General features: G+C 44.5%; 1 protein-coding gene across 1 annotated transcript; it reads right to left on the bottom strand.

The window, feature by feature from the left end:
• Positions 1-1,545: 1,545 nt before the first annotated feature.
• Positions 1,546-185,300, bottom strand: mcama (melanoma cell adhesion molecule a). Its single transcript, XM_034178051.1, has 21 exons — positions 185,216-185,300; positions 183,674-183,807; positions 167,601-167,829; positions 166,625-166,695; positions 164,241-164,328; positions 128,868-129,047; positions 122,379-122,506; positions 97,212-97,356; positions 86,345-86,460; positions 79,690-79,831; positions 74,969-75,099; positions 74,638-74,779; positions 58,935-58,970; positions 56,728-56,747; positions 56,502-56,643; positions 51,780-51,910; positions 51,454-51,595; positions 35,792-35,827; positions 17,076-17,205; positions 3,346-3,453; positions 1,546-1,984 (listed from the first exon to the last, which is right to left on the bottom strand). The coding sequence occupies exons 1-20, from the start codon at positions 185,298-185,300 to the stop codon at positions 3,354-3,356; spliced, it is 2,328 nt and encodes a 775-aa protein (XP_034033942.1). The 3' UTR covers positions 1,546-1,984; positions 3,346-3,353.
• Between the last annotated feature and the right edge of the window lie 103,058 nt (positions 185,301-288,358).

The following is a 288,358-nucleotide window of genomic DNA, read 5'->3' on the forward strand; positions in this document are numbered from 1 at the left end:
CGTGCCTGGCTGGCTTTTGTGTGTCTTTTGTTTCTGTCTTTTGGTTTTCCTCCCAGGTGGTGCACATTTGGGACTGAGTGGCTGTGTAGCTGAGTTTATCAGGACCTCACCCTGATCACCTGAGGCTGATCACCTGCGGCTCGTCAGGACTCACAGCTGTGGTGCATCTACATGGATTGGAACATGGTGGCATTTAAGTCTGGAGTACACAGTGTGTATTTGCCAGAGACTCGACCTTGTGACCAGACGGGTGAGATCGTCGTCTCGAGAGCCATCTCATCATCAGTGGATGCAGAGAACGTCCAGGGTTTGATGCACGGTCTGTGAAAGAGGAGGGGGTGAGGTCTCACGCTCGTCAGCACACTTCCTGAGGTACGTTAGATTTTGTGACTAACATTTATACAGTCAGTAAATGTGGTGTCCCTCACACCTTATTATATTGAGCTGTATGTAGTCGTTTAATCAGCTTCCACTGCAGTGGAGTTTTGTGAACTGGATGTTCCATGCCTGCAGGGTGGGAAGCTGATTAGTAATTAAGCCAGGAAGTGTTTGCTGTTTGTACACCTTTGAGCGGTCTCTCTGTGTGTGGAGTGTGGACTCACATGATGATTTCTTCTTTCACAGACTCGGTTTGTCGCGGCCACCTGGGGGCTGTCGGCGGGGTCCTTGGGTCCGAACTGGTACTGGCTCCGGACCGTTTTGTGCTGCTAGGAGCGCACCGCAAATCCGCCACGCCAGACCGCGCACTTATTTGTTTGTATTTTTTCACATCACTGTTATGTTTATTAAACTCAGTTATCCTTTGTACCGTGCTCTGCTTATTTTATACTGGGTCCTTCAAACGCTGGTCGGTTCTCCGGGCTGCGTCCGACACATAACACCGTCCTGATGAAAGACTGAAAGTCATGACTTGTTTAATAATGACGGGTAGATTAAAAACTTTACTGTTCAATGATTTGTTTTTGGTCTCATTTCAGGAGAAAGACTTGTCCATCAAGTGTTTGTTCTTTAAGGCTTCTGTCATGGATCATGAGCTTCCAAACACAAAGGAAGTGCCATAAAGAAAAGCACAGTCAGAATTTAGGTGACAAGCAACCAGAGCTGAGTCTAAAAAATTGTCTGAAGTGACGACTGATCCTGAACACGTCAAATCAGTTTGGCATTTTCTCAGATTTGCGTCAAAAATAGAGGAAATATGGCACCGTGTTCAAAAACCATTTGAAGCCTAAAATGTATATGATGGACTAAGTTTGTCCGTAGCTGAAATTTTGGGGAACCAGAATGTTCAGAGTGGTTCATGTCAAGACCAAAAACTAAAAGTGGTCATGTGGACATGGGACGTCTACGTGTCACACGTATGCTCAGTAAACGTGTGGTGAACACTGGGACGGTCCAGCAGCCTTCAGGTTCAGTGTTTGGCAGCCAGACAACCTTTGAGCTCTACAGTTTAACTAGCAGTGAAAGGCTGCCCCCTGCTGGTCTGTTTACTACATCTATTTACAACAGCAGTTTTCACAGTTGCAGTGTCTTTTCTGGATGATGATGTTCTGAAGCCTTCGAGCTTCCTGATGCTTCAGATGTTCTGCATCCAAACAACACGTCTCCTTTTATTTGTTGTACGTGTTTTTTCTTTGTTTGTTTGTTTTGGCTCAAAAACTGCAGCATGAGTGCTGTGAATTATTTTGGCAAATATTGGCACCACGTATGAAAATGTGCTGGTGACACCTGCAATATGTTGGAGACTAAACAAGTTTAAAGAAAAATCAGCAAATAAGCAAACAGCCTGAACACTTTAAATAACAAATCGAGCAAATATACACACTTAAAAAAAAAATCAGCATCGTACACACAGCAAACAACCGAAACAAGATCTACGAGTGTGTCAGCGTAGGAGTACCGCTGAGCAGAGAGCATGATGGGAATGTGCGGACAGTGAGTTGGTCTCTGGTCTCCGTCTCCACGTTCCGCCTCCGGCTGCATGTCACTGAGGAGGACGAGAGAGAAATGATGATGTCACTGCAAGAACAATAACAGCCGTGATGTCATAGAGAACAGCTTTTTTTTGTAGGTGTGGCCAAATTAACAGTTTGTTCTACTGATATATTTCATTTTAAATAAGAGCACACAAACACCAAAGAGAGTCCACCAGGGGGCTCCACACTTCCTGCAGCTCACTGCTGTCATCAAAATGACTAAAAATAAAATATGAAAAATCCTTCAGGAGCTAAAATGTAAATGTTGTTTTTGCTGCCTCCTGTGCCAGAGTGAAAGAGACGAACACTCAGATTTGATTGATCTGATCTGATCACACTTCCTTTAGCTTGGCTGTGAAATTAGAATGCTTGTGCAGCTTTAGGTTCAGATTTCACTAAGTTTTATTACGTCTTACACTGAATGCCTTCTTTGGTTTCTAAGCACAGGAGCTCAGACGTTTCCGCTTTCTTGTCAAACATACAATCAATGTTTTTTCACCTGCTAGCGTTCTTCTAGCGTTGTTCTGGGTGGAAAGTTTTTGGCATGAGAAAGTTTGTTAACTCCGCTCTGTTATTGTAAACAGACACACGTGGACTGTGCTTACCAAGGATGGAATATTTTGTGCATTTGATGTGTTCAGATGAAATTAACACGTGTCTGCAAGCTGCAGTGCACACATGACCAGCAGGGGCAGTATCAAGACGATCAGCAGTGCTGCTGCCGTTGCACAGCGACACAAATATGTTTGTCAGGAGTATGGGCAGCGCTGTCTCGTTTGAAGCCCTGCCTAATGTCGCGGGATCTGACCACAGCCTGCACACACACAGAGCATCAGTTCACACAGAAACATGGTGTACTGTTTTGTTTACAGCTGCAATCACTGAAGCCGTTGCAAGAAAGACAAGGCAAATAATGTGAATGAGTCGGAGGTGGACGGAGTAGCTGTGTTCTCTCGCCTGCACAACCACCTCGACAGGCTTGAGCAGCCGTGGGTCAGAAACAAACCACAACACATGTCCACGTTCCACCGCATCATCACTTTTTCTTTGCATTTTCACTTTGTTTGCATGTAATTTCCCCAAAAACTCAGAGAAAGTGCCGTGTTTCTGCTGGGGACACACAAGCTGCCGTTAATAAGAACGTTTTTAACTGTGTTCTCAGTTTGACGCATCTTTTCAGACATTTCTGTTCTTTTTTATCAGAAGTGCAAAAATGAAGAGAATATAAGCGGTTTTGCTAGAGCTGTGCTCGTGGACGCAGCACAGTAAACCGCACGTACTTCAGTCTCATATCATGTACTGTCTGTGTGACCGGGAATGTTACTGGGACTGGAGGAAAGTGGCCCTACAGGGCGGGTTGTGGGTCAGATACCTGCTGCCTCAGGCCTTTCTCATCTCCTTCAGCAGCACCGCTCCCTCGTTCTTCACACTTGTCTTCATCTCTGCAACGATGTCGTCTTTGCTGGACTTTTCATTGGTGCTGGTGAAAAAACAAAAGGAGCACTTCCTGTTTTTAGGAACTTGATGTTAAGTTGGTGTTCAAACTATTCACCTCATTCAGGAAGTCAGGGTGGGCGGCTCCATTTTGTCAAACAACTTCCAGTTTGCCACTGCGTCAATGATTAGCTACGTGGGAACACAGTATGCTAGAAGTGTCCAAACATGAACAACATTAATGGTTCAGTTCGTGGGTGCCACAACAACTGGAGGAAGAGGAAACTGTCGCTTTCAGAATGATGATTTAAACATGGAAAGGAGAGATCTGAGTGCTGTGGACCAGCATTTAACTTGCTCCCTCCTCCATTGAAAGATGAGGATTTCCAGTGCTGGCTAAAGGCGCTGAATTTGAAAAATCCACCCAAACCTCCCTGTGTCTGTTCTTTTCATTTTATGGATCATTTTATTCATGGCGGATGCTTATGAGGTAAGCTGTGTTTGTAGCGTTAGTTGTTATCTAATTTACCGTATTTTCCGGACTATAAGTCGCACCAGCCACTTTATCCATTATAAAGAAAAATAAACCATAAATAAGTCGCACTGGACTATAAGTCGTGTGGACATACAGGTATGTTAACATGAAAAGTTCAGATGATAATATTGTGACGGCTACCGTTTTCGGATGCATATTTCACCAGTCGCAACTTGTAATCTGCAGAGTATGATTTTCTTTTGGGTGGCATTTTTTCGGGCCTTCTCCATTGTCTTGTTAAGTTATCAGTAATGTTGAAATTTTTTTTTTTCTATGGTAGTCAGAAGTCGCAGGAACAGTCACACAAGCCTTGAGCTCATTTTCTGGCGTTTTATTACAACCAAGCGCTGCATGAAAAACCAACATTAAGTAATCTTGGCATTATAGTGGTACTACTTGTTGGGTATTATTTTAACTTCAAGGATTCAGGAGATTCTTTTCTTCGGTGCTTTTATAGTTCCTCGTAGCCAAACCGTCCACACCAAGTGACAACACAAAGTAGTTAAAAATATCGGTATACATAATTTTTTTCATGTCATCTGCCCACTCTGTTATGAGCCGTGGGTGAGCCAGTCGTTCCCTTTGAGCTTTTCAAAAAGGTTTTTGTTTCCACCCATGGAATGACTTCCATTTTTCTATACTGAAAACACCACTGAGCGGAAGTCCTAAGACAAAATGGAAAGGTCTCTGTTGTAAAAGTAGGGCTGAATAAGGTGACTAGGTTTTAAAAATACTAACACCCCCACCCCCCCACATCACACACACACACTCACACACACACACAGTAGAGTAGAAAGGAAGCAACGAAGCAACCCTTAGTGGCAGCTTGGTTGCAGCTTAATTCTGAGGTTTAACAAAAGCGGAGGTGAGGGTTGTTCCCAGTGTGTAGTTGGCGCCTTGCATCCTGACATCGGTGTGTAAGTGTGACTGTGTGAATGGGTGAATGTGAGGCATCACTGTAAAGTGCTTTGAGCATCTGATGTAGATGGAAAAGTGGTATACAAATGCAGTCCATTTACCACATAAACCATTTAGGAATTACAACCACACAGTCCCTCCACTGGCAGAGCTCAAAAATAACTGGACAAACTAAAGGTTTAGGGTGTTCATGTCTTGTAAAACAACATGACATGCATCTATCTGGATATTATGGAATTATGGAATGACTGCCCCCTCTGCTCACCAGTGGGGGCAGCATTTCGCACAGTTCAGCATAGAAAAGCCCACAAGAAGCAGTCAACTGTTGTTACCATAGCAGAAATGTTTCATTCTGAACCAGCAAACTAATGGTGACTCCCACAGTCTGGGAGAAATGCAGTTGTGCGTACACAACTGAGGCTGTTAAAAATGGTCTCGTGCTTCACTACAGACAAGTGACTCAATACATGTCTGGAGCCAAAAACCAACAGAATTTCTGAAAGGTTAAAGGAGTTGGGGATGAAGTGTCCATCTTCTCTTCCCTCTACAGTCTTGAGCCTACTGAATGTTGTGCTGGAAGCATGCATGCAGCCGAGGTGGCTGCAAGTCCACAGCACTGGATAATAAGTATTCACAACTTTTCCTTAGTACCTGAATTCAGATCAATAATGTAGTAACTTGTGTAAAATTCTGCCCAATCATGTTTTTTGCTGTTATCACCTCCCCAATAAAACATGTCCTCCCTTTTTGTTCTGTTTTGTTTGTTAAAAATTTACATTTGCTTGCCTCTACTGGTGGTTGGCTCTCACTGCGGTATTGTATCACTTCCTGTTCCGGAGCACAGCGGTGTTTTTCTGTATCTGTTAGCTGTTTAATCTGCGCAGTTAGATTGATCTAGTTATCTAGATTACGATTTGTTTCCCAGTGTAATCTTTACGTGCCTTAACTAAAGCACTCCTTCTGCTGAATCACCTCTAAATTATTTACACATTATTCACTTTGTGTGTTTTTAGGAATCCGCTAGCTTAGCACAGCTACTAGCTCTTAGCCGGTTTAGCATGGCGGCTTCTCCTGTCTCTCCTGCACTTTTCTGCTCTGGGTGTGAAATGTTTAGTTATTCCTCGGCCTCCTTTAGCAGTAATGTTACTTGTAATAAGTGTAGCTTATTCGTAGCTTTGGAGGCCAGGCTGGGCGAATTGGAGACTCGGCTCCGCACCGTGGAAAATTCTACAGCTAGCCAGGCCCCTGTAGTCAGTGCGGACCAAGGTAGCTTAGCCGCCGTTAGTTTCCCTCTGGCAGATCCCGAGCAGCCGGGAAAGCAGGCCAACTGGGTGACTGTGAGGAAGAAGCGTAGTTCTAAACAGAAGCCCCGTGTACACCGCCAACCCGTTCACATTTCTAACCGTTTTTCCCCACTCGACGACACACCCACCGAGGATCAAACTCTGGTTATTGGCGACTCTGTTTTGAGAAATGTGAAGTTAGCGACACCAGCAACCATAGTCAATTGTCTTCCGGGGGCCAGAGCAGGCGACATTGAAGGAAATTTGAAACTGCTGGCTAAGGCTAAGCGTAAATTTGGTAAGATTGTAATTCACGTCGGCAGTAATGACACCCGGTTACGCCAATCGGAGGTCACTAAAATTAACATTGAAACAGTGTGTAACTTTGCAAAAACAATGTCTGACTCTGTAGTTTTCTCTGGGCCCCTCCCCAATCGGACCGGGAGTGACATGTTTAGCCGCATGTTCTCCTTGAATTGCTGGCTGTCTGAGTGGTGTCCAAAAAATGAGGTGGGCTTCATAGATAATTGGCAAAGCTTCTGGGGAAAACCTGGTCTTGTTAGGAGAGACGGCATCCATCCCACTTTGGATGGAGCAGCTCTCATTTCTAGAAATCTGGCCAATTTTCTTAAATCCTCCAAACCGTGACTATCCAGGGTTGGGACCAGGAAGCAGAGTTGTAGTCTTACACACCTCTCTGCAGCTTCTCTCCCCCTGCCATCCCCTCATTACCCCATCCCCATAGAGACGGTGTCTGCTCCCAGACCACCAATAACCAGCAAAAATCTATTTAAGCATAAAAATTCAAAAAGAAAAAATAATATAGCACCTTCAACTGCACCACAGACTAAAACAGTTAAATGTGGTCTATTAAACATTAGGTCTCTCTCTTCTAAGTCCCTGTTAGTAAATGATATAATAATTGATCAACATATTGATTTATTCTGCCTTACAGAAACCTGGTTACAGCAGGATGAATATGTTAGTTTAAATGAGTCAACACACCCGAGTCACACTAACTGTCAGAATGCTCGTAGCACGGGCAGGGGCGGAGGATTAGCAGCAATCTTCCATTCCAGCTTATTAATTAATCCAAAACACAGACAGAGCTTTAATTCATTTGAAAGCTTGACTCTTAGTCTTGTCTATCCAAATTGGAAGTCCCAAAAACCAGTTTTATTTGTTGTTATCTATCGTCCACCTGGTCATTACTGTGAGTTTCTCTGTGAATTTTCAGACCTTTTGTCTGACTTAGTGCTTAGCTCAGATAAGATAATTATAGTGGGCGATTTTAACATCCACACAGATGCTGAGAATGACAGCCTCAACACTGCATTTAATCTATTATTAGACTCTATTGGCTTTGCTCAAAATGTAAATGAGTCCACCCACCACTTTAATCATATCTTAGATCTTGTTCTGACTTATGGTATGGAAATAGAAGACTTAACAGTATTCCCTGAAAACTCCCTTCTGTCTGATCATTTCTTAATAACATTTACATTTACTCTGATGGACTACCCAGCAGTGGGGAATAAGTTTCATTACACTAGAGGTCTTTCAGAAAGCACTGTAACTAGGTTTAAGGATATGATTCCTTCTTTATCTTCTCTAATGCCATATACCAACACAGTGCAGAGTAGTTACCTAAACTCTGTAAGTGAGATAGAGTATCTCGTCAATAGTTTTACATCCTCATTGTAGACAACTTTGGATGCTGTAGCTCCTCTGAAAATGAGAGCTTTAAATCAGAAGTGCCTGACTCCGTGGTATAACTCACAAACTCGCAGTTTAAAGCAGATAACCCATAAGTTGGAGAGGAAATGGCGTCTCACTAATTTAGAAGATCTTCACTTAGCCTGGAAAAAGAGTCTGTTGCTCTATAAAAAAAGCCCTCCATAAAGCTAGGACATCTTACTACTCATCACTAATTGAAGAAAATAAGAACAACCCCAGGTTTCTTTTCAGCACTGTAGCCAGGCTGACAAAGAGTCAGAGCTCTATTGAGCCGAGTATTACTTTAACTTTAACTAGTAATGACTTCATGACTTTCTTTGCTAATAAAATTTTAACTATTAGAGAAAAAATTACTCATAACCATCCCAAAGATGTATCGTTATCTTTGGCTGCTTTCAGTGATGCCGGTATTTGGTTAGACTCTTTCTCTCCGATTGTTCTGTCTGAGTTATTTTCATTAGTTACTTCATCCAAACCATCAACATGTCTATTAGACCCCATTCCTACCAGGCTGCTCAAGGAAGCCCTACCATTAATTAATGCTTCAATCTTAAATATGATCAATCTATCTTTATTAGTTGGCTTTTAAGGTGGCAGTAATTAAACCATTACTTAAAAAGCCATCACTTGACCCAGCTATCTTAGCTAATTATAGGCCAATCTCCAACCTTCCTTTTCTCTCAAAAATTCTTTAAAGGGTAGTTGTAAAACAGCTAACTGATCATCTGCAGAGGAATGGTCTATTTGAAGAGTTTCAGTCAGGTTTTAGAATTCATCATAGCACAGAAACAGCATTAGTGAAGGTTACAAATGATCTTCTTATGGCCTCGGACAGTGGACTCATCTCTGTGCTTGTTATGTTAGACCTCAGTGCTGCTTTTGATACTGTTGACCATAAAATTTTATTACAGAGATTAGAGCATGCCATAGGTATTAAAGGCACTGCGCTGCGGTGGTTTGAATCATATTTATCTAATAGATTACAATTTGTTCATGTAAATGGGGAATCTTCTTCACAGACTAAGGTTAATTATGGAGTTCCACAAGGTTCTATGCTAGGACCAATTTTATTCACTTTATACATGCTTCCCTTAGGCAGTATTATTAGACGGCATTGCTTAAATTTTCATTGTTACGCAGATGATACCCAGCTTTATCTATCCATGAAGCCAGAGGACACACACCAATTAGCTAAACTGCAGGATTGTCTTACAGACATAAAGACATGGATGACCTCTAGGTTTCTTCCTGTTAAAAGGGAGTTTTTCCTTCCCACTGTCGCCAAGTGCTTGCTCACAGGGGGTCGTGTTGTTTTTACGTAATTATTGTATGGCCTTGCCTTACAATATAAAGTGCCTTGGGGCAACTTTTTGTTGTGATTTGGCGCTATATAAATAAAATTGATTGATTGATTTGCAGAGCAGGTAGCTGAGTGGCGAGGAGCTGGCCTCCCAATCTGCTGATCTGGGTTCATGCAACCTGCCTGCATCCTTAGACAAGACAATGAGTGCCTGATTTAATAAGACCCCATTTAGTAGGCTCCTTCTGTCTCGTGAGATGATGGTGTGTGCCTAGGTGATGGGAGTTTCCTTTCGCCTCTTCTGTCTCTCCTCATTGCTAGCTCTCCTTTGTTGCTCTGCCCTTGATGCCGTCATTGACAGTTTGCCTCCAGATGGTGCAGTTGGGGGCAAGCTTTTCCCAGTTTTCAGAATCGATGCTGGTGGACTTCATGTCTCTTTTGCAGACATCCTTGAACCTAAGATAAGGTCGCCCAAGCTTTCTCTTACCTCGGGCTAGCTCCCCATAGAGAAGGTCCTTTGGAATGCGGCCATCTTGCATCCTGTTCACATGCCCAAGCCATCGTAGTCTGCGCTTGGTGAGCAGTGTCTGGATGCTGTTCAGCTTGGTCCGTCTCAGCACTTCATTGTTGATGATCTTGTCCTGCCATGTGATGCCAAGAATGCGTCTAAGACAGCGGAGATGGAAGTTGTTCAAGCGTTGTCCCTGACTGGCATAGACTGTCTAGGACTCACTCCCAAATAGGAGTGTGCTCACCACGCATGATTCATAGATGCGAACGTTTGTGTTGGTGGTCAGTTTTTTTGTTTGTCCACACAAAAAAGTAGCTTTTGCAATGTAAGTATTTAGTTCAGCATCAGGGAAGTTGGTGGCTGTGCCAGTTGAGCCAAGGTAGGTGAAGCTGTCAACAACCTCTAGGGATGATCCATCGATGAGGATAGACGGCTCACAATATGCTAAACTGTTATGAAAGTGTAACACAAAGGCCAATTTTTCAAGTTACATGTTTTTATTGCAAACTAGTTTGAAATTGTAGTACACATATATTTCTTTCATAAACCACAAAGCTCAAGATAACTCATTAACTATTAACTTTAAAAATTTCACTTTTCCATTAAGGAAAAGTGAAATTAATAAGAGTATGGACCCTTGCGGATGTTATTTTTGACGGACAATTCTCAGGTTGTTTTCAACTTGTTATAATTTCTTAATATGCGTATCTTTTATACAAATTGATGATGTATATCGGAGAATACGTACATATTTCAAAGTAGAATGCCCATCTAAGTGTAAATGTTAGCTATAGTTTATGTGACTTTTAACCATCTATATCTCCCACTTGGTTTTGACAGACGGCATAACATCCGCAAGGGTCATTTTTAATTTAATTTTTTTGTACTTAAAATTGACTCAAGGGCCTTTTATTTACTTTTAATTTTTCATTTCATGGGTTTTCTATTGACTAAAGCACAATGCAATTGCCTTGAGGTTGGTTTGAAAAAAATATGACCTGGTTGAAAAAGTGAGGTCCAATCGTGTTATAATATGTGATGAAAAAAAGTGGATTTTCCAAACTTCTTTTCAATTTTTCTTTATTTTATGAGCAACGAAATACACTCAAATTATACATACTATATATACATTAGTTACATTAGTGTTAATAATAACAAACATTTCTATTCAACAATCCATATTTAATAAACACATTCATGAAGTACCGCAGTTGTAATACAACCCCTGGCAAAAATTATGGAATCACTGGCCTCAGAGGATGTTCATTCAGTTGTTTAATTTTGTAGAAAAAAAGCAGATCACAGACATGACACAAAACTAAAGTCATTTCAAATGGCAACTTTCTGGCTTTAAGAAACACTATAAGAAATCAAAAAAAAAAAAAGATTGTGGCAGTCAGTAACGGTTACTTTTTTAGACCAAGCAGAGGGAAAAAATATGGAATCACTCAATTCTGAGGAATAAATTATGGAATCACCCTGTAAATTTTCATCCCCAAAACTAACACCTGCATCAAATCAGATCTGCTCGTTAGTCTGCATCTAAAAAGGAGTGATCACACCTTGGAGAGCTGTTGCACCAAGTGGACTGACATGAATCATGGCTCCAACACGAGAGATGTCAATTGAAACAAAGGAGAGGATTATCAAACTCTTAAAAGAGAGTAAATCATCACGCAATGTTGCAAAAGATGTTGGTTGTTCAGTCAGCTGTGTCTAAACTCTGGACCAAATACAAACAACATGGGAAGGTTGTTAAAGGCAAACATACTGGTAGACCAAGGAAGACATCAAAGCGTCAAGACAGAAAACTTAAAGCAATATGTCTCAAAAATCAATCAAATCAAACAAAACAAATGAGGAACGAATGGGAGGAAACTGGAGTCAACGTCTGTGACCGAACTGTAAGAAACCGCCTAAAGGAAATGGGATTTACATACAGAAAAGCTAAACGAAAGCCATCATTAACACCTAAACAGAAAAAACAAGGTTACAATGGGCTAAGGAAAAGCAATCGTGGACTGTGGATGACTGGATGACAGTCATATTCAGTGATGAATCTCGAATCTGCATTGGGCAAGGTGATGATGCTGGAACTTTTGTTTGGTGCCTTTCCAATGGGATTTATAAAGATGACTGCCTGAAGAGAACATGTAAATTTTCACAGTCATTGATGATATGGGGCTGCATGTCAGGTAAAGGCACTGGGGAGATGGCTGTCGTTACATCATCAATAAATGCACAAGTTTACGTTGATATTTTGGACAATTGAAAGGATGTTTGGGGATGATGAAATCATTTTCAAGATGATAATGCATCTTGCCATAGAGCAAAAACTGTGAAAACATTCCTTGCAAAAAGACACATAGGGTCAATGTCATGGCATAGGGTCAATATCAACGAGCAGATGTGATTTGATGCAGGTGTTAGTTTTGGGGATGAAAATTTACAGGGTGATTCCATAATTTTTGCCAGGGGTTGTATAACGGTTTAGCATATTGTGAGCCAAACGGTGGTGTCTCTACTCCTTGGCAGAGAACTTTGGTCTTTTTGACGCTGATGATCAGCCCAAACTCTTTGCAGGCTTTCGAGAACTGATCCATAAGAATCTGAAGATCCTGTTCTTTGTGGGTCACTAGTGCTGCATCATCAGCAAACAGTTTTAAATCAAATCAATTTTATTTATATAGCGCCAAATCACAACAAACAGTTGCCCCAAGGCACTTTATATTGTAAGGCAAGGCCATACAATAATTATGTAAAAACCCCAACAGTCAAAACGACCCCCTGTGAGCAAGCATTTGGTGACAGTGGGAAGGAAAAACTCCCTTTTAACAGGAAGAAACCTCCAGCAGAACCAGGCTCAGGGAGGGGCAGTCTTCTGCTGGGACTGGTTGGGGCTGAAGGAGAGAACCAGGAAAAAGACATGCTATGGAAGAGAGCAGAGATCAGTTTTAGAGAGAAAATCATGTCCACTGTTGAGCGACCTGCCCTGAAACCACACTGTGATTCTGGGTAGATCCCTGAAGCTAGTTTCTGGAGGTGAGATAGCGCCACACGGGCAAATGCTTTGCCGACTGTGACTAGAAGTGATATTCCGCGATAGTGGTCACAGCAGCCATGGTCGCCCTTGTTCTTATACAGGTTTATGCAGTTGGAGTCACGCATTTCCTGTGGTACTGAGCATTCTATTAAGCAGGTTTTTTTAGGAGATCTGTCAGAGGTCCTAAGAGGGCTGAAGATCCGTACTTGATGATCTCAGGTGGTATACAGTTGCTGCCTGCTGCTTTGCCACTAGATAGTTGCCTGATTGCTTTCTGAAGTTCCCCCTCACTTGGTTCGCTGTCAAGGTTCTCCATTGTTGGCAGTTGTGGAATTGAGTTCAGGGCTCTCTCAGTGACTAGGTTTGTCCTACCATACACTTCAATGTAGTGTTCTACCCAGTGTTCCATTTTCTTCTTTAATGATCTCCCCAGACTTGGATTTCAGCTGCGCTGTTCTTGATGCCTTCAAACATTCTTCTGATGTAGCCTGTGTCTGATGTGTTCTGGATGTCTTCCCAGACTTGAAGCCAGTGCATGAAATTTCAGTAAGGTATATCTTATATATTATATTCCAATTCTAAGGTGGAACTATGCCAGTATACAAAGGTATATCTAAAAAGGAAGAGTAAAATAGGAGAATAGAAAAGAGTAGAGTAGAGCCACTTAGGTGCCTGGTCTTGAGAACCAGGCATGTTCACATACTGCCTGGCTTTGCGTTGTGTGGCCCTTTATTCCTCTCTCAGCCTCTCTAGGTTCTTGGCTGTTGGAGAGTTTTTGTAGACTGCAAGTGCTCTTCTCTTGGATATCACTGATGGTTCCATTTCCTTCCAGTGGTTGTCAAACCAGTGTGTGTTGGACCTTTCTCTCTTCCCAAACACTGTCAGTGCAGTTTGGTATATGGTGGTCTTGATATGGTGCCATAGGTCCTCTGAGGTGGTGCTGGTGGTTGTTGCTGGATGCAGCTGAGCTCCATTTGGAACTCTTCAACTTTCTCTGGGTCTTTGGTCTTAAAGGTGTTCAGCTTGGGTACTGGCTTGGGTCTCGATCTGTGGGGCTTCTTGGGGTGGATTCTGACTCTGGCACAGATGAGGGAGTGGGAGTGGTTGGTGTTAACACTGTGAAAAGGTTCTGGTGAGCTTTACGTAGTTCAGATCTTTCCTGCGAGTCAAGATAAGGTGCCAATGGCCAGATCGTGGATGTCAACAGAACACTTTGTGGTGTGGTTTCTGTTGAAAGAAGGTGTTGGTGACACACGGATCGTGGTAGCAGTATAACTGTAGGAAGCGTTGACCATTTTCATTCATCTTGCCAGTTCCATGGTGCCCAATACAGGTTGGCCAAGAATTGTGGTTGCTCCCCACTCTTGCATTGAAGTACCCCAGTACAAACAGTGACTCACTCTGTGGAACACTTTGTATGGCAGTTACGAAGGAATCATAAAATTTTGTCTTTATCATCTGATGTAGATGTGAGTGTAGGTGCATATATGCAGAGGAAGTTTGCAAGGCTCTTGGAAGTGTTTATACGTAGTAGAAGTAATCTCTCTGTTCCTTGAGATGGGGTCTTAACTAATTGGGCATGAGGGAGTTTTTGATAGCGAATCCCACCCCAGGCTCAAGAACATCTTCCTCAGGTTTACCTTGCCAGAAGAACGTGTAGTTTTCTTCTTTCAGGGATCCACTGTCTGCAATTCGCATTTTCTGAAGTGCAGCTATATCGATGGAATTGGTTCAGCTCTCTGTCAATAATGGCAGTTTTCCTGACATCAGAGATATTGGTGATGTCCTGTGTAAGGCCGGGTTGCAATTCTCCTTACATTCCAGCTGGCAAAATGGAGCAGTGAGCTCTTTGAATTGTGTTTTCTGGTGATGTGTTTAACGACTGGCTTGTTGGAATGTACATTCCTAAGCTTCACTCACCCCATGAAGCAGGCACGTCGTAGCGGGACAGCACCTTATTGGCCGAGGGCTGCTCAGCTTGAGGCAGGCAGTAGCTATCCAGTGGGCTCCTAAGATCCCTCCTACCATCAGAAGCAGCCCCTCATGCTCATCTGCCTCCCATTCTACTCTGAGTAGAATGGGAGGCAGAGCCTTCAGCTTTCAGGCTCCTCTCCTGTGGAACCAGCTCCCAATTCAGATCAGGGAGACAGACACCCTCTCTACTTTTAAGATTAGGCTTAAAACAAACTCCTTTTTGCTAAAGCTTATAGTTAGGGCTGGATCAGGTGACCCTGAACCATCCCTTAGTTATGCTGCTATAGACTTAGACTGCTGGGGGGTTCCCATGATGCACTGAGTGTTTCTTTCTCTTTTTGCTCTGTATGCACCACTCTGCATTTAATCATTAGTGATTGATCTCTGCTCTCTTCCACAGCATGTCTTTTTCCTGGTTCTCTCCCTCAGCCCCAACCAGTCCCACCAGAACACTGCCCCTCCCTGAGCCTGGTTCTGCTGGAGGTTTCTTCCTGTTAAAAGGGAGTTTTTCCTTCCCACTGTCGCCAAATGCTTGCTCACAGGGGGTCGTTTTGACCGTTGGGGTTTTTCCGTAATTATTGTATGGCCTTGCCTTACAATATAAAGCGCCTTGGGGCAACTGTTTGTTGTGATTTGGCGCTATATAAATAAAATTGATTTGATTTGATCTTTACGCCAATCAAGTTTGAGCTTATAACTGGTGACTGCTGCTTGCTGGGTTGTGTCTTCATCTTATGACGGACAAAGCTGGAATGTCCTCTCCATGGCACAAGCCTGGTCATGGATTGGAAGTCCTGTGTTGCCCAGTCAGCAGGTCTTCCTTCTCAGCTTTGCTGATGTGATCCAAGTGGAAAGGAAAGGTCCGATACTCCTGGCACCAGGTCAGCTGTAGGAGCTGCCACAATGATGCATGATGGCACCAGGCTGCCTGATGGAGTTCCGCTCCAGATTTTCTCTTGGGTTTGACTCCCTTAGCCTTCACCTAGAAGGCCATGAGCTGGATTTGATTTTTGAGTTGCATTCTCCTAGCCTTTGCCTAAAGAGGCCCAACCTACAAGGCAGCAAGTGGTTGGAATGATAAGTGCCAGGGCGTGTCCACATGCCAGTGGAACTGCACACTGTACCTTTGGGGCTCCAACCTGCTCCGAGATCCCTCACAGTTCAGCCTGGGGCCGCAAGGTACCCAGTTGCCCGTGGTGCACCAACGTGGAGGGACTGTGAGAGTCTTGGTGCACAGATCCATAAAACCACCAGGGAGGTCTTACGCACTCAGCCTCCTTTTCACTCCAAGGAGCTAGATGGTGGCTGCAGCTGGAAGCGAGAAGCAAGCAACTAACTACACTATGCTACAGCACTGCAGACTATACAGAGCTCACCGCACCAAATAAGACCCCATATAGGAAGTGCAAAATTTGTCACTTGTCCAAATTTATGTGTGAATAACACTCACAACTTGCCCTGCCTCTCCACCCTGCTGTCCATGTGGAACAGACAGCAACAATCAGTGATTTTAGAACCTCAGACCTCAACAATTTTTAGAAGAGGAACTTGGACCTTTTATTTCCTGTTGATGTAATTTTATGTTAATTTACTGTCTTAATGTATTTATAAATTGTTTAGGGTCTAGTTATCATATACACACACAATCATTTTTATTTTTACTTCTATTTTGTCACTTGATTTTTAAACACACCACAATGGAAATAAGTGTTTTCACTTTCTTGTGTCATCCATGTATTTTGAACGTATTTACAAACTTAAACTGAACTTAAATCACTCACATCTAAAGATGACTTACTGCCCCCTGCTGAAATGGCAGGAGTTCAGGAAGTAGTTTGCAGCACACACAGCTGCTGTAAGTATGTGCTTTTAATTTGACAAACAGACATATTTGTAAGATAAGAAATGATGGAGCGAAAACATCACGGTTTCCTGTTTCACATGAAAAATGAAAATAGGGGAAAAACCCTCTGACTGGATCTCCTGTAAGATGCACGGTTCCTCCTGATTGTGTGTAACGTTTGCTGTCTCCACATTAGATTAAGAAATAACTGCTGTTTGTTCAGTTTGAAGGATTCTGCCTTTGATCTGGAACACGTTTGTGTGCACAAACCCTGAATTAACATAAGAAAAAGAAGTTCCTCTTTTGGTCACATTAGTAAAGAGCAGTTTTAAATATGGTGACTGTGAATCCTGCAGCTCTGAACAGCAAACATACAACCTTCCTGTCGTCACTTAACATCCGTGAAGCAGTTCTGACATAATCCTGCTAACCGACAGACAAATAAATAAATGTATTGCGTAATGATGTGAAGTGTTGCGGTGACGCAGGCGCAGAGAGCGGCTGCAGCTCGTCTTGTTACTCACACGCTGTGCTTCCCCGAGCGTCCACACGGGACCTTCCCCTTCTTATGGAGGAAGTAGAGGACGCTGCCCAGGATGGCCAGCAGCAGCAGACTCAGGATGATGGCCACAATGATCACACCGCTGCCCTCAGCTACAAACACACACACAATGAACATTCAGCAGCAGTGACCTTTGACTTCTGTGGGTTAACGGCTCGTGTTAAATTAAACAGGCACCACATCCGGTCTTGAATAGTGACACTGAAACATCAGCTGTGCACGACTTGCTGACATGAGGTGACAGTAGGTTTTTGCTCCAGTGTCTTCAGGCAAGCAGAGGTGGATCCTCTGTTATCAACATTTAGCGCCTTGGGGCAACCGTTTGTTGTGATTTGGCGCTATATAAAAAATTGATTGATTGATTGATTGATTGAACATCAGAGGCACACAGGAGGCCACTGCACGTTACGCATGAAAAGGGAGCTGAGATTCACACTCCAGCGGTGCTCAAGTGTGTAATGATGAAGGCAGGTGGCGCTCTCACACTGACTGTTCCAAGAGAGATGCAGCCGGCTGATGACCCAAACAAGCTATGTGCTCAAAAATACCAGCATAGACGACCAACAGAGGTTTTCCTTAACTGCGGTTGTGTGTATGTGTGTGTGCCTGTGTGTCAGTGTGATTGTGGGGGGGTGGTTACCTGACCTCAATGACCCAATTAAACTTTTGATTAAAATGGATGCAGCAGAAACAAACAGTTGAAACCATTTTTGTGAAGTCTGATGAATGTTTGGGGTAAAAGTTCACACAGGTGACAAAGTGAACTATATGCTCAAATTTCCTTTTTTTTTCCTGCTACATGGCTGAAGTATTTGTTATTAGTGTTCCAGTCCAGCTGTACACTTGTGGTACATGTGTAAAAAAAACACGCTGCAATAATACTCAATAAAACAAAAAGCACATCAGTGCTTCACATCAATCAGGGACAGAAATCATTGCAATATTTTGTTTTTGTGAAAAGTCATTTCTTTGATGTTCCTGTGGGAAAAAAAACATGGTAATTATACAAGATCACTGAAATTTCTAGTCTGGTTTTAAATCACAAAATTATTCAATGAATGTTATTTGCTGGTTGTTGGAGCATCAAGATGCTGCCTCTGTGAGCATGTCGTGTTTCTTTAAGGCCTATTTTGATTTTTTTGCAAAAGTGTAGCTGGAGATGGATGACGCCCTCCTGCACGCCCTCCAGGACATCCCTGGGTGAAGAGGTTTGGTGATGCTAACAGGGCACCACAGACTTATTTGAACCCTGCATGATATTGCGGGATTTGACCACTTATGGGGACCTCTGCTCTGGTGTGAAGGTCCAAGTCTTTAGGTTCGTTATTAATCCTTTCTTGCTGTGTGGTTGTGAGACCTGAACCCGAACCAGTGACCTAAGGGGAGGACAGGAAGTTGTTGGTACTCTGTCTCTTTGGAGGATCCATGGGTACTGCTGGTGCCTAACAAAGAGTTCCTTTGAGAGACCCACAGGTATCACTTACACTGGCAGAACAACAGTCATGACATTTTGACGATGCGAGGCGTTCTGTGCAGCGGCTGCAGAGGTCCAGGGGACATTCACGTTTCACCTGACTTCAGCAGGTCAATGGGTCCTTGTGAGAGTTAGGGACAGTTGGGGACTGTCTGTCAGGGTATTTGCCATCCAGGACCCACAGAGGTTCCATAGTATGGTGGGTGTGGCAACGTGCGCTATCAGAACTGACCTGCTTCGATCCTGTGTTTTAGGGTTCATAATATCCAACCAGAGACAGAACACATGAAAATTCACAGCTGGATGTGGGGACAAACATAGTTCAGCTTGTCTGTGCAGCACCGTCTCCGATGACCATATAATGTAAAACATAACATTTGGAATGATTGATTGGTTTTTAATTCAACATAAATCCGTAAATACTGAAACACGTGTCACACTGGGTGATGGACTGATGACATTTTTTCTCCTCCTTCTTACTCCTGGGACAGATTCTCTGAGTGTTTCACATGAGGTGTGACTGCTTCATACTGCACCTGAGCATGTCCCCCCCCACCCACCCATGTCCAGATTTCACATTGTAATGTGGTTCACTTGCATCATCACACCTCATCATGATATAAACCTGTGAGCATGTAAATACGCTTGAATTATTTCAAAAGTGTCAGAAGAGAGCAGTAACCATTGGCTTTCATCAGCCCAAATTTCCAGCAAGTATGTTAACTACTCATCCACGTCCCAGTTTTGCTATAGTCTGGTTTCACATCATGTGCAAACCGTACATGAGTGCACATGAAACGGCCCTCGGACAGCATTTTCAAAGGGACCCAATGACGCACTTCAGTGACCACATTTACAAGAAAACTAATAATCAGATACAGTACCCGGTTTACATGATTTCAGTTCATTACTTGTATTTCTTTTGAAGTGGAGAAAGAAGAAAGATGGCAGTCTCTCTCTCTCTCTCTCTCTCAGAAGAGGTGCATGGAGTTGATGTCTTCACTCATGAACAATGAGGAAATGACATCATGCTTTCAGCAAACTCCCTCCACTTTAATGTTGTCTATAAACCGCATAGATCACCAAGAAATTTGCTCCTCAGAATGCCGAAACAACACAAACGCTGAAGCACGCTTGTGCATACTAGCAATTTTTATTTATTTATTTTTTTGGACACCACAGTCTCTGACCTTTGTGATATAATGAAGGATGTTACGAGGCCCCATGAGACAACCATGTATCCTGCTGTACATCTGGAAATGTGAGAGGAACTAAGACGTATTAAATGAGGCTGGAAGAAAAAAGCTTCAGGAAACACAGGAAAATTAATCCTGGGTGGGAACTCAGGATTAATTTTTAGTCACAACAAAACACAAAGTGTCTTTGCTTTTTACAGTTTTGGCTTCTCTGTCTGTCTGCAGTACTCCTTGTGGACTCGTGAAGACTTTAATGGTCTGGACCGACGGCTCCGATTGCACATCACATTTAATTAACAGCTATTTTACAGCTACATAAACATACTGTCTGGAAAAGTAAATAAAATTAAGAAAACATTTGTGTTTGCTTGAGAAATAAACAATGTTTTTATAACTGGAAACACTTGCTGGGAAGGCGAGCATGTCGGCTCACTCTGAATCTGTGCACAAGGAGTTTGAACTCAGAATCTAACAGAATATCTAATCAAAGACCAACTCAAAGCATCACCAAAAAAAAAAAAATCTGAGTGTGAAAAATATAAATATTTGAAAAGCTTCTGCAGTCTCACAACGAGAAACTGAAAAGTTTAAAACAAAGAGACGGCGTGTTAGAGAAAAACAAAGAGACGGCGTGTTAGAGAAAAACAAAGAGACGGCGTGTTAGAGAAAAACAAAGAGACGGCGTGTTAGAGAAAAACAAAGAGACGGCGTGTTAGAGAAAAACAAAGAGACGGCGTGTTAGAGAAAAACAAAGAGACGGCGTGTTAGAGAAAAACAAAGAGACGGCGTGTTAGAGAAAAACAAAGAGACGGCGTGTTAGAGAAAAACAAAGAGACGGCGTGTTAGAGAAAAACAAAGAGACGGCGTGTTAGAGAAAAACAAAGAGACGGCGTGTTAGAGAAAAACAAAGAGACGGCGTGTTAGAGAAAAACAAAGAGACGGCGTGTTAGAGAAAAACAAAGAGACGGCGTGTTAGAGAAAAACAAAGAGACGGCGTGTTAGAGAAAAACAAAGAGACGGCGTGTTAGAGAAAAACAAAGAGACGGCGTGTTAGAGAAAAACAAAGAGACGGCGTGTTAGAGAAAAACAAAGAGACGGCGTGTTAGAGAAAAACAAAGAGACGGCGTGTTAGAGAAAAACAAAGAGACGGCGTGTTAGAGAAAAACAAAGAGACGGCGTGTTAGAGAAAAACAAAGAGACGGCGTGTTAGAGAAAAACAAAGAGACGGCGTGTTAGAGAAAAACAAAGAGACGGCGTGTTAGAGAAAAACAAAGAGACGGCGTGTTAGAGAAAAACAAAGAGACGGCGTGTTAGAGAAAAACAAAGAGACGGCGTGTTAGAGAAAAACAAAGAGACGGCGTGTTAGAGAAAAACAAAGAGACGGCGTGTTAGAGAAAAACAAAGAGACGGCGTGTTAGAGAAAAACAAAGAGACGGCGTGTTAGAGAAAAACAAAGAGACGGCGTGTTAGAGAAAAACAAAGAGACGGCGTGTTAGAGAAAAACAAAGAGACGGCGTGTTAGAGAAAAACAAAGAGACGGCGTGTTAGAGAAAAACAAAGAGACGGCGTGTTAGAGAAAAACAAAGAGACGGCGTGTTAGAGAAAAACAAAGAGACGGCGTGTTAGAGAAAAACAAAGAGACGGCGTGTTAGAGAAAAACAAAGAGACGGCGTGTTAGAGAAAAACAAAGAGACGGCGTGTTAGAGAAAACAAAGAGACGGCGTGTTAGAGAAAAACAAAGAGACGGCGTGTTAGAGAAAAACAAAGAGACGGCGTGTTAGAGAAAAACAAAGAGACGGCGTGTTAGAGAAAAACAAAGAGACGGCGTGTTAGAGAAAAACAAAGAGACGGCGTGTTAGAGAAAAACAAAGAGACGGCGTGTTAGAGAAAAACAAAGAGACGGCGTGTTAGAGAAAAACAAAGAGACGGCGTGTTAGAGAAAAACAAAGAGACGGCGTGTTAGAGAAAAACAAAGAGACGGCGTGTAAGAGAAAAACAAAGACGGCGTGTTAGAGAAAAACAAAGAGACGGCGTGTAAGAGAAACAAAACAGAGACGGCGTGTTAGAGAAAAACAAAGAGACGGCGTGTAAGAGAAAAACACAACAAAGAGACGGCGTGTTAGAGAAAAACACAACAAAGAGACGGCGTGTAAGAGAAAAACAAAGAGACGGCGTGTAAGAGAAAAACAAAGAGACAGCGTGTAAGAGAAAAACAAAGAGACGGCGTGTAAGAGAAAAACAAAGACGGTGTGTAAGAGAAAAACACAACAAAGAGACAGCGTGTAAGAGAAAAACAAAGAGACGGCGTGTAAGAGAAAAACAAAGAGACGGCGTGTAAGAGAAAACAAAGAGACGGCGTGTAAGAGAAAAACAAAGAGACGGCGTGTAAGAGAAAAACAAAGAGACGGCGTGTAAGAGAAAAACAAAGAGACGGCGTGTAAGAGAAAAACAAAGAGACGGCGTGTAAGAGAAAAACAAAGAGACGGCGTGTAGGAGAGAAACAAAGAGACGGCGTGTAGGAGAGAAACAAAGAGACGGCGTGTAGGAGAGAAACAAAGAGACGGCGTGTAGGAGAGAAACAAAGAGACGGCGTGTAGGAGAGAAACAAAGAGACCGGCGTGTAGGAGAGAAACAAAGAGACGGCGTGTAGGAGAGAAACAAAGAGACGGCGTGTAGGAGAGAAACAAAGAGACGGCGTGTAGGAGAGAAACAAAGAGACGGCGTGTAGGAGAGAAACAAAGAGACGGCGTGTAGGAGAGAAACAAAGAGACGGCGTGTAGGACAGAAACAAAGAGACGGCGTGTAGGACAGAAACAAAGAGACGGCGTGTAGGAGAAAAACAAAGAGACGGCGTGTAGGAGAGGACAAAGAGACGGCGTGTAGGAGAGAAACAAAGAGACGGCGTGTAGGAGAGAAACAAAGAGACGGCGTGTAGGAGAGAAACAAAGAGACGGCGTGTAGGAGAGAAACAAAGAGACGGCGTGTAGGAGAGAAACAAAGAGACGGCGTGTAGGAGAGAAACAAAGAGACGGCGTGTAGGAGAGAAACAAAGAGACGGCGTGTAGGACAAAAACTAAGAGACGGCGTGTAGGACAAAAACTAAGAGACGGCGTGTAGGACAAAAACTAAGAGACGGCGTGTAGGACAAAAACTAAGAGACGGCGTGTAGGACAAAAACTAAGAGACGGCGTGTAGGACAAAAACTAAGAGACGGTGTGTAGAACAAAAACAAAAATATTCACTTGTCTTCTCCTCTAGGAGTCCTTGAGCGAACCAAAAGGGGTTCTTGAAGAGGTTTGTCCATTCCTGTTCCTTCCTTTTTTGTTAGCTTCCTTTTCTGCTTCCTTTGTTTTCCTCCTTTGCCTGAGGAGCTGTTGTCTCCTTGCTACCAGGTCATCAAGCCCCCTTTATCTTCATCCCTTTTGTTCTGACTGCGACTTTCCTGCCTGTCACCTCGCCAATCCTGCTGCTTCACTCCTTCTACGACATTTGTCCAGTTTCAGCTTGGCTTCTCCTGTGCCATGCAGTGATTTGGACAACAGCTTACTAAAGGACTCGTTCAGCTTCTTCCATACTCCCACTTCGCTGGTCTTTGTCCAATTGATTTTACTGTTTCATCCAGACTCCTTCAGACTTTGGGCTTCTAAGCTGGGCTTGGACCTTGGGTCACCTGAGGATGCTTCAGGGTTCACCTCCCGGGGGGTCCATAAGATTGTGTTTCAGAACTCTTGTGGCTCGTCTCTGTACTTCTTTGCAAATTCTAATCTGGCCTTCCGATTTGTTCTGCTGATGAGTGGTTTGCATCTTATGGTATGGCCTCTATGTTTCTACTCTGAGTCTTCTTCCAACAGTGGACTGTGATACCTTCACCCCTGCACTGTGGACGTTGGAGGTGATGTCACTTACTGATGTTTTTGGGGTTTTCTTCACAGCACTCACAATATTTCTGTCATCAACTGCTGTTTTCCTTGGCTGCCCTGTTTGTCTGTTGCTCAGTACACCAGTCGTTTTTCTTTTTCAGGACATTCCAAAATGTCCTGGCTATGCCCAATGGCTCGGATGGATTTTCCTGCTTTTCTCCTATAGACCACTCTCTGGTCTTCATGCTGGTTTTTAACAAGAAATGCCGTGTTTACAGGTTATACCTGAGGCTAAAACCTACACTAGTCATGCAGAGTTATTTAATGTTTGAACAATCAACCTAAAAGGCAACACCTGGGCAACAAGAAACACCTGTCACATGTTCCAATAGTTTTGCTCACTTGAGAAATGGGTGGGTTCAAACAAATCAAATCAATTTTTTTATATAGCGCCAAATCACAACAAACAGTTGCCCCAAGGCGCTTTATATTGTAAGGCAAGGCCATACAATAATTACAGAAAAACCCCAACGGTCAAAACGACCCCCTGTGAGCAAGCACTTGGCGACAGTGGGAAGGAAAAACTTCCTAAACCTCCAGCAGAACCAGGCTCAGGGAGGGGCAGTCTTCTGCTGGGACTGGTTGGGGCTGAGGGAGAGAACCAGGAAAAAGACATGCTGTGGAGGGGAGCAGAGATCAATCACTAATGATTAAATGCAGAGTGGTGCATACAGAGCAAAAAGAGAAAAACAGTGCATCATGGGAACCCCCCAGCAATCTACGTCTATAGCAGCATAACTAAGGGATGGTTCAGGGTCACCTGATCCAGCCCTAACTATAAGCTTTAGCAAAAAGGAAAGTTTTAAGCCTAATCTTAAAAGTAGAGAGGGTGTCTGTCTCCCTGATCTGAATTGGGAGCTGGTTCCACAGGAGAGGAGCCTGAAAGCTGAAGGCTCTGCCTCCCATTCTACTCTTACAAACCCTAGGAACTACAAGTAAGCCTGCAGTCTGAGAGCGAAGCGCTCTATTGGGGTGATATGGTACTATGAGGTCCCTAAGATAAGATGGAACTGATTATTCAAAACCTTATAAGTAAGAAGAAGAATTTTAAATTCTATTCTAGAATTAACAGGAAGCCAATGAAGAGAGGCCAATATGGGTGAGATATGCTCTCTCCTTCTAGTCCCCGTCAGTACTCTAGCTGCAGCATTTTGAATTAACTGAAGGCTTTTCAGGGAACTTTTAGGACAACCTGATAATAATGAATTACAATAGTCCAGCCTAGAGGAAATAAATGCATGAATTTCCGCAAATGGTGGTACGTCCTGAACTATTTAATACATGTAAATGTAAATACCAGGAAATAAAAGCTGAAATTCTGAACTCTTCTCTCATATTCACCTTTTGATCTTAAACTTCTTAAACTGTCTTCAGTGAACAACAAAACAAAGGAATTGGCCCTGCTGCTGCAATACTAATTTTGGGGAATATGCATGTTCCTCATCAATCACATCCACAGGGAGCTGCAAAGATGCATGATGTGGATGGCTACATCAGTGTCTTTCCAGCAGTGTTAGATGTGTTCTTTCCCCAACACCGTCCAAATTATGCCAGATGGGGGACACTCTTCATTTAAAGATTGCTGACTGTGGACCCAGCCTTGTAAGACGTTCATCAAAAAGGAGCTTTTTCTGTCTGGAGAACCTCAAAGAATTACAGCAGATCTGCAGTTGATCTCTCTCTCGAGCAATCCATCAATAGGGGTTCCGCATCAAGTATGAGGGGCATTGTTTTTTGCATTTTGCATTTATGCAATATCTCTAAAATTAGAAAGGTCTTGTCTCAGAGTGATGCTGAAAAACTAATTCATGCATTTATTTCCTCTAGGCTGGACTATTGTAATTCATTATTATCAGGTTGTCCTAAAAGTTCCCTGAAAAGCCTTCAGGTCCCATCTTATCTTAGGGACCTCGTAGTACCATATCACCCCAATAGAGCGCTTCGCTCTCAGACTGCAGGCTTACTTGTAGTTCCTAGGGTTTGTAAGAGTAGAATGGGAGGCAGAGCCTTCAGCTTTCAGGCTCCTCTCCTGTGGAACCAGCTCCCAATTCAGATCAGGTAGACAGACACCCTCTCTACTTTTAAGATTAGGCTTAAAACTTTCCTTTTTGCTAAAGCTTATAGTTAGGGCTGGATCAGGTGACCCTGAACCAGTTATGCTGCTATAGACTTAGACTGCTGGGGGGTTCCCATGATGCACTGAGTGTTTCTTTCTCTTTTTGCTCTGTATGCACCACTCTGCATTTAATCATTAGTGATTGATCTGTGCTCCCCTCCACAGCATGTCTTTTTCCTGGTTCTCTCCCTCAGCCCCAACCAGTCCCAGTGGAAGACTGCCCCTCCCTGAGCCTGGTTCTGCTGGAGGTTTCTTCCTGTTACAAGGGAGTTTTTCCTTCCCACTGTCGCCAAGTGCTTGCTCACAGGGGGTCGTTTTGACCGTTGGGGTTTTTACGTAATTATTGTATGGCCTTGCCTTACAATATAAAGCGCCTTGGGGCAACTGTTTGTTGTGATTTTGCGCTATATAAATAAAATTGACTGATTGATTGATTGTTTCTATCCAGAACTCTGAAACTGCACTGCGATGTTGGTCAATCACAATGACACAAAGAGCTTTGGCTGTGACTGAACTTCAAGCACTCACCTGACATGAAATTAGTGAAGAGGCAACTGTGCAATACCTGCCTTCACGCATTACAAAGGACAACGACCAAATGAAATCCCTCAGTGAGAAGATTGATGAGTCTTGCAGTCCTTTTATGGTGGATGCTCTGACAAGATTAGACAATGTTGCAACCGGGTATGCAGCATCCAAGACCGCTGAGGACTGCTGACAACTCTCCAATGGGGAACGGATGACAGGGAAAAATTCAAAGAAGAGTGGAAAAGTACCAGTGGACGTTTTCTCCAGCCAGTCAAAAGGACCAAGGTACAGAACTTCCCTGCTGAAAATGTCAAGAGGAAGGTCAAAGTACCAGCTCTGCAGAAAGACATTACCAATGCTGAGAGCCTGTGAGATGCTTTTATCTGTCTGACAGTGGCAGTCGCAGAGGAAACAGCCTTCGACCTTTGCAATGTCCTTTCCTTCCCGATCATCTCGTATCCCCTGTCAATTGCACACTGTGATGGGTCGCGTGTGAAGACGGACAAGGCAGCGCTGCTCAACAAGCTGGAGTCCATGCAGATGGTTCTGTTTACAGAAAAAGACCTTTCACAGGAGTATGCACAGATCTTTGATGGTGGACTGCTGCAATATGTTGCAATTATATGGACCAAGGCTTAGTAAAGGATTACTACAAACCATGTTTTCTCATGGAAACTGATGGAACCATGGAAATCCATGGTAATTGCTAACCATGATTTTTCAAGGTAGCCCTTGAAGATGCCTACTGCCATTGCCAAGTTGCTGTTAGTATCCTGATTTTAAAAGTTATCTTGAGCCATCAATGTATGAACCAAATGCAAGAGAAAGGAGAGTGCATGGCCTTTCAAGGAGATGAAAATAGTCTAGAAACCAAGAAGTTTTGCTGTAGTAAATCCCAAGTGGGCCTGACTGATAAATCTGAAGTTGATTTCAGATTCAGAAAACTTTATTGATCCCAGAGGGCAATTCGTTTACAGCATTCCAGAACAGTTCTCACATACGCACAACATACAAGGTCTATTAGAAAAGAAACCGACCTTATTATTTTTTCAAAAACCATATGGATTTGAATCACGTGTGATTGTGTCAGCCAAGCTTGAACCTTCATGCGCATGCGTGAGTTTTTTCACGCCTGTCGGTTGCGTCATTCGCCTATGAGCAGGCTTTGAGTGAGGAGTGGTCCACCCCTCTCGTCGTTTTTTTTTCATTGTTTAGGAATGGCTCAGAGACTGCCGCTTTGCTTGATCAAAATGTTTTCAGAAACTGTGAGGGACATCAAAGTGGACACCATTCGAGAGCAGCGCACCATCAGTCGCTCTGGGCCGTCCTTAAAGCGACAGTAACACTCCATAATCTCTTTGAATCCCATAAAAGACCCTTATAAGCTCAGCTTATAAGGGTGTGGTACTTTTGGGTAGAGTGCCTTGATTAGAGAGAGTGGTGTCAACTCCATTTTGAGTTCAACTGCGCTGAACTACTGAATGGACCTTTAATGTTTTCAACATTTTTTAAAATCACTTAACCACACATACAGCAACACATGTACTGTCAAAATAAATATAAAAAAAATAGTTAAGCTATCATATTTACAATTTATGATTATTTATGTAATGAATTTAAAGCCTGATTTATGCAGCTTCTGCTCTGTAACTCTGACTACGTTTACATGCCATTAATATTCGGGTTAAGGTCAATATTCCGGTTTCTGAATCATTAGGAATAACCCGTTTACATGCTTAAGCAGACAGAGTTACTCCTGTATACATGGTCACTGGTATCATTTGGAATATCCCCATCTAAACAGCGACGCACATCTTCCACCGTTGCTTGATTTGGTCTGGCGTTCGTGCAAATCCTGCTTTGTGTAATCCTGTTCATGCAAAACCCCTCACTACACACTTTTCTCAAACATGCATTAACATTTTTCTCACTTTTCTCTCCTGCGGGCTGCCTCTGCACCAAAACAGCGAGGTAGTCTCTGGACCTGTTGCCAGATTTGGCACAGTTCCACACAGCAGAGGGAGGGGGGGGGGGGGCGGTGTGAGTGGCCCGCTGCTGTGTTTACCAAGCCTGCAAACTCAGTAAGCGCATCGGAGGCAGAGCAATCGCGGTGATGCGCCGCAACCAGCCCGCCTGATAAGGAAGCAGAACACAATGCGCTGTTCATCTCTGCTTCTGTGGTGTCCGGTGGGTTGCGCGCGCCGCATACAAGTAGTTGCCGCACTCAAAAGACCAAGATTCCTTGCCGATAGGACATGCGCAGAACACAAAATAATGTTCCTTTCTATGGGGATATCCCGATGCGCGTTTATATGACCCGATATTCGGGTTAGAAAAGGAGTAACCCAGGGCTCTTATTCGGGTTTTTAAAAACCGGAAATGAGCATATTCGGGTTTTTGCGGGTGTTTACATGGCCGTGTGCAACCGGGTTATTGCTAATATTCCGGTTATGAAAGGGTTATTGGCTGCATGTAAACGTAGTCTGTGCCATGCAATGATGTGTGTGACAGTTTAAAGTCCCCCGTCTCTGGATTATGCTTTATTCTGGACTAATCTGACCATCAACAAGCTTTTCCTTCTACCATCATCACATCCAATTCAAAGGTAAGCTGTACAACTTTTACCGACTTTGTGCTGTAAATGTGATGCAGACTTTTCTGATTCATTTATCAGCGTGCACACTAGAAAAACTGCTGATGATGGGAGATGAAGGATTAAAAGCAGAAAAGTATCGAATCACAGCCTTTTGTGTTTGATTTAACAAGTGCACATCAGGCTTCAGGTTCCAGTCTGAACACAGTGTGAAAAAACTAAACGGTCGGACTTTTACTCATAGAAATGACTCCAATCCCACTTTCCTTAAATGGGCAAGTGTCAGAGCTGAACTTTAATTTGTACCTCTGCACGTCCAGACTGCTTGGAGTTTTTAATGGAAATACATTGCGATCGAACGGGATATTTATCAAAATATCAATAAAACAATATAAAAACATTTTTGTCCGGTGACTGCGAATATCTTTATACGATGACGGTTTAGTTTATATGATGACGGTTTTCCTGTACATCAATCAATCAATCAATTTTTTTATATAGCGCCAAATCACAACAAACAGTTGCCCCAAGGCGCTTTATATTGTAAGGCAAGGCCATACAATAATTATATAAAACCCCAACGGTCAAAACGACCCCCTGTGAGCAAGCACTTGGCTACAGTGGGAAGGAAAAACTCCCTTTTAACAGGAAGAAACCTCCAGCAGAACCAGGCTCAGGGAGGGGCAGTCTTCTGCTGGGACTGGTTGGGGCTGAGGGAGAGAACCAGGAAAAAGACATGCTGTGGAGGGGAGCAGAGATCAATCACTAATGATTAAATGCAGAGTGGTGCATACAGAGCAAAAAGAGAAAGAAACAGTGCATCATGGGAACCCCCCAGCAGTCTAAGTCTATAGCAGCATAACTAAGGGATGGTTCAGGGTCACCTGATCCAGCCCTAACTATAAGCTTTAGCAAAAAGGAAAGTTTTAAGCCTAATCTTAAAAGTAGAGAGGGTGTCTGTCTACCTGATCTGAATTGGGAGCTGGTTCCACAGGAGAGGAGCCTGAAAGCTGAAGGCTCTGCCTCCCATTCTACTCTTACAAACCCTAGGAACTACAAGTAAGCCTGCAGTCTGAGAGCGAAGCGCTCTATTGGGGTGATATGGTACTACGAGGTCCCTAAGATAAGATGGGACCTGATTATTCAAAACCTTATAAGTAAGAAGAAGAATTTTAAATTCTATTCTAGAATTAACAGGAAGCCAATGAAGAGAGGCCATATGGGTGAGATATGCTCTCTCCTTCTAGTCCCCGTCAGTACTCTAGCTGCAGCATTTTGAATTAACTGAAGGCTTTTAGGGAACTTTTAGGACAACCTGATAATAATGAATTACAATAGTCCAGCCTAGAGGAAATAAATGCATGAATTAGTTTTTCAGCATCACCCTGAGACAAGACCTTTCTGATTTTAGAGATATTGCGTAAATGCAAAAAAGCAGTCCTACATATTTGTTTAATATGCGCTTTGAATGACATATCCTGATCAAAAATGACTCCAAGATTTCTCACAGTATTACTAGAGGTCAAGGTAATGCCATCCAGAGTAAGGATCTAGTTAGACACCATGTTTCTAAGATTTGTGGGGCCAAGTACAATAACTTCAGTTTTATCTGAGTTTAAAAGCAGGAAATTAGAGGTCATCCATGTCTTTATGTCTGTAAGACAATCCTGCAGTTTAGCTAATTGGTGTGTGTCCTCTGGCTTCATGGATAGATAAAGCTGGGTATCATCTGCGTAACAATGAAACTTTAAGCAATACCGTCTAATAATACTGCCTAAGGGAAGCATGTATAAAGTGAATAAAATTGGTCCTAGCACAGAACCTTGTGGAACTCCATAATTAACTTTAGTCTGTGAAGAAGATTCCCCATTTACATGAACAAATTGTAATCTATTAGACAAATATGATTCAAACCACCGCAGTGCAGTGCCTTTAATACCTATGGCATGCTCTAATCTCTCTAATAAAATTTTATGGTCAACAGTATCAAAAGCAGCACTGAGGTCTAACAGAACAAGCAGAGATGAGTCCACTGTCTGAGGCCATAAGAAGATCATTTGTAACCTTCACTAATGCTGTTTCTGTACTATGATGAATTCTAAAACCTGACTGAAACTCTTCAAATAGACCATTCCTCTGCAGATGATCAGTTAGCTGTTTTACAACTACCCTTTCAAGAATTTTTGAGAGAAAAGGAGGTTGGAGATTGGCCTATAATTAGCTAAGATAGCTGGGTCAAGTGATGGCTTTTTAAGTAATGGTTTAATTACTGCCACCTTAAAAGCCTGTGGTACATAGCCAACTAACAAAGATAGATTGATCATATTTAAGATCGAAGCATTAAATAATGGTAGGGCTTCCTTGAGCAGCCTGGTAGGAATGGGGTCTAATAAACATGTTGATGGTTTGGATGAAGTAACTAATGAAAATAACTCAGACAGAACAATCGGAGAGAAAGAGTCTAACCAATACCGGCATCACTGAAAGCAGCCAAAGATAACGATATGTCTTTGGGATGGTTATGAGTAATTTTTTCTCTAATAGTTAAAATTTTGTTAGCAAAGAAAGTCATGAAGTCATTACTAGTTAAAGTTAATGGAATACTCAGCTCAATAGAGCTCTGACTCTTTGTCAGCCTGGCTACAGTGCTGAAAAGAAACCTGGGGTTGTTCTTATTTTCTTCAATTAGTGATGAGTAGAAAGATGTCCTAGCTTTACGGAGGGCTTTTTTAGAGAGCAACAGACTCTTTTTCCAGGCTAAGTGAAGATCTTCTAAATTAGTGAGACGCCATTTCCTCTCCAACTTACGGGTTATCTGCTTTAAGCTACGAGTTTGTGAGTTATACCACGGAGTCAGGCACTTCTGATTTAAAGCTCTCTTTTTTAGAGGAGCTACAGCATCCAAAGTTGTCTTCAATGCGGATGTAAAATGTATTGACGAGATACTCTATCTCACTTACAGAGTTTAGGTAGCTACTCTGCACTGTGTTGGTATATGGCATTAGAGAACATAAAGAAGGAATCATATCCTTAAACCTAGTTACAGCGCTTTCTGAAAGACTTCTAGTGTAATGAAACTTATTCCCCACTGCTGGGTAGTCCATCAGAGTAAATGTAAATGTTATTAAGAAATGATCAGACAGAAGGGAGTTTTCAGGGAATACTGTTAAGTCTTCTATTTCCATACCATAAGTCAGAACAAGATCTAAGATATGATTAAAGTGGTGGGTGGACTCATTTACTTTTTGAGCAAAGCCGATAGAGTCTAATAATAGATTAAATACAGTGTTGAGGCTGTCATTCTCAGCATCTGTGTGGATGGTAAAATCGCCCACTATAATTATCTTATCTGAGCTAAGCACTAAGTCAGACAAAAGGTCTGAAAATTCACAGAGAAACTCACAGTAACGACCAGGTGGACGATAGATAATAAATAAAACTGGTTTTTGGGACTTCCAATTTGGATGGACAAGACTAAGAGTCAAGCTTTCAAATGAATTAAAGCTCTGTCTGGGTTTTTGATTAATTAATAAGCTGGAATGGAAGATTGCTGCTAATCCTCCGCCCCGGCCCGTGCTACGAGCATTCTGACAGTTAGTGTGACTCGGGGGTGTTGACTCATTTAAACTAACATATTCATCCTGCTGTATCCAGGTTTCTGTAAGGCAGAATAAATCAATATGTTGATCAATTATTATATCATTTACCAACAGGGACTTAGAAGAGAGAGACCTAATGTTTAATAGACCACATTTAACGGTTTTAGTCTGTGGTGCAGTTGAAGGTGCTATATTATTTTTTCTTTTTGAATTTTTATGCTTAAATAGATTTTTGCTGGTTATTGGTAGTCTGGGAGCAGGCACCGTCTTTACGGGGATGGGGTAATGAGGGGATGGCAGGGGAGAGAGAAGCTGCAGAGAGGTGTGTAAGACTACAACTCTGCTTCCTGGGTCCCAACCCTGGATAGTCACGGTTTGGAGGATTTAAGAAAATTGGCCAGATTTCTAGAAATGAAAGCTGCTCCATCCAAAAGTGGGGATGGATGCGTCTCTCCTAACAAGACCAGGTTTTCCCCAGAAGCTGTTGCCAATTATCTATGAAGCCCACCTCATTTTTTGGACACCACTCAGACAGCCAGCAATTCAAGGAGAACATGGCGGCTAAACATGTCACTCCCGGTCTGATTGGGGAGGGGCCCAGAGAAAACTACAGAGTCCGACATTGTTTTTGCAAAGTTACACACCGATTTAATGTTAATTTTAGTGACCCTCCGATTGGCGTAACCGGGTGTGCCATTACTTGCCGACGTGAATTACAATCTTACCAAATTTACGCTTAGCCTTAGCCAGCAGTTTCAAATTTCCTTCAATGTCGCCTGCTCTGGCCCCCGGAAGACAATTGACTATGGTTGCTGGTGTCGCTAACTTCACATTTCTCAAAACAGAGTCGCCAATAACCAGAGTTTGATCCTCGGCGGGTGTGTCGTCGAGTGGGGAAAAAACGGTTAGAGATGTGAACGGGTTGGCGGTGTACACGGGGCTTCTGTTTAGGACTACGCTTCCTCCTCCAGTCACCCATTCAGCCTGCTTTCCCGGCTGCTCGGGATCTGCCAGGGGGTACTAACGGCGGCTAAGCTACCTTGGTCCGCACAGACTACAGGGGCCTGGCTAGCTGTAGAATTTTCCACGTTGCAGAGCCGGTTCTCCAATTCGCCCAGCCTGGCCTCCAAAGCTACGAATAAGCTACACTATTACAAGTACCGTTACTGCTAAAGGAGGCCGAGGAATAACTAAACATTCCACACCCAGAGCAGAAAGTGCGGAGGAGAAAGGAGAAGCCGCCATGCTAAATACGGCTAAGAGCGAGTAGCTGCGCTAGAGCTAGCGGATTCCTAAAAACACGCAAAGTGAATAATGTGTAAAGTATTTAGAGGTGATTCAGCAGAAGGAGTGCTTTAGTTAAGGCACGTGAAGATTACACTGGGAAACAAATCGTAATCTAGATAACTAGATCAATCTAACTGCGCAGATTAAACAGCTAACAGATACAGAAAAACACCGCTGTGCTCCGGAACAGGAAGTGATACAATACCGCAGTGAGAGCCAACCACTGTACATGGGACTGAACAATAAATTCACCTCTCAAAGCTTTGATGATGATGTTGGCTTCCATTCCAGCTGACTTTATTTTCCCAAATTTTTCTTCTGTTCATAGCTTTAAGGGAATCTGTACATCTTGAAGCCCTTGTTGTGTCTATTTGTGCCTCCAAATGCACAACAACCCGGCATTTTCAGTGAATAAATAAATAAAATAGCTGGATTTACATGCAGACACATTAACAGTGAACGCTATTTTGAACTAAAGATGGCACCATGAGTCATGTGACCAATCTTTTTTTGACTCCTCATGTCGCCACTCTCTCTATCAAGGCACTCTACTTTTGGGTGTCTGGCTCGGACCCCCCACCACTGAAAATGTCTGTCACTGCTCATTTCTGATAAAGTGGTCCCTACTGGTAAATTTGAAGCTGGTTTGAAGTTCGACAATGGAACCCACCACCTCCACCTCCAATGTCGATGTGGCTGCTCATAGCTGTGGTCGCAAGGTCTCTGGTGCCTGTCGCGGCGGCAATCCCCGAACCCGGTGGTGGACACCGGAAGTAAGGGATGCCGTCAAGCTGAAGAAGGAGTCCTACTTATCTTTGTTGGTAGGTGGGACCCCAGTGGCAGCTGACAGGTACCGGCAGGCCAAGCGTGCCGCAGCCCGTGTGGTCGCAGAGGCAAAAACCCGGGTCTGGGAGGAGTTCGATCGGTCGGCCTCGAAGAGATTCTGGAAAACCGTCCGACGCCTCAGGAGGCGGAAGCAGCTCTCCACCAGCACTGTTTACAGTGTGGGTGGGGAGCTGTTGACCCTGACTGGGGATGTTGTCGGGTGGTGGAAGGAGTACTTCGAGGATTTCCTCAATCCCATCGTCACGTCTTCCGAAGAGGAAACAGAGACTGGGGACTCGGAGGTGGACTCATCCATTACCCAGGCCGAAGTCACCGAGGTGGTTAGAAAGCTCCTCGGTGGCAAGGCTCCTGGGGTGGATGAAATCCGTCCTGAGTACCTTAAGTCTCTGGATGTTGTTGGGCTGTCTTGGCTGACACGCCTCTGCAACATCGTGTGGGTTAGGGTTAGGGTTTCAAGTTGTTACCCCCAATGAGCTGATCTAGCATGATTTTTGGTGCCCTTTTTAGGTCTGGCAGGTGTACCCTACCACCAAAAACATCTGTCATTGGTCATTTCTAATACACTTTATTATGCTTATTACATTTTGACTTGCTTTTCTTTGTTACTTACAAAAGCTAAGCTAGCTCAAATTTTCCATGTACTATCCTGCCCCTGAGGACCACACCCACCAGCAGGGGACTGGCAGATTTCCGTTTCCTTGTTTGTCCAAGTACATAGACTAAGATGGTGTGGAAGGAAAAAACGAAGAGACGATGTGAAGGACCCAAATAAAATGAAGAAAAGAAAGAACTGTTGAATTTCTCACCATTTGAGTTCAAAGATTTTAATTTACTAACCTCAGTGTAACACAGAAATGGAGTACCGTATTTTCCAGCGTGTAAGTTGCATTTTTTTTTTACTTTGGGAGGTTCAGCGACTTATCCTCAAATGTGACCTATTTCAAAAAATCCCATGTTTGTTACTAATAGTTATTATTATAATAACTACTTATGTTGGACTTTCCCAATAATCAAAGCACTGAACAAAATGATAAATGAGAGAGAGAGAGAGAGAGAGAGAGAGAGAGACAGAGAGTGCAAAAGCATTAGAGTTGTAGAAAAACAAAACAACAGTCTTACCAGGAGAGAAGGGAGCCGTCGAAGTGGCCGTGGGAACTGTGGACAAATAAAACCACACGTGAGTATCTGAACACAGACACATGTTTACAGTTTATTGACGATGGACATGTCTTTTACATGACTGCTTCTGCACACCGTCTTTCCAAGCTAGACAGTGTTGTACCATGGGACACTGGGAAGTATTACCAACTGTAGCTCCCTGACTCACCACTGTGTACTTTATTCTACCGTTAAGCGGACGTCTTTAGATGCCCGACGCCTCAGCCGTTGGTATTTATTTATTTACTAAATCATTCTGGTAGGACTCTTTTGTATTTGTCTTCTCTTTTCATAAGGACACATGGACATCTTGATCTCTGGTCTATAGATGCTTTGCACTTTGTTATGCCCAAAGCAAGAACTGCACTGACCTCAGGAGGCCCTGCCCTTAAATTAAAGACAGAGATATGTATGTGGGACACAAATAGACTGTATTTAAGACAGAAAGATAAAAACAAAGACATGCATGTAGGACAGTGTGGGCCCATACCCGGCCGTCACTGGTGACAGGGGCTGCGAGGGCTATGCCACGAGTAGGAGGTCGCCGCGGTGAACACGGAAGCCCAAGGCGCGGGCCCGGGTGGAGCGGGTGCAGATCATGGTGGTAGTAGCAAATATTCAAAAGAGAACTCTGAAGGCCGAAGTGGAGAAGGGTTCCATGTGAACAGCAATGTTAACTGATTCCATCTGCTCAAAGTGATATTAATCAGTGAAATCACCTGCTGGAGTCAGTGGCTGCAAAGAAAACCTGCAGCCTCTTGGCCCTTTCTGGAACAAGTTGCCCACCCCTGCTATAGATCATACCTTGCTACTGGACAAATTACAGACGTATGGTATCAGGGGATTGGCACATGATTGGATAGCGAGCTACTTACACAACAGGTATCTGTGTGTCCACATTGGTGGAAGATTACTTGTGGGGTGTCCCAGGATTCAGTCTATGGGACATTGTTGTTTTGTTTGTATATTAATGATATATGTTTGGTTTCCAAGTATGTAAGTTGTATTTTATTTGTGAATAATACGACTGTGTTTTGTAGTGGGGATCATTTGGGACAGCTCCTGGACAAGATGGAGAACAATTACATAAATTTATACAATGGTTCGATTTAAATAAATTATCACTCAATTCTGCTGAAACTAAGTGTATCATATTTGGAAATAAGTGCAGGAATGTAAGCAAAAATCTATAATTACATGATATTGAAATTGTAACAGATACAAAATTTCTTGGTGTTTATATTGACAATAGATTAAGCTGGAAAACACATATGAACTATGTTAAAGCTAAAATTTCCAAAACCATTGCAATTCAGCATACAGCACAAGACTTCCTCTCCCATCATGCATTGACCATTTATACCATGCATTACTTGTTCCATATGACATACTGTGTCGAGGTTTGAGGGAATACATATAGAACTAATACAAGACAGCTATAAGAATTATCAGTAATAAACCATATCATGAGCCAACAGATCCGTTATTTGCTTGTCTACAAATTTTAAAATTCTGGTACTTGGTTGAGTATATTACAATACAGATTATGTCCATGATCTGTTTAAAATGAGGGATTCCAGTAACAGTTTGAGAGGAACATTATTATTTGAGAAATTGGAGAGCCGAACTGATGTTAAAATTCATGTTTCCGTCGGGGGTGTGTGTTATGACCGGCTCAAAGCCATAACAAAAATGGAGACCATGCCGGAGTAACGTGCACAAAATAAGAATTTAACAAAAACAAAGATGAGGTGTGAATGTCAGCATCAGTGGTGAAGGCAGGTGTTTGGATGTATTGTATGTGTGCGAAGATGTGTGATATGTGAAATTAAAAAGCAAAGTCAAAGGTGCATGTCGAAGGACACGGAGCCCAGCAGCCGCACGTCAGGACCCGAAGCAGCAGAGAGGGAGAACTAAGCTTTATAGTGCGTCCTCCGGAAATGAGCACCCTGCAGACAAAGAAGAGGGCAAAACAAACAACCAAATGCCCAGCCCACAAGGCCCAGGGCTGTAACACCCCCCCTCACAAAAAGGGGACCCATCAGGGACCTTTACAAACCCCATACAAAAAAAATTTAACTCATGAAAGGAATCTAATGTACCTCTAGAAGGTGGACAATGTGTGAACCAGGTCACAACATTGTCGTAGACGTTTGGACCACAGAGGTATCCAGGCACCTAAAACACTAGAAGTTTAGACAAAGATCTCGTGGCAAACAGGCACAACAGAGCAGAACACCTGGTCACCAGTCTTCACAGGTGTCTGCCAGGCAAAGTTGTTCAATGCGCCCGAGACAACGCATCCGCCACCACATTATCACAGTCTTTAATATGTTGTATTTCAAGGCAATAAGATTGAAGCAATAGGGCCCAACGCATTAAACCTTGGTTGGGAGACTACAGACTGCTGAGGAAGGTCAGCGGATTATGATCGGGAAAAACAGTTAACGGACCACATCCGACATAAACACTAAAATGCTGTAAAGACCAAATCAAAGCAAGTGTTTCTTTTTCAATAACGGAATAGTTCCTCTGATGACGACTGAATTTTCTTGAAAAGAAACAAACTGGTCTATTCACCCATCATCTGCCTGCAACAACACAGCGCCTGCACCAACTGAACTTGCATCGACCTCCAACTGAAATGCCCTGTCCCACCTAGGAGCAGCCAAAACAGGGGCATTTGAAAGTAATGCCTTGACATGCTCAAATGCTTTCTGGCATAGATTGGTCCACACAAATTTTACCTTTCCTTTTAAAAGATCGGTCAGGGGCACTACCACAGTAGAAAAATGTTTACAGAAACACCTGTAATAGCCCACCATCCCCAAAAACTGCATCAGCTCCTTTTTTGTAGTGGGTAAAGGAAATTGATCAATGGTCTGGACTTTATCCCGCACAGGCCTCACAGTGCCCTGGCCAACCACACGACCCAGGTATACCACTGTGCCTTTAGCAAACTCACATTTAGCCAGGTTCACAGTTAGATTGGCCTGAGCCAAGCGGTCAAACACAGCTCCAAGCCGCTCCAAATGCTCCTGCCAGCTATTTGTGAAAACAACCAGGTCGTCTAGGTACACAGCACAGCCTTCCAAGTCCCGCATAACTAAATTCATAAGGCGCTGAAATAACGCTAGTGCATTTCTCAAACCAAACAGCATGACGTTGTACGAGTATAGGCCACTAGGGGTTATAAAAGAAGAAATCTGCTTTGCCCTGTCAGGGGGACCTGCCAATACCCCTTTAACAAGTCCAGCTTGGTCACAAAGCTCGCCCCACCCACTTGGTCCACACAGTCTTCCATTCGTGGCAAAGGAAAGGAGTCAGGTTTTGTGACTGCATTTACTTGACGAAAGTCAGTGCAGAAACGTGGACTCCCATCAGACTTAGGGACCAGAAGGCAAGGAGAAGCCCAGCTAGAATCAGAAGGCACCGCAATATCATTCTCAATCATATACCCCACTTCTGCCTCGAGATGAATGCTTTTTTCAGGATGTACTCTGTAAAATCTTTGCCTTATAGGCTTAGCATCTCCAACATCAATGTCGTGCTTTAACCAAGTGGTGCGTGATGGAGTATCACCAAAAATACAAGGAAAGCTGTGAATTAACTGGACCAACTGATCTCTTTGCCATGGCGCCAAGTGGCCCAAAAACTTTACAACCTTTCCAAAGACTCTGTATTTTTCAACCGACCAGTTACAATAGCATCATCCGGACTAGGAAGATCGTCAACATCCAGCTCTGCCACAACTGGAGATCCTGATGGAACAGACATACAAACAGTCAGGCTCATGAGCAACATAAGGTCTCAACAGATTAACATGAAACTGTTTCATGCGTGACCTATGGTCAGGTGTAGAAATTAAATAGTTCAAATCTGACAGCTTCTTTAGCACAGAATAAGGACCACAATACTTGGCCTGAAAAGGAGATGTAACCAACGGCATCGAGGCCAGCACTTGATCACCAGGAAAAAACTCTCTATGCTCCATCTTAGAGTCATAGCGCTTTTTCATTTTAACTGCACTCCCGCAAGCTTTTCTTAGCAGTTTCCTGAGCAAAATATAGTCTATATCGGAAGCCATTCACAAAATCCAATAAATTACTGGGAGGGTCAGAATCTCTCCAACCATCCTGTACCAACGCCAGGGGACCACAGACCTTATGGCCAAATACCAGGTCATTAGGGCTAAACCCTGTGCTTTCCTGGACCACCTCTCGAGCAGCCAGCAACATCCACGGTAAGGCCTCTTCCCATCACCCTGCATTTGGACACAAAAGGAACGCAACATGGCCTTTAAAGTCTGGTGAAATCGTTCAAGCGCGCCCTGACTCTGCGCATGACAAGCAGAAGAAAGATTGTGTGTCACATTTAGTTGTTTAAGGACCTGTGCAAACAATTTCGAACAAAAGTTCGATCCCCTGTCAGATTGTAGCACACGTGGGACACCCAAAACAGAAAAAAACTGAGACAATGCACGGACTACAGATTTTGCAGTAATGGTACAAAGAGGATATGCAGCTGGATACCGAGTGCACAGACACATCACAGTCAACAAGTAACAGGCCCCGACTTAGACAGTGGCAGTGGGCCTACACAATCTATTAACAAATGTTCAAATGGTTGTCCTATAGCTGGAATTGGACACAGTGGAGCTGGTTTCAAAGACTGATTGGGCTTACAAGTCAACTGACACGTGTGACATGATTTTATGTACGTGAACACATCTCTTTTTAAACAAGGCCAAAAGAAATACCTCAATACACGGTCATAAGTTTTCCTACACCCAATGTCCAGACTGATCATGAGAGATCTGTAAAACCACAGGCCGAAATTTAAGAGGAACAACCACTTGATACACAGGATCACCAATAAACTCATCTAACTGAGGTGTCCATTTTCTCATCAACACATCATTGTGCACAGAGTAGCCATGACACTTGTTCCTAACCTCCACTGCAGAACAAACCTCCTCCCACAAAGCCGCCAAAGTGTTGTCTTGCTTTTGCTCCTTCACCAAATCACTGCAAGAAATAGACCAGGGAGCCACAGGCACAGTCAAATCATTTTTAGAGTCATCATCAGAACACTTATCTCTCTGCGTCCTTGAACGGGTCACCACACAGGCACCGAACACGTCTGGAAACTGCACTTCATTCTCATCAGGCTTATTACGCAGCACAGGAACATCAGTCACCATCACAGGTGGAGGGACATCCGCCCACACCCGGCTACCTGCAATGTCATTGCCTAAGATCATGTCCACCCCATCCACAGGTAAGGCTGGAAGTACCCCAACAGCCACCTCACCCTGGAAAAGATCACACTGAGCATCATGTTGTGCTGTGGCACACTCAAAACATTCATGCTCATCCCCATAACAGGAATGTCTGAGCCAACAGAATTTTTATTTGAGAATGGCAAAGCAGAAGCCACAATAAGAGTCAAAAGCACCAGTGTCACGTAAAATTCTTACACGCACCTGCTCTTCACTGTCCACCAGGGACACAAAACCATCAGTAATAAATGGCAAATATGACTCCAACTCAGGCTTAACAGTAACCTTTGTCACTTCCTGCCCCTTCACAACAGATGCAGTGCACATGGCAGGCTTAGCACCACCAGTACCCTGTTTAAGACGAGACTTCAGTGCATAACAGTCACTTTTCCAGTGTCCGCGCTTGTGACAATAATTACAAACTTGTTCAGACTCCCGTGAAAACCTTCCATTTCTAGACTCGAAATCAGGCCTTTCTGAAAAACCTCCACGTGACCAGAGCAGCCCAAACTACTCCCAGATGAATGGGTCAGATAATAATCATCAGCAAGCGCCGCAGCCTCCACCACAGACTTAACTCCACGCTCAACAGTGTAAGTTGCAATATGCTCAGAAACATAATTTTTAAACTGTTCCAGCAAAATTAAATCACAGAGACTTTCAAAAGTGGTGACATTAGGTGAGGAGCACCAACTGTCAAAATGAGTAAACAGATCCCGCATACACTCCAAATGAGACTTTTCACCACGTTTCCACCCCCCGAAAACACTGTCTATACACCTCAGGCACTAACTCATAGGCTTTAAGTACAGCAGATTTACAGTACTATCCTCCACACAATCAGCAATATTCAAAGCAGAAAAAAGCCTGTTGAGCTTTACCAGTGAGAACACACTGTAACAACAACATGCATGTAGAATCTGACCAACCACGAGTCTCAGCTAAACGCTCAAAGAAAAAAATGTTTCTGGGTCTTTTTCATTAAATTTTGGAACCAATCTCAAATCACCCAAATCATCCGACGTAACTCCCGCATGCACACCCAGAGGGCGCTCCACACCATCCAGCTTACCTTCAACAATACGCTGAAGTTTCCGCCTCGCCACCTCAATTTTAGTCATTCCAACTCCTGATGCTGTCTTTCAGATTCCTGCTCAGCTTCCAATTTCAACAAAAGCAATTCCTTCTGCTGTTCAAAAGATAAACCAGAGGCACTCATCCCAACAGACGAGAGACAAGTCCCCAAACGCACCAGGCCCAACAGTACCAGGCTTTAAACACCAGTCTCAAACAACTTGGACTTCAAATTACCTTTAATATATTCTTTAGTTATCTGAATTGTACCAACTTCAACCTTATAATGTGCTGCCAACATCAAAGTTGCTTTTTTGTACAAAACATCCAAGCCATTTCACATGGCGACTCAATAAAATCTTCAACAACTTCATCCATGGCGAAACTTCACAAGAGACCAAACAGAAGGTTAAGTGAGAACCCGTCTAATGTACACCACCGGCTTTAACGACAGCCAACCAAAGACGAGGACGCCCTCGCTAAACTACCTACGCACCAACTTACAAACTCAAACCCTAGTCTTCGTGAGGCGTAGCGGTGGGTTTTTAAGCACTTATAACCCAGTGGCACGCTACAGGCGACCAGCACGCTGGCAACCACACGAACCACGGAAATGCACCCGAGCCGAAGTAGGGAAAGGGAAAAAGTGGAAGCTCCACCCGCCGTACCTCTGCACTAAAAAACCCCGCGGTGAACTCCTGTTGGTAAATGCCGCTACAACCTACCAGGGGACACCCGTCTAAACGTAACACCAGTGCACATCAGAGGATTCACACTTACCTTCCACAAAATAACACACTGCGTCCCAAAACCATGGAAAAATGCTCCCTCAAGCTGCACAAACAACGCAACCGAACTTGACTTCTGGCACGTCTCCAAAAAGTGCAAACTAACAAATAAGAAAATGACGTCATGGGCTTCCCCCAACACACGCCAATCAGAATGCACAGATAACTCAGACAAGGCCAAAAGCCGACAAAATACAAGCGCTATCCAATACGCCCAAGCACCCAGTCCAACACTGTAATCCACAACAGAAACACGGTTAGACAAAATGACTTAAACTACAACATGTTACTAAACCTAAAAACGGACGAGCCCCCAATTTGTTATGACCGGCTCAAAGCCATAACAAAAATGGAGACCATGCCGGAGTAACGTGCATAAAATAAGAATTTATTAACAAAAAAAAGATAAGGTGTGAACGTCAGCGTCAGTGGTGAAGGCAGGTGTTTGGATGTATGTATGTGTGCGAAGATGTGTGACATGTGAAATTAAAAAGCAAAGTCAAAGGTGCATGTCGAAGGACCCGGAGCCCAGCAACCGCACGTCAGGGACCCGAAGCAGCAGAGAGGGAGAACTAAGCTTTATAGTGCGTCCTCCGGAAATGAGCACCCTGCAGACAAAGAAGAGGGCAAAACAAACAACCAAATACCCAGCCCACAAGGCCAGGGCCGTAACAGTGAATATTTGGAATAATCGTCCTGATAATATTACAATACTTGGTACATTGGTTGGTTTTAAAAGGCTTACAAAAAGAATATATTCACACCCGTTTAGTTTGAAAGATTAGTTTACCATTTTTGTCATTGTTCACTATTACTTGTTTGGTTGTGTTTTGAAATTCTTGAAAGGGTAGTTGTAAAACAGCTAACTGATCACCTGCAGAGGAATGGTCTATTTGAAGAGTTTCAGTCAGGTTTTAGAATTCATCATAGTACAGAAACAGCATTAGTGAAGGTTACAAATGATCTTCTTATGGCCTCAGACAGTGGACTCATCTCTGTGCTTGTTCTGTTAGACCTCAGTGCTGCTTTTGATACTGTTGACCATAAAATTTATTACAGAGATTAGAGCATGCCATAGGTATTAAAGGCACTGCGCTGCGGTGGTTTGAAATCATATTTATCTAATAGATTACAATTTGTTCATGTAAATGGGGAATCTTCTTCACAGACTAAAGTTAATTATGGAGTTCCACAAGGTTCTGTGCTAGGACCGATTTTATTCACTTTATACATGCTTCCCTTAGGCAGTATTATTAGAAAGCATTGCTTAAATTTTCATTGTTACGCAGATGATACCCAGCTTTATCTATCCATGAAGCCAGAGGAGACACACAATTAGGCTAAACTGCCAGGATTGTCTTACAGACATAAAGACATGGATGACGTCTAATTTCCTGCTTTTAAATTCAGATAAAACTGAAGTTATTGTACTTGGCCCCACAAATCTTAGAAACATGGTGTCTAACCAGATCCTTACTCTGGATGGCATTACCCTGACCAATGTTGATCCAGGATATGTCCTTCAATGCGCATATTAGCAAATATGTAGGACTGCTTTTTTGCATTTGCGCATATCTCTAAAATTAGGAAGGTCTTGTTTCAGAGTGATGCTGAAAAAACTAATTCATGCATTTATTTCCTCTAGGCTGGACTATTGTAATTCATTATTATCAGGTTGTCCTAAAAGTTCCCTAAAAAGCCTTCAGTTAATTCAAAATGCTGCAGCTAGAGTAGTAACGGGACTAGAAGGAGAGAGCATATCTCACCCATATTGGCCTCTCTTCATTGGCTTCCTGTTAATTCTAGAATAGAATTTAAAATTCTTTCTTACTTATAAGGTTTTGAATAATCAGGTCCCATCTTATCTTAGGGACCTCATAGTACCATATCACCCCAATAGAGCGCTTCGCTCTCAGACTGCAGGCTTACTTGTAGTTCCTAGGGTTTGTAAGAGTAGAATGGGAGGCAGAGCCTTCAGCTTTCAGGCTCCTCTCCTCTGGAACCAGCTCCCAATTCAGATCAGGTAGACAGACACCCTCTTACTTTTAAGATTAGGCTTAAAACTTTCCTTTTTGCTAAAGCTTATAGTTAGGGCTGGATCAGGTGACCCTGAACATCCCTTAGTTATGCTGCTATAGACGTAGACTGCTGGGGGGTTCCCATGATGCACTGTTTCTTTCTCTTTTGCTCTGTATGCACCACTCTGCATTTAATCATTAGTGATTGATCTCTGCTCCCCTCCACAGCATGTCTTTTTCCTGGTTCTCTCCTCAGCCCCAACCAGTCCCAGCAGAAGACTACCCCTCCTGAGCCTGGTTCTGCTGGAGGTTTCTTCCTGTTAAAAGGGAGTTTTTCCTTCCCACTGTAGCCAAGTGCTTGCTCACAGGGGGTCATTTTGACCGTTGGGGTTTTACATAATTATTGTATGGCCTTGCCTTACAATATAAAGCGCCTTGGGGCAACTGTTTGTTGTGATTTGGCACTATAAAAAATTGATTGATTGATTGAATACCAGTTACATCTGGTGGACCTTGCCTCCACGCACAGCCTCAATAGGGGTTGGACCTTATTCTTCTCTGGAGTTGCCCAGGGTGTGAGGTGCCGGGTGGGTGTGGGGATATTCACAAGTCCCTGGGTGACCACTACATTGGAGTTTACCCCAGTAGATGAGAGGGTTGCCTCCTTGCGCCTTTGGTGTCCGGGAGGGAAACTCAGACTGTTGTTTGTGCAAAAGCACCGAACAGCAGTTTGGAGTATTTGGCCTTCTTGGAGTCCCTGAATGGAGTCCTGTATGGGGCTCCCTTGGGGGACTTCAACGCACACGTGGGCATGACAGAGACACCTCGAGAAGCATGATTGGGAAGATCAGGCTCTCCGGTCGAAACCGGAGCGGTCGTTTGTTATTGAACTTCTGTGCTTGTCACAGACTGTCTATTATGAACACCATGTTCGAACATAAGGATCCTCATAAGCATGGTGGGCACAGCTAACCAAAAAGATAGCTTCGATAAACATTAATCAGATAACTGAAAAGTTATCTTTTATGACGATAAAACCGATAAACTGTTAAAAAATGTATCTTTATTACAGATAACCGATAACCGACAACTTTAAGTATTGATTTGGATGCGGGGCAGGCACATCAGATTACACTGTCGGCTTCTGATGAACCAGTTTCACTTTAAGCGCCGCAGGGGCTGCTGGTAAATTCAAGGATCACAAACACACAAGAACGCATGAAAAATGAATGAATAAAAAAATAAAACCCCAAACACTATCATCTTTCAAAAGCAGTAAAACACAGTATTAGAAGTCACAGTTTATTTCGGTATTAGATACGTCATTTACAAGCTAAAAGCTGCTGTTTTTTTCACACACTCTCAACCCTGCAGCTTAAATAACCGAAATACGTCCATGCATTTTTAATGCATTGATAGGCAGAGTAAAATACACGTAGTAAATATAAATTCTTACCTGCTAGTTTCAGTGGGATTCATCTGAAAAATAATCATCCTGAGATTATCCAAAACGGTCTTAATGCTGAAGAAACATCCCTCTGTACACAGCTGCGCTGTGAGAGCTCCTCTCTCCCACTGAGTCTTGGTGATACCATCAGCCACAAAGAAATCAAATAAAATAATGTTAAAATTAGTCCATTTTGTGTTTGTGTTGAGTGGACTTCTTCCTTCTTTCGGATGGTGGACGGCACCAGCTTAAGGTGCATTTACCACCTGTGAGTGATCGCTGAGATTTTACAAAACCTTAACTCCTGGCAGCCAAAGTCATTTGTTTAGAGGCGATTAAGTAATCCAGCGTCCTTTAGATATTTAAATAATTCTTTTTACATGAGTGTGATGGGTTTTGCAACAGATTTCCAAGGGACAAGAGATGGAAACACTATAACATCCGAAGTGGTGACGCAATGCTCCCTGCGTCGACCGACCAGTCACGTTTTGAGTTTAATGATGACGTCATCAGCAAGCGACAGCCAGTCTGCCATAAATAAACACACAACAGATGGACTAAAATGTTTGATTTTAGGGTTTCCAAACATTTATGACCGTTACACTTTTCTCACTTTACCAGCAAAAAAAAAAAGTTATCAGACTGAATGTTATCAGAAATACATTTATCAGAAGATAATTGATCCAATGATGTTTTAAAAACGTATCTGAAAAGCTAATCTGCTAGCAAAAACATTATCTTTGATAATTATCTGCTATCGGATTAGCTGAACTGTGCCCACCACTGCTCATAAATGTAAATGGTACCAGAGCACCCTAGGCCGAAGATCGATGTTAGATTTTGTGATCGTACCATCTGAAAGAGGCCGCATGTTCTGGACACTCAGGTGAAGATAGGGGAAAAGCTGTCAACTGATCATCTGGTGGGAGTTTGATCAGAGGATGGGGGAGGACTTTGGACAGACCTGGTGAGCCCAAACGGATAGTATGGATGAACTGGAACATCTGGAGGAGCCCACTGTCTGACAGATCTTCAACTCACACCTCCGGCGGAGCTTTTCTAGCATCCCTGTGGAGGTTGGGGGCATTGAACAAGAATGGGCAATGCTCAAAGCTTCCTACAGTGGGGAGCTGTGGTGCCTCAAGGGCGGCAACCGTCGAACACTGTGGTGGACACCAGTGGTCAGGAAAGCCGTCTAACTGAAGAAGGAGTCCTTCCGAGATATGTTATCTCGGAGGACTCCGGAGGAAGTTGCAAGGTACCAGCAGGCCTGAAGGACGGTAGCCTCTACTGTGGGGGAGGCAAAGCAGACTTTCAGTTGGCACCAAGGTGCTTCTGGTGGACCGTGAAGCACCTCAGGTGAGGAAAACAAGGAACCATCCACACTGTTTACAGGAAAGATGGAACTTTAGTAACCACAACTGAGGATGTAATCCGAAACTGGAAGGAACACTCTGAGGAACTCCTGCATCAGACCAGAATGACCTCTATGGTAGGGGCAGAGCTGGAAGGTGATGGAGGATTATTATCAATTTCCATGGTGGAAGTCACTGAGGTAGTCAAACAAGGCCCTGGGGGTTGATGAAATCTGTCCAGAAATGCTGAAAGCTCTGGGTGTGGAGGGACTGTCTTGGATGAGTCGTCTCTTCAACACTGCGTTGAGGTCCGGGACAGTGCCCAAGGAGTGGCAAACTGGGGTGGTGGTCCCCGTATTTAAAAAAGGGGACCAATTGTGTGTGTCAAAAGTGTGTGCCAATTACAGGGGCATCACACTACTCTCCCTGTATCAAGTCTACACCAACATTTCTGGAGCCTACAAAGCTGCACCATCTCCACACCTGGGTCTCTCTGACCACCTTCCTCTGACCCTGACCCCATCCTAAAGTCTCTGATCTGCAGAAGCAGACCAGTCACAAGAACTGTCCAAGGTTGGGGGGAGGAAGCCACTTATCTTCTGCAGGACTGTTCTGAGAACACAGACTGGGAGGGGGCAGATCTGGAGGAATCCCCTCAGCTGTCCTGGCCTACATACACTTCTGCACTGAGGCAGTGTTGACCGTCACTGGGGTGTGGTTCGGGAACACATCAAGGTGTTCCCAAATCACAAACCGTGGATGGACAGTCATGTTCGGTCGCTCCTCAAGGTTCGCGATGTTGCCTTCAGGTCAGGTGACATGCAGGCCTACAGCCACGTCCGGAGGGATCTGAAAAGGGGATCAGAGAGGCCAAACAGAGGTACAAGCAGTGCCTCAAATGACACGCTGCCCACAATAACCCCCACAGCATGTGGACTGCCATCAAAGACATTACAGACTTTAAGGGCAGCAGCTCACAGATCAGCCCTGACAGCACACTGGCTGACACCCTGAACCATTTCTCTGCACGCTTTAACATGCAGAATATCAGAGCAGATCCTCAAACCACCTCATCAAGTGAAGAACAGGCACTTGTGCTGCAGCAACACCAGGTGAGATCTGCTCTGAGGTGCATCAAGACCTCTAAAGCGGCAGGACCTGACGGGCTGTCAGGCACAGGGCTATGTGCTCAGCCCAGCCCTGTTCACCCTCTTTACTCAGGATTGCACCACCATCCACTGTTCTAAGACATTTGAAGTTTGTTGACAATGAGGAAGCTCTCTACTGGGAGGAGGTACAACATCTGACCCAGTGGTGTTCAGAGAATAACCTGCTTCTGAACACCACCAAAACTAAGGAGGTCATTGTGGATTTCAGGAGGACCAGAAAGACCAACCCCCGACCACTTTAGACGGTGGAGGTCGTCAAACACATCCGGGACACCATCTGCTTGCCCTGCTCCCATCAGTGAAGCGATTCTGCAACATAAAAACCTACTAGACTAGCAGATTGAGGAACAACTTTTTCCCCAGAGCTGCAGTCACCATCACTCCCCCCATACTCACCAGCTTCAGCTACAGACTGAGTCACAGACTATTGCTCCTCCTACTGGATTTTAAACAGCCATGGGCAGTGCAATTCTTACATCTTAGTTTACACTGTAAATAACATGTCTATTGTTGTCTCTTGCACCTTATTGTGCTTACATTTTATTTATTCTATTTTTTATATTTGATCATTGCTGCTACTGACTGGTTGTCACCAACAAAGTTTTGTTGTTTGTTACAATGACAATAAAGTCTCTTATCTCTTAAAGTCTTCCAGGGTGCTAGAAAGGAGGGTTCGACCGATAGTCAAACCTCTGATTGAAGAGGAACAACCACGATCCTGGTCGTGGCACAACCGACCAGCTCTTCACTCTCTCAAGGATCCTGGAGGGGGCCTGTGAGTATGCCCATCCAGTCTACATGTATTTTGAGGACTTGGAGAAGGCGTATTATTGGGTACCCCAGAGATACTGTGGGGGCGCTGCAGGAATATGGAGTCAGGCAGTCCCTTCTCAGGGCCATCCAATCTCTGTACTCACAAAGCAAGAGCTGTGTTCAAGTTCTCTGAAGTAAGTCGGACTCGTTTCCGGTGGGGTTGGCCTCCACCAGGGCTGCGCCTTGTCACCAATCCTGTTTGTGATATTCATGGACAGGATATCGAGGCATAGTCTGGGGGAGGAGGGTTTCCAGTTTGGTGGGCTCAGGCTCTAAAAGCAGTGGCTTTTTGCAGATGATGTGGTCCTGTTGGCTTCATCGTGACCTCCAACACTGACTGGATTGGTTCACAGCAGAGTGTGAAGGTGCTGGAATGAGGATCAGCACTGCTAAATCTGAGGCCATGGTTCTCAGCAGGAAACTGATGGATTGTCTACTCCAAGTAGGGAATGCGGTCTTGCCCCAAGTGACGGAGTGCAAGTACCTTGGGGTCTTGTTAACGAGTGAAGGGACAATGGAGCGTGAGATTGGCCGGAGAATCGGTGCAGCAGGGGCGGTATTGCATTCACTCTACCGTACTGTTGTGACAAAAAGGGAGCTGAGTCAAAATCATGGGTACAAGTGGCTTAAATGGACTTCCTTAGGAGGGTGGCTGGTGTCTCCCTCAGAGATAGGGTGAGAAGCTCAGTCATCCGTGGCGAGCTCAGAGGAGAGACACTACTCCTTTACATTGAAAGGAGCCAGCTGAGGTGGTTCAGGCATCTGGTAAGGATGCCTCCTTGTCGCCAACCTAGGGAGGTGTTCCAGGAACGTCCATCTGAGAGGAGACCCTGGGGAACACCCAGGACTAGGTGGAGAGATTATATCTCCACACTGGCCTGGGAACGTCTTGAGATCACCCAGTCAGAGGTGGTCAATGAGGCTCAGGAAAGGGAAGTCTGGAGTCCCCTGTTGGAGCTGTTGCCCCGCGACCTGATCCCGGATAAGTGTTCAAAGATGAGAGAGTGAGGGTGATGTGCAGAGCTGCAGTAACTACAGAGACCCAAAGTTGATCAGCCACACCATGAAGTTATGGGAAAGAGTTAGAAAGGAGGTGAAGCTCTGTGAGCAGCAATATGGTACTATGTTCAGAAAGAGCACTACAGATGCAATGCTTGCTCTGAGTACTGATGGAGAAGTATAGATAGGGTGCCAAGAGAAGTTGTATGAGGAAGCCAGGAGTGGCAGAGAAGTATGTTGGGGTAGTACAGGACATGTACAAGGATAGTGTGACAGTGGTGAGATGCGCAGTAGGAATGACAGACTCATTCATGGTGGAGGCGGGATTACACCAAGGACCAGCTCTCTTTTCTTGTTCACAACGGTGACTGACAGGTTGATGGATGAGATCAGGACCTTTTTCCACAGCAGGGGGTGAAAATCAACTTTCAGTGAAGACAAGCTGGCTTAAAAAAACAGTTCAACCATTATTTCCAGATATTTTTGTCACTTTTATCGTTGTTTTTCCAGCAGAGCCTGTGGGAACTCACTGCCTACAAACAGAACCTGAAATAAACAGTAATTATTATCATTGTAACAATCACATCAAAGAATGCACTGGAGCATAATCAGCAGTAATGTCCTGGTACTAGTGGTTCTGCCCCATGACTGGGCTTCCTTTGGAAGAAAAACCTCTTACTGGCTTTGATGGTGAAAGCTTTGACTTCACTGCCCATGTCATTGGAGGCGTTACACAGAGCGCTGATGTCCGACGTTACTTTGACTGACACCACACTGTGAGTCATGTGATCATTTGCCCTTTTCACCACCTCATACCAGTTCTGTGGACACATGCACGCACACGCACCACACACACACCACACACACACACACACACACACACACACACACACACACACACACACACACACACACACAGAGTCACTCTGATAGCATCATCGTGAAACATTGGTACAATCACAGAGCTGAAAATGTCTTTTTGACTGCCTTTTTGACTTTTGCTACCTGGCTGCCGGTGATGCTCCAGTCGATGCTGGGGAGTGGATGACCCTGTGCCTCACAGCTCAGGTTTACCATCTGACCCGTTTCCTCCTCCTGCTGTACCTCTCTGTCCACACCCACCAGATGGGGACCACCTACACCAAACACACAGTCAACAACTCATTCACCTGCACTACAAACACCACACAGCATTGTGTGTCCATGTCAAAGCTCTTTACTTTAGGGGTCAAGGTCTAAGACACATGGGCGGCACCAAGGGGATGCTAGAGTGCCCCCTGGATTTGTCATAGCACCCCAAAGAAAATAATTCCTCATTTATTATTTTAGTTTAATTTCATCCCATGTTTTGAAGGCCTTGTCTACACTGAAATTGAACTTCTGCTATACACCTTTTTCTTTATCATTTTCAAAAAGTGTTCCATTCAAGAAATATCTCCGTCCTCACAGATCCACTGAAACCGCATGAAAATGCTGTAGTACATATGCCAGGCCTGTATGCAGCGCTGTAACACCAAGACATGGGACTAATGTAGCAACAAAAGCTGAAACTTCAGAAGCCGGCTCACGGATTAAATAAAGTCTTTTAATCTGATCTGTTGCCAGAATTCAAGATCACAGATAAAAACTGTTCTACACATGACACCCTTGTTTTGGAAGATGACGTCGATAATTCATTATGACGGAGGTTACTTTGTTGAGGGTTTTTTTTTAAAGAGTTTTTAAAGAAGCCCCCCAGCTTCTGTCTGCTCAGTGAGTTTCTCAGACTGAGCTGGAGGACACCGGCATTCTTCCACAACCAGGAAGAAAATAACAATATATGCTAAATAAAATATGCTAAATTAGACTGTTAAATGACACTGTTAACAACATGTTACAGAGGCAGGGCGATGACATCATCCTTTGAGTTTTCCACAATAAGACACTTATGGTGTTTTCAGATTTATGTGATTAGACAAATATTCCACTCATAAAAGAAAAGAACATTCAAGAGAACTGATTGTTTTACGCAAAATGAGTGTAACATGACGTTCAATGACATCACGTTCAACAATGTCACAATAATAATAAATTTTATTTAGAATGCACCTTTCATTAATAAAAATCTCAAAGTGCAACAGGAAAAAAATAAAACCAAGGATAAATAAGAGAATAACAACATAAAATCTTAAGATACAACCCCAATTCCAATGAAATTGGGACGTTGTGTAAAATGTAAATAAAAACAGAATACAATGATTTGCAAATCATCTTCAACCTATATTCAATTGAATACACCACAAAGACAAGATATTTAATGCTGAAACTGATAAACTTTATCGTTTTTGTGCAAATATTTGCTCATTTTGAAATGGATGCCTGCAACAGGTTTCTAAAAAGCTGGGACGGTGGTATGTTTACCACTGTGTTACATCACCTTTCCTTCTAACAACACTCAATAAGCATTTAGGAATGTAAATGTTTATTACATGGAAAACAATACAAAAACTTTGGGACTTTTTTTTGTCTGTTGACTGCGAATATCTGGTTTATACGATGATGGTTTAGGTGAGTTTTTCTGTACATGGGACTGAACAATAAATTTACCTCTCAAAAGCTTTGATGATGAAGTCACTTCCATCCCACACAGCTGACTTTATTTTCCCAAATTTTTCTTCTGTTCGGATCTGAAGGGGATCTGTACTTCTTGAAGCCCTTGATGTTGTTATGTGTCGGACGCAGCTCGGAGAACCGACCAGCGTTTGAAGGACCCAGTATGAAATAAGCAGAGCACGGTACAAAGGCTAACTGAATTTAATACATAACAGTGATGTGATACAAAACAACAAAAGAATGTGCGGTCTGGCGTGGTGGTGATACGGTGCGCTCCCAGCAGCGCTAACGGTCCGGAGCCAGAAGCCGTTCGGACCCAAGGACCCCGCCGACACCCCCCAGGTGGCCGCAACAAACCGAGTCTGTGAAAGAAGGAACCATTATGTGAGTCCACACTCTACACACAGAGAGACCACTCAAAGGTGTACATAAACAGCAAACACTTCCTGGCTTAATTACTAATCAGCTTCTCAACCTGCAGGCATGGAACATCCAGTTCACAAAACTCCACTGCAGTGGAAGCCGATACATGACTAACGTACAGCTCAATATAATAAGGTGTGAGGGACACCACATTTACTGACTGTATAAACGTTAGTCACAAAATCTAACGTACCTCAGGAAGTGTGCTGACGAGCGTGAGACCTTACCCCCTCCTCTTTCACAGACCGTGCATCAAACCCTGGACGTTCTCTGCATCCACTGATGATGAGATGGCTCCCGAGACGACGATCTCACCCGTCTGGTCACAAGGTCGAGTCTCTGGCAAATACACACTGTATACTCCAGTCTTAAATGCCACCATGTTCCAATCCATATAGATGCACCACAGCTGTGAGTCCTGACGAGCCGCAGGTGATCAGGGTGAGGTCCTGATAACCTCAGCAACACAGCCACTCAGTCCCAAATGCAAGCCACCTGGAAGGAAAAACAAAAGACAGAAACAAAAAGGCAGCCAGGCCCCCCCAGCCATACAACAGATGTGTCTATTTGTGGCTCCAAATGCACAGCAACCCGTCATTTACAGCGAATAAATAAATAAAATGGCCTCCCACATCCAGAAACATGCAGGTTGGGTGAATTGGTGACTTTAAGTTGCCTGTCAACAGGTGACCCTGCGATGCACCGGCATCCTGTCCAAGGTCTACCCCCCACTCACCACAGAGACAGCTGGGACAGGCTCCAGCTCTCCCATGATTTTTCATCAGGTGTAGAAGCACTGGCGGTACAGTGACACCAACACACCATCAGGAGTACCTGGGATTCAGAACACCACTTTTCAGTCCAAAGGCAAGTGCTGAAACTTATCTTGATATTGGATCTTGATATCACAGATCCAATGTGAATGTAGCCAAGAAGCTTTGCTAAATCAAGGAAAAAGAACGATGGCATCACTGCACTGAAATGAATCACAGACCTTTTGGGTTGGACGGGCAAAACCCAGAACTTCAAAGTGGGAAAAACCAGCAATGTGCTTTCTACAAAATCCAGTCTCCTCCAACTTTTTTTAACACTTTGTTTATTTTTTTTCATAATAACAGAAGCAAGTTCCACAGCCAATTGAACTGTGAGTTAAGTTTCATGTTGGTACCATAAGTGAAATATTTAGTGGGTTTAGTGGGTCTTCAGCCACTGTCTTTGTTTGCCAAATTAAAAGTACCTGCTCACAGCAGCTGTGCATGCATGCGTGTGTGCGTGCACACACGCATGCATGTATTTATGTATGTCTATATGTATGTATGTGTGTGCATGTGTACAGTACACGATAACAAACTGCTACAAGCATGAAGTACGGCGAAAAACATCACAGATTTACTGACTACAGTCAGAGACAAACCATGTCTTCCACTCAGTCTAAGTTCAAAACATCACAGCACAAGAACTGTATCCTTTAAAGTCACAAGAATTATCTCAAATCAAAACAAGATCAGTCCTCAAAACAGTTAAGCACATAAAATCTTTAACTTGCCTGGTAACATCTGATACCTTGGAAACATCATCCATGGCCATCAGGACATGACGCATGAGTTTCTTCTTCCTGTAGTGCATCTTCAGTGTTTGTGTTAATGTTATTCTTAAGGGAATAACTCTGTTGTGTCTGATGATTTGTGGACGTTAATGCTGGATTTTATGGTCGCAAGTTGAGTTTTACCAGCGATGCGTTAGCGGAGCCGCTAAAAGTCAACGATCCAATTCCATTGTTTGCATGGTTTATTTTTCTGTAAGTAATTCGATTGGTGAATCACTGTGAAAGGGTGAGGTCGGCTCATCAAAGCTTACCATCGCAACAGCGTCTTCATGCCAAGCTGGAAATTCTGTGAGCAGACCCACAGATTTCTACATCTCATCAGCTGCATTGAGTTAAATCCACGGTAAATCCATCAATCAGTCCCGTTAAATCCATTATTTCAGCATCGTCCTCACTGCACTAGTTTCTGTCACTCTCAGGTGACAGCGCAATTATTTACATCTACATAGCAGCACGCGCAGTCTGTGTTTTCCCAACACTGAAATCAACAGCTAAGCTTGGGGAACCTTCTCCTATCTCATTCAAACAAATGACTTTCACCTTTTCTTCTAACGTTAAAACTTTTCTTTTCCCAGATGTGGAGCCATTTTTCTTTGTTCTTTTGTTTACTGAAGCAAGGTCACGTTCACGGGAGAGTTTTGATGCAACCTCTGTGGCCAAACTTGGCTGGTAAATTACACAATTGTAAATAAAAAAAAAAAAAAAAAAAAAAAATATATATATTATAATATATATATATAATTTTTACTTGTTTCTCATATAATCTTAAAGCATCTCTTATAGCAAGAGGATTGTTGGAACGTTTCTTTGACTGCTTGCATCCCGGACAGGAGGACCACATCCTGATTTATTGGTAAAAGGCAAGCGTTTTACTACAAGGACACAAAAACTAGACAATAAAAGTAGACTGGGGAAGATGGGGCAGGACAGCCCCATGAGGACATCCAAAAAAGAAGATCATTACAATGACATTAAAAGCTACAGTTTTTTTTGGGGGGGGGGGGGGGGGCTTTATCATTTCTGTGAATTTTCCTGAATCATTTCAGCTGACTGAATAAAACTGTCTTATACTGTAGTTAAGTACTTGTAACATTACAATGACTGACCTTGAACGATGATGTGTACAGAAGCCACGGTGTGCAGGGTTGGAAGCGAGGAAACGGTCACCTCACACACATACTCTCCTGTCGTTTCATAGCTGGCATCCTGGATGAGCAACATGTTCCCCTGTCCCATCTGCTTCCCATCCTACAAAAAAATAAATCCGCACAAAGACAGAAGAATAGGTCACGTTCGTGCTGATTTCCTCTGCCATGTCACTTGTAACATTACAGTCAATGCGCCATTACTTCCTGTGTATAATCACATGAGCAAATATTACCATGTTAGTGCTAAATGTTTTGGGAAACCAATGCTGGCATTTCCAAAGTAACAAGAGACGTTAAAAAGGGGATCAAATCAATCAATTTGGCATCCAGAAAGTCCGTTTTATATGACTTTATTTCTTCTTTGTTGTTTGCAGCATTTGCCCCTAGACAATGTAAAAACTAGGGTTTTTCTTTTAAATGAAAACATTTTAAAATAACAAGGTGGGTGGCACAGTGGATTAGCGGTTAGCACTGTTGCGTCACAGCAAAAAGGTCATGGGATTGCTTCCCGCCTGGTCCTTTCTCAATGGAGGCTCCATGTTCTCCCTTGTTTGTGTGGCTTCACTCTGGCTGCTCCGCCTCCTCCCACATCCAGAGACATGCAGGTTGGGTGAACTGGTGACTTTAAATTGACTGCAGGTGAGAGTATGAATGTTTGCCTGTCAACAGGTGACCCTGCGATGCACCGGCATCCTGTCCTGATGATGATTTGGCTTTCCTTCCAGCTGACTTTATTTTCCCAATTTTTCTTCTGTTTCGCTTTAAGGGAATCTGTACTCTTGAAGCCCTTGTTGTGTCTATTTGTGCCTCCAAATGCACAACAACCCGGCATTTTCAGTGAATAAATAAATAAAATAGCTGGATTTACATGCAGACACATTAACAGTGAACGCTATTTTGAACTAAAGATGGCACCATGAGTCATGTGACCATATTTTTTTGACTCCTCATGTCGCCACTCTCTCTATCAAGGCACTCTACTTTTGGGTGTCTGGCTCGGACCCCCACCACTGAAAATGTCTGTCATGCTCATTTCTGATAAAGTGGTCCCTACTGGTAAATTTGAAGCTGGTTTGAAGTTCGACAATGGAACCCACCACCTCCACCTCCAATGTCGATGTGGCTGCTCATAGCTGTGGTCGCAAGGTCTCTGGTGCCTGTCGCGGCGGCAATCCCCGAACCCGGTGGTGGACACCGGAAGTAAGGGATGCCGTCAAGCTGAAGAAGGAGTCCTACTTATCTGTTGGTAGGTGGGACCCCAGTGGCAGCTGACAGGTACCGGCAGGCCAAGCGTGCCGCAGCCCGTGTGGTCGCAGAGGCAAAAACCCGGGTCTGGGAGGAGTTCGATCGGTCGGCCTCGAAGAGATTCTGGAAAACCGTCCGACGCCTCAGGAGGCGGAAGCAGCTCTCCACCAGCACTGTTTACAGTGTGGGTGGGAGCTGTTGACCCTGACTGGGGATGTTGTCGGGTGGTGGAAGGAGTACTTCGAGGATTTCCTCAATCCCATCGTCACGTCTTCCGAAGAGGAAACAGAGACTGGGGACTCGGAGGTGGACTCATCCATTACCCAGGCCGAAGTCACCGAGGTGGTTAGAAAGCTCCTCGGTGGCAAGGCTCCTGGGGTGGATGAAATCCGTCCTGAGTACCTTAAGTCTCTGGATGTTGTTGGGCTGTCTTGGCTGACACGCCTCTGCAACATCGTGTGGGTTAGGGTTAGGGTTTCAAGTTGTTACCCCAATGAGCTGATCTAGCATGATTTTTGGTGCCCTTTTTTAGGTCTGGCAGGTGTACCCTACCACCAAAAACATCTGTCATTGGTCATTTCTAATACACTTTATTATGCTTATTACATTTTGACTTGCTTTTCTTTGTTACTTACAAAAGCTAAGCTAGCTCAAATTTTCCATGTACTATCCTGCCCCTGAGGACCACACCCACCAGCAGGGGACTGGCAGATTTCCGTTTCCTTGTTTGTCCAAGTACATAGACTAAGATGGTGTGGAAGGAAAAAACGAAGAGACGATGTGAAGGACCCAATAAAAATGAAGAAAAGAAAGAACTGTTGAATTTCTCACCATTTGAGTTCAAAGATTTTAATTTACTAACCTCAGTGTAACACAGAAATGGAGTACCGTATTTTCCAGCGTGTAAGTTGCATTTTTTTTTAACTTTGGGAGGTTCAGCGACTTATCCTCAAATGTGACCTATTTCAAAAAATCCCATGTTTGTTACTAATAGTTATTATTATAATAACTACTTATGTTGGACTTTCCCAATAATCAAAGCACTGAACAAAATGATAAATGAGAGAGAGAGAGAGAGAGAGAGAGAGAGAGAGACAGAGAGTGCAAAAGCATTAGAGTTGTAGAAAAACAAAACAACAGTCTTACCAGGAGAGAAGGGAGCCGTCGAAGTGGCCGTGGGAACTGTGGACAAATAAAACCACACGTGAGTATCTGAACACAGACACATGTTTACAGTTTATTGACGATGGACATGTCTTTTACATGACTGCTTCTGCACACCGTCTTTCCAAGCTAGACAGTGTTGTACCATGGGACACTGGGAAGTATTACCAACTGTAGCTCCCTGACTCACCACTGTGTACTTTATTCTACCGTTAAGCGGACGTCTTTAGACGCCCGACGCCTCAGCCGTTGGTATTTATTTATTTACTAAATCATTCTGGGTAGGACTCTTTTGTATTTGTCTTCTCTTTTCATAAGGACACATGGACATCTTGATCTCTGGTCTATAGATGCTTTGCACTTTGTTATGCCCAAAGCAAGAACTGCACTGACCTCAGGAGGCCCTGCACTTAAATTTAAAGACAGAGATATGTATGTGGGACACAAATAGACTGTATTTAAGACAGAAAGATAAAAACAAAGACATGCATGTAGGACAGTGTGGGCCCATACCCGGCCGTCACTGGTGACAGGGGCTGCGAGGGCTATGCCACGAGTAGGAGGGTCGCCGCGGTGAACACGGAAGCCCAAGGCGCGGGCCCGGGTGGAGCGGGTGCAGATCATGGTGGTAGTAGCAAATATTCAAAAGAGAACTCTGAAGGCCGAAGTGGAGAAGGGTTCCATGTGAACAGCAATGTTAACTGATTCCATCTGCTCAAAGTGATATTAATCAGTGAAATCACCTGCTGGAGTCAGTGGCTGCAAAGAAAACCTGCAGCCTCTTGGCCCTTTCTGGAACAAGTTGCCCACCCCTGCTATAGATCATACCTTGCTACTGGACAAATTACAGACGTATGGTATCAGGGGATTGGCACATGATTGGATAGCGAGCTACTTACACAACAGGTATCTGTGTGTCCACATTGGTGGAAGATTACTTGTGGGGTGTCCCAGGATTCAGTCTATGGGACATTGTTGTTTTGTTTGTATATTAATGATATGTTTGGTTTCCAAGTATGTAAGTTGTATTTTATTTGTGAATAATACGACTGTGTTTTGTAGTGGGGATCATTTGGGACAGCTCCTGGACAAGATGGAGAACAATTACAATTTATACAATGGTTCGATTTAAATAAATTATCACTCAATTCTGCTGAAACTAAGTGTATCATATTTGGAAATAAGTGCAGGAATGTAAGCAAAAATCTATAATTACATGATATTGAAATTGTAACAGATACAAAATTTCTTGGTGTTTATATTGACAATAGATTAAGCTGGAAAACACATATGAACTATGTTAAAGCTAAAATTTCCAAAACCATTGCAATTCAGCATACAGCACAAGACTTCCTCTCCCATCATGCATTGACCATTTTATACCATGCATTACTTGTTCCATATATGACATACTGTGTCGAGGTTTGAGGGAATACATATAGAACTAATACAAGACAGCTATAAGAATTATCAGTAATAAACCATATCATGAGCCAACAGATCCGTTATTTGCTTGTCTACAAATTTTAAAATTCTGGTACTTGGTTGAGTATTACAATACAGATTATGTCCATGATCTGTTTAAAATGAGGGATTCCAGTAACAGTTTGAGAGGAACATTATTATTTGAGAAATTGGAGAGCCGAACTGATGTTAAAATTCATGTTTCCGTCGGGGGTGTGTGTTATGACCGGCTCAAAGCCATAACAAAAATGGAGACCATGCCGGAGTAACGTGCACAAAATAAGAATTTAACAAAAACAAAGATGAGGTGTGAATGTCAGCATCAGTGGTGAAGGCAGGTGTTTGGATGTATTGTATGTGTGCGAAGATGTGTGATATGTGAAATTAAAAAGCAAAGTCAAAGGTGCATGTCGAAGGACACGGAGCCCAGCAGCCGCACGTCAGGCCCCGAAGCAGCAGAGAGGGAGAACTAAGCTTTATAGTGCGTCCTCCGGAAATGAGCACCCTGCAGACAAAGAAGAGGGCAAAACAAACAACCAAATGCCCAGCCCACAAGGCCCAGGGCTGTAACACCCCCCTCACAAAAAGGGGACCCATCAGGGACCTTTACAAACCCATACAAAAAAATTTAACTCATGAAAGGAATCTAATGTACCTCTAGAAGGTGGACAATGTGTGAACCAGGTCACAACATTGTCGTAGACGTTTGGACCACAGAGGTATCCAGGCACCTAAAACACTAGAAGTTTAGACAAAGATCTCGTGGCAAACAGGCACAACAGAGCAGAACACCTGGTCACCAGTCTTCACAGGTGTCTGCCAGGCAAAGTTGTTCAATGCGCCCGAGACAACGCATCCGCCACCACATTATCACAGTCTTTAATATGTTGTATTTCAAGGCAATAAGATTGAAGCAATAGGGCCCAACGCATTAAACCTTGGTTGGGAGACTACAGACTGCTGAGGAAGGTCAGCGGATTATGATCGGAAAAACAGTTACGGACCACATCCGACATAAACACTAAAATGCTGTAAAGACCAAATCAAAGCAAGTGTTTCTTTTTCAATAACGGAATAGTTCCTCTGATGACGATTGAATTTTCTTGAAAAGAAACAAACTGGTCTATTCACCCATCATCTGCCTGCAACAACACAGCGCCTGCACCAACGAACTTGCATCGACCTCCAACTGAAATGCCCTGTCCCACCTAGGAGCAGCCAAAACAGGGCATTTGAAAGTAATGCCTTGACATGCTCAAATGCTTTCTGGCATAGATTGGTCCACACAAATTTTACCTTTCCTTTTAAAAGATCGGTCAGGGGCGCTACCACAGTAGAAAAATTTTACAGAAACACCTGTAATAGCCCACCATCCCCAAAAACTGCATCAGCTCCTTTTTTGTAGTGGGTAAAGGAAATTGATCAATGGCCTGGACTTTAGCCCGCACAGGCCTCACAGTGCCCTGGCCAACCACACGACCCAGGTATACCGTGCCTTTAGCAAACTCACATTTAGCCAGGTTCACAGTTAGATTGGCCTGAGCCAAGCGGTCAAACACAGCTCCAAGCCGCTCCAAATGCTCCTGCCAGCTATTTGTGAAAACAACCAGGTCGTCTAGGTACACAGCACAGCCTTCCAAGTCCCGCACAACTAAATTCATAAGGCGCTGAAATAACGCTGGTGCATTTCTCAAACCAAACAGCATGACGTTGTACGAGTATAGGCCACTAGGGGTTATAAAAGAAGAATCTGCTTTGCCCTGTCAGGGGGACCTGCCAATACCCCTTTAACAAGTCCAGCTTGGTCACAAAGCTCGCCCCACCACTTGGTCCACACAGTCTTCCATTCGTGGCAAAGGAAAGGAGTCAGGTTTGTGACTGCATTTACTTGACGAAAGTCAGTGCAGAAACGTGGACTCCCATCAGACTTAGGGACCAGAAGGCAAGGAGAAGCCCAGCTAGAATCAGAAGCACCGCAATATCATTCTCAATCATATACCCCACTTCTGCCTCGAGATGAATGCTTTTTTCAGGATGTACTCTGTAAATCTTTGCCTTATAGGCTTAGCATCTCCAACATCAATTGTCGTGCTTTAACCAGGGTTGCGTGATGGAGTATCACCAAAAATACAAGGAAAGCTGTGAATTAACTGGACCAACTGATCTCTTTGCCATGGCGCCAAGTGGCCCAAAAACTTTACAACCTTTCCAAAGACTCTGTATTTTTCAACCGACCAGTTACAATAGCATCATCCGGACTAGGAAGATCGTCAACATCCAGCTCTGCCACAACTGGAGATCCTGATGGAACAGACATACAAACAGGATGAGCTACAGAATTCAAAACTGAGTCAGGCTCATGAGCAACATAAGGTCTCAACAGATTAACATGAAACAGTTTCATGCGTGACCTATGGTCAGGTGTAGAAATTAAATAGTTCAAATCTGACAGCTTCTTTAGCACAGAATAAGGACCACAATACTTGGTCTGAAAAGGAGATGTAACCAACGGCATCGAGGCCAGCACTTGATCACCAGGAAAAAACTCTCTATGCTCCATCTTAGAGTCATAGCGCTTTTTCATTTTAAACTGCACTCCCGCAAGCTTTTTCTTAGCAGTTTCCTGAGCAAAATATAGTCTATATCGGAAGCCATTCACAAAATCCAATAAATTACTGGGAGGGTCAGAATCTCTCCAACCATCCTGTACCAACGCCAGGGGACCACAGACCTTATGGCCAAATACCAGGTCATTAGGGCTAAACCCTGTGCTTTCCTGGACCACCTCTCGAGCAGCCAGCAACATCCACGGTAAGGCCTCTTCCCAATCACCCTGCATTTGGACACAAAAGGAACGCAACATGGCCTTTAAAGTCTGGTGAAATCGTTCAAGCGCGCCCTGACTCTGCGCATGACAAGCAGAAGAAAGATTGTGTGTCACATTTAGTTGTTTAAGGACCTGTGCAAACAATTTCGAACAAAAGTTCGATCCCCTGTCAGATTGTAGCACACGTGGGACACCCAAAACAGAAAAAAACTGAGACAATGCACGGACTACAGATTTTGCAGTAATGGTACAAAGAGGATATGCAGCTGGATACCGAGTGCACAGACACATCACAGTCAACAAGTAACAGGCCCCGGACTTAGACAGTGGCAGTGGGCCTACACAATCTATTAACAAATGTTCAAATGGTTGTCCTATAGCTGGAATTGGACACAGTGGAGCTGGTTTCAAAGACTGATTGGGCTTACAAGTCAACTGACACGTGTGACATGATTTATGTACGGAACACATCTCTTTTTAAACAGGGCCAAAAGAAAATACCTCAATACACGGTCTAAGTTTTCCTAACACCCAAATGTCCAGACTGATCATGAGAGATCTGTAAAACCACAGGCCGAAATTTAAGAGGAACAACCACTTGATACACAGGATCACCAATAAACTCATCTAACTGAGGTGTCCATTTTCTCATCAACACATCATTGTGCACAGAGTAGCCATGACACTTGTTCCTAACCTCCACTGCAGAACAACCTCCTCCCACAAAGCCGCCAAAGTGTTGTCTGCTTTTGCTCCTTCACCAAATCACTGCAAGAAATAGACCAGGGAGCCACAGGCACAGTCAAATCATTTTAGAGTCATCATCAGAACACTTATCTCTCTGCGTCCTTGAACGGGTCACCACACAGGCACCGAACACGTCTGGAAACTGCACTTCATTCTCATCAGGCTTATTACGCAGCACAGGAACATCAGTCACCATCACAGGTGGAGGGACATCCGCCCACACCCGGCTACCTGCAATGTCATTGCCTAAGATCATGTCCACCCCATCCACAGGTAAGGCTGGAAGTACCCCAACAGCCACCTCACCCTGGAAAAGATCACACTGAAGCATCATGTTGTGCTGTGGCACACTCAAAACATTCATGCTCATCCCCATAACAGGAATGTCTGAGCCAACAGAATTTTTATTTGAGAATGGCAAAGCAGAAGCCACAATAAGAGTCAAAAGCACCAGTGTCACGTAAAATTCTTACACGCACCTGCTCTTCACTGTCCACCAGGGACACAAAACCATCAGTAATAAATGGCAAATATGACTCCAACTCAGGCTTAACAGTAACCTTGTCACTTCCTGCCCCTTCACAACAGATGCAGTGCACATGGCAGGCTTAGCACCACCAGTACCACTGTTTAAGACGAGACTTCAGTGCATAACAGTCACTTTTCCAGTGTCCGCGCTTGTGACAATAATTACAAACTTGTTCAGACTCCCGTGAAAACCTTCCATTTCTAGACTCGAAATCAGGCCTTTCTGAAAAACCTCCACGTGGACCAGAGCAGCCCAAACTACTCCCAGATGAATGGGTCAGATAATAATCATCAGCAAGCGCCGCAGCCTCCACCACAGACTTAACTCCACGCTCAACAGTGTAAGTTGCAATATGCTCAGAAACATAATTTTTAAACTGTTCCAGCAAATTAAATCACAGAGACTTTCAAAAGTGGTGACATTAGGTGAGGAGCACCAACTGTCAAAATGAGTAAACAGATCCCGCATACACTCCAAATGAGACTTTTCACCACGTTTCCACCCCCCGAAAACACTGTCTATACACCTCAGGCACTAACTCATAGGCTTTAAGTACAGCAGATTTAACAGTACTATCCTCCACACAATCAGCAATATTCAAAGCAGAAAAAAGCCTGTTGAGCTTTACCAGTGAGAACACACTGTAACAACAACATGCATGTAGAATCTGACCAACCACGAGTCTCAGCTAAACGCTCAAAGAAAAAAATGTTTCTGGGTCTTTTTCATTAAATTTTGGAACCAATCTCAAATCACCCAAATCATCCGACGTAACTCCCGCATGCACACCCAGAGGGCGCTCCACACCATCCAGCTTACCTTCAACAATAAGCTGAAGTTTCCGCCTCGCCACCTCAATTTTAGTCATTTCCAACTCCTGATGCTGTCTTTCAGATTCCTGCTCAGCTTCCAATTTCAACAAAAGCAATTCCTTCTGCTGTTCAAAAGATAAACCAGAGGCACTCATCCCAACAGACGAGAGACAAGTCCCCAAACGCACCAGGCCCAACAGTACCAGGCTTTAAAACACCAGTCTCAAACAACTTGGACTTCAAATTACCTTTAATATATTCTTTAGTTATCTGAATTGTACCAACTTCAACCTTATAATGTGCTGCCAACATCAAAAGTTGCTTTTTTGTACAAACATCCAAGCCATTTCACATGGCGACTCAATAAAATCTTCAACAACTTCATCCATGGCGAAACTTCACAAGAGACCAAACAGAAGGTTAAGTGAGAATCCGTCTAATGTACACCACCGGCTTTAACGACAGCCAACCAAAGACGAGGACGCCCTCGCTAAACTACCTACGCACCAACTTACAAACTCAACCCTAGTCTTCGTGAGGCGTAGCGGTGGGTTTTTAAGCACTTATAACCCAGTGGCACGCTACAGGCGACCAGCACGCTGGCAACCACACGAAACCACGGAAATGCACCCGAGCCGAAGTAGGGAAAGGGAAAAAGTGGAAGCTCCACCCGCCGTACCTCTGCACTAAAAAAACCCCGCGGTGAAACTCCTGTTGGTAAATGCCGCTACAACCTACAAGGGGACACCCGTCTAAACGTAACACCAGTGCACATCAGAGGATTCACACTTACCTTCCACAAAATAACACACTGCGTCCCAAAACCATGGAAAAATGCTCCCTCAAGCTGCACAAACAACGCAACCGAACTTGACTTCTGGCACGTCTCCAAAAAGTGCAAACTAACCAAATAAGGAAAATGACGTCATGGGCTTCCCCCAACACACGCCAATCAGAATGCACAGATAACTCAGACAAGGCCAAAAGCCGACAAAATACAAGCGCTATCCAATACGCCCAAGCACCCAGTCCAACACTGTAATCCACAACAGAAACACGGTTTAGACAAAATGACTTAAACTACAACATGTTACTAAACCTAAAAACGGACGAGCCCCCAATTTGTTATGACCGGCTCAAAGCCATAACAAAAATGGAGACCATGCCGGAGTAACGTGCATAAAATAAGAATTTATTTAACAAAAAAAAGATAAGGTGTGAACGTCAGCGTCAGTGGTGAAGGCAGGTGTTTGGATGTATTGTATGTGTGCGAAGATGTGTGACATGTGAAATTAAAAAGCAAAGTCAAAGGTGCATGTCGAAGGACCCGGAGCCCAGCAACCGCACGTCAGGACCCGAAGCAGCAGAGAGGGAGAACTAAGCTTTATAGTGCGTCCTCCGGAAATGAGCACCCTGCAGACAAAGAAGAGGGCAAAACAAACAACCAAATACCCAGCCCACAAGGCCCAGGGCCGTAACAGTGAATATTTGGAATAATCGTCCTGATAATATTACAATACTTGGTACATTGGTTGGTTTTAAAAGGCTTTACAAAAAGAATATATTCACCCGTTATAGTTTGAAAGATTAGGTTTACCATTTTTGTCATTGTTCACTATTACTTGTTTGGTTGTGTTTTGAAATTCTTGAAAGGGTAGTTGTAAAACAGCTAACTGATCACCTGCAGAGGAATGGTCTATTTGAAGAGTTTCAGTCAGGTTTTAGAATTCATCATAGTACAGAAACAGCATTAGTGAAGGTTACAAATGATCTTCTTATGGCCTCAGACAGTGGACTCATCTCTGTGCTTGTTCTGTTAGACCTCAGTGCTGCTTTTGATACTGTTGACCATAAAATTTTATTACAGAGATTAGAGCATGCCATAGGTATTAAAGGCACTGCGCTGCGGTGGTTTGAATCATATTTATCTAATAGATTACAATTTGTTCATGTAAATGGGGAATCTTCTTCACAGACTAAAGTTAATTATGGAGTTCCACAAGGTTCTGTGCTAGGACCGATTTTATTCACTTTATACATGCTTCCCTTAGGCAGTATTATTAGACGGCATTGCTTAAATTTTCATTGTTACGCAGATGATACCCAGCTTTATCTATCCATGAAGCCAGAGGAGACACACCAATTAGCTAAACTGCAGGATTGTCTTACAGACATAAAGACATGGATGACGTCTAATTTCCTGCTTTTAAATTCAGATAAAACTGAAGTTATTGTACTTGGCCCCACAAATCTTAGAAACATGGTGTCTAACCAGATCCTTACTCTGGATGGCATTACCCTGACCAATGTTGATCAGGATATGTCCTTCAATGCGCATATTAAGCAAATATGTAGGACTGCTTTTTTGCATTTGCGCAATATCTCTAAAATTAGGAAGGTCTTGTTTCAGAGTGATGCTGAAAAACTAATTCATGCATTTATTTCCTCTAGGCTGGACTATTGTAATTCATTATTATCAGGTTGTCCTAAAAGTTCCCTAAAAAGCCTTCAGTTAATTCAAAATGCTGCAGCTAGAGTAGTGACAGGGACTAGAAGGAGAGAGCATATCTCACCCATATTGGCCTCTCTTCATTGGCTTCCTGTTAATTCTAGAATAGAATTTAAAATTCTTCTTCTTACTTATAAGGTTTTGAATAATCAGGTCCCATCTTATCTTAGGGACCTCATAGTACCATATCACCCCAATAGAGCGCTTCGCTCTCAGACTGCAGGCTTACTTGTAGTTCCTAGGGTTTGTAAGAGTAGAATGGGAGGCAGAGCCTTCAGCTTTCAGGCTCCTCTCCTCTGGAACCAGCTCCCAATTCAGATCAGGTAGACAGACACCCTCTCTACTTTTAAGATTAGGCTTAAAACTTTCCTTTTTGCTAAAGCTTATAGTTAGGGCTGGATCAGGTGACCCTGAACCATCCCTTAGTTATGCTGCTATAGACGTAGACTGCTGGGGGGTTCCCATGATGCACTGTTTCTTTCTCTTTTTGCTCTGTATGCACCACTCTGCATTTAATCATTAGTGATTGATCTCTGCTCCCCTCCACAGCATGTCTTTTTCCTGGTTCTCTCCCTCAGCCCCAACCAGTCCCAGCAGAAGACTACCCCTCCCTGAGCCTGGTTCTGCTGGAGGTTTCTTCCTGTTAAAAGGGAGTTTTTCCTTCCCACTGTAGCCAAGTGCTTGCTCACAGGGGGTCATTTTGACCGTTGGGGTTTTACATAATTATTGTATGGCCTTGCCTTACAATATAAAGCGCCTTGGGGCAACTGTTTGTTGTGATTTGGCACTATATAAAAAATTGATTGATTGATTGAATACCAGTTACATCTGGTGGACCTTGCCTCCACGCACAGCCTCAATAGGGGTTGGACCTTATTCTTCTCTGGAGTTGCCCAGGGTGTGAGGTGCCGGGTGGGTGTGGGGATATTCACAAGTCCCTGGGTGACCACTACATTGGAGTTTACCCCAGTAGATGAGAGGGTTGCCTCCTTGCGCCTTTGGTGTCCGGGAGGGAAACTCAGACTGTTGTTTGTGCAAAAGCACCGAACAGCAGTTTGGAGTATTTGGCCTTCTTGGAGTCCCTGAATGGAGTCCTGTATGGGGCTCCCTTGGGGGACTTCAACGCACACGTGGGCATGACAGAGACACCTCGAGAAGCATGATTGGGAAGATCAGGCTCTCCGGTCGAAACCGGAGCGGTCGTTTGTTATTGAACTTCTGTGCTTGTCACAGACTGTCTATTATGAACACCATGTTCGAACATAAGGATCCTCATAAGCAGTGGTGGGCACAGCTAACCAAAAAGATAGCTTCGATAAACATTAATCAGATAACTGAAAAGTTATCTTTTATGACGATAAACCGATAAACTGTTAAAAAATGTATCTTTATTACAGATAACCGATAACCGACAACTTTAAGTATTGATTTGGATGCGGGGCAGGCACATCAGATTACACTGTCGGCTTCTGATGAACCAGTTTCACTTTAAGCGCCGCAGGGGCTGCTGGGTAAATTCAAGGATCACAAACACACAAGAACGCATGAAAAATGAATGAATAAAAAAATAAAACCCCAAACACTATCATCTTTCAAAAGCAGTAAAACACAGTATTAGAAGTCACAGTTTATTTCGGTATTAGATACGTCATTTACAAGCTAAAAGCTGCTGTTTTTTCACACACTCTCAACCCTGCAGCTTAAATAACCGAAATACGTCCATGCATTTTTAATGCATTGATAGGCAGAGTAAAATACACGTAGTAAATATAAATTCTTACCTGCTAGTTTCAGTGGGATTCATCTGAAAAATAATCATCCTGAGATTATCCAAAACGGTCTTAATGCTGAAGAAACATCCCTCTGTACACAGCTGCGCTGTGAGAGCTCCTCTCTCCCACTGAGTCTTGGTGATACCATCAGCCACAAAGAAATCAAATAAAAATAATGTTAAAATTAGTCCATTTTGTGTTTGTGTTGAGTGGACTTCTTCTTCTTCTTTCGGATGGTGGACGGCACCAGCTTAAGGTGCATTTACCACCTGTGAGTGATCGCTGAGATTTTACAAAACCTTAACTCCTGGCAGCCAAAGTCATTTGTTTAGAGGCGATTAAGTAATCCAGCGTCCTTTAGATATTTAAATAATTCTTTTTACATGATGTGTGATGGGTTTTGCAACAGATTTCCAAGGGACAAGAGATGGAAACACTATAACATCCGAAGTGGTGACGCAATGCTCCCTGCGTCGACCGACCAGTCACGTTTTGAGTTTAATGATGACGTCATCAGCAAGCGACAGCCAGTCTGCCATAAATAAACACACAACAGATGGACTAAAATGTTTGATTTTAGGGTTTCCAAACATTTATGACCGTTACACTTTTCTCACTTTACCAGCAAAAAAAAAAGTTATCAGACTGAATGTTATCAGAAATACATTTATCAGAAGATAATTGATCCAATGATGTTTTAAAAACGTATCTGAAAAGCTAATCTGCTAGCAAAAACATTATCTTTGATAATTATCTGCTATCGGATTAGCTGAACTGTGCCCACCACTGCTCATAAATGTAAATGGTACCAGAGCACCCTAGGCCGAAGATCGATGTTAGATTTTGTGATCGTACCATCTGAAAGAGGCCGCATGTTCTGGACACTCAGGTGAAGATAGGGGAAAAGCTGTCAACTGATCATCATCTGGTGGGAGTTTGATCAGAGGATGGGGGAGGACTTTGGACAGACCTGGTGAGCCCAAACGGATAGTATGGATGAACTGGGAACATCTGGAGGAGCCCACTGTCTGACAGATCTTCAACTCACACCTCCGGCGGAGCTTTTCTAGCATCCCTGTGGAGGTTGGGGGCATTGAACAAGAATGGGCAATGCTCAAAGCTTCCTACAGTGGGGAGCTGTGGTGCCTCAAGGGGCGGCAACCGTCGAACACTGTGGTGGACACCAGTGGTCAGGAAAGCCGTCTAACTGAAGAAGGAGTCCTTCCGAGATATGTTATCTCGGAGGACTCCGGAGGAAGTTGCAAGGTACCAGCAGGCCTGAAGGACGGTAGCCTCTACTGTGGGGGAGGCAAAGCAGACTTTCAGTTGGCACCAAGGTGCTTCTGGTGGACCGTGAAGCACCTCAGGTGAGGAAAACAAGGAACCATCCACACTGTTTACAGGAAAGATGGAACTTTAGTAACCACAACTGAGGATGTAATCCGAAACTGGAAGGAACACTCTGAGGAACTCCTGCATCAGACCAGAATGACCTCTATGGTAGGGGCAGAGCTGGAAGGTGATGGAGGATTATTATCAATTTCCATGGTGGAAGTCACTGAGGTAGTCAAACAAGGCCCTGGGGGTTGATGAAATCTGTCCAGAAATGCTGAAAGCTCTGGGTGTGGAGGGACTGTCTTGGATGAGTCGTCTCTTCAACACTGCGTTGAGGTCCGGGACAGTGCCCAAGGAGTGGCAAACTGGGGTGGTGGTCCCCGTATTTAAAAAAGGGGACCAATTGTGTGTGTCAAAAGTGTGTGCCAATTACAGGGGCATCACACTACTCAGCCTCCCTGTATCAAGTCTACACCAACATTTCTGGAGCCTACAAAGCTGCACCATCTCCACACCTGGGTCTCTCTGACCACCTTCCTCTGACCCTGACCCCATCCTAAAAGTCTCTGATCTGCAGAAGCAGACCAGTCACAAGAACTGTCCAAGGTTGGGGGGAGGAAGCCACTTATCTTCTGCAGGACTGTTCTGAGAACACAGACTGGGAGGGGGCAGATCTGGAGGAATCCCCTCAGCTGTCCTGGCCTACATACACTTCTGCACTGAGGCAGTGTTGACCGTCACTGGGGTGTGGTTCGGGAACACATCAAGGTGTTCCCAAATCACAAACCGTGGATGGACAGTCATGTTCGGTCGCTCCTCAAGGTTCGCGATGTTGCCTTCAGGTCAGGTGACATGCAGGCCTACAGCCACGTCCGGAGGGATCTGAAAAGGGGATCAGAGAGGCCAAACAGAGGTACAAGCAGTGCCTCAAATGACACGCTGCCCACAATAACCCCCACAGCATGTGGACTGCCATCAAAGACATACAGACTTTAAGGGCAGCAGCTCACAGATCAGCCCTGACAGCACACTGGCTGACACCCTGAACCATTTCTCTGCACGCTTTAACATGCAGAATATCAGAGCAGATCCTCAAACCACCTCATCAAGTGAAGAACAGGCACTTGTGCTGCAGCAACACCAGGTGAGATCTGCTCTGAGGTGCATCAAGACCTCTAAAGCGGCAGGACCTGACGGGCTGTCAGGCACAGGGCTATGTGCTCAGCCCAGCCCTGTTCACCCTCTTTACTCAGGATTGCACCACCATCCACTGTTCTAAGACATTTGAAGTTTGTTGACAATGAGGAAGCTCTCTACTGGAGGAGGTACAACATCTGACCCAGTGGTGTTCAGAGAATAACCTGCTTCTGAACACCACCAAAACTAAGGAGGTCATTGTGGATTTCAGGAGGACCAGAAAGACCAACCCCCGACCACTTTAGACGGTGGAGGTCGTCAAACACATCCGGGACACCATCTGCTTGCCCTGCTCCCATCAGTGAAGCGATTCTGCAACATAAAAACCTACTAGACTAGCAGATTGAGGAACAACTTTTTCCCCAGAGCTGCAGTCACCATCACTCCCCCCCATACTCACCAGCTTCAGCTACAGACTGAGTCACAGACTATTGCTCCTCCTACTGGATTTTAAACAGCCATGGGCAGTGCAATTCTTACATCTTAGTTTACACTGTAAATAACATGTCTATTGTTGTCTCTTGCACCTTATTGTGCTTACATTTTATTTATTCTATTTTTATATTTGATCATTGCTGCTACTGACTGGTTGTCACCAACAAAGTTTTGTTGTTTGTTACAATGACAATAAAGTCTCTTATCTCTTAAAGTCTTCCAGGGTGCTAGAAAGGAGGGTTCGACCGATAGTCAAACCTCTGATTGAAGAGGAACAACCACGATCCTGGTCGTGGCACAACCGACCAGCTCTTCACTCTCTCAAGGATCCTGGAGGGGCCTGTGAGTATGCCCATCCAGTCTACATGTATTTGAGGACTTGGAGAAGGCGTATTATTGGGTACCCCAGAGATACTGTGGGGGCGCTGCAGGAATATGGAGTCAGGCAGTCCCTTCTCAGGGCCATCCAATCTCTGTACTCACAAAGCAAGAGCTGTGTTCAAGTTCTCTGAAGTAAGTCGGACTCGTTTCCGGTGGGGTTGGCCTCCACCAGGGCTGCGCCTTGTCACCAATCCTGTTTGTGATATTCATGGACAGGATATCGAGGCATAGTCTGGGGGAGGAGGTTTCCAGTTTGGTGGGCTCAGGCTCTAAAAGCAGTGGCTTTTTGCAGATGATGGGTCCTGTTGGCTTCATCGTGACCTCCAACACTGACTGGATTGGTTCACAGCAGAGTGTGAAGGTGCTGGAATGAGGATCAGCACTGCTAAATCTGAGGCCATGGTTCTCAGCAGGAAACTGATGGATTGTCTACTCCAAGTAGGGAATGCGGTCTTGCCCCAAGTGACGGAGTGCAAGTACCTTGGGGTCTTGTTAACGAGTGAAGGGACAATGGAGCGTGAGATTGGCCGGGAATCGGTGCAGCAGGGGCGGTATTGCATTCACTCTACCGTACTGTTGTGACAAAAGGGAGCTGAGTCAAAATCATGGGTACAAGTGGCTTAAATGGACTTCCTTAGGAGGGTGGCTGGTGTCTCCCTCAGAGATAGGGTGAGAAGCTCAGTCATCCGTGGCGAGCTCAGAGGAGAGACACTACTCCTTTACATTGAAAGGAGCCAGCTGAGGTGGTTCAGGCATCTGGTAAGGATGCCTCCTTGTCGCCAACCTAGGGAGGTGTTCCAGGAACGTCCATCTGAGAGGAGACCCTGGGGAACACCCAGGACTAGGTGGAGAGATTATATCTCCACCACTGGCCTGGGAACGTCTTGAGATCACCCAGTCAGAGGTGGTCAATGAGGCTCAGGAAAGGGAAGTCTGGAGTCCCCTGTTGGAGCTGTTGCCCCGCGACCTGATCCCGGATAAGTGTTCAAAGATGAGAGAGTGAGGGTGATGTGCAGAGCTGCAGTAACTACAGAGACCCAAAGTTGATCAGCCACACCATGAAGTTATGGGAAAGAGTTAGAAAGGAGGTGAAGCTCTGTGAGCAGCAATATGGTACTATGTTCAGAAAGAGCACTACAGATGCAATGCTTGCTCTGAGTACTGATGGAGAAGTATAGATAGGGTGCCAAGAGAAGAGTTGTATGAGGAAGCCAGGAGTGGCAGAGAAGTATGTTGGGGTAGTACAGGACATGTACAAGGATAGTGTGACAGTGGTGAGATGCGCAGTAGGAATGACAGACTCATTCATGGTGGAGGCGGGATTACACCAAGGACCAGCTCTCTTTTCTTGTTCACAACGGTGACTGACAGGTTGATGGATGAGATCAGGACCTTTTTCCACAGCAGGGGGTGAAAATCAACTTTCAGTGAAGACAAGCTGGCTTAAAAAAACAGTTCAACCATTATTTCCAGATATTTTTGTCACTTTTATCGTTGTTTTTCCAGAGCAGAGCCTGTGGGAACTCACTGCCTACAAACAGAACCTGAAATAAACAGTAATTATTATCATTGTAACAATCACATCAAAGAATGCACTGGAGCATAATCAGCAGTAATGTCCTGGTACTAGTGGTTCTGCCCCATGACTGGGCTTCCTTTGGAAGAAAAACCTCTTACTGGCTTTGATGGTGAAAGCTTTGACTTCACTGCCCATGTCATTGGAGGCGTTACACAGAGCGCTGATGTCCGACGTTACTTTGACTGACACCACACTGTGAGTCATGTGATCATTTGCCCTTTTCACCACCTCATACCAGTTCTGTGGACACATGCACGCACACGCACACACACACACACACACACACACACACACACACACACACACACACACAACACACACACACACACACACACACACACACAGAGTCACTCTGATAGCATCATCGTGAACATTGGTACAATCACAGAGCTGAAAATGTCTTTTTGACTGCCTTTTGACTTTTGCTACCTGGCTGCCGGTGATGCTCCAGTCGATGCTGGGGAGTGGATGACCCTGTGCCTCACAGCTCAGGTTTACCATCTGACCCGTTTCCTCCTCCTGCTGTACCTCTCTGTCCACACCCACCAGATGGGGACCACCTACACCAAACACACAGTCAACAACTCATTCACCTGCACTACAAACACCACACAGCATTGTGTGTCCATGTCAAAGCTCTTTACTTTAGGGGTCAAGGTCTAAGACACATGGGCGGCACCAAGGGGATGCTAGAGTGCCCCCTGGATTTGTCATAGCACCCCAAAGAAAATAATTCCTCATTTATTATTTTAGTTTAATTTCATCCCATGTTTTGAAGGCCTTGTCTACACTGAAATTGAACTTCTGCTATACACCTTTTTCTTTATCATTTCAAAAAGTGTTCCATTCAGAAATATCTCCGTCCTCACAGATCCACTGAAAACCGCATGAAAATGCTGTAGTACATATGCCAGGCCTGTATGCAGCGCTGTAACACCAAGACATGGGACTAATGTAGCAACAAAAGCTGAAACTTCAGAAGCCGGCTCACGGATTAAATAAAGTCTTTTAATCTGATCTGTTGCCAGAATTCAAGATCACAGATAAAAACTGTTCTACACATGACACCCTTGTTTTGGAAGATGACGTCGATAATTCATTATGACGGAGGTTACTTTGTTGAGGGTTTTTTTTTAAAGAGTTTTTAAAGAAGCCCCCCAGCTTCTGTCTGCTCAGTGAGTTTCTCAGACTGAGCTGGAGGACACCGGCATTCTTCCACAACCAGGAAGAAAATAACAATATATGCTAAATAAAATATGCTAAATTAGACTGTTAAATGACACTGTTAACAACATGTTACAGAGGCAGGGCGATGACATCATCCTTTGAGTTTTCCACAATAAGACACTTATGGTGTTTTCAGATTTATGTGATTAGACAAATATTCCACTCATAAAAGAAAAGAAACATTCAAGAGAACTGATTGTTTTACGCAAAATGAGTGTAACATGACGTTCAATGACATCACGTTCAACAATGTCACAATAATAATAAATTTTATTTAGAATGCACCTTTCATTAATAAAAATCTCAAAGTGCAACAGGAAAAAAATAAAACCAAGGATAAATAAGAGAATAACAACATAAAATCTTAAGATACAACCCCAATTCCAATGAAATTGGGACGTTGTGTAAAATGTAAATAAAAACAGAATACAATGATTTGCAAATCATCTTCAACCTATATCAATTGAATACACCACAAAGACAAGATATTTAATGCTGAAACTGATAAACTTTATCGTTTTGTGCAAATATTTGCTCATTTTGAAATGGATGCCTGCAACAGGTTTCTAAAAGCTGGGACGGTGGTATGTTTACCACCGTGTTACATCACCTTTCCTTCTAACAACACTCAATAAGCATTTAGGAATGTAAATGTTTATTACATGGAAAACAATACAAAAACTTTGGACTTTTTTTTGTCTGTTGACTGCGAATATCTGGTTTATACGATGATGGTTTAGGTGAGTTTTTCTGTACATGGACTGAACAATAAATTTACCTCTCAAAGCTTTGATGATGAAGTCACTTCCATCCCACACAGCTGACTTTATTTTCCCAAATTTTTCTTCTGTTCGGATCTGAAGGGGATCTGTACTTCTTGAAGCCCTTGATGTTGTTATGTGTCGGACGCAGCTCGGAGAACCGACCAGCGTTTGAAGGACCCAGTATGAAATAAGCAGAGCACGGGACAAAGGCTAACTGAATTTAATACATAACCGTGATGTGATACAAAACAACAAAAGAATGTGCGGTCTGGCGTGGTGGTGATACGGTGCGCTCCCAGCAGCGCTAACGGTCCGGAGCCAGAAGCCGTTCGGACCCAAGGACCCCGCCGACACCCCCCAGGTTGCCGCAACAAACCGAGTCTGTGAAAGAAGGAACCATTATGTGAGTCCACACTCTACACACAGAGAGACCACTCAAAGGTGTACACAAACAGCAAACACTTCCTGGCTTAATTACTAATCAGCTTCTCAACCTGCAGGCATGGAACATCCAGTTCACAAAACTCCACTGCAGTGGAAGCCGATACATGACTAACGTACAGCTCAATATAATAAGGTGTGAGGGACACCACATTTACTGACTGTATAAACGTTAGTCACAAAATCTAACGTACCTCAGGAAGTGTGCTGACGAGCGTGAGACCTTACCCCCTCCTCTTTCACAGACCGTGCATCAAACCCTGGACGTTCTCTGCATCCACTGATGATGAGATGGCTCCCGAGACGACGATCTCACCCGTCTGGTCACAAGGTCGAGTCTCTGGCAAATAACACACTGTATACTCCAGTCTTAAATGCCACCATGTTCCAATCCATATAGATGCACCACAGCTGTGAGTCCTGACGAGCCGCAGGTGATCAGGTGAGGTCCTGATAACCTCAGCAACACAGCCACTCAGTCCCAAATGCAAGCCACCTGGAAGGAAAAACAAAAGGACAGAAACAAAAAGGCAGCCAGGCCCCCCCAGCCATACAACAGATGTGTCTATTTGTGGCTCCAAATGCACAGCAACCCGTCATTTACAGCGAATAAATAAATAAAATGGCCTCCCACATCCAGAAACATGCAGGTTGGGTGAATTGGTGACTTTAAGTTGCCTGTCAACAGGTGACCCTGCGATGCACCGGCATCCTGTCCAAGGTCTACCCCCCTCACTCACTCACAGAGACAGCTGGGACAGGCTCCAGCTCTCCCATGATTTTTCATCAGGTGTAGAAGCACTGGCGGGTACAGTGACACCAACCACACCATCAGGAGTACCTGGGATTCAGAACACCACTTTCAGTCCAAAGGCAAGTGCTGAAACTTATCTTGATATTGGATCTTGATATCACAGATCCAATGTGAATGTAGCCAAGAAGCTTGCTAAATCAAGGAAAAAGAACGATGGCATCACTGCACTGAAATGAATCACAGACCTTTTGGTTGGACGGGCAAAACCCAGAACTTCAAAGTGGGAAAAACCAGCAATGTGCTTTCTACAAAATCCAGTCTCCTCCAACTTTTTTTAACACTTTGTTTATTTTTTTTCATAATAACAGAAGCAAGTTCCACAGCCAATTGAACTGTGAGTTAAGTTTCATGTTGGTACCATAAGTGAAATATTTAGTGGGTTTAGTGGGTCTTCAGCCACTGTCTTTGTTTGCCAAATTAAAAGTACCTGCTCACAGCAGCTGTGCATGCATGCGTGTGTGCGTGCACACACGCATGCATGTATTTATGTATGTCTATATGTATGTATGTGTGTGCATGTGTACAGTACACGATAACAAACTGCTACAAGCATGAAGTACGGCGAAAAACATCACAGATTTACTGACTACAGTCAGAGACAAACCATGTCTTCCACTCAGTCTAAGTTCAAAACATCACAGCACAAGAACTGTATCCTTTAAGTCACAAGAATTATCTCAAATCAAACAAGATCAGTCCTCAAAACAGTTAAGCACATAAAATCTTTAACTTGCCTGGTAACATCTGATACCTTGGAAACATCATCCATGGCCATCAGGACATGACGCATGAGTTTTCTTCTTCCTGTAGTGCATCTTCAGTGTTTGTGTTAATGTTATTCTTAAGGGAAATAACTCTGTTGTGTCTGATGATTTGTGGACGTTAATGCTGGATTTTATGGTCGCAAGTGAGTTTTACCAGCGATGCGTTAGCGGAGCCGCTAAAAGTCAACGATCCATTCCATTGTTTGCATGGTTTATTTTTCTGTAAGTAATTCGATTGGTGAATCACTGTGAAAGGGTGAGGTCGGCTCATCAAAGCTTACCATCGCAACAGCGTCTTCATGCCAAGCTGGAAATTCTGTGAGCAGACCCACAGATTTCTACATCTCATCAGCTGCATTGAGTTAAATCCACGGTAAATCCATCAATCAGTCCCGTTAAATCCATTATTTCAGCATCGTCCTCACTGCACTAGTTTCTGTCACTCTCAGGTGACAGCGCAATTATTTACATCTACATAGCAGCACGCGCAGTCTGTGTTTTCCCAACACTGAAATCAACAGCTAAGCTTGGGGAACCTTCTCCTATCTCATTCAAACAAATGACTTTCACCTTTTCTTCTAACGTTAAACTTTTCTTTTCCCAGATGTGGAGCCATTTTTCTTTGTTCTTTTGTTTACTGAAGCAAGGTCACGTTCACGGGAGAGTTTTGATGCAACCTCTGTGGCCAAACTTGGCTGGTAAATTACACAATTGTAAATAAAAAAAAAAAAAAAAAAAAAAAAAATATATATATATATATATATATATATAATTTTTTACTTGTTTCTCATATAATCTTAAAGCATCTCTTATAGCAAGAGGATTGTTGGGAACGTTTCTTTGACTGCTTGCATCCCGGACAGGAGGACCACATCCTGATTTATTGGTAAAAGGCAAGCGTTTTACTACAAGGACACAAAAACTAGACAATAAAAGTAGACTGGGGAAGAATGGGGCAGGACAGCCCCATGAGGACATCCAAAAAAGAAGATCATTACAATGACATTAAAAGCTACAGTTTTTTTTGGGGGGGGGGGGGGGGGCTTTATCATTTCTGTGAATTTTCCTGAATCATTTCAGCTGACTGAATAAAACTGTCTTATACTGTAGTTAAGTACTTGTAACATTACAATGACTGACCTTGAACGATGATGTGTACAGAAGCCACGGTGTGCAGGGTTGGAAGCGAGGAAACGGTCACCTCACACACATACTCTCCTGTCGTTTCATAGCTGGCATCCTGGATGAGCAACATGTTCCCCTGTCCCATCTGCTTCCCATCCTACAAAAAAATAAATCCGCACAAAGACAGAAGAATAGGTCACGTTCGTGCTGATTTCCTCTGCCATGTCACTTGTAACATTACAGTCAATGCGCCATTACTTCCTGTGTATAATCACATGAGCAAATATTACCATGTTAGTGCTAAATGTTTTGGGAAACCAATGCTGGCATTTCCAAAGTAACAAGAGACGTTAAAAAGGGGATCAAATCAATCAATTTGGCATCCAGAAAGTCCGTTTTATATGACTTTATTTCTTCTTTGTTGTTTGCAGCATTTGCCCCTAGACAATGTAAAAACTAGGGTTTTTCTTTTAAATGAAAACATTTTAAAATAACAAGGTGGGTGGCACAGTGGATTAGCGGTTAGCACTGTTGCGTCACAGCAAAAAGGTCATGGGATTGCTTCCCGCCTGGTCCTTTCTCAATGGAGGCTCCATGTTCTCCCTTGTTTGTGTGGCTTCACTCTGGCTGCTCCGCCTCCTCCCACATCCAGAGACATGCAGGTTGGGTGAACTGGTGACTTTAAATTGACTGCAGGTGAGAGTATGAATGTTTGCCTGTCAACAGGTGACCCTGCGATGCACCGGCATCCTGTCCAAGCTCTACCCCCCCACACACTCACAGGGACAGCTGGGACAGGCTCCAGCTCTCCCGCAATCTTTTCATCAGGCATGGAAGCAGTGGCGGTACAGAGACACCAACACACCATCAGGAGTACCTGGGATTCAGAACATGACTGCTGAAACTTATCTTGATATTGGATCTTGATATCACAGATCCAAAGTGAATGTAGCCAAGACATTTTGCTAAATCAAGGAAAAAGAACAATGGCATCACTGCACTGAAATTAATCACAGACCTTTTGGGTTGGACGGGCAAAACCCAGAACTTCAAAGTGGGAAAAACCAGCAATGTGCTTTCTACAAATTCCAATCTCCTCCAACTTTTTTTTAACACTTTGTTTATTAATTTTTTTTTCATAATAATAGAAGCAAGTTCCACAGCCAATTGAACTGTGAGTTAAGTTTCATGTTGGTACATAAGTGAAATATTTAGTGGGTTCAGTGGGTCTTCAGCCACTGTCTTTGTTTGCCAAATTAAAAGTACCTGCTCACAGCAGCTGTGCGTGCATGCGTGTAATTTATGTATGTCTATATGTATGTATGTGTGTTGCTAACTACTTTCTGGACTCACACCATTCCAGCAGGGGGTAGTAAGTCATCTTTATATTAAAAGCATGAGTGTGGTGATGTCGTTTTAAGTTCAATGTAAGTACATAATATAATTGTACAATTGTTATATATGCATGGATGACACAAAGTGAAAACACTTATTTCCATTGTGGTCTGTTTAAAAATCAAATTACAAAATAGAAGTAAAAATAAAATAATTATAGTGTGTATATGATAACAAGACCCTAAACAATTTAGACATACATTAAGACAGTAAATTAACATTCAAAAATGACATGACATGAAGCAACTCGAAGCAGGCCCAGTGTGAAAGGGGCTACACATCGTGTTGGGGATTAGATCGCACCACGTACCATGACATTTATGCATGAAAGATTTTTTGAACATTTCAGCACATCAAGTGGAATAGAGCGAGAAGTGAACAGAGCGAGTGGTGACGTCAGCGGATCGCATCAGAGCACAGCTTGTCTGAACATTATAACAAGAAGTTAAATCTGTTGTAAACATACTTTAACAGCTGCAGTCCTGTGTGATTCAGGAAGTGATTACAGCCATTTTCAACAGCCAGTTTGCAGAGAAAATGATTAATCCGACATGTCACAATCCGGTGGAAGAGCTAGTTTCGGCTGTATTCCCTCTGCTATTGTACCAAACGTCTGTGGTGAAACGAGATGAGTGTGCATGCGTGGAGGAGGGAGGGACAGAGGGGGGTGTTGAGCCTGGTGACACAAGCAGGAAGAACTAGACATAAAGGCATCTGATTGGTTTTTTTGAGAGCGGACCGCGGGGTTTATATTGGTCGGAGTTTTATTGATCCTGCAGCTGCTACAGACGTCTGATTTTTTTGTTCCTTTTTCTGAATACATAACGTATTGATGACTGTTAGGATAGATGGACCATTTCACCCAACATAACAAAATGTGTTTCTGAACAGTTACCTACCCTAGCTTTCACTTTTTCATAATAATGGAAGCAATTTCCACAGCCAGTTGCAACTGCCACCCCATACGCAATCACCCCCAACAACCCAATGAAAGTTAAACAAGTGACAAAATGAACTCAGGGGTTGGTGACCCCTGAGATACAGATTTGAACAAAAGCTCTTAATGGTCTGTATTTGTGATTGACTGATGATTAAGTCACAAATCAAGGGTCACCAACCCTGTTCCCGAAGAACCCCTGCCCTGCAAGTTTTCCATGTCAACCTACTCAAGTCACACCTGTTTTGTTTTTTTTTTAAAGTGGTGTCTTCCAGCTGTTGATTGGCTGAGCACACCTGATAGAGTTAATTGTGTGGGAGTGGAACAGGGAGCGTTAGAAAACATGCAGGGCAGGTGCCCTCCAGGAACAAGGTTGGTGACCCCTGCTGTAGGGGTTGGTAAGGTTATACCTTACTTGTGTGAAGCACCTTGAGGCAGCTTTGTTGTGATTTAGCAGTGTATAAATGAAATAAATCAATCAATTTCAATCAATTTTTTTATATAGCGCCAAATCACAACAAACAGTTGCCCCAAGGCGCTTTATATTGTAAGGCAAGGCCATACAATAATTATGTAAAACCCCAACGGTCAAAACGACCCCCTGTGAGCAAGCACTTGGCTACAGTGGGAAGGAAAAACTCCCTTTTAACAGGAAGAAACCTCCAGCAGAACCAGGCTCAGGGAGGGGCAGTCTTCTGCTGGGACTGGTTGGGGCTGAGGGAGAGAACCAGGAAAAAGACATGCTGTGGAGGGGAGCAGAGATCGATCACTAATGATTAAATGCAGAGTGGTGCATACAGAGCAAAAAGAGAAAGAAACAGTGCATCATGGGAACCCCCCAGCAGTCTAAGTCTATAGCAGCATAACTAAGGGATGGTTCAGGGTCACCTGATCCAGCCCTAACTATAAGCTTTAGCAAAAAGGAAAGTTTTAAGCCTAATCTTAAAAGTAGAGAGGGTGTCTGTCTCCCTGATCTGAATTGGGAGCTGGTTCCACAGGAGAGGAGCCTGAAAGCTGAAGGCTCTGCCTCCCATTCTACTCTTACAAACCCTAGGAACTACAAGTAAGCCTGCAGTCTGAGAGCGAAGCGCTCTATTGGGGTGATATGGTACTACGAGGTCCCTAAGATAAGATGGGACCTGATTATTCAAAACCTTATAAGTAAGAAGAAGAATTTTAAATTCTATTCTAGAATTAACAGGAAGCCAATGAAGAGAGGCCAATATGGGTGAGATATGCTCTCTCCTTCTAGTCCCCGTCAGTACTCTAGCAGTAGCATTTTGAATTAACTGAAGGCTTTTTAGGGAACTTTTAGGACAACCTGATAATAATGAATTACAATAGTCCAGCCTAGAGGAAATAAATGCATGAATTAGTTTTTCAGCATCACTCTGAGACAAGACCTTTCTGATTTTAGAGATATTGCGTAAATGCAAAAAAGCAGTCCTACATATTTGTTTAATATGCGCTTTGAATGACATATCCTGATCAAAAATGACTCCAAGATTTCTCACAGTATTACTAGAGGTCAGGGTAATGCCATCCAGAGTAAGGATCTGGTTAAGATTTGTGGGGCCAAGTACAATAACTTCAGTTTTATCTGAGTTTAAAAGCAGGAAATTAGAGGTCATCCATGTCTTTATGTCTGTAAGACAATCCTGCAGTTTAGCTAATTGGTGTGTGTCCTCTCGCTTCATGGATAGATAAAGCTGGGTATCATCTGCGTAACAATGAAAATTTAAGCAATACCGTCTAATAATACTGCCTAAGGGAAGCATGTATAAAGTGAATAAAATTGGTCCTAGCACAGAACCTTGTGGAACTCCATAATTAACTTTAGTCTGTGAAGAAGATTCCCCATTTACATGAACAAATTGTAATCTATTAGACAAATATGATTCAAACCACTGCAGCGCAGTGCCTTTAATACCTATGGCATGCTCTAATCTCTGTAATAAAATTTTATGGTCAACAGTATCAAAAGCAGCACTGAGGTCTAACAGAACAAGCACAGAGATGAGTCCACTGTCCAAGGCCATAAGAAGATCATTTGTAACCTTCACTAATGCTGTTTCTGTACTATGATGAATTCTAAAACCTGACTGAAACTCTTCAAATAGACCATTCCTCTGCAGATGATCAGTTAGCTGTTTTACAACTACCCTTTCAAGAATTTTTGAGAGAAAAGGAAGGTTGGAGATTGGCCTATAATTAACTAAGATAGCTGGGTCAAGTGATGGCTTTTTAAGTAATGGTTTAATTACTGCCACCTTAAAAGCCTGTGGTACATAGCCAACTAACAAAGATAGATTGATCATATTTAAGATCGAAGCATTAAATAATGGTAGGGCTTCCTTGAGCAGCCTGGTAGGAATGGGGTCTAATAAACATGTTGATGGTTTGGATGAAGTAACTAATGAAAATAACTCAGACAGAACAATCGGAGAGAAAGAGTCTAACCAAATACCGGCATCACTGAAAGCAGCCAAAGATAACGATACGTCTTTGGGATGGTTATGAGTAATTTTTTCTCTAATAGTTAAAATTTTGTTAGCAAAGAAAGTCATGAAGTCATTACTAGTTAAAGTTAATGGAATACTCAGCTCAATAGAGCTCTGACTCTTTGTCAGCCTGGCTACAGTGCTGAAAAGAAACCTGGGGTTGTTCTTATTTTCTTCAATTAGTGATGAGTAGAAAGATGTCCTAGCTTTACGGAGGGCTTTTTTATAGAGCAACAGACTCTTTTTCCAGGCTAAGTCAAGATCTTCTAAATTAGTGAGACGCCATTTCCTCTCCAACTTACGGGTTATCTGCTTTAAGCTACGAGTTTGTGAGTTATACCACGGAGTCAGGCACTTCTGATTTAAAGCTCTCTTTTTTAGAGGAGCTACAGCATCCAAAGTTGTCTTCAATGAGGATGTAAAACTATTGACGAGATACTCTATCTCACTTACAGAGTTTAGGTAGCTACTCTGCACTGTGTTGGTATATGGCATTGGAGAACATAAAGAAGGAATCATATCCTTAAACCTAGTTACAGTGCTTTCTGAAAGACTTCTAGTGTAATGAAACTTATTCCCCACTGCTGGGTAGTCCATCAGAGTAAATGTAAATGTTATTAAAAAATGATCAGACAGAAGGGAGTTTTCAGGGAATACTGTTAAGTCTTCTATTTCCATACCATAAGTCAGAACAAGATCTAAGATATGATTAAAGTGGTGGGTGGACTCATTTACTTTTTGAGCAAAGCCAATAGAGTCTAATAATAGATTAAATGCAGTGTTGAGGCTGTCATTCTCAGCATCTGTGTGGATGTTAAAATCGCCCACTATAATTATCTTATCTGAGCTAAGCACTAAGTCAGACAAAAGGTCTGAAAATTCACAGAGAAACTCACAGTAACGACCAGGTGGACGATAGATAATAACAAATAAAACTGGTTTTTGGGACTTCCAATTTGGATGGACAAGACTAAGAGACAAGCTTTCAAATGAATTAAAGCTCTGTCTGGGTTTTTGATTAATTAATAAGCTGGAATGGAAGATTGCTGCTAATCCTCCGCCCCGGCCCGTGCTACGAGCATTCTGACAGTTAGTGTGACTCGGGGGTGTTGACTCATTTAAACTAACATATTCATCCTGCTGTAACCAGGTTTCTGTAAGGCAGAATAAATCAATATGTTGATCAATTATTATATCATTTACCAACAGGGACTTAGAAGAGAGAGACCTAATGTTTAATAGACCACATTTAACTGTTTTAGTCTGTGGTGCAGTTGAAGGTGCTATATTATTTTTTCTTTTTGAATTTTTATGCTTAAATAGATTTTTGCTGGTTATTGGTGGTCTGGGAGCAGGCACCGTCTCTACAGAATTTTCATCTTGCTTCTTCATCTCCTTCTGCAGCCAAAGACCAGCAGCAGCCAAACTGTGGATGATGTTTTGCAAGGTGGTCTTGGCCTGATCTGACAACATCTTAAATGGATGCTGTTGATTTATGACCCCCCACTATATAGGGGGGGAGGAGTGGGAGGTTGGGCCAAACCCATGCCTAAACGTGGCCATACGTGTCCCACTGTGGCACTACGTGGCGTTACATGATGCAATATGGCGCTACGGGGCTCATATGTGGCTGTATGAGTCATTCGAGGCTCAAATGACAGGTCAGTCGTGGCTCATTAGAGGCTCATACCGAGCACATGTGAGGTACATAGAGGCACATGCATGACAGTTTCATATGCAACTCAAATAATCACTGAAATTTCTGACAAACCCATGTGTGGCTCATTATTCAGGGCTTTATTATTTGGTCTGACCGGGGCTTTTTAACAGTACCTACCTTGTACCAGACAGTGGAGGTTTTCAGTGAGGACGGAGCATTGCAGGTGGCAGTCAGACTCTCCCCTTTGAACATGAGCTCTGATTCTTTTGGGACAACTACAGCAGGGTCCAGGTCTGAATGCAAAATATCAAAAGGACACAGAAAGCACAGTGTGACTGAGCAGAACCTACTGGGTGTGAGGTTTCCAGCTAGCTCCTGGATCCTCTGCTACTCATAGAGTCTGTGCAGTTTTGTCATTGGGATTCTCTTTCAGTGAGTGGCAAAGAAGCAGTTAATTGAATATTTTGACTGATTCTGGAGTCATCCCATGATGCTCTATGAGAAATCAAAAGTATTTGAGAAATTTCACAGGTCACCCTCTCAGCTGTACTTCTGCAAATAAATCATTAGATATTTGATTATTATGAGACAACTGTCTCTGATCATATCTGGAGTACAGTACATCATCAAGGGATGAAAGCAATATATATATATACGAGGTCTGTCAATAAAGTAACGGTCCTTTTTATTTTTCTCAAAAACTATATGGATTTCATTCATATGTTTTCACGTCAAACATGCTTGAACCCTCGTGCGCATGCGTGAGTTTTTCCACGCCTGTCGGTGACGTCATTCGCCTGTGAGCACGCCTTGGGAAGGAGTGGTCCCGCCCCCTCGTCGGATTTTCATTGTCTGGAAATGGCGGAATGAAAAGGACTTTTTTTTTACATCAGAATTTTTTCAGAAGCTGTTAGAGACTGGCACCTGGAAACCATTCGAAAAATTTATCTGGCTTTCGGTGAAAATTTTACGGGCTTCACAAAGAATAAGGACTGTTATTATAGCTTTAAGGACGGCTTTAAGGATGCTCGGTGCGCTGCGCTCCGAGCTGCGAGGACGTGGCACAAGCCACCGGACCATTTCTAAACGGATGCTCTGTGGATACGAGACCGTCGTGTGCTCTTTCTCTGGTTATCACAAGAGCTGGACATCAGCCATTTTCCAGCAGATTTCACTTTTAACAAGAGATTTTGTCATGGAAAGCCGCGCGGAGGCGTCGCGCGTAAAGACCGATTCGCTTTGGAAGCGAGACAAAGGAACACCTCCGTTTCGGCGTGTCAGAGGAAAAAATTCTGATGATTATTTATTAGAAAGTGGAAGAAACACAAGATGACTGTCAGTCTCCCTCGGTCTGGGATTCCATGCAAGATCTCACTTTGTGGGGTAAGGATAATTCTGAGAAAGCTCAGAACTACACAGGAGGACCTGGTCAATGACCTGAAGAAGCTGGGCCCACAGTCACAAAGATTACATTAGTAACACATGATGCTGTCATGGTTTAAAATCCTGCAGGGCAGCAAGGTCCCCCTGCTCAAGCCAGCACATGTCCAAGCCCATTTGAAGTTCACCAGTGACCATCTGGATGATCCAGAGGAGGCATGGGAGAAGGTCATGTGGTCAGATGAGACCAGAATAGAGCTATTTGGAGTCAACTCCACTTACCATGTTTAGAGGATGAGAACAACCCCAAGAAAACCATCCCAACCGTGAAGCATTGGGGTGGAAACATCATACTCTGGGGGTGCTCTTCTGCAAAGGGGACAGGACGACTGCACCGTATTGAAGGGAGGATGGATGGGGTCATGTATTGCGAGATGTTGGCAAACAACCTCCTTCCCTCAGTAAGAGCATTGAAGATGGGTCATGGCTGGGTCTTCCAGCATGACAATGACCCCAAACACACAGCCAGGGCAACTAAGGAGGGGGTCCGTAAGAAGCATTTCAAGGTCCTGGAGTGGCCTGGCCCGTCTCCAGACCTGAACTCAATAGAAAATCTTTGGAGGGAACTGAAACTCCAAACCTGAAAGATCTAGAGAAGATCTGTATGGAGGAGTGGACCAAAATCCCTGCTGCAGTGTGTGAAAACCTGGTGAAAAACTACATGAAACGTCTGACCTCTGTAATTGCAAACAAAGGCTACTGTACCAAATATTAACATTGATTTTCACAGGTGTTCAAATACTTATTTGCAGCAGTAACATACAAATAAATTATTAAAAAAATCATACATTGTGATTTCTGGATTTTTTTTTTTAGATTATGTCTCTCACAGTGGACATGCACCTAAGATGAAAATTTCAGACCCCTCCATGATTTCTAAGTGGGAGAACTTGCAAAATCGCAGGGTGTTCAAATACTTATTTTCCTCACTGTATATATACGAGGTCTGTTAGAAAAGTATCCGACCTTTTTATTTTTTCAAAAACCTGATGGATTTGAATCACGTGTGCTTGCATGAGCCAACCTTGAACCTTCATGCGCATGCGTGATTTTTTTCACGCCTGTCGGTTGCGTCATTTGCTTGTAAGCAGTCTTTGTGTGAGGATGGGTGGAGTCTCTCGTCGTTTTTTCTTTGCAAGGAAATGGCGGAACGACTGGAGCAGCGCAACTGCATCAAATTTTGCCACAAACTGGGCAATAGCCAGGGGGAAACCATTTCGGTGACGATCCTCTGGGCATCACACAGATGAAGGAGCGGTACAACCAGTTTAAAGACATCCGCACAACGGTGGAGGGTGCGCAGTGCTCCGATCGGCATCCGCACGCTGAAACGACCGGATCATTTCCAAAGTGAACACTGTGGTGATGTGGGACCATCGTGTGATTATCCGAGAAATTGTGGAAGAGGTATATATATATATATATATATATATATATATATATATATATATATATATATATATATATAATCTGACTGAATTTTTTTTACAGCCAAATCACAAGCTGTTCACCATCTACCTTTTGATAGAAACCCTTTTGTGATGGTGTCCTCTGATTTAAGGAAAAAAAAATAATAAAAAGGGGTTGGAGACAGCAAAGAAAACAACAGTTTTGTACATTTTGTTTATTTAATAATAATAATAATAATAATAATGACATGGATTTCTATAGCACCTTTCATGACACCCAAAGTCGCTTCACAAGAGTGGGAGGAGGTCGGTGATGTACTTGGGTGCCAGTGAGTGGAGTGATTTGTAGGTGTGGAGGAGGATTTTATAGCAGATGCGTTCTTTGACTGGGAGCCAGTGGAGTTTCTTGAGGATGGGAGTGATGTGCTGCGAGGGATTGGTGTGAGTTAGCACCCTGGCTGTTATGTGGGCCGCTGAAGAGGAGGTACTGCTGGCCCACCACCACCAGAGGGCGCCCTGCTTGGAGTGCGGGCTCCAAGCACGAGAGGGTGCCAGACCCAGAAGAAGTGACAGCTGTCACTCATCGCACCAGCTGTCACTCATCATCATCACCATAAAGGCCGGACTGCAACTCCACCTCCTTGCCGAGAAATCGACTACCATTGGAAAGGTAATTTCTCTGCTGACAGACACTTTGTGTGTATAACCTGAACTTCTGTTGCAGCCGTTTTCCTGGAGTGTTTCCTTGTCTGAGGGATTGGCGTTTGGTGTGACAGCGACGGCTTCGCCTCACATCCCAACCCAGATAAGTGGTTAAACCAGGAGCTGCACGAGTGTGTGTGATTGGAGGTGGAGGTGCTCCCTCCTAACTGTGTTTGGACTGTGGATTACTGAGTGTGCGGACTCACACTCATACATCTTATCTCTGCTTTCTGCCAGCAGTACCAGGGTCGACAGCTGAAGACAGAGGCCACCTGGGGACTCGGGACTTGGCGGCTCTGGTGTTCTTCAGACCGTTGGTGGTGGAAGCCGTGTGGGACGCGGCTTCTCTCTCGTCGGGGGTCTTCTATCTTCGAGCCTGCCCACACGTCACCTGGTGTTAATTGACTGTGCAAATTCTGTGAATTTAGTTGTGTATTATCGCAACATTAAATTGTTACTTTTTGGCTTACTCATTGTCCGTTAATTTGCGCCCCCTGTTGTGGGTCCGTGCTACGACACCTTCACAACAGGATTTCTCGGCCAATCGTCATGGACTCCGAGGGGCGTCAACCCGAGTTTGAACGGCCAATGGAAGAGCCAGGAGCGCAGGCGTCAGCGGGAGGCGTGTTGAGTGAGCTGCAGCAAATCTTAACCGCCTTCACGGCTCGGCTGGATTTAGTGGCCGAGCAGAATGTTCTCCTTAACCGGAGGGTGGAGGCTCTCACCGCCAGGGTGGAAACGCGCGATTAGGGCGCTGCTGCAGCCACTCCTCTGGCTGGTCCTGGGCCTGTAACAGACGTTCCACTGGTCATTCAACGACCCCCCCCCATCGTCCCCTGAAGCATACATAAGCCCTCCGGAACCGTATGGAGGCTGTGTTGAGACGTGCGCAGATTTCCTCATGCAGTGTTCGCTCGTCTTTTCACAGCGTCCTGTCATGTACAAGTCAGACGCCAGCCGGGTGGCTTATGTTATTAGTCTGCTTCGAGGAGAGGCACGCGCCTGGGCTACGGCGCTTTGGGAGCAGAATTCACGGCTCCTAACGTCTTATGCTGAGTTTATACGGGAGTTCAAACAAGTTTTTGACCATCCCAACAGAGGCGAGACCGCTTCAAGTGTGCTGCTGTCAATGATACAGGGGCGCCGCAGCGCAGCCGAGTATGCAGTCGACTTCCGCATCGCGGCAGCGAGGTCCGGCTGGAATAACGTTGCGCTCCGCGCCGCCTTCGTAAATGGACTGTCTCTGGTCCTAAAGGAGCACCTGCTGGCTAAGGAGGAACCGCGGGATTTTGACGGGCTTGTCGATTTGGTTATACGCTTAGACAACCGTTTGAATGAGCATCGTCGGGAGCAGGCCGGGGGGCGTGACCCGGCACGAGCCGTCCCTCCCCCTTCCGGTTCCGAAAGGGTGACGTCGTCCCCACGCTTCACTGCCAGATCTCCGTGTGGCTACAGCTCCCCCTGCTGAGGAGGCTATGGACACGAGCAGGGCCAAAATAAAAACAAACGTCAGACAAAGGAGGCTGGCCCGCGGGGAATGTTTTGTCTGCGGCTCTTGTGAGCATATGCAGAAGGACTGCCCCAAAACGGTCAAACTACAACGCCCGTCCTTACAAACTGGGCTAAGGGTGGTTCATAACATGCACGCGGGGAAACCCCGCAAATCTGCACGAATCCCAGTAACGATCCTTTGTGGGGATTTAACCCTTCACGCCCCAGCACTGGTAGACATGGGGTCGGAAGGGAATCTGCTGGATAGCAGATGGGCAAAGGAAGTAGGGATCCCCCTGGTGGCTCTGCCGGCACCATTGCAGGTGCGAGCACTAGATGGCACCCTGCTTCCATTAATCACACATCAGACACAGCCAGTGACTTTGGTTGTGTCTGGAAATCACAGGGAGGAGATAGTGTTCCATGTAACACCTTCTACCTCCCGAGTGATTTTGGGATTTCCATGGATGGTGAAGCACAATCCCCGGATAGATTGGCCGTCCGGGGTTGTGACGCAGTGGAGCGAAACCTGCCACCGGGAGTGTTTAGGATCCTCGGTTCCTCCCGGCACAACGGCTAATGAGGAGGTTAAAGTCCCCCCCAATCTATCGGCGGTGCCAAAGGAGTACCATGATCTGGCTGACGTTTTCAGCAAAGATCTGGCGCTCACTCTTCCCCCGCACCGACCGTACGATTGTGCCATCGATTTGGTCCCGGGCGCTGAGTACCCGTCCAGTAGGTTGTACAACCTCTCACGTCCGGAACGCGAATCAATGGAGAAATACATCCGGGACTCTTTAGCTGCCGGGCTGATCCGGAACTCCACCTCCCCGATGGGTGCTGGTTTCTTTTTTGTGGGTAAAAAGGATGGCGGACTCCGTCCATGCATTGATTACAGAGGGCTGAACGAAATCACGGTTCGCAACCGATACCCGTTACCTCTGTTGGATTCAGTGTTCACGCCCCTGCATGGAGCCCAAATTTTCACGAAATTGGATCTTAGAAACGCGTACCACCTGGTTCGGATCCGGAAGGGAGACGAATGGAAGACGGCATTCAACACCCCGTTAGGTCACTTTGAGTACCTGGTCATGCCGTTCGGCCTCACTAACGCCCCCGCGACGTTCCAAGCTTTGGTAAATGACGTCTTGCGGGACTTCCTGCATCGGTTCGTCTTCGTATATCTGGACGATATACTCATCTTTTCCCTGGACCCTGAGACCCATGTCCAGCATGTACGTCAGGTCCTACAGCGGTTGTTGGAGAACCGGCTGTTTGTGAAGGGCGAGAAGTGCGAGTTCCACTGCACTTCTTTGTCCTTCCTGGGGTTCATCATCTCCTCCAACTCCGTCGCCCCTGATCCGGCCAAGGTTGCGGCGGTGAGAGATTGGCCCCAACCAACAAGCCGCAGGAAACTACACCAGTTCCTCGGCTTTGCAAATTTCTACAGGAGGTTCATTAAAGGTTACAGTCAGGTAGTTAGCCCCCTGACTGCCCTGACCTCCACCAAGGTCCCCTTCGCCTAGTCGGATCGGTGCGAAGCCGCGTTCCAGGAGTTGAAACGTCGGTTCTCGACTGCACCAGTTCTGGTGCAGCCTGATCCTGATCGCCAGTACATAGTGGAAGTGGACGCCTCTGACTCAGGGATAGGAGCCGTGCTGTCCCAGAGCGTGGAGGCTGATAAGGTTCTCCATCCTTGTGCCTATTTTTCCCGCAGGTTGACCCCCGCTGAACGGAACTATGACGTCGGCAATCGGGGCCTCCTCGCGGTGAAGGAGGCTCTTGAAGAGTGGAGACACCTGCTGGAGGGGGCATCGTTGCCCTTCACGGTTTTCACGGACCATCGGAACCTGGAGTACATCCGGACCGCCAAGCGGCTGAACCCCAGGCAAGCCCGCTGGTCTCTGTTCTTCGGGTGCTTTGACTTCCGGATCACATACCGCCCCGGGACGAAGAACCAAAAATCAGATGCATTGTCCCGGGTGCACGAAGAAGAAGCCAAAGCGGGGCTGTCGAACCCCACCGAGACCATCATCCCCGAGTCCACTGTCGTGGCCACCCTCACCTGGGACATGGAGAAGACCGTCCGGGAGGCCCTGGCAAGGAGCGCGGACCCGGGGACCGGCCCCAAGAACAGATTGTACGTCCCACCAGAGGCAAGAGCTGCCGTATTGGACTTCTGTCACGGGTCCAAGCTGTCCTGTCATCCCGGAGTGCGTAGGACCGTGGCAGTAGTCCAGCAGCGTTTCTGGTGGGCGTCCCTGGAAACCGACGTCCGGGACTACGTCCAGGCCTGTACCATCTGCGCCAGGGGCAAGGCAGACCATCGGAGGACTTCGGGACTCCTCCAACCCCTGCCGGTGCCTCATCGCCCCGGTCTCACATCGGCCTGGACTTCATCCCGCCGTCCCAGGGCAACACCGTAATTCTCACGATAGTGGACCGGTTCTCCAAGGCGGCCCACTTCGTGGCCCTCCCGAAGCTCCCGACGGCCCAGGAGACGGCAGACCTCCTGGTCCACCACGTCATGCGGCTGCATGGGATACCATCGGACATCGTTTCAGATCATGGTCCCCAGTTCTCTTCGCAGGTGTGGAAGAGTTTCTGTAAGGAGCTGGGGGCCACCGTGAGTCTCTCGTCCGGGTACCACCCCCAGACAAACAGCCAGGCAGAGCGGGCCAACCAGGAGCTGGAGCAGGCCCTTCGATGCGTCACCTCCGCGCACCCGGCGGCCTGGAGTCACCATCTGGCCTGGATCGAGTATGCCCATAACAGCCAAGTTTCGTCTGCTACCGGCCTCTCCCCTTTTGAGGCATGTTTGGGGTACCAGCCCCCATTGTTCCCGCTGGTGGAGGGAGAGGTCGTGTGCCCTCAGTCCAGGCCCACCTCAGGAGGTGCCGCCGGGTGTGGCGGACCGCCCGCTCTGCCCTGTTGAAGGCCCGGGCGAGGGCCAAGACCCATGCGGACCGCCGGCGTTCCCCGGCCCCCACATACCACCCCGGGCAGGAGGTGTGGCTTTCAACAAAGGACATCCCTCTTTGTGTGGACTCCCCTAAATTGAAGGACAGACACATTGGACCATTTACAATCCTAAAAATCATCAACCCGGCTGAAGCTGGGTTGTTGGAGCTTCACTGCGGATCCACCCTGTATTCCACGTGTCCCGTATCAAGCCACACCACACCTCGCCCCTCTGTGCACCTGGACCTATGCCGCCTCCTGCCCGGCTCATCGACGGGGAGCCTGCTTGGACAATCCGCAGGCTCCTGGACGTCCGTCGTAAGGGCCGGGGGTTCCAATATCTGGTGGACTGGGAGGGGTATGGACCTGAAGAACGCTCCTGGGTGAAGAGGAGCTTCATCCTGGACCCGGCCCTCCTGGCCGATTTCTACAAACGACACCCGGACAAGCCAGGTCGGGCGCCAGGAGGCGCCCGTTGAGGGGGGGGGTCCTGTTATGTGGGCCGTTGAAGAGGAGGTACTGCTGGCCCACCACCACCAGAGGGCGCCCTGCTTGGAGTGCGGGCTCCAAGCACGAGAGGGCGCCAGACCCAGAAGAAGTGACAGCTGTCACTCATCGCACCAGCTGTCACTCATCATCATCACCATAAAGGCCAGACTGCAACTCCACCTCCTCGCTGAGAAATCGACTACCATTGGAAAGGTAATTTCTCTGCTGACAGACACTTTGTGTGTATAACCTGAACTTCTGTTGCAGCCGTTTTCCTGGAGTGTTTCCTTGTCTGAGGGATTGGCGTTTGGTGTGACAGCGACGGCTTCGCCTCACATCCCAACCCAGATAAGTGGTTAAACCAGGAGCTGCACGAGTGTGTGTGATTGGAGGTGGAGGTGCTCCCTCCTAACTGTGTTTGGACTGTGGATTACTGAGTGTGCGGACTCACACTCATACATCTTATCTCTGCTTTCTGCCAGCAGTACCAGGGTCGACAGCCGAAGACAGAGGCCACCTGGGGACTTGGGACTTGGCGGCTCCGGTGTTCTTCAGACCGTTGGTGGTGGAAGCCGTGTGGGACGCGGCTTCTCTCTCGTCGGGGGTCTTCTATCTTCGAGCCTGCCCACACCTCACCTGGTGTTAACTGACTGTGCAAATTCTGTGAATTTAGTTGTGTATTATCACAACATTAAATTGTTACTTTTTGGCTTACTCATTGTCCGTTAATTTGCGCTCCCTGTTGTGGGTCCGTGCTACGACACCTTCACAACACTGGCAGCTGAGTTCTGGACATACTGCAATCTGTCTAGGCCCTTGTTGGGCAGCCCAGACAGGACACCATTGCAGTAGTCCAGGCGGGAGGTGATGAAGATGTGGATAAATGTTTCGGTGAGTGACAGCTGGAGTCTTGAAACGTTACGCAGGTGGAAGAAGGCAGATTTGGTGATGCTCTTGATATGGGAGGAAAAAAGAGAGAAAAAAATCCAGAAAAGAAATCCAATGATGGGAAAACTTATAGTTTTGTAGTTTCTGAACACCTGCAGGTCATTTGGATGACAAACCAGAAGGGAAACAAATTTTAAGTACATAAAATATTTATATAAACTACTGGAAAATATGTTGGGCTTGCGAAATTTGTGCTAAATATAGTAATCGGGGCAAGCTAAGACTTAAGATAGCATGATTTCTAAAACCTTCCATACCTTTGAACCAATACATATGGATTTTATTGTAGGGGGAATTAAATATACGAGTGGAGCACCGCGCAGCAGCGCGAGGCTCACTCTGTGGTAGACGAAGGCACAAACCGGAAATGGAACAAAAAATCTCTGCAATGGGGAAAAAGACACAAACTGTTGTTGTAAAAAGCCGTAAAAAAAGCCACAAACCGATGGTGGACAAACACAGACATTATAAAGAGGGTGGTGGTTGCTGAAGCACAAGAAATGCAGCCACCCTCTTGGAGCGGTCATCCTCGTGATTCTATCACAAGGCACAGTGAAGGTTTGATTATACAATCCTATTTTCTTTTTTAATCTTTCTTAAATAATATGTGTGAAATACCAAGTGTTCCAATACTTTTGGAGGGCACTGTATCCTAAGCTTATGATGAGTGTAAAATGAGTGTGGTATTATTACTATTTTGTTTAAGAATGTTTAATTTTCACTGTTGCTGCACTTTCAAGTCAAGTTGTCTTTATTAGCCCCTCAGGGGGTAATAAAGACGATGCTCGCATCTCGCATGTCCTGGGGAATGTGTCCCTGTTCCCAACAGAGGCAGAAAAGATTGTGCAGGTGTAGATGCAGGTTAGGTGTACTGGAAACTTTATAACTGTTCATTGCCAAAGAGGTCACGATCTCAAAGGGACTAATATGGTTTATATATATATATACACACACACTGAGGGTATTTTAGCATTGCGTCATATTTTTAATTTTAGACAAACATCAAAGTTTTTTTTCTAATCTTAAGCTTAAAAAATCTATTTGTAAGGACTTCTCTGTGTAAACTAGCTGGAGCTCTCTGATGCTCCTCTGACACATATTTTGTTGAATCCGTCTTTTGGGCTGAATGCTTTGTTTCTATTGGCCATGCAAAGATATGTCATAGTGCGCCTCTGTGAAAGTTGGACTGGGTTGATCTTTGACTGCGGTGAGCTTAACATGAAGCGGTGTCATACGCTCAGCTGGGCAGTGATGGTTTTTGTGGCTTTCCTCTGCAATGTGCCATTTGTCCTGCAGTTTGTGAAAATAATGTGTTTTAGAGCACCCATTAGTGGCAGCGAGCCTTCTGTGCAAAAGCACTATACGTCATTATCGGGGTGGGGTGGTGGGGTCATGAAAGTCATTGCATACCTGAAATGTCAACTTATTGTCTTACTGGCACATTTTCTGGGGTTGTGGTTTGAGGAAAATAGGGTACTGACAGGTTCAGGTTCGGGTGCAAGGTTGGAGAATCAGTGTTGGTCAGCACAAAATCCACTGAACTGAATGACTGCATTCTGTGTGTGTGTGTATGTGGGACAGGTGTACGACTTGTTATTCCTCACAGTGCACAGTCAGCTGCATTTGTCCTTTGACCTCGTTGGTGCCATCTGTGTCCACAGGGTGACACTGGTAAACGCCGCTGTCTTGTCGTGTGACTGCTGTCAGGATCAGCAGGTCATCTCTGCTGTCCAAGTCCACATCTGGCTCCTAAAGACAAAGAAATCATCAACTAATGCAAACGTATCGATGGATTGATGGCTAGGGATACTGGGAAATTAACTTTTCACTTGTTCTGCCTCATATAAACAACTGTGCTGAAGTTTGGGGAAACATACAGAATAATCTACAACAAATACATACACTGCAAAAAAGAGCCAAGAGGATTGCATATAATGCTGAACACCAGGAACAACCAACCAGAGATGTTCACAAGTCATTATTTGCAAGTCTAAGTCTCAAGTCTTTCAAGTGTAAAATCCTCATCACACATAGCAGGAATGTGCAGGAATCAGGCAGAATCAGCCAAAATGGAGAAAAACAAACAAACCTGGAGGCACCAGACAGTCGGACAGCCGTGTAGGACTGCAGGACCACCACGTGGAAATGTAGGCAGATCCAGTCCAGACTGAGTCATGCAGACCTGCACAACTGCAGCCCAGACTTTGTCAGACAAAAAGTATGGGGACACAGACTGCTGTCAAACTGCACCAGAAACATAAATAAAGCTCCCAGACTGGTGGACAGATGCCCCAAGTGCTGTCACTCACTCACTCACCCACTCATACACTGATTTGCTCATCCACTCTCACCCATGCATACACTGACCTCTGAGCAGGACAGTGGCAGCAGGATGGACATGCATCTTCCACACATGACGCACTGTCAGCACCGTGCTCACGGACACAGCACGGCACGGCGATGTGTTGAGCACACGGAGTGCACAGGACAGCTGTGCTCTGCGCTGAGCGGTTGGATCACCAGTGCACCGACCTGCAGGACAGCACCTGACAGGGGATATTTTTATGTTGTGATGGGCAGGGAATTTTTGAGCTTGTGTCGTCAGCAAATGGAGTGCACATGACAGCTGTGCTCCATGCTGACTGGTTGGACCACCAGCGCACGGCATGCTGCGGGATAGCACCTGACATAGGATATTTTTATCATGATGAATGGAGCATTTTTGAGTCTGTGTCATCAGTGCACATGACAGCTGTGCTCCATGCTGGCTGGCTGGCTCGTCAGCGCACTATGCACTGCAGGACGGCACCTGACATGGGATATTTTTATGCTGTGATGGACGGATAATTTTTGAGCCAGTGTCGTCAGCACACAGCGCAGCTGGGAAGAGTGGGGCTTCCCTGGCCATTGTCCACTTTGTGCTGTGAAATGCATCTGAGGCTGTACCAGAGGTGAGTTCACATGTATATTTATGGTGTCATGGGCTGGTGAAACAGTTCCACCATCATTCCTCCCACAGAGTTAGATGGTAAATATGTCATAATCTGGGTATTGCGGGGGAGATATCCTGTTCAGCTATGTAGCAGGCACTGTGCCAAGCTGCTCACATGCACAATGACGCATGGACTCGCAGTGATAGATAGTGCTTTTGGTTTGATTGCGCAATGTCACTCGCCAGTAAGATGGCAGGCTGCACTCGCCTAAAACACCTAGGTGCCTAAAATACCTAGGCGGACTCAAAAAAACAGTTTTTGAGTCCACCTGCTGTAGGGAGGTCCGTAATGTGCAGTGCGCTGCACATGATGGATGCGCACAACATACATGTTGCATATCAACATGGGTGTCCCACCTGGACTTCTCCAGGAGTGTTTTGCACATGTGCAAAACATTCAAAGCATCCACACAAATGGGCCCACTAATGTAGACTGCTCTGAGACTGCTATCCAACATTTTCAGACTGCACCTTGGACATGGGCCAATCTGTCATTCTGGCACCATTCGCCTCATTCGTGCTATGCGTGATGGAGGTCTAAGTTTGAAGTCTTTCAGTTTGAGTCCAAGTCAAGTCTCATGTCTCTGACCACCTGGGTCCGGTTTCATAACGCAGTCTAATCTTATTCAGTCAACTAAACTCACTTAGTCAATTAACTTTTGACGTTAGTCGTTGCACAAAGCTCTTAGTCGGCTAAAGTTTCGCGTTAGCCAAGTTTTTAGCCTGGTACAGAGGAGGCTAATCTTATTTTAGTCAACAAGTTAGTTTTGTTGACTAAGTGGTCTGTAAGGTAAAGGTGAAATGATGTCAACGTCCATTGGATTCTATGACATGTGACATATGTGTTGTGTGGGCCGCTGAAGAGGAGGTACTGCTGGCCCACCACCACCAGATGGCGCCCTGCTTGGAGTGCGGGCTCCAAGCACGAGAGGGCGTCGGAGCCGCTGGAGGTGACAGCTGTCATCTATCAACACCAGCTGTCACCCATCACCACCACTACAAAGACCGGACTGCAAATCCACCTCTTCGCCGAGAAATCAGCTACCATTCAGGTAATTTCTCTGCTGACTCAAAACATTGAGTATTATCTGAACTTCTTTGCAGCCGTTTTCCTGGTGTGTCCTTATCTGTGGATTGGCGTTTGGTGTGATCAGCGACAGGCTTCGCCTCACACCCCAAACCAGATAAGTGGTGAAACAGGAGCTGCACAAGTGAGTGATTGGAGGTGGAGGTGCTCCCTCCTAACTAACACTGACTGTGGGATTACTGAGTGTGCGAACTCACACTCATCAGGACTGTCTCTGTTTTCTGCCAGCAGTACCGGGTCTGACTGCTGAAGACAGCAGCCACCTGGGGCGCGGGGCTTGGCGGCTCCGGTGTTCTTCAGCTCCGTTGGTGGTGAAGGCTGTGTGGGGATCCGGCTCTTCTCTCGCCAGGCGTCTTCTATCGTCGAGCCTGCCCACACGTCACCTGGTGTATGATTGACAGTCCACCATATTGTTATTGTCTGTACGTCGTTGTGCGATTCACAACATTAAATTGTTACTTTTGGCTTATCCATTGTCCGTTCATTAACGCCCCCTGTTGTGGGTCCGTGTCACAACACTTTCACAGGATTTCTCGGCCAGCGTCATGGATCCCGAGGGGCGTCAACCATCGCTTGAACAGCCAATGGAAGAGCGAGGTGCACAGGTGCCAGCAGGAGGCGTGTTGGGTGAGCTGCAGCACATCTTAACCGCCTTTACCGTTCGGTTGGACTTAGTTACCGAGCAGAGCAGTGTTCTCAATCGTAGGATGGAGGCTCTCACCGCCCAGGTGGAAGCGCGTGCTCAGGGCGCTGCTGCAGCACCTCCTCCTGCTGACCGTGTGCCAGAAACAGACATTCCGCTGGTCATTCAATGAACTCCCCCACCTTCCCCTGAAGCATACATAAGCCCTCCGGAGCCGTACGGAGGCTGTGTGGAGACGTGCGCGGACTTCTTGATGCAGTGCTCACTTGTCTCTTCACAGCGTCCCGTCATGTATGCAGCAGACGCCAGCCGGGTGGTTTATGTGATCAATTTGCTTCGAGGAGAGGCACACGCCTGGGCTACGGCGCTTTGGGAGCAGAATTCACGGCTCCTAACGGTTTATACTGAGTTTGTGAGGGAGTTCCGACAGGTGTTCGACCACCCTCATAGAGGCGAGACCGCTTCAAGTGTGCTGCTGTCGATACGGCAGGGGCGTCGGAGCGCAGCGAAGTATGCTGTCGACTTCCGCATTGCGGCAGCGCGAGCCGGCTGGAATGCTGTTGCGCTCCGCGCCGCCTTTGTAAACGGACTGTCTCTGGTCCTTAAGGAGCACCTGGTGGCGAAGGACAAGCCGCGGGATTTAGACGGGCTTATCGACCTGGTTATACGGTTAGACAACCGATTAACGGAACACCAACGGGAGCGAGACGAGGGGCGTGGCCAGGCACAAGCCGTCCCTCTTCCTCCCGGGTCCGAAAGGAAGCCGACTTCCCCACGCTCCACTGCCAGGGCTCTCCACGTGACAACAGCTCCCCCTGCTGACGTTGCTATGGAAACGAGCAGGGCCAAAAAACGATCAGATCAGAGACAAAGGAGGCTGATCCGTGGAGAGTGTTTTCTCTGCAGCTCTACCGAGCACAAACAGAGAGAATGCCCCAAACGGTCAAAACAGCAGCACTCGTCCTTAGAGACTGGGCTAAGGGTGGGTCACAACACCCACGTGGGGAAACCCCGATGATCTGCACGAATCCCAGTCATGATCCTGAGTGGGGATCTAACCCTTCATGCCCCAGCACTGGTGGACACGGGGTCGGAGGGGAATCTGCTGGATAGCAGATGGGCAAAGGAGGTTGGGCTCCCTCTAGTGGCCTTACCGTCACCATTGTCGGTGTGGGCGCTAGATGGCACCCTTCTTCCACTGATCACACACCAGACACAGCCAGTGACATTGGTGGTGTCTGGGAATCACAGGGAGGAGATTGTGTTTTATGTAACACCTTCTACCTCCCGAGTAATTTTGGGTTTTCCATGGGTACTAAAACACAATCCCCGGATTGATTGGCCGTCTGGGGCTGTGGTTCAGTGGAGCGAAATCTGCCACCGGGAGTGTTTAGGATCCTCGGTTCCACCCGGTGTGACAGCTAAGGAGGAGGTTTTAGTCCCCCCCAATCTGGCGGCGGTGCCAGCCGAGTACCATGACCTTGCTAACGTCTTCAGCAAGGATCTGGCACTCACGCTGACCCCGCACCGTCCGTACGATTGTGCCATTGATTTGATACCGGGCGCTGAGTACCCGTCCAGCAGGCTGTACAACCTCTCACGTCCGGAACGCGAATCAATGGAGACCTACATCCGGGACTCGTTAGCTGCCGGGTTGATCCAGAACTCCACCTCCCCGATGGGTGCTGGTTTCTTTTTTGTGGGCAAGAAGGACGGCGGACTCCGTCCATGCATTGATTACAGAGGGCTGAATGAGATCACGGTTCGCAACCGATACCCGTTACCTCTGTTGGATTCAGTGTTCACGCCCCTGCATGTAGCCCCAATTTTCACGAAATTGGATATTAGGAATGCTTATCACCTGGTTCGGATCCGGGAGGGAGACGAGTGGAAAGACGGCATTTAACACCCCGTTAGGTCACTTTGAGTACCTGGTCCTGCCGTTCGGCCTCACCAATGCGCCCGCGAGGTTCCAAGCGTTGGTTAATGACGTCTTGCGGGACTTCCTGCAATCGGTTTGTCTTCGTATATCTAGACGATATACTCATCTTTTCTCCGGATCCTGAGACGCATGTCAAGCATGTACGTCAGGTCCTACAGCGGTTGTTGGAGAACCGGCTGTTTGTGAAGGGCGAGAAGTGTGAGTTCCACCGCACTTCTTTGTCTTTCCTGGGGTTCATAATCTCCTCCAACTCCGTTGCCCCTGATCCGGCCAATGTTGCGGCGGTGACAGATTGGCCCCAACCAATGAACCGTAGGAAACTACAACAGTTCCTCGGTTTTGCAAATTTCTACCGGAGGTTCATCAAGGACTACAGTCAGGTAGTTAGCCCCCTGACAGCCCTGACCTCCACAAAAGTCCCCTTCACCTGGTCGGATCGGTGCAAAGCCGCATTTAGGGAGTTGAAACACCGGTTCTCGACTGCACCAGTTCTGGTGCAGCCCGATCCCAAGCGCCAGTTCGTAGTTGAAGTGGACGCCTCTGACTCAGGGATAGGAGCCGTGCTATCCCAGAGCGGGGAGTCCGACAAGGTTCTCCTTCCATGTGCCTACTTTTCCCGCAGGTTGACCCCAGCTGAACGGAACTATGACGTCGGCAATCGGGAACTTCTTGCGGTGAAGGAGGCTCTTGAGGAGTGGAGACACCTGTTGGAGGGAGCATCGGTACCATTTACGGTTTTCACGGACCATCGGAACCTGGAGTACATCCGGACCGCGAAGCGTCTGAACCCCAGGCAAGCCCGCTGGTCACTGTTCTTCAGGCGCTTTGACTTCCAGATTACGTACCGCCCCGGGGCCAAGAACCAACGGTCGGATGCACTGTCCCGAGTGCATGAAGAGGAAGCCAAGGCCGAGCTGTCAGACCCCCCAGAGACCATCATCCCCGAGTCCACTGACACGGAACCCGGACCCGGGGACCGGCCCGAAGAACAAGATGTACATCTGGCCTGGATCGAGTACGCCCACAACAGCCAAGTGTCGTCTGCCACTGGCCTCTCCCCGTTCGAGGCGTGTTTGGGGTACCAGCCCCCATTGTTCCCGCTTGTGGAGGGTGAGGTCGGTGTGCCCTCGGTCCAGGCCCACCTCAGGAGGTGCCGCCGGGTGTGGCGGACCGCCGTTTTGCCCTGTTTGAAGGCCCGGACGAGGGCCAAGGCCCATGCAGACCGCCGGCGTTCCCCGGCCCCCGCATACCAGCCCGGGCAGGAGGTATGGTTGTCGACGAAGGACATCCCACTTCAAGTAGAATCACAGAAACTGAAAGACAGATATATCGGACCCTTTCCCATCACCAAAGTCCTCAGCCCGGCCGCAGTGAAGCTATGGCTGCCAGCTTCACTGCGGATCCATCCTGTTTTTCACGTTTCTCATATCAAACCATACCACACCTCACCGCTCTGCACCCCTGGACCTGCACCACCTCCTGCCCGGATCATCGACGGGGAGCCGGCGTGGACCGTGCGTCGGCTTCTGGACGTCCGTCGCAAGGGTCGGGGCTTCCAGTATCTGGTGGACTGGGAGGGGTATGGTCCAGAGGAACGCTCCTGGGTGAAAAGGAGCTTCATCCTGGACCCGGCCCTCCTGGCCGACTTCTACGCCCGGCACCCGGATAAAGGGGGGGGGTCCTGTTGTGTGGGCCGCTGAAGAGGAAGTACTGCTGGCCCACCACCACCAGATGGCGCCCTGCTTGGAGTGCGGGCTCCAAGCACGAGAGGGCGTCGGAGCCGCTGGAGGTGAAAGCTGTCATCTATCAACACCAGCTGTCACCCATCACCACCACTACAAAGACCGGACTGCAACTCCACCTCCTCGCCGAGAAATCAGCTACCATTCAGGTAATTTTCTCTGCTGACTCAAAACATTGAGTATTAATCTGAACTTCTTTGCAGCCGTTTTCCTGGTGTGTCCTTATATGTGGGATTGGCGTTTGGTGTGATCAGCGACGGCTTCACCTCACACCCCAAACCAGATAAGTGGTGAAACAGGAGCTGCACGAGTGTGTGATTGGAGGTGGAGGTGCTCCCTCCTAACTAAACACTGACTGTGGGATTACTGAGTGTGCGAACTCACACTCATCAGGACTGTCTCTGTTTTCTGCCAGCAGTACCGGGTCTGACTGCTGAAGACAGCAGCCACCTGGGGCGCGGGGCTTGGCGGCTCCGGTGTTCTTCAGCTCCGTTGGTGGTGAAGGCTGTGTGGGGATCCGGCTCTTCTCCGCCCGGCGGTCTTCTATCGTCAAGCCTGCCCACACGTCACCTGGTGTATGATTGACAGTCCACCATATTGTTATTGTCTGTACGTCGTTGTGCGATTCACAACATTAAATTGTTACTTTTGGCTTATCCATTGTCCGTTCATTAACGCCCCCTGTTGTGGGTCCGTGTCACGACACTTTCACAACAATATGTTAATATTGTATAACATGACAACTAAGCATGACACATGGTGCAAACTATTCCTTTTTAAAACCCTATTAACTCAACCAATAATTTGCATCATGTTTTACAATAATTGGAGCAACTTTAACTTGACTCGTGTACAAACTGAATCTGACCTTTGTCACCATTCTTGTTGTTTTTACCCATAACTCTATAACATTCAGTCATAGATAGTCCAAACTATACCTTTTTGGAATACCGTATTTTCCGGACTATAAGTCGCACCAGCCACTATATCCATTATAAAGAAAAATAAACCATAAATAAGTCGCACTGGACTGAGTCACATGGACATACAGGTATGTTAACATGAAAAGTTCAGATGATAATATTGTGACGGCTACCGTTTTCGGATGCATATTTCACCAGTCGCAACTTGTAATCTGCAGAGTATGATTTTCTTTTGGGTGGCATTTTTTCGGGCCTTCTCCGTTGTCTTGTTAAGTTATCAGTAATGTTGAAATTTTTATTTTTCTATGGTAGTCAGAAGTCGCAGGAACAGTCACACAAGCCTTGAGCGCCCTCTCGTGAGCTGCATTTTACCTGTGGATATGTTTGTATTTTGTGGACCACACTGCGAGCTGAACCATAACCCGCACCATCGCTGAACGGTTCTTTTCTGACACATTACCCGCTGTGGACCATAGTACACACCAGGTGTCAGCTGCCGATGTTCGTGCTGCACCTACCTGCGCAGCTCATGACCTCCCCGTGGTGTCGACGCCAGCTCCTTCCAAGTGCAGACGCTAATCCTCCGCCGTCGCTCACCCAGTTCTCCCATGCAGCTCTCAGTGTCAACTTAAACACTCTGCTCACACTGATATTGAAGAGTTGAAGCTGTTTTGTTAGTCCTCCCGGAATAACAGCAAGCACCGTGTTCGTCTGCTTCACACGCTGTTTCACAATCATTGTCTGGGTGAGGTGAGGAATATGCATCCAATGTTCTGTTCTCTGACTGGTTATCGTGACCAGCGTGACCTATAGGGCGGCCACCATACTACAGTGCCCATGATGCATTGCATTTCCGTTTCTGGTGGCCATATTAAAATGTAGAGCGACTCTCACGTAAAATTGTTTTATTACGGTAAATTAATTGAGAATCTACCGGTATATTTTTCATTTATAAGTCGCTTGTTGGGAAAGTGTAGTGACACGGACCCACAACAGGGGGCGTATATGAACGGACAATGGATAAGCCAAAATATATCAATTTAATGTTGCGAAATGTGCACAACGGAATACAGACAAATGCAGTTTGAGAATGATAGTCAATTACACGAAAAGTGACGTGTGGGCAGGCTCGAGGATAGAAGACGTCCGTCCAGAGAAGAGCTGGGTCCCACACGGCTTCCACCGCCAACGGATCTGAAGAACACCGGAGCCGCCAAGTCCTGAGTCTCCAGGTGGACACCGTCTCCAGCTGTCAGACCTGGTACTGCTGGCAGGAAGCAGAGACAGTTAATGGTGTGTGTGTGAATATACCCCCAGTAAATCCTCACACACAGATACAGTTCCTCCGGGAGGAAGCACCTCCACCTCCGAAGTAGGAAACACAATAGCAGCTCCTGTTAAACCACTTATCTGGTTGGAGTGAGAGGCGAGGACGTCGGTTCTCTCACTTGACCGCCAACCCAGCTGAAAGTGCACCACAGGACAATGGCTGCAAACAGATCAGACGTAAGTCACAGTTCAAGTACTGCAGAGAATATTACCTAAGCGGCAGATGATATCTCGGCAGTGAGGTGGAGTTGCTGCCCGGCTTTTATGGTGATGTGGTGATGATGAGTGACAGCTGGTGCTGTTAATGAGTGACAGCTGTCACTCCCGGTTGCTCCGGCGCCCTCTCGTGCCTGAAGCCCGCACTTCAGGCAGGGCGCCCTCTGGTGGTGGGCCAGCAGTACCTCCTCTTCAGCGGCCCACACAACAGGACCCCCCATCAACGGGCGCCTCCTGGTGCCCGACCAGGCTTGTTGGGGTGTCGCGTATAGAAGTCGGCCAGGAGGGCCGGGTCCAGGATGAAGCTCCCCTTCACCCAGGAGCGTTCCTCAGGGCCATACCCCTCCCAGTCCACCAAGTATTGGAACCCCCTGATGGTTTCTGTGGGATCTGACAGCTCGGTTTTGACTTCCTCTTCATGAACCCAGGACAAGGCGTCAGATCTTTGGTTCTTGGTCCCGGGGCGGTAGGTGATTTGGAAGTCAAAACGCCCGAAGAACAATGACCAGCGGGCTTCCCTGGGGTTCAGACGCTTGGCGGTCCGGATGTACTCCAGGTTCCGATGGTCCGTGAAAACCGTGAATGGAACCGCAGCTCCCTCCAACAGGTGTCTGCACTCCTCAAGAGCCTCTTTCACCGCAAGGAGTTCTCGATTGCCCACGTCATAGTTTCGCTCAGACGGGGTCAACCTGCGGGAAAAATAGGCACAGGGGTGGAGGACCTTATCGGACTCCCTGCTCTGGGACAGCACGGCTCCTATCCCTGAGTCAGAGGCATCCACTTCAACTATAAACTGGCGGATAGGATCGGGCTGCACCAGGACTGGCGCAGTCGAGAACCAGCGTTTCAACTCCTAAACGCGGCTTCGCACCGATCCGACCAGGTGAAGGGGACTTTGGAAGAGGTCAGGGCTGTCAAGGGACTAACCACCTGACTGTAATCCTTAATGAACCTCCTGTAGAAGTTTGCAAAACCGAGGAACTGTTGCAGCTTCCTACGGCTTGTTGGTTGGGGCCAGTCTCTCACCGCCACAACCTTGGCCGGATCAGGGGCGACGGAGCTGGAGGAGATTATGAACCCCAGGAAGGACAAAGAAGTGCGGTGGAACTCGCACTTCTCGCCCTTTACAAACAGCCGGTTCTCCAACAACCGCTGCAGGACCTGACGTACATGTTGGACATGGGTCTCAGGATCCGGGGAAAAGATGAGTATATCGTCCAGATATACGAAGACGAACCGATGCAGGAAGTCCCGCAAGACGTCATTAACCAAGGCTTGGAACGTCGCGGGCGCAATGGTGAGGCCGAACGGCATGACCAGGTACTCAAAGTGACCTAAGGGGGTGTTAAAAGCCGTCTTCCACTCGTCTCCCTTCCGGATCCGAACCAGGTGGTACGCATTCCTAAGATCCAATTTAGTGAATATTTGGGCTCCATGCAGGGGCGTGAACACTGAATCCAACAGAGGTAACGGGTATCGGTTGCGAACCGTAATTTCGTTCAGCCCTTTGTAATCGATGCATGGACAGAGTCCGCCATCTTTCTTGCCCACAAAAAAGAAACCTGCACCCATCGGGGAGGTGGAGTTCTGGATCAACCCGGCAGCTAAAGAGTCCCGGATGTAGGTCTCCATTGATTCGCGCTCTGGACGTGAGAGGTTATACAGCCTGCTGGACGGGTACTCAATGCCCGGGATCAAATCAATGGCGCAATCGTGTGGCTGGTGCGGGGGGAGAGTGAGTGCCAGATCTTTGCTGAAGACGTCAGCAAGATCGTGGTACTCCTCATGCACCGCCGTCAGATTGGGGGGAACTTTGACCTCCTCATTAGCTGTCACACCGGGTGGAACCAAGGATCCTAAACATTCCCGGTGGCAGGTTTTGCTCCACTGCATCACACCCCAAAAAATCATTCGGGAGGTAGAAGGTGTTACATAAAACACAATCTCCTCCCTGTGATTCCCAGACACAACCAATGTTACAGGCTGTGTCTGGTGTGTGATTAATGCGAGAAAGGTGCCATCTAGTCCCCGTACCTTCAATGGTGAAGGTAGGGCCACTAGAGGGACCCCAACTTCCTTTGCCCATCTGCTGTCCAGCAGATTCCCTTTCGACCCTGTGTCCATCAGTGCTGGGGCGTGAAGGGTTAGATCCCCACTCAGGATCGTGACTGGGATGCGTGCGGATTTATGGGGTTTCCCCACGTGAGTGTTATGGGTCACCCTCAGCCCAGTCTCTAAGGGCAGGCGTTGTAGTTTAACCGCTTGGGGCAATTCTTCTGTATGTGCTCACTCGAGCCACAGAAAAAACACTCCCCGCGGGCCAGCCTCCGTTGTCTGTTATCTGATTTGACTTTGGCCCTGCTCGTGTCCATAGCTTCGTCAGCAGGGGGAGCTGTTGCCACACGGAGCTCTCTGGCTGTGGAGCGTGGGGACGGCGGCACCCTTTCGGACCCGGAAGGAAGAGGGACGGTTCGTGCCCAGCCACGCCCTTCGCCCCGCTCCCGACGATGTTCTTCTAGTTGGTTGTCTAACCGTATAACCAGGTCGATAAGCCCGTCAAAATCCCGCGGTTCGTCCTTAGCCAGTTGATGCTCCTTCAGGACCGAAGACAGTCCGTTTACGAAGGCGGCGCGGAGTGCAACACTATTCCAGCCAGACCTCGCTGCTGCGATGCGGAAGTCGACTGCATACTCGGCTGCACTCCAATGCCCCTGTCTCATTGACAGCAGCACGTTCGAAGCAGTCTCGCCTCTATTGGGGTGATTAAACACTTGCTTGAACTCCCGCACAAACCCAGCATATGTTGTTAGGAGCCGTGAATTCTGCTCCCAGAGCGCCGTAGCCCAGGCGTGTGCCTCTCCTCGAAGCAGATTTATAACATAAGCCACCCGGCTAGCATCTGACGCGTACATGACGGGACGCTGTGAAAAGACAAGCGAACACTGCATTAAGAAGTCTGCGCACGTCTCGACACAACCTCCGTACAGCTCCGGAGGGCTTATGTATGCTTCAGGGGACGGGGGGGGGGGTTCGTTGAACGACCACTGGAATGTCTGTATTTGGCACTCGGTCAGCAGGAGGAGGTGCTGCAGCAGCGCCCTGTGCGTGCGCTTCCACCCGAGCGGTGAGAGCCTCCATCCTCCAATTGAGTATAACGTTCTGCTCGGTTACCAAGTCCAACCGAGCAGTGAAGGCGGTTAAGATTTGCTGCAGCTCACCTAACACGCCTCCTGCTGGCGCCTGTGCACCTAGCGTTTCCATTGGTGGTTCATCCGATGGTTGACGCCCCTCGGGATCCATGATGTTGGTCGAGATATCCTGTTGGGAAAGTGTAGTGACACAGACCCACAACAGGGGGCGTAAATGAACGGACAATGGATAAGCCAAAATATAACAATTTAATGTTGCGAAATGTGCACAACGGAATACAGACAAATGCAGTTTGAGAATGATAGTCAATTATACGAAAAGTGACGTGTGGGCAGGCTCGAGGATAGAAGACGTCCGTCCAGAGAAGAGCCGGGTCCCACACGGGTTCCACCGCCAACGGATCTGAAGAACACCGGAGCCGCCAAGTCCTGAGTCTCCAGGTGGACACCGTCTCCAGCTGTCAGACCTGGTACTGCTGGCAGGAAGCAGAGACAGTTAATGGTGGGTGTGTGAATACACCCCCAGTAAATCCTCACACACAGATACAGTTCCTCCGGGTGGGAGCACCTCCACCTCCGAAGTAGGAAACACAATAGCAGCTCCTGTTAAACCACTTATCTGGTTGGAGTGAGAGGCGAGGACGTCGGTTCTCTCACTGACCGCCAACCCAGCTGAAAGTGCACCACAGGACAACGGCTGCAAACAGATCAGACGTAAGTCACAGTTCAAGTACTGCAGAGAATATTACCTAAGAGGCAGATGATATCTCGGCAGCGAGGTGGAGTTGTTGCCAAGGCTTTTATGGTGATGTGGTGATGATGAGTGACAGCTGGTGCTGTTGATGAGTGACAGCTGTCACTCCCAGTTGCTCCGGCGCCCTCTCGTGCCTGAAGCCCGCACTTCAGGCAGGGCGCCCTCTGGTGGTGGGCCAGCAGTACCTCCTCTTCAGCGGCCCACACAACATCGCTCTGGAGTATAGGTCGCACCCCCGGCCAAAACATGTAAAAAAGTGCAACTTATAGTCCGAAAAATACGGTAGTTATGATCAGACACATAATGTGGTATAGCTTTCAATATGATTGGAACATTTTTTTAATTTTGACCCCTATGCAATTCTTCATTGACCCCTAGTTGGCCTCCGATTGAAAATTCAAATGTCTAACGTTATTTGTCTAAAATACATACCAAAAGGTATACACAGTCAAATTTTGGTGCTTGTAACCAGATTTGAACAATTCCTCTGCAAATATTCTGTTATCTGCTGCACTAAAAGGGAATAATGTGATTATTAAACATCAGATGACAAAGTAAAACCTCTTAAATCATGCTAAAGTCAGTTTTAAGCAGAAATGAGGCGATAATTGGTGAGTTCCTACTGATGCACTGAAATGACATCGGTGCAGCAGCACATCTTGCTGCTGTGGTGCTCTGATCGCTTGCCCCATCTTTTATTATAAAATAATGCTGAATTTATGTGGAAATGATTGTTGAGAAAAGCTTCAGATATCCGTCACTGAGACTGATGATGACTGGAGTGCAGTTTTAAACAGAAACAAGGTGATAATCGGTGCACCGCTATTGACACTGAGAAATGATGCTGCTGTGGTTCCAAATATTGATGCGCAGTGAAGGAGTCTTGAAGGGGATGATTTTTAGGGGGACCTTTCTGTCGGCGACACTGGGACCAGAAAAATCCTTTTTTTGTTTTTTTTTTTCGTAATTGTTTCTTTTATTATTGTTAGTACCAATCTAATACTTGTGTTAGTTTTTCAGTGTGATTGCAGTGTAATTGTAGCTCATTATTTTACTCCTGTGTGAATCTTAGAAATGGCTAGTATTTTCATTAGCGGTTAGCTCGTGCTAGGTTGGCTACACTCTTGGATTTTCTGGTGCACAAAGTACACTACTTTACACTTTACATAAATCCTGTGCGATGCTGTCAACAGGGTGGCTCTTTTAGAGAACCGTGCCCGTAAACTAGAACAGCTTCTTAGTTCAGTGGAGTTACAGTACATGTTATGGGCAATCCAGACAAGGTTAGTATTGGGCCGGCTAGCGTGCCCATTAGCATTAGCCTAAAAACGCCGGCTGTAGATAATGGCTTTTGGACCGTGGTTAGGTGGAGAAAGTTAGGCGCTTGGTGCCCAGATGCGGTACCCCGATCACACTCGCCACTGCAAACTGTGAACTGGTTTTCTCCCTTAGATATACCTGTTGTTAGTCCTTTGAGCTCACAGGTGATTTCCACTCCAATCTCCGGGCCGAAATGCCGGGCTTTAGTGATAGGGGATTCTATCACTTGCAAAGTCAGGTTACAGACGCCAGTTGACGTTAAATAGATTCCTGGGGTCAAAACTCCCAACACTGCCTTTCATCTTAGGGTGATGACACTGCAGAAGGGCGGACAGACAAAGGAACATGCCCTAGAGAGGACTTGTGACCTTGCCAGAAAGATGTGTCAGCATCAATTAATAGTCTCTGGTCCCCTAATGATGAGGCATTTAGCAGGCTGGCATCGTTAAATAGGTGGCTGGCGCAATTTTGTAGACAGCAAGGCTTTAGTTTTATTGATAACTGGCCTTCGTTTTGGCACTGCCGTGGCTTGCTGATGCCGGACAGCCTTCACCCTACTGGGGAAAGCGCCACCATCTTGTCTGTGAACATAGATTGAGCTCGACAGGGAGGGTAACATTAGGACTTTATAGCAGACCATGGAGCAGGTGATTAGAGATCCTGCAAGGCTTATGACGAATGTGGATGTGGAATCCATTAGCTTAGCGGGCAAATTAGTGCAGAAAATCCATTATGGTGATATTTTAGGTGGCAAGGAGGGAAATTCATCAAGTTGAGATTGTGGCCTGTTTCCGCAGACGTGTCCATAAAAATCATAGAGGGATATGCTTTTGCAAACTTAATACTCATTACTACATTGGATGACGTTGAAATTGAGGATGGCCCGACCACCTGGAAACAAACATTTGCGAACATCAATTGAACATTCATAGAAAGTTCATTTACTGTTCAGCAAGTTTGCGAACGTTCATGTAATGTTTGTGATGTTTGCACGGAAGCGAACATTAGACAAACATATAAGCGAACATTTCAATCAAATGTTCATAGAATGTATGCATATATATATATATATATATATATATATATATATATATATATATATATATATATATATATATACCGTATTTTCCGGACTATAAGTCGCACTGTTTTACATGTTTTGGCCGGGGGTGCAACCTATACTCCGGTGCGACTTATAAATGAAAAATATACCGGTAGGATCTCAATTAATTTACTGTAACAAAACAATTTTACGTGACAGAGTCGATCTATGTTTTAAAATGGCCACCGGAAAAGGAAATGCAATGCATTATGGGCACTGTAGTATGACGGCCATCCTATAGTTCACGCTGGTCGCGATAACCAATCAGAGAACAGAACTTTGGATGCGTATTCCTCACCTCACCCACAGCGTGTGAAGCTGACGAACTCGGTGCTTGCTGTTATTCCGGCTTGGCGAACAGAACAGCTTCAACCCTTGGATATCAATGTGAGCAGAGTGTTTAAGTTGACGCTGAGAGCTGCGTGGGAGCATTGGGTGAGCGACGGCGGAGGATTAGCGTGTGCACTTGGAAGGAGCTGGCGTCGATGATTGTGAAAAGCGTTTGAAGCAGACGAACATGGTGTTTATTCCGGGACGGCTAACAAGACAGCTTCAACCCTTGGATATCAGTGTGAGCAGAGTTGACGCTGAGAGCTGCATGGGAGCACTGAGCGACGGCGGAGGATTAGCGTCTCCACTTGGAAGGAGCTGGATCGACACCGCTGGGTGGTCATGAGCTGCGCAGGTAGGCGCTGCATGGTTCGGCTCGCAATGTGGTCCGCAAAATACAAACATATCTGTAGGTAAAATGCAGCTCACGAGAGGGCACTCGAGGCTTGTGTGACTGTTCCTGCGACTTCTGACTACCATAGAAAAATAAAAATTTTAACGTTACTGATAACATAACAAGACAACGGAGAAGGCCCGAAAAAATGCCACCAAAAAGAAAATCATACTCTGCAGATTACAAGTTGCGACTGGTGAAATATGCATCTGAAAACAGTAGCCGTCACAATATTATCATCTGAACTTTTCATGTTAACATACCTGTATGTCCATGGGACTTATAGTCCAGTGGACCTTATTTATGGTTTATTTTTCTTTATAATGGATAAAGTGGCTGGTGCGACTTATACTCTGGTGCGACTTATTTATGGTTTGTTTTTCTTTATAATGGATAAAGTGGCTGGTGCGACGTATACTCCGGTGCGACTTATAGTCCGGAAAATACGGTATATATTTAAAAATTTTGTAAAATTTCATATCACTATTACAGGAAAACAATAAATATCATTTACTGCCTACAGAAAGTTAATGTTGGATTCCATTTAAATTATATATTCAAGCATAGGTAGAATGAACAATAGGAAATAATTTAATCACTCTTGTTACCATGGTAACCAAGAATTTGTCAATTTATGATTTATTCAGTCCGACTGAATATATACTTTCAAGATTACTTGTCAGGTTTCAGCCCGCATCCAGGGTTTTGATCCCATTTTTGCCTCCTTTCTTTTTCTCATTGTCTGCTCCAGCATTGATTTATTTGTTGTTTTTGGTCACTTGTTTATTTTCTGTGCTGTTTTGCTTTGTCACTTTATTTGTTACTTTTAATACTCTTGCCATAGTTTCGTTCCATTCTAGTTTGTTCTGCCAGGTTGTGTTTTCATTGTTTATCATCAGTTGATCACTGGTTTATTTTGTTCATCTCATTTCTGATTTTATCAGTTATGCTGTAGTATCGGGTTTTGTTTTCTGTTCACGATTTTGTCTTTATTTTGGTTGTTTTGCCATCTGGTTATCTATACTTCAGTCATGAGCCAGTTCCAGTCTAGTTTGTCTTAGTATTTATTTTCTTGTTATTCTCTGATCAGTTCCCATGTAGCTTTTCTTCTTTACTTATTATCTGATGGTTCTTCTTTTAGTTCTCATGTTCATGCTCTGATCTGGTTCTGTTCATAGTCCTCGGTTTCTGTTTGACCTTTGTTCTCTGTTTTCCCTCACTTCCATTTGTTTGTGTTCTCACTCCACATCACTAGACCTGTCTCATGTCTTTGTCTCTCACTCTCATTCTGTCTTTAGTGTATTCATCCACTCATGCTCTTTACTCTGACTCACGTGTCTTTGCATCTTACATCACTCCACTTTGTGTTGTGTTCACTGCACTATCTTGCGCCTGCTTTCCTCATCTTTGTTTCATCCAGCCACACCTCCTCCAGAATTTTCCCTACACCTGTGTCTAGTTCCTCTAATTACCTCCACCCTTATTTAAGCAGCTTCAGTTCACCACTTCCCTGCCAGTTTGTTGCACTTTTTGTTGTCATTCCAGCCCTTATCACAGCCTTGTTTTGACCAGGTTTGATTGCCTGCCTGTATTTTGACTTTGCTCATTTTTTACCTTGCCTCTGTCTTGTCTTTGAACTCCTCCATGCTGTGTACCTGAAACCTGCTTGTTTTGTTGGACACCTTAGCACTACGTCTGTCTGTACCTCTGCCTCGCTGACTGATACTGACCATTACTTAAAAAGCCATCACTTGACCCAGCTATCTTAGCTAATTATAGGCCAATCTCCAACCTTCCTTTTCTCTCAAAAATTCTTGAAAAGGTAGTTGTAAAACAGCTAACTGATCTGCAGAGGAATGGTCTATTTGAAGAGTTTCAGTCAGGTTTTAGAATTCATCATAGTACAGAAACAGCATTAGTGAAGGTTACAAATGATCTTCTTATGGCCTCGGACAGTGGACTCTTCTCTGTGCTTGTTCTGTTAGATCTCAGTGCTGCTTTTGATACTGTTGACCATAAAATTTTATTAGAGATTAGAGCATGGACATAGGTATTAAAGGCACGGCGCTGCGGTGTTTGAATCATATTTGTCTAATAGATTACAATTTGTTCATGTAAATGGGGAATCTTCTTCACAGACTAAGGTTAATTAGTGGAGTTCCACAAGGTTCTGTGCTAGGACCAATTTTATTCACTTTAGACAGCTTCTATTAGACGGTATGCTTAAATTTTCATTGTACGCAGATGATACCCAGCTTTATCTATCCATGAAGCCAAAGGACACACACCAATTAGCTAAACTGCAGGATTGTCTTACAGACATACAAGACATGGATGACCTCTAATTTCCTGCTTTTTAAACTCAGATAAACACTGAAGTTATTGTACTTGGCCCCACAAATCTTTAGAAACATGGTGTCTAACCGAGTCCTTACTCTGGATGGCATTACCCTGACCTCTAGTAATACTGTGAGAAATCTTGGAGTCATTTTTGATCAGGATATGTCATTCAAAGCGCATATAAACAAATATGTAGGACTGCTTTTTTGCATTTACGCAATATCTCTAAAATCAGAAGGTCTTGTCTCAGAGTGATGCTGAAAAACTAATTCATGCATTTATTCCTCTAGGCTGGACTATTGTAATTCATTATCAGGTTGTCCTAAAGTTCCCTAAAAGCCTTCAGTTAATTCAAAATGCTGCAGCTAGAGTACTGACGGGGACTAGGAGAGAGCATATCTCACCCATATTGGCCTTTCTTCATTGGCTTCCTGTTAATTCTAGAATAGAATTTAAAATTCTTCTTCTTACTTATAGGTTTTGAATAATCAGGTCCCATCTTATCTTAGGGACCTCGTAGTACCATATCACCCCAATAGAGCGCTTCGCTCTCAGACTGCAGGCTTACTTGTAGTTCCTAGGGTTGTAAGAGTAGAATGGGAGGCAGAGCCTTCAGCTTTCAGGCTCCTCTCCTGTGGAACCAGCTCCCAATTCAGATCAGGGAGACAGACACCCTCTCTACTTTTAAGATTAGGCTTAAAAACTTTCCTTTTTGCTAAAGCTTATAGTTAGGGCTGGATCAGGTGACCCTGAACCATCCCTTAGTTATGCTGCTATAGACGTAGACTGCTGGGGGGTTCCCATGATGCACTGTTTCTTTCTCTTTTTGCTCTGTATGCACCACTCTGCATTTAATCATTAGTGATCGATCTCTGCTCCCCTCCACAGCATGTCTTTTTCCTGGTTCTCTCCCTCAGCCCCCAACCAGTCCCAGCAGAAGACTGCCCCTCCCTGAGCCTGGTTCTGCTGGAGGTTTCTTCCTGTTAAAAGGGAGTTTTTTCCTTCCCACTGTAGCCAAGTGCTTGCTCACAGGGGGTCGTTTTGACCGTTGGGGTTTTACATAATTATTGTATGGCCTTGCCTTACAATATAAAGCGCCTTGGGGCAACTGTTTGTTGTGATTTGGCGCTATATAAAAAAATTGATTGATACACTGTGTACCGAATCCTTGCTAGTATTTTTGATAAAGCCTTTTCTACTACCCCTACGTTCTGTCTGAGTCAGCATTTGTGTCCAACCACCTTCTGTGCCATGCCGCCTTGCATCATGACATTACTGTGATTAACTGACAGAGCTAACTCCGAAACATCTTGGGGTAACTTGCATAAACATGCACTCTGTTAATTGGAATATTAATTTTTGCTAAATAATTTAAGTCAGCTACCAAAAACTGTTTTTTATGGAAACAAATTGCAATGGCAGCTTATTACCCAGAAATCCTGCAGACCTGAGTTGCATACATTTTGCCAAATTTTATATAAGCATAATATCTTTAACATTTCTATAAATAAGGAAAAATACATTAAAGGTATTAAAAATTGATTCACAAAATGTTTTCAACATGCATGAGCAGGAAGCATTGACATTTAAATAAAACAGCTCACAGAAAAAAAATATTTTTTACTGGTCACTTTATAACTTGCAGTTCAAACTATTTAACATTAACTTATTTTGTTAACAATATCGTAGCAGCTGCTTCACAGTTGCTTGCAGTACTCCCCACCCAACAGTTGGTGGTAGTAGTGCACCGAGTTGGGTTAAAACCCGCTTTTTAACAAAAGAGAAGACTTATGGCGAAGAAGAAGCTGACTAATGGCACTGCACTCCATTCTGTTTTGGCAAATAGTTTTGTGTTCAACAAGTTCACTCGCCTGTTCAGTCTCTATACTACGGTTAAGAGACCACTGAGCAGAAGAGGAGATTAACGCTGGGGCCTTGTCGATTGGGATTCGTCACAGAGAACCACCACAAAGCTACCACGAGGGAGCAGCTTAAAATGGTGGAGCTTTTCTACCATGATCATGACGCTGTGAATATTAAGACACTTTAAGGTAATGGAACCTAATGTTAACACAAACCTGTTTTAGCCAGAAATGACAGAACCTGCTTGAAGCTTAATTATGCCAGCCATGGACTGATGGGAACAAAACCAATACATTTTTGACTAGCACAGAGCTAACATTAGCCACAGAGGCATGGGCCTAATTAATATTTTGTCCATGTTTTATCTATTCTGATATTAGCCAGGAGCCTAAAGGTGTCAATAAGGTGTGTGTATGTGGGCATCCCACATCCAAGGATATGCAGGTTGGGTGAATTGGAAACTTTATAACTATCCAGGTCTCACTTGTAAGAGGTCTCGATCTCAATGGGACTAACTTGGCTAAATAAAGGCTAAATTTAAAATGTACATAACTTTTTATGACCATTACTAAAATATATACTCTGTCTTTTTTTAGGTGTTGACGCAATTGAAGTTTAAGTAATGTCAGTGCCCAGAAAGAGACTTTATGAAGATAAATTTGATTCTATTTTACATTCCCACAACTGTCTTGCACTGTTTCTCTGTGAATTTTCAATTACTGATAGTAACTTTGGTTAGCATCATAGAAAGTTTTGCATATGTAATTATTTCAGCTTGTTTGTTTTCACTTTACAAATGTGATCAATGGTAATATCCCCCAACAGCAACCATGCCGGCTGCTATAATAGTTGTTAAATCAGTGAATCCTCCATCCGACAAGTCGGTTGAGTATGTGTGCCTGCAGTTGATTCACAACAGCCCGATCTGTATCTAGAGGTTTGTACTATAATGGTTAAATTTGATTGTACAGTGTTTTGTGCCAGTAGATTCTAAAATTCATTCAGCAAGCAAAATATTCAAACATTTCTGGCAGGAAATGTTCTGTTCTATTTGGGATATAATTTGAAAATACAGTAAAATCTGCCAGTAATGAAGTTGTACATGCTAACTTTCCTTTAAATAATTTACAGGCCCTGTTACTTAACATGTTTATGTATTAATGATATAGTTTTAGAATTCCTTTCATATAAGCTCAATTTCTGTCCCTTGCATAATGTTTTATTTGCATAGTGTGTGCATACTGTCTGTGGTACCATACACATGAAACATAAGGACTTCTATGCTGTACTACTGAGGTTTACCACCTTATCTGGGGTGGAAAAACTGACCTGTGCCAACAAAAAATGAATTTTTGGAGATTATTTTAGTGGGTAAATAAACTTGAGAAAGCACCAGAATGCATTTGAGATTTCACATTTTTCTAGGGGACAACACCCCCCTCCCCCCCATGCCTTACCAAGATCTTTCAGGGTTTTTTTTATGGCTCACTTTAGTCACTCTCTTCATTCACAAACAGCTGAATGACAAAGTTGATGCACTGCATCCTTGAACTGTCCCTGAAAGTGTCGGTTCCCAGACATACCAGGAGAGAGAACATTGTGGACGCTGCTGAGATGATCATCCGAAGAATGGCCAGCTTTAAACCAGAAGTGTAGGCTAGAACCAATTACAAGCAGTGCCTGGAAGTAATGGGCCTTTAAGTAAAGTCACTCGAAGAAGTGTTAATGTATTTTCTGTTTGTCAGATCCTCTTCACTTAAAGTTTTTTTATTTTTTACACAGTACATTATGAAACATGCTGTACTTATGGAAATACAGTAACTAAAGGGCCTTTCACACTGCACGCTTTATACGTGTCAGGCAACACCTCCCCACGTGCTGTGACATCAGTCGCGTTGTCAATGCCTCCCGATGCCCCAATGCATTGTGATGTCACATCGCATGCAGCAAGGGGCAGAGATTTTCACTCTGATTTTTCCACAGCAAAGCTGAGTGATCGCCATGTTGTATTTGCGTCGATGAACCACAAAAAAGCTTTAATATGGCAATCAAATTAATTTTGAGGTTAAAACATTTGCAAGGATTTTTCTTCAGAAAACTGCTCTGTATAAATGACCTGTATGTGACCTGTTTTGTAGAGATCAGTGGTTTCTGCCACTAGTCTTCATGTTTGGACCTGACACGTTGTTTCTATTGGACAGTGTGAAGCTTTGTCACAGTTCAGAGCAGCGAAAGTTGGACTGGGTTGAACTTTGACTGTATCAGCCTGTCGACAAGCGGCAATGCGCGCACTCCCGGCAGAAGTGTCAGTTTAGCTCGGCTTTAGACACAATGCTTCTGACTCCTCTAAGAAGCAGCACGTCTCATTGAAAATAATGCTTTTTAGACCGATTTGTGACACCTCTGATGCTTCTAAAGCGTGTGGTGTGAAAGGCCTTCTACATAAATAGCAGTGGGTACAGAGGATTAATCATTTTTGTCTGATCTGCTTTTACCAGTGTGGTATACCTAGCTGATAACTAATTTGAGAAAATTCTGCTTTATTCTGGACTAATTTGTCCCTCAGTCTTTTCTTTCGACAGTCATCACCAAATCAAAGGTAAGCTGAACAATTTCCTTGTGATTGACTTTTCTGATCTATTTTTAATCAGCATGCGCACTGTTATAATATGATGGGAGACGAAGGATTGAAAGCGGAAGTGTCAGCCTTTTGTCTGATTTAACAGGTGCACATCAGGCTGTGGGTCTCAGTTTGAACACAGTTTGAAAAAATAAATGGTCAGGCTTTTAATTACAGAAATGACTCTGATGCCACTTTCCTGAAAACTTGGTCTACAAATATTTAGAAGTTGTCTGCTTCCGAAATAAAATGTGCTATTATGGATTTTGGAATGTTGCTATGGCTAATTGTTGTTGTTTCCAAGATATACAAGGTTTTACATTTTGCGTCAACATAATTATATTGCGTGAACAATAGATTTTTCATGAAAAATCAAACATAGGTCTTTTTGTTTCTCTGACTGTATATTTCACCTGTTCTCTTTTTGTAATACTTTTAATAATCAGCAAAAGGGTTATATATTAATCCTTAGTAGCACAATAGTAGCAGTTATTAAAACTACAGCCAATCAACAGTTTAAACATTTTCATTCTCTGTGGCCCACAATTAGTAAAGTTTGACGATCTTCATTTCAGAAGCATTTAGACCAGTGAAATTGAGTGTCAGAGCTGAACTTTAATTTGTACCTCTGTTACTGTGCACGTCCAGACTGCTTGGGGTTTTTATGGAAATACATTGCGATCGGCTGGAACATTTTATCTGTGTGCAAAAAATCCATTGTACAAAATACTGTTTATTACATGGAAAACAATACAAAAACTTTGGGACTTTTTTGTCCGGTGACTGTGAATATCTGGCTTATACGATGATGGTTTAGGTGAGTTTTACTGTACATGGGACTGAACAATAAATTTACCTCGCAAAACTTTGATGTCGGCTTCCATCCCACTCGGCTGACTTTATCACTGAGTCTCATGTGCGGCCGTTTCTGAATCAACAGGGTCCGTTCACCATTATTGTTGGCGGATTCACCAACCACCGATGTTCATGAATCTCAACCCATGAGTCCAAGTCAAGTCTCAGGTCTTTGAGGTTGAGCTGCAGATCAAGTCTGAAGTCACAGTGCATTTGGGTTTTTTGAGTCCTGTCTGCTGCTTGTTACGGTTGTCTGCTTCGTGGGTTTGGTTTTTTTTTTTAGTCCTGTCTGCTGCTAGTTACGGTTGTCTGCTTCGTGGGTTTGGGGTTTTTTTGAGTCCTGTCTGCTGCTTGTTACGGTTGTCTGCTTCGTGGGTTTGGTTTTTTTTGAGTCCTGTCCGCTGCTTGTTACGGTTGTCTGCGTCTGAATCAACAGGGTCCGTCCACCATTATTGTTGGTGGATTCACCAACCACCGATGTTCATGAATCTCAACCCATGAGTCCAAGTCAAGTCTCACGTCTGAGGTTGAGCTGCACATCAAGTCTGAACTCACTGTGCGTTTTTTTTTTTGTTTTTTTTGTCCGCTACTTGTTCAATTGTTTGCATCTTGGGCATTTTTTTTTTATTCTTGTCCGGTGCTTGAGTTGTCTACTTGCTATGATTGCAAAGTGTTTTGACCCTGGTCATCTCACTGTGGACTCTGCATGTGCTGTGTTTCTTGTATCTCTTGTGAACGCACCATTCTCTGTTTTTCACTAACAGGCCAGGTAAAGCAGTGATACATTTGAAACCATATCACCGAATTTCTAACTTTGGTGATATGGTGAGTAAACTGCTGTAGCACAGAATGATGGCCAAAACTCTCTGAAAAGACTTGGTTGTCTCTTAAGAAATGCATTTGTTTCTTTCTTTGTTCACAGCATAAAATGTGGTAATTAACAAAATGCCCTGAGTGCCAGGAACCACTGAGACCACCTTGTTTGTTTTCTGTGCTGTCAAAAAGGATGTGCAACTGTGACTCCAAGTACTGTAGTTCCCAGTCCAGTACTCCCTGCCGGGTCAGACTGTGCTCAGGTTTCATTGGTGCCCTGTCTGCTCTGAATTTGAATAACATTCACTACATGTCTTCTGTGGACTTTAAGAAAGAGGAAAGGTGTTTCACTCTTACTGGTTCTTTGTTGAAAAGGAAAGGTGGTGGGGGATTGCCATCACCCTGGCAACGCAGCTCCACAGTATCCCCCTCTTTGACCAAGCCCTGCGGTGAATCTTTCCACAGCTCAACCATAGTGGTAGGGTCTGGAGCGACACACACATCTAATTAAACAGACTTATTCAGGTGCCTGGTAAAGTCACTTTTGGTGGCCAGACATTTGGACATCAGACATGGTTTGATTTCCCCTCAAACTACCACTGGTAAATCGACTTCAATTAACAAACTGCAAAAAGAATCTATCATTACAGATTCTTGTAAAGGACTAGATTTTGAAATCTGAACGGTTTTGAAGTTTTGTAGAGGCCAAATAGTTATTTTTCTCAGTTTCAGTGCAGAAGGTTCCTTGTTCAAATCACACAAAACTTGGGCCAAATCAACATGCATCTGCTGTGGCAACAAAAAAGGGAGCTTGAACAGTGTTAAGCTAAATGTTTGATGGATTCAGGGTGAACTCAATTCTCCCTACAGCATATACACAAAAAAAAAATCAGAATGTATTCCACCATCATCTGTTTTTTGTTTTGTTTTTTTTACGGGCACAAACAGTTCCTGTAGCACTGGAATGGTGACGATTTTCATGTAGCTGCACATGGCTAATGTGCTTTATTTTTAAAATTATTTTTAGTGTTTGCTTACTGTTATATTTACGTGTGTCAGCTCAAAGTCTATTGTCATGGAGCAGCGCAGCAATTTCAGGAAAACGGTGGTTCCACAGCAGAAACAAATCCTTCCTTCCTTGTTGTCATTTATTAAATAAAATAAAATGCATGTCTAACTTAAAGGGCCTATCTCACTCCAGTCTGGTTTCTTTAAGTTGTGCAGGTCCTGATATAACTGATAAAGGTAAAATAAGAGTGCATCAGAAAAACACAAGACAGTTGTGTGAAGAATAACAAACACGGAGGGGAATCACCGGCGAGCATGACGAATAACAAACACAGAAGCCCCTGTCACAGTGGCGTATTCGTAGAGCTGCTCATTACAGCGTATCATCTACGCTGTACCCGGATGATCCTAGGAGCTATGTTGTCAGGGGCTTTGTGCTCCCTGTAGGGTCTCCCAAGGCAAACAGGTCCTAGGTGACGGGTCAGACTAAGGGCAGTTCAGAACCTCCATGACAAGTAAAAAATAAAGGACCGAGACGTCGCCCGGTATGGCGGAGCCGGGGCCCCACCCTGGAGCCAGGCCTGGGGTTGGGGCTCGCGCATGAGCGCCTGGTGGTCGGGCCTTAGCCCATGGGGCCCTGCCGGGTTCAGCCCAAAAGAGCAACGTGGGCCCGCCCTCCTGTGGGTTCACCACCTGCAGAGGGGGCCATGGGGTCAGGTGCAGAGAGGATTGGGTGGCTGTTGAGGGCAGGTGGCCCTGTCCATGCGCACAGCCCCTGGCTGTTGGGACGTGGAATGTCACCTTGCTAGGGGGGAAGGAGCCTGAACTTGTGAAAGAGGTTGAGATACAGACTAGAGATAGTCGGGCTCACCTCCACGCACAGCTTGGGCTCTGGTACCCAACTCCTGGAAAGGGGCTGGACGCTTCATTTTTCTGGCGCTGCCCATGGGGAGAGGCGGAGAGCTGGGGTCGCATTGCTTATTGCTCCCCAGCTCAGTCGCCATGTGTTGGAGTTCACTCTGGTGAACGAGAGGGTCGCGTCCCTACGCCTTCGGTTCGGTGACAGCTCTCTCACCGTTGTCTCGGCCTACAGGCTGAGCAGCAGTGTGTTGGGGGGGCGTGGCTGGATGTTTTGGTTTTCTTTTCTTTGCTCTCCAGGTGGCATGAGGGCTGATTTGTCTGAAGAAGGTGCTGGCTGAAGTCTTCACCCTCATCAACATCATGGAAAGCACCTGTGATTGGTGCTCACGTGCAACCTGGACGACTTGCAGCTGAAGCAGATAATTGGATGGCGTTCTGCATTTAAGTCATGTGTGATTTGAGCAGAACTGCCGGGAACACGACCTTGTGACGTTCGTTTGTGAGACGCTGAGGACCGCGCCTGGGTTTTGACACATCGAGCCCGTGAAGCAGGGAGGGGTGAGGACACATGCTGTCAGCACACACTAAAGGTAATTAAGTGTTTAAGTAATTGTTGATAGTAACTTGGTGTTTTGTTACACAGTATACTGGAATTGTGAAGAGAATTGTGCAGTTTGCTTCTCACTGCTGTGGCGTGAAGGATAAGTGATCCTCCACTTGTTGTGAGAAGCTGCTCATTTGCATAAAGTAAAAAAAGGACACTGACCTGAGTGTGTTGCTGATAGCGTGTGTTTATTGGAAGATATAGTTGTATCTGTTGACTTACCTCACCTTCTCTTTGCTTCACAGAGAATCAGTTTGTCGTGTCCACCTGGGGGGTGTTTGGCGGTGGTAGGAAGTCCAGGAGCGCCGGCTTTAATCCTTGCGGGCGCTGGAGAGCGAGCCACGAATCACTCCACCAGAGGGACGTTGTTTTTATGTTTTTACACTTTTAAGCACAGGTGAATAATAGTTTGTTTGGAACCGCTTTCTGGTTATTTTTAGCGCTGGGTCCTGTCTGACGCAGGTCCGCTCCTCAACCCGCGTCGACACATAACACAGTGCAGAGTACCCGACCTTCCTGGAGTCCCTGGGAGGGGTACTAGATGGTGTGCCGACTGGGGACTCCACTGTTCTCCTGGGGGATTTCAACGCCCACGTGGGTGGAGGGTTGTGATCGGGAAGCACGGCCTCCCCGATCTGAACCCGAGTGGTGTTCAGTTGTTGGACTTCTGTGCTAGTCACAGTTTGTCCATCACGAACACCATGTTCGAGCACAAGGGTGTCCAAAAGTGCACGTGGCACCAGGACACCCTGAGCCGGAGGTCGATCGACTTTGTAGTCGTATCATCTGACCTTCAGCCACGTGTCTCAGACACTCGAGTGAAGAGAGGGGCAGAGCTGTCGACCGATCACCACCTGGTGGTGAGTTGGATCCGCTGGGAGGGGGGGAAGCCGGTCAGACCTGGCAGGCACAAACGTATCGTGAGGGTCTACTGGGAACGACTGGCGGAACCCTCTGTCAGCGAGGTCTTCAACTCCCACCTCCGGGAGAGCTAATCCCAGATCCTGGGGTAGGTTGGAGACATGGAATCCGAGTGGACCATGTTCTCCACCTCCATTGTCTGTGGCCGCTCGTAGCTGTGGTCGCAAGGTCTCTGGTGCCTGTCGCGGCGGCAATCCCCGAACCCGGTGGTGGACACCGGAAGTAAGGGATGCCGTCAAGCTGTAGGAGGAGTCCTACTTATCTTTGTTGGTAGGTGGGACCCCTGAGGCAGCTGACAGGTACCGGCAGGCCAAGCATGCCGCAGCACGTGCGGTCGCAGAGGCAAAAACTCGGGTCTGGGAGGACTTCAGGGAGGCTATGGAGGAGGACTATCGGTCGTCCTCGAAGAGATTCTGACAAACCGTCCGATGCCTCAGGAGGCGGAAGCAGCTCTCCACCAGCACTGTTTATGGTGCGGGTGGGGAGCTGTTGACCCTGACTGGGGATGTTGTCGGGCGGTGGAAGGAGTACTTCGAGGATCTCCTCAATCCCATCATCATGTCTTCTGAAGAGGAAGCAGAAACTGGGGACTCAGAGGCGGACTCATCTATTACCCAGGCCAAAGTCACCAAGGTGGTTAGAAAGCTCCTCGGTGGCAAGGCTCCTGGGGTGGATGAAATCCGTCCTGAGTACCTTAAGTCTCTGGATGTTGTGGGACTGTCTTGGCTGACACGCCTCTGCAACATCACGTGGCGATCGGGGACAGTGCCTCTGGATTGGCAGACTGGGGTGGTGGTCCCTCTGTTTAAGAAGGGGGACCGGAGGGTGTGTTCCAACTATAGGGGGATCACACTCCTCAACCTCCCCAGTAAGGTCTATTCCAGAGTACTGGAGAGGAGAATTCAACCGATGGCCGAACCTCGGATTCAGGAGGAGCAGTGTGGTTTTCGTCCTGGTCGTGGCACACTGGACCAGCTCTATGTGCTCCATCGGGTGCTCGAGGGTTCATGGGAGTTCGCCCAACCAGTCCACATGTGTTTTGTGGATCTGGAGAAGGCGTTCAACTGTGTCCCTCGGGGCAACCTGTGGGGAGTGCTCCGGGAGTACGGGGTCCGGGGTCCTTTGCTAAGGGCTATCCGGTACCTGTACAACCGCAGCAGGAGCTTGGTTCGCATTGCCGGTAATAAGTCAAACCTGTTTCCAGTGCACGTTGGCCTCCGCCAGGGCTGCCCTTTGTCATCCGTTCTGTTCATTATTTTTATGGACAGAATTTCTAGGCGCAGCCAGGGTGTAGAGGGGGTCTGGTTTGGGAACCAAAGAATCTCATCTCTGCTGTTTGCGGACGATGTGGTTCTATTGGCGTCGTCAAATCAGGACCTTCAGCGTGCAATGGGGTGGTTTACAGCTGAGTGTGAAGCGTCCGGGATGAAAATCAGCACCTCCAAATTCAGGGCCATGGTTCTCAATCGGAAAAAGGTGCTTTGCCCTCTTCAGGTCCGTGGAGTGTCATTGCCTCAAGTGGAGGAGTTTAAGTATCTCGGGGTCTTGTTCACGAGTGAGGGATGGATGGAATGCGAGATCGATAGATGGATCGGTGCAGCATCTGCAGTGATGCGGTCGCTGTATCGGACCGTCGTGGTGAAGAGAGAGCTGAGTAGGGGGGCAAAGCTCTCGATTTACCGATCGGTCTACGTTCCGATCCTCACCTATGGTCATGAGATTTGGCTCATGACTGAAAGAACGAGATCGCGAGTACAAGCGGCGGAGATTGTTTTGACTATTTTACTGATATTTTATTCAGAGATATTTTAAAACATTAGAAAAAACGTTTCTTTACCATTCATTTTTATCATTGAAGATCAAAAGTCTGGGTGTGGGACAAGCACAAAACGGCAATATTAGCATATAATGATGCTGAAAAAAGGTGAAAAAGTCATCATAGACTACTAGAACAAATTTCTTAACACACTTTCATTGTAAAGATAACTATAAAAGTGTGAAATTTCCCCTTTTTTTCTGTTTTTCATACAATATGATCAAAGGACATAAGTGCCCGTAGTCTAAGAATCACCCGTGTATTTCATGCGTATTTAAATGAAACAACACTGCAATGAGCAGCTCTCGAATACGCCACTGTGACAGGCCCTAGAGGGGAATCACCAGCGAGTGTGAGGAACAACAAACACGGAGGGGAATCACCAGAGAGCGTGAGGAATAACAAACACGGAGGGGAATCACCAGAGAGCGTGAGGAATAACAAACACGGAGGGGAATCACCAGAGAGCGTGAGGAATAACAAACACGGAGGGGAATCACCAGAGAGCGTGAGGAATAACAAACACGGAGGGGAATCACCAGAGAGCGTGAGGAATAACAAACACGGAGGGGAATCACCAGAGAGCGTGAGGAATAACAAACACGGAGGGGAATCACCAGAGAGCGTGAGGAATAACAAACACGGAGGGGAATCACCAGAGTGTGGGGAATATTAAGTTATAACAAGTACGGAGGGGAATCACCAGAGTGTGGGGAATATTAAGTTATAACAAGTACGGAGGGGAATCACCAGAGTGTGGGGAATATTAAGTTATAACAAGTACGGAGGGGAATCACCAGAGTGTGGGGGATATTAAGTTATAACAAGTACGGAGGGGAATCACCAGAGTGTGGGGGATATTAAGTTATAACAAGTACGGAGGGGAATCACCAGAGTGTGGGGGATATTAAGTTATAACAAGTACGGAGGGGAATCACCAGAGTGTGGGGGATATTAAGTTATAACAAGTACGGAGGGGAATCACCAGAGTGTGGGGGATATTAAGTTATAACAAGTACGGAGGGGAATCACCAGAGTGTGGGGGATATTAAGTTATAACAAGTACGGAGGGGAATCACCAGAGTGTGGGGGATATTAAGTTATAACAAGTACGGAGGGGAATCACCAGAGTGTGGGGGATATTAAGTTATAACAAGTTAATATATATATGTTATAGTAAGATAATAAGTTACATCCTGCGTATGCAAGATGTACAAGTCGTGTGCTGGCATGTGTTGAAAATATTGTGCATGGCCAAAATTTTTCGGCGTACTCGCTGTATTAACACGTATATCAATATCAGCGTGCTTCAACGTGCTCTTAACGTACACACAACTTACCCAGAACTGATTTTACATATGCCAGCATATTCTGTGTATTTTTCATATGTTGGCATACGATGGCTAAATCGTCAAAGTGGGACAGGGGTGTTACATAGAGCAGACTGGCTGCTTTTTCATATACTGTAATAACATCAATAAAAAGGGTTGCACTATCTGGGAGGGGACACCACAAAACAATACAGTGATTAACAATTTTATACTTTTTTTTTTTTTTTTTTTTTGTCCAACAAATTAAAGAAACCCACACAAACTTGACAGTACAGTCAGTGTCAAATAGGTTGAGGTTAACTTACAGTGAACTGTGATGTTGATGCCATTTGATTCAACTGTCTTGATGGCTCCGGGGACAAAAAAGCTGACCTCACAGGAGAAAATAGCATCCTTGTCCTCCTTTTCAACCATGTACTCCAGTGTGCTCTGGACTGAGTAGAAGCCACTGGACTCCCGGGTCACCAAGATCAACACATTCACATCTAGTACATGAAAAAACACATTGCAGATACACAATTATGTAATTATTAAAGACACAATCAAGGAACACAAACAGAAAGAAAGAGGACTGATATTTATGTAAACTTATATTCTGAGAAACATATTTTAGAGGTCACAGATGGATATGTGGAAAAGAAATTATGGGTTTGGACTATTCATTAAGCACTCATCACTCACTCACTCATCTTCAACCACTTATCCAGGATCGGTTCACCCGGGCAATAGCTCCAGCAGGGGACCCCAGACTTCCCTTTACAGGACACTGACCACCTCTGACTGGGGATCCTGAGGCGTTACCAGGCCAGTGTGGAGATATAATCTCTCCACCTAGTCCTGGGTCTTCCAGACGTCCCTTCCCAGATGGCGTGCCTGAAACACCTCCCTAGGGAGGCGCCCAGGGGTTATCCTTACCAGATGCCCAAACCACCTTAGCTGGCTCCTTTCAACACAAAGAAGCAGCAGGTCTACTCTGAGCTCTCCACAGATGACAGAGCTTGTCACCCTATCTCTAAGGGAGACACACCAGCAATGTTCCTAAGGAAGCCCATTTCAGCCGCATGTACCCACGACCTAGCTCTTTCGGTCATGACCCAACCCTCATGACCATAGGTGAGAGTAGGAACGAAGACTGACCATAGATCGAGAGCTTCGCCTTTTGGCTCAGCTCCTTTACTGCGATGATTCTCCCGCCAATCTCGTGCTCCTTTGTCCCCTCACTCGTGAACAAGACCCTGAAGTACTGAACTCCTTCACTTGGGGCAAAACCTCATTCCTTACCCAGAGTAGGCAATCCATCAGTTTCCTGCTGAGAACCATGGCCTCAGATTTAGAAGTGCGGATCCTCATCCAAGCCGCTTCACACCGTGAACCGATCCAGTGACTTATTGGAGGTCACAGGCCAATGAAGCCAACAGGACCACATCATCTGCAAAAAGGAGTGATGAGATCTCGAGCCCACCAAACCAGAAACCCTCCTCCCCCCAACTACACCTCTATGAATATATCACAAGCAGGATTGGTGACAAGGCACAGCCCTGATGGAGGCCAACACCCATTGGAATGAGTAACTTACTGCCAAGCACCCAACCACTGCTCTTGCTTTGTGAGTACAGAGATTTGATGGCCCTGAGAAGGGACCCTCCTCACTCCATACTCCCGCAGCACCTCCCACAATATCTCCTGGGGTTACCCGATCATACGCTTTCTGAGTCCACAAAACACATGTAGACTGGATAGGCATACTCCCAGGCACCCTCCAGGATCCTTGTGAGAGTGAAGAGCTGGTCAGTTGTTTGACAACCAGGACAGAACCACATTGTTCCTCCTTACTCAGAGGTGTACAACTATCAGCTGAACCCTCCTTTCCAGCACCCTGAAGTAGACTTTACCTGTCTGGTCTGAGTAGTGTGATGCCCCTGTAATTGACACACACTGTCTGGTCCCCTTTTTTAAATATGGGGACCACCACCCCAGTTTGTCACTCCTTAGGCACTTTTCCAGACCTCAACACAATATTGAAGAGATGTCTCATCCAAGACAATCCCTTCACACCCAGAGCCTTTGTCAGGGTTTGACTTTTGTTTGCTTGTCTGTTTTATTTTCATCTGGTCTGTTTTATCATTTCATTGATTCATTGGTTTTCTGTGTTTATTCTCTTCCTGGGTTTTTCTCTGCTTGGGTCTATCTGTCCCTCTCTTCTGTCCCTGGCTTCTTGGTGGTGGGCATTTCTCTCTCTGGCCACACCTTTGTTCTGGTGCTTTCCACCACCAGAATTTGCAGCTAATTTGCAGCTCATCACATGGCGTTATATAAGCTCGCTGGGTGCGTTTGTTCCTCACCAGATGATGCGTCTCTTGCCTTTATTCCAGCTCTTGTTCTCGTGTTCCATAGTCCTGCCTGCCTCAGTTGTGTTTCTGGACCTCCTACCCATTTTTTCCGACCTCACCAAAGCCTGATCAGCCTGATTCTTGTACTTCTGCTGTGTTTTTCAGACTGCCTTTTTGTGTACCGACCACTGCTATCCTCATCACTAAAGCCTTTTTCCAACCAGAGTTGTTTGTGTGAGCCTCATTTGTGTTCAAACGTCTTTGACAAACATGCCTGTCAGATCAATCTGGCCAATGATGGATGCAGCAGGCCCAGACCCATTCCAGTTGGTGGTACGTCAACATAGTTGGCAGCTTGCACAGCAAGACCAGTTCACTGTGCTTAGTTCTGGCTAACTAAACACCAGGATTCCTTCATGATGTCAGTAAGTGCACAAATGAGCCAACTATTGTCTAGACTGAATCCTCAGGTGACATCGGACATGGCCAGTGGTATTTACAGTGTACCTCCACCGGGGCCGTCAGCAGCCTCACCAGCTTCCGTACTTGCTCCTGTGGTCTGCAACCAGTTGTTGCAACCAGAACGCTTCTCAGGTGAAACCAATGATGTCAGACTGTTTATTATACAGTGTGAGTTACACTTCAAGTTAATGTCATTTATGTTTCTGTCCGACCGGACAAAGACAGGATATATGATAACTCACCTGTCTGGTCGTGCTGCAGCATGGGCGACAGCAGAATGAGGTCGGCAATCCTCCACCTGTGCTTTACTTCCTGCCTCACCACAGCTCTCGAACAGGTGTTTCAGCACACTACTCCTGGACGCGAAGCAGTGCGCTCCTTCATGAGGCTTAAGCAGGGCAGCCGCCGAGTCACTGACTACGCCATAGACTTCCGTATCCTGGTGCCAATAAGTGAATGGAATCCGGCCGCGCTTGACGTCTTTTTCCAGGGGCTACCAGCCAACATCCAGGACTAGCTCATCACACTGGCCAGCCTTTACCGAATGACACCTGCTGGACTGACCTCGCAGAAGGAGTCATTAACCGGATCGCCAGTTGGACATGCCTCTGAGTCACTCTTCCTCCTCCACTCTCACACGGACTGACTCATCTCTGCACAGCGCCGAAGAGCCCATGCAGCTGGGGCGCACATGTCTGTCTCCAACTGAGCGTGAGGACGGGCTCTGCTACTACTGTAAACAATCAGGACATTTGATTTCTAATTGTCAGGCCAGGGGTGCCACTGTGCAGTCGAGGCCGGAGTTACGGGTGAGTCTAAGGCTGAATCTCAATTCTACCCCTGGGCCCTTCCCCTTCCCCCTTTCCCTCCATTTTGCACGGACACGAGAGACAGAGGGGTATCCCAATTCTCTTTCTGGAGCAAGGCAGAGGGATACGCAGAGGGCTACAAACCCCTTCAAATGGAGGGAATCTAGATGTGCACTCCATTTAGAGGGGTAGGAGGAGCTTACCACTGTCTCATTGAGAATATGACTGCAGTATTGAGCTATTCTCCAGTGCAAGTCCACCACAGGAAAAGCTTTATTCTCTGTCTCATCCTGAACACAACAAGATGAATGAGTGCATTCAAGAGTCGCTTGCAGTGGCTTTGATCTCGCCCACAGGGGCAGGGTACTTCTTTCTTGAAAAGATAAGTCTCTGCATCCCTGCATTGATTACTGCGGTTTAAACATCAGAGTAAAGAACCGTTATCCGCTGCCGCTTATCTCTTCCACATTTGAGTTGTTAGAAGGAGCCAAAGATTTTACTTAGGGCTGGGCAACATTAACGCGCTAACGTTGCGTTAATTATTGAGGTCATTATCGCCGACAATTTTGTTCCTCCCCTTAACGCTGCGTTTTTTTTTTTTTTTTTGGCCTTTTATGACTGTTGCTCGTTGCCTTTTATTTTGAAAGCGTCAGTCGGGGGCGAGCTTATGCTGCTGCTTCCTGCTGATAGCTGAGTTCACACAGAAAACGACACGAGGATCGAGAAAAGTACAGGCTATGCAATGCACAACAAAACAAAATGCAGAAAGACACCGAACTTTTGAATGGACATTTTCGGTACAAAGTTCTACAGGATCAGGCCCGGATCTTTTACACATTGTTTGTCATCGGTAAAAAAAAAATCTTGAATAATCTCGAATAGCCGAATGTGTCCCCGTGGTGAACACAGCTTCATGGTTGTCATGTCAACCTATAGTCCGTAAATTATACGGATTTTTCCGAGTTTCAGAGTCATACGGACGTACAAATAGTCGGATATTCAGGGTTTGGTCTGTAATAAACTATTTCTGCAGCGCGGCTCCACTTTGAAACCATGAACCATTGAAGCAATGCTTCGATCCAGTAGCTTGTTGGTTCTTTGATTCACTGCTCTTCAGAAACGGCAAGCCGCTTCTTAACCCCTCGCAAAGCCATTAAAATATCGTCAGTCAGTTTTGTGTGGATTAAAGTCACTAACTGGGACTCTTGTCTTGTTGCTGTCAAGAAACGAGAATCGTCCTCCGTTCCGTTCACACAGCTCGAAACGCTGCGCGGCTGAAACAGAGTCCGGTCGGAATTAATAACTTCAAAATGAATCGCCGCTTTAAATAAAATAACACCTCTGTCCAAATGTAATACAGACAAACTACAATCGACTAAAATGTTTTTTTTTCCTCCCAAAATGAAACGTGCTGTATTTTCTTTTCAAATTACATCCTGAAGTGAAGCACAGCAGCTCTAAGCTCAGCTCAGATATATGGAAACACATTCATGCCAATGTCTGAAAGGAAATGCTTTAGACAAAAACTACAGATTTTGTTTATTCCTATTTATGTCCAGAGATCAAGGATTCACCATGTAGAGTTCATTATGTACAAAGTTTAAGGATCCAGTGACCAAATTCATATTTATTTACTTTAAGACTCAATAAAATGTTCAAATTCAGTTTAATCCAAATCACAACAAAATCTAAATATACTAAAACAAATACATCACAATTGTATACATATCAAATTGTGGTATGTGTACAATTGTGACGTATTTATTTTAGTACATTTAATCATGGACATGAATATTGTTTTGATATGAAACAGGATAACAAATGACCTGCCAGTGGTTTTATATTTGATTTCATTAGTGTTTCAGTTGAAATTTACATTTTCAAATAAAACTGTGCTTTTAAGCGGCTTTTGAATTCATTTTTGGGTTTCACATATACCATGCGATTAATCATGATTAATCACAGGAAGTCATTGAGTTAATGGGATTAAGGTTTTTTTATGTTTGCCCACCCCTAATTTTACTAAACTGGACCTACGCAATGCTTATCATTTGGTCTGGATAAAACGGGGAGGTGAATGGAAAATGGCCTTTCATACGCCTTCTGGACATTGAGTATCTGGTCATGCTATTGGACTCATGAACGCACCAAAAGTATTTCAGAATTTGGTCAATGATGTGTTGCGGGAGTTCCTACAGAACTTTGTCTTCGTTTACCTTGACAACATCTTAATCTTTCCCCTGATCTGGCAGCTCATACCCAACATGTATGTACGGTACATCAAACGTTACTGCAAAATGATCTTTTTGTAAAAGCCGAGAAGTGTGAATTCCACAAGACCCACGGTGTCCTTTCTGAGCTTTGCTATCACAGAGGGGGAAATAAATATGGATCCGGAGAAGGTTCTGCCAGTGCTGGGCTCTTCCTACTTCTCGCAAAGAAGTACAATGACTCCTGGGTTTTGCAAACTTTTATTGTAAATTCATATGTCGCTTTAGTACGGTCGTGGTTCCTCTACATGCTGTCACCTCATCTCTCCCTCTGTTCATCTGGACGCTGGAGTGCAACGAAGCATTCAGGGTGCAAAAACATTGTTTTACCGTGGCCTCCGTGTTGCTCCTTCCTGACCCCACTCATCAGTTTGTGGTTGTAGTCGATGCCTCTAATGTGAGGGTAGGAGTGGTCCTGTCTCAGAAAAATCATTGATATTGACTGCATCTATGTGTCGTCTTGTCAAAGAAGCTGACCGCTGCAGAGCACAATTATGGCATCAGAGACAGCGAGTTGTTGGCGGTTAAAGTAGCCTTGGAGGAGTGGCAGCACTGGCTGGAGGGGGCACAAATTCCATTCACTGTCTATACTGACCACAAAAACCTTGAGTACCTGCGCACAGCTAAACGTCTCAACTCCCGCCAGACCAGATGGGCCATATTCTTCAGCCAGTTCAACTTCACGTTGTCTTACCGTCTGAGCACAAAGAACGGTAAACCGGATGCATTGTCTCTTCAGGGGGACTCGGTTGACGTACCGGCGGATCCGAGGACCATCTTACCTGCATCATGTTTCGTATCAGTGTTAACCTGGGACATTGAGTCTAAAATTAAATCGGCAGTGGGGAATGAACCGCTTCCTGCTGGTTGTCCATGTGGTACACTCTTCATTCCGGTGTCTCACAGGGGTGGGGGTGATCTGCTGGTGCCATGAGAGCCATTTGTTCTGTCACCCTGGGATTAAAAAGCCCTTGTTTGTGGTACAGCAAAGATTCTGGTGGCCAGGGCTAACCAAAGATGTTACGGAGTATGTTAATGCCTGTCAGGTTTGTGAATTTTCAATTTATTTTCATTTATATAGTGCCAAGTCACAACAAAATTGACTCAAGGTGCTTCACACAAGCAAGGTCTAACCTTACCAACCCCCAGAGCAACAGTGGTAAGGGAAAAACTCCCTCTGAGGAAGAAACCTCAAGCAAACCAGACTCAAAGGGGTGACCCTCTGCTTGGGCCATGCTACACTATGCCTAAATCATTTAACCCACCTGCCTGCGGGCTCTTTGTAACTGGTTTTCCACCCTCTGAGGGCCACACAGTAGTTTTGACTGTTGTCAATTGCTTATCCAGGATGGTTCATTTTATACCCTTACTAAGCCTTCTGTCAGCAAGAGAAACAGCTGAAGTAACTGCACAGGTTACCACAAGATATTGTGTCTGACTGGGGACCACAAATTGTCTCATTTTTGGAGGGAGTTCTGCGTCTCCTTGGGGTCACACCTCAGGCTACCATCCACAGGCCAATGGGCAGACAGAACGCCTAAATCAGGAACTAGAGAAACGTCTCTGGTTTCTCCCCTCAAAACATGGACAGCACAACTCCCCTGGATGGAACTTGTGCATAATAGCTTACCCTCTGCATCCTCTGGCTTTTCCCCTTTCTATGTAGTGTATGGTCATCAGCCTTCTGTTTTCCCTCTGTTAATCTCCACTCTTCTGTTCCCTCAGCTCTCAGCCTCATCGTCCATTGCCAACGAAACTGGGAGTGGGTGAAAAAGGCTTTGTTATGCTCTTCGTTATCCTACAAGACTAATGCTGATCAGCTGCCGCTGTACACTCCCGGACAAAAAGGTTGGCTTTCCATGCATCACTTTACGCTCAGAGGGCAGCCCAAGAAATTAGCTCCCAGGTACATTGGTCCCTTTCCGGTGTCGGAAGTCATTAAACCTGTTTCTGTTCGTCTCCGTCTCCCCAGGTCCATGCACGTTCATCCCACTTTTCATGTCAGTCATCTTAAGCCAGTCCGTTAAAACGCTTCATACGCCAGCCATTCCCCCACCGCCTGCCCGGTATGTGGATGGTGGCCCAGCGTTTACCGTGTGGCTCCTGGACTCTCGCCGTCATGGTTATAGTATCTAGTCGATTGGGACGGTTATGGCCCAGAGTAGCAGTCGTGGATTCCCTCCCACTTTGTGCTGGATCCCAGTCTTATCTGCAAATTCCATGCTGGTTCCATCCTGGTTCCCCTGGGCCATCCAGAGTTGGCTGGGGGGTACTGTCAGGGTTTGAGTTTTGTTTGCTTGTCTGTTTTATTTTCGTCTGGCCTGTTTTATTATGTTCATTGACTGTTTTTTTTTTTTTTGTGTTTATTCTCTTGCTGGGTTTTTTTTTTTTCTGCTTAAGTTTTTCTTAGTGTTTGAGGTACTATGGTTCTTGGCTGATTCTGCTTCTGCTCCTAGTCCTCCAGGTCTCACTGCTTCGGTTTTTGGTGATCCTCCTGATAGGCCCCTTGCCTCAGTTTCTGGCCGTGTCCATCCACATGGTCCTGCCCTGGACCCTGTCGGTGCTCACCTGCCTGATACCCTGGCTAGCCACTGCATACTCCTCCATCACCCACCCTGGCTAGCCACTGCATGCTCCTCCATCACCCACCTGTACGTCCCTTTCTGTTATGGTGACCGCTCGCTCCCTCTCCCCTAGGCTGTGGGCAGTTTCTGTGGGTCCCTGCCAGGTCTCTGAGGTCTTATTTCCCACCTCTGTTCCCCCTCTTTCCCAGCCATAGTCATTTGTGTGCGGGGTTGTCCCTCTTGGGGTTTTGGGGGGGGGGGGGGGTGCAGCCTCCGGTATTGGCTGCCTTGGTGGGGGGCGCTGTTATACTTTGGCCCTAAACCTGCCCAGAATCAGGTTTTATCCCCCAATCTTCGTCTCTTTCCCTCTTTGTCCTTCTGTCCGGCCCTGAGTGTTTATATTCGGTTTCTTCCACTATTAGTCTTGGTTATATTATCTGTTATACTTCAGCCACCTTAGGTTCTGTTCTAGTAGTAGTTCTGTTCTTTTAGTCATTCTGTGTCATCACGTTAGGTTTTGAGGATTATGTGTTACACTTCGGCCACTTGTTGATCTTTGTTCCAGTTTAGATCTTGGCTTTTATATTTTTAATTAATTTATATCAAGTTGTAGAGATTTACTTTCAGTTTGAGTCTAAGGAAGATAATTTAGAAATTTTATATTGATAAGCCTGACTTACATTTTGTATTTGAAATGTCAAAAACAAATTAAAATGTGTGAAATACCAAGGAGCTGAATACTTTTGCAAGCCAATGTATGTTACTCTGGAACCACTCCCAAATCAAAACAGTCCAACTGTTGACCCCACTGAGGTCCTTAGTCTTATTAACATAAGATCACTGTCCTCAAACTCATTGCTGATTAATGATCTAATTATGGATCATCACTTAGATATGATTTGGTAATGTGAAACCTGGCTTAAACCTACAGCTGTCCTCCCCTGAAATGAGGCCTGCCCATTAGCGTACACATTTAGTCACACCCCTCGTGATGCAAAGCAAGGCAGGGGTGTTGCTCTTATTTATAAATCTAGTTTAGTTTATTATTCATTGTCATGCTTTGGCCCTGGACACTGCCCAGAATCATTTATCCCCCAGTTGTTGTCCGTTTCCCTCTCTTTTTTCCTTCTGTCCAGCCCTGAGTGTTTAGATTCTGTTTCTTACACTATTAGTCTTGGTTATATTATCTGTTATACTTCAGCCATGTTAAGTTCTGTTCTAGTTTAGTCTCTGCTTTTTATTTTGGTCATTCTGTGTTATCACGTTAGGTTTTGAGGATTATCTTTTGCACTCTTCCACAGTTCTCTGCTAGTTTGTTATGCATACTGCCTCGTTCCAAGCCTCATGAACTACGCCATTTCACAAGAAAACTGCCATAGCCTGTTTTCTTGCCGTGTATGACCCTTGCCTGTTTTGACCCTGCCTTCTGTCTGAGCCAGTTGACCTGCTTCTCTGTGCTTGAACCCTGCTTGTTTTTGACTCCGTTTTTGCCCCCTCAATACACCTGTTTGCCCATGCGAACTCTGCTCGTTACTCGCCTCACGACCGTCTGTACCTCTGCATGCCTGTTTGTCACCCAGTGTATCGACCTCAGCCAGTTTTGTGATTAAACCTTTTTCTACTTCCCAACTCGGAGCTATGAGTCTGCATTTGTGTCTGCCTTCCTGTCATGCCATGTCATCACAGTTCCTGACACTGATGGGGGTCACAAATATAATTAATTTGAGCATCTGATTCTCTGCTCTGACCATGATGCTATGTATTGCCAAAATCACAAGAATAAAAGTCAGCTGCATTACTTTTTCACTGTAAATAGGCCATCTGGCCCATACCCTGAATTCTTCAATGAATTTGGTGAATTTATCTCTAACTTGTCAACTAGTGCAGATAACATTCTGATTATTGGTGACTTCAACATTCATATAAATAAGCCGTTTGATGCCCACTGCAAATCATTTATATAAACTGTGGATGCATTAGGATTCCAGCAATGCATTCATGATTCAATGCACAATAGTGGAAATACCCTGGATTTGGTTCTCACATGTGGTATTGCTGTCACAAATACTGATGACAGGCCTCCTGCATCAGTGGTCTCTGATCACTCACTTATTAGGTTTACAGTTTTTCTGCCGCGTTTAGTGGAACAACTAAATTTATCACTGCGGTGACGCATCAACTCAACTACAACTGAACTCAAAGCTAGACTGCCTGATGTCTTAGCTTCACATTTGGAAAATGCCCAATCAGTGGACAGCTTAAACTCAGCGTTCAAAACTGCAGTCGACATGATTACGCCACCTTTATTAAAACCACGCCCCCCCCAAAAAAACAAACGCAGTCACCTTGGTTCACTGATTACTTGCGTGACCCTAAGGCTAGAGGTCTCAAACGGAAATGGCGTAGTTCAAAATTAGAAATAGGCCTATTCCACCTCGCGTGGCGTGATGCTATCTTAGACTATAAGCAGGCACTGGCTACAAAGCGGCTGTATTACTCTGATTTGATCAACAAAAACAACCATAACTCAAAGTTCTTGTTTGACACGGTGGCAACACTTATTCATGGACAACCACCCTCTCCTTTTACAGCACAAGATTTCTTTGATTACTTCAAAAAGAAAATAGAGAGGGACTTCCAGTTACACCATGGCGAGGTCGGGTGCAAAGCTTTGGAGCTCCTGAAAGCCGAAAGCAGAACTTCCCCTAAAACTCAAACTTTGAAGATTTGGAAATAAACAAGTTGCTATGAGTGGGAAGAGACAAAACAAAGGGTCCTGAAACAAAAGGGTCTTGACGGCCGAAATAATCAGTCTAAAAAATCGGAGGGTGAAGCCGACGGTGAGTTAGCTTCTGAGCTAGAGGAAAACACAGAACATGCTAACATGAACATTAGCATGTGTTTGAAGAGCATCATGGAGGAGATACGAGGCCTGAAAACAAGATGAAGGGGATTTCAGTGCATTTGATGAAGCCCTAAGAAGAGACGTGAATGAAAAGTATTAAAGCTTTAAAGAAGAGATGAACCACAGGCTCACTTCACTCTACGCTGAGCAGCACCTACAGGGTGCAAAAGTGAGCGAGATGGAAGCACGGGTGGAGAAGCTGGAAAATTGGGCTCAGGAAGCAAATGACTTGCTGATTCCTTTACTGAAACAGCAAAAAAAACCCTACAAGACAAGCTCACGGATTTGGAGTCCAGGTCGCGGAGGAATAACATCCATATTTACGGAGTTAGTGAAGGGGAAGAGGGTGAGTCTGTCAAAGTTTGTGGAAAACCTGCTTCAACGCAAGCTTAATCTACCGGAGGGCACAGCGCTGCAAATTCAACGTGCACACCGCTCGCTGGCACAGAGACCCGCCGTTGGACACCAGCCGAGACCAATCATTGTGACCTTTCTGGAATATGTTATTAAGGAGAGGGTCCTGACAGAGTTGTGGAAGAAGAAAATACAACAGGGAAATAAAACGCTGTCATTTGACCATGACTACGTGATGGAGATTGTCCAAAAGAGAAAAGAGTACGTTGCTAAGAGATTCCAGATACCGTTCACCAATATGAGGATTCACTGGGATACGGGAGTCCGTTCCTATAGCAACGTGAGTGAGGTCTACGCAGAGCTGAAGAGACGCGGTCTCATGGGGGAGACGCAAGATCCCGCCGTGCCGCCCACACCTGATGCAGCACCGGAGGCACGACTCGACGCAGCGATGGGATGACAGCGTGCGGAGGTGATGCGGAGGAACAATGCAACAGCAGCACAACAAGCTAAGGAAAAGTTACAAAACTTCCAAAAACCCTCGGTCCAATGATGGTGAGGTAGAAAAGTAAAGAAAATTCAGGTATCTCAAGGGTAAATAGTTACTAACATTAAGACCCAATATATGCACAAACTAGGCTGCTCAGGCTCTGTGTGCTTGCTTAGTTTTAAGTTTATACGTTGGACACGTGTGACTCCCATGTTTGACATGGAAGTCAGTACCAAGTTAGGGCCCTCTTTTGACAAGAGGTTTTTCCCTTGGTCCTCCAATGGGATCAAATGGGTGGAAGGACAGGAGATCCTTCCACCTTTTGGAGTCCAGTTGTATTTTTTGTTCAGTACTGTTCAATTGTTTTTGTTTTTACAGTGTGGGTGGGGCTACTGATTTTATTTTTTGTCCATTCTAATGACACAAGATAATATGGTAAATATTGCAGCCTTAAATGTTAATGGTTTAAATAGCGCAATTAAGAGGGGGAAAATACTGGCTAAGATGAGAAAAGAAAAAATCCAGGTGATATACTTACAAGAAACACACCTTTCTCAGCAAGAGCAGGACAAACTAAAGAAGCTTGGATATAAAAACACATTTTCTAGTAGCTTTAAGAAAGGCCCTAAAAGAGGAGTGGCCATATTGATCTGAAATTATGTTAACTTTGAATTAATTAAAGAAATTAAGGATAAAGAGGGGCGATACATAATTGTAAAAGGTAAAATAGATAATACAGTTACCCTAGTAAATGTTTATGTACCTCCCAATAGTGATATCTTTTTTTTATAAAGGCACTGTTTGAAATATTAACTTTGGAAAATAAGGGGGTCCTAATTTGCGCAGGGGACTTTAATATGATTTGAAATGACAAGCTTGATACCACAAACAAAAAGAGGAATAAAACCCATCTATCCAGACAAGTCAACACTACAATAACACAACTTGGGCTGTTCGATGTCTGGAGAGCTTCACCCCAGTGACAGAGATTACACTCACTATTCGGCACCTCATGGTGTCTATTCTAGAATAGACTATATTTTTATGAATAAAACTGACAGACATAGACTCAAGAGTTGCAGTATCGGAGTGACTGATCTCTCTGATCACAGTGCGTTATATCAAATTCATTTAAATGCGAGAATAAAAAACACAGTGGAAATTAAATATAGGTATGCTAAACAATCAAAAGGAGGTTAAAAAAGAAATCAAAAGTTGTATTAAAGAGAATGAAAACAGCCCCATGGATGCTACCATAATGTGGGTCACAGATAAAGCAGTTATGAGGGGCAGATTAATATCAAGAGCTAAATACCTAAAAAGGATCAAACATCAAAACTATGATAATTTAGTTAAAGAATTAAGGTTACTAGAACAGCAACATAAAGTTAAAGGGGATGGAGAAATTTTACAACAAATGACAATAACGAGACAACAGACGACATTCCTAGTGATGACATACTGTAGAGAAAAAATTAAGGCTTACAAAACAAACCTATTATGAATCAGGCTCCAGAGCAACTAAATATCTAGCAAGACGGCTGAGGATACAAGCCTCTAGCACAATACATAAAATTAGAGACCCGTACAATAAACAATTAGTGTATGAACATGAAGAAATAGAAAAAATGTTCAAACATTTTTATAAAAATTTATATTCACAAGCCCCAGTAAGAGAAAAGTGGATGATGAAACAATTCCTGGATTACTTGGACCTACCATCGATAGGTGAAGCACAAAACAAAATTTTGACCTCAGACATCACTAAAAAAGAACTAGATGAAGCAATCACTAGGTTAAAGCCAAACAAGATGCCAGGTAGTGATGGTTACCCCAGTGAATGGTATAAACTATACAGAGAAGAGTTAAGTCCTCTGCTCCTAAAATCATTTAATTTAATACTTACAGAGGGAAAACTGCCCCCCTCATGGAGGGAGGCCATAACTTAAATTATTCTAAAGGAGGGGAGAAATAGAGAGCATTGTGAATCATAGAGCTATTTCCATTCTAAATGTGGACTATAAAATATTCACCTCAATTATTTCAAAAAGACTAGGAATGTTTATATCTGATCTGATTGACAAAGACCAGTCAGGGTTCATTCAAGGGAGGCAGACCCATGATAATATAAGGAGCACCTTGCATATAATAGATCAGATTCAAAAACAGGACTCGAGTGCTGTCTTGGTTAGCCTTGATGCAGAAAAGGTCTTTGATTGCGTCAATTGGGAATTTTTATATCTGGTGTTGGAGAGATTAGGGTTTAATAAGCAAATAATACAATATATCAGAACAATGTATCAGGAAGCCACAGCCAGGATTAAAATCAATGGTCATTTAAATGATAAATTCACCTTAAAACGCGGGACACGTCAAGGATGCTGTCTTAGTCCAAAATTGTTTGGGATTTTTATTGAACCCCTGGCATAGGCAATTAGACAGAACAAACATTCATTCATCATCTACCGCTTAGTCCAGTTAAGGGTCGTGGAGGGCTGGAGCCTATCCCAGCAGCCATAGAGCGCTAGGTGGGGTACACACAAACAGACAAACACAGACACACCCACACACACCTACGGACAATTTAAAGATTCCAATCCACCTAACCTGCATGTCGTTGGAAGTGGGAGGAAACCGGAGCACCCGGAGGAAACCCACGCAAACACGGGGAGAACATGCAAACTCCACACAGAAAGACCACGGGAATTGAAACCAAGACCTTCTCGCTGTGAGGCAACAGTGCTAACCACTAAGCTACCGTGCTGCCCACAGAACAAACATTTAAAAGGTATTAATGTAGGACAACAGGAACACATCATTGGGCTTTTTGGAGATGGTGTTATTCTATATCTTCAGGACCCTGACAGGACTTTTCCTCAATTAATGACAATTTTGGAAGATTTTGGACAATATTTCAGGGTATAAATTAAATCTAACAGACACAAATTTTGTCACTAAATTATTCTCCTACACCAGAACTTACTGTAAAATATTGAATTAAATGGAATGCTAAAACAACAAAATATATTGGGGTCGTAATAACAAAACTCGACAGTGTCTTCAAAATTAACTACAGCCAGATTAATGATAAAATCCAGAAGGACTTTAGGCGATGGTCTGCTTTTAACATGGATTTGGGCACACGAATTAAGGTGATAATGATGAATATCCTACCAAGATTGTTATACCTTTTTCAAGCTATTCCATACCAGATCCCAGAAACACAATATGAGTTCTGGGATAAATGGATTTCTAGATTTGTCTGGGCTGTCAAAAGACCAAGAATTAGATACAAACACTGCAGTTAAGTAAAGAAGAGGGAGGACTATCTTTGCCAAACCTGAGGGAATATTTTTATGCAGCTCAATTGAGATATCTGGTTTGCATATGCTGCCCCCTATATCAGGCAAAATGGAAAGATATAGAAACAAAGGTCAAACTTTTCCAAATTCAACTAGGAGATAGAATATCAATATAAATAAATTTGATGTATAATTTCGTTATCAAGAAAATAACGAAATTATACATCAAATTATGAATATTTGGGCCAAAATTGTAAAGGAATATAATATGGAAGGTGAGAGCAAAATACTTGTATTGGCCTGTCTTTGCCTCTGATTTTAAACCTGGAAGAGCTGACCTTGGCTTCAGACAGTGGATTGATAAGGGCATCACTGCAATTAGTGTGCTAGTCAAAGGAGGGAAATTCAACAGTTTTGGGGGGCGCCAGAGGGAATTCGAAATTGGAAACTGTGAATTTTTCAGATACCTACAAATCAGGGATTTCTTCAGAAAAAAAGATAAAACCACACATCTTCAAAGGGTAATGAAATAATAGCTATTCTGACAGAAGCATATACAAAAAGAAAATTATATCCAAACTATATCTGGGATTCCTGAAACAAAGAGGTGATAACACTGGATATGTTAAACAAAAGTGGGAACAAGAACTGGGTATGGAAATGTCTCAAGATGATTGGTGTTCAATGTGGGGCACTCAACACACAAATACTAGCTCAAAGAAGTGGAGAGAATTTGGCTGGAAGAACTCAATTTGTTTCTTTATTACACCTCACATCAAAAGTAAACAAGTTCAGTTACCACAGGTGTGCTGGAGAGAGTGCGGACACATGGATGCCAATCACTCCTACATATTTTGGGCTTGTACAAAAATCCAACTATTTTGGGGCAACATTTGTTCAGTGATTCAAAAGATTTTAGGATATCCAATTTCTAATGATGTAAAAATCCTGTATTTTGGTGTGATAAAAGATGTAATTATTCTAGAAGACTGGTATCTGTGTAAAATAATACTTGTTGCTTGTAAAAAGGTGATTACCAAGAACTGGTACAAACTGGACTCTCCGAGCCTCAAACAATGGACAAACATAGTGAATGAAATATTTTTAATGGAGAAGATCACCTTCACCCTGAGGTGTAGAGAAACTTCACTAATAAGTGGGCAAAATGGATCTCCTGCACAACACAGGGAAAGGACGCTGCTTCCACATGATTCAAGTTTGGACTTCCAGAGACAAGTTGTGCAATTTAAAGAGTTCATGGTATACCCACACACTGTACGTGTTCTTGTTTATGTATATGTTCTTTAAGGTCAATAAATAAAGAGTGGAAAAAAAAAAAAAAAGAAAATAGACGACATTAGGTTAAACATATCCCAGCATGCCTTAACCCAGCCACTACACCCTACTATTGAGGTGGGCACCACTACTGAGGTATTACCTAGATTTACAGAATTCGATAGTATCTCACTGGGCGTGCTGACGAAACTTATAACGTCTACAAAAAGCGCAACCTGTTTATTTGATCCTATACCAACAAAACTGTTTAAGGACCTGTGGCCCACTCTTGGGCTGACTGTGCTGGAAATTATTAATCATTAACCATTGCTTAAGAAATCTAATCTTGACCCGAGTGTATTGAAAAACTATAGGCTGATATCAAATCTATCATTTTGCTCAGAAATGCTAGAAAAGGTGGTGTCACAGCAGCTCGTGGACTGTCTGAGAATAATCTTTTTGAGCCACTGCAGTCTGCTTTTAGAAAATATCATTCCACAGAGACGGCTCTCACTCATAGCAGTTGGAGGCCCAGAGAGCAGACTTTAAGCCCCTTTCACACCAGATCTGCTTCGAGTTGCTTCTTGTGGCACAGCAGGGGGGCAGAGAGAGGACTGTGCACTCTGATTTCTCTTCTAGTTTATATTTGTTCTTGTGCAGGGCTGCAGATCTGTGCTTTGATTTCTGTTATACTTTGTCTGGCTGCAGCCAAACTGCACTCTGACTTCTCTGTGCAGAGATCCAGCAGGCTGCGTTCTCACCTCCTCTCTGCCCCATGCTGCGTACACCTGACGCAGAAATTCCTGCGTTGTCATGACGCAACAGGAAGCAACTGGAAGTGGGCCTGGTGTGAAAGGGGCTTAACGTTGTATTGTGAGGGTGTGGCTTCCAGTCATGTTGAGCGCTGTCACTTTGCCCTGACTTGCATTGAAACCACTTCCTTTCTGCATCGAGCACAGGATGCAAAAAACTTAAACATGCTTAATTTTTGGAGTCCGATTTGCTACTTTACTTTACTGATACTTTGCATCCCTTGCGGTGTTGTGGCATTGTGCTGTACCGTCTCAGCACTAGGTTGCTTCCACGTGGCGATGTCATGACGCCACATGACGCAACTCGAAGCGGGCCTGGTGTGAAACTTCAGGATGCCACAAACCTCCTCCCTTTGTTATATACGGGGTCTGTGAGAAAACTATCCGACCTTTTTATTTTTTCAAAAACTATATGGATTTGAATCATGTGTGATTGCATCAGACAAGCTTGAACCTTTGTGCACATGCGTGAGTTTTTTCACGCCTGTCGGTTGCGTCATTCGCCTGTGGGCAGGCTTTGAGTGAGCACTGGTCCACCCCCCTCGGCGGATTTTTATTGTTTAGGAATGGCGGAGCGACTGCCGCTTCGTTCCATGAAAATGTTTTCAGAAACTCTGCTAGACAGCCAGATGGAAACCATTTGGACGATTCAGATGGATTTCGGTGAAGATTCTATCGGTATCACACGGATTAAGGACCATTAAAACTGGATTAAAAACGGCCCACAGCAGCAGAGGGCGCACCGCGCCCAGAGCAGCCATCGACAGGCTGGAACGAGCAGATCACTTCCAAATTTAAGGCTCTGTTGATGCAGGACGTCGTGTGACTAGCAGAGAAGTTTCATAAGAGGTCGGGATCAACACTTTATCAGCACATTCCACTGTTAAAGGAGATTTTGTAATGAAAGACGTGCAGACGGATTCACGCGTCGGGACACAGCCGCTCACAGCCGCTGGACAAACAACACCTCCGTGTTGGAAGTCTCACAGGACAAGTTGGAACATGCCCAGCTGTTAAACAATTTCTCGGATACTCACTCGACTGAAAAGCCACCGAAAGCTGTCTGAATCTTACGAATGGTTTCCATATAGTTTTTGAAAAAAATAAAAAGGTCGGATACTTTTCTAACAGACCTCGTACTCATTCACTCACAGAACACCTGAGAAACAGTCTGTTTCAAGTTGAAGGGCTGGGGGGGGGCACATTGCATACAAGCCTGACAAGTTTGGGATCAAGTTTTGGACTGCAGCAGATCTGGACACGTAATACAGGTGTAATGCCATCCATTACTTGGGAAAAGATCCAATTCATCTGGCGGGTGAGAGGCTGTCAGAGAATGTCGTTTTGAAGTTGATGGAACCATTTATGGATCATGGAAGGACTGTAACTATGGACAATTTCATTGGTCGAATTTGTTTAGCATCAAAATATTCAGCCTCTAAAACATCATCCTAAAAAAATTCAACCTAAAAAAAACCAAAATCCTCAAAACAATATTCATCCAAAGGAAATAAAACCCTAAAAAAAAAATTCAACCTCAAAAAATAGAAAAGCAGAAGCAATCGATCCCTGTCTCAATCATCCAACATTCAACCAATCATGACTTTCTCCATTGGTCACCAAGACCAAATCGAAAGAAGAAGAAAATGATGACGTGAAATATTGCTGAACGTTGGATGATTGAGACAGGGAACGATTGCTTCCACTTTTCTATTGTTTTGAGGTAGAATTTTTTTTTTTTTAGGTTGAATATTTGAGGTTGAATTTTTTTTTTTTTAGGTTAATTTTTTTTAGGCTGAACTTTTTGAGGCTGAATATTTTGATGCTAAATAAATTCAACCTTAGAAATTCAACTTTGAACTCTGATAGCACAGATTTTTACTTCCATAGAGATGGCCCATACTGGCACACACAGTGTGCTGGGCTGATGAGACTTCATTCAAACTAGAGGGTGACACGGGAGTAGATTTTCACTCCTGTCCCATCCCACTCCCACTGAAAAATTCCTGTCCCATCACAATCCTGGGCCAGAGTAAAAAAAAAAAAAAAAAAAAATCATGTCCCGTCCCACTCTTGTTAAAATGACTCCCACTCCCATCCCGCTCCCATTCACAATGACTCCCGCTCCTGTACCACTTTTTTTCCATTCTTTTAGTTTTTAGGCAATTCACCAGATTTGATTTGATCTTCTCCCCATTCTTTTTTTTAATGACTTTGTGTTCTGCAGTTTTATTTCAAAAGATATGGCAACAGGAACAGTTCATCTGTGGTAATATAGGGAGGCACTTATTGCCTTAATCCAAATAAAAAATAACTTCACTAAAAGATAAATAAAACACAAAACATAAATAATGCATGGTCTGTGGTCTTATAGCTTTTCAACAGAGGACCATCTGCTAAGTCCCTGTTTGTAGCTCTGTTGGAGGTCAGTTACAGCAAATAATAAAAATAATAAAAAAGAAAACACGGGTCACACCATGCCTACCTTAGTTGAATAAACCCAAACATAACATATAAAGTTGCATTTTACTAATTTACGGAGCAAGTGTTTCCCTTATAACAGTGGCATTACTTTTATGTTTTAAATTGCTAAAACAACAGCAACAACAACAAACTGTGCCAAGCAAGAGAGAAGTGTCCTCAATGAACAAACGTGCATAAAGTCATCATTACCTTCACAACTCATAGTGTACCCGAGTTTTGGAAAAATAAAAATAAAAGTGCATATGATGCAAATATATATATAAAAAATACAACAGGCCATAACAGTCTACTTTCTCACTCTTCAGCACACTGGAATATTTGTCTATTTGCAAGAAAACACTGCCCAGAAACTAATTAGGACTAACTATCAGAAACATCACATTCAACTAACATCTAACACGTTCTTACCTTAAATGTTGCTATGTAGGAAAAAAGTACATCATTTTCTGGGCTGAGGGTGGCACACCTCCCACCCGGAAGCGAACATTTGCAAACATCAAACAAATGTTCATAGAATGTATGCTTAATGTTCAGTGTGTTTGTGAACATTCACATAATGTTCATGGTGTATGTGCAAAGCTTGACTCTAAATAAAAATATATATATTCTAAAATTTTGTAAAATTTCATATACAGGAAAACAATAAATATCATTTTGCCTACAGAAAGTTAATGTTGGACTCCATTTAAATCATGTATGCAAACATAGGTAGAATGAACAGGAAATAATTTAAGCACTCTACCATAACCAAGAATTTGTCGATTTATGATTTATTCAGGCCTATACTGTATATAGAATTTCAAGATTACTGTGATAAACTGACAGAAAACATGTCTTGGGCAACTTGCATAAACATGCAATCTGTTGAAATATTAATTTTTGCAAAATAATTTAAGTCACTACAGACTGTCAGCTACCAATTTTTTTTTTTTTTATAGAAACAGATTGCAATGCCAGCTTATTAGAAGACCCACAGACCTGAGTTATATACATTTTGCCAAATTTTATAAAAGCATAATATCTTCAACATTTTTGTAAATAAGGAAAATATATAAAGGTATTAAAAATTGATTTACAAAATGTTTTCAACATGCATGAGCAAGAAACATTGACATTTAAATAAAGCAGCTCATAGATAAATAATATTTTTTACAGGTCATAAGCAAACATTTGCGAGCAAATGTTCATAGAATGTTTGCTTATTGTTCAGCAAGTTTGAGAACATTCATGTAATGTTCGCGATGTTTGTGTGATGTTTGCATGGAAGCGAACATTTGCAAACATTTGCAACATTTGGTATCAAACGTTCATAGTGTTTGTTTATATTTGGTTGCCATAGCGGAGCGTTTTTTTGGCTGTGTTTTCATTTGGTTGCGTCATGATAATTAGCAGAGCCTTGATATGTGGTGATTTGCAGAGCATTTTTTGTTGTTTATATTTGGTTGTGTGGTGCAGAGATTTTTTTTTTCCTTTTTGTTGCATTTTTGTACGGAGGCAGCTGTGCGTGCAACTCGTAAACCTCACTGCACTGCAACTCAAAAGGATTCTCTGGTCACAAAACAATAGCCTTGGGTTGTAGCCTTGTGGTTAGAGAGTACACCTTGTATGCAGAAGATTGGGAGTTCGCGTCCCAAGGGGAGAAAGTGGGTGGAGGTAAAGTGCAGCCTTTATGTTTGGTTGTGTAATTTGCTGGGTGCTTTTTTTTGTATTTTATTTTTTTTATTGTGTTTATATGATCGTTATGTTTGTGTAATGTTTGGAAGCGAACATTTGCATGTATCCAACATTGAATGTTTGTCTGTCTAGTTGCCTTAATTTGCAGAGAATTTTTTGTGTTTGTTGGTTGCGTCATGGTAATTTGCAGAGCGTTGTTTGTGTTTATATTTGACTGTATTAATTTGTCGAGCGTCTTTTTTTTCCTTTTTTGTGTGTAATCAAGACGTTTGTTGGTCGCACGCAACTCCACGCAAGCCCAGTGTACCTTTTTAAAATCGCGTGTGATTTGCGCGAGATTTGAGACCTGAACGGCACATGAGTACGGCCTTCGTTGGTTTCCCATTGCCATTTTGTGGTTTGTGAGCTTGGAGAGAGGTGCGCCGAATTTGTGAATTAAAATCTATCGCCATCAGGTAAGAAATATCTATTGCAACGCTTTCAAACATACTGCAAAAATTATCTGAATGTTGTGGTTATACGCAGGTCTCCATATTATACTTATTGTCGTTTTTACGTTATAACTGTGATGTTTTCTTTTTGAACTGATCTGATTGCACCTTTCCATTGATTTACCTTCTTTAATTTCTTAAGAATCACACTTTGGACTTACATAACGATGAAAAAGCATGTATATGTTATGCTCACGACATAGTTGACCTGTCTAAAAGTTTGGATAGAGGTCTGTATTTAGCAACAACTTGTTTATCTGATCAACCCACGGCCTGGATGGCTTGGCACAAATCTTAATTATTGTCGTCTCCAAACAACATTAAACCATTGCCGCGAGTCATGCAGTTTGTGGCTTGTTAAATAAATAAATTTGAAATTGAAGTTCGAATGATACTTGACATTTTACATTTATTATGCTGGAACGAAAAAAAAACGCAGTAGGCCTGAAAAAATCCCCAGATCGAGGCCTTCAATTCCAATTCGCCCTATTGACGTATCCCATAATCCCTTGCGTGCCACAGAGTCGCTGCAGTCAAACATATAGAGAATCCACATGATGATAATTGTAAATGAATGTTATACTACAAAAATGTAATTTTTTTTCTGCTTTTCGTTACGTTATTAAGAGACTGCATGCATGATACCCTGAAAACTTGCTCTAATTTTATTTTTTATTTTTAATTATAACGTATACTAAGGCCATCTTACAAAAACAAAAGCTAAACAATTAAATAGAAGTAATTATTTGGAGTCAGTCTGGTTCACTCTGCTCCATTTTGTTACATTTTACCCCATTTCGTGATTAACAGTCTCCATTTCATATTTTAGTATGGCCCAGACAAAATACCTGATGGTACGGTGTAGGACCAGCTATAAAGACAGGGGATACAGAACTTCCAATGCATTCTAAACAAGAATAATAGACAAATATGACATTTATCAATCAATCAATCAATCAACTTCTTTCTTATATAGCGCCAAATCACAACAAACAGTTGTAATATTTGTAATATCAAAGTTCTTTTTTGCATGTTTCTGTCAAAATCTAAGTTAATATAATGTTGCACATTTTTGCATTAAAAAACAAAACAATATAACCCCCAATTGTTTTATTTCAACAGAGCTGAACTTGCATTAATCGAGGAAAACGGACATCTGGGACATTGGTCACGTGATCTGAAGCGCACCCTAGTCACCATTTTAAAGTAAGTGAAAACAAAGCAAACCTCTCTTTGCCTTTTGTAGCATTTTGAGTGGTTCTGATCCAGTAAATGTGCTCGCTATATATATATATATATATATATATATATATATATATATATATATATATATATATATACACACACACACACACAAACAAACTCGGAGCAGAAGATAAATTTGAAAAGAGACCTTTAGATGTCTCTTTTTTATTGTTTTTATATGCCCATGTGAGTATTTTATCATTTACATGCTTTATTTATTTTTTATTTTTTGCAGATCTGTCCCTGTTTTGAAGACATGCTCAGCAACATGAAGACACACTGCTTGGTTTGAACTTCTGACTTGTCATGCTTTGATAATATAGTGTCATTATTATAGTGCCTCTGTGGGTGTTCTTGCTCAGAGGTGCTTTATAAATTTGTAACTGTATTTTAGGCTAACTTCGGAAGGGGGGCATGGGGCCTTTAGTGTAGACAAGCATGGATGGAAGTACTATCTGCTGGATTAGTAATTCAGATGAAGAGAGTGAAGTGGAGGATTTGGCCGTGGCAGCTTTACCACAGTTGACTCCTGATTTATGCCAGAGGCAAGCCAGAAGACGTGCTTACAAGCACAGATGGCAGACAAAGAACAGGGGCCAAAATACTCTTAAATACTTACTCAGTAGTATCGACACAGCCATGGAAGAAGTTAGTGACTCATCTGAGGAGTCTGAACAAGAAGTGACCGTTGATCAAATAGCTGCCAGTAATGTTTTATGTGAGGGTGATCATGAAAGAGATGAGTCTGACTCAGATGATCAGAGACATCATTTACCAACAGTGTCACATGCTTCTGTACATAAACTTGATAATATGAACACAAATGACCTCTTCGATAGTGATGATGACTGTGCAATTGATACATTGCATGAGATAGAGAATGCATTGGCTGTCAGTAAGCTAGAGGGGGATATTGATGTGGATGAGTTGGATTTTATGGAGCAGGATGTCTTGCCATACCAACCAAGAGACAGTGAGGGGACTCTTTGGGCTGATATCAGGCAAGCTGTGTATGACTCAAGAATGAACACCGTGCAAATTGATGCGATACTTTCAGCCATGTTCAAGCATAGGGACTCCATTTATGCAGATCTTCCTTTAAGTCACAAGACTTTGATGAAAACTAGAAATGAAAGTTTTAAGGATCTCATAAAAGTTGTTTCAGGGCATGAGTATTATTACTATAACCTAGCAAAGCAGCTTCAGTTCTGTCTGTCTCGCTATCCAGATGATGTTGTTAGTGCTGTTGATACTCTTGAGTTGGTTTGGAATACTGATGGACTTCCTTTATACAATAGCAGAAGATTGTCTTCCTGGCCTGTACTTTGTTATGTCAGCAATCTTAGACCTAGATTTGTGTTTGAAGTTGTTTTGACTGCTGGTGATGGTAAACCTACAAATTTAGACTTCTTTGTAGACTTCATACGTGATTTGAAGTACCTCATGGAGAATGGACTAGAATGGAAAGAAAAATTATATAGTGTAGCAGTAAAAGCTGTTGTGTGTGATGCACCAGCTAGGGCCACCATCAAATGCACTAAACAGTTCATGGCAAGATTTGGATGTGATCAATGTGAGAAGAGAGGGGAGCATGACGGCAAGAGAATGGTTTGGATAGGGTGTGATGGAGCTGTGCCAAGGACAGATGATAGTTTCAGGACCAAAAGGCAACCAGAATATCATCTTCATGATGGAAAGAATAGCCCATTACTCAATTTGGACATTGACATGGTTTCATGTTTTCCTCCAGACTTTATGCATCAGGGAGGTGGCTGCATGAAAAAGATTTTGCTTTGGGTGCTCAGGGGTCCAAGAAAGAGTGGTAATGGCAAATACAATGTCAGAATGAGTGCAAAGAACATTAATTTGTTGGATCAGCGCATTAAGTTCATCGCTCCATTTATTCCACGTCTTTGCAAGAAAGCTGCGGACAACAACCGAAGTTGCAGACTACAAGTATACTGAACTGTGGCAGCTGCTTTTGTACACTGGAAAGGTCTTGTTCCTTGATCTGATGGCCTGTCAAGAGCAGTATGATCATTTCCTGAAATATTCGGTTGCCTGTAGCTTGATGAGAATCTTTTGCTGTCTCCAAGTCTGTCAAAAGCTTATCGAGATGCTTATCCGTCAGGTTGTGAGTGGATTTTCAGATCTCTATGGAAATGCATTCATGACATACAATGCTCACGCCAGTCTACACTTTCCGGCAGTTGCTGCCTGTCATGGCAGCCTTGACAATGTCAGTGCCTACCCTTTTGAGAATCATTTGGGCCACCTTAAAAAGTATGTGACTTCATCCCACAAACCTCTTGTTGCCATGATGAAGGGTGTGGAAAGATGGCAGAGTATTGAGCGTGCTAAAATCCTGAGGCAACCAGAGCACATTATTAGGGTGAACCCACCAGACAACATTTACATTGACCACAGGCAACACAAATGTTATGAGGCTCTGAGGGTGACGGGGAAGAAAGTTCAGTGCAAACAGTACAGTAGAGCTGAACCACTTTTTCATAGGCCTATAAATTCCAAAGATATTGGCTGTTACAGTGTGGTGCTGAATGACTGGCGATTCATCTCTTTGAAGGTAAAGGATGTGCAAAGCCTGAGACGTGGTATGAAGATCAGTCTTTTTGGAATGCCTGGTTTAATAGACCCACATATCACAAAGACAAGAGCCATGTTTATGGCACTCCTTCACAACCAGCAAGATGCACTCTACTAGCAGACTATGATTGAACAAATCTCATTTATCAATAAATATGTAGGTTTTGTAGTCCATATTACAAGTGAATTTCAGCATATGGGAACCATAAAAAATTATAGTTTTCTATTTTTGTTTGGCCTTCCATCCATACATTTGTCAAGTGGTTTCCGGATTAAATTAAACACTGAAGCTAGCATGATAAAACCTTGTCTTCTTTACTAATGCAGAAATACTAGCCGATAACAAGAAAAAAAATAGGTCATTATTGACGAATCTAGGTTTTTATAGGTCCATAATTAACAAATACAGGTTTTCTAACAGCGAAAGTCACAGGTTTTTAACAGCAACATTTTTGAGGGGGTAAATGCACTTCAAATCCTTGTTAAATTTGATTACATTATTTCGGCCTCGAGTGTGTATTTACATGCACATATGTTATGAATCTTTAATGTTCAAAGTAGCTAATCCAAAAATTTCTGAACGATGTGTGAATACCTTTTGAATGACACTGTATTAACTTTGCCATAGCAATGTCAGTATGTTTAATAATCACAAAGCTTCACACCTTCATGTGTAAGTTTTTTTTTTTTGTTTTTTTTTGAATCAGTAATTTATGAAGGCTTATTGTAAATATAGTTATTAGAGCTGGGCAGCGATTAGGATTTTTAATCAAATGATTTCCACGATTAATTGTGATTAATCACATTGTTATATGCAAAATCCAAAAATGAATTCAAAAGTAGTGTATATAGCACAATTTTACTTTGAATGTTCTGCCATATGAACGAAAGCATGGGCAGCGCCAGTGGCTGATAGAAAATAATTCCTCATTTATGATTTTCATTTCATTTCAGCCCATGTTTTTCAGGCCTTGTCTACACTGAAAGTGAACTTCTCACCTTTTGTGAGAGAACAGTGACCAGCTGCAATCACTTTTTTTTTAATCTCTCCTGTGCTCTTTTTTGAGCATGTACTTTTACTGCATTGTGTACATGGTATAAAAACAATTCTGCGCGATTTATACTTAGGGAACAATGGAACACAGCGGGAATCATAAATTGGCATCGGGTAATATATTGTGAGGGTGAGGCTTCAGTCACGTTGAGTGGTGTTGCGCTGAAACCACTTCATTTCTGGGTCGAGCACGGGACGGCAAAAAAATTAAACGTGTTTGATTTTTGGTGTCTGATTCGCTTCAGCATTGAGCTGCATCGTCTCGGTACTAACTTGCTTCCACGCAATGCAAATGGAAGCAGCCCCGGTGTGAAAGGGGCTTTAGTCTGAGGCAGCCATTTCACTGTCGCATTTGCAAGCCTATCTTGCCTTTATTTATCAATAGTTCTCCTACACGCTGCATCTAACATAGTCTGCCGCAGCCTTGCACCGCAGTGTGTTTGGTATCAGCTTGTGTGCTGCATTTAGGTGATACTTAAGACTTGAAGTATACTTTGCTGATAAAACAACTGGGTTAATGTGCGATAAACTCCCTTTTAACTCCTGTTAAAAGGGAGTTTTTCCTTCCCACTGTCGCCAAGTGCTTGCTCACAGGGGGTCGTTTTGACCGTTGGGGTTTTTACGTAATTATTGTATGGCTTTGCCTTACATTATAAAGCGCCTTGGGGCAACTGTCTGTTGTGATGTGGCGCTATATAAATAAAATTGATTTGATTTGATAAACAAATTGTTGGCATTAATTAACACACCCAGCATTCATAGTTATCAAACTTGCAGTGAAAGAATAGAAACATTACTGCCATTGTTGCTTTCATTGTTCTGTATTCTACTTTCAATACTTTTTCAATTTACAGTTGGCACAAAATTTTATGTTTTAACCAGTCAAATGCTATTCCTCCACAGCCTGACCTGATGGGTTCCAGAGGAAACAAAAAGAAGAGAGTAGCTGGTGACAGTGATGCTGGTGTACAAAACAGAAGCAGAAAACGACGTAAAATGATTGGAAAAGACGTAAGTTTCTTCAGAGTTAAACATTCTTGCTGTATAATTGAGATATATCTGATTTTAACATGATTTTCATGAAAAGCCTTTAGTATACAACACTGGCAATAGAAAATTAAGGCAAGTTTTATAAACATTCTATACATTGCACATTATGGAAATCTGAAATAAAATAATTTGTAAATAATTTATTTCAAGTAGTAATTAATACTTTATTTCAAGTAGTAATTAATACTTATTAACCATACAAGAAATGTTGCATTGTTTTACAGAAGGAATGGTGCCTCTTCTATTTTAATGTGGGCGAACGATCCTTGTACAGTGTCCCAAAGTCATGGGTGTCTTCGTTCAAGAACCTAAAGAAGCCTTTAGGTGATGGCCGTTATGAATTATTCTACAAGTGTTGGTGGCCAAAAGAAGACAGCAGTGAGGCTACTGCATCAAAAATGAAGATGCTTGTAAGAAATTGTTCAGAACCGGACTTTGACAAATGGACACAGCGCAGAGGCAAGCCATTGGGAACATTCCTGGAATTAGAGAAGTGTGAGGCAGCGCTTGCTAAACGAGAAGGTCTGTCTACAACTGAAAGTGAAAATAATGGAGAGGACTCCGCAGACATAACACCACCAGGGAGAGCAGAGGCAAGAAGCCAAGATGATGTGGCTGATCAGGATAATGCAACGGCAGGTTGGTATTAATTCAGAAAATGTGTCAGTTGTAATTCGTTTGACAGAAATATTTCTGTTCATGTGTGCATGAAATAAATATAAAGAAAAGTGTATCCTTCCTCTCTATGTACATAACTTTTTATAACCATAATTAAAATTTATATGCTGTCTGTTACTAGGCATTCAGGAAATTGAAGTTCAAATAACATGTTAGTGCACAGAAAGAGACTTTGTGAAAATGAGTTTGATTCAGTTGTGTTTTTGCATTGCCACAACTGTTTTATATTTTTGTGTGAATATTTAATTATTGATTGTAACTTTGATTACTGCCATAGGTTTTGCATGTGTAATTATTTCAACTTGTTTGTTTGCCCTTTACAAATGCGACCAATAATAATAATTTTTTGGGTTATTGTTTATTTTTCTTTTCAAGAGTAACCATGCCTGCTGTCATAAGAGCTGCCACATCAGTGATTCCATCCGACCAACCGGTTGAGCCTGAGCCAAACGCCATGACGGCAGTTCAGTCACACCAACAGCCCGATCAGTCTAAATCGGAAAGTAGTGGTGAATCCACAGGTTTGCATTTTGTTTAAATGAGATTGTACAGCGACTTACTTTTAATATTGAGTGTTTGTTTTCTTTTGGCATAGAAACATCAGCTAGTCTTGACTGAGAACTGACACCTTCTGGACATGTGCCTGGCAGTTGTGTGAAGACGCATGTCCTGCAGACAGGAGCAGTTGACAAATTCTCTAAAGGATGCTCAAGATCAGGGGTGGGCAACTTGTTCCAGAAAGGGCCAAGAGGGTGCAGGTTTTCTTTGCAGCCACTGACTCCACCAGGTGATTTTACTGATTAATATCACTTTGAGCAGATGGAATCAGTTAATCAGTGAAATCACCTGATGGAGTCAGTGCTTACCCCTGCTCTAGAGTCTACAAGTTTTCATATAATGTAGATTGAAAAAATTTGTATAGGTGTAATAAGTCTGGGGTGATAATACAGAGGTTTAGTGATTATGCATCTTGCACATTCTCTTGTCTAGCCAATTAGTGGTTGTGTTTCCATATGTTTGTAATTTTCCTGGAAATGGTGATTATATATATGTCACTGCTTTTGTTTTTTGAAGCTTTGTCATCTGCAAGAAGACCTGCAGCTGAGCTTACGGCACGTCGTCATTTGGCAAGTGTTTCTGCTGCAGATGCACAGCTGTCTGAGATTCCTCGTGTTGAGTTGACACCAACAGAAGGACTTGGGAGCATCATGCAGATGCTGGGCATATTGATGGTATGTTTAATTTACTCAAGTTTTACCTTTTTATATTATACAATTATAAAGGGAGCTGTGGTGGCCTAGCACTAATGCACTGGTCCCTGTGTCACAGTTTGAACTGTCCCCTTTTGTGTACTGCACATGTGTCATTTCGGACAGTCAGCAGCAAATTAACAGAACATTGCCTTGTTTCTGCTTTAAACTGACTTTAGAATAAGAACAAGGTGAAAATCTGTGAATCACTGCTGGCGGTCTGAAATGACGTATGCAAAAGGAGACCGCTTTTTAACAACACTGAGTTCAAAGCTCATGTTGTGCTGTATGCGAACTAGGAGACTATGAAACACTGTGTACTCGGCCCACCCTAACCCTTTTCCAGCTTGACTGTGTGTGTGTGAGCACTTCGTGGAGTAACACCACTCTGCTTCACGTTGTGGTGTTTTAGACTCCGCCTCGTGCGTTCAAACCGTATAATGCACGGCTTCAAGTTGTTTAATCCTTATACCATGGTCCCACACAGTGAACTAACACACAAATACTTATTTAAGTTAACAGAACTTGATTAAAAATGCGTAAGTATCTGGGACTATTTTATGCCAGTCAAGATATTTTCATCCTTGCCAACCGTTATCATCTTCTTTCCCGTCTTCAATCTTGTCCAGGTCGTCCGATGTTAAATCTTTATGCCGTTGCTTTTGCTGTTCTTCTCGTTTTAGTGCAGTAGATAACTGAAACAATCTTTCAAATGGTGATACAAGCACCAAATTTGGCACATGTATTCTTTAGACATTATTCTTTTGAGAAACCAGACTATCCACTTGATTGTTCAATAGGCGGCCAAGTAGGGGTCAATGAAGAATTACAGAGGTCAAGATTTACAAATGCTCCAATCATATTGAAAAGTATACCATATTCATCTGATCATACAGATACCAAAAAGGTATCACTTAGTCTATCTTTGATTGAATGTCATGACGTTATGGTGTGAAAACAGCATAAATGGTAACAAAGGTCAACCTCAGTTTGTACAGGGGGCCAAAATTAAAGTTGCTCCATCACTATTCACGTTTACCGCTATTTATTGTTTATCACTATTTACCAAAATTGGAGCTTGGAACATTTGCCTCCCGTACAAACTGAAATTAAGATTTGTCACTGTTTTTGCTATTTTTGCCCCATAACTTCGGAACATTCAGTCAAAGATAGTCCAAACTATACCTTTTTGGAATCTTTATGGTTGGACGAATAATGTGGTATAGTTTTCAATATGATTGGAGCATCTTTTGATTTTGATCCCTGTGTAATTCTCATTGACCCCTACCTGACTGCCTATTGAAAAATCGAGTGGATACTCTGCTTTTTCAAAAGAGTAATGTCTAAGAACTATTTGTGTTGAATTTGGTGCTTGTATCACCATTTGAAAGATTCCCCTGTAAATATTCTCTAATCTGCTGCACTATTTGCTCTCCTCCTCTTCCCATTCCTCAAACATTTTATTTAGGCTAAAAATATTAAAATTCACTTGGTAATCCATGTTTTATCACGTTTCTGTTATTCACCTGTCAAAACACAGCTGATCTGCGCCATCTGATTTGTGCGTTGCTGTGCTGCCGACCACAAAGGAGTAATATTACAGTGACTTAACTTGCCGAACTACGTGTACGTATTCACAAAAATAATGCACACCAGACAGACATGTAATTCTCACTGACCATGGTGTGTGTGTGTGTGTATGTATATATATATATATATATATATACATACATACACACACACACACACACACAACTGTATACTCTCTCTAGGGCAAAAAAAAAGTGACCTGTCCCAGCTAAAAACTGATTTTGTTGTAGACTGGGGGGGGGTGTTAATGGGAACTTCTGTATTAAGGTAGTAACATTTATGTGTACATTTGATGTTCCAGGAGAAGCAGAATGAGCTCATCTGCAAAATTGATGCACTCCTCACACAGTGTCCGTTCCCGAACATACCAGGAGAGGGAACTTGAACTTGATGATGAGGATGCTGCTGAGATGATTGTTAGAAGAATGTCCAGTTCTAATCCGGAAATGCGAGCTACAACAAATTATAAGCAGTGCCTGGAAGTCTTGGGCCTTCCTGTAAAGTCACTTGAAGAAGTGAGTTAATACATTTTACATTTGTCTGATCCTCTTCACTTCAACAAAATTGTTTTATTTTTTTAGAGTATATTATGAAACAACATGCTGTATTTATGGCATATACCACTTCTGAGTTTTCTCCATTGTGGTAGCTGATAACTACATAACTTGAGAAAATTCTGCAACCAGTATAAACAGCTTGATAAAAATATAGGGCCTGTACAATAGGTTGTTGGGTTGAGAATACCAATTCTGACCATGCTGCTCAAACTGTATAGTATATTAATAGTAAAATGTGTCATTTCTTATGAATAACAATGGTAATTTTCAACTTGCAGCTGAAGAGTGCCAATGAGAAACTTGATGGTGAGGACAAGGGAGCCAGGCGCCGAAGGAATGCCCTCATCAACACTTTGACTGCATATGCCCCTGGAATTGGACATGGAAAGAATACTATAACCAGCATTGTCAGGGACTGCTTGTATGCTATAGCCCCAGTTTATCTCTGGCAGTGCTTCAGCAGTCAGGGAAAGTCGGGAACTGCCAAAGGCAGCCTTGCCAGGGATCTTCCACAAATTTATAGGGTTGTCATGGCAGCTGTAATAGCTATTACATCAATGGACAGCAACACTATAATTTCTACGATTAGTACCATAATACGAAGCTGTCCCAACAGAGCAGAATCAAGGAAGTATAGACAGGACCATCCTTAACTTTTTCCTGACCAGCAAAAGGAGAATAAAACAACTGAGGACACCATAATCAACCCAGCCATTGCCATCAGCTCTGTCAATGGTAGGCCTCTCTCCTCTGATGAGTACTCCGAGGAGGACATTCCGGCCTCATCTCCAGAGTGCTCTACCAGACAATAGCCTCTTTTTCCATTAATGAATCTTCAGAAGACACGTGGAAGAAGCTAAATCACCTCTGCACACACAGAAAAGTCCAGGAATTGAAAAGTCGGCTAGCAGCACAACAGTCTGTAAATCTGGACGACATGATGGATGTGGTGTAGTAGATGTGGTATGATGTAGTGTGGGGCGTCACACTACTCAGCCTCACTAGTAAAGTAGACTCCAGGGTGCTGGAAAGGAGGGTTCGGGCGATAGTCGAACTTCTGATTGAAGAGGCACAATGCAGGTTCCGTCCTGGTCGTGGAACAATCGACCAGCTCTTCACTCTCACAAAGATCCTGGAGGGTGCCTGGGAGTTTGCCCATCCAGTCTACATGTGTTTTGTGGACTTGGAGAAGGTGTATGATCAGGTACCCCGGGAGATACTGTGGGAATATGAAGTGAGGGGTCCCTTCTCAGGTCCATCCAATCTCTGTACTCACAAAGTAAGAGCTGTGTTTGGGTGCTTGGCATTAAGTCGGACTTGTTTCTGGTGGAGGGTTGGCCTCCGCCAGGGCTGCGCCTTGTCATCAATCCTGTTTGTGATATTCATGGACAGGATATCGAGGCGAAGTCGGAGAGAAGAGGGTTTCCAGTTTGGTGGGCTCAAGGTCTCATCACTGCTTTTTGCAGATGATGTGGTCCTGTTGGCTTCATCGGCCTGTGACCTCCAACACTCACTGGATTGGTCTGCAGTGGAGTGTGAAGCGGCTGGGATGAGGGATAGAGGATCAGCACCTCTAAATCTGAGGCCATGGTTCTCAGCAGGAAACCCATGGATTGCCTACTACAGGTAGGGAATGAGGTCTTGCCCCAAGTGAAGGAGTTCAAGTACCTCGGGGTCTTGTTCACAAGTGAGGGGACAATGGAGCGTGAGATTGGCCATTGAATCGGCACAGCAGGGGCGGTGTTGCATTCACTCTACCATACTTTTGTGACAAAAGGGAGCTGAGCAAAAACGCGAAGCTCTCGATCTACTGGCCAATCTTTTTGCTACTCTCACCTATGGTCATGACCGAAAAGGACTAGATCGTGGGTACATGCGGCCAAAATGGGCTTCCTTAGGAGGGTGGCTGATGTCTCCCATAGAGGTAGAGTGAGAAGCTCGGCCATCTGTGGGGCGCTCAGGGTAGAACCTCTGCTCCTTCATGTTGAAAGAAGCCAGCTGTGGTAGTTTGGGTATCTGGTAAGGATGCCCCCAGGGCGCTTCCCTATGGAGGTATTAGAGTCATGTCCCTCTAGGAGGAGACCCCGGGAAAGACCCGGGTAGTCTATGAGCCTGTCATCAATTTTGACCTAATCGGTACCATGTAAGGTGACGAAACGACAATTCGAATCCAGCCTCAGTGTACCACAGCCTACACAAAAATGTATGATAACCATCCCAGGGTGGCAGCTGTAGCCAGCTAGGGGTCAATGAAGAATTACATGGAGGTTAAAATGTAAAAATACTTTAATCATGTTGAAAACTCTACTATATTGTTTCTCTGATCATAAAGATTCCAAAAAGGTATAGTTTGGACTACTGTATGTTATGGAGTTATGAGGTAAAAACAGCAAAAATGGTGACAAAGGTCAGTTTCAGTTTGTACAGGGGTCAAAAGAGTTGCTCCAATTTCAGTAAAAACTGGTGCAAGTTATTGGTTGATATAAAAGGATTAATAAATGAAATAGTTTTGACAGTGTTGAATGTTTGGTCTCCAAAGTAAAGGTCAAACAAGGTCCACATCCATTGGATTCTATGATGTGTGACATGTTACCCTGTAACATGATAACTAAGCATGACAGATGGTGCAAACTATTCCTTTTTAGAACACTATTAACCCAAACAGGTTGCAACAGTGTGACCTGCAGAACTTTCCACACATGGACACAGAAGGTAAGCGTCACGGCAAAGATTGGGCAGAGCTTGAGAGTACACATTATGATGATCAAGTGCAGAGCATCTAGTTAGAATTTGACAGGCACTTTACTGACTTTGCTTTCATTGAGCCTGTTGTCAGTTTTCCATTTGGGGAAAATATAGATGTGGACGGCATGGCATCACTCTTCAACCTAGATAGCTGTGCTATTAAGAATGAGATCGTCACACTGAAAAATGACACGAGCTCAAATCCAGAGCAACACCTGGCATGAATGTCCAATTGTGGAATCTAATGTAGAAAGAGAAGTACCCCAACTTCAGACAAACTGCACAGAATTTAACTGCAGTTTTTGGATTAATATATTTGTGTAAGTCTGCCTTTTCATACATGAAAATCATCAAGTCAATATTAGTGCATAATAAATTATGGCTACACTATGGCTTTCGATATCTCAGTTTTTCCCCTACCACACTCACTTATTTGCTTGCTCAGGGGGTCAATAAGGTTAGACCTTACCAATGAGAGGCACCTTGGGAAGACTTATGTTGTGATTTGGTGCTATATAAATGAATTGAAGTGAAATGTAATTGAATTTTACTCCTACATTGTGTTTTACCAAATTCCTGTGGACAGATAGGATTTGAGCCGTCCCAGCATTGAGAATTGAAAACAAGTCAGGAAAAAGTCCATGAACTGGGTTAATACACCAAGTGTTAGAGTTTCCACTTACATCCTAGTGTAGGAATCAGCAGCATGCTGTTCTTGTACCAGGTGATATTGGGTTTAGGAAAGCCATTCCGGGACTCACACGATGCTACCTGCATACAGAATCACATTAGCACCTTAAAGTTGGGTCTCAACAAACTTTTGAACTGGACTGAACACTTCCTAGTGTTCCTATTAATAAATCAGTGACAGAACATCACAGAGACTTTGTTCAACCAATTCCTGAAACTGAAGTGTGTGCCACCTCATTTCAATTCCTGTTTAGATTATGTTTGGCTCACAGCCAATCCTAGAGCAGGTCACATGGGTCTCTCTCTCTCTTTCTCTCTCTCTCTGCCTACCACTTCAACAGGTTTATTCAGATTTATTTACACTGACACTAAACCCTCATATATACTAAAACAAAAAAATGGCCCCATTAACTTGAAAATGTCTTACAACCCTAATTCCAATAAAGTTGGGATGTTGTGTAAAATGTAAATAAAACCAGAATACAATGTTTTGCAAATCCTCTTCAACCTATATTCAATTGAATACACCACAAAGACAAGATATTTAATGTTCAAACTGATAAACTTTATTGTTTTTGTGCAAATATTTGCTCATTTTGAAATGGATGCCTGCAACACGTTTCATGTGGTGTGTTTACCACTGTGTTACATCACCTTTCCTTCTAACTACACTCAATAAGCGTTTGGGAACTGAGGACACTAATTGTTGAAGCTTTGTAGGTGGAATTCTTTCCCATTCTTACTTGATGTATGACTTCAGTTGTTCAACAGTCCGGGGTCTCCGTTGTCGTATTTTGTGCTTCATAATGCGCCACGCATTTTCAATGGGTCTGGACTGCAGGTAGGCCAGTCTAGTACTCGCACTCTTTTACTACGAAGCCACGCTGTTGTAACACGTGCAGAATGTGTCTTGGCATTGTCTTGCTGAAATAAGCAGGGACGTCCCTGAAAAAGACGTTGCTTGGATGGCAGCATGTGTTGCTCCAAAACCTGGATGTACCTTTCAGCATTGATGGTGCCATCACAGATGTGTAAGTTGTCCATGCCATGGGCACTAACACACCCCCATACCATCACAGATGCTGGCTTTTGAACTTTGCACTGGTAATAATCTGGATGGTCTTTTTCTTCTTTTGTCCAGAGGACACAACGTCCATGATTTCCAAAAACAATTTGAAATGTGGACTCATCAGACCACACTTTTCCACTTTGTGTCTGTCCATTTCAAATGAGCTTGGGCCCAGAGAAGGCGGCAGTGTTTCTGGATGTTGTTGATGTTTGGCTTTCACTTTGCATGGTAGAGTTTTAACTTGCACTTGTAGATGTAGCAATGAACTGTGTTTTAATTGACAATGGTTTTCTGAAGTGTTCCTGAGCCCACGCGGTAAGATCCTTTACAAAGTGATATCAGTTTGTAATGCAGTGCCACCAGAGGGATCGAAGGTCACGGGCATTCAATGTTGGTTTCTGGCCTTGCCACTTGTGTAGAAAGCTCTCCAAATTCTCTGAATCTTCTGATTATATTATGGACTGTAGATGATGGAATCCCTAAATTCCTTGCAATTGAACGTTGAGAAACATTGTTCTTAAACTGTTGGACTATTTTTTCATGCAGTTGTCCACAAAGTGGTGATCCTCGCCCCATCTTTGCTTGTGCTCATGAACGGCTGAGACTTTTGGGGATGCTCCTTTTATACCCAATCATGACACTCACAATAAGTGTCCTTAGTTCCCAAATGCTTATTGAGTGTTGTTAGAAGGAAAGGTATTCTAACACAGTGGTAAACATACCACTGGCCCAGCTTTTTTGAAACGTGTTGCAGGCATCCATTTCAAAATGAGCAAATATTTGCACAAAAACAAAGTTTATCAGTTTGAACATTAAATATCTTGTCTTTGTGGTGTATTCAATTGAATATATGTTGAATAGGATTTGCAAATCATATTTTTATTTACATTTTACACAACATCCCAACTTCATTGAAATTGGGGTTGTACTTTTTATTTCATCCTACAGACAAAGCATACTGTCATAAAAACACATAGATAGGCCATTTTCTTTTTCCAGGACTGAAGGACTTTGGTATACCCATTCCTTGCACCACAACAGCTTGTTCACATGAATGAAGGTGTATTTTCAATAAAGATCTTGAACAATTTTTAAAAAATGCATTTCATTAGTTCGGATTTAGAGTGAAAATATTTCAACATACAATATGGCTGGCACATATGTGACACATATTCTGAAAGCTGAGACTGTTGTGAACATTTTGATATGCAACACATGGGCATTTTACTCATAAACACCTTACAAATCTAGAAAATTCCCCCGGACCCCATAGGGCTAATATGTTAATTCTGAAGATCACAGCCTCACCTTAGATGGTTCCTCGTTGATTACAGAGATTCCACTAAGGACACCCTCAATCACTGGAGCTTCTGGGGGTGCTTGGTCAGGAGAAGAATTAAAAAAATTATAACACTGATATAACATCATCAAATCTTTTCTATAGCTAAAATATTTTTTTAGAAATTCACAGGTTGTTTCTTATTAATGTGGGGGTTTCTCAAATTCAGCTATGTACAATGTTTTTGTCTCACAAAGAGAACTGCAAGGCAACAGATTATGACGAATACCTTCTGGCACAATTTTGTTGACATGAAATGTAATATATCCTGATACACAAAAATGACACTACCACTAAATTACATTTACTGAGGGCATTATCTTTATGAGCTGTGGCACAATGATCTACCCATCATGGTGCAGGTGGATCTGATGTGTGTCCGACTTCACATTGACAGAACATGAAATCTGAGCGTGAACATGGGAGCAGGAGCAAAAGGGTTTGGATTTGTCATGTTAACTATGGATTGTTAAACCTCACAGTTATTTTAAATGTTTTTGAGTACAACATTTTACTTGGGGGGGTCTATTGTCATCAGTCCAGTATTGACTTAGAATTGCAAAACCATCATGGGCTGCACAGCTACACAATGCACAAAAAAGCTACAAAATGCTCAACAAAGTGCTTCCAGTTGCTAATAAACTGAACATGTCATTTCAAGTGTCCAGTGGTATGAAGAGAATCCCGATGGACACAGGGACAAGGGGTTGTTCTATCTACAACAGGACAGAGAGTGGACTTGGAATGTCTTTCTGCATAGCAATAAGACCAAAACAAACAGAGGTTAAGGTAACACACTTACTGTTTCGTCACTTGTGTCACGAAGCTTAATTACATTTACTGAGGTGAACGTTTAAAGGTGGTAAAACTTGAATAAAAACATTGGGGTGGTGGAACCCCCAGTGTTTGTATTTCATTGGCACAATGGTTCATGAGCATCCTTACCAAACACCTTGAGGTGGGTCTTGCCTTCAGCGTTTCCAGCTGCCAACCCATTAACCTGGCAAAAGAATTCTCTCTGGTCAAAGAGCAGGACGTCCTGGATGGTGAGTTGAGTTTCTTGGTGGTGTGAGGTCACATGGATGCGACCACTGTATTCAGTGTTGTTATCTACCATCTGCTCAGTCTGATCACTGTAGAAAATCCGAATCCGTGAGCTGTTCCCAGCAGCTCTCTGGAGAAGAAACAGTTATCAGCAGTGGTGGGTACAGTACTGAAAATCTATACTCAAGCACAATTACTACCAAAAAAAAAAGAAAAGAAAAAGTATGTAGCTAAATTACAAAGAGTACAAGTTACTTTCTTCAACCAGAGATTAGATTTCTCTCCTTGTGGATGTCCCATGAAAATTCTTTCCCTGTCTAAGTGTGGACTCGTCACAGTACCTGACTATTTTCACTTCAGCAAGGTATGTGCACCATCACTGTGAAACGTTTGTACAATCATCGTTATTGGCGGCGGAACAAAGTGCTGCAGTAATGCACTTTGAAAATGCAGGGCTGTGAAATGAAAATTGTGAAATCCGAGGAAAATTTACAGGGGGTGTGGGGAGGGGGGTACAGCTCCCCAGGAGCCCCAGAATTAAATTTTTATCAAATGACACATTTCGGCATCTCCTGGAAGAACAAATCTCAAAATTAGTGGATATTTAAATGATCCTATATTCAACCTTTTATTTGACCTCTCAATGATGATGCTGAAATAACAGAATATGACGTGGAAGTAGGACCTGGAATGATTTTCCTTTTAATTGTAATCTAATTATGCATTGACTCAGAACAATTAAACTACATGAAATACATGAAGACTGAAAAGACTGTTAAACCATGTCAAAAACCACAGCTAAAGATTGTAGAATATTAAAAAAAATCAGGGTAAAATATCAATAACATACATTATAGTAAAAAGTCACATATTCTTGTGTAAATTCATGCAGCCTAAATCCATTCAAAGCCACAATGTCTGTTTTACAATGAAACAAAGTCGAGATTAGTGAAAAAAGTCACATAATCTTGTCTAAAATCCTGTTTGAACAGAAGAATATTTATTTTCCAGGGAGATAAAAGTTCTTACCGTGTTTCCTGAGAGGACACAGTTCACTTTTCTCCCTCAGCCCCAACCAGTCCCAGCAGAAGACTGCCCCTCCCTGAGCCTGGTTCTGCTGGAGGTTTCTTCCTGTTAAAAGGGAGTTTTTCCTTCCCACTGTAGCCAAGTGCTTGCTCACAGGGGGTCATTTTGACCGTTGGGGTTTTACATCATTATTGTATGGCCTTGCCTTACAATATAAAGCGCCTTGGGGCAACTGTTTGTTGTGATTTGGCGCTATATAAAAAAAAAATTGATTGATTGATTGACTTTTCCCGTTTCTTTTATCTTTCAGGTGTGTTGATGAAGCCAGCGACGATTCCACGGATTCTTGTCCTTATAAGACTTTTTCAAACCGTCTTTCTCGCCATCTTCTCTCTGTGCGACGTCGCTTTGTGCACAAATCTTCTTTTAAAAACTTAAAAGCTCTAAATGTTTGGGATGTCCACATGCTAAGTTTAGCTGCAGCGGCACACAAGAGCGACACAGCGTCGCTGCAGCAACCAACCAGTCTCGCTTTACGATAACTGTCGAAACAGCTACGCTTTGAGTGGCATTTTCCCTCCGTGAAACTCCGCAGATCTGAGGAAACTGATTTGTATCTGTAACACACAGATCAGTGTCCTTGGACTTATAAAACTTACATGATGTCATAAAAAAAGAGAACGCTTTGCAATAAGCATTTTAAAAACTCAGTGATGATCACAATTAAAGAGTACAACACTAACACCCCATCCCCTCTCCCCATGATGAAATCCATGGAATCCCGCGGATCTGCGGAGTTTTCACAGCCCTGAAAATGTGACAGGATGTGAGGTGTGCTGTTATTCAAACTCTGTTCCAGTGCTGACACGCTGACAGCCTCAAAACTAAATATGTTAGCTTGTGCACACATACTTCCATTTTCATTTTCCATTTGGGTTTGGCATCATTCATTCATTTTTTGCTGTTCATCTGGGTCCAGGTTGCGGTGGCAGCAGCTCATTGCACACTTCCTCAGCCAAGTCCTCTAAGTGTTCCTGGGGGATCCCGGGGCATTTCCAGTTGGGAAAGATATAATTTCCCATCCAGGGAAATGTAATCCCTCCAAACCATCTGGAGTCTTCATGGGGTCTCCTCCCTGCTGGATGCATGTGCCCGAAAAACCTCCCTTGTAAAGAATAAGAAAAAAAAAAAACCTTCCCAGTGAGACAACTGGGGGTATCTTCACCAGATGCCTGAACCAATTCAGGTGGCTCCTTCAGATGTAAAGAAACAGCAGCTCCACTCCGACTCTCTCCCAGATAGTCAAGCTTTTTACCCTGTCCAGCAGTGAAAGCCCAGATACCCGACAGAGGAGCCTCATTTCCTCCGCTTCTATCCGTGACCTTCTTCTTTCAGTCACGAGCCAAAGCTCATGACTACAGGTGAGGACAGATGAATAGGTCCATGGGTACATTGAGTCTCACCAGCTCTCAGCTCGTTACCACAATCATCTGGTACATAGATGCACAACACGTATGCAATTAAAATGAAACTATCACTGCAGCCAAATTTAGGTGATCACAACCAGAAACACCACTGATGATATTCAGCAAATAAGCTATTTGAACTTCCCTTACCCCGGTACGACACAGAATATCAGTCTGCTTTCACCTGAGCTTCCAGTTGAGTACTGTATTTCCTCAATTAAACGCCTGGCCTTGAGTAGGGCCTGCCTCATGGCCAGGTCAAAACTTCTGTGGAGAGAGGAGAACCTTCCAGAAGAACAACCATCTCTGCAGCAATCCACCAATCAGGCCCGTATGGTAGAGAGGACAGACAGAAGCCACTCCTTTGTAAAAGGCACATGGCAGCCCACCTGGAGTTTGCCAAAAGGTATCTGAAGGACTCTCAGACCAGGAGAAACAAAATTCTCTGGTCTGTTGAAACAAAGATTGAACTCTTTGGTGTGAATGCCAGGGATGATGTTTGGAGGAAACCAGGCACCATCCCTACAGTGAAGCATGGTGGTGGCAGCATCATGCTGTGGGGATGTTTTTAGCAGCAGGAACTGGGAGACTAGTCAGGATTGAGGGAAAGATGAATGCAGGAATTTACAGAGACATCCTGGATGTCTGCTCCAGAGCACTCTTGACCTCAGACTGGGGTGACGGTTCATTTTTCAGCAGGACAATGACCCTACAGCCAAGATATTAAAGGAGTGGCTTCAGGACAATTTTGTGAATGTCCTTGAGTGGCCCAACCAGAGCCCTGAACTTAATTTGATTGAACATATCTGGAGAGATCTGAAAATGGCTGTGCACCAACGCTCCCCATCCAACCAGATGGGGCTTGAGAGGTGCTGCAAAGAGGAATGGACCAAACTGCCCAAAGATAGGTGCACCAAGCTTGTGACATCATATTCAAGAAGACTTGAGGCTGTAATTGACAGGACTGAGCGGAGGCGAGACAAGACAGAGGCTGGACACAAATGCAGGCTCAGGACAGGACGTATGCGTAAAGGATGGTTTAATTCAGACCTGGGTTCAGTAACAGGAAGGCAGTCCGCGGAGCAAAAATACCGGGCAGGGACAAGACAGAGGACGTGGTCAAAAACAAGCAGGGTCAGTACACGAGCAAACAGAGTTGTCAGGGCTTGAGGCAAAAAGCAGGATCCGGTACACAGGGCTGAGTCAAAAACACGGCTTGGCAAAACAGGACGAGACAAAGTGCTGGTAAGTGAGTGAACTCAACAAATGAGCAGGGAGGAAGTGAACTGAAGCAGTTTAAATAAGAGCAGGTGTTAATAAGACAATGAAGTGCACATGGAGGAGGAAGAGTCTGGAAGGGGGCGTGGCCAGGTGACAACTAAGAGGCAAAAGAGATGCAGAAAGGCGGTGACAAATGGGCAAGTAAATGACAGATGAATGGGGCGTGGCCAACAGTGTTGACAAAGTGCAGGTGCGGGACATGAGAGTGCAGTGATCAGAAAGAGACTGTGATAACAATGAAACTGGACATGACAACTTAGAGACCTGAGAGAAGTGCAGACAAAGAGAGAATGACAGGCAGGTGCAAGTGAGCGGTGACGAGATTACAGACAAGACAACTAGAGATCATACAAAGAAAACATGAACAGGAATCTAAACTTGATCAGGACTGAAAAGCAAACCAGAACGTGATAAAGAGAATCATGGGAAATAACACACTGTGACAAAACCAAGTGGAACAGACAGACAAAACTATAAGAAAAACAGCAACTAAGTGATAACAAAACCTGGCATAACAGTACTACATAACAGAAATGAGAACAGCAAAAACAATAGGCAAACAATAACTAAATGATGAACCATGAAAACAGACCGATAGAACAAAACTAGAATGGAACTGGAACATGGCAGAAGAATAAAAGTAACAAAAAAAGAAAGTGACAAAGCAAAAATAGAACATAGAATAAACACATGATGAAAAAGGCAATTAATAAAACAAGGCTGGGGCAAAAGGAGCAGAACCAAATAAAGAGGGAAAATAAGGGCTGAAGCCTGGAACTGGGCGGGGCATGACAGTAATTGCTGCCAAAGGTGCATAAACAAAGTATCGAGCAAAGGGTATGAATACTTATGGACACCTGATTTATTAGGTTTTTGTAAAATTTTTAATCAATTTGCAAAAATAAATTGAAAAACATTTTTCATGTTGTCATTATGGGATGTTGTGAGTAGAATTTTGAGGGGAAAATATGCATTTTGGAATAAGGCTGTAACATAAAAAATGTGGAAAAAGTGAAGTGCTGTGAAAACTTTCCAGATGCACCGTGCATACAAGGCGATTTGCCTTCTGCATTTAACCATCCAACCAACTATGGCTGCAGCAGCCACAGTCCAGCGCCCGGGGAGCAACTCTAGATGTCGCTGCCTTGGTGAGGGGCAGAGAAAGGAGCAGGCCGTAAATAAGCATGTTTTTAATTGTGGGACACGTAGACACAGGAAGTACGTGTAAACTCCACAAAGAATGGACCAGGTGAGAAGCAATCCCAGGACCTTCTTGCTGTGTGTCAAGGATTTTATATAGTTCATGCTCTTATTATCATTTATTTTCTTTAGTTTATGCTTATATTATTATTATTTATTTTCTTATAGTTTATGCTTATTATTTTTCCTCTTTGTGAGAAGAGGAGGTTTTAGAAAGAAAGACTTGTTGTCTGCATTCTTCATGATTGAGCAAACTATTTTTCATTTTGCCTTATCCTGCTTTGACGAGCCACAAGGCTCATGTTGCAGGAATGGAAGGTTTCAGCCGTTACCTTGCTTTGCTATCACCCTCTTGCAGACATGACTCGTGTAACCTCTCCCGACTGTCCTTGTTTGTTTTTTCTCATGTTGATGAACTAAATAAAAGGCTGGGTCAGAGGAGGGGATTTTAGGAGAGCTTTGTAGCTGAGCACTTACAAGCTGCTTCATTGTTCTCCTCCTCTGCGCAGAGCAAAATATATATATATACATTTGTCTCTCTCTGACTGGTTTCTTTTCAGTGTTTGTGCCTCTCATTTCTTTAAAAACAGGGTGCAAACCCAACACTGTGAGGCAACACTGCCAACCACTAAGCTACTGCATGACCAAAAGTAGACATTGACAAAATTTCAGGGCTTTTTCTACTCAGTAGCAACTCGCTCAACTGCTCGCCGAGTCTCAGCTTTAACGTAGCGTTTGGCACCATCCAACTCGCTGACAGCCGCATGGTGACTGAGCCAAGTATGCTCGCACGCAAAGCTTCGCTGGCTGCCAAGGAGACCGACAAGTTGCAAGTGCCACTCCGTTGGAAAACGGCTGCCATTTTAAGAAGGTACAGCTGCCCGCCATATTGGCATACACACGCACGCACGCACGCACTCACTCACTCACACACACACACACACACACACACACACTAAATACATGCATACACTGTGGAATTTGTATGTGTTCTCCTGTACATGTAGTAATGATGTAGCAGCTTTAGTGAATGATATATGCTATTACTGAAAGTGATGTTGCTATCAATTAATGTTGCTGTCTTTGAAAAGGTATGTTGACATGAAGCTGCTGTCTTTATGAAGGTATGTTGACATGAAGTTGCTGTCTTTATTAAGGTATGTTGACATGAAGCTGCTGTCTTTATTAAGGTATGTTGACATGAAGTTGCTGTCTTTGAAAAGGTATGTTGACATGAAGCTGCTGTCTTTATGAAGGTATGTTGACATGAAGTTGCTGTCTTTATGAAGGTATGTTGACATGAAGTTGCTGTCTTTGAAAAGGTATGTTGACATGAAGCTGCTGTCTTTATGAAGGTATGTTGACATGAAGTTGCTGTCTTTGAAAAGGTATGTTGACATGAAGCTGCTGTCTTTATAAAGGTATGTTGACATGAAGCTGCTGTCTTTGAAAAGGTATGTTGACATGAAGCTGCTGTCTTTATGAAGGTATGTTGACATGAAGTTGCTGTCTTTGAAAAGGTATGTTGACATGAAGCTGCTGTCTTTATGAAGGTATGTTGACATGAAGTTGCTGTCTTTGAAAAGGTATGTTGACATGAAGTTGCTGTCTTTATGAAGGTATGTTGACATGAAGTTGCTGTCTTTGAAAAGGTATGTTGACATGAAGTTGCTGTCTTTATTAAGGTATGTTGACATGAAGCTGCTGTCTTTATTAAGGTATGTTGACATGAAGCTGCTGTCTTTATGAAGGTATGTTGACATGAAGTTGCTGTCTTTGAAAAGGTATGTTGACATGAAGCTGCTGCCTTTATGAAGGTATGTTGACATGAAGCTGCTGTCTTTATGAAGGTATGTTGACATGAAGTTGCTGTCTTTGAAAAGGTATGTTGACATGAAGTTGCTGTCTTTGAAAAGGTATGTTGACATGAAGCTGCTGTCTTTATGAAGGTATGTTGACATGAAGTTGCTGTCTTTGAAAAGGTATGTTGACATGAAGCTGCTGTCTTTATGAAGGTATGTTGACATGAAGTTGCTGTATTTATTAAGGTATGTTGACATGAAGCTGCTGTCTTTATGAAGGTATGTTGACATGAAGTTGCTGTCTTTGAAAAGGTATGTTGACATGAAGCTGCTGTCTTTATGAAGGTATGTTGACATGAAGTTGCTGTCTTGAAAAGGTATGTTGACATGAAGCTGCTGTCTTTATGAAGGTATGTTGACATGAAGTTGCTGTCTTTGAAAAGGTATGTTGACATGAAGTTGCTGTCTTTATGAAGGTATGTTGACACTGTCTTTGAAAAGGTATGTTGACATGAAGCTGCTGTCTTTATGAAGGTATGTTGACATGAAGTTGCTGTCTTTGAAAAGGTATGTTGACATGAAGTTGCTGTCTTTGAAAAGGTATGTTGACATGAAGCTGCTGTCTTTATGAAGGTATGTTGACATGAAGTTGCTGTCTTTATTAAGGTATGTTGACATGAAGCTGCTGTCTTTATTAAGGTATGTTGACATGAAGCTGCTGTCTTTATTAAGGTATGTTGACATGAAGTTGCTGTCTTTATTAAGGTATGTTGACATGAAGCTGCTGTCTTTATGAAGGTATGTTGACATGAAGTTGCTGTCTTTATGAAGGTATGTTGACATGAAGTTGCTGTCTTTGAAAAGGTATGTTGACATGAAGCTGCTGTCTTTATGAAGGTATGTTGACATGAAGTTGCTGTCTTTGAAAAGGTATGTTGACATGAAGTTGCTGTCTTTGAAAAGGTATGTTGACATGAAGCTGCTGTCTTTATGAAGGTATGTTGACATGAAGTTGCTGTCTTTGAAAAGGTATGTTGACATGAAGCTGCTGTCTTTATGAAGGTATGTTGACATGAAGTTGCTGTCTTTGAAAAGGTATGTTGACATGAAGCTGCTGTCTTTATGAAGGTATGTTGACATGAAGTTGCTGTCTTTGAAAAGGTATGTTGACATGAAGTTGCTGTCTTTATGAAGGTATGTTGACATGAAGTTGCTGTCTTTGAAAAGGTATGTTGACATGAAGCTGCTGTCTTTATGAAGGTATGTTGACATGAAGTTGCTGTCTTTGAAAAGGTATGTTGACATGAAGTTGCTGTCTTTGAAAAGGTATGTTGACATGAAGCTGCTGTCTTTATGAAGGTATGTTGACATGAAGTTGCTGTCTTTATGAAGGTATGTTGACATGAAGTTGCTGTCTTTATGAAGGTATGTTGACATGAAGTTGCTGTCTTTGAAAAGGTATGTTGACATGAAGCTGCTGTCTTTATGAAGGTATGTTGACATGAAGTTGCTGTCTTTGAAAAGGTATGTTGACATGAAGTTGCTGTCTTTGAAAAGGTATGTTGACATGAAGCTGCTGTCTTTATGAAGGTATGTTGACATGAAGTTGCTGTCTTTATTAAGGTATGTTGACATGAAGTTGATGTCTTTATTAAGGTATGTTGACATGAAGCTGCTGTCTTTATTAAGGTATGTTGACATGAAGCTGCTGTCTTTGAAAAGGTATGTTGACATGAAGCTGCTGTCTTTATGAAGGTATGTTGACACGAAGCTGCTGTCTTTAAGAAGGTATGTTGACATGAAGTTGCTGTCTTTATGAAGGTATGTTGACATGAAGTTGCTGTCTTTGAAAAGGTATGTTGACATGAAGTTGCTGTCTTTATGAAGGTATGTTGACATGAAGTTGCTGTCTTTATTAAGGTATGTGTTGTGGGCTGGGGTGTTTGGCTGGCTTGGTTTTTGTTTTCTGTTTCTCCCACCAGGTGGTATGCATTCAGGACTGAGTGGCTGAGCATCAGGCTGAGCATTTTTTTAATTCCCTTTACAACCTCCAGCCTTGGCGCGCCTCTGTGCCGTTTGCCATTGGCGTTGCTGGGGTGGTGCAGTTCGGTTATGCTGGGCGTTTCCCAGGTAACCTCTGCACCCGGGTGGGGGGGGTTTAGGGGTGTTTTTTGTTACTTCCCTGTTCCACCTCCGGCTTCAGCGCGCCTTTGAGCTGTATGCCATCGGCGTAGCTGAGGTTTGGGGCAGTGGAATATACCCGCAGCTGGTGGCTGGTTTAAAAGTCGGAGGGGTGGCGCCGTCTTGTGCTGTACGCCATTACCGCTGTTCCACTCCTCCCGGTTGACTTTTGGGGTATAGTCGTGGTTGGTGACACTGGACGTACTTCCAGTTTCCACTGCGCTGAGGGGGTGGGGTTGGGGTTGTTGTTTTGTTTGTATGGTTTATTTTTTTGTTTTTCCCCCAGTTTCCGCCCTCAGGGTGTGACTGTGGTGTCCTCTGGGGGGGAAAGGACTGTGGGTCCATCTAGCCGTAGACGGCCGGGGCTGGGTCTGTTAGTCAAGAGGGGAGGCGTCTCCTGGGGTTTGATGGAACGGTCCTCTGGGAGGCGCTGGGAGTCCCCGTGGGTGACTTTGGATCCCAGGGGGACCTCGGCTGTGGTTATTATTCCTGGAGCTGGCGGGATGTCCTCTGGGGGGTGTTGGTCCCTACATGTCGTCCGGGGGGAGGGGGGGGTGTTAGCGTTTTTTTTTGTTTGCAAGCTTAAGTTTGGGTTGTTTTTTCTTTTCTCCTCTTCCCGGGGTTTGATGGAACGGTCCTCTGGGGAGGGGGGGGGTTGGTATGGTTGTTTGTGTTTGTCTTTATTTTTTGTTTATGACTAAGCAGACTTTAACACAGTCGGAAGAAGGCTGAGTGCACAGGTTTAAGAACTCCTGGCCAAACTTATGCAAAGTGAACAACTAAAGCAAGAGTCAACAGGAATGAACGCAAAGGTGGAGACTCTAACAGGTTTGCTAAACGAAACAGAGGGCAAGACCATTCAAGTCAACAAAGGATGTCTCTGCACTGGAGTGTCAGCTGCGGAGCAGTCTGCTGCAGACAGGCTCAGGATGGGAAAGGATGGGCTCCAGGATGAGAGTGATGGTCTCGGCACGGAGTTCCCTGTTGACAGAGAAGAGGCGGCTGGGAGCGTGCGTTATCCAGCTGAGGGAAGAGCTGGAGAGGCTCAACATTGAGATGATCAATGACTGCATGAAGAAATTAACATTGCAGGTGGAGCAGCTGATGATGGAGCTGTCGTCAGAACACAGTAACGCACAGCTCCTGGAGACGGGCCTTTCCCAGCTGGATCGTCAGCACAAGGAGCCAAAACTGAAGTTGCAGGAGGTGTTTTTTGTTCCCAGCCAACATTCCAGCCATGGTCCCTGGAGGGGGGCTTTGTTTTTTCTGGCCCAGGTCCGTGTGGTCACCGGGAGGCTTCCTGTGAGGGTGGGGTACTGTTGTGGGCTGGGGTGTTTGGCTGGCTTGGTTTTTGTTTTCTGTTTCTCCCACCAGGTGGTATGCATTCAGGACTGAGTGGCTGAGCATCAGGACCTCACCCTGAACACCTGAGGCTTGTTATCACATGCAGGTCATCAGGACTCACAGCTGTGGTGTATTTTGTCTTGATCAGAGATTGCTGCATTTAAACCTTGAATGCACAGTGTGTGATTGCCAGAGACTCGACCTTGTGAGCAGATGTGTGAGATCGACGTCAGGAGAACAATCTCACCATCACGGATGCAGAGACCGCTCCAGGTTTGACGCCACAGTCTGTGAAGGAGGATTGGGTGAGGTCTCATGCTCTTCAGCACACTTCCTGAGGTAATTCGGTTTTTGGTGACTTTTATGAAGTAATGACAGTGGATTTGGTGTCCCTCACACCTTATGTTAGTGAGCTGTCACGTTATGCTAATTGTCTAATCAGCTTCTGCTGCAGTGGAGATTTGAACTGAGTTGTTCCGTGCCTGCAGGGTAAGAAGCTGATGTATAGATTTAAGCCAGGAAGTGTTTGCTGATTGCATGCACCTTTGAGTTGTGATTCTCTGTGTGGAGTTGGACTCACCTCATGTTTTCTTTCTTCACAGACTCGGTTTGTCGCGGCCACCTGGGGGGTGTCGGCGGGGTCCCTGGGTCCGAACTGCTGTGGCTCCGGACCGTTTGCGCTGTTGAGAGCGCGCCGTGTTTCCACCTCACCAGACCGCGGACATTTTTGGTTGTTTATCACTACACTATTATGTTTATTAAATTCTGTTATCTTTTGAACCGTGCTCTGCTTATTTTATGCTGGGTCCTTTCAAACGCAGGGTCGGTGCTCCGACCGCGTCCGAAACATAACAGTATGCTGACATGAAGTTGCTGTCTTTAATAAGGTATGCTGACATGACTTTGCTGTCTTTATTAAGGTATGCTGACATGAAGTTGCCGTCTTTATTAAGGTATTGTTGTGTGTTGGGGGGTGTGGCTGGATATTTTGGTGTTCTTTTCTTTTCTTTGCTCTCCAGGTGGCATGAGAACTGATTTGTCTGTGGAGAAGGTGCTGGCTGAAGAATCCTTCACCCTCATCAACATCATGTGCAGCACCTGTGAATGGTGCTCACATGCAACCTTAAAGACTTTCAGCTGAAGCAGATAATTGGATGGCGTTCTGCATTTAAGTCATGTGTGATTCAAGCAGAACTGCCGGGAACTCGACCTTGTGATGTTCATTTGTGAGACGCTGAGGACCGCGCCTGGGTTTGACACATCGAGCCCGTGAAGCAAGGAAGGGTGAGGGACACATGCTGTCAGCACACATCAAAGGTGATTAAGTGTTTGACTAATTGTTGATAGTAACTTGGTATTTTGTTACACAGTATACTTGAATTGTGATGAGGATTGTGCAGCTCGCTTCTCACTGCTGTGGCATGCGGACAAGTGGTCCTCCACCTGTTGTGAGAAGCTGCTCATTTGCATAAAGCTTAAAATACAGACCTGTATGTGTTGCTGATAGTGTGTGTCTTTTGAAGGATATTAGTGGTAACTGCTAACTTACCTCACCTCTTCTATGCTTCGCAGAGAGTCGGTTTGTCGTGTCCACCTGGGGGGTGTTTGGCGGTGGTAGTGGGTCCAGGAGCACCGGGCTTCGATCCTTTTGGGCGCTGGAGAGCGTGCCAGCCTTCACTCCACCAGAAGGACGCTATTTCTGTTTTTACACTTTTTATGCACCAGCGGGTGAAATGAATATATTGTTTTTGGAACCGCTTTTCTGGTTATTTGTAGCGCTGGGTTCCGTCTGACGCAGGTCCGCTCCTCAACCCGCGTCGACACATAACAGTAGTTCCCGGCCATTCCATAATGGACCCAGCGGCAGAGGCGGTTCCTTTTGCCGAAAAAGTTCAAGAACACTTGGAGAAAATATGGGAGCAATTACAGCATCTCGCAAACCAAATTAAACAAACAGACGCCCGTGTTACGGAGCTTGCAGCGCAAGCCGTTCCGCTTCCTGCTGCTCCAGCTGCGGCACCATCGATACTAGTGCAGATAACTCCGTCACCCAGAGATTCGGCGTCCGAACCGATTGTTTGTCGTCCGGAGCCTTGTGTGGTGATGCAATGTTCTCTGGTTTCTGCTCAGTCAGGTTGGAGTGCTGCAGCTTTAAGAGGAATGTTTGTAGATGGGTTAAATGAGTCATTAAAAGACGAGCTGGCAGTCCGTGATGAGCCAAACGATTTAGATGAGCTAATATCGTTGGTGATTCATCTAGATGATCGGATGAAGGAGCGTGGACGCGAGAGAGGGCGGCCATCAGAGCGGGTTTTTTCGTCTCGGGGCTTTCCCCGACACAAATCTGGGCCGCCTCTTCTTCGCCCCACTGAGGCTCTTCCGACGGGACCTCTGGCTCCTCTTGCTGACGAGCCCATGCAGCTCGGACGAACGGAGATCACTGTATTGCCCCGACATATAAGCGTCAAGAAAAATAATGGTGACGTATCTCCAGGTGTTCTGGGACAGGCAAAATAACACACATAAAAAATCTAGTACGGGTTAATGTTTTGTTTTCTTTAAATAGGGGTTATAATTTGTTTGGGGAGTCAGAGGCGTGTCTGGTGGAGTGAATGTTAGGCGGATAGAAGCCCGTCTGGGCTCACCTAATCGTTAATTTTTTATGTGTTTTTAGGTATTTTCTGTTTGGGTTGTTGGGTCGTTTTATTTTGTTGTTTTTTATTTCCCTACATCCCTAACCCCAACCTCACTTGCCCCAAGAGCGTTTGTCTTGTGGGTTGTGGGGTGGTGCAGGTTGGTCACGCTGTGCGTTCTCATAAGACCTCTGCACCTAGGGGGGGGGGGGGGGGGGGTTAGGGGCGTTTTTCTTGGTTTGGTTAGGGCCCGGTTCCACTCCAGCCTCGGTGAGCCTTTGTACCGTTCGTCATTGGTGTTGCCGGGGTGTGGTGCAGCGGAGACATACCTCAGTCGGAGGGGTGGGCTGATCTGTTGCCGTTCGCCATTTCGGTAGTTCCACCCCTCCCGAGAGGCTGGGGTATGGTCGAGTTGGGGCACCGGACGTATTTCCGGTTCTCCGCTGCGCCTTGGGGTTGGGGCTGGGTTAGTTTTTCCTATTCCCTTCCCTGGCTTAATATTTTGAGCCATTTGCCAAAATTGAGCCGCTGAGGGGCTCTGGGAGGGACCTGGGGTCTTTCAGGGTGCCGGGGAGGGTAACAGGGTTTATGGTCGTTTTATATCCCCCCGGGGTTGTTTTTGGTAGTCCTCCGGGGGTTGAGTTTTGATTTTGTTCTGTTTCCATCCGGGTTCCACCTCCAGGGTTGATGGGACGGTCCTCTGGGGGGGAATTGCCTTGGGGCCAACTAGCCAAGTGTGGCCAGGTCTGGGGTTCCGGGGTTGTGGGGAGGGTACCTCCTGGGGTTGATGGTACGGTCCTCTGGGGGGCGCCGTTTGCTCCATATACTCCTGGGGACCTTTGTGGGATTCTGGTTCTGGCTGTTCCTCCTGGAACTGGCGGTAAAGGCCTTCTGGGGGGGGGTTGGGCTCTGCAGGTCATTCTGGGGGGGTTGTTTGTTATTTTTCTTTTATGCATTTATGTTTGTATTGTGTTTGTGGGGCTGTGTTGGGTTTTTGCGTTTGGGTGTTTTTCTTTTCTTCCCGGGGTTTGATGGGACGGTCCCCTGGGGAGGTTTTGGGTGGGTTTTGTGTTTTTTCCTGTGTGTTGGATTGTACTGGGGAATGTTTTGGATCTTTTGTTGATGCCAGCCGGCCTTCTAGCTGCGGTGCCCTGTCCTGCTGTCTGTGGTGGACCTTGGGAGCGTGGTGCTGTCTGCTTCCTGACGAGGACCCCGGAGGGAGGTGCTGTTCTCGGGCCTGGTCTGTTCGGTCGCCGGGAGGCATCCCGTTAAAGGGGGGGTACTGTTGTGTGTTGGGGGGTGTGGCTGGATATTTTGGTGTTCTTTTCTTTTCTTTGCTCTCCAGGTGGCATGAGAACTGATTTGTCTGTGGAGAAGGTGCTGGCTGAAGAATCCTTCACCCTCATCAACATCATGTGCAGCACCTGTGAATGGTGCTCACATGCAACCTTAAAGACTTTCAGCTGAAGCAGATAATTGGATGGCGTTCTGCATTTAAGTCATGTGTGATTCAAGCAGAACTGCCGGGAACTCGACCTTGTGATGTTCATTTGTGAGACGCTGAGGACCGCGCCTGGGTTTGACACATCGAGCCCGTGAAGCAAGGAAGGGTGAGGGACACATGCTGTCAGCACACATCAAAGGTGATTAAGTGTTTGACTAATTGTTGATAGTAACTTGGTATTTTGTTACGCAGTATACTTGAATTGTGATGAGGATTGTGCAGCTCGCTTCTCACTGCTGTGGCATGCGGACAAGTGGTCCTCCACCTGTTGTGAGAAGCTGCTCATTTGCATAAAGCTTAAAATACAGACCTGTATGTGTTGCTGATAGTGTGTGTCTTTTGAAGGATATTAGTGGTAACTGCTAACTTACCTCACCTCTTCTATGCTTCGCAGAGAGTCGGTTTGTCGTGTCCACCTGGGGGGTGTTTGGCGGTGGTAGTGGGTCCAGGAGCACCGGGCTTCGATCCTTTTGGGCGCTGGAGAGCGTGCCAGCCTTCACTCCACCAGAAGGACGCTATTTCTGTTTTTACACTTTTTATGCACCAGCGGGTGAAATAAATATATTGTTTTTGGAACCGTTTTTCTGGTTATTTGTAGCACTGGGTTCCGTCTGACGCAGGTCCGCTCCTCAACCCGCGTCGACACATAACAGGTATGTTGACATGAAGTTGCTGTCTTTATTAAGGTATGCTGACATGACTTTGCTGTCTTTATTAAGGTATGTTGACATGAAGTTGCTGTCTTTATTAAGGTATGCTGACATGACTTTGCTGTCTTTATTAAGGTATGTTGACATGAAGTTGCTGTCTTTATTAAGGTATGCTGACATGACTTTGCTGTCTTTATTAAGGTATGCTGACATGAAGTTGCCGTCTTTAATAAGGTATGCTGACATGAAGTTGCCGTCTTTATTAAGGTATGTTGACATGAAATTGCTGTCTTTGAAAAGGTATGTTGACATGAAGTTGCCGCCTTTATTAAGGTATATGGACATGAAGTTGCCGCCTTTATTAAGGTATGCTGACATGAAGTTGCTGTCTTTAATAATGTGTGTGTGTTTGGCTGCTCCAGGGCTGTGTGAAGTACAGTGGAGACAACCTCCTCTGTAGATCTGTTGGTCCGTTGTGCAAACTGATGGCTGTCCATTTCTGCGAGGATGGTGTTTTTGATGTATGCCAACACCATCATTTCAAAATACTTCCTAATGACCGGGGGTGAGGGCAGCTGGGTGATAGTCACTGAGGGTTGTGACAGCAGGCTTTTTGAGCACAGGAACAACAGTTGTCTATTTGAGGCATGTGGGGACAGCAGCATGTTGTAGGCAGAGACAAAACATGTCCATGAACCCCCCCCCCCAGCCAGCTGGACAGTGCAAGTCTTCAGTAGGCAGCCTGTCACCCCATGTGGTCCAGCTGCTTTGGTGGTGTTGATCCATTTCAGCATCCGTTTTGTGCAAAGGGGGCGGCTCTGCTGCAAAAATAGTTGTGTGAAAGCTTTCGTACAGTGTCCTTGTGGACAACGTGCAGCACTACTCACCACAAACCACTGAATCATGATGGTGCTGGGCTTGTTGCTGGTGTCAGTGAAGCTGTACTGACATGAGATCTGAGCCAAGTCACCCAGGTACACCTCCACAGTGGCATGCATGGTCAGCTCCACCTTAGCCCACACTGAAACACACACACACCAATTACAGTCTTTTCTGATTGTACATTATTCTCCATTCAATAGTTTCAAAATATTCAGCTCAATATAACTGAAGACCATCAAAATGAGTTTTGACCATTGAACATTATTTTTCATACCTGCTAAACCTCAACCTAATTAAGAAGCTAATCCCTCATCCTGTCTGAAAATCCTCTCAGGCTGATCTGGATCTAGTTTGCCATGTTAGCAGAAAAAAGGCTTCTCGACTTTTTCAACAGAAACAGTAAAGTGAGCCAGTTTAACACTGCAGAGCTGATAATGACAGCTCATCCATCAGCTGAGTGCCGTGATACATCTCACAGAATGACAGAAGAAGACAAAAAACAAAACAAAACCATTTTAAAAGGTGCAAAAATTATTTCTGTACAAGTTGAACAGAAATTACAGAAGGTACAGAAGTTTCTGGAGATGAACAATGAAACACAGCCAATTTTTTTTGTGCTGCTGACATTTTTACTGTGGTCTCTTTTGCCTCAACAATCAGACGACAGCTTACTTCAAAATAAATAAATAAATAAAATAAAATAAAATAAAATCACTGCAGGAATAATAAGACAAAACAACACTACTGGCTGGTTTTTAACAATCAGACAAAACTCCAGCTCAGTGGGTGAGCTGACAACAAGAAGTCTCACTGGAAATAACATATTATATTTATATAACAATAATAAATCATCTTTATTTATTTCATGAATCTTTATTTTTGTGCCCCAGAGAGAGGAAAGAAAACTTTTAGCTTCACTTCAGTGACTGGAAAAAACATCAATCGGACATTAAATTACATTAACTTGTTTCTGTACTTTTTAAGGCACTTCTAAGAAACACAGAAGATGGGTATTGCACCTGTCAATGTTTAAGATAATATTTTTATTTAAACGGGCAACAGTTTATGAAAAAATGTTCTGCCTGCTCTCGTTTTCCCAGAGAGCTCCGTTATGCGGTGCACGTGCAGCAGCTGGAAGCCGGGAAGGTGCTGTCATGTTCACTGAGCCAGGTTTCAGGGAAACACAGTGAGGCAGATCTGCCAAAGTCTGAGTTTCTTCTGGTGAGGAGCAGCAATAATTCATCCATCTTGTTTGAAAGAAAGCGTACGTTGGCAAGGTGGATACACGGGAGCACCGTGCACAGCCCTCACTACTTGACTTTCATGAGCAGGCCCGCTCGCTTCCCCCTCCAGCATCTTCTGCTGCTCCGCCAACCAAAACATCAGTGAAACTCTCTGGTTTGGTGAAAACTGGCAAAAAAAGATCTAACAGATGACAGTCCAATGCTTATGAGCTCTTCTCTGGAGTAAGAGACTAGAGGTGGCAAGCAGAGTGCAAAAAAATAAAAACAAAACAAAACAAAATGCACAAAGAGAGCGCGCAGTACCAAGGTGGCCATCTGCAGCACCATCCTGGTTAACTTTACAAGATAAGGCATTGCCCGTGGGGATCCACGGCTCTAGATTGGGCATTGCTTCTAAAATAGTTAGCTGACATTGTTCAAGGGTGGTAATAAATGTTAAATGGACTGCATTTATATAGCGCTTTTCCATCTGCATCAGACGCTCAAGCACTTTACAACGATGCCTCACATTCACCAATTCACACAAACACGCACCGATGTCAGGGTGCTGCCATACAAGGTGCTCACTATACACCAGGAGCAACAAGGGCCCTTAGTGATTTTCAGGTCAGGCTGGTTTGAACCGAGGATCCTCTGGTCTCAAGCCCAACATCTTAACCATGAGACCATCACCTCACTGCACTGCATAATAAATTATGAGTTGGAATACCATGCAGGGTTCCAGCCATGGTGGGCAGCGCCAGGCGGGCCCGCCCGGTACTGCAAATTTCCACCCATCTCTCAGGTTCAAATTGGCTGTGCCACCAACACAGAATTTCTGAAAAACTAACTGAAATGTTGCTGAAAATTCAATCTTATTTCAAGCTTATAGAGTCATAGTTTTGCAATTTTAAACCAACAAATATATTTCTCATTTGCTTTGTATCAAATCAGAAACAGCAGAGATCAGAGTCAGCATATTCTGTGGCCACAGCGCTGTGAAGAGCTGCACCTGAAAACAGCATCTCTGCTCCGATCTGAAGAAAAAAAATTAACCCGCCATGAAAATCCTACATTATAATATATAATATAGGATTATTATAATATAATAATCCAGAGGTCCTTCTGTAGCCATATCTGAAGATACATTCAGAATTTCAGTTTATTTTACAGTTGAAAGGCTTCATGTTTCCAAAAAGCTCAGAGTTTGAAAAACAGCAGACATGTGAGTGATCAGAGGGAGAGAGAGTGGAAGAGGAGGGGTAGAGAGGAGGAGGGGCACAGCATCAGTGAAAGAGAAAAGTGGTAAACTGATTCACAAAGTTTTTCATTTAAAAGACCAGGTTTGACAAATTAGTCCAGGTTCAGCTCTTGTTAAATTAGGTGTTATATTGTTTAAAAAGAAAAAGTAATGCAATCCCACTCAAATTGTTGAAAAAAAAAAAACTGTCAAGATGACAGAAAAACTGGCTGCTTCACTCGATTTACAACTACTGTGTGTCATTTTTGAAGAAGAAAGTAAATGCTATGTTCATTAGATATTAATGCCTTTTTAACATTTTCAAGGTTATTTAATTTATTAACTTAATGGATTTAAAAAAAGCCAAGTTGTAATTAGATAACCGTCTGATAAAACCGGTGTTAAAATAAATAGAACACTACTGGTGCCCAGACGCTCAGTATTTAAGCTTACACTGTGTGAGTTTTGGCCCTTTTTCAGCTGATTTCTCACTCCTGCAAGAACTTTTTGGATTGCGCCGAGTTTCAGCTTAATCGTGTGTCCTGCATCGTGTAGTATACATAGAGTAACGAGCTGCGTTTAACCTCTCACGACCACCTCCCGATCTGCAATCGTATGGTCGGATGAAAATCAAACCTGTTTAATATTCTGGTCAGCCGTCATGAAGGTATCCCGCTGCTGAAGCGCTTACAAGCATCCAACCTCTCACACTGTGCATATACAAACAGCGATGCAGAATTGGAGAGAGCATAAACAGTGATCATCTCTTTGGGAGAGCAGCTTCTGTTTCTTTCCCCCCCTTTCTTCAACTCATGTAAAGTCTTGTATTTTTTTTTTAAACTTTGATGTCTCCCATCGAGAGTGTTTGTAAAAATCAGAAATGTAAATAAAGTTTGAAAAAACAGCTTCTGTGTATGTTTTGCTTCTGGAAACATGACTCCGACATGTGGTTTTTGAACGTACAATGTGAGCAGTCAGATTGCATCAGAGCACTGGGTCATACAATGTGAGAACATAAATCGTGCGCCCTGAACTTTTACACCGTGCGGTTTTGTCGTACAGTTTGAGCTGGAGCCGAGTACAATGATTGAAAATATCATACAGTGTCTGCCAGGCTTTAGGGCGAATACTGCCATGAACACTACTAGCCAGTAGATGGCAGTAGAGACTGTGAAAAATAATTCCAGATAATCCATCTCTGCCACATTTAAGATGCGTGGAATTTAATAAACGTAAACTGAATTTCAGACATGTATATGGTGGCCAAGTGGTTAATGCGCTTGGTTTCAGTGCAAAAGGTTCCGGGTTCAAATCCCACCCCTGCCACATTTATCCATTTAATGTGGAGTTGCGTCAAGAAGGGCATCTGGCGTAAAACCTGTGCCAATTCAACATGCAGATCCACCTTGGATTTGCTGTGGTGACCCTGAGTGCAAACAAGGGAGCAGCCAAAGGGACTTACTTACTCTGGAACAAATACAACAGACAGTGTTTGACATAAGCAGGACTCTAAATAGCAAACAGGAATCGATTGCAATGATTCCAACTGAAATAATGGAGAAGCAACCTGAGCTTCTTCTGGCATTTCTACATAAAACAAACACAATAACAACGTCTATAAACCCAGAGAATATATTCACAAGAGTTTTAGGCACAATATACAAAGGATTTAATGCTGTTGTTTGTGTGGAGCCTGATCAGAGCATCTCAAATGCATTTCTTCTGTCATGAATGTACTGACATTACCCATAATGCACCTGGACACAGCATGTCCACACTAAAACCTTCAAAATTAGTGCATTACTTTAAAACTAAAACATATATCTGATATTTTCACTTTATAAAACTTCACATGTGACGTTAATTTAAATAACTTGTCTGAAATGAGTTTGGTTAAAATTTTAACCATAAGTTAAAATTGTATGCCTCTGGATGACTTGGGTGATATTGCCAGCATATCAGTATGGGGTCAAAAGAAATTAGCTTTTTTTTTTCCTTTTCTGTGACCAGTTCTCCTTTGTTAGAGGATAGAGGAGTTTCTTTTAGAACAAGCTCTCCTCTGTTTACGGAGGATAGAACTGCGTATTTACTACAAAATATTTAACAGGTAGGTACTCAACTGATTTCAGATTTCATAAATGTTTCTAACTATTCAGTTTTGTTTGCCACGTCTGCAAAAACATTAGTGGTCTAAAAGTTATCGGACGAAAACTTATCGGAAGATAATTAGTCCGATAATGGTTTTCAAAGTTACCTGAAAAGCTAATCCGATAATGGACATTATCTTCGATAATTAGCGGATTAGCGGAACTGTGCCCACCACTGGAAGAATGTAACCACTGAAAGAATGTAAAATCATTCAGTATTTGTTTATATAATGGCTAAAATAGATCCTTGTCATTTGATATTTTATTAATTTATAAACAACAGAAAATGGACTTACATTTTAGTGTTCCACTGCTGCTAAAGTCCAAATTATGATGTGTAGTCCGTGATGCTGTGCACTGACTTTGTGCTGTTCCTCAGTCCAGCCAAAAATCACATCAGCTTTTCATGCATCATTCATGCTTGTGTCATTGTCCTGCGTGCGGGCAGTGCGCTCACACAACCAAGTCAGCGCTTGTGCACGTGTGTACTACAAAAAAAGACTGTGTACTCCTCAGTGCAGCGAAAAAAAATCACGTAAGAAATTAGTCCAGCTTTTCATTCCAAACAGCCTCCAGAGGGCTTATAGTGCAGTGGATTTGTTTTGTGTCTGTGTGCGTGTGTTGTGTGCACCGCGCACGTGTATGCGTGTGCGTGTGTGTGTGTGTACAGAGTGCAATGGTACCAAACATATGGAACCAAATTTGCACTCTAAATGGAACCAAACTGTGCTCTGAATGCAATGCAACACAAATGGGACGAATAATCCATGTCATGTGACATACAACGCACCAATCAAATGACAAGGATCCACTCAGCTGTTATATAATTTGGACTATCTATGACTGAATGTTCTGGAGTTATGGGGTAAAAACGGCAAAAATGGTGACAAAGATCAGTTTCAGTTTGAGAGAGATAGCTAGCGCGTGCTCTCTCTCTGACTTTTTTTCCAAAACCCTGCTGTTTCTGATCACCTCATGCACGCACAGTTGCTATATATGTGGATAAGACACACACATGCATGCACCTCGCCTTCTCTCCAGCTGATCACACTGGATTTTCTGTTTTCATATGCCACACCTCTGTGGATCAAAGCTGTTCACATGTGAATGTCCACTGCTGCTGGAAGTTTTTCCACATTTGATGGCTCAAAGTTCTGCTTCTGTAAACTGCCGCCTGGACGATATGAAATATTATTACGTCATGTGGGCCCTCAGCGCCCAGAAACAAACGAGGCTGATCACGCTCCAGCAAAGCCCTCCCACTGCGAACAAATATGCAGTGATCAAGGATCACTTCCTCAAAATCATGAAAGGACCAGCAGGCTCTTCTCTCTGCACGAGCTGGAGGGCAGCAAGCCCTTCAGAGTTCATGGACAGAATGCTGCAGAATGAATGCAGCTCCTGAGAAGACACAGGCCGGTCTTTTTGTGCAGCAACTCTCTCCTCATGTGCACACAGCACTGGAACAACACCACGATCACGGACTGCCGTGCCCTGGCAGAGAGACCAACAAATTCTTCCTGGCCGGCCAGCACCATGGCATGACGCAGCAGCAGAAGCCCCACACCACAAACAGCACCACCATGGAGGAGCTGCAGCTCCCCTTCTGCACTGTGTGAAAACATTCAGCTGGATGAACAAAGACAAACTAAACGCTAACATTACAAAAACTAAGCAAACAATAAGAAACCGTCAAGAACGACACCAAAATGAAATACGGACAAATTCAAGCTTTCGGCGGCATTCGTTCAAATTTTTCAACAGTTTAAAAATCCTGACGAAGTGCCAGCTGTAGGAACGAAGCTGCGCGAAGGTTAAACAGTGTCAACGAAAGTCCAGATTTCTTGTTTTGTTTGGGCTTCATTGCGCTTCGTTAAGTGCCGTGTGACTGGGTCTTTAGCCTTGACTCAAAATACATATAAGCACACCAAACGACAAAAGTTAGCTGTCCACAGTTTGCTTGTGATTGAAATTATAAACACGCACACATGCATGGAGAGCTCTTTCTCTTTTCTGCATTCACACAAGCACAAACACAGAGATGGTGGCAGAAGACATCAAACGCAGTACATTTTTCGTTCATGGTACTGGCAACATGACACTAAAGTGACAAAACCAACTGAACTACAAAAAACACAATAAATCAATAACACTAACAACACTTAAAATAACATGAACTACACTAACAACATTTAAAACCCAAAACCCTGAACTTCCATGGTACGCTGCAGCACAATATCCATTGTTTATTGGTTAGCTATAATTGCTAATTTCTCCAAAAATATTAGTCCTATCAACTTTCTGTTTTCGTAGAATTCATCCCTGACCCAAAATACATAAGCATGTTAAAGGGCAAATGCCAGCTCTTCCTGGTTTGTCCCTGACCGAAGCCATACATACGCATGCGCACTTGGCTATTATAATATAGGTAAGAAAGATAATTGCTCCACAGTGGGGAAAGCTGCATTGTTGCAGCAGCAAGGTGACAGCAGCAGAAAAAGAAAAATAAAGTTGTGCACCCTGAACTCTAATAGACTCAAATAGTCTCCTCAAATCTCAATATACTGTATGAGAAAAATTGATCAAAATGTCTCCTGAGAAGAAAGCTAAACTTTTATAAAGTCCCATAAAAACAATTCTAGAAAGAAGCCAATGATCATCACCAGTATGGTGATATGTCCCACAGTATGCCTCATAGAAGGGAGCCCACGTAAAAAGACAGATAGTGAACCGTATCTGCCAGATAAAGCAGCAAATGTTTCCATGACCCACTGTGTATTCCCTGGTCTCCAAAATCTTTGTTTGCAAGGCGTACATTTGCTCAAAGATGTTATCCAACTTACGCCTGAGTTCAAGGGTTAACGCAGTCTGAGAATGTATCACCTTGCCCAACTCATTAATCATGACGGATAGATGAGGGATCATGGTTTTAGTAGCAGCAGTCTTACCAATTCTCCAGTAGGTCAGGGGAGCACATGAAATAATAAGTACCAGCCCTCCTACGATACAACCAAATATAAATAAATCTTCAATGTACTCCGCAGAGTGGTACCAAGCACGCAACACTCCATTTCTCCCAGGCATCGAGAACACAGTCTGCAGAGTAGGTTCCATCTGGCCAGGTAGGGTCCCCCAGCCCTGATTTGCTTGTTGAAAAAATGGTGTCAATAGCATTCAGACACCAGCTGCTCAATTCCATGGTTAATCCAATACAGTTTGAAGAATTCACAGTCCGGTGAAGTTGGGACTTTGAAGGTTGGAGCAGAGATAAACTAACCCTCGGGAGTTGTCCAAAAGTCACATGACCAAATTAAGCAGCTCTCCCATCAAATCTACTAGACTCTGATTCTCCATTTGAATGTGTGTTGAAAGTGCAGACTTCAAACTATATACCAGTTTTTAAATTCTGTTGATAGGCCTAGCATAACTTGAATTATGATTAATAATTTCCACAATGTTTTTTCCTGAATATTATGGTCATTTTTGGTGTGCGTATTTGCATAAAGGCGCAACAAACAGGAGTCTGATTTCTTGGTTGAGCTCCATCTCACTGCAGGAGAAGCAGAGGAAATAAAAAAACAAGACTTCCCCTTTATCATTGGTGGAAAAATGCATGACCTAAGCCAAACAAAAATGTGGAATGGGGATCAACCCAAAAGTACATTTTGTATGATAGAACAAGACACAAATGTATGTCTGCCTGCATAAACACAGTGAAGTAAATTTATCCCGAAGATGGATTTTGATGGATCTGTGTGAAATAACTTGAATCATGTCAACTGACAATGAATTCACAGGGAATATTGCTGCCTGTGTGGTCAACAATATGATATAGATAGATGAAAGATTTACCAGGAATTAGTTTTTCTGTATAAACGATTTGTTTTAAGTAACCATTTTGGTCCTTCTCCTCTAACCAGGCTCCATTTAATTTATTCCTGATGGAACTGTCGCGCTTCAAATGATCTCCCTGCTGCAGAACAACGTTTGCATCCATTTGCCTTGTAGTTTCAACATGATGCAGTTGTTTCAGAATGCTGTGAACTTCATGGTAAATCCAATCCAATCCAATCCACTTTATTTATATAGCACATTTAACAACAAAAATGTTCCAAAGTGCTGCACATACAATAGAATCACGATAGATAAAACCCCAGTAGTCAAAAATAAAAAATAAGAAAATTAACAATAAAATTAACTAAAATGTGCAAGATAAAGAAATAAATACATACAGCATACAAAAGATAAAACCAATAAAATCTACCAAAATAAAAACAAAACCAATAAAACAGAGGACCACACAACTCACACAGTGTTTAAAACCAGAGAATAAAAGTGGGTCTTCAGACGAGACTTAAAACGCTCCACTGTGGGGGCTGTTCGGACATGGAGGGGCAGAGCGTTCCAAAGTCTGGGGCCAGCCACAGAGAAAGCCCTGCACCCCCTGGTTTTAAGTCTTGTCTTGGGTACCACGAGCTGGAAATGGCCCTCAGACCTCAGAGCACGCGCCGGAGAATAAATTTGTAGGAGGTCAGTGATGTATTGAGGGGCCATTCCATTCAAAGCTTTAAAGACAAACAATAAAATCTTAAAATCAATTCTAAAATTAATAGGAAGCCAGTGCAAAGATGCAAGAATTAGGGTTATGTGATCGCATTTCCAGGCTCCTGTTAAAAGTCACACTGCAGCATTCTGGACTAACTGCAAACGGGAAAGAGCTCGTTGGTTAATGCCAAAATAAAGTGTGTTACAGTAGTCCAGACGATTTGAAATAAAAGAGTGCACAACTTGTTCAAAAAGGTTGAAAGATAAAAATGGTTTTACATTAATTTCAAAATGGTTAATTTCAATTCTATTTCTATTTATTTTCATTTATATAGCGCCAAATCACAACAAGGTTGCCTCAAGGCGCTTCACACAAGTAAAATATGTAATATAATAATATCTCTCACTGACTGCTGCCCCAATAAAAGAGAATGTACAGCACATTTATTTTTTAGTTACGGATGTTTGGGATGAAGATGTGATCATAGCCACTATCTATATATATTGCCCCAAATTGATGTTACACACATGAACATGAAGTCTGATGTGGCCCATCAAAACAAGAATACCCCAGAAATCTTTGCCACGGATGTAAATACCTGGAATTCTGTAAAACAGCAAAAGTTGCATATAATGGATTTGGTTGAACCAGCAAATTTGTTGTGTGGGCCGCCTGAAGAGGAGGTACTGCTGGCCAACGCCAGAGGGCGCCCTGCCTGTTGTCGGGTTTCAGGCACCAGAGGGCGCAGTTACCATCCAGGAGCCAGGACTGACAGCTGTCAGCAGTCATCATCATCTGCACCATAAAAGCCTGGAGGAGACACCACATCTCTGCCGAGTTATCAGCTTACCTCACAGGTAAACTTCTCAGCCATTACTGTGCCATTCGCACATATTCCTGTTTCTAAGTTTGGCAGTGTTTAACCTTGTATACTCGTAGCTTGGAGCTGGGTGGTAGAAGTTGGAAGGAGTCGGCGTTTCCTACTCCTCATTTCTCACCTAAGTATACTACTGGTGCTGCACGTACTTAGCGTTTCCTGTTTCCTGGGTGTGGTGGATTATTCCCTCAGGAAGGACTGGTGACTTTTTTTGCTGACTGCTTACTGGGTGTCCACACACCCACCATTAACTTGTTTTTGTTCCTGCCAGCAGTTCCGGATCTGACAGCTGAAGCTGAGGCCACCTGGGGACTCGAGACTTGGCGGCTTCGGTATACTGCAGGTCTTCGTTGGTGGCGGAACCTTGTGGGCCCCGGCTCTTCTCTGGATAGGCGTCTCCTGCCCACACGTCACTTATTGTATCTTGTGATTGATGGTCTAAAAGCAGCATTCGACCTGTTGTGCACATTTGCTGCAATAAATTGTATTTATTGGAATATCTATTGACCATTCATTTATGGCCGCTGTTGTGGGTCTGTGCATTACACTTTCCCCAACAGAATTTATACATATAAAATGGACAAAATCTGTTATATGTATGTAACAGATTAGTTACAGACAGGAAGTGCCAAATGGTCTACAGGGATAATTAGGCTTACGTATTTCCGGTTGCTCCCGGTTGCGCCGTGCGTCATTATGACGATGCCACGTGGAAGCAACTCAGTGCCGAGACAATGCAGCTCGGCACCACAACAGCACGAGGGCGCAAAGGAGGAAGCAAGTTGGGTGCCAAAAAATTAAACCTGTTTAATTTTTTTGGCGTCCTGTGCTCGACACAGAAAGGAAGTGGTTCCAGGGCAAGTTGGGGCAGAGAGGCATTACCTGGCGTGACTCGAAGCCAATTTATGATTCCTGCTGTGTTCCGTTGTTCCTGCAGTATAAATCACGCAGGATTGTTTTTATACCGTGGACTTAATACAGTAAAAAGTACACGCTGAAGAAAAAAATGCAGACTGATTGCCAGAAATATCCAGTAAAAAGTCCGGACATCTCTAGTCCACTCATGGACGTTCGTTCACGTGCGCACATGTGAACAATTAAAAGAAAAAAAAAAGTCTGGCTGCAGGCATTAATTCCTTGTTCTCTGCTCAAACGCTCACATCACAGTTAAAAAAGGACAAAAAAGGACATAAGTCCTGAGACAGGACATGTCAACATCAAGTAGAACTCCAGACATCTCCACATTTGCTTGGGATGGTCCGTGCACGGATGCATCTCATGGTCAAGGGAGGAAAGATAAACTATAACAGAACTCAGAGCACAGCCCTGCAGCTCAGCACAACAAGTAGAAGAGAAGTCAGAGTGCACAGTCTGTCTGCAGCCAAACTGCACTCTGACTTCTCTGTGCAGAGGATCTGCAGACTACGTTCTCACCTCCTCTCTGTCCCCTGCTGCGCGCACCTGACGCAGAAATTCCTGCATCGTCATGATGCCACAGGGAGCAACTGGGAGCAGCCCTGGTATGAAAGGGGCTTAGTTTTAACTTGGCACACTGGCAGATGTGTGATTTGGCCATCAGACCTTTGAAAAAAGCAAGAGGGTTTTTTGGTACCTGAATCTGTGACTGAGGATCCACTCTGCTCACCCTGAACAGGTAGGGGACAAAAAAAGGTACCCTAAACATAATTGCTTCACCTTAACCTGTCTGGGTCACCACGTGTTAAATAAATCCAAATAATTCCACCACCTGCAGTGCAGCAGAACGGTGCCAGAGCAGCATACGACTGTCGGGTTTTGTTTAGTTTAAGCAGTTATTTAGTCTCCGTAAGCACAGAGACCCAGACCACACTACAGAGCCTTGGTCCGCTACGCCGATTAGATCCAGTGGCCTACAAAGCAGCGGAGTCTCCCACCAGCATAGGCTGCATACAGAAGCACCAGAGGCAGTGTGAGGGGAAACAGAAGTGCGGTTGCCGCGGTGGACTTACAGCTAAACTAAAAGCTAACCTGTACTGATCGCGGCTCCCCTCTATCCTGTTCACCAACGTACGCTCCCTGGATTACCTGGATTACCTGTTATGTGTCGGACGCAGCTCGGAGAACCGACCAGCGTTTGAAGGACCCAGTATGGAAGGACCCCCCCCAGTATGGAAGGACCCCCCGCAGGTGCAGAGGTTACCTGGGAAACGCCCAGCATAACCAAACTGCACCACTCCAGCAACGCCGACTCTACGGCTCACCCGGCTGGAGTCAGAGGAGAAGAGAGGGCACAACAAAAAACAAAACAAAAAAAAAGAAAGAAAAAAAAAAACAACCCAATTACCCCCCCCATGACCCCCCAGGGGACCGTCCCATCAAACCCTGGGAGGTGAAACTGGAAGAAATAAAAAGAAAGACTAACAGACTAACATACAGTTGCGTGGGTCCTTTTTTTTTTTTTTTCTTTTTTTTTTTCTTAAATAGAACTGCAGGGACACGACCCCAGACACTAAATAGTGAAAAACAAAAAATAAAATCCCACACAAAAACCAACTCAAAAAACACCCACACAAACTGAACTAACACAAAACAAATAAGTGATTTATACCGTCAAGCTCAAACAAATGGAACACACCTGTTCCAACTTCAGAGCTTGACGGTAATGTGACTCAGTCACCAACAGAGGGAGCCAGAGTGCTAAAAATAAAAAACCCCCTTTGGTGACAGAGAAAACAAACGAGCTGCTTTTCTGTGCGCAGCTGTGAGCAACACACAACCAAAAATGTGATTCAACTAAATAACGCCGGAGCTGATACAACAGATGCAGTAGTTATCTTTATCCGGGGAAACGGGGCTACAACTGTAACACAGGAAGCTCAGCGACCCGTGCCACAGAGCTCCGCCGTGCGCGTGCACCCATTACAGACACACTCTTGCAGCTCCCGTTTAAACCTCGGAGCGTGACGCGAAGCCATCGCCAGTCACACTCCACCACGACCCACGGATAAGGCACAAACACAGGAACACGGCTGCAAGAGAGCACAAATCAGTATTCAGTAATGGGTCTCAAACACGCACCATGGGCGGAGAGCACCCGCAACTGATCCGGATAACTACTGAACGTCTGCTGCCGCCTTCCCGGTGCGTTACCGTCTCTGCTACCGCTGGGTCCGTGATGTTTGGCCAGAGACTACTGTTATGTGTCGGACGCAGCTCGGAGAACCGACCAGCGTTTGAAGGACCCAGTATGAAATAAGCAGAGCACGGTACAAAGGCTAACTGAATTTAATACATAACAGTGATACAAAAATAACAAAAAGTGCGGTCTGGCGTGGTGCGCTCCCAGCAGCGCTAACGGTCCGGAGCCAGAAGCTGTTCGGACCCAAGGACCCCGCCGACACCCCCCAGGTGGCCGCAACAAACCGAGTCTGTGAAAGAAGGAACCATTATGTGAGTCCACACTCTACACACAGAGAGAACACTTAAAGGTGTACAAACAGCAAACACTTCCTGGCTTGATTACTAATCAGCTTCCCAACCTGCAGGCATGGAACATCCAGTTCACAAAACTCCACTGCAGTGGAAGCCGATACATGACTAACATACAGCTCAATATAAAAAGGTGTGAGGGACACCACATTTACTGACTGTATAAACGTTAGTCACAAAATCTAACGTACCTCAGGAAGTGTGCTGACGAGCGTGAGACCTCACCCCCTCCTCTTTCACAGACCGTGCATCAAACCCTGGACGTTCTCTGCATCCACTGATGATGAGATGGCTCCCGAGACGACGATCTCACCCGTCTGGTCACAAGGTCGAGTCTCTGGCAAATACACACTGTATACTCCAGTCTTAAATGCCACCATGTTCCAATCCATATAGATGCACCTCAGCTGTGAGTCCTGACGAGCCGCAGGTGATCAGGGTGAGGTCCTGATAACCTCAGCAACACAGCCACTCAGTCCCAAATGCAAGCCACCTGGAAGGAGAAACAAAGGACAGAAACAAAAAGGCAGCCAGGCCCCCCCCAGCCATATAACATTACCAGCTGGATTGCCTGAAGCTGGATTTAAACACCAAAATAAATAATAACAATTTAAACACCAAAATAACAGCTGGTGTAACAATGCTACCCTGGTTTCCAGTCACTGCTCTGTGGACACTGAGCTGACGACTGCAACATGCAGACCCTTTTATCTGCCACAGGAATTCACCTCTGTGACCATTGTTGCTGTGTACATTCCACCCAGCGCCAATACCAAGCAAGCGCTAAGTACCCTCTACTGTGCCATCACTGACATGAAGTCCAGACACCTGGAGGGCGTTCTTATTGTTGCTGGGGACTTTAACCTTATCTAAACTTATCTAGTTTGATACTAGAGGGGAAAACACACTGGACTTGGTTGATACAAACATCAAGAAAGCCTTCAGAGTAGCCCCACATCCACACCTTGGCTCTCTTATGTTAATTCCAGCATATCAGCCTTTGCTCACCAGAGAAAAGCCTGCGGTGAAGAAGGTGAGAGTGTGGCCTGAGGGTGCTACGTCTGCACTACAGGACTGTTTTGAGTGCACAGAGTGGGGTGTGTTCAGGGAGGCAGCAACGGACAGTCATCACACAAATGTGGAGGAGTACGCGGCGTCTGTGTCTGACTGTATCCAGCGGTGCAAGGAGGAGGTCATAGTAACAAAGACAACAGTAACTCGTGCCAACAAGAAAGCTTGGATGACAAAGGAGGTGCGCTCAAGACTGAGGGAGCGTGATGCTGCTTTAAGTCTGGTGATGCAATGGCACTCAGATCAGCAAGGGTCAGTCTGAACCGTGCACCTGGCTGCTCCATGTTTAAAATAATAACGAATTTGAACATAACCATTTCTATTTTATTATGGAAATCTGTGCATTTCAATGTGTTTTACTTCAAATTCCCATTTAAACTGCATTTTTCTCCATTAAAAAAATAAGTAACATTCATATGCCATATTGGGTTTTGCCTCACACACACACACACACACACACACACACACACACACACACACACACACACACACACACGCACACACACAAGGGCCCTTAGTGATTTTCCGGTCAGGTTGGGATTTGAACCGAGGATCATCTGGTCTCAAGCCCAATGCTTATCCACTAGACCATCACCTCCCCATTACTCTCACTGCATGCATGTGTATTTTCCTTGTGATTGCACTTTGAGTTCAGCGGAACAAACAAGGACACGTTAAAATAAAAATAGTGCTGGAGATCATTGTAATGTGATCAGCCATGATAGTACAGAAATGATCTGTTTGGATTCTTTCACAGCCCTTCATGAATGTGTTTATGTTTGTGGCGCTGTCCGCTGTCAGTCTGACAGTCTGACAGAAGCACAGGAGCTGCAGCTGCATCGTCTCCTCCAGGTCTTACAGACAGAAGCAGTAATGAAGCCATGTGGCAAAGGTACTGACAAAAGTACATTATCACTTCAAAAAGAAAAATGTGAAAAGTGCTTGTTAATGTTTATACAATCCATTACTGACATTTGTGAATCCATTCAGGATCGTCCACTGCTGCATCTAAGAACCCCCCCCCACCACACACACATACATATAATATAATTTAATATAGTATAATATAATATAATATGTGTGTGTGTGTTTTGTTGATGGTTTAGCATGTCAAGGATGAATTAGGGTAGATGATGATACATCATCATCATTCATTTACAAATTGTAAGTATATGGATGTTAATGATCCTACAGTGGCTTGCAAAAGTATTCAGCCTGTTGTGAAAGTGTAGGAACACGGACCCACAACAGGGGGCGCAATGAACGGACAATGGAGGAAGTCAAATAACAACACTTTACTGTTGTGAATAAGCACAACAACACAACGGCTCACAACAATAGACAAAAGAAGTCAATTCACAAGAATGTGTCACGTGGCAAGCTCGAAGATAAGAGACGTCTGTCCAAAGCAGAACCGGAACCACACGACTTCTTCCGCACACCGAACCCCGGCAATACTGGAGCCGCCAAGTCCCGAACTCCCAGGTGGCCACTGCCATTCCGCGTGTCGGATCTGGTACTGCTGGCGAGGAACAAAAACAGTTAAATGTGGGTGCGTTTGCACCCACATCCGTATGGCGGAAAACCACCTCCACCTCTCGTTGGAAGAATGTCTTCTATTCAACACACAAAAGCAACAAAGGGTTACTGTCAAAAAGACAACACAGTCAGCTGAGTACGTACCTTCTAGGTAGAGCGATATCTCGGCAAAGAGGTGGAGATGTCCTCCTGCTGATATACCACTGCAGATCAGATGATTGGTGACAGCTGTTGTAGGTGATAAGTGACAGCTGTCACCCCGGCTGCTCCTGTGAGGCGGCAGCGCCCTCTGGTGCCTGGAGCCCGCACTCCAGACAGGGCGCCCTCTGGTGGTGGTGGGCCAGCAGTACCCTCCTCTTCAGCGGCCCACACAACAGGACCCCCCCCTCAACGGCGCCAGGAGGCAGGCTTGTCCGGGTGGCGGCGGTAGAAATCGGTCAGGAGGGCCGGGTCCAGGATGAAGCTCCTCTTCACCCAGGAGCGTTCTTCGGGTCCATACCCCTCCCAGTCCACCAAATACTGGAAGCCCCGGCCCATCCTACGGACATCCAAGAGCCGGCGCACAGTCCAAGCCGGATCGCCATCGATGATCCAGGCAGGAGGCGGCGCCGGACCCGGAGCACAGAGGGGTGAGGTGTGATGCGGCTTTATCCGGGACACATGGAAAACAGGATGGATCCGCAGTGAGGCCGGAAGCTGAAGCCTCACTGCGGCTGGACTGATGACCTTAAGGATTTTGAAGGGGCCGATGTAACGGTCCTGTAGTTTGGGGGAGTACACTTTGAGGGGAATGTCCTTTGTGGACAACCACACCTCCTGCCCTGGCCGATACGCAGGGGCCGGGGTCCGCCGACGGTCTGCATGGGCTTTTGCCCTCGTCCGGGCCTTTAGCAAAGCAGAACGGGCGGCGCGCCACACCCGACGGCACTTCCGCAGGTGGGCCTGGACCAAGGGCACACCGACCTCTCCCTCAACCACCGGAAACAACGGGGGCTGATACCCCAGACACACCTCAAAAGGGGAGAGGCCGGTGGCTGAAGACACCTGGCTGTTATGGGCATACTCGATCCAGGCCAAATGGGTACTCCAGGCCACCGGGTGCGCGGCAGTCACGCAGCGCAAGGCCTGTTCCACCTCCTGATTTACCCGTTCTGCTTGCCCGTTGGTCTGAGGATGATACCCGGACGAGAGACTCACCGTGGCCCCCAGTTCCCGGCAGAAGCTCCTCCAGACTTGCGAGGAGAACTGGGGACCGCGATCGGAGACGATGTCTGTTGGAATCCCATGCAGCCGGACGACGTGGTGGACAAGGAGGTCCGCTGTCTCCTGGGCAGTCGGGAGCTTCGGGAGGGCCACGAAGTGGGCTGCCTTGGAGAATCGGTCCACTATCGTGAGGATGGTGGTATTGCCCTGGGACGGCGGGAGGCCCGTGACAAAATCCAGGCCGATGTGGGACCAGGGGCGATGAGGCACAGGCAGCGGCTGGAGTAGTCCCGATGCCCTGCGGTGGTCAGCCTTGCCCCTGGCGCAGGTGGTGCAGGCCTGGATATAATCCCGGACGTCGGCCTCCAGGGACGCCCAGCAGAAGCGCTGCCGGACAACTGCCACGGTCCTACACACCCCTGGATGACAGGAGAACTTGGATCCGTGACAGAAGTCCAGGACTGCAGCCCTGGCCTCTGGTGGGACATAAAGTTTGTTCTTCGGCCCAGTTCCGGGATCCGGGGCTCCGTGCCAGGGCCTCCCGGACGGTTTTCTCTACGTCCCAGGTGAGGGTGGCCACGATAGCGGACTCCGGGATGATAGGTTCCGGTGGATGCGACAACTCCGTTTTGACTTCGTCTTCATGCACCCGGGACAAGGCAGCCGATCTCTGGTTTTTGTCCCGGGACGGTAGGTGATCCGGAAGTCAAAACGGCCGAAGAACAGTGACCAGCGGGCTTGCCTGGGGTTCAGCCGCTTGGCGGTCCTGATATACTCCAGGTTCCGGTGGTCAGTGAAAACCGTGAATGGCACGGACGTTCCCTCCAACAGATGTCTCCACTCTTCAAGAGCCTCTTTCACCGCAAGGAGTTCTCGATTGCCGACGTCATAGTTCTGTTCGGCCGGGGTCAACCTGCGGGAAAAATAGGCACACGGGTGAAGGACCTTATCGGCCTTTCCGCTCTGAGATAGCACAGCTCCTATCCCTGAGTCCGAGGCGTCCACTTCAACCACAAACTGGCGAGTAGGATCGGGCTGCACCAGAACAGGTGCAGACAAGAAGCGCCGTTTCAACTCCTTGAACGCAGCATCGCACCGATCCGACCAGGTGAAGGGAACTTTGGAGAGGTCAGGGCTGTCAGGGGGCTAACTACCTGACTGTAGCCCTTAATGAACCTCCTGTAGAAATTCGCAAAGCCGAGGAACTGTTGCAGCTTCCTACGGCTGGTGGGTTGGGGCCAGTCTCTCACCGCTGCAACTTTGGCCGGATCAGGAGCGACGGAGTTGGGGGAGATGATAAACCCCAGGAAGGACAAAGAGGTGCGGTGAAACGCACACTTCTCGCCATTCACAAACAGCCGGTTCTCCAACAACCGCTGCAGGACCTGACGTACATGCCGGACATGAGTCTCAGGATCCGGAGAAAAGATGAGTATATTGTCTAGATATACGAAGACGAATCGGTGCGGAAATCCCGCAAGACATCATTCACTATGCTTGGAACGTCGCGGGGGCGTTGTGAGGCTGAACGGCATGACCAGGTACTCAAAGTGACCTAAGGGGGTGTTAAATGCCGTCTTCCACTCGCTCCCTTCCGGATCCGAACCAGGTGATACGCATTTCTAAGATCTAGCTTAGTGAATATCTGGGCTCCATGCAGGGGCGTGAACACTGATCCAACAAGGGCAACGGGTATCGATTACGAACCATGATTCGTTCAGCCCCCTATAATCAATGCTAGGACAAGTCCGCCGTCTTTTTACCCACAAAAAAGAAACCTGCACCCATCGGGAGGTGGAAGTCCGGATCAACCCGGCGGCTAAAGAGTCCGATGTAGGTCTCCATTGATTCGCGCTCAGGTCGTGAGAGGTTGTACAGCCTGCTGGACGGGAACTCAACGCCTGGAACCAAATCAATGGCACAATCGTACGGACGGTGGGGGGGGAAGGGTGAGCGCCAGATCCTTACTGAACACATCCACAAGGTCATGGTACTCCACCGGCACCGTCCCAAGATTGGGCGGGACTCTGACCTCCTCCTTAGCCTGGGGACCGGGAGGAACCGAGGAACCTAAACATACCCGATGGCAGGTCTCGCTCCACTGAACCACTACCCCGGACGGCCAATCGATCTGGGGATTGTGTTTTAACATCCAAGGGAACCAGAGAATCACACGGGAGGTGGCAGGAGTCACAAAAAACTCGATCTCCTCCCGGTGGTTTCCTGACACCACCAGAGTTACTGGTGGTGTCTTATGCGTGATTAGAGGGAGTAGGGAGCCATCTAGTGCCCGCACCTGCACAGGCGAAGTAAGCGCCACCAGAGGGAGCCCTGCCTCCCTGGCCCATCTGCTGTCTAGCAGATTCCCTTCAGAGCCCGTGTCCACCAGTGCTGGGGCCTTCAGGGTTAAATCCTCATAAAGGATTGTTACTGGGAGTCGTGTGGCAATATGGGTATGTCCCACGTGAATGTTTTGGCCCACCCCTAACCCAGTTTCTAGGGGCGGGCGTTTGGTGTTTAACCGCTCGGGGCAGTCCCTCACTTGATGCTCTATTGAGCCACAAACAAAGCACGCTCCGCGGACCAGCCTCCTCTGTCTATCTGGTGGCCTAAATGTGGCCCTGCTCGTGTCCATAGCTTCATCAGCAGGGGGAGCTGTAACCACAAGGAGCGTAGAGGCCGTGGAGCGTGGGGAGGGCGGAACTCGGTCAGAACCGGAAGGGAGAGGGACGGCGCGTGCCCGGCCACGCCCTTCGTCTCGTTCCCGACGGCGTTCTTCTAACCGATTGTCTAATCGTATAACGAGATCAATAAGCCCGTCTAAATCCCGCGGTTCGTCCTTGGCCACCAGGTGCTCCTTCAGGACCAACGACAGTCCGTTTACGAAGGCGGCACGGAGGGCAGTGCTATTCCAGCCGGACCTCGCAGCCGCGATGCGGAAGTCGACTGCATAAGCAGCTGTGCTCCGGCGCCCCTGTCTCATTGACAGCAGCACGGCTGAAGCGGTCTCTCCTCTATTTGGGTGATCGAACACTGTTCTGAACTCCCTCACAAACCCATCATATGTCAGAAGGAGCCGTGAATTTTGCTCCCAGAGCGCTGTAGCCCAAGCGCGTGCCTCGCCGCGAAGCAGATTAATTACATAAGCTATCTTACTAGCATCAGTCGCGTACATGACGGGACGTTGTGCGAAGACGAGCGAACACTGCATAAGAAAGTCCGCGCATGTCTCCACACAACCCCCATACGGCTCTGGAGGGCTTATGTATGCTTCAGGGGAAGGTGGGAGGGGTCGTTGAACGACCTGTGGAACGTCACTGTTGCGCACAGGATCGACAGGAGGGGGAGCCGCAGCAGCGCCCTGAGGGCGCGCTTCCACCTGCGCAGGCGAGAGCCTCTACCCTGCGGTTAAGGAGGAAGTTCTGCTCGGCCATTAGATCCAGCCGAGCCGTAAAGGCGGTGAGGATTCGCTGCAACTCACCAATCATTCCTCCTGCAGACGCCTGTGCGCCCTGCTCTTCCATTGGCCGTTCAACAGCCGGTTGACGCCCCTCGGGGTCCATGACATTGGCCGAGATATCCTGTTGTGAAAGTGTAGGAACACGGACCCACAACAGGGGGCGCAAATGAACGGACAATGGAGGAAGTCAAATAACAACACTTTACTGTTGTGAATAAGCACAACAAACACAACGGATCACAACAATAGACAAAAGAAGTCAATTCACAAGAATGTGTCACGTGGGCAGGCTCGAAGATAAGAGACGTCTGTCCAAAGCAGAACCGGAACCACAACGATTTCCTCTGCCACCGAACCCCGGAATACTTGGAGCCGCCAAGTCCCGAACTCCCAGGTGGCCACTGCCCTCCGCGTGTCGGATCTGGTACTGCTGCGAGGAACAAAAACAGGTTAAATGTGGGTGCGTTTGCACCCAGCAATCCGTATGGCGGGAAAACCACCTCCACCTCTCGTTGGAAGAATGTCTGCTATTCAACGCACAAAAGCAACAAAGGGTTACTGTCAAAAAGACAACACAGTCAGCTGAGTACGGTACCTTCTAGGTAGAGCGATATCTCGGCAAAGAGGTGGAGATGTCGTCCTGCTGATATACCACTGCAGATCAGATGATTGGTGACAGCTGTTGTAGGTGATAAGTGACAGCTGTCACCCCGGCTGCTCCTGTGAGGCGGCAGCGCCCTCTGGTGCCTGGAGCCCACACTCCAGACAGGGCGCCCTCTGGTGGTGGTGGGCCAGCAGTACCTCCTCTTCAGCGGCCCACACAACACAGCCCTTGGTATTTCACTACATTTTAATTTGTTTTTTTGCCTTTTCAAATACAAAAATTAAATCAAGCAATAGAAATGCAGACAAGTCAGGGGATGGATACATGAACATTTCCAAGTCACTGAGTATGTCTCAGTTATCAATTATCAATTATGAAGAAATACAAACAGTATGGCACTCTATGGTAAATCTGTGTGGAATAGGCGGTTCTCAAAAACTGAGTGATGTGTGCAAGAAGAAGAGTGAGGAAAGCTGTTACTGGAGAAACTGTGTACAATTCATTTTTGCATTTTGTATCTCCAGTTATATACGTAGCTTCATGATGAAGTGGTATAGGAGGGTTTATTAAAAAGAATCTGGCCAGAAGGTACATCTGAGAGGCAAGCCTAGATTTGATGTTTTGGTGAAAGAAAACCCAAATTTTTCTTCTGTTTGGACTTGAAGGGAATCTGTATATATTGAAGCCCTTGCTGTGTCTATTGTGCATCCAAATGCACAGTAACCCGGCATTTTCAGTCATAAGTAAATAAAATCTGTTTACAGGATAGAATTTCAGAGCATAAGTATGCCATAAGAACTAAAAATGACAATTATCCTATGGATTGTCATTTTAAGGACAAACATAATAGTGATCCTTCTATTTAAGAGCTATTGGCATTGATCACGTACCACAAACTACAATATAAAAGGAGGCAATAGGATAAAACAACTGAATCAACACGAGACCTTTGGATTTTAGATTAAAAGCACTAATATACCCGGTCTCAATGAAGATAATAGAATATTGCCATTTCCTTTAAAGAGTTTACTGTCCTAGTGATATGCAATGTATTTATATGCTTGACATATTATCTATAGATTTTTGTATTGCTGGGCAGACACTAGGCCCCTGTTTGGCCACTCTTGTTTTTTGTTTCAGCTTGGAATACTCTTACCTGATTTTGTTCTCAATGGTTGTGATGATCGAATTGTTCACACCTGCTGACCCACCTATTTTGAGGTTTTTAATCAGACTTGTCTCAGAATGAGTGTTCACTTCCTGACGAATGCTTCTAGCTGAAACGCGTTGGAGTGCATTTTTTAATTATGATTTGCCCATAAAATAAAGGTATTTAACATTTTTATTAGAGGAGTGCCTTGGTATTTTTCAAGACTTTAAGTACATAAAATAGCTGGATTTACATGAAGAAAGATTAACAGCAAACGCTGTTTTGGAACCAAGATAGAACCACGAGTCATGTGACTGTTTTCTTTTTTGACTGGTCATGATGCTACTCTCTGAATAAAGGGACTCTAGTAGTGAATTATTTATTTATTATTGCGATAAAGGTTTCCTTAAGTAATTGATCCAGAAACCAAAATCTGTAAACTACTTAAACTGAAAAAATACATATATCATGAATGATAGTCACATTTTGTGACTTATGTTTTACGAGACCTACGTTCACATTTTGCAACTTACGTTTTACGACACCTACGTTTATGTTTTGTGACTTATGTTTTGCGATACCTGCGTTCACGTTTTGTGAGACCTGTGTTCATCGTTGCAACTTATATTTTGTAAGACCTGCGTTCATATTTTGAAAGACCTGCATTCACATTTTGAGAGACCTGCATTCATGTTTTGCGACTTCTTTTGCGAGACCTGCGTTCACATTTATGAGACCTGCGTTCACGTTTTGCGAAACCTGCATTCACGTTTTGCGAGACCTGCATTCACGTTTTGCGACTTATGTTTTGCAAGACCTGCGTTCACATTTTGCGAGACCTGCATTCACGTTTTGCGACTTATGTTTTGCGAGACCTCTGTTCACATTTTGCGAGACCTGTGTTCACGTTTGCGACTTATGTTTCACGAGACCTACGTTCACGTTGTGCAATACCTACGTTCGTGTATTGTGAGACCTGCATTCAAGTTTTGGCGACTTAGGTTTTGCAAGACCTGCATTCATGTTTGGGACTTATGTTTTGTGAGACCTGCGTTCACATTTTATGAGACCTGCGTTCACGTTTTGCGAAACCTGCATCACGTTTTGCGAGACCTGCATTCACGTTTTGCGACTTATGTTTTGCAAGACCTGCGTCACATTTTGCGAGACCTGCATTGACATTTTGCGACTTATATTTTGCGAGAACTCTGTTCACATTTGCGAGACCTGTGTTCACGTTTTGCGACTGATGTTTCACGAGACCTACGTTCACGTTGTGCAATACCTACGTTCGTGTATTGTGAGACCTGCATCACGTTTTGCGACTTATGTTTTGCAAGACCTGCATTCATGTTTTGGGACTTATGTTTTGTGAGACCTGCGTTCACATTTTATGAGACCTGCGTTCACGTTTTGCGAAACCTGCATTCACGTTTTGGCGACTTATGTTTTGCAAGACCTGCATTCATGTTTTGCGACATGTTTTGTGAGACCTGCATTCACATTTTGTGAGACCGGCGTTCACGTTTTGTGAGACCTGCGTTCACGTTTTACAACTTATGTTTTGCGAAAATTTGTGTTCACATTTTGCGAGACCTGCATTCATGTTTTGCGACATGTTTTGCGAGACCTGCGTTCACATTTATGAGACCTATGTTCATGTTTTGCAAGACCTGCATTCATGTTCTGTGAGACAGGCGTTCACGTTTTGTGAGACCTGCCTTCAAGTTTGCAACTTATGTTATGCGAGACCTGTGTTTCACATTTTGCGAGACCTGCGTTCACATTTTGCGAGACCTGCGTTCACGTTTTGCGACTTATGTTTTGCAAGACCTACATTCACATTTTGCAAGACCTGCATTCATGTTCTGCGACTTATGTTTTGCAAGACCTACATTCACATTTTGCAAGACCTGCATTCATGTTTTGCGACCATGTTTGTGAGACCTGCGTTCACGATTTACGAGAACGCATTCACATTTTGTGAGAACTGCGTTCACGTTTTGGGACATATTTTGCGAGACCTACGTTCACATTTTGCGAGAACTGCTTTCATGTTTTGCGACTTATGATTTGTGAGACCTGCGTTCACGTTTTGAGAGACCTACGTTCACATTTTGCGAGAACTGCTTTCATGTTTTTGCGACTTATGTTTTGCAAGACCTGCATTCACATTTTGCGACGTATGTTTTGCAAGACCTGCATTCATGTGTTTCGGACTTATGTTTTGTGAGACCTGCGTTAACATTTTGCGAGACCCGCATTTATGTTTTGCAACTTGTGTTTTACAAGCCCTACGTTCACGTTTTGCGACTTATGTTTTGTGATACCTACGTTCACGTTTTCTGAGATCTGTGTTCATGTTTTGCAACCTATGTGTTTGTAAGACCTGCATTCATGTTTTGAAAGACCTGCGTTCACAGTTTTGTGAGACCATTTCTTAATAACATTTACATTACTCTGATGGACTACCCAGCAGTGGGGAATAAGTTTCATTACACTAGAAGTCGTTCAGAAGCGCTGTAACTAGGTTTAAGGATATGATTCCTTCTTTATGTTCTCTAATGCCATATACCAACACAGTGCAGAGTAGCTACCTAAACTCTGTAGTGAATAGAGTATCTCGGTCAATAGTTTTACATCCTCATTGAAGACAAAGTTTGGATGCTGTAGCTCCTCTAAAAAAGAGAGCTTTAAATCAGAAGTGCCTGACTCCATGGTATAACTCACAAACTCGTAGCTTAAAGCAGATAACCCGTAAGTTGGAGAGGAAATGGCGTCTCACTAATTTAGAAGATCTTCACTTAGCCTGGAAAAAGAGTCTGTTGCTCTATAAAAAAGCCCTCCGTAAAGCTAGGACATCTTTCTACTCATCACTAATTGAAGAAAATAAGAACCCCAGGTTTTTTTTCAGCACTGTAGCCAGGCTGACAAAGGGTCAGAGCTCTATTGAGCTGAGTATTCCATTAACTTTAACTAGTAATGACTTCATGCCGTTCTTTGCTAACAAAATTTTAACTATTAGAGAAAAAATTACTCATAACCATCCAAAGACGTATCGTTATCTTTGGCTGCTTTCAGTGATTGCCGTATTTGGTTAGACTCTTTCTCTCCGATTGTTCGTCTGAGTTATTTTCATTAGTTACTTCATCAAACCATCAACATGTTTATTAGACCCCATTCCTACAAGGCTGCTCAAGGAAGCCCTACCATTATTTAATGCTTCGATCTTAAATATGATCAATCTATCTTTGTTAGTTGGCTATGTACCACAGGCTTTTAACGTGGCAGTAATTAAACCATTACTTAAAAAGCCATCACTTGACCAGCTATCTTAGCTAATTATAGGCCAATCTCCAACCTTCCTTTTCTCTCAAAAGTTCTTGAAAGGGTAGTTGTAAAACAGCTACTGATCATCTGCAGAGGAATGGTCTATTTGAAGAGTTTCAGTCAGGTTTTAGAATTCATCATAGTACAGAAACAGCAGTAGTGGAAGGTTACAAATGATCTTCTTATGGCCTCGGACAGTGGACTCATCTCTGTGCTTGTTCTGTTAGACCTCAGTGCTGCTTTGATACTGTTGACCATAAAATTTTATTACAGAGATTACAGCATGCCATAGGTATTAAAGGCACTGCGCTGCGGTGGGTTGAATCATATTTGTCCTAATAGATTACAATTTGTTCATGTAAATGGGGAATCTTCTTCACAGACTAAAGTTAATTATGGAGTTCCACAAGGTTCTGTGCTAGGACCAATTTTATTCACTTATACATGCTGTCCCTTAGGTAGTATTATTAGACTTATGCTTAAATTTTCATTGTTACGCAGATGATACCCAGCTTTATCTATCCATGAAGCCAGAGGGACACACCCAATTAGCTAAACTGCAGGATTGTCTTACAGACATAAGACATGGATGACCTCTAATTTCCTGCTTTTAAACTCAGATAAACTGAAGTTATTGTACTTGGCCCTACAAATCTTAGAAACATGTGTCTAACCAGATCCTTACTCTGGATGGCATTACCCTGACCTCTAGTAATACTGTGAGAAATCTTGGAGTCATTTTTGATCAGGATATGTCATTCAAGCGCATATTAAACAAATATGTAGGACTGCTTTTTGCATTTACGCAATATCTCTAAAATCAGAAAGGTCTTGTCTCAGAGTGTATGCTGAAAAACTAATTCATGCATTTATTTCCTCTAGGCTGGACTATTGTAATTCATTATTATCAGGTGTCCTAAAAGTTCCCTAAAAAGCCTTCAGTTAATTCAAAAATGCTGCAGCTAGAGTACTGACAGGGACTAGAAGGAGAGAGCATATCTCACCCATATTGGCCTCTCTTCATTGGCTTCCTGTTAATTCTAGAATAGAATTTAAAATTCTTCTTCTACTTATAAGGTTTTGAATAATCAGGTCCATCTTATCTTAGGGACCTCATAGTACCATATCACCCCAATAGAGCGCTTCGCTCTCAGACTGCAGGCTTACTGTAGTTCCTAGGGTTTGTAGAGTAGAATGGCAGGAGAGAGCCTTCAGCTTTCAGGCTCCTCTCCTGTGGAACCAGCTCCCAATTCAGATCAGGGAGACAGACACCCTCTCTACTTTTAAGATTAGGCTTAAAACTTTCCTTTTTGCTAAAGCTTATAGTTAGGGCTGGATCAGGTGACCCTGAACCATCCCTTAGTTATGCTGCTATAGACGTAGACTGCTGGGGGGTTCCCATGATGCACTGTTTCTTCTCTTTTTGCTCTGTATGCACCACTCTGCATTTAATCATTAGTGATCGATCTCTGCTCCCCTCCACAGCATGTCTTTTTCCTGGTTCTCTCCCTCAGCCCCAACCAGTCCCAGCAGAAGACTGCCCCTCCCTGAGCCTGGTTCTGCTGGAGGTGTCTTCCTGTTAAAAGGAGTTTTTCCTTCCCACTGTAGCCAAGTGCTTGCTCACAGGGGGTCGTTTTGACCGTTGGGGTTTTACATAATTATTGTATGGCCTTGCCTTACAATATAAAGCGCCTTGGGGCAACTGTTTGTTGTGATTTGGCGATATATAAAAAAAATTGATTGATTGATTGATTGACCTGCATTCACATTTTGCGAGTTATGTTTTGCCAGACCTGCGTTCACATTTTGCAACTTATGTTTTGTGAGACCTCCGTTCACATTTTGCGAGACCTGAGTTCACGTTTTGCGAGACCTGCGTTTGCGTTTTGTGAGACCTGCGTTCACGTTTTGCAACTTATGTTTTGCAAGACCTGCATTCATGTTTTGGGACTTATGTTTTGTGAGACCTGCATTCACATTTTGTGAGACCGGCGTTCACGTTTTGTGAGACCTGCCTTCACGTTTTGCAACTTATGTTATGCGAGACCTGTGTTCACATTTTGCGAGACCTGCGTTCACATTTTGTGAGACCCTGCGTTCACATTTGCGAGACCGGCGTTCATGTTTTGCCACTCATGTTTTACAAGACCTACTTTCACCTTTTGCGACTTATGTTTTGCGAGACCTGTGTTCACATTTTGCGAGACCTGCGTTCACGTTTTGCGACTTATGTTTGCAAGACCTACATTCACATTTTGCAAGACCTGCATTCATGTTTGCGACATGTTTTGTGAGACCTGCGTTCACGTTTTACGAGAACTGCGTTCACATTTTGTGAGAACTGCTTTCACGTTTTGCGACTTATATTTTGCAAGACCTACGTTCACATTTTGCGAGAACTACTTTCATGTTTTGCGACTTATGATTTGTGAGACGTGCGTTCACGTTTTGCTGAGACCTGCATTCACATTTTGCGAGACCTGCGTTCACGTTTTGCGACTTATGTTTTGCGAGACCTACGTTCACATTTTGCGAGAACTGCATTGATGTTTTGCGACTTATGTTTTGCAAGACCTGCATTCATGTTTTGAAAGACCTGCGTTCACGTTTTGTGAGACCTGCATTCACATTTTGCGAGTTATGTTTTGCGAGACCCGTGTTCACATTTTGCGAGACCTGCGTTCACATTTGCGAGACCTGCGTTCAGGTTTTGTGAGACCTGCGTTCGCGTTTTGTGAGACCTGCATTCACATTTTGCGAGTTATGTTTTGCGAGACCCCGTGTTCACATTTTGGCGAGACCTGCGTTCACATTTTGCGAGACCTGCGTTCAGGTTTTGTGAGACCTGCGTTCGCGTTTTGTGAGACCTGTGTTCACATTTTGCGAGACCTGCGTTCACATTTTGCAAGACCTGCGTTCACATTTTGTCAGACCTGCATTCACGTTTTGCAAGACCTGCGTTCATGTTTTGGGATATAGTTTTGTGAGACCTGCATTCACAGTTTGTGAGACCGGCATTCATGTTTTGCCACTTGTGTTTTACAAGACCTCCTTTCACGTATTGCGACTTATGTTTTGCGATACCTGCGTTCACGTTTTGTGAGACCTGTGTTCACGTTTTGCACTTATGTTTTGGGAGACCTGATGCACATTTTGCGAGACCTGCATTCACGTTTTTGCGACTTATGTTTTGCGAGACCTACATTCACATTTTGCAAGACCTGCAGTCATGTTTTGGCGACATGTTTTGCGAGACCTGCGTTCAACGTTTTGCGAGACCTGCGTTCACATTTGCGACTTATGTTTGCGAGACCTACGTTCACATTTTGTGAGAACTGCATTAATGTTTTGCAACTTGTGTTTTACAAGACCTATGTTCACGTTTTGCGACTTATGTTTTGCGATACCTACGTTCACGTTTTGTGAGATCTGTGTTCATGTTTTTGCAACTTATGTTTTGTAACACCTGCGTTCATGTTTTTGAAAGACCTGCTTCACGATTTGTGAGACCTGCATTCACATTTGTGACTTATGTTTTGCGAGACCTGCGTTCACATTTTGCGAGACCTGCGTTCACGTTTTGCGCGACCTGCGTTCACGTTTTGTGAGACCTGTGTTCACGTTTTGCAAGACCTGCATTCACGTTTTGCGACTTATGTTTTATGAGACCTACGTTCACATGTTGTGAGACCTGTGTTCATGTTTTGCAACTTGTTTTCTAAGACCTGCGTTCATATTTTGAAAGACCTGCGTTCACGTTTTGTGAGACCTGCGTTCACGTTTTGTGAGACCTGTGTTCACGTTTTGCAACTTATGTTTTGCGAGACCTGTGTTCACATTTTGCAAGACCTGCGTTCACATTTTGCAAGACCTGCATTCATGTTTTGGAACTTATGTTTTGTGACTTATGTTTTGCAAGACCTGCATTCATGTTTTTGGACTATGTTTTGTGAGACCTGCGTTCACATTTTGCGAGACCCGCATTCATGTTTTGCAACTTGTGTTTTACGAGACCTACTTTCACATTTGCAACTTAGGTTTGCGATACCTACGTTCACATTTGTGAGACCTGTGTTCATGTTGGCAACTTATGTTTTGTAAGACCTGCATTCATGTTTTGAAAGCCCTGCGTTCACATTTTGTGGGACCTGCATTCACGTTTTGAGACTTATGTTTTGTGAGACCTCTGTTCACATTTGCGAGACCTGCGTTCACGTTTTGCGAGACCTTCGTTCACGTTTTGCGAGACCTGTGTTCACGTTTGCAACTTATGTATTGTAAGAGCTGCGTTCACGTTTTGCGACTTATGTTTTACGAGACCTACGTTCACGTTGTGCGATACCTACGTTCACGTATTGTGAGACCTGTGTTCACATTTTGCAACTTATTTTGTAAGACCTGTGTTCACATTTTGCGAGACCTGCGTTCACATTTTGTGAGACCGGCTTTCATGTTTTGCCACTTATGTTTACAAGACCTCCTTTCACGTATTGCGACTTATGTTTTGCGAGACCTGTGTTCACATTTTGTGAGACCGGCGTTCACGTTTTGCGACTTATGTTTTATGAGGACCTACGTTCACGATTTGTGAGACCTGCATTCACATTTTGCGACTTATGTTTTGTGAGACCTGCCTTCACATTTTGCGAGACCTGCGTTCACGTTTTGCGCGACCTGCGTTCACGTTTTGTGAGACCTCTGTTCACGTTTTGCAACTTATGTTTTGTAAGACCTGCGTTCACGTTTTGTGAGGACCTGTGTTCACGTTTGCAAGACCTGCATTCACGTTTTGCGACTTATGTTTTATGAGACCTACGTTCACATGTTGTGAGACCTGTGTTCACATTTTGCGACTTATGTTTTGCGAGACCTACGTTCACATTTTGTGAGAACTGCATTAATGTTTTGCAACTTGTGTTTTTACAAGACCTATGTTCACGTTTTGCGACTTATGTTTTGAGATACCTACGTTCACGTTTGTGAGATCTGTGTTCATGTTTTGCAACTTATGTTTTGTAACACCTGCGTTCATGTTTTGAAAGACCTGCATTCACGATTTGTGACACCTGCATTCACATTTTGTGACTTATGTTTTGCGAGACCTGCGTTCACATTTTTGGGACTTATGTTTTGTGAGACCTGCGTTCACATTTGTGAGACCTGCGTTCACGTTTTGCGCGACCTGCGTTCACGTTTTGTGAGACCTGTGTTCACGTTTTGCAACTTATGTTTTGTAAGACCTGCGTTCACGTTTTGTGAGACCTGTGTTCACGTTTTGCAAGACCTGCATTCACGTTTGCGACTTATGTTTTATGAGACCTACGTTCACGTAGTGCGATACCTACGTTCACATGTTGTGAGACCTGTGTTCATGTTTTGCAACTTGTTTTCTAGAGACCTGCGTTCATGTTTTGAAAGACCTGCGTTCACGTTTTGTGAGACCTGCGTTCACGTTTTGCAACTTATGTTTTGCGAGACCTGTGTTCACATTTTGCGAGACCTGCGTTCACATTTTGCAAGACCTGCATTCACGTTTTGTGACTTATGATTTGCAAGAACTGCATTCATGTTTTGGGATTTATGTTTTGTGAGACCTGCATTCACATTTTGTGAGACCGGTGTTCATGTTTTGAAAGACCTGTGTTCACATTTGTGAGACCTGTATTCACATTTTGCGACTTATGTTTTGCAAGACCTGCATTCATGTTTTGGAACTTATGTTTTGTGACTTATGTTTTGCAAGACCTGCATTCATGTTTTGGAACTTATGTTTTGTAGACCTCCGTCACGTTTTGTGAGACCTACGTTCACATTTTGCGAGACCTGCGTTCATGTTATGCAACTTATGTTTACAAGACCTACGTTCACCGTTTGAGACATGTTTTGTGAGACCTGCGTTCACATTTTGCGAGACCCGCATTCATGTTTTGCAACTTGTGTTTTACGAGACCTACGTTCACATTTTGCAACTTATGTTTGCGATACCTACGTTCACATTTGTGAGACCTGTGTTCATGTTTGCAACTTATGTTTGTAAGACCTGCATTCATGGTTTGAAAGCCCTGCGTTCACATTTTGTGGGACCTGCATTCACGTTTTTGAGACTTATGTTTTGTGAGACCTGCGTTCACATTTGCGAGACCTGCGTTCATGTTTTGCGAGACCTGCGTCACGTTTTGCGAGACCTGTGTTCACGTTTTGCAACTTATGTATTGTAAGAGCTGCGTTCACGTTTTGTGACTTATGTTTTACGAGACCTACGTTCACGTTGTGCGATACCTACGTTCACGTATTGTGAGACCTGTGTTCACATTTGCAACTTATTTTGTAAGACCTGTGTTCACATTTTGCGAGACCTGCGTTCACATTTTGTGAGACCGGCTTTCATGTTTTGCCACTTATGTTTTACAAGACCTCCTTTCACGTATTGCGACTTATGTTTTGCGAGACCTGTGTTCACATTTTGCGAGACCTGCGCTCACGTTTTGCGACTTATGTTTATGAGACCTACTTCACGATTTGTGAGACCTGCATTCACATTTTGTGACTTATGTTTGCGAGACCTGCGTTCACATTTTGCGACTTATGTTTTGTGAGACCTGCGTTCACATTTTGCGAGACCTGCGTTCACGTTTTGCGCGACCTGCGTCCACGTTTTGTGAGACCTGTGTTCACGTTTTGCAACTTATGTTTTGTAAGACCTGCGTCACGTTTGTGAGCCCTGTGTTCACGTTTTGCAGACCTGCATTCACGTTTTGCGACTTATGTTTTATGAGACCTACGTTCACATGTTGTGAGACCTGTGTTCATGTTTTGCAACTTGTTTTCTAGACCTGCGTTCATATTTGAAAGACCCTGCGTTCACGTTTTGTGAGACCTGCGTTCACGTTTTGCAACTATGTTTTGCGAGACCTGTGTTCACATTTTGCGAGACCTGCGTTCACATTTTGCAAGACCTGCATTCATGTTTTGGAACTTATGTTTTGTGACTTATGTTTTGCAAGACCTGCATTCATGTATTTGGACTATGTTTTGTGAGACCCGCATTCATGTTTTGCAAGTTGTGCTTTACGAGACCTAAGTTCACATTTTGCAATTTATGTTTTGCGATACCTACGTTCACATTTTGTGAACCTGTGTTCATGTTTTGCAACTTATGTTTTGTAAGACCTGCATTCATGTTTGAAAGCCCTGCGTTCACATTTTGTGGGACCTGCATTCACGTTTTGAGACTTATGTTTTGTGAGACCTCCGCCGTTCACATTTTGCGAGACCTGCGTTCACGTTTTGCGAGACCTGCGTTCACGTTTTGCGAGACCTGCGTTCACGTTTTGCGAGACCTGTGTTCACATTTTGCAACTTATGTATTGTAAGAGCTGCGTTCACGTTTTGTGACTTATGTATTACGAGACCTACGTTCACGTTTTTGCGATACCTACGTTCACGTATTGTGAGACCTGTGTTCACATTTTGCAACTTATTTTGTAAACCTGTGTTCACATTTTGCGAGACCTGCGTTCACATTTGTGAGCCGGCTTTCATGTTTTGCCACTTATGTTTTACAAGACCTCCTTTCACGTATTGCGACTTATGTTTGCGAGACCTGTGTTCACATTTTGCGAGACCTGCGTTCACGTTTGCGACTTATGTTTTATGAGACCTACGTTCACGATTTGTGAGACCTGCATTCACATTTGTGACTTATATTTTGCGAGACCTGCGTTCACATTTTGTGACTTATGTTTTGTGAGACCTGCCTTCACATTTGCGAGACCTGCGTTCACGTTTTGCGCGACCTGGCGTTCACGTTTTGTGAGACCTCTGTTCACGGTTTGCAACTTATGTTTTGTAAGACCTACGTGCACATGTTGTGAGACCTCTGTGTTCATGTTTTGCAACTTGTTTCTAAGACCTGCGTTCATGTTTGAAAGACCTGCGTTCACGTTTTGTGAGACCTGCGTTGACAGGTTTGTGAGACCTGCGTTCACGTTTTGCAACTTATGTTTTGACGAGACCTGTGTTCACATTTTGCGAGACCTGCATTCACATTTTTCAAGACCTGCTGCATTCACGTTTGTGAGACCTGCGTTCACAGTTGCGACTTATGTTTTGCGAGACCTACGTTCACATTTTGTGAAACTGCATTAATGTTTTGCAACTTGTGTTTTACAAGACCTATGTTCACGTTTTGCGACACCTACGTTCACGTTTGTGAGATCTGTGTTCATGTTTTGCAACTTATGTTTTGTAACACCTGCGTTCATGTTTTGAAAGACCCTGCGTGCACGATTTGTGAGACCTGCAGTCACATTTTGTGACTTATGTTTGTGCGAGACCTGCGTTCCATTTTGCGACTTATGTTTTGTGAGACCTGCGTTCACATTTTGTGAGACCTGCGTTCACGTTTTGCGCGACCTGCGTTCACGTTTTGTGAGACCTGTGTTCACGTTTTGCAACTTATGTTTTGTAAGACCTGCTTCACGTTTTGTGAGACCTGTGTTCCGTTTTGCAAGACCTGCATTCACGTTTTGCGACTTATGTTTTTAGACCTACGTTCACATGTTGTGAGACCTGTGTTCATGTTTTGCAACTTGTTTCTAAGACCTGCGTTCATATTTTGAAAGACCTCGTTCACGTTTTGTGAGACCTGCATTCACGTTTTGTGAGACCTGCGTTCACGTTTGCAACTTATGTTTTGCGAGACCTGTGTTCCATTTTGCGAGACCTGCGTTCACATTTTGCAAGACCTGCATTCAGTTTGGAACTTATGTTTTTTGTGACTTTGTTTTGCAGACCGCATCATGTTTTTGGACTATGTTTTGTGAGACCTGCTGTTCCATTTTGTGAGACCCGCATTCATGTTTTGCAACTTGTGTTTTGTGAGACCTGCCTTCACATTTTGCGAGACCTGCGTTCACGTTTTGCGCGACCTGTGTTCACGTTTTGCAAGACCTGCATTCACGTTTTCGACTTAGTTTTATGAGACCTACGTTCACATGTTGTGAACCTGTGTTCATGTTTTGCAACTTGTTTTCTAAACCTGCGTTCATGTTTTGAAGACCTGCGTTCACGTTTTGTGAGACCTGCTTCACGTTTTTGTGAGACCTGCGTTCACGTTTGAAACTTATGTTTTGCGAGACCTTGTTCACATTTTGCGAGACCTGCGTTCACATTTTGCAAGACCTGCTGCATTCACGTTTTGTGAACCTGCGTTCACATTTTGCGACTTATGTTTTGCGAGACCTACGTTCACATTTTGTGAGAACTGCATTAATGTTTTGCAACTTGTGTTTTACAGACCTATGTTCACGTTTTGCGATTTATGTTTTGAGATACCTACGTTCACATTTTGTGAGATCTGTGTTCTGTTTTGCAACTTATGTTTTTGTACACCCTGCGTTCATGTTTTGAAAGACCTGCATTCACGATTTGTGACACCTGCATTCACATTTTGTGACTTATGTTTTGCGAGACCTGCTTCACATTTTGCGACTTATGTTTTGTGAGACCTGCGTTCACATTTGTGAGACCTGCGTTCACGTTTGCGCGACCTGCGTTCACGTTTTGTGAGACCTGTGTTCACGTTTTGCAACTTATGTTTTGTAAGACCTGCGTTCACGTTTTGTGAACCTGTGTTCACGTTTTGCAAGACCTGCATTCACGTTTTGCGACTTATGTTTATGAGACCTACGTTCACGTAGTGCAACCTACGTTCACATGTTGTGAGACCTGTGTTCATGTTTTGCCTTGTTTTCTAGAGACCTGCTTCATGTTTTGAAAGACCTGCGTTCACGTTTTGTGAGACCTGCGTTCACGTTTTGTGAGACCTGCGTTCACGTTTTGCACTTATGTTTTGCGAGACCTGTGTTCACATTTTGCGAGACCTGCGTTCACATTTTGCAAGACCTGCATTCACGTTTTTGAGACCTGCATTCACGTTTTTGACTTATGATTTGCAAGACCTGCATTCTGTTGATTTATGTTTTGTGAGACCTGCATTCACTTTTGTGAGACCGGCGTTCTGTTTTGCAACTTATGTTTACGAGACCTACTTTCACATTTTGCGACTTATGTTTTGCGACACCTGCGTTCAGTTTTGTGAGACCTGTGTTCACGTTTTGAAAGACCTGTGTTCACATTTTGTGAGACCTGTATTCACATTTTGCGACTTATGTTTTGCAAGACCTGCATTCATGTTTTGGAACTTATGTTTTGTGACTTATGTTTTGCAAGACCTGCATTCATGTTTTGGAACTTATGTTTTGTGAGACCTACGTTCACATTTTGCGAGACCTGCGTTCATGTTATGCAACTTATGTTTTACAAGACCTACGTTCACGTTTTGAGACTTATGTTTTGTGAGACCTACGTTCACATTTTGTGAGACCTGTGTTCATGTTTTGCAACTTATGTTTTGTAAGACCTGCATTCATGTTTGAAAGCCCTGCGTTCACATTTTGTGGACCTGCATTCACGTTTTGAGACTTATGTTTTGTGTGAGACCTGCGTTCACGTTTTGCGAGACCTGTGTTCACGTTTTGCAACTTATGTATTGTAAGAGCTGCGTTCACGTTTGTGACTTATGTTTTACGAGACCTACGTTCACGTTGCGATACCTACATTCACGTATTGTGAGACCTGTGTTTCACATTTTGCAACTTATTTTGTAAGACCTGTGTTCACATTTTGCGAGACCTGCGTTCACATTTTGTGAGACCGGCTTTCATGTTTTGCCACTTATTTTTACAAGACCTCCTTTCACGTATTGCGACTTATGTTTGCGAGACCTGTGTTCACATTTTGCGAGACCTGCGTTCACGTTTTGCGACTTATGTTTTGCAAGACCTACATTCCTTTTGCGAGACCTGCGTTCACATTTGTGAGACCGCTTCATGTTTTGCACTTATGTTTACAGACCTCCTTTCACATGTTTGTTTTGCGAGACCTGTGTTCATTTTGGAGACCTGCGTTCACGTTTTACGAGAACTGCGTTCACATTTTTGAGAACTGCGTTCACGTTTTGCGACTTATATTTTGCGAGACCTACGTTCACATTTTGCGGAACTGCTTTCATGTTTTGCGACTTATGATTTGTGAGACGTGCGTTTCACGTTTTGCGAGACCTGCATTCACATTTTGCGAGACCTGCGTTCACGTTTTGCACTTATGTTTTGCGAGACCTACGTTCACATTTTGCGAGAACTGCATTGATTTTTGCGACTTATGTTTGGAAGACCTGCATTCATGTTTTGAAAGACCTGCGTTCACGTTTTGTGAGACCTGCATTCACATTTTGCGAGTTTATGTTTTGCGAGACCCGTGTTCACATTTTGCGAGACCTGCGTTCACATTTTGCGACTTACGTTTGTGAGACCTCCGTTCACATTTTGCGAGACCTGTGTTCACATTTTGTGAACCTGCGTTCGCGTTTTGTGAGACCTGTGTTCACATTTTGCGAGACCTGCGTTCACATTTTGCAAGACCTGCGTTCACGTTTTTCAGACCTGCATCACGTTTTGCAAGACCTGCGTTCATGTTTTGGGATATATGTTTTGTGAGACCTGCATTCACATTTTGTGAGACCGGCATTCATGTTTTGCCACTTGTGTTTTACAAGACCTCCTTTCACGTATTGCGACTTATGTTTTGCGATACCTGCGTTCACGTTTTGTGAGACCTGTTCACGTTTGGCAACTTATGTTTTGCGAGACCTGAGTTCACATTTTGCGAGACCTGCATTCACGTTTTTGCGACTTATGTTTTGCGAGACCTACATTCACATTTTGCAAGACCTGCATTCATGTTTTGCGACATGTTTTGTGAGACCTGCGTTCACGTTTTGCGACTTATGTTTTGCGAGACCTACATTCACATTGCGAGACCTGCATTCACGTTTTGCGACTTATGTTTTGCGAGACCTACATTCACATTTTGCAAGACCTGCATTCATGTTTTGCGACATGTTTTGCGAGACCTACATTCACATTTTGCAAGACCTGCATTCATGTTTGCGACATGTTTTTGAGACCTGCGTTCACGTTTTGCGAGACCTGCGTTCACATTTTGCGACTTATGTTTTGCGAGACCTACGTTCATATTTTGTGAGAACTGCATTAATGTTTTGCAACTTATGTTTTGTAACACCTGCGTTCATGTTTTGAAAGACCTGCGTTCACGATTTGTGAGACCGCATTCACATTTTGTGACATGTTTTGCGAGACCTGCGTTCACATTTTGCGACTTATGTTTTGTGAGACCTGCGTTCACATTTTGCGAGACCTGCGTTCACGTTTTGCGCGACCTGCGTTCACATTTTGCGAGACCTGCGTTCACGTTTTGCAACTTATGTTTTGTAAGACCTGCGTTCACGTTTTGTGAGACCTGTGTTCACGTTTTGCAACTTATGTTTTGTAAGACCTGCGTTCACATTTTGCAAGACCTGCATTCACGTTTTGTGAGACCTGCATTCACGTTTTGTGACTTATGATTTGCAAGACCTGCATTCATGTTTTGGGATTTATGTTTTGTGAGACCTGTATTCACATTTTCTGAGACCGGTGTTCATGTTTTGCAACTTAGTTTTACGAGACCTACTTTCACATTTTGCGACTTATGTTTTGCGACACCTGCGTTCATGTTTTGTGAGACCTGTGTTCATGTTTTGCAACTTATGTTTTGTGAGACTTGTGTTCACATTTTGCGAGACCTGCGTTCACGTTTTGCGACTTATGTTTAGCGAGACCTACATTCACATTTTGTGAGATCTGCATTCATGTTTTGCCACGTTTTGTGAGACCTGCATTCATGTTTTGCGAGAACCTGCGTTCACATTTGCGAGAACTCCGTTCACATTTTGCGAGAACTGCTTTCATATTTTGCGACTTATGTTATGTGAGACCTGCATTCATGTTTTGGAACTTATGTTTTGTGAGACCTCCGTTCACGTTTTGTGAGACCTACATTCACATTTTACGAGAACTGCATTGATGTTTGCGACTTATGTTTTGCGAGACCTACATTCACATTTTGCAAGACCTGCATTCATGTTTTGCGACATGTTTTGTGAGACCTGCGTTCACGTTTTGCGACTTATGTTTTGCGAGACCTACATTCACATTTTGCGAGACCTGCATTCACGTTTTGCGACTTATGTTTTGCGAGACCTACATTCACATTTTGCAAGACCTGCATTCATGTTTTGCGACATGTTTTGCGAGACCTACATTCACATTTGCAGACCTGCATTCATGTTTTGCGACATGTTTGTGAGACCTGCGTTCACGTTTTGCGAGACCTGCGTTCACATTTTGCGACTTATGTTTTGCGAGACCTACGTTCATATTTGTGAGAACTGCATTAATGTTTTGCAACTTGTGTTTTACAAGACCTATGTTCACGTTTTGCGACTTATGTTTTGCGATACCTACGTTCACGTTTTGTGAGATCTGTGTTCATGTTTTGCAACTTATGTTTTGCACCTGCGTTCATGTTTTGAAAGACCTGCGTTCACGATTTGTGAGACCTGCATTCACATTTTGTGACTTATGTTTTGCGAGACCTGCGTTCACATTTTGCGACTTATGTTTTGTGAGACCTGCGTTCACATTTTGCGAGACCTGCGTTCACATTTTGCAAGACCTGCGTTCACGTTTTGTGAGACCTGCATTCACGTTTTGTGACTTATGATTTGCAAGACCTGCATTCATGTTTTGGGATTTATGTTTTGTGAGACCTGTATTCACATTTTCTGAGACCGGTGTTCATGTTTTGCAACTTATGTTTTACGAGACCTACTTTCACATTTTGCGACTTATGTTTTGCGACACCTGCGTTCATGTTTTGTGAGACCTGTGTTCATGTTTTGCAACTTATGTTTTGTGAGACTTGTGTTCACATTTTGCGAGACCTGCGTTCACGTTTTGCGACTTATGTTTAGCGAGACCTACATTCACATTTTGTGAGATCTGCATTCATGTTTTGCCACGTTTTGTGAGACCTGCATTCATGTTTTGCGAGAACCTGCGTTCACATTTTGCGAGAACTCCGTTCACATTTTGCGAGAACTGCTTTCATATTTTGCGACTTATGTTATGTGAGACCTGCATTCATGTTTTGGAACTTATGTTTTGTGAGACCTCCGTTCACGTTTTGTGAGACCTACATTCACATTTTACGAGAACTGCATTGATGTTTGCGACTTATGTTTTGCGAGACCTCTGTTCACATTTTGCGAGACCTGTGTTCACGTTTTGCGACTTATGTTTACGAGACCTACGTTCACGTTGTGCAATACCTACGTTCGCGTATTGTGAGACCTGCATTCACGTTTTGCGACTTACGTTTTGCAAGACCTGCATTCATGTTTTGGGACTTATGTTTTGTGACACCTGCATTCACATTTGCGAGACCTGCGTTCATTTGCGAGATCTGCATTCACATTTTGTGAGACCTACTTTCACGTTTTGCGATACATGAGTTCACGTTTTGTGAGACCTGTGTTCACGTTTTGCAACTTATGTTTGTGAGACTTGTGTTCACATTTTGCGAGACCTGCGTTCACGTTTGTGACTTATGTTTAGCGAGACCTACATTCACATTTTGTGAGACCTGCATTCATGTTTTGCCATGTTTTGTGAGACCTGCATTCACGTTTTGCGAGAACCTGCGTTCACATTTTGCGAGAACTGCGTTCACGTTTTGCGACTTATGTTTTGCGAGACCTCCGTTCACATTTTGCGAGAACTGCTTTCATATTTTGCGACTTATGTTATGTGAGACCTGCGTTCACGTTTTGCAACTTATGTTTTGCGAGACCTACGTTCACATTTTGCGAGAACTGCATTGATTTTTGCGACTTATGTTTTGCAAGACCTGCATTCATGTTTTGGAACTTATGTTTTTGAGACCTCCGTTCACGTTTTGTGAGACCTACATTCACATTTTGCGAGAACTGCATTGATGTTTTGCGACTTATGTTTGCAAGACCTGCATTCATGTTTTGGAACTTATGTTTTGTGAGACCTCCGTTCACGTTTTGTGAGACCTACATTCACATTTTGTGAGACCTGTGTTCATGTTATGCACCTTGTTTTACAAGACCTACGTTCACGTTTGAGACTTATGTTTTGTGATACCTGCAGTCACGTTTTGTGAGACCTGTGTTCACGTTTTGCGAGACCTGCATTCACGTTTTGTGACTTATGTTTTGTGAGACCTCCATTCACATTTTGCAAGACCTGCATTCACGTTTTGCAAGACCTGCGTTCATGTTTTCGGACTATGTTTTGTAGAACAGCGTTCACATTTGTGAGACCCGCATTCATGTTTTGCAACTTGTGTTTTGCGATACCTACGTTCACGTTTTGTGAGACTTGTGTTCTTGTTTTGCAAACTGTTTTGTAAGACCTTCTTTCACATTTTGCGAGACCTGCGTTCACGTTTTGCGAGACCTGCGTTCACATTTTGTGAGACCTGTGTTCACGTTTTGCAACTTATGTTTTGTTACCTACGTTCACGTTGTGCGAGACCTGCGTTCACGTTTTGCGAGACCCGCATTCATTTTTGCAACTTGTGTTTTACAAGACCTACGTTCACGTTTTGAGACCTTCATTCACATTTTGCGACTTATGTTTTGCGAGACCTGTGATCACATTTTGTGAGACCTGCGTCCACATTTTGCGACTTATGTTTTGTGAGACCTCCCTTCACATTTTGCGAGACTTGCGTTCACGTTTTGCAAGACCTGCGTTCGCGTTTTGTTAGACCTGTGTTCACATTTTGCAACTTATGTTTTGTAAGACCTGCGTTCACGTTTTGTGAGACCTGCATTCACGTTTTGCAACTTATGTTTTGCGAGAATTGTGTTCACATTTTGCGAGACCTGTGTTCACGTTTGCGAGACCTGCGTTCACATTTTGTGAGACCTGCGTTCACATTTTGCGAGACCTGCATTCATGTTTTGCGACTTATGTTTTGTGAGACCTCTGTTCACATTTTGCGAGAGCTGTGTTCACGTTTTGCGACTTATGTTTTACGAGACCTACGTTCACGTTGTGCAATACCTACGTTCGCGTATTGCGAGACCTGCGTTCACATTTTGCGAGATCTGCATTCCGTTTTGCGAGACCTGCATTCACGTTTGTGAGACCTGTGTTCACATTTAGTGAGACCTGCATTCACGTTTAGTGAGACCTGCATTCACGTTTTGCGACTTATGTTTTGCAAGACCTGCATTCATGTTTTGGGACTTATGTTTTGAGACCTGCATTCAGATTTTGCGAGACCTGCGTTCACATTTTGCGAGATCTGCATTCACATTTTGTGAGACCGGCATTCATGTTTTGCCACTTATGTTTTAACAAGATCTACTTTCACGTTTTGCGACTTATGTTTTGAGATACATGAGTTCACGTTTTGTGAGACCTGTGTTCACGTTTTGCAACTATGTTTTGTGAGACTTATGTTCACATTTTGCGAGACCTGCGTTCACATTTTGCAACTTATGTTTTGTGAGACCTCCGTTCACATTTTGCAAGACCTGAGTTCACGTTTTGCGAGACCTGCATTGCGTTTTGTGAGACCTGCGTTCACGTTTTGCGACTTATGTTTTGCAAGACCCGCGTTCACATTTTGCGAGACTGTGTTCACGTTTTGCGACTTATGTTTTACGAGACCTACGTTCACGTTGTGCAATACCTACGTTCGCGTATTGTGAGACCTGCATTCACGTTTTGCAACTTATGTTTTGCAAGACCTGCATTCATGTTTTGGGACTTATGTTTTGTGAGACCTGCGTTCACATTTTGCGAGATCTGCATTCACATTTTGTGAGACCGGCATTCATGTTTTGCCACTTATGTTTTAACAAGACCTACTTTCACGTTTTGCGACTTATGTTTTGCTATACCTGAGTTCACGTTTGTGAGACCTGTGTTCACATTTGCAAGACCTGCGTTCACGTTTTGCAACTTATGTTTTGCGAGACCTATGTTCACATTTTGCGAGAACTGCATTGATGTTTGGAGCTTATGTTTTGTTATCTCCATTCACGTTTTGTGAGACCTACGTTCACATTTTGCGAGACCTGCGTTCATGTTTTGAGACTTATGTTTTGTGATACCTGCATTCACGTTTTGCGAGACCTGTGTTCACGTTTAGTGAGACCTGCGTTCATGTTTTGCGAGACCTGCATTCATGTTTTGTGACTTATGTTTTGTGAGACCTCCTTCACATTTTGCAAGACCTGCGTTCACGTTTTGCAAGACCTGCATTCATGTTTTGCGACTTATTTTTGCAATACCTGCCTTCATGTTTTCGGACTATGTTTTGTGAGAACAGCGTTCACATTTTACGAGACCCGCATTCGTGTTTTGCAACTTGTGTTTTACGAGACCTATGTTCACATTTTGCGACTTATGTTTTGCGATACCTACGTTCACGTTTTGTGAGACCTCCGTTCCCATTTTGCGAGACCTGTGTTCACGTTTGCAACTTATGTTTGTAAGACTGCGTTCACGTTTTGTGAGACCTGTGTTCACGTTTTGCAACTTATGTTTTGTAAGACCTGCGTTCAAGTTTTGCGAGATCTCCGTTCACATTTTGCGAGACCTGTGTTCACGTTTTGTCAGATATTTTTTCACTGTTCACAATGTTTTTCAATTAATGGTTTGTGGATAAGTCATGACTTGCAGCTGAGTCACGTTTTGGAGGTTAGGGTCAGGTTAATCAGGTCGTCTGCAAGTGATTTAGCACCAGGTTCTACACAAACATGAGTTGCGTGGGAGGAGAGGGGCAGCCTCATATCCGGCCGCGCCTCAGTCCAGTCACGGGAGGCCCAGCTATCAGGGGCCAACCAAAAATCCACGGCGCTTCGGTATCGCTTCGTCTCGGCAGGATTCTGACTTAGAGGCGTTCAGTCATAATCTCACAGATGGTAGCGTCGCACCATTGGCTCCTCAGCCAAGCACATACACCAAATGTCTGAAGAAACGTGTCAGATGGCATGAAACAGAGTGCTCTGAACCATGCTTCTAAAGTTCTGATGCAGGTCTGGTATATAAACATGGAGCAAGACGGAGCAAGTGAGAAAGTGACAGTCCAGTTTTTTCAAATATTACTCCACATCCAGGTGAAAATCCTTCAAGTTGTTCATCCCTGTTCATTTCTGCCCTCGTTCCCGCTCGTCTGCCCTGTTTATCACTGCAGCAGTGGAGGTCAAACTATATTTACAAAGTGCAATGAAAGAATCACAATCATTTCTAGTTTTGCGATTATTTAAGACCCGTGTTGTACTGAAGGTTCTTACTTTGGACTGGTTCCACTTGTCAAGGTGCTGTTCTAGTCTGCTGTCTTTCTTCTTAGCCTTTCTGTGGTGGATCTTTGTCTATTACATCACGTCTTTGTGAACTCCCTTCCTCACCTTGCCCCATCCATACTCTCTGTTCACTAGCCACACCTCCTTCTAGATCATTCTCCTCACGTGCACCTTGTTATTTAATCTCCTCCCAGCATCACACCTTTGCCAGTTTGCCATTGCTCTTAGCACACATTCCAGCCTTTTGATCACAGTCCTGTTTTGTTTCACCCTGTACCATCTTCTGCTTTGTATTCTCGACCACATCTTTTGCCTCATCCCTGACTACCATGTTTGCTCGTGCCTCTGACCCCTGCTAAACAATGACTGCGTTTTTGCCTGATCCTGTTTTACCTCCGCTCCGCTGCTTGATTGCCTGTGTACCGAACCCGAAGCGTGGTTTGGGAGTCTGCATTGCAGGTCCAGCCGCTCCTGGTGCCAGGCTGCCGCCTGGCATAGCAGGTATCTCGCCTCTAACATGCTCGCACTGTGTTCATGCGCAAGCACACGCAGGGGCACGAAACCATTGCTGTGAGATCGTTCACCTGTCCAACCATGTGTCCTCTCAACAGTGGCTGGAATTTTTTGCGGTTCGTCAATTCGCTTCTTTACGCCGTTTTCTGCTTCTTTTGCCCAACTCTGTGTTATGTGTGAAGGGTCCCTACAAATGTGTTTTTACTTCAAAATTAATTTCTGACTACGGTACATTTTGAAATAAAAAAATTATTATATTTTAAACTTGTAATTAAAATAGTTTTAATTAAAAAAAAAGACTCTTTGATGTTAATCGGTAAATTAAAACCATAATCTGTTGTTGAGATAATTTATTGACTAACATTCAGTGATGAAAGTGGGCAATGGAAAAAACTGAAATAAGCGCTGTCGGCACAAAAGCCCCTGGAGGCTGGGTCTGGGGGTCCTCCCCGAGAAAAAATTTTAGATCTCAGATGTATTCTGGTGCATTTTCAGGCAAAATCTGTTATATGTATGTAACAGATTATTTACAGACAGGAAGTGCCAAATGGTCTACAGGGATAATTAGGCTTACGTATTTCCGGTTGCTCCCGGTTGCGCCGTGCGTCATTATGACGATGCCACGTGGAAGCAACTCAGTGCCGAGACAATGCAGCTCGGCACCACAACAGCACGAGGGCGCAAAGGAGGAAGCAAGTCGGGTGCCAAAAAATTAAACCTGTTTAATTTTTTTGGCGTCCTGTGCTCGACACAGAAAGGAAGTGGTTCCAGGGCAAGTTGGGGCAGAGAGCATTACCTGGCGTGACTCGAAGCCAATTTATGATTCCTGCTGTGTTCCGTTGTTCCTGCAGTATAAATCACGCAGGATTGTTTTTATACCGTGGACTTAATACAGTAAAAAGTACACGCTGAAGAAAAAAATGCAGACTGATTGCCAGAAATATCCAGTAAAAAGTCCGGACATCTCTAGTCCACTCATGGACGTTCGTTCACGTGCGCACATGTGAACAATTAAAGAAAAAAAAAGTCTGGCTGCAGGCATTAATTCCTTGTTCTCTGCTCAAACGCTCACATCACAGTTAAAAAAGGACAAAAAGGACATAAGTCCTGAGACAGGACATGTCAACATCAAGTAGAACTCCAGACATCTCCACATTTGCTTGGGATGGTCCGTGCACGGATGCATCTCATGGTCAAGGGAGGAAAGATAAACTATAACAGAACTCAGAGCACAGCCCTGCAGCTCAGCACAACAAGTAGAAGAGAAGTCAGAGTGCACAGTCTGTCTGCAGCCAAACTGCACTCTGACTTCTCTGTGCAGAGGATCTGCAGACTACGTTCTCACCTCCTCTCTGTCCCCTGCTGCGCGCACCTGACGCAGAAATTCCTGCATCGTCATGATGCCACAGGGAGCAACTGGGAGCAGCCCTGGTATGAAGGGGCTTAGTTTTAACTTGGCACACTGGCAGATGTGTGATTTGGCCATCAGACCTTTGAAAAAAGCAAGAGGGTTTTTTGGTACCTGAATCTGTGACTGAGGATCCACTCTGCTCACCCTGAACAGGTAGGGGACAAAAAAAAGGTACCCTAAACATAATTGCTTCACCTTAACCTGTCTGGGTCACCACGTGTTAAATAAATCCAAATAATTCCACCACCTGCAGTGCAGCAGAACGGTGCCAGAGCAGCATACGACTGTCGGGTTTTGTTTAGTTTAAGCAGTTATTTAGTCTCCGTAAGCACAGAGACCCAGACCACACTACAGAGCCTTGGTCCGCTACGCCGATTAGATCCAGTGGCCTACAAAGCAGCGGAGTCTCCCACCAGCATAGGCTGCATACAGAAGCACCAGAGGCAGTGTGAGGGGAAACAGAAGTGCGGTTGCCGCGGTGGACTTACAGCTAAACTAAAAGCTAACCTGTACTGATCGCGGCTCCCCTCTATCCTGTTCACCAACGTACGCTCCCTGGATTACCTGGATTACCTGTTATGTGTCGGACGCAGCTCGGAGAACCGACCAGCGTTTGAAGGACCCAGTATGGAAGGACCCCCCCCAGTATGGAAGGACCCCCCGCAGGTGCAGAGGTTACCTGGGAAACGCCCAGCATAACCAAACTGCACCACTCCAGCAACGCCGACTCTACGGCTCACCCGGCTGGAGTCAGAGGAGAAGAGGGCACAACAAAAAACAAAACAAAAAAAAGAAAGAAAAAAAAAACAACCCAATTACCCCCCCCATGACCCCCCAGGGGACCGTCCCATCAAACCCTGGGAGGTGAAACTGGAAGAAATAAAAAGAAAGACTAACAGACTAACATACAGTTGCGTGGGTCCTTTTTTTTTTTTTTTTCTTTTTTTTTTTCTTAAATAGAACTGCAGGGACACGACCCCAGACACTAAATAGTGAAAAACAAAAATAAAATCCCACACAAAAACCAACTCAAAAAACACCCACACAAACTGAACTAACACAAAACAAATAAGTGATTTATACCGTCAAGCTCAAACAAGGAACACACCTGTTCCAACTTCAGAGCTTGACGGTAATGTGACTCAGTCACCAACAGAGGGAGCCAGAGTGCTAAAAATAAAAAACCCCCTTTGGTGACAGAGAAAACAAACGAGCTGCTTTTCTGTGCGCAGCTGTGAGCAACACACAACCAAAAATGTGATTCAACTAAATAACGCCGGAGCTGATACAACAGATGCAGTAGTTATCTTTATCCGGGGAAACGGGGCTACAACTGTAACACAGGAAGCTCAGCGACCCGTGCCACAGAGCTCCGCCGTGCGCGTGCACCCATTACAGACACACTCTTGCAGCTCCCGTTTAAACCTCGGAGCGTGACGCGAAGCCATCGCCAGTCACACTCCACCACGACCCACGGATAAGGCACAAACACAGGAACACGGCTGCAAGAGAGCACAAATCAGTATTCAGTAATGGGTCTCAAACACGCACCATGGGCGGAGAGCACCCGCAACTGATCCGGATAACTACTGAACGTCTGCTGCCGCCTTCCCGGTGCGTTACCGTCTCTGCTACCGCTGGGTCCGTGATGTTTGGCCAGAGACTACTGTTATGTGTCGGACGCAGCTCGGAGAACCGACCAGCGTTTGAAGGACCCAGTATGAAATAAGCAGAGCACGGTACAAAGGCTAACTGAATTTAATACATAACAGTGATACAAAAACAAAAAGTGCGGTCTGGCGTGGTGCGCTCCCAGCAGCGCTAACGGTCCGGAGCCAGAAGCTGTTCGGACCCAAGGACCCCGCCGACACCCCCCAGGTGGCCGCAACAAACCGAGTCTGTGAAAGAAGGAACCATTATGTGAGTCCACACTCTACACACAGAGAGAACACTTAAAGGTGTACAAACAGCAAACACTTCCTGGCTTGATTACTAATCAGCTTCCCAACCTGCAGGCATGGAACATACAGTTCACAAAACTCCACTGCAGTGGAAGCCGATACATGACTAACATACAGCTCAATATAAAAAGGTGTGAGGGACCCACATTTACTGACTGTATAAACGTTAGTCACAAAATCTAACGTACCTCAGGAAGTGTGCTGACGAGCGTGAGACCTCACCCCCTCCTCTTTCACAGACCGTGCATCAAACCCTGGACGTTCTCTGCATCCACTGATGATAGATGGCTCCCGAGACGACGATCTCACCCGTCTGGTCACAAGGTCGAGTCTCTGGCAAATACACACTGTATACTCCAGTCTTAAATGCCACCATGTTCCAATCCATATAGATGCACCTCAGCTGTGAGTCCTGACGAGCCGCAGGTGATCAGGGTGAGGTCCTGATAACCTCAGCAACACAGCCACTCAGTCCCAAATGCAAGCCACCTGGAAGGAGAAACAAAGGACAGAAACAAAAAGGCAGCCAGGCCCCCCCAGCCATATAACATTACCAGCTGGATTGCCTGAAGCTGGATTTAAACACCAAAATAAATAATAACAATTTAAACACCAAAATAACAGCTGGTGTAACAATGCTACCCTGGTTTCCAGTCACTGCTCTGTGGACACTGAGCTGACGACTGCAACATGCAGACCCTTTTATCTGCCACAGGAATTCACCTCTGTGACCATTGTTGCTGTGTACATTCCACCCAGCGCCAATACCAAGCAAGCGCTAAGTACCCTCTACTGTGCCATCACTGACATGAAGTCCAGACACCTGGAGGGCGTTCTTATTGTTGCTGGGGACTTTAACCTTTATCTAAACTTTATCTAGTTTGATACTAGAGGGGAAAACACACTGGACTTGGTTGATACAAACATCAAGAAAGCCTTCAGAGTAGCCCCACATCCACACCTTGGCTCTCTTATGTTAATTCCAGCATATCAGCCTTTGCTCACCAGAGAAAAGCCTGCGGTGAAGAAGGTGAGAGTGTGGCCTGAGGGTGCTACGTCTGCACTACAGGACTGTTTTGAGTGCACAGAGTGGGGTGTGTTCAGGGAGGCAGCAACGGACAGTCATCACACAAATGTGGAGGAGTACGCGGCGTCTGTGTCTGACTGTATCCAGCGGTGCAAGGAGGAGGTCATAGTAACAAAGACAACAGTAACTCGTGCCAACAAGAAAGCTTGGATGACAAAGGAGGTGCGCTCAAGACTGAGGGAGCGTGATGCTGCTTTAAGTCTGGTGATGCAATGGCACTCAGATCAGCAAGGGTCAGTCTGAACCGTGCACCTGGCTGCTCCATGTTTAAAATAATAACGAATTTGAACATAACCATTTCTATTTTATTTATGGAAATCTGTGCATTTCAATGTGTTTTACTTCAAATTCCCATTTAAACTGCATTTTTCTCCATTAAAAAAATAAGTAACATTCATATGCCATATTGGGTTTTGCCTCACACACACACACACACACACACACACACACACACACACACACACACACACACACGCACACACACAAGGGCCCTTAGTGATTTTCCGGTCAGGTTGGGATTTGAACCGAGGATCATCTGGTCTCAAGCCCAATGCTTATCCACTAGACCATCACCTCCCCATTACTCTCACTGCATGCATGTGTATTTTCCTTGTGATTGCACTTTGAGTTCAGCGGAACAAACAAGGACACGTTAAAATAAAAATAGTGCTGGAGATCATTGTAATGTGATCAGCCATGATAGTACAGAAATGATCTGTTTGGATTCTTTCACAGCCCTTCATGAATGTGTTTATGTTTGTGGCGCTGTCCGCTGTCAGTCTGACAGTCTGACAGAAGCACAGGAGCTGCAGCTGCATCGTCTCCTCCAGGTCTTACAGACAGAAGCAGTAATGAAGCCATGTGGCAAAGGTACTGACAAAAGTACATTATCACTTCAAAAAGAAAAATGTGAAAAGTGCTTGTTAATGTTTATACAATCCATTACTGACATTTGTGAATCCATTCAGGATCGTCCACTGCTGCATCTAAGAACCCCCCCCACCACACACACATACATATAATAATTTAATATAGTATATATAATATGTATGTGTGTGTGTGTTTTGTTGATGGTTTAGCATGTCAAGGATGAATTAGGGTAGATGATGATACATCATCATCATTCATTTACAAATTGTAAGTATATGGATGTTAATGATCCTACAGTGGCTTGCAAAAGTATTCAGCCTGTTGTGAAAGTGTAGGAACACGGACCCACAACAGGGGGCGCAAATGAACGGACAATGGAGGAAGTCAAATAACAACACTTTACTGTTGTGAATAAGCACAACAAACACAACGGCTCACAACAATAGACAAAAGAAGTCAATTCACAAGAATGTGTCACGTGGGCAAGCTCGAAGATAAGAGACGTCTGTCCAAAGCAGAACCGGAACCACACGACTTCTTCCGCCACCGAACCCCGGCAATACTGGAGCCGCCAAGTCCCGAACTCCCAGGTGGCCACTGCCTCCGCGTGTCGGATCTGGTACTGCTGGCGAGGAACAAAAACAGTTAAATGTGGGTGCGTTTGCACCCAGCAATCCGTATGGCGGGAAAACCACCTCCACCTCTCGTTGGAAGAATGTCTGCTATTCAACACACAAAAGCAACAAAGGGTTACTGTCAAAAAGACAACACAGTCAGCTGAGTACGGTACCTTCTAGGTAGAGCGATATCTCGGCAAAGAGGTGGAGATGTCGTCCTGCTGATATACCACTGCAGATCAGATGATTGGTGACAGCTGTTGTAGGTGATAAGTGACAGCTGTCACCCCGGCTGCTCCTGTGAGGCGGCAGCGCCCTCTGGTGCCTGGAGCCCGCACTCCAGACAGGGCGCCCTCTGGTGGTGGTGGGCCAGCAGTACCTCCTCTTCAGCGGCCCACACAACAGGACCCCCCCCTCAACGGGCGCCAGGAGGCCAGGCTTGTCCGGGTGGCGGCGGTAGAAATCGGTCAGGAGGGCCGGGTCCAGGATGAAGCTCCTCTTCACCCAGGAGCGTTCTTCGGGTCCATACCCCTCCCAGTCCACCAAATACTGGAAGCCCCGGCCCATCCTACGGACATCCAAGAGCCGGCGCACAGTCCAAGCCGGATCGCCATCGATGATCCAGGCAGGAGGCGGCGCCGGACCCGGAGCACAGAGGGGTGAGGTGTGATGCGGCTTTATCCGGGACACATGGAAAACAGGATGGATCCGCAGTGAGGCCGGAAGCTGAAGCCTCACTGCGGCTGGACTGATGACCTTAAGGATTTTGAAGGGGCCGATGTAACGGTCCTGTAGTTTGGGGGAGTACACTTTGAGGGGAATGTCCTTTGTGGACAACCACACCTCCTGCCCTGGCCGATACGCAGGGGCCGGGTCCGCCGACGGTCTGCATGGGCTTTTGCCCTCGTCCGGGCCTTTAGCAAAGCAGAACGGGCGGCGCGCCACACCCGACGGCACTTCCGCAGGTGGGCCTGGACCAAGGGCACACCGACCTCTCCCTCAACCACCGGAAACAACGGGGGCTGATACCCCAGACACACCTCAAAAGGGGAGAGGCCGGTGGCTGAAGACACCTGGCTGTTATGGGCATACTCGATCCAGGCCAAATGGGTACTCCAGGCCACCGGGTGCGCGGCAGTCACGCAGCGCAAGGCCTGTTCCACCTCCTGATTTACCCGTTCTGCTTGCCCGTTGGTCTGAGGATGATACCCGGACGAGAGACTCACCGTGGCCCCCAGTTCCCGGCAGAAGCTCCTCCAGACTTGCGAGGAGAACTGGGGACCGCGATCGGAGACGATGTCTGTTTGGAATCCCATGCAGCCGGACGACGTGGTGGACAAGGAGGTCCCTGTCTCCTGGGCAGTCGGGATCTTCGGGAGGGCCACGAAGTGGGCTGCCTTGGAGAATCGTGTCCACTATCGTGAGGATGGTGGTATTGCCCTGGGACGTCGGGAGGCCCGTGACAAAATCCAGGCCGATGTGGGACCAGGGGCTATGAGGCAACATGAGGGGGGGGCCCAGGCTGGAGTAGTCCCGATGCCCGCGGTGGTCAGCCTTGCCCCGGCGCAGGTGGTGCAGGCCTGGATATAATCCCGGACGCGGCCTCCAGGGACGCCAGAAGCGCTGCCGGACAACTGCCACGGTCCTACACCCCCTGGATGACAGGAGAACTTGGATCCGTGACAGAATCCAGGACGCAGCCCTGGCCTCGTGGGGACATAAAGTTTTGTTCTGTCGGCCCAGTTCCGGGATCCGGGCTCCGTGCCAGGGCCTCCCGGACGGTTTTCTCTACGTCCCAGGTGAGGGTGGCCACGATAGCGGACTCCGGGATGATAGGTTCCGGTGGATGCGACAACTCCGTTTTGACTTCGTCTTCATGCACCCGGGACAAGGCAGCCGATCTCTGGTTTTTGGTCCCGGGACGGTAGGTGATCCGGAAGTCAAAACGGCCGAAGAACAGTGACCAGCGGGCTTGCCTGGGGTTCAGCCGCTTGGCGGTCCTGATATACTCCAGGTTCCGGTGGTCAGTGAAAACCGTGAATGGCACGGACGTTCCCTCCAACAGATGTCTCCACTCTTCAAGAGCCTCTTTCACCGCAAGGAGTTCTCGATTGCCGACGTCATAGTTCTGTTCGGCCGGGGTCAACCTGCGGGAAAAATAGGCACACGGGTGAAGGACCTTATCGGCCTTTCCGCTCTGAGATAGCACAGCTCCTATCCCTGAGTCCGAGGCGTCCACTTCAACCACAAACTGGCGAGTAGGATCGGGCTGCACCAGAACAGGTGCAGACAAGAAGCGCCGTTTCAACTCCTTGAACGCAGCATCGCACCGATCCGACCAGGTGAAGGGAACTTTTGGAGAGGTCAGGGCTGTCAGGGGGCTAACTACCTGACTGTAGCCCTTAATGAACCTCCTGTAGAAATTCGCAAAGCCGAGGAACTGTTGCAGCTTCCTACGGCTGGTGGGTTGGGGGCCAGTCTCTCACCGCTGCAACTTTGGCCGGATCAGGAGCGACGGAGTTGGGGGAGATGATAAACCCCAGGAAGGACAAAGAGGTGCGGTGAAACGCACACTTCTCGCCATTCACAAACAGCCGGTTCTCCAACAACCGCTGCAGGACCTGACGTACATGCCGGACATGAGTCTCAGGATCCGGAGAAAAGATGAGTATATTGTCTAGATATACGAAGACGAATCGGTGCAGGAAATCCCGCAAGACATCATTCACTAATGCTTGGAACGTCGCGGGGGCGTTTGTGAGGCTGAACGGCATGACCAGGTACTCAAAGTGACCTAAGGGGGTGTTAAATGCCGTCTTCCCACTCGTCTCCCTTCCGGATCCGAACCAGGTGATACGCATTTCTAAGATCTAGCTTAGTGAATATCTGGGCTCCATGCAGGGGCGTGAACACTGAATCCAACAAGGGCAAACGGGTATCGATTACGAACCATGATTTCGTTCAGCCCCTATAATCAATGCATGGACGAAGGTCCGCCGTCTTTTTACCCACAAAAAGAAACCTGCACCCATCGGGGAGGTGGAATTCCGGATCAACCCGGCGGCTAAAGAGTCCCGGATGTAGGTCTCCATTGATTCGCGCTCAGGTCGTGAGAGGTTGTACAGCCTGCTGGACGGGAACTCAACGCCTGGAACCAAATCAATGGCACAATCGTACGGACGGTGGGGGGGAAGGGTGAGCGCCAGATCCTTACTGAACACATCCACAAGGTCATGGTACTCCACCGGCACCGTCCCAAGATTGGGCGGGACTCTGACCTCCTCCTTAGCCTGGGGACCGGGAGGAACCGAGGAACCTAAACATACCCGATGGCAGGTCTCGCTCCACTGAACCACTACCCCGGACGGCCAATCGATCTGGGGATTGTGTTTTAACATCCAAGGGAACCAGAGAATCACACGGGAGGTGGCAGGAGTCACAAAAAACTCGATCTCCTCCCGGTGGTTTCCTGACACCACCAGAGTTACTGGTGGTGTCTTATGCGTGATTAGAGGGAGTAGGGAGCCATCTAGTGCCCGCACCTGCACAGGCGAAGTAAGCGCCACCAGAGGGAGCCCTGCCTCCCTGGCCCATCTGCTGTCTAGCAGATTCCCTTCAGAGCCCGTGTCCACCAGTGCTGGGGCCTTCAGGGTTAAATCCTCATAAAGGATTGTTACTGGGAGTCGTGTGGCAATATGGGTATTGTCCCACGTGAATGTTTTGGCCCACCCCTACCCAGTTTCTAGGGGCGGCGTTTGGTGTTTAACCGCTCGGGGCAGTCCCTCACTTGATGCTCTATTGAGCCACAAACAAAGCACGCTCCGCGGACCAGCCTCCTCTGTCTATCTGGTGGCCTAAATGTGGCCCTGCTCGGTCCATAGCTTCATCAGCAGGGGGAGCTGTAACCACAAGGAGCGTAGAGGCCGTGGAGCGTGGGGAGGGCGGAACTCGGTCAGAACCGGAAGGGAGAGGGACGGCGCGTGCCCGGCCACGCCCTTCGTCTCGTTCCCGACGGCGTTCTTCTAACCGATTGTCTAATCGTATAACGAGATCAATAAGCCCGTCTAAATCCCGCGGTTCGTCCTTGGCCACCAGGTGCTCCTTCAGGACCAACGACAGTCCGTTTACGAAGGCGGCACGGAGGGCAGTGCTATTCCAGCCGGACCTCGCAGCCAGCGATGCGGAAGTCGACTGCATAAGCAGCTGTGCTCCGGCGCCCCTGTCTCATTGACAGCAGCACGGCTGAAGCGGTCTCTCCTCTATTTGGGTGATCGAACACTGTTCTGAACTCCCTCACAAACCCATCATATGTCAGAAGGAGCCGTGAATTTTGCTCCCAGAGCGCTGTAGCCCAAGCGCGTGCCTCGCCGCGAAGCAGATTAATTACATAAGCTATCTTACTAGCATCAGTCGCGTACATGACGGGACGTTGTGCGAAGACGAGCGAACACTGCATAAGAAAGTCCGCGCATGTCTCCACACAACCCCCATACGGCTCTGGAGGGCTTATGTATGCTTCAGGGGAAGGTGGGAGGGGTCGTTGAACGACCTGTGGAACGTCACTGTTGCGCACAGGATCGACAGGAGGGGGAGCCGCAGCAGCGCCCTGAGGGCGCGCTTCCACCTGCGCGGCGAGAGCCTCTACCCTGCGGTTAAGGAGGACGTTCTGCTCGGCCATTAGATCCAGCCGAGCCGTAAAGGCGGTGAGGATTCGCTGCAACTCACCAATCATTCCTCCTGCAGACGCCTGTGCGCCCTGCTCTTCCATTGGCCGTTCAACAGCCGGTTGACGCCCCTCGGGGTCCATGACATTGGCCGAGATATCCTGTTGTGAAAGTGTAGGAACACGGACCCACAACAGGGGGCGCAAATGAACGGACAATGGAGGAAGTCAAATAACAACACTTTACTGTTGTGAATAAGCACAACAAACACAACGGATCACAACAATAGACAAAAGAAGTCAATTCACAAGAATGTGTCACGTGGGCAGGCTCGAAGATAAGAGACGTCTGTCCAAAGCAGAACCGGAACCACACGATTTCCTCTGCCACCGAACCCCGGGAATACTGGAGCCGCCAAGTCCCGAACTCCCAGGTGGCCACTGCCTCCGCGTGTCGGATCTGGTACTGCTGGCGAGGAACAAAAACAGTTAAATGTGGGTGCGTTTGCACCCAGCAATCCGTATGGCGGGAAAACCACCTCCACCTCTCGTTGGAAGAATGTCTGCTATTCAACGCACAAAAGCAACAAAGGGTTACTGTCAAAAAGACAACACAGTCAGCTGAGTACGGTACCTTCTAGGTAGAGCGATATCTCGGCAAAGAGGTGGAGATGTCGTCCTGCTGATATACCACTGCAGATCAGATGATTGGTGACAGCTGTTGTAGGTGATAAGTGACAGCTGTCACCCCGGCTGCTCCTGTGAGGCGGCAGCGCCCTCTGGTGCCTGGAGCCCACACTCCAGACAGGGCGCCCTCTGGTGGTGGTGGGCCAGCAGTACCTCCTCTTCAGCGGCCCACACAACACAGCCCCTTGGTATTTCACACATTTTAATTTGTTTTTTGCCTTTTCAAATACAAAAATTAAATCAAGCAATAGAAATGCAGACAAGTCAGGGGATGGATACATGAACATTTCCAAGTCACTGAGTATGTCTCAGTTATCAATTATCAATTATGAAGAAATACAAACAGTATGGCACTCTATGGTAAATCTGTGTGGAATAGGCGGTTCTCAAAAACTGAGTGATGTGTGCAAGAAGAAGAGTGAGGAAAGCTGTTACTGGAGAAACTGTGTACAATTCATTTTTGCATTTTGTATCTCCAGTTATATACGTAGCTTCATGATGAAGTGGTATAGGAGGGTTTTATTAAAAAGAATCTGCCAGAAGGTACATCTGAGAGGCAAGCCTAGATTTGATGTTTTGGTGAAAGAAAACCCAAATTTTTCTTCTGTTTGGACTTGAAGGGAATCTGTATATATTGAAGCCCTTGCTGTGTCTATTTGTGCATCCAAATGCACAGTAACCCGGCATTTTCAGTCAATAAGTAAATAAAATCTGTTTACAGGATAGAATTTCAGAGCATAAGTATGCCATAAGAACTAAAAATGACAATTATCCTATGGATTGTCATTTTAAGGACAAACATAATAGTGATCCTTCTATTTTAAGAGCTATTGGCATTGATCACGTACCACAAACTACAATATAAAAGGAGGCAATAGGATAAAACAACTGAATCAACACGAGACCTTTTGGATTTTTAGATTAAAAGCAACTATATACCCGGGTCTCAATGAAGATATAGAATATTGCCATTTCCTTAAAGAGTTTACTGTCCTAGTGATATGCAATGTATTTATATGCTTGACATATTATCTATAGATTTTTGTATTGCTGGGCAGACACTAGGCCCCCTGTTGGCCACTCTTGTTTTTTGTTTCAGCTTGGAATACTCTTTACCTGATTTTGTTCTCAATGGTTGTGATGATCGAATTGTTCACACCTGCTGACCCACCTATTTTGAGGTTTTTAATCAGACTTGTCTCAGAATGAGTGTTCACTTCCTGACGAATGCTTCTAGCTGAAACGCGTTGTAGTGCATTTTTTAATTATGATTTGCCCATAAAATAAAGGTATTTTAACATTTTTATTAGAGGAGTGCCTTGGTATTTTTTCAAGACTTTAAGTACATAAAATAGCTGGATTTACATGAAGAAAGATTAACAGCAAACGCTGTTTTGGAACCAAGATAGAACCACGAGTCATGTGACTGTTTTCTTTTTTTGACTGGTCATGATGCTACTCTCTGAATAAAGGGACTCTAGTAGTGAATTATTTATTTATTATTGCGATAAAGGTTTCCTTAAGTAATTGATCCAGAAACCAAAATCTGTAAACTACTTAAACTGAAAAAATACATATATCATGAATGATAGTCACATTTTGTGACTTATGTTTTACGAGACCTACGTTCACATTTTGCAACTTACGTTTTACGACACCTACGTTTATGTTTTGTGACTTATGTTTTGCGATACCTGCGTTCACGTTTTGTGAGACCTGTGTTCATCGTTGCAACTTATATTTTGTAAGACCTGCGTTCATATTTTGAAAGACCTGCATTCACATTTTGAGAGACCTGCATTCATGTTTTGCGACTTCTTTTGCGAGACCTGCGTTCACATTTTATGAGACCTGCGTTCACGTTTTGCGAAACCTGCATTCACGTTTTGCGAGACCTGCATTCACGTTTTGCGACTTATGTTTTGCAAGACCTGCGTTCACATTTTGCGAGACCTGCATTCACGTTTTGCGACTTATGTTTTGCGAGACCTCTGTTCACATTTTGCGAGACCTGTGTTCACGTTTTGCGACTTATGTTTCACGAGACCTACGTTCACGTTGTGCAATACCTACGTTCGTGTATTGTGAGACCTGCATTCAAGTTTTGCGACTTATGTTTTGCAAGACCTGCATTCATGTTTTGGGACTTATGTTTTGTGAGACCTGCGTTCACATTTTATGAGACCTGCGTTCACGTTTTGCGAAACCTGCATTCACGTTTTGCGAGACCTGCATTCACGTTTTGCGACTTATGTTTTGCAAGACCTGCGTTCACATTTTGCGAGACCTGCATTGACATTTTGCGACTTATATTTTGCGAGACCTCTGTTCACATTTTGCGAGACCTGTGTTCACGTTTTGCGACTGATGTTTCACGAGACCTACGTTCACGTTGTGCAATACCTACGTTCGTGTATTGTGAGACCTGCATTCACGTTTTGCGACTTATGTTTTGCAAGACCTGCATTCATGTTTTGGGACTTATGTTTTGTGAGACCTGCGTTCACATTTTATGAGACCTGCGTTCACGTTTTGCGAAACCTGCATTCACGTTTTGCGACTTATGTTTTGCAAGACCTGCATTCATGTTTTGGGACTTATGTTTTGTGAGACCTGCATTCACATTTTGTGAGACCGGCGTTCACGTTTTGTGAGACCTGCGTTCACGTTTTACAACTTATGTTTTGCGAAAATTTGTGTTCACATTTTGCGAGACCTGCATTCATGTTTTGCGACTTGTTTTGCGAGACCTGCGTTCACATTTATGAGACCTATGTTCATGTTTTGCAAGACCTGCATTCATGTTCTGTGAGACAGGCGTTCACGTTTTGTGAGACCTGCCTTCAAGTTTTGCAACTTATGTTATGCGAGACCTGTGTTCACATTTTGCGAGACCTGCGTTCACATTTTGCGAGACCTGCGTTCACGTTTTGCGACTTATGTTTTGCAAGACCTACATTCACATTTTGCAAGACCTGCATTCATGTTCTGCGACTTATGTTTTGCAAGACCTACATTCACATTTTGCAAGACCTGCATTCATGTTTTGCGACATGTTTTGTGAGACCTGCGTTCACGATTTACGAGAACTGCATTCACATTTTGTGAGAACTGCGTTCACGTTTTGGGACATATTTTGCGAGACCTACGTTCACATTTTGCGAGAACTGCTTTCATGTTTTGCGACTTATGATTTGTGAGACCTGCGTTCACGTTTTGAGAGACCTACGTTCACATTTTGCGAGAACTGCTTTCATGTTTTGCGACTTATGTTTTGCAAGACCTGCATTCACATTTTGCGACGTATGTTTTGCAAGACCTGCATTCATGTTTTCGGACTTATGTTTTGTGAGACCTGCGTTAACATTTTGCGAGACCCGCATTTATGTTTTGCAACTTGTGTTTTACAAGCCCTACGTTCACGTTTTGCGACTTATGTTTTGTGATACCTACGTTCACGTTTTCTGAGATCTGTGTTCATGTTTTGCAACCTATGTTTTGTAAGACCTGCATTCATGTTTTGAAAGACCTGCGTTCACGTTTTGTGAGACCATTTCTTAATAACATTTACATTTACTCTGATGGACTACCCAGCAGTGGGGAATAAGTTTCATTACACTAGAAGTCTTTCAGAAAGCGCTGTAACTAGGTTTAAGGATATGATTCCTTCTTTATGTTCTCTAATGCCATATACCAACACAGTGCAGAGTAGCTACCTAAACTCTGTAAGTGAAATAGAGTATCTCGTCAATAGTTTTACATCCTCATTGAAGACAAGTTTGGATGCTGTAGCTCCTCTAAAAAAGAGAGCTTTAAATCAGAAGTGCCTGACTCCATGGTATAACTCACAAACTCGTAGCTTAAAGCAGATAACCCGTAAGTTGGAGAGGAAATGGCGTCTCACTAATTTAGAAGATCTTCACTTAGCCTGGAAAAAGAGTCTGTTGCTCTATAAAAAAGCCCTCCGTAAAGCTAGGACATCTTTCTACTCATCACTAATTGAAGAAAATAAGAACCCCAGGTTTTTTTTCAGCACTGTAGCCAGGCTGACAAAGGGTCAGAGCTCTATTGAGCTGAGTATTCCATTAACTTTAACTAGTAATGACTTCATGACGTTCTTTGCTAACAAAATTTTAACTATTAGAGAAAAAATTACTCATAACCATCCCAAAGACGTATCGTTATCTTTGGCTGCTTTCAGTGATGCCGGTATTTGGTTAGACTCTTTCTCTCCGATTGTTCTGTCTGAGTTATTTTCATTAGTTACTTCATCAAACCATCAACATGTTTATTAGACCCCATTCCTACAAGGCTGCTCAAGGAAGCCCTACCATTATTTAATGCTTCGATCTTAAATATGATCAATCTATCTTTGTTAGTTGGCTATGTACCACAGGCTTTTAAGGTGGCAGTAATTAAACCATTACTTAAAAAGCCATCACTTGACCCAGCTATCTTAGCTAATTATAGGCCAATCTCCAACCTTCCTTTTCTCTCAAAAGTTCTTGAAAGGGTAGTTGTAAAACAGCTAACTGATCATCTGCAGAGGAATGGTCTATTTGAAGAGTTTCAGTCAGGTTTTAGAATTCATCATAGTACAGAAACAGCATTAGTGAAGGTTACAAATGATCTTCTTATGGCCTCGGACAGTGGACTCATCTCTGTGCTTGTTCTGTTAGACCTCAGTGCTGCTTTTGATACTGTTGACCATAAAATTTTATTACAGAGATTACAGCATGCCATAGGTATTAAAGGCACTGCGCTGCGGTGGTTTGAATCATATTTGTCTAATAGATTACAATTTGTTCATGTAAATGGGGAATCTTCTTCACAGACTAAAGTTAATTATGGAGTTCCACAAGGTTCTGTGCTAGGACCAATTTTATTCACTTTATACATGCTTCCCTTAGGTAGTATTATTAGACGGTATTGCTTAAATTTTCATTGTTACGCAGATGATACCCAGCTTTATCTATCCATGAAGCCAGAGGACACACACCAATTAGCTAAACTGCAGGATTGTCTTACAGACATAAAGACATGGATGACCTCTAATTTCCTGCTTTTAAACTCAGATAAAACTGAAGTTATTGTACTTGGCCCTACAAATCTTAGAAACATGGTGTCTAACCAGATCCTTACTCTGGATGGCATTACCCTGACCTCTAGTAATACTGTGAGAAATCTTGGAGTCATTTTTGATCAGGATATGTCATTCAAAGCGCATATTAAACAAATATGTAGGACTGCTTTTTTGCATTTACGCAATATCTCTAAAATCAGAAAGGTCTTGTCTCAGAGTGATGCTGAAAAACTAATTCATGCATTTATTTCCTCTAGGCTGGACTATTGTAATTCATTATTATCAGGTTGTCCTAAAAGTTCCCTAAAAAGCCTTCAGTTAATTCAAAAATGCTGCAGCTAGAGTACTGACAGGGACTAGAAGGAGAGAGCATATCTCACCCATATTGGCCTCTCTTCATTGGCTTCCTGTTAATTCTAGAATAGAATTTAAAATTCTTCTTCTTACTTATAAGGTTTTGAATAATCAGGTCCCATCTTATCTTAGGGACCTCATAGTACCATATCACCCCAATAGAGCGCTTCGCTCTCAGACTGCAGGCTTACTTGTAGTTCCTAGGGTTTGTAAGAGTAGAATGGGAGGCAGAGCCTTCAGCTTTCAGGCTCCTCTCCTGTGGAACCAGCTCCCAATTCAGATCAGGGAGACAGACACCCTCTCTACTTTTAAGATTAGGCTTAAAACTTTCCTTTTTGCTAAAGCTTATAGTTAGGGCTGGATCAGGTGACCCTGAACCATCCCTTAGTTATGCTGCTATAGACGTAGACTGCTGGGGGGTTCCCATGATGCACTGTTTCTTTCTCTTTTTGCTCTGTATGCACCACTCTGCATTTAATCATTAGTGATCGATCTCTGCTCCCCTCCACAGCATGTCTTTTTCCTGGTTCTCTCCCTCAGCCCCAACCAGTCCCAGCAGAAGACTGCCCCTCCCTGAGCCTGGTTCTGCTGGAGGTTTCTTCCTGTTAAAAGGGAGTTTTTCCTTCCCACTGTAGCCAAGTGCTTGCTCACAGGGGGTCGTTTTGACCGTTGGGGTTTTACATAATTATTGTATGGCCTTGCCTTACAATATAAAGCGCCTTGGGGCAACTGTTTGTTGTGATTTGGCGATATATAAAAAAATTGATTGATTGATTGATTGACCTGCATTCACATTTTGCGAGTTATGTTTTGCCAGACCTGCGTTCACATTTTGCAACTTATGTTTTGTGAGACCTCCGTTCACATTTTGCGAGACCTGAGTTCACGTTTTGCGAGACCTGCGTTTGCGTTTTGTGAGACCTGCGTTCACGTTTTGCAACTTATGTTTTGCAAGACCTGCATTCATGTTTTGGGACTTATGTTTTGTGAGACCTGCATTCACATTTTGTGAGACCGGCGTTCACGTTTTGTGAGACCTGCCTTCACGTTTTGCAACTTATGTTATGCGAGACCTGTGTTCACATTTTGCGAGACCTGCGTTCACATTTTGTGAGACCTGCGTTCACATTTTGCGAGACCGGCGTTCATGTTTTGCCACTCATGTTTTACAAGACCTACTTTCACCTTTTGCGACTTATGTTTTGCGAGACCTGTGTTCACATTTTGCGAGACCTGCGTTCACGTTTTGCGACTTATGTTTTGCAAGACCTACATTCACATTTTGCAAGACCTGCATTCATGTTTTGCGACATGTTTTGTGAGACCTGCGTTCACGTTTTACGAGAACTGCGTTCACATTTTGTGAGAACTGCTTTCACGTTTTGCGACTTATATTTTGCAAGACCTACGTTCACATTTTGCGAGAACTACTTTCATGTTTTGCGACTTATGATTTGTGAGACGTGCGTTCACGTTTTGCGAGACCTGCATTCACATTTTGCGAGACCTGCGTTCACGTTTTGCGACTTATGTTTTGCGAGACCTACGTTCACATTTTGCGAGAACTGCATTGATGTTTTGCGACTTATGTTTTGCAAGACCTGCATTCATGTTTTGAAAGACCTGCGTTCACGTTTTGTGAGACCTGCATTCACATTTTGCGAGTTATGTTTTGCGAGACCCGTGTTCACATTTTGCGAGACCTGCGTTCACATTTTGCGAGACCTGCGTTCAGGTTTTGTGAGACCTGCGTTCGCGTTTTGTGAGACCTGCATTCACATTTTGCGAGTTATGTTTTGCGAGACCCGTGTTCACATTTTGCGAGACCTGCGTTCACATTTTGCGAGACCTGCGTTCAGGTTTTGTGAGACCTGCGTTCGCGTTTTGTGAGACCTGTGTTCACATTTTGCGAGACCTGCGTTCACATTTTGCAAGACCTGCGTTCACATTTTGTCAGACCTGCATTCACGTTTTGCAAGACCTGCGTTCATGTTTTGGGATATATGTTTTGTGAGACCTGCATTCACATTTTGTGAGACCGGCATTCATGTTTTGCCACTTGTGTTTTACAAGACCTCCTTTCACGTATTGCGACTTATGTTTTGCGAGACCTACATTCACATTTTGCAAGACCTGCATTCATGTTTTGCGACATGTTTTGCGAGACCTGCGTTCACGTTTTGCGAGACCTGCGTTCACATTTTGCGACTTATGTTTTGCGAGACCTACGTTCACATTTTGTGAGAACTGCATTAATGTTTTGCAACTTGTGTTTTACAAGACCTATGTTCACGTTTTGCGACTTATGTTTTGCGATACCTACGTTCACGTTTTGTGAGATCTGTGTTCATGTTTTGCAACTTATGTTTTGTAACACCTGCGTTCATGTTTTGAAAGACCTGCGTTCACGATTTGTGAGACCTGCATTCACATTTTGTGACTTATGTTTTGCGAGACCTGCGTTCACATTTTGCGAGACCTGCGTTCACGTTTTGCGCGACCTGCGTCCACGTTTTGTGAGACCTGTGTTCACGTTTTGCAAGACCTGCATTCACGTTTTGCGACTTATGTTTTATGAGACCTACGTTCACATGTTGTGAGACCTGTGTTCATGTTTTGCAACTTGTTTTCTAAGACCTGCGTTCATATTTTGAAAGACCTGCGTTCACGTTTTGTGAGACCTGCGTTCACGTTTTGTGAGACCTGTGTTCACGTTTTGCAACTTATGTTTTGCGAGACCTGTGTTCACATTTTGCAAGACCTGCGTTCACATTTTGCAAGACCTGCATTCATGTTTTGGAACTTATGTTTTGTGACTTATGTTTTGCAAGACCTGCATTCATGTTTTTGGACTATGTTTTGTGAGACCTGCGTTCACATTTTGCGAGACCCGCATTCATGTTTTGCAACTTGTGTTTTACGAGACCTACGTTCACATTTTGCAACTTATGTTTTGCGATACCTACGTTCACATTTTGTGAGACCTGTGTTCATGTTTTGCAACTTATGTTTTGTAAGACCTGCATTCATGTTTTGAAAGCCCTGCGTTCACATTTTGTGGGACCTGCATTCACGTTTTGAGACTTATGTTTTGTGAGACCTCTGTTCACATTTTGCGAGACCTGCGTTCACGTTTTGCGAGACCTTCGTTCACGTTTTGCGAGACCTGTGTTCACGTTTTGCAACTTATGTATTGTAAGAGCTGCGTTCACGTTTTGTGACTTATGTTTTACGAGACCTACGTTCACGTTGTGCGATACCTACGTTCACGTATTGTGAGACCTGTGTTCACATTTTGCAACTTATTTTGTAAGACCTGTGTTCACATTTTGCGAGACCTGCGTTCACATTTTGTGAGACCGGCTTTCATGTTTTGCCACTTATGTTTTACAAGACCTCCTTTCACGTATTGCGACTTATGTTTTGCGAGACCTGTGTTCACATTTTGTGAGACCGGCGTTCACGTTTTGCGACTTATGTTTTATGAGACCTACGTTCACGATTTGTGAGACCTGCATTCACATTTTGCGACTTATGTTTTGTGAGACCTGCCTTCACATTTTGCGAGACCTGCGTTCACGTTTTGCGCGACCTGCGTTCACGTTTTGTGAGACCTCTGTTCACGTTTTGCAACTTATGTTTTGTAAGACCTGCGTTCACGTTTTGTGAGACCTGTGTTCACGTTTTGCAAGACCTGCATTCACGTTTTGCGACTTATGTTTTATGAGACCTACGTTCACATGTTGTGAGACCTGTGTTCACATTTTGCGACTTATGTTTTGCGAGACCTACGTTCACATTTTGTGAGAACTGCATTAATGTTTTGCAACTTGTGTTTTACAAGACCTATGTTCACGTTTTGCGACTTATGTTTTGAGATACCTACGTTCACGTTTTGTGAGATCTGTGTTCATGTTTTGCAACTTATGTTTTGTAACACCTGCGTTCATGTTTTGAAAGACCTGCATTCACGATTTGTGACACCTGCATTCACATTTTGTGACTTATGTTTTGCGAGACCTGCGTTCACATTTTGGGACTTATGTTTTGTGAGACCTGCGTTCACATTTTGTGAGACCTGCGTTCACGTTTTGCGCGACCTGCGTTCACGTTTTGTGAGACCTGTGTTCACGTTTTGCAACTTATGTTTTGTAAGACCTGCGTTCACGTTTTGTGAGACCTGTGTTCACGTTTTGCAAGACCTGCATTCACGTTTTGCGACTTATGTTTTATGAGACCTACGTTCACGTAGTGCGATACCTACGTTCACATGTTGTGAGACCTGTGTTCATGTTTTGCAACTTGTTTTCTAGAGACCTGCGTTCATGTTTTGAAAGACCTGCGTTCACGTTTTGTGAGACCTGCGTTCACGTTTTGCAACTTATGTTTTGCGAGACCTGTGTTCACATTTTGCGAGACCTGCGTTCACATTTTGCAAGACCTGCATTCACGTTTTGTGACTTATGATTTGCAAGACCTGCATTCATGTTTTGGGATTTATGTTTTGTGAGACCTGCATTCACATTTTGTGAGACCGGTGTTCATGTTTTGAAAGACCTGTGTTCACATTTTGTGAGACCTGTATTCACATTTTGCGACTTATGTTTTGCAAGACCTGCATTCATGTTTTGGAACTTATGTTTTGTGACTTATGTTTTGCAAGACCTGCATTCATGTTTTGGAACTTATGTTTTGTGAGACCTCCGTTCACGTTTTGTGAGACCTACGTTCACATTTTGCGAGACCTGCGTTCATGTTATGCAACTTATGTTTTACAAGACCTACGTTCACGTTTTGAGACATGTTTTGTGAGACCTGCGTTCACATTTTGCGAGACCCGCATTCATGTTTTGCAACTTGTGTTTTACGAGACCTACGTTCACATTTTGCAACTTATGTTTTGCGATACCTACGTTCACATTTTGTGAGACCTGTGTTCATGTTTTGCAACTTATGTTTTGTAAGACCTGCATTCATGTTTTGAAAGCCCTGCGTTCACATTTTGTGGGACCTGCATTCACGTTTTGAGACTTATGTTTTGTGAGACCTGCGTTCACATTTTGCGAGACCTGCGTTCATGTTTTGCGAGACCTGCGTTCACGTTTTGCGAGACCTGTGTTCACGTTTTGCAACTTATGTATTGTAAGAGCTGCGTTCACGTTTTGTGACTTATGTTTTACGAGACCTACGTTCACGTTGTGCGATACCTACGTTCACGTATTGTGAGACCTGTGTTCACATTTTGCAACTTATTTTGTAAGACCTGTGTTCACATTTTGCGAGACCTGCGTTCACATTTTGTGAGACCGGCTTTCATGTTTTGCCACTTATGTTTTACAAGACCTCCTTTCACGTATTGCGACTTATGTTTTGCGAGACCTGTGTTCACATTTTGCGAGACCTGCGCTCACGTTTTGCGACTTATGTTTTATGAGACCTACGTTCACGATTTGTGAGACCTGCATTCACATTTTGTGACTTATGTTTTGCGAGACCTGCGTTCACATTTTGCGACTTATGTTTTGTGAGACCTGCGTTCACATTTTGCGAGACCTGCGTTCACGTTTTGCGCGACCTGCGTCCACGTTTTGTGAGACCTGTGTTCACGTTTTGCAACTTATGTTTTGTAAGACCTGCGTTCACGTTTTGTGAGACCTGTGTTCACGTTTTGCAAGACCTGCATTCACGTTTTGCGACTTATGTTTTATGAGACCTACGTTCACATGTTGTGAGACCTGTGTTCATGTTTTGCAACTTGTTTTCTAAGACCTGCGTTCATATTTTGAAAGACCTGCGTTCACGTTTTGTGAGACCTGCGTTCACGTTTTGCAACTATGTTTTGCGAGACCTGTGTTCACATTTTGCGAGACCTGCGTTCACATTTTGCAAGACCTGCATTCATGTTTTGGAACTTATGTTTTGTGACTTATGTTTTGCAAGACCTGCATTCATGTATTTGGACTATGTTTTGTGAGACCCGCATTCATGTTTTGCAAGTTGTGCTTTACGAGACCTAAGTTCACATTTTGCAATTTATGTTTTGCGATACCTACGTTCACATTTTGTGAGACCTGTGTTCATGTTTTGCAACTTATGTTTTGTAAGACCTGCATTCATGTTTTGAAAGCCCTGCGTTCACATTTTGTGGGACCTGCATTCACGTTTTGAGACTTATGTTTTGTGAGACCTCCGTTCACATTTTGCGAGACCTGCGTTCACGTTTTGCGAGACCTGCGTTCACGTTTTGCGAGACCTGCGTTCACGTTTTGCGAGACCTGTGTTCACATTTTGCAACTTATGTATTGTAAGAGCTGCGTTCACGTTTTGTGACTTATGTATTACGAGACCTACGTTCACGTTTTGCGATACCTACGTTCACGTATTGTGAGACCTGTGTTCACATTTTGCAACTTATTTTGTAAGACCTGTGTTCACATTTTGCGAGACCTGCGTTCACATTTTGTGAGACCGGCTTTCATGTTTTGCCACTTATGTTTTACAAGACCTCCTTTCACGTATTGCGACTTATGTTTTGCGAGACCTGTGTTCACATTTTGCGAGACCTGCGTTCACGTTTTGCGACTTATGTTTTATGAGACCTACGTTCACGATTTGTGAGACCTGCATTCACATTTTGTGACTTATATTTTGCGAGACCTGCGTTCACATTTTGTGACTTATGTTTTGTGAGACCTGCCTTCACATTTTGCGAGACCTGCGTTCACGTTTTGCGCGACCTGCGTTCACGTTTTGTGAGACCTCTGTTCACGTTTTGCAACTTATGTTTTGTAAGACCTACGTTCACATGTTGTGAGACCTGTGTTCATGTTTTGCAACTTGTTTTCTAAGACCTGCGTTCATGTTTTGAAAGACCTGCGTTCACGTTTTGTGAGACCTGCGTTGACGTTTTGTGAGACCTGCGTTCACGTTTTGCAACTTATGTTTTGCGAGACCTGTGTTCACATTTTGCGAGACCTGCGTTCACATTTTTCAAGACCTGCTGCATTCACGTTTTGTGAGACCTGCGTTCACATTTTGCGACTTATGTTTTGCGAGACCTACGTTCACATTTTGTGAGAACTGCATTAATGTTTTGCAACTTGTGTTTTACAAGACCTATGTTCACGTTTTGCGACACCTACGTTCACGTTTTGTGAGATCTGTGTTCATGTTTTGCAACTTATGTTTTGTAACACCTGCGTTCATGTTTTGAAAGACCTGCGTTCACGATTTGTGAGACCTGCATTCACATTTTGTGACTTATGTTTTGCGAGACCTGCGTTCACATTTTGCGACTTATGTTTTGTGAGACCTGCGTTCACATTTTGTGAGACCTGCGTTCACGTTTTGCGCGACCTGCGTTCACGTTTTGTGAGACCTGTGTTCACGTTTTGCAACTTATGTTTTGTAAGACCTGCGTTCACGTTTTGTGAGACCTGTGTTCACGTTTTGCAAGACCTGCATTCACGTTTTGCGACTTATGTTTTATGAGACCTACGTTCACATGTTGTGAGACCTGTGTTCATGTTTTGCAACTTGTTTTCTAAGACCTGCGTTCATATTTTGAAAGACCTGCGTTCACGTTTTGTGAGACCTGCATTCACGTTTTGTGAGACCTGCGTTCACGTTTTGCAACTTATGTTTTGCGAGACCTGTGTTCACATTTTGCGAGACCTGCGTTCACATTTTGCAAGACCTGCATTCATGTTTTGGAACTTATGTTTTGTGACTTATGTTTTGCAAGACCTGCATTCATGTTTTTGGACTATGTTTTGTGAGACCTGCGTTCACATTTTGTGAGACCCGCATTCATGTTTTGCAACTTGTGTTTTGTGAGACCTGCCTTCACATTTTGCGAGACCTGCGTTCACGTTTTGCGCGACCTGTGTTCACGTTTTGCAAGACCTGCATTCACGTTTTGCGACTTATGTTTTATGAGACCTACGTTCACATGTTGTGAGACCTGTGTTCATGTTTTGCAACTTGTTTTCTAAGACCTGCGTTCATGTTTTGAAAGACCTGCGTTCACGTTTTGTGAGACCTGCGTTCACGTTTTGTGAGACCTGCGTTCACGTTTTGAAACTTATGTTTTGCGAGACCTGTGTTCACATTTTGCGAGACCTGCGTTCACATTTTGCAAGACCTGCTGCATTCACGTTTTGTGAGACCTGCGTTCACATTTTGCGACTTATGTTTTGCGAGACCTACGTTCACATTTTGTGAGAACTGCATTAATGTTTTGCAACTTGTGTTTTACAAGACCTATGTTCACGTTTTGCGATTTATGTTTTGAGATACCTACGTTCACATTTTGTGAGATCTGTGTTCATGTTTTGCAACTTATGTTTTGTAACACCTGCGTTCATGTTTTGAAAGACCTGCATTCACGATTTGTGACACCTGCATTCACATTTTGTGACTTATGTTTTGCGAGACCTGCGTTCACATTTTGCGACTTATGTTTTGTGAGACCTGCGTTCACATTTTGTGAGACCTGCGTTCACGTTTTGCGCGACCTGCGTTCACGTTTTGTGAGACCTGTGTTCACGTTTTGCAACTTATGTTTTGTAAGACCTGCGTTCACGTTTTGTGAGACCTGTGTTCACGTTTTGCAAGACCTGCATTCACGTTTTGCGACTTATGTTTTATGAGACCTACGTTCACGTAGTGCAATACCTACGTTCACATGTTGTGAGACCTGTGTTCATGTTTTGCAACTTGTTTTCTAGAGACCTGCGTTCATGTTTTGAAAGACCTGCGTTCACGTTTTGTGAGACCTGCGTTCACGTTTTGTGAGACCTGCGTTCACGTTTTGCAACTTATGTTTTGCGAGACCTGTGTTCACATTTTGCGAGACCTGCGTTCACATTTTGCAAGACCTGCATTCACGTTTTGTGAGACCTGCATTCACGTTTTGTGACTTATGATTTGCAAGACCTGCATTCATGTTTTGGGATTTATGTTTTGTGAGACCTGCATTCACATTTTGTGAGACCGGCGTTCATGTTTTGCAACTTATGTTTTACGAGACCTACTTTCACATTTTGCGACTTATGTTTTGCGACACCTGCGTTCATGTTTTGTGAGACCTGTGTTCACGTTTTGAAAGACCTGTGTTCACATTTTGTGAGACCTGTATTCACATTTTGCGACTTATGTTTTGCAAGACCTGCATTCATGTTTTGGAACTTATGTTTTGTGACTTATGTTTTGCAAGACCTGCATTCATGTTTTGGAACTTATGTTTTGTGAGACCTCCGTTCACGTTGACTACGTTCACATTTTGCGAGACCTGCGTTCATGTTATGCAACTTATGTTTTACAAGACCTACGTTCACGTTTTGAGACTTATGTTTTGTGAGACCTACGTTCACATTTTGTGAGACCTGTGTTCATGTTTTGCAACTTATGTTTTGTAAGACCTGCATTCATGTTTTGAAAGCCCTGCGTTCACATTTTGTGGGACCTGCATTCACGTTTTGAGACTTATGTTTTGTGAGACCTGCGTTCACGTTTTGCGAGACCTGTGTTCACGTTTTGCAACTTATGTATTGTAAGAGCTGCGTTCACGTTTTGTGACTTATGTTTTACGAGACCTACGTTCACGTTGTGCGATACCTACATTCACGTATTGTGAGACCTGTGTTCACATTTTGCAACTTATTTTGTAAGACCTGTGTTCACATTTTGCGAGACCTGCGTTCACATTTTGTGAGACCGGCTTTCATGTTTTGCCACTTATGTTTTACAAGACCTCCTTTCACGTATTGCGACTTATGTTTTGCGAGACCTGTGTTCACATTTTGCGAGACCTGCGTTCACGTTTTGCGACTTATGTTTTGCAAGACCTACATTCACATTTTGCGAGACCTGCGTTCACATTTTGTGAGACCGGCTTTCATGTTTTGCCACTTATGTTTTACAAGACCTCCTTTCACGTATTGCGACTTATGTTTTGCGAGACCTGTGTTCACATTTTGTGAGACCTGCGTTCACGTTTTACGAGAACTGCGTTCACATTTTGTGAGAACTGCGTTCACGTTTTGCGACTTATATTTTGCGAGACCTACGTTCACATTTTGCGAGAACTGCTTTCATGTTTTGCGACTTATGATTTGTGAGACGTGCGTTCACGTTTTGCGAGACCTGCATTCACATTTTGCGAGACCTGCGTTCACGTTTTGCAACTTATGTTTTGCGAGACCTACGTTCACATTTTGCGAGAACTGCATTGATGTTTTGCGACTTATGTTTTGGAAGACCTGCATTCATGTTTTGAAAGACCTGCGTTCACGTTTTGTGAGACCTGCATTCACATTTTGCGAGTTATGTTTTGCGAGACCCGTGTTCACATTTTGCGAGACCTGCGTTCACATTTTGCGACTTACGTTTTGTGAGACCTCCGTTCACATTTTGCGAGACCTGTGTTCACATTTTGTGAGACCTGCGTTCGCGTTTTGTGAGACCTGTGTTCACATTTTGCGAGACCTGCGTTCACATTTTGCAAGACCTGCGTTCACGTTTTGTCAGACCTGCATTCACGTTTTGCAAGACCTGCGTTCATGTTTTGGGATATATGTTTTGTGAGACCTGCATTCACATTTTGTGAGACCGGCATTCATGTTTTGCCACTTGTGTTTTACAAGACCTCCTTTCACGTATTGCGACTTATGTTTTGCGATACCTGCGTTCACGTTTTGTGAGACCTGTGTTCACGTTTGGCAACTTATGTTTTGCGAGACCTGAGTTCACATTTTGCGAGACCTGCATTCACGTTTTGCGACTTATGTTTTGCGAGACCTACATTCACATTTTGCAAGACCTGCATTCATGTTTTGCGACATGTTTTGTGAGACCTGCGTTCACGTTTTGCGACTTATGTTTTGCGAGACCTACATTCACATTTTGCGAGACCTGCATTCACGTTTTGCGACTTATGTTTTGCGAGACCTACATTCACATTTTGCAAGACCTGCATTCATGTTTTGCGACATGTTTTGCGAGACCTACATTCACATTTTGCAAGACCTGCATTCATGTTTTGCGACATGTTTTGTGAGACCTGCGTTCACGTTTTGCGAGACCTGCGTTCACATTTTGCGACTTATGTTTTGCGAGACCTACGTTCATATTTTGTGAGAACTGCATTAATGTTTTGCAACTTATGTTTTGTAACACCTGCGTTCATGTTTTGAAAGACCTGCGTTCACGATTTGTGAGACCTGCATTCACATTTTGTGACATGTTTTGCGAGACCTGCGTTCACATTTTGCGACTTATGTTTTGTGAGACCTGCGTTCACATTTTGCGAGACCTGCGTTCACGTTTTGCGCGACCTGCGTTCACATTTTGCGAGACCTGCGTTCACGTTTTGCAACTTATGTTTTGTAAGACCTGCGTTCACGTTTTGTGAGACCTGTGTTCACGTTTTGCAACTTATGTTTTGTAAGACCTGCGTTCACATTTTGCAAGACCTGCATTCACGTTTTGTGAGACCTGCATTCACGTTTTGTGACTTATGATTTGCAAGACCTGCATTCATGTTTTGGGATTTATGTTTTGTGAGACCTGTATTCACATTTTCTGAGACCGGTGTTCATGTTTTGCAACTTATGTTTTACGAGACCTACTTTCACATTTTGCGACTTATGTTTTGCGACACCTGCGTTCATGTTTTGTGAGACCTGTGTTCATGTTTTGCAACTTATGTTTTGTGAGACTTGTGTTCACATTTTGCGAGACCTGCGTTCACGTTTTGCGACTTATGTTTAGCGAGACCTACATTCACATTTTGTGAGATCTGCATTCATGTTTTGCCACGTTTTGTGAGACCTGCATTCATGTTTTGCGAGAACCTGCGTTCACATTTTGCGAGAACTCCGTTCACATTTTGCGAGAACTGCTTTCATATTTTGCGACTTATGTTATGTGAGACCTGCATTCATGTTTTGGAACTTATGTTTTGTGAGACCTCCGTTCACGTTTTGTGAGACCTACATTCACATTTTACGAGAACTGCATTGATGTTTTGCGACTTATGTTTTGCGAGACCTACATTCACATTTTGCAAGACCTGCATTCATGTTTTGCGACATGTTTTGTGAGACCTGCGTTCACGTTTTGCGACTTATGTTTTGCGAGACCTACATTCACATTTTGCGAGACCTGCATTCACGTTTTGCGACTTATGTTTTGCGAGACCTACATTCACATTTTGCAAGACCTGCATTCATGTTTTGCGACATGTTTTGCGAGACCTACATTCACATTTTGCAAGACCTGCATTCATGTTTTGCGACATGTTTTGTGAGACCTGCGTTCACGTTTTGCGAGACCTGCGTTCACATTTTGCGACTTATGTTTTGCGAGACCTACGTTCATATTTTGTGAGAACTGCATTAATGTTTTGCAACTTGTGTTTTACAAGACCTATGTTCACGTTTTGCGACTTATGTTTTGCGATACCTACGTTCACGTTTTGTGAGATCTGTGTTCATGTTTTGCAACTTATGTTTTGTAACACCTGCGTTCATGTTTTGAAAGACCTGCGTTCACGATTTGTGAGACCTGCATTCACATTTTGTGACTTATGTTTTGCGAGACCTGCGTTCACATTTTGCGACTTATGTTTTGTGAGACCTGCGTTCACATTTTGCGAGACCTGCGTTCACATTTTGCAAGACCTGCGTTCACGTTTTGTGAGACCTGCATTCACGTTTTGTGACTTATGATTTGCAAGACCTGCATTCATGTTTGGGATTTATGTTTTGTGAGACCTGTATTCACATTTTCTGAGACCGGTGTTCATGTTTTGCAACTTATGTTTTACGAGACCTACTTTCACATTTTGCGACTTATGTTTTGCGACACCTGCGTTCATGTTTTGTGAGACCTGTGTTCATGTTTTGCAACTTATGTTTTGTGAGACTTGTGTTCACATTTTGCGAGACCTGCGTTCACGTTTTGCGACTTATGTTTAGCGAGACCTACATTCACATTTTGTGAGATCTGCATTCATGTTTTGCCACGTTTTGTGAGACCTGCATTCATGTTTTGCGAGAACCTGCGTTCACATTTTGCGAGAACTCCGTTCACATTTTGCGAGAACTGCTTTCATATTTTGCGACTTATGTTATGTGAGACCTGCATTCATGTTTTGGAACTTATGTTTTGTGAGACCTCCGTTCACGTTTTGTGAGACCTACATTCACATTTTACGAGAACTGCATTGATGTTTTGCGACTTATGTTTTGCGAGACCTCTGTTCACATTTTGCGAGACCTGTGTTCACGTTTTGCGACTTATGTTTTACGAGACCTACGTTCACGTTGTGCAATACCTACGTTCGCGTATTGTGAGACCTGCATTCACGTTTTGCGACTTACGTTTTGCAAGACCTGCATTCATGTTTTGGGACTTATGTTTTGTGACACCTGCATTCACATTTTGCGAGACCTGCGTTCACATTTTGCGAGATCTGCATTCACATTTTGTGAGACCTACTTTCACGTTTTGCGATACATGAGTTCACGTTTTGTGAGACCTGTGTTCACGTTTTGCAACTTATGTTTTGTGAGACTTGTGTTCACATTTTGCGAGACCTGCGTTCACGTTTTGTGACTTATGTTTAGCGAGACCTACATTCACATTTTGTGAGACCTGCATTCATGTTTTGCCATGTTTTGTGAGACCTGCATTCACGTTTTGCGAGAACCTGCGTTCACATTTTGCGAGAACTGCGTTCACGTTTTGCGACTTATGTTTTGCGAGACCTCCGTTCACATTTTGCGAGAACTGCTTTCATATTTTGCGACTTATGTTATGTGAGACCTGCGTTCACGTTTTGCAACTTATGTTTTGCGAGACCTACGTTCACATTTTGCGAGAACTGCATTGATTTTTTGCGACTTATGTTTTGCAAGACCTGCATTCATGTTTTGGAACTTATGTTTTGTGAGACCTCCGTTCACGTTTTGTGAGACCTACATTCACATTTTGCGAGAACTGCATTGATGTTTTGCGACTTATGTTTTGCAAGACCTGCATTCATGTTTTGGAACTTATGTTTTGTGAGACCTCCGTTCACGTTTTGTGAGACCTACATTCACATTTTGTGAGACCTGTGTTCATGTTATGCACCTTGTTTTACAAGACCTACGTTCACGTTTTGAGACTTATGTTTTGTGATACCTGCAGTCACGTTTTGTGAGACCTGTGTTCACGTTTTGCGAGACCTGCATTCACGTTTTGTGACTTATGTTTTGTGAGACCTCCATTCACATTTTGCAAGACCTGCATTCACGTTTTTGCAAGACCTGCGTTCATGTTTTCGGACTATGTTTTGTAAGAACAGCGTTCACATTTTGTGAGACCCGCATTCATGTTTTGCAACTTGTGTTTTGCGATACCTACGTTCACGTTTTGTGAGACTTGTGTTCTTGTTTTGCAAACTGTTTTGTAAGACCTTCTTTCACATTTTGCGAGACCTGCGTTCACGTTTTGCGAGACCTGCGTTCACATTTTGTGAGACCTGTGTTCACGTTTTGCAACTTATGTTTTGTAATACCTACGTTCACGTTGTGCGAGACCTGCGTTCACGTTTTGCGAGACCCGCATTCATGTTTTGCAACTTGTGTTTTACAAGACCTACGTTCACGTTTTGAGACCTTCATTCACATTTTGCGACTTATGTTTTGCGAGACCTGTGATCACATTTTGTGAGACCTGCGTCCACATTTTGCGACTTATGTTTTGTGAGACCTCCCTTCACATTTTGCGAGACTTGCGTTCACGTTTTGCAAGACCTGCGTTCGCGTTTTGTTAGACCTGTGTTCACATTTTGCAACTTATGTTTTGTAAGACCTGCGTTCACGTTTTGTGAGACCTGCATTCACGTTTTGCAACTTATGTTTTGCGAGAATTGTGTTCACATTTTGCGAGACCTGTGTTCACGTTTTGCGAGACCTGCGTTCACATTTTGTGAGACCTGCGTTCACATTTTGCGAGACCTGCATTCATGTTTTGCGACTTATGTTTTGTGAGACCTCTGTTCACATTTTGCGAGAGCTGTGTTCACGTTTTGCGACTTATGTTTTACGAGACCTACGTTCACGTTGTGCAATACCTACGTTCGCGTATTGCGAGACCTGCGTTCACATTTTGCGAGATCTGCATTCACGTTTTGCGAGACCTGCATTCACGTTTTGTGAGACCTGTGTTCACATTTAGTGAGACCTGCATTCACGTTTAGTGAGACCTGCATTCACGTTTTGCGACTTATGTTTTGCAAGACCTGCATTCATGTTTTGGGACTTATGTTTTGTGAGACCTGCATTCAGATTTTGCGAGACCTGCGTTCACATTTTGCGAGATCTGCATTCACATTTTGTGAGACCGGCATTCATGTTTTGCCACTTATGTTTTAACAAGATCTACTTTCACGTTTTGCGACTTATGTTTTGAGATACATGAGTTCACGTTTTGTGAGACCTGTGTTCACGTTTTGCAACTTATGTTTTGTGAGACTTATGTTCACATTTTGCGAGACCTGCGTTCACATTTTGCAACTTATGTTTTGTGAGACCTCCGTTCACATTTTGCAAGACCTGAGTTCACGTTTTGCGAGACCTGCATTTGCGTTTTGTGAGACCTGCGTTCACGTTTTGCGACTTATGTTTTGCAAGACCCGCGTTCACATTTTGCGAGACCTGTGTTCACGTTTTGCGACTTATGTTTTACGAGACCTACGTTCACGTTGTGCAATACCTACGTTCGCGTATTGTGAGACCTGCATTCACGTTTTGCAACTTATGTTTTGCAAGACCTGCATTCATGTTTTGGGACTTATGTTTTGTGAGACCTGCGTTCACATTTTGCGAGATCTGCATTCACATTTTGTGAGACCGGCATTCATGTTTTGCCACTTATGTTTTAACAAGACCTACTTTCACGTTTTGCGACTTATGTTTTGCTATACCTGAGTTCACGTTTTGTGAGACCTGTGTTCACATTTTGCGAGACCTGCGTTCACGTTTTGCAACTTATGTTTTGCGAGACCTATGTTCACATTTTGCGAGAACTGCATTGATGTTTTGGAGCTTATGTTTTGTTATCTCCATTCACGTTTTGTGAGACCTACGTTCACATTTTGCGAGACCTGCGTTCATGTTTTGAGACTTATGTTTTGTGATACCTGCATTCACGTTTTGCGAGACCTGTGTTCACGTTTAGTGAGACCTGCGTTCATGTTTTGCGAGACCTGCATTCATGTTTTGTGACTTATGTTTTGTGAGACCTCCGTTCACATTTTGCAAGACCTGCGTTCACGTTTTGCAAGACCTGCATTCATGTTTTGCGACTTATGTTTTGCAATACCTGCCTTCATGTTTTCGGACTATGTTTTGTGAGAACAGCGTTCACATTTTACGAGACCCGCATTCGTGTTTTGCAACTTGTGTTTTACGAGACCTATGTTCACATTTTGCGACTTATGTTTTGCGATACCTACGTTCACGTTTTGTGAGACCTCCGTTCCCATTTTGCGAGACCTGTGTTCACGTTTTGCAACTTATGTTTTGTAAGACCTGCGTTCACGTTTTGTGAGACCTGTGTTCACGTTTTGCAACTTATGTTTTGTAAGACCTGCGTTCAAGTTTTGCGAGATCTCCGTTCACATTTTGCGAGACCTGTGTTCACGTTTTGTCAGATATTTTTTCACTGTTCACAATGTTTTTCAATTAATGGTTTGTGGATAAGTCATGACTTGCAGCTGAGTCACGTTTTGGAGGTTAGGGTCAGGTTAATCAGGTCGTCTGCAAGTGATTTAGCACCAGGTTCTACACAAACATGAGTTGCGTGGGAGGAGAGGGGCAGCCTCATATCCGGCCGCGCCTCAGTCCAGTCACGGGAGGCCCAGCTATCAGGGGCCAACCAAAAATCCACGGCGCTTCGGTATCGCTTCGTCTCGGCAGGATTCTGACTTAGAGGCGTTCAGTCATAATCTCACAGATGGTAGCGTCGCACCATTGGCTCCTCAGCCAAGCACATACACCAAATGTCTGAAGAAACGTGTCAGATGGCATGAAACATGAGTGCTCTGAACCATGCTTCTAAAGTTCTGATGCAGGTCTGGTATATAAACATGGAGCAAGACGGAGCAAGTGAGAAAGTGACAGTCCAGTTTTTTCAAATATTACTCCACATCCAGGTGAAAATCCTTCAAGTTGTTCATCCCTGTTCATTTCTGCCCTCGTTCCCGCTCGTCTGCCCTGTTTATCACTGCAGCAGTGGAGGTCAAAACTATATTTACAAAGTGCAATGAAAGAATCACAATCATTTCTAGTTTTGCGATTATTTAAGACCCGTGTTGTACTGAAGGTTCTTACTTTGGACTGGTTCCACTTGTCAAGGTGCTGTTCTAGTCTGCTGTCTTTCTTCTTAGCCTTTCTGTGGTGGATCTTTGTCTATTACATCACGTCTTTGTGAACTCCCTTCCTCACCTTGCCCCATCCATACTCTCTGTTCACTAGCCACACCTCCTTTCTAGATCATTCTCCTCACGTGCACCTTGTTATTTAATCTCCTCCCAGCATCACACCTTTGCCAGTTTGCCATTGCTCTTAGCACACATTCCAGCCTTTTGATCACAGTCCTGTTTTGTTTCACCCTGTACCATCTTCTGCTTTGTATTTCTCGACCACATCTTTTGCCTCATCCCTGACTACCATGTTTGCTCGTGCCTCTGACCCCTGCTAAACAATGACTGCGTTTTTGCCTGATCCTGTTTGTACCTCCGCTCCGCTGCTTGATTGCCTGTGTACCGAACCCGAAGCGTGGTTTGGGAGTCTGCATTGCAGGTCCAGCCGCTCCTGGTGCCAGGCTGCCGCCTGGCATAGCAGGTATCTCGCCTCTAACATGCTCGCACTGTGTTCATGCGCAAGCACACGCAGGGGCACGAAACCATTGCTGTGAGATCGTTCACCTGTCCAACCATGTGTCCTCTCAACAGTGGCTGGAATTTTTTGCGGTTCGTCAATTCGCTTCTTTACGCCGTTTTCTGCTTCTTTTGCCCAACTCTGTGTTATGTGTGAAGGGTCCCTACAAATGTGTTTTTACTTCAAAATTAATTTCTGACTACGGTACATTTTGAAATAAAAAAATTATTATATTTTTAAACTTGTAATTAAAATAGTTTTAATTAAAAAAAAAGACTCTTTGATGTTAATCGGTAAATTAAAACCATAATCTGTTGTTGAGATAATTTATTGACTAACATTCAGTGATGAAAGTGGGCAATGGAAAAAACTGAAATAAGCGCTGTCGGCACAAAAGCCCCTGGAGGCTGGGTCTGGGGGTCCTCCCCGAGAAAAATTTTAGATCTCAGATGTATTCTGGTGCATTTTCAGGTTTATTTACCCACCAAAAACAAATCTCCCGAAAATGTAATTTTTTTATTGGGTCAGGTCAATTTTTCTAAAGACCAACGGATGGCAGTCTGTGAGCATCTACCAATTTGGTACCATTCACTCAGCTGTCCCGAGTGTGTTGCACATGTTCAAAACACTCTTGGTGCCATCGAGATGTGACACACATCTGATGGCAGTCTATGTGCAGTTTTTGCATCATGTGATCTCAGTCTACATATTCTGATGGCATCAACAAAGGATCTCAAATGATCTGATCATGGATGATTGAGCTCTGAGATCGATCAGTCACGGCACAGCCGACATGTTGTGGGATGTGCAGTGAATGTGAACGGTGTGCAATCAAACCGAAAGCATCGTGGTGCACTGCACCTCTCCATGGTCACATGCACAGTAATGCATCATAGCACACGTTAGGCACAGAGCTGACTGGATCTCACTGCTTTAATATACATATTATTACCTGATCACGGTAACACTTTATATTAACTGCATGCTATAAAGCATTAGTAAAGCATTTATAAAGTGTAAGTAAATGCTTAAGTAACTACTTGTAAAACATTTACAAAGCATTCTTTTTATTAGCTACTCACTGGCAAGAACATAAATGGCTTAATAATTATTAGTAACAAAATATGTAATGTCTTTATAAAACATTTATAAATTATTTTTTAATTCTCTATAAACCATTTAAGAAAAGTTGATCATTAATAGTTCATCATTTACAAACGTAAAATCTGACACTATTCATTAGTGCTAAAAATACTTTACAAATCATATTTTTTATTGTCGTTCCAGTTTTTTCTCACAAATTTTTAAGCCTTTACAAAGCATTAATAAACCATTAGTTAATACTCAATGTTTCAGGTATAACATTTGTAAAGATTGTATTAACTACTTATCCGTATTCCTCAATATTTTATGTATCATTTGTTAATAATGTACAAAGCTCAAGTCTCTTTCCCCATCACTATAAGTATGCAGTTTTAAAGACTATATCTATGTATGAATTCTTCTTTCAATGTACGAATAAGCCTTAACTGAGCATTAGTTAAGCATTTCTAACGTCCTTGTGGTGATTAAATTTGTTTTATAACTCATTTGTATATGCATAATTTACATTTCAATCACAATCTCAGTTGACCAATTCACTTTTATACTTCCATTTATAAATGCTTATCAACACATTAGTAAACTCAAAAATACTATTATAAAGCCTTTACAAGCAGTTAGTAAAGTATTTGGTGTGAGCTTAACTGAAGTGATGGTTAAATTTGTTTTATAACTCATTTGTATATGCTTACTATATATTTTAATCACAATCTCAAACAGTTGACCAATTCACTTTTATATGTCCATTTATAAATACGTATCAATGCGTTAGTAAACTTAAAAATACTATTATAAAGCCTTTACAATCTGTTAGTAAAGTATTTGGTGTGAGCTTAACTAAAGTGATGGTTAAATTTGTTTTATAACTCATTTGTATATGCTTAATATATATTTTAATCACAATCTCAAACAGTTGACCAATTCACTTTTATATGTCCATTTATAAATGTTATCAACGCCATTTATAAATGTTAGTCCATTTATAAATGTTATCAAATAATCAGTGATCGATAAATTTGCATTATTAACTCATTTGTAGATGCTATTTATGTGTTATGCAGAGTCACCAACAGTTGACCAATTCATTTTTACGTACGTATATATCCATTCATAAATACTTATCAACCCATATTTTGTTTTGAGGAATTGGTACGGCGGTATTAGACGAGGAGTGTGGGCTCATTCGTCGCAAAATGTTAAACTGTTTGGTTAGGAGGTGGTGTTGATTTGCAAGTAATTGTGCCGCCATTAGTTGCTAACCTATAGCTAAACGCGGGTTCAGAATGGGTTGCCATTAGCTGCTAAGCGATAGCGGCTAACTGGTATTAAAAAACTAACAATGTTTTACATCCAATGATAGAAATTCACATCGATCAAGCGGATAGCCTCTTGGACGGAAACAAAGTGTTTGCTTGAAGATTTTCAACCTTAGAATATGTTAAGCAGTTAGATTTGGTACTAACCGTGGGCAGCCACCATGGGCAGCCACGGTCCAGCGCCTGGGGACCAACTCCAGATGTAGATGCTGTCAGACCCTAAATAAGTATGTTTTTAGTATAGGAACAAACCCATGGACACATGGAGAACATGTAAACTCCACAGAAAGGGCAGGAAGCCACAACCTTCTTGCTATGAGGCAACAGCGCTAACCACTAAGCCATCATTCCACCAGAACGATGAATACGCAATCTCCTCCATGATTCTGGGATGCAGGATGTTTTTTTTAAATGACACATTGTGTGGTGCCAAGTGGTTTTTGTGCTTGTTTTCAGAGCAGAAGGTTTTTGGTTCAGGCCCCACGCAGTATCCATGTAATGTGGAGTTGCATCAGGACGGGCATCCAGTGTAAAATTTGTGCCGTGTAAACATGCAGAGCCACCTTGGACCTGCTGAAGCCACCCTGAGGTGACAATAAGGGAGAAGCCAAAGAGGCCGACTTAGGTGCTACTAATAATATGTTCCAGTGAAAACAGGGGCCCGATGGACCAAATGTAGTGTGTTAAAATGTGCAGACAGATTTTACAGCTGTCACTGTGTGGCCTCATTATTCAGCCTCCTTCCTCACCACTCTGTCTGTGTCTGTGCTCAGCCAGCCACGGCTCGGCAGCAGCTGTGCCACTGTCTCCCACCTGTGTGGAGCCGACTCCCCCTCGCACACTCAGCCCCACCTCACAGTCGACAAAAGACACATTTTTGTGCCACCTCAAGGTTAAAACAGTTGATAAACTGCGCTGAAATGGTGTTTAATAAAGATGATGTCGGACTACGTGGAGATAAGAGGCAGATTAGGATTATTTGTCTGTAGATTATTTACATATAGATTACGTTGAGTGCCTTTGGGACTCTGATGCTAACTTTTCTGATAATCTGATTAGCACTGGGGGTTTCTGGGGATTTAGCTTCCAAAGCCAACCTTGAACCAGTCTTGTCTGCTCCTGTGCTGATTTTATGGCACACAGTCTAAAGCACTACACCAGTAGAGGAATACTCTACTGGTGGTTGGCTCTCACTGCGGTATTGTATCACTTCCTGTTCCGGAGCACAGCGGTGTTTTTCTGTATCTGTTAGCTGTTTAATCTGCGCAGTTAGATTGATCTAGTTATCTAGATTACGATTTGTTTCCCAGTGTAATCTTCACGTGCCTTAACTAAAGCACTCCTTCTGCTGAATCACCTCTAAATTATTTACACATTATTCACTTTGCATGTTTTTAGGAATCCGCTAGCTTAGCGCAGCTACTAGCTCTTAGCCGGTTTAGCATGGCGGCTTCTCCTGTCTCTCCCGCACTTTTCTGCTCTGGGTGTGAAATGTTTAGTTATTCCTCGGCCTCCTTTAGCAGTAACGGTACTTGTAATAAGTGTAGCTTATTCGTAGCTTTGGAGGCCAGGCTGGGCGAATTGGAGACTCGGCTCCGCACCGTGGAAAATTCTACAGCTAGCCAGGCCCCTGTAGTCGGTGCGGACCAAGGTAGCTTAGCCGCCGTTAGTTCCCTTCCGGCAGATCCCGAGCAGCCGGGAAAGCAGGCCGACTGGGTGACTGTGAGGAGGAAGCGTAGCCCTAAACAGAAGCCCCGTGTACACCGCCAACCCGTTCACATTTCTAACCGTTTTTCCCCACTCGCCGACACACCCGCCGAGGATCAAACTCTGGTTATTGGCGACTCTGTTTTGAGAAATGTGAAGTTAGCGACACCAGCAACCATAGTCAATTGTCTTCCGGGGGCCAGAGCAGGCGACATTGAAGGAAATTTGAAACTGCTGGCTAAGGCTAAGTGTAAATTTGGTAAGATTGTAATTCACGTCGGCAGTAATGACACCCGGTTACGCCAATCGGAGGTCACTAAAATTAACATTAAATCGGTGTGTAACTTTGCAAAAACAATGTCGGACTCTGTAGTTTTCTCTGGGCCCCTCCCCAATCGGACCGGGAGTGACATGTTTAGCCGCATGTTCTCCTTGAATTGCTGGCTGTCTGAGTGGTGTCCAAAAAATGAGGTGGGCTTCATAGATAATTGGCAAAGCTTCTGGGGAAAACCTGGTCTTGTTAGGAGAGACGGCATCCATCCCACTTTGGATGGAGCAGCTCTCATTTCTAGAAATCTGGCCAATTTTCTTAAATCCTCCAAACTGTGACTATCCAGGGTTGGGACCAGGAAGCAGAGTTGTAGTCTTACACACCTCTCTGCAGCTTCTCTCCCCCTGCCATCCCCTCATTACCCCATCCCCGTAGAGACGGTGTCTGCTCCCAGACCACCAATAACCAGCAAAAATCTATTTAAGCATAAAAATTCAAAAAGAAAAAATAATATAGCACCTTCAACTGCACCACAGACTAAAACAGTTAAATGTGGTCTATTAAACATTAGGTCTCTCTCTTCTAAGTCCCTGTTGGTAAATGATATAATAATTGATCAACATATTGATTTATTCTGCCTTACAGAAACCTGGTTACAGAAGGATGAATATGTTAGTTTAAATGAGTCAACACCCCCGAGTCACACTAACTGTCAGAACGCTCGTAGCACGGGCTGGAGGATTAGCAGCAATCTTCCATTCCAGCTTATTAATTAATCAAAAACCCAGACAGAGCTTTAATTCATTTGAAAGCTTGACTCTTAGTCTTGTCCATCCAAATTGGAAGTCCCAAAAACCAGTTTTATTTGTTATTTGTCTCAGCAACTTCTCAGACAAAGGAATTCCAACGAGGGGGCTGGACCACTCCTTCCACAAGGCGTACTCACAGGCGAATGACGTCACCGACAGGCGTGAAAAAACTCACGCATGCGCACGAGGGTTCAAGCTTGGCTGATGTAATCACATGTGATTCAAATCCATATAGTTTTTAAAAAAAATAAAACTGTCAGTTTCTTTTCTTGCAGACCTCGTATATATATATATATATAGAGAGAGAGAGAGAGAGAGAGAGAGAGAGAGAGAGAGAGAGAGAGAGAGAGAGAGTACACGCCAAACGTTTGGACACACCTTCTCATTCAATGCGTTTTATTTATTTTCATGACAATTTAGTACATTGTAGATTCTCACTGAAGACATAAAAACTATGAATGAACACATGTGGAGTTATGTACTTAACAAAAAAAAAAGGTGAAATAACTGAAAACATGTTTTATATTCTAGTTTCTTCAAAATAGCCACCCTTTGCTCTGATTACTGCTTTGCACACTCTTGGCATTCTCTTGATGAGCTTCAAGAGAAATGGTTTTCCAACAGTCTTGAAGAAGTTCCCAGAGGTATTTAGCACTTGTTGGCCACTTTGCCTTCACTCTGCGGTCCAGCTCACACCAAACCATCTCGATTGGGTTCAGGTCTGGTGGCCAGGTCATCTGCCACAGCACTCCATCACTCTACTTTCATTCATAGTTTTGATGCCTTCAGTGAGAATCTACAATGTACTAAATAGTCAACGTTTGGCCTGTACTATATATATATATATATATATATATATATATATATATATATATACTCAAAAATATAAACGCAACACTTTTGGTTTTGCTCCCATTTTGTATGAGATTAACTCAACGATCTAAAATTTTTTCCACATACACAATATCACCATTTCCCTCAAATACTGTGCACAAACCAGTCTAAATCTGTGATATTGAGCACTTCTCCTTTGCTGAGATAATCCATCCCACCTCACAGGTGTGCCATATCAAGATGCTGATTAGACACCATGATTAGTGCACAGGTGTGCCTTAGACTGCCCACAATAAAAGGCCACTCTGAAAGGTGCAGTTTTGTTTTATTGGGGGGGATACCAGTCAGTATCTGGTGTGACCACCATTTGCCTCATGCAGTGCAACACATCTCCTTCGCATCATCCGTGAAGAGAACACCTCTCCAACGTGCCAAACGGCAGCAAATGTGAGCATTTGCCCACTCAAATCGGTTACAACGACGAACTGGAGTCAGGTCGAGACCCCGATGAGGACGACGAGCATGCAGATGAGCTTCCCTGAGACAGTTTCTGACAGTTTGTGCAGAAATTCTTTGGTTATGCAAACCGATTGTTCCAGTAGCTGTCCGAGTGGATGGTCTCAGATGATCTTGGAGGTGAACATGCTGGATGTGGAGGTCCTGGGCTGGTGTAGTTACACGTGGTCTGCGGTTGTGAGGCTGGTTGGATGTACTGCCAAATTCTCTGAAACGCCTTTGGAGACGGCTTATGGTAGAGAAATGAACATTCAGTACACGAGCAACAGCTCTGGTTGACATTCCTGCTGTCAGCATGCCAATTGCACGCTCCCTCAAATCTTGCGACATCTGTGGCATTGTGCTGTGTGATAAAACTGCACCTTTCAGAGTGGCCTTTTATTGTGGGCAGTCTAAGGCACAACTGTGCACTAATCATGGTGTCTAATCAGCATCTTGATATGGCACACCTGTGAGGTGGGATGGATTATCTCAACAAAGGAGAAGTGCTCACTATCACAGATTCAGACTGGTTTGTGAACAATATTGAGAGAAATGGTAATATTGTATATGTGGAAAAAGTTTTAGATCTTTGAGTTCATCTCATACAAAATGGGAGCAAAACCAAAAGTGTTGCGTTTATATTTTTGTTGAGTACATAATATATATATATATATACATATACACACACATCAAAGGTACACTTCAACTGTGAGAGACAGTCTAAGAAAACAAACAAAAAAAAACCCAGAATATCCCACTATATGATTGTTAAATAAACAATTGGCCATTTTATTGCATGAAATTAGTATTTGATCACCTACCAATCAGCAAGAATTCTGTCTCTCACAGACCTGTTAATTTTTCTTTAAGAAGCCCTCTTATTCTGTACTCTTTACCTGTATTGCGCCTATTTGAACTTGTTACCTGTATAAAAGACACCTGTTCACACACTCAATCAATCACACTCCAACCTGTCCACCATAGCCAAGACCAAAGAGCTGTCTAAGGACACCAGGGACTGTTGTGAAAGTGTCGTGACACGGACCCACAACAGGGGGCGTTAATGAACGGACAATGGATAAGCCAAAAGTAACAATTTAATGTTGTGAATTTTACAACGACGTACAGACAATAACAATATGGTGACTGTCAATCATACACCAGGTGACGTGTGGGCAGGCTCGACGATAGAAGACACCTGGCGAGAGAAGAGCCGGGTCCCACACAGCTTCCACTGCCAACGGAGCTGAAGAACACCGGAGCCGCCAAGCCCTGCGCCCCAGGTGGCCGCTGTCTTCAGCAGTCAGACCCGGTACTGCTGGCAGAGAACAGAGACAGTCCTGATGAGTGTGAGGTCGCACACTCAGTAATCCCACAGTCTGTACACAATTAGGAGGGAGAAACTCCACCTCCAATCACACACTCGTGCAGCTCCTGTCTAACCACTTATCTGGTTGGGGTGTGAAGCGAAGCCGTCGCTGATCACACCAAACGCCAATCCCACAGATAAGGACACACCACAGGAAAACGGCTGCAAAGAAGTTCAGATTATTACTCAATGTTTTGAGTCAGCAGAGACAATTACCTGGAGGGTAGCTGATTTCTCGGCGGGGAGGTGGAGTTGCAGTCCGGCCTTTATGGTGGTGGTGATGAGTAGTGGATGAGTGACAGCTGGTACGGATGATGAGTGACAGCTGTCACTCCTGGTCGCTCCGACGCCCTCTTGTGCTTGAAGCCCGCACTTCAAGCAGGGCACCATCTTGTGGTGGTGGGCCAGCAGTACCTCCTCTTCAGCGGCCCACACAACAGGGACAAAACTGTAGACCTACACAAGGCTGGGGTGGACTACAGGACGACAGGCAAGCAGCTTGGTGAGAAGACGACAACTGTTGGTGTAATTACTGTATTTATTTTATGTGGCCAAGTGGTTAATGTGCTTAGTTTCAGTGCAGAAGGTTCCGGGTTCAAATACCACCCCTGCCACATTTCTCCATGTAATGTGGAGTTGCGTCAGGAAGGGCATCCGGCGTAAAACCTGTGTCAATTCAACATGCAGATCCACCTCGGATTTGCTGTGGCGACCCCGAGTGCAAACAAGGGAGCAGCCGAAGGGACTTACTTATTGTATTTATTGTAATTATTACAAAATGTCCTGACTGTCAGTCTTCCTCAGTCTGGGGCTCCATGCAAGGTCTCGGCTCGAGGGGTAAGTATGATTCTGAGAAAGGTCAGAACTATACGGGAGGACCTGGTCAATGACCTGAAGAGAGCCTGGACCACAGTCACAAAGATTATATTAGTAACACACGACACAGTCATGGTTTAAAATCCTGCAGGGCAGCATGGTCCCCCTGCACAAGCCAGCACATGACCAGGCCTGTTTGAAGTTCACCAGTGACCATCTGGATCCAGAGGAGGCACGGGAGAAGGTCAAGTGGTCAGATGAGACCAAAATAGAGCTTTTTGGTATCAACTCCACGAGCCGTGTTTTTGGAGGATCAATCAATCAATCAATCAATCAATTTTTTATATAGCGCCAAATCACAACAAACAGTTGCCCCAAGGCACTTTATATTGTAAGGCAAGGCCATACAATAATTATGTAAAACCCCAACGGTCAAAACGACCCCCTGTGAGCAAGCACTTGGCTACAGTGGGAAGGAAAAACTCCCTTTTAACAGGAAGAAACCTCCAGCAGAACCAGGCTCAGGGAGGGGCAGTCTTCTGCTGGGACTGGTTGGGGCTGAGGGAGAGAACCAGGAAAAAGACATGCTGTGGAGGGGAGCAGAGATCGATCACTAATGATTAAATGCAGAGTGGTGCATACAGAGCAAAAAGAGAAAGAAACAGTGCATCATGGGAACCCCCCAGCAGTCTACGTCTATAGCAGCATAACTAAGGGATGGTTCAGGGTCACCTGATCCAGCCCTAACTATAAGCTTTAGCAAAAAGGAAAGTTTTAAGCCTAATCTTAAAAGTAGAGAGGGTGTCTGTCTCCCTGATCTGAATTGGGAGCTGGTTCCACAGGAGAGGAGCCTGAAAGCTGAAGGCTCTGCCTCCCATTCTACTCTTACAAACCCTAGGAACTACAAGTAAGCCTGCAGTCTGAGAGCGAAGTGCTCTATTGGGGTGATATGGTACTACGAGGTCCCTAAGATAAGATGGGACCTGATTATTCAAAACCTTATAAGTAAGAAGAAGAATTTTAAATTCTATTCTAGAATTAACAGGAAGCCAATGAAGAGAGGCCAATATGGGTGAGATCTCCTTCTAGTACTCTAGCTGCAGCATTTTGAATTAACTGAAGGCTTTTTAGGGAACGTTTAGGACAACCTGATAATAATGAAATTATTGAATTAGATGAATTAGTTTTTCAGCATCACTCTGAGACAAGACCTTTCTGATTTTAGAGATATTGCGTAAATGCAAAAAAGCAGTCCTACATATTTGTTTAATATGCGCTTTGAATGACATATCCTGATCAAAAATGACTCCAAGATTTCTCACAGTATTACTAGAGGTCAGGGTAATGCCATCCAGAGTAAGGATCTGGTTAGACACCATGTTTCTAAGATTTGTGGGGCCAAGTACAATAACTTCAGTTTTATCTGAGTTTAAAAGCAGGAAATTAGAGGTCATCCATGTCTTTATGTCTGTAAGACAATCCTGCAGTTTAGCTAATTGGTGTGTGTCCTCTGGCTTCATGGATAGATAAAGCTGGGTATCATCTGCGTAACAATGAAAATTTAAGCAATACCGTCTAATAATACTGCCTAAGGGAAGCATGTATAAAGTGAATAAAATTGGTCCTAGCACAGAACCTTGTGGAACTCCATAATTAACTTTAGTCTGTGAAGAAGATTCCCCATTTACATGAACAAATTGTAATCTATTAGACAAATATGATTCAAACCACCGCAGCGCAGTGCCTTTAATACCTATGGCATGCTCTAGTCTCTGTAATAAAATTTTATGGTCAACAGTATCAAAAGCAGCACTGAGGTCTAACAGAACAAGCACAGAGATGAGTCCACTGTCCGAGGCCATAAGAAGATCATTTGTAACCTTCACTAATGCTGTTTCTGTACTATGATGAATTCTAAAACCTGACTGAAACTCTTCAAATAGACCATTCCTCTGCAGATGATCAGTTAGCTGTTTTACAACTACCCTTTCAAGAATTTTTGAGAGAAAAGGAAGGTTGGAGATTGGCCTATAATTAGCTAAGATAGCTGGGTCAAGTGATGGCTTTTTAAGTAATGGTTTAATTACTGCCACCTTAAAAGCCTGTGGTACATAGCCAACTAACAAAGATAGATTGATCATATTTAAGATCGAAGCATTAAATAATGGTAGGGCTTCCTTGAGCAGCCTGGTAGGAATGGGGTCTAATAAACATGTTGATGGTTTGGATGGACAAGACTAAGAGTCAAGCTTTCAAATGAATTAAAGCTCTGTCTGGGTTTTTGATTAATTAATAAGCTGGAATGGAAGATTGCTGCTAATCCTCGGGGGTGTTGACTCATTTAAACTAACATATTCATCCTGCTGTAACCAGGTTTCTGTAAGGCAGAATAAATCAATATGTTGATCAATTATTATATCATTTACCAACAGGGACTTAGAAGAGAGAGACCTAATGTTTAATAGACCACATTTAACTGTTTTAGTCTGTGGTGCAGTTGAAGGTGCTATATTATTTTTTCTTTTTGAATTTTTATGCTTAAATAGATTTTTGCTGGTTATTGGTGGTCTGGGAGCAGACACCGTCTCTACGGGGATGGGGTAATGAGGGGATGGCAGGGGGAGAGAAGCTGCAGAGAGGTGTGTAAGACTACAACTCTGCTTCCTGGTCCCAACCCTGGATAGTCACAGTTTGGAGGATTTAAGAAAATTGGCCAGATTTCTAGAAATGAGAGCTGCTCCATCCAAAGTGGGATGGATGCCGTCTCTCCTAACAAGACCAGGTTTTCCCCAGAAGCTTTGCCAATTATCTATGAAGCCCACCTCGTTTTTTGGACACCACTCAGACAGCCAGCAATTCAGGGAGAACATGCGGCTAAACATGTCACTCCCGGTCCGACTGGGGAGGGGCCCAGAGAAAACTACAGAGTCCGACATTGTTTTTGCAAAGTTACACACCGATTTAATGTTAATTTTAGTGACCTCCGATTGGCGTAACCAGGTGTCATTACTGCAGACGTGAATTACAATCTTACCAAATTTACACTTAGCCTTAGCCAGCAGTTTCAAATTTCCTTCAATGTCGCCTGCTCTGGCCCCCGGAAGACAACTGACTATGGTTGCTGGTGTCGCTAACTTCACATTTCTCAAAACAGAGTCGCCAATAACCAGAGTTTGATCCTCGGCGGGTGTGTCGCCGAGTGGGGAAAAACGGTTAGAAATGTGAACGGGTTGGCGGTGTACACGGGGCTTCTGTTTAGGGCTACGCTTCCTCCTCACAGTCACCCAGTCGGCCTGCTTTCCCGGCTGCTCGGGATCTGCCGGAAGGGAACTAACGGCGGCTAAGCTACCTTGGTCCGCACCGACTACAGGGGCCTGGCTAGCTGTAGAATTTTCCACGGTGCGGAGCCAAGTCTCCAATTCGCCCAGCCTGGCCTCCAAAGCTATGAATAAGCTACACTTATTACAAGTACCGTTACTGCTAAAGGAGGCCGAGGAATAACTAAACATTTCACACTCAGAGCAGAAAAGTGCGGGAGAGACAGGAGAAGCCGCCATGCTAAATCGGCTAAGAGCTAGTAGCTACGCTAAGCTAGCGGATTCCTAAAAACACACAAAGTGAATAATGTGTAAATAATTTAGAGGTGATAGAGCAGAAGGAGTGCTTTAGTTAAGGCACGTAAAGATTACACTGGGAAACAAATCGTAATCTAGATAACTAGATCAATCTAACTGCGCAGATTAAACAGCTAACAGATACAGAAAAACACCGCTGTGCTCTGGAACAGGAAGTGATACAATACCGCAGTGAGAGCCAACCACCAGTAGAGGCAGTCTTCTGGGACAAGTCTTGATTAAAAACCTCAAAATAGGTGGGTCAGCAGGTGTGAACAAGTGGATCATCCATGACAACAACCCCAAGAAAACCGTCCCAACTGTGAAGCATGGGGGTTGAAACATCATTTTTGGGGTTGCTTTTCTGCAGAGGGGACAGGCTGACTGCACCGTATTGAAGGGAGGATGGATGGGGTCATGTATGGTGAGATCTTGGCAAGCAAACGCTTTCCCTCAGTAATAGCATTGAAGATGGGTCATGGCTGAGTCTTCCAGCATGACAATGACCCAAAACACACAGCCAGGGCAACTAAGGAGGTGTTTCCGTAAGAAGCATTTCAAGGTCCTGGAGTGGCCAAGTCAGTCTCCAGAGCTGAACTCAATAGAAAATCTTTGAAAGGAGCTGAAACTCGAAACCTAAAAGAACTGGACAAGATCTGTATGGAGGAGTGGACTAAAATCCCTGCTGCAGTGTACAAACTTGGTCAAGAACTACAGGATACGTCTGACCTCTGGAACTGCAATCAAAGCTTTCTGAACCAAATATTAAGGTCTGTTTTTTTTTCTAGTGAATCAAATACTTATTTCATGCAATAAAATGCAAATTATTTAAAAATCATACAATATACAAATAGTGACTGGTTTGGAGGGCAGCATAATGGAATGTCACCCCGAGGGATCACTGTTGCCCAAGGCAGAAAGCCGCGGGCAACAGTGATTGGGTTTATGTTGACTCAGATTCAGCCTGATCATAACAGAGATCATGCAAACTCCACACAGAAATGATCCCACACAGGTGGGAAATGATCCCACAAACTTATTGCTGTGAGACAACAGTGCTAATTACTCAGCTTGTAATGCTGCATTTACACATAGGCAGGGCGTCTTATGAATGTCATTTTTCTGTCATTTTTGGCACATTCCTGACATTCTTAACATGACTTAACGCATCTGAATAGGTTTTTTAGCAGTGCGTGCAGTTGCATGATATTCGTGGAACATGTTTTTGCCTGTCAAAAAAACTTCCATGAATGTCACGCACCACCCTCATTTCGCCTCATGTCGTGGAGGTCACAACTGAGTGTGGTGATACGTGCTGATTAGTGGTGATCCTTAACAGAGCATGATAGCATTCGTAGTGGTTCCTGTGATGGTTCTTGGAGCCCAAACTGTCATGCGTCATTAAGAATTCTCGTGAAAACTGTCAAGTTTTGACATGAATTGTAACGCGGTGTCACATTTCACTGCGCGCCACTACGAATCACTTCTCTCACATGCACACAATTGAACTCTGCTGCACCACATTCAGTTTTATTTCTGAAGTTTGCTGACGGACACCGATGCCAACTCGGTTAAGTCTCATTCCAATGGTCCTCAGCGTGCTCCTGCAGGTGTTCCACCTGCTGTTGTGCCTGATGTTCGAGAGAACAAGTTTGAGCCAGAGGAGAGCTGCGAGCAGCCAGACATCTGGCTCTCTCTGTCTCCTCCTCTTCCTTTCTGCGCAACTCAGCAGGTGACGGTAGCACGAATATGAATATGAATATGGGGGGTGAGTACAATTCGCCTGATTCAATAGCACGTAACAACACGGGACATTATTCTTTACCTTGCATAATAGGTCCTGATAATTTGCCAGGAATGAATAAATAGGAATTAATCATGACGCGTGGTAACAGGTTGCAACAGTTCCTGAGAACTCCTGACACCTTTGCTCCGAATCATCACATTCATGATCAGCGACCAAGAACATATACTTCTTGGCATTCGTGGCTTGTTGTCATGTGTAAACGTTGCATTAGCTTTTACTCATTAACTCACTCATCTTCATTAGTTTACTCCAATTAAGAGTCACGGGGGACTAGAACGGGAAGCTGATGGGGGATCATCATCAATTTCCCAATTTCCACTGAGGTAGTCAAACAACTCTGCAGTGCCAAAGCATTGGGGGTTGATGAGATCAGTCCAGAAATGCAGAAGGCTCTGGGTGTGGAGGGACTGTCTTGGATGAGACATCTCTTCAACATTGCATTGAGGTCTGGGTCAGCGCCTAAGGAGTGACAAACTGGGGTGGGGGGAACCAGAGAGTGTGTGCCAATTACACAGGCATCACGCTACTCAGTCTCCCTGTTAAAGTCGACTCCAGGGTGCTGGAAAATAGGGTTCCACCGACAGTCGAACCTCTGATTGAAGAGGAACAATGCGGGTTCCGTCCTGGTCGTGGAACAACCGGCCAACTCTGTACTCTCACAAGGATCCTGGAGGGTGCCTGGGACTATGCCCATCCAGTCTACATGTGTTTTGTGGACTTGGAGAAGGCGTATGAATGGGTACCCCAGGAGATACTGTAGGAGGTGCTGTGGGATTATGGAGTGAAGGGGTCCCTTCTTAGGTTCATCCAATCTCTGTACTCACAAAGTGAAATGTGTGTTTGGGTGCTCGGCAATAACTCGGACTCATTTCCGGTGGGGGTTGGCCTCCGCCAGGGCTGCACCTTGTCATCAATCCTGTTTGTGATATTCATGGACAGGATATCAAGGCGTAGTCAGGGGGAGAAGGGTTTCCTGTTTGGTGGGCTCATGGTCTCATCGCTGCTTTTTGCAGATAATGTGGTCCTGTTGGTTTCATCGGCCTATGACCTCCAACAGTTACTGGATCAGTTTGGAGCTGAGTGTGAGGCGGCTGGGATGAGTATCAGCGCCACTAAATCTGAGACCATGGTTCTCAGACGGAAACTGATGGAGGTCTGCCCCAAGTGCAGGAGTTCAAGTACCTCAAGGTCATGATCCACTGGTCAATCTTCATTCCTACTCTCACCTATGGTCATTAGGGTTGGCTCATGACTGAAAAAAGTTCACGGGTACAAGCAGCCGAAATGGGTTTCCTCAGGAGTGTGGCTGGTGACCCTTAAAGATAAGGTGAGAAGCTCGGCCATCCGTGAGGAGCTCAGAGTAGAGCCACTTCTCCATTGCATTGAAAGGAGTCAACTGAGGTGGTTCCGGCATTTGGTAAGGACGCCCCCTGGACGCTGTGTTCCAGGCATGTCCAGCTGGGAGGAGACCCTGCGGAAAAACCAGGGCTAGGTGGAGAGATTATATTACCACACTGGCCTGGGACTGCCTTGGCCCCTAGTCAGAGGTGGTTAATGTGCCCGGGAAAAGGAAGTTTGGACATGTTGCCCCTGTGACCCAATCCCAGATAAGTGGCTGAAGATGAGATGAGATAATACAGCTGCCATACGATAATATAGCCATCATTCGACTCTGGTACCAGTGCTTTACCACTTCAGAAGTATTTAGACTGAAATTTTAAGAACAATAAATATACAAAGGTGAAAAGAGAAGTGGCAAAAGCTAAGGAAAAGGTATATAGTGAGCTGTATAAGAAGTTGAATCATAAAGAAGGAGAAAAGGACTTACGAGGTCTATTAGAAAAGTATCCGACCTTATTATTTTTTTCAAAACCTATATGGATTTGAATCACGTGTGATTACATCAGACATGCTTGAACCCTCGTGGGCATGCAAGAGTTTTTTCACGCCTGTCGGTTACGTCATTCGCCTGTGGGCAGTCTTTGAGTGAGGAGTGGCCCACCCTCTTGTCGTTTTTTCATTGTTTAGGAATGGCTCGGAGACTGCTGCTTTGTTTGATCAAAATTTTTTCAAAACTGTAAGGCACAACTGAGTGGACGCCATTCGATAAATTCAGCTGGTAAAAATTTTAACGGCTGATGAGAGATTTTGGTCTGGTAGTGTCGCTTTAAGGACGGCCCACGGCGCCTGACGGCGATCTGCACTTCGAGGCGGCAGCGTCTCGCCGTTTCAAGTTGAAAACGTCCACATTTCAGGCTCTGTTGACCCAGGAAGTCGTCAGAGAACAGAGAACTTTCAGAAGAAGTCGGCATGAGGAGTTTATTCGGACATTCCATTGTTAACGGACATTTTGTAATGAAAGAACGTGCGGGCAGAGTCGCATGTCGGGCCGGACCCGACCGCGGGGGGTCGCGACAGGAAAAACACCTCCGTTGGAAACCTTAACGGGCAAGTTGGAACATGCCCAAGCTGTTAAACAATTTCTCAGTTACTCACTTGTTGAAAGCCATCAAAAGCCGCCTGAATTTTACAAATGGTTTTCAACACAGAGGTGTTTTTCCTGTCGCGGCGCACACAGATTCGCAGAGTCGTCACTGAAACGACTCGGCAAATTTGCGCGCACGTCTTTCATTACAAAATGTCCTTAAACAGTGGAATGTCCGTGTAAAGTCCTCATGCCAGCCTCTTCTGAATCTTCTCTGTTCTCTCACGACATCCGGGGTGAATTAAGCCTTAAATTAGGATGTTTTCAGCTCGAAACAGGCCGACGACGGCGCCTGGAACCGCTGCGCGACGTCCCGCTCCATGGGAAGTCCTTACACCGACAGAAACACCCCATAATCTCTCATCAGCCGTTAAACTTTTCACCGAAAACCAGCTTAATTTCTCGAATAGTGTCCACTCGGATATTCCTCACAGGTCCAGAAAAATGTTGATAAAGCAACGCGCGCCGTCTCGAGCAGCGTGTGAAACAAAGGAATTCAGCCGAGAGGGCAGGACCACATCTCACTCAAGGCCTGCCCACAGGGAAATGACATCACCGACACGCGTGAAAAAACTCACGCATGCGCACGAGGGTTCAAGCATGATTGGTGTAATCGCACGTCATTCAAATCCATATAGTTTAAAAAAAAAATAAAAGTGTTGATTTCTTATCTAATAGACCTCGTATTTTTACGAAAGTACCGGTTGACCAGACAAACGGACAGAGCTGGAAATATGTGCAGCAGGTTATGGTGGTAAAAGATGTGAATGGCAATATGCTGACAAGTGAGGAGAGTGTGTTGAGAAGGTGGAGGGAACATTTTGAGGAGCTGATGAATAAAGTAAATGAGAGAGAGAAAAGGCTGGATGATGTAGAGAGAGTAAATCAGGAAGTACAAGAGATAAGTAAGGATGAAGTGAGGTCAGCTATGAAGAGTGGAAAGGTAGTTGTTCCAGATGACATTCCAGTGGAGGCATGGAAATGTTTAGGAGAAATAACAGTGGAGCTGCTAACCAGATTGTTTAATAAAATCTTAGAAAGATTGGAAAGCCTAAGGAGTGGAGACAAAGTGTGCTTGTTCCTACTTTTAAGAACAAGGGCGATGTGCAGAGCTGCAGTAACTACAGAGGCATAAAGTTGATTAGCCACAGCATGAAGTTATGGGAAAGAGTAGTCGAAGCTAGCCTTAGAAAACAGGTGAAGACATGTGAGCAGTAATATGGTTTCATGCTGAGAAAGAGCACTACAGATGCAATATTTGCTCTGAGAATACTGATGCAGAAGTACAAAGAAGGCCAGAAGGAGTTACATTGTATGTTTGTGGATTTACAGAAAGTTTATGACAGGATGCCAAGAAAAGAGTTGTGGTATTGTATGAGGAAGTCTGGAGTGGCAGAGAAGTATGTGAGGGTAGTGCAGGACATGTACCAGTAGACAACGGTGAGATGTGCAGTAGGAATGACACTCATTCAAGGTGGAGGTGGGATTACACCAAGGATCAGCTCTGTGTCCTTTCTTGTTCACAGTGGTGATGGACAGATGACATCAGACGGGAGTCTCCATGGACTATGATGTTTGCAGATGACATTGTGATCTGTAGTGAGAGTAGAGAGTAGGTTGAGCCTGGAGAGGTGGAGATATGCTCTGAAGAAAAGGGGAATGAAAGTCAGTAGGAGCAAGACTGAGTACATGTGTGTAATGAGAGGGAGGCCAGTGGAATAGTGCTGTTACAAGGAGTAGAGGTGGTGAAAATAGATGAGTTTAAATAATTCAGGTCAACTATCCAAAGTAATGGAGAGTGTGGTAGAGAGGTTAACTCTCTGGGGCCGACGCCGTCATATACGACGGCTAAGACCAAGCTTTACTAAATTATAAATAACTTTTGAATGATATGAGATAAAAACTTACTTTTTTTTTGCTGAAATTTAACTCCGCGGATTTTTGAGCCAGCCACTGGCCATCTTTGCTGTGTGATGACGTGCGCAATGTGAGTGTTCAATCGGAATTGGTTCACTGTCACATGGTTTTCCAAAATCCAATCGCAGGGCAGATTTACCTCACGTGAAAAGCCAAAGATTGTTTTCAGGAGTGATGTGTTATTAGTTGGCCCGTTTGAATAGCCCCCTGGGTGCTCCAATGAGTACATACTATTAGTACATACTCAGTGCGCCCTGCGCAACTACGCACAGCGATCAGTGAAAGCAGGAGCACACGGAGAGACTCTGATGACAATCTCACGTGCTCAAACAAAGAGTGTGTAACTATCAGGATTGCTCCACTAGTTTGCATGTGAATGTTACTGGATACCTCTGTTGCTTTCTCTGCGTAAAGCACTGTTTACCAGATCAATGGACAACAAAACGCATAGACCATTTTGTATATATTGTTCAAATGTGCATTTGTGGTTATTGTTTGAACCTTTTTGTTGTACAGACTTTCACAGACCTCAAATTACCTTTATAAAGTGTCAAAACAGTTGTTTATTATAGTTTGCTGTGTGTTTTGAATAAATGTGTGTGGAAAATTATTTTTCGCTTTATTTTTTCCTTGCCTATTTTTGATTGTAAACCTTTATTACACTTATAAAACACAACAAAAACATATATATTCTGAAAGCACAGGTTATCCTGAAAAAAGAGACATAAAACGTGATTGTGGGATGCAGGGAGAGCTGTTAACAGCAATAATAAAACATTCATGCCAGGCGAGTGAACTGTCCAAAAAATGCCCTTGGACCCCAGAGGGTTAAGAAGAGGGTGCAGGCAGGGTGGAGTGGGTGGAGAAAGGTGGCAGGAGTGATTTGTGACCGAAGAATATCAGCAATAGTGAAGGGGAAAGTTTACAAGAAAGTAGTGAGACCAGCTATGTTGTACGGCTTAGAGATGGTGACACTAGGGGGAGATGATGGTTTAGTGGTTAAGGTGTTGGGCTTGAGACCAGAAGATCATCGGTTCAAATCCCTGCCTGACTGCAAAATCACTAAGGGCCCTTGGGGAAGGTCTTTAATTGCCTAGTTGCTCCCGGTGTGTAGTGAGCGTCTTGCATGGCAGCACCCTGACACTGGGGTGAAAGTGAGGCATAATTGAAAAGCGCTATATAAATGCAGTCCATTTACCACTAATAAAAAGACAGGAAGCAGAGCTGAAGATGTTGCGATTCTCTTTGGGAGTGACGAGAATGATGTTGAGATTCTCTTTGGGAGTGACGAGAATGGACAGGACTAGGAATTAACATATTCCTATTCCATATGAACACATAGCTCAGGTGGGATTGCAGAGGAGGGACCCTTCTCTATATAGAGAGAAGGATGATGAGGATGGAGCCACCAGGCAGGAGGACAAGAGGGAGGCCAAAGAGGAGGTTAAAGGATGTGTTGAGGGAGAACATGCAGGTGGTAGGAAGATACAGAGGAACATACAGAGGACAGGGTGAGATGGAAAAAAATTATCTGCTGTGGCGCCAAAAGAAGATGATACCGTGCTAGAAATCTTAGGCCACACCATCCACCTCCATCAGAAAATAAGTTTACTATATTTCTGTGCAGAAATGCTCCAAACATTACTGTGCTTTATTCACATCTGTGACCCAGCTTTATAATAAATATTCCTAGAAACTCAGAGAGATCTGCGAATCATGAAAAGGAATATATGAAGAATTCAGGCGCAAAACCCTGTAAACGCCACGCCCACAGAAAATGAGATAACCATTGCAAGTGAAAGCTTACTGAGGCTCCTATCCAATAACAGAATCAATTCTGCTGCAACACCCCATAAATCCTGTGGTAAATGCAAGTCAAGATGCGGTATGTATGCAGAACCTCATAAGCGCCATCCCAGTTTGTGTGCAAAACCACGTAGTGAACAGCGTACCCCTCACTGACATGTATCTCGGTCACGTGACGCAAAGATTCAGGCACCCACGAGAGCATCTCTGATGCTGCATTTACACATAATGACGACACGTCACGTATGCCACAAAGTATACATTCTTGGCTGCTGATCACAAATGTGATGATTTGAGGCAGAGGTGTCAGGTGTCCTCAGGAACTGCTGCAACCTGTTACCACGCGTTATGATTAATGGAACGTGTTGGTGGAGCATTATCAGGAACCATTACGCACGGTCAAGAATGTTCCACACATCTAGATCTCTAGAGAGAGATCTAGATGTGTGGTTTCACGCGGCTCTCGTCTCACTCGTTTTCCCAAACATCAGGTGCAGCAGCAGGTGAAACACCTGCAGGAGCTTGCTGAGGAGTACTGGAACAAAACTTTTAGCTGACTTGGCATTACTGTACTCCTTCAGCATACTGCAGCAAGGAAACTGAATGCGGTGCAGCAGGGTACACCAAATCAGTCAGCTTTTGGGAGCCACAGGCAACGTTGAAGATCCAGACCTTTGCAGATATGCGGAAACCCACCCACAGACAAGCAGAAGAAGTTGAAGTGCAGCACCAAGGTGTTGTTTTAACGTCTGCTGTCAGTCTCAAAGATGAGAGACATTGATGTCAAAGAAGTGCTGGAACATGAACTTGCTTCTGTACCCCCATCAACCTTCAATGACGATGATGCAATGCGAAAAACGAACAAGTCAGACCTGGCAAAGAAACTAGAGTCAGTCTGTGCTGACATTCCTGCCCTACACTGTAAAAAATTTGACCAATGCTTACTCAAAAAAAACTGTGGCAACAAAGTGACATAATATAATTGAATAGATTTTAAGTTCTATAAATGTGATTAAAAAGGTACTGAATATATTAACTAAACCTAACCAAAAAAAAGTTAAGTACATGTTAATAAAAGCAACAGTTGAAATGTGTTGGATTTAGAATATGAGTTGATATAATTTATTTTTATTTACTTAGTCCAAATCATTTTTATGCAGATATGTAGTAAATGTAAATCATTTCGACCCAGTTAATTAATAAATATATTTCTTTCTTATATTTAATAAATATGTAAATTTCTGTTGGGAAAGTGTAGGTACACGGACCCACAACAGGGGGCGCAAATAAACGGACAATGGAGGAGGTCAAATAACAACACTTTACTGTTGTGAATGGGCACAACAAATACAACAGATTACAACAATAGACAAAAAGCCAAATCACAAAAGGTGTCGTGTGGGCAGGCTCGAAGATAGGAGACGTCTGTCCAAAGCAGAACCGGAACCACACGACTTCCTCCGCCACCAGACCCCGGGAATACTGGAGCCGCCAAGTCCCGAACTCCCAAGTGGCCACTGCCTCCGCGTGTCGGACCTGGTACTGCTGGCGAGGAACAAAAAACAATTAAATGTGGGCGCGTTTGCACCCAGCAATCCGCACGGCAGGAAAACTACCTCCACCTCTCGTTGGAAAAGGAGTCTGCTATACAACGCACAAAGTCACAAAAGGTTACTGTCACACAGTCAGCTGAGAACGTTACCTTCCAGGTAGAACGATATCTCGGCAAAGAGGTGGAGACGTCGTCCTGCTGATGTACCCCTGCTGATCGGATGATTGGTAACAGCTGTTGCAGGTGATGCGTGACAGCTGTCACCCTGGCTGCTCCTGTGAGGCGGCTGCGCCCTCTGGTGCCTGGAGCCCGCACTCCAGACAGGGCGCCCTCTGGTGGTGGGCCAGCAGTACCTCCTCTTCTGGCGGCCCACACAACAGGACCCCCCCCCCTCAACGGGCGCCTCCTAGCGCCCGACCAGGCTTGTCCGGGTGGCGGCGGTAGAAATCAGCCAGGAGGGCCGGGTCCAGGATGAAGCTCCTCTTCACCCAGGAGCGTTCTTCGGGACCGTACGCCTCCCAGTCCACCAAATACTGGAAGCCCCGGCCCATCCTACGGACATCCAAGAGCCGGCGTACAGTCCAAGCCGGCTCGCCATCGATGATCCGGGCAGGAGGCGGCGCCGGACCCGGAGTACAGAGGGGTGAGGTGTGATGCGGTTTGACTCGGGACACATGAAACACAGGATGGATCCGCAGTGAGGTCGGAAGCTGAAGCCTCACTGCGGCTGGACTGATGACCTTAAGGATCTTGAAAGGGCCGATGTAACGGTCCTGTAGCTTGGGGGAGTCCACTTTGAGGGGAATGTCCTTTGTGGATAACCACACCTCCTGCCCTGGCCGATACGCAGGGGCCGGGGTCCGCCGACGGTCTGCATGGGCTTTTGCCCTCGTCCGGGCCTTTAGCAAAGCAGAACGGGCGGCACGCCACACCCGACGGCACTTCCGTAGGTGGGCCTGGACCGAGGGCACACTGACCTCTCCCTCAACCACCGGAAACAACGGGGGCTGATACCCCAGACACACCTCAAAAGGGGAGAGGCCGGTGGCTGAAGACACCTGGCTGTTATGGGCATACTCGATCCAGGCCAAATGGGTACTCCAGGCCGCCGGGTGCACGGCAGTCACGCAGCGCAAGGCCTGTTCCACCTCCTGGTTTACCCGTTCTGCTTGCCCGTTGGTCTGAGGGTGGTACCCGGACAAGAGACTCACCGTGGCCCCCAGTTCCCGGCAGAAGCTCCTCCAGACTTGCGAGGAGAACTGGGGACCGCGATCGGAGACGATGTCTGTTGGAATCCCATGCAGCCGGACGACGTGGTGGACCAGGAGGTCCGCTGTCTCCTGGGCTGTTGGGAGCTTCGGGAGGGCCACGAAGTGGGCCGCCTTGGAGAATCGGTCCACTATCGTGAGGATGGTGGTGTTACCCTGGGACGGCGGGAGGCCCGTGACAAAATCCAGGCCGATGTGGGACCAGGGGCGATGAGGCACAGGCAGCGGCTGGAGTAGTCCTGATGCCCTGCGATGGTCAGCCTTGCCCCTGGCGCAGGTGGTGCAGGCCTGGATATAATCCCGGACGTCGGCCTCTAGGGACGCCCACCAGAAGCGCTGCCGGACAACTGCCACGGTTCTTCGCACCCCTGGATGACAGGAGAGCTTGGAGCCGTGACAGAAGTCCAGGACTGCAGCCCTAGCTTCTGGTGGGACGTATAGTTTGTTCTTTGACCCAGTTCCGGGGTCCGGGCTCTGTGCCAGGGCCTCCCGGACGGTTCTCTCTACGTCCCAGGTGAGGGTGGCCACGATAGTGGACTCCGGGATGATGGGTTCCGGTGGATCCGACAACTCCGCTTTGACTTCATCTTCATGTACACGGGACAAGGCATCCGATCTCTGGTTTTTGGTCCCGGGACGGTAGGTGATCCGGAAGTCAAAACGGCCGAAGAACAGCGACCAGCGGGCTTGCCTGGGGTTCAGCCGCTTGGCAGTCCTGATATACTCCAGGTTCCGGTGGTCAGTGAAAACCGTGAATGGCACGGACGTTCCCTCCAACAGATGTCTCCACTCTTCAAGAGCCTCTTTCACCGCAAGGAGTTCTCGATTGCCGACGTCATAGTTCCGTTCGGCCGGGGTCAACCTGCGGGAAAAATAGGCACACGGGTGAAGGACCTTATCGGTCTTCCCGCTCTGGGAAAGCACAGCTCCTATCCCTGAGTCCGAGGCGTCCACTTCAACCACTAACTGGTGACTAGGATCGGGCTGCACCAGAACGGGTGCAGACGAGAAGCGCCGTTTCAACTCCTTGAACGCGGCATCGCAACGTTCCAACCAGGTGAAGGGGACTTTTGGTGAGGTCAGGGCTGTCAGGGGGCTAACTACCTGACTGTAACCCTTAATGAACCTCCTGTAGAAATTTGCAAAGCCGAGGAACTGTTGCAGCTTCCTACGGCTAGTGGGTTGGGGCCAGTCTCTCACCGCCGCAACCTTGGCCGGATCAGGAGCGACGGAGTTGGGGGAGATGATAAACCCCAGGAAGGACAAAGATGTGCGGTGAAACTCACACTTCTCGCCCTTCACAAACAGCCGGTTCTCCAACAAGCGCTGCAGGACCTGACGTACATGCCGGACATGAGTCTCAGGATCCGGAGAAAAGATGAGTATATCGTCTAGATATACGAAGACGAATCGGTGCAGGAAATCCCGCAAGACATCATTAACTAATGCTTGGAACGTCGCGGGGGCGTTTGTGAGGCCGAACGGCATGACCAGGTACTCAAAGTGACCTAAGGGGGTGTTAAATGCCGTCTTCCACTCGTCTCCCTTCCGGATCCGAACCAGGTGATACGCATTTCTAAGATCTAGCTTCGTGAATATTTGGGCTCCATGCAGGGGCGTGAACACTGAATCCAACAAGGGCAACGGGTATCGATTACGAACCGTGATTTCGTTCAGTCCCCTATAATCAATGCATGGACGAAGTCCGCCATCTTTTTTACCCACAAAAAAGAAACCTGCACCCATCTGGGAGGTGGAATTCCGGATCAACCCGGCGGCTAAAGAGTCCCGGATGTAGATCTCCAGTGATTCGCGCTCAGGTCGTGAGAGGTTGTACAGCCTGCTGGACGGGAACTCAACGCCTGGAACCAAATCAATGGCACAATCGTACGGACGGTGGGGGGGAAGGGTGAGCGCCAGATCCTTACTGAACACATCCACAAGGTCATGGTACTCCACCGGCACCGTCCCCAGATTGGGCGGGACTCTGACCTCCTCCTTAGCCTGGGAACCGGGAGGAACCGAGGAACCTAAACATACCCGATGGCAGGTCTCGCTCCACTGAACCACTACCCCGGACGGCCAATCGATCCGGGGATTGTGTTTTAACATCCAGGGGAACCCTAGAATCATGCGGGAGGTGGCAGGAGTCACAAAAAACTCGATCTCC

This window comes from Thalassophryne amazonica, chromosome 9, assembly GCF_902500255.1.
Source record: "Thalassophryne amazonica chromosome 9, fThaAma1.1, whole genome shotgun sequence".
NCBI lineage: Eukaryota > Metazoa > Chordata > Actinopteri > Batrachoidiformes > Batrachoididae > Thalassophryne > Thalassophryne amazonica.

Bases quoted from the DNA above. Each gene is read 5' to 3' on its own strand.
- mcama (XM_034178051.1), bottom strand. From the start codon at position 185,300: ATGCCCAATCTAGAGCCGTGGATCCCCACGGGCAATGCCTTATCTTGT. The intron at 79,832-86,344 runs GTAGGTACTGTT...ATTTTTTTGTAG, and splicing joins CCTCCACTGTCTGGTACAAG to GATGGGAAGCAGATGGGACA. The intron at 51,596-51,779 runs GTAGCAAAAGTC...ATGTGTCCACAG, and splicing joins GGAGCATCACCGGCAGCCAG to AACTGGTATGAGGTGGTGAA.